At 38.7% G+C, this 288,358-nt stretch overlaps 2 protein-coding genes and 1 pseudogene across 5 annotated transcripts; 1 reads left to right on the forward strand and 2 right to left on the reverse strand.

Annotated features, from left to right (window-relative positions):
* Positions 1–1,116: 1,116 nt before the first annotated feature.
* ARHGAP18 (Rho GTPase activating protein 18) lies at positions 1,117–167,128 on the reverse strand. Of its 4 annotated transcripts, none has more exons than XM_036414078.2 (15): positions 167,014–167,128; positions 59,152–59,348; positions 55,540–55,775; positions 51,846–51,909; positions 45,914–46,092; positions 36,247–36,412; positions 32,237–32,328; positions 27,742–27,819; positions 24,730–24,889; positions 22,068–22,150; positions 16,760–16,966; positions 16,063–16,203; positions 8,304–8,428; positions 3,844–3,905; positions 1,117–2,677 (listed from the first exon to the last, which is right to left on the reverse strand). In XM_036414078.2, the coding sequence occupies exons 1-15, from the start codon at positions 167,055–167,057 to the stop codon at positions 2,586–2,588; spliced, it is 1,926 nt and encodes a 641-aa protein (XP_036269971.1). In that variant the 5' UTR covers positions 167,058–167,128; the 3' UTR covers positions 1,117–2,585. The 4 variants fall into 4 exon arrangements, with proteins under 4 accessions (XP_036269971.1, XP_036269970.1, XP_036269972.1 ...); XM_036414077.2 differs by lacking the exon at positions 167,014–167,128 and adding an exon at positions 125,210–125,412; XM_036414079.2 differs by lacking the exon at positions 167,014–167,128 and adding an exon at positions 77,027–77,159.
* Positions 110,826–112,206, forward strand: LOC118705371 (annotated as a pseudogene).
* Positions 167,129–195,620: 28,492 nt separating the features above from the next.
* On the reverse strand, positions 195,621–208,792 carry TMEM244 (transmembrane protein 244). The gene is made up of 5 exons (XM_045573007.1): positions 208,320–208,792; positions 202,088–202,238; positions 201,373–201,446; positions 197,359–197,484; positions 195,621–196,103 (listed from the first exon to the last, which is right to left on the reverse strand). Exons 2-5 carry the CDS (start codon positions 202,096–202,098, stop codon positions 196,045–196,047), a joined length of 270 nt encoding a protein of 89 aa, XP_045428963.1. The 5' UTR covers positions 202,099–202,238; positions 208,320–208,792; the 3' UTR covers positions 195,621–196,044.
* Between the last annotated feature and the right edge of the window lie 79,566 nt (positions 208,793–288,358).

The raw sequence follows: 288,358 nt of genomic DNA on the forward strand, positions 1-288,358 counted from the left end.
GGACAATGAGGTTGAAATTGCAACCCAGTTTAAGTAGGAAAAGGCAATAATGAAAAATCCCACTAAGTCATAAAACAAGCTGCTTTTCCCAAAGAGTGCAGGGTCACCAGTTTTCCATAAATACTATCTCTCTACTTTTCACCAGCAACTCCCTTAAAAATTAGGATGTTTGAGGCTCAAAGCAAACATAGTTGCTTTTATTTTCCATCACAGAGCAAATAAAAACTAATCTACTCTCAGTAAAATTAACTAGAAAAATAATTACAAAAAAGCATTCGTGCCCTGGCCAATTTATCTCTGTGGATAGAGCATCGACCTGTGGTCTTAAGGGTCTTGTGTTCGATTCTGGTCAAGAGCTGGTACCTCCGTTGGAGTGCAAGCAGGAGGCAATTGATGTGTCTCTCTCACATCAATATTTCTCTATCTCTGTCTCTCCCCTTCCACTCTCTCTTTTAAAAAAAAGTGGGTTAATTCTAAGGCAATAACATATGAGGCTCTACACTATCAAGTTTCTCCTCTTTAGAAGTGTAGCTAGACGTCTACATTAGCCAGTTAAATGCAGCATTGTTCAATGTCAGTGAACATGGGTCATGGGTCATGAGTTCTAAGAAAACTTCAAAATGACGTTTTCATATTTATTTACCAAGATCTGGCACTTTTTCATTCCACACCCACCCGCCGGGGGTTGTAAATATGGTAAAAATTAGTTGACATACGATTTAGGACACCATTTATCTAAATCATGATATTCACTAACTGCTTTTTTTGAAGTTGTATACCTATCCTGCTTTAAGTCTTTGATTTTGCTTTTATGTTAAGTGCTTTCATGAAATTAAACCATTAAAACTGCTTGCCAACTGGGAAATTAATATATATCATCAAAATCAGAACCAGAACACACTATGTTTTGAAAAATGTTAAAAGAACAGAAATTTGCTAAGAAAAAAAAAAACCAAAGAAGGAAACAAGTTTCTCCCACAGGTCTTCCCATTTAAAAAATTCCAAAGGAGCAACAGGGGCAATAAGAGAGTAGAAATGTCTTTTAACAAAAACAAAATTAGCCCATTAGTACACTCATGAACACATAGGATTAAAAGTAATAATTCCAAGAGAAGATAATTTAGAAAAATGCATTTAATTATAAAAAAATTTTAAATAAAAAAGCAATGGCACAAATCACTAAAAAGTTAAACGATCATATATCCACAGGCCGTTCTTGTAATTATATGCTGAAAATTTATGACCGTTCTCATTAACAGCGTTTTCCCTCCTAATTAGAGTGACATCGAGAACTTCTGAGAATGTGTCATTTTTCCTAAAGTACTACTAAAAGTATCATAAAGACGGTTTGTGCAGCACTCATAGACATCACCTTTTATTTACTACACTCTACACTCATAAAATATTGAACATTTTTCTCTCACTTTATTCCTCTTATTTACAGAGAGGCTCATCTCTTGTCACAATACAGTTTGTGCATTAAAATCCCTGGGAATAGTACTTGTCGCAGCATTTTAATAAATCGACTCTGATTATTTAAAATAAGTACACAAACAAAAGCTTGTTCATATGACTGTGTCATACCCAGAAGAATAAGTCTTCCCGCAGACTTACTTATGAGTTAAAAAACAAAACAAAACAAAAAAAAAAAACAAAAACAAAAACAAACCCTCTTTGGGTAGAATACATTCTCAACCATTCCTGGATTAGACTCTCATGCATATTTATATCCCTAGTATGACAATAGGTAAAGCTAGCTAGGACTTTTTAAATTTCTTTTAGAAGAGGGCAGCATACATGAAGTGATTTGGCTTTCACTCGCTTATTATCCATACTCCAGTTATTCCACATGGACATATTTTATTTATTCTTAGTATACAAGTCTTTAATGGTTCCGGGGTAATTGGCAGTTTCTGACAGTTCTGTTTTTTTGGTAGTGGATACAGCTCTGTGCACATATGTCAAATGAACTGGAAACAAAAAGCAAATCACTTCATATGATACAGCAGGGAGAAGGAGAATGTTATCTTTTGAACAAATGATTCAAAGAGATGAATAGTCAACATTTGACAGTCACAGGAATACTACTGAGTTTGGGCTGTTTTAAGATGTCCTAATTTCATAACTGGCCATACCTGGCATTTGTTATCCTTTCTGTTAAAAAGCAAACCTAATTGGGGTCAGGCAGATGTGAGGAGGAAAGGTAAGAAAGTATATATTACCGTATACATGATTTTAGGAGAAAAAGAAGTGAGAGGAAGAAGATATATTTCATATAAAAAAAACAAACAAACAAAAACTATGTCACATCTGGGCACATTTCACAGGGTACATGAAAACAGCCTACAAGTTCATTAAGCCTCTTTCCTCTCACTCCAGAGATATTTATTTTCTAGTAATGGTCAACATAATAATTAACATAATTCTGGCAGCAGCACAAATCTCTAACTTTCTGAGACTTGGGAGTGTCACTGTTCAATGGTTGGATGCATCCGAATAGCAAAAGAGTCCTGCTGTTTCTTCCTTTACACTCTTGACCAAGCAAGTATTACTGAGGAAGTCCTGGGGTTAGCTCAGCAGGTCTCCTACGAAGGCTTGGACTTGATAACCCATTCGGCATTCGGGTTGAGCTGATATAAGTCCTTCATGTAAGTGTCATCATCGAGGCAGCGTTCCCCTATTAACGACAGGTTGCATTGGTTTCATACAGTGGGGTCACTGGGATGCAATTTTAAACGTAAGCCTATGTCTTAGACTTTAAATATTTTTCATCGTTTGATATCTTCCATAAAATTATACTAGTAAAACTGGCCAAAAAACATTGGAGAAGCCAATTATGTGGTCCTTCTATAAATGCACATGTTTCAAATTAATTTAGGAGGTTGAAAGTACTTTGCGTGATAGGCTTTTAAATGGTTCCTTAAAAGCGTATTCACCTTTATGAAGGGTGACAACAGTTTTGAATCCCCCTAAGAAAGAAATCATTCTTAATTCCCCCAAATCTAAGAGTAAAATATAAAATAAAATACATTAATATTTAAATATTCTTTACTAATCCAGGTTTCTACTGGAGCTGTGGATATTTTTTAAATTTTAAAAAGGAGCCTTCATGGTTCTGCATTCAACTTTTAACACTTACTAACATTTTTAAGTCCTAAAAAAAAAAAAAAAAAAAAAATTCTACAGAACTTACCTTAAAATATTTTCAATTACTATTTTGAAATAAATACCATTTCATTTATTTGTGAACAATTTCACCCTTACCATTATAAGGTTCAAAAAATGGGGGAAACATGTATTTTAAATTTTAATAAATACATGAGTATAATAAATAATCAAATAAAATATAAGACATGGTCAAAATTAGTCCATGTATCCTATTTCTGTTTCCTAAATTACTAACATATGTGTGTGTACTATTTAGTAGGCAATCAGCAATGACAAAAATAACTTCTGCTTTCACTAAAAATATCTAGTACTGTACTATAATAAAAATGTTATCTTGGTCTTAAATAAGCTCAACTACTTCCTTTATTAAGATGAAACATAAGCATATAAAAAAAGGAAAAAAGTTTTGAAAAACTTAATTAACCATTCTAGAAATTATATCTATTTTAGGAAACTTGCCTTGGCTTGGCCAAGATTCAACATGGATGTGGATTTGTACAGAGGAGCTCCACGTCTGAAGAGAAAGGCCAGACCACTAAACAAATCCATAATACTCACCAACAATGTACGTTGTGCTCTATGTTACTACCTTTCCTTCCCCCCAAAGATATAAATAATAATCATTGGCAATGTCCAGTCAGCATATGAAATACAGAGAGAGAAAAATACGCTTACCAATATTCCCTCCAATTTCATACAAAAAAACTTCCCCTTTCTTGAGCGTCTGGGCGATCCCACTGTTAGGGGCAAAACAAACGGATTAGTTATATCATCAGACAGCTTGCAGGTAAATCACTTTAATGTGCTTGGGGAATTCTGGCTTGTATGGAAAATTCATAACTTAGACACACTGTAATTATCTCCACATTTGTATTTTCCCATCTGTTAAATGTGCCTAATATGTAATAAAAATGTCACACCTGTAAATTAAAATAAACAAATGGCAGAGGAGAGGCAGTGGAGGGCGGATGCATAGGAAGAGATCAATCAAAGAATTTATATGCATAACCCAGGGTTACTGACAATAGGGTAGTGAAGGCCTGGGGAGCGGTGGAGAGTGGGCTAGAAGAAATCAATGGTGGTGGGGGAGGCGGGGAGAAGGGGGACAAATGTAATACTTTCAACAATAAAAGATGAAAAATAAATAAAAATAAACAGGTGGAACCATATATCTAAAAGCAGAATAATAAGTGAAATATCTAAATTTGTAAAATTAAAAAGAAGGTAACACAACATTTTAATTGCCAATAAAATAATATGATCATCTACTTAGCATAGGGACCAAAAAGATCTCACTAAAACTATGAAGAGAAATATTTGCACCTTAGCTTTCCCATGGCATTTACTCCATAGCATTTATTATCAGGGGTTTGCTGGGCTGACAGGTCTGATGTGATGTAAGATAAATGTAAAGAATTGGACATGGCTCATAACCCTCCCATATATGGCCGTCCGAATATGGGAGTACATACACTCAAAGCAGAAGTGAATACTTGGCCATAGTGTGCATTCACAGGGTTAAATTCAAAGGATAAGCTATTAGAGACCTTAGGGTCAAACAATAAAAACTGGTAAAATTTGGTGGTTTTTGAAACTCTGTATACTAATTACCTGCAAAACCTGCTAAAAATTCTGTCCCAGAGCTCTGAAAACTCTGAGTTAGTATGCTAGATGAAGCCCAAAAATCTTTTTAAATGCTCCATAGTGGGTACTGATGCATGGGAAGGTTTGCGAACCACTCGTATAAGGCCCTGAAGGCACATTCCCTGGGACTGAGAAGAGAAAACCAAGACTGACTCTTATCCAAACTGTTATGAGAAATATGGTACGGCAGAAGCTTTCCTAACCAACCATGTAATGACTTAGCTGGTTACCCAACTCTGTCTACGCTACTCCGCGCAGGGACATATAATGTCCTCACGTGTAAGAACCACCTGCTGGCTTGTATTCTAACTAGGAGGTTTTGTTTCTGAACCGGTCGAACCAGTGTACACCTATTTTTGAAATTAAACAATTTAATAATTTTATTTTTTTATTTATAATGTAGTACATTTCCTGGTAAACTATGAGTATACCAAGAGTCATTATTCCTAGGAAAACAAAATTGAATGTTTTGGGCGACTAGATTTTTAAAAAAAATCTCATCCAATATTGCTCTCAGATTGCTTCCCCGTTATCTGTGTTCTTGTTCCAATAGAAACATAGATTTCCTGGTACACGTAACCTTTTACGTAATGCTAATCAACAAGCCCACACACAAAGACAAGGAAGCAGCCTTTATCAAGACTGGTGAGTGAATGTGCAATTTATTGTGCATCTATTTTATCTCATTTATATGCTCTTGGCTTTGGTAGAAAAAGTAGAGGAGGATGAGGATGAACAAAAGTAGGATTTCTAACTTCCCCCATGCAGATGGAATGCAAATGAGAGGAGGGGAAATAGTGAAAGTGGGGGGGAATACACACACACACACACACACACACACACACACATATATATATATATATATATACATATATATATATATATATACATACATACATACACACACACACACACACACACACACATTTATTGAGCATTTCAATTATTAGATGGTCCAGCCAGACAGTGCTGTGTGCTTCATGTTCACTTTCCTAGTTAATCCTCAAGACTATAATGTAAGTCCTATCATGGTCCACTTTTATAAATGAGGAACCTGAAATTTGAAGACATTATAAAAACTAGCCTAGGATGAAATAGGAAAAGCTGGCATTTTAATCTAAGTCACTGGCCTCCAGTGCCCCCAAGCATAAGAAAAGGGGCTGAAGACTTGGAGTGGGGGGGAGGCAAATGGGCAGAGTTCACTGGACTTCCCTCTGGGTGGAGCAGGATGGGGAAAAGAGGGGAAATAGAAGAAGGACTCTGCCCCAGTAGATAGCAAATGCTTATTTAATAAAAGCACCACCAGCAGAAAATCCAAATACACAGTAAACAACTGTCACAACACTGGTGCTTCTGATAATACCCTAAATATTAACAGGCACAGTTGAGTGTATTATACAACATCACCACCAGATCTTGTATTATGTGCACCCAGAGGAACAAAAGTGCCAACTGCAGTGAGCACTGGTGTCCTGAAAGTGAACGATCTGTAAATTAGCCAGACCCAGCCTGGAGGAGCAGCCGCGCCTCCAGGTATACTCTCTGGGTTGGGGAAGAATTCTTCCCACAGTCCGGTGGGGGCAATGGCAGCAGCTGGCATCTAAGCCATGGCAGGGGGTAGAGAGGAAGCAGGTTGACTGCATTTTAGGTCAGAGACCCTTTAGGGAGCAGAGACATCTGAAAAATGCCAACTGCTCCCAGGACTTAATCCTGAGAAATTCTAACTGCTCCTGAACTCAATCTCCCCAAATTCCATCTGCTCCTAGACTCCTCACCAATAGCCCCAGATCGAAGATGGTCTCTAGCTAGACCCTCTAGTCTAGCCCATCTGGACAGTGCTTCAGGATTTAGAATTCGGCTCCACTGCCTACAAAATGCGTGGCCTTGGGAAGTCTCTCTCCTCAGGAAAACAGAAGTCATGTGAGAACCTACTATGGAGCGCTGTTGAGAGGGAAGTTCACGCTGGCTTACTGAAAGCCCAGATATTACCAATAAGCCTCTCTTTTATGTCATCACCATCTGCTCGCTACGCAGGCTCATCTCTTTCCCCACTTTGCAAAGCCCGAGGGGAGATAGTTTAAGATATACGTGTATACCCCTTCCAACACTGAGCAGAGGGCCTTCCATGGAGCAGAGATGTAGTGAGTGTTGGGGGTAATTGTGTGGCAATCTGGGAGCATTTGAAGAAAGCTGCCAGGAGGCCTCTGAATGTTAACATGAGGAGATCAAAGTCTATGGAAGGCTAAGACCACCTTCCTGGGTTGAGATGGCAAGGCCCCGGTTTCCCTGGCTTCTTAAAAATGTATATCAGCCGGGACCGGTTTGGCTCAGTGGATAGAGCGTCGGCCTGCGGACTGAAAGGTCCCGGGTTCAATTCCGGGCAAGGGCATGTACCTTGGTTGCGGGCACATCCCCGGTGGAGGGTGTGCAAGAGGCAGCTGATCGATGATTCTCTCTCATCGATGTTTCTAACTCTCTATCTCTCTCTCTTCCTCTCTGTGAAAAATCAATAAAATATTTAAAAAAAAATGTATATCAGTTCGTTTTCAATGAGTGGGCGTGGGGAAGGGGAGGGCATTACAAATATAACCTTAGTTAAAAAATTCAAAGGCTAAAAACCGAAAACCCAATACTTGTTTGAACCTTGGAATGTCAAGAAAAGATAAGTGTAAACTTTGATATCATCGGAGAGATGCCAATGGCTTTCAAAGGACTCCTGCCCAACCTGCCTTCAAACAGAGGGAAGGCTGGGCAACTCAGTGAGGGCAGGAACTCAAGGGGCTGGTTGTCCTCCCTTAATTCTTCACCTTCTGCTTTTAAACATAAGCATTTTTATACATTATATTTTATAGGAAAAGAAATGTCTTGCTGAAACTGGTTTGACTCAGTGGATAGAGCATTGGCCTGTGGACTGAAAGGTCCCAGGTTTGATTCTGGTCAAGGGCATGTACCTTGGTTTCGGGCACATCCCCAGTGGGGGGTGTGCAAGAGGCAGCTGATCGATGATTCTCTCATATCAATGTTTCTAACTCTCTATCCCCTTTTCTTTCTCTCTGTAAAAAAATCAATAAAATATATTTTAAAAAAAAGAAGTGTCTTTTATTTGTTTGTTTTAATCCTTCTGTATCCCAATTAGTGATCATGCTAATACCCAGTAATTACCCCCGAACCACCACAGTCTGGAAGGACCACCATGTGGTCTCATGAGCCAGGCCTGGGCAGGGCAGGCCGTTGAAGGGATGCTCGGATACCCCGGCTTGAAACAGGCTCCACGCAAACACAAACTCCGTTAGGTGAACTTGACTCCTTCCAACAGTCGAACTGTTAGGTCTGCTCCTCCTCTCTGCTGAAGAGACAACAATCCTATGCACTTCATACCACCCATAGTTTAAAAAAGGAAAAAGGAAAGAAAAAGGAGGGGCAAGGAAGGGAGGGGACAAGCGAGCTAGTGAGTTATTCCGTGAAATAATTAAAACAAAACAGGCCTCTACCTTTCTTGGCTGAGAAACCTGGCAAGCACGTCACTGGCTTTCAGTTCTTCCGTGAGCTGTATTGCCATGGAAACTTTGGAAAGATGAGGAGCTTGCACTCGAATCACTCCCTGAGGAACGTCAGCCTGCAAAGCAATAATGACACTGGAACAAAGCTGGTGGCAGCTGGAACTTGTAACTCTGTGCGATGCATTATATGGTAAGTGTGCTTAACTGCTATGCGTTTTACTTCACTACATAAAAACCTTAACTACTGGATAATGTAATTTGCTAAATTACATCAAACCTCAAATATCCTCTTAATGGTGATAGGGGAACTTTATAATGCCTGTGCAGTAATGCTTAATTATTTTTAAAGATGTAAAGAATGACAGCAATAACCATTACTGCCATATTAAGTGCTGACTTCGGAGGGTTATCGAGGGGAGGGTGCTTCCTCATGCAGCAATTTATGACATTGAGTCAGAATAGGTATTTTGTGCGCTGTTTCAATGGGTGCATTTTTTAAAATCTTCCGGCGCATTCACAACATTTGACAAAAAAATTCTTGTCCCCGAGAATATTAAAGTAAAACTAAAAAGAAACACACTTTTTTAACACATTGGCATTGTGTTGGATCCTCACATAACTAATGAGCTTACAGGGTGACCACATACTTTGAACTTATGGTATATATTTGGAGGGATATCAAGGAAATATTTTAAGGATTATAATATCAAAATATCAGCTATGGCATTCAAAATATTAGGCTAAATTAATCCCTAAGCATTTTGCCAAACAAAATAATTTATTACTTATAACCATATGTCTTAGTCAGACCCTAGAAAAAAACAACCTGTACAAATGTTTAAAGATAACGCTTTATACATTCCAAGTACCCTCAAATTTATGAATCATCTACTAAGTACTAGGCATTGTGCTAGGTCTACCTATCTAGCAGATAAATAAGACACAAGCCCTTTATTGCACAATATTGTTTTGGGGCTCACAATAGTTTTTGTTTGTTTGTTTGTTTTTTGTTTTTGTTTGTTTGTTTGTTTTAATGCACATGGGCTTGCATTGCTTTATTTTCCCCAAATATACAGTATGGATATAACACAGGAGGAATCAATGTGATTTCAGAGTTCATCAAAAAGAATATGGCTTCCTCATTAGGCTGCCTAAAAATGTAGACGTCTCCAAGAGATTGAACACTGCTTCTCAGTAACACCTGAGATGGGCGTCAGGAAGGAAGCTACACTGCAGAAGACTGCACAAGGGAGCACGAATGATGTAAGACCTACACCTGTTACACCTGCAGAGAGACCATAGAGGGCCTGGTGGCCACTCAGAAACCCTATCATGGTCACCTGACCACTCCGTGAAAGGCACCAGTTCAGTTGACCACACAGTATTCCCTCCCCTCCTGGGAACACACAGGAAAGAAAGAAGAATGGGAACCAGAATTAAAGACTCAACATGGATAATTCAGTCATTTCCTCCTGCAGGAAGTCACCAGCATTAGCCTGCGTCTGTGTAAGGATGCAGCCCCTTTTTCTCGAAGAAGCTCACGGAGAAAGGCCCCATAATATGACTACAGCCTACAGGTTCTCAGGGATCATCCTTTGGAGAGTATGGCCATCCTTCCCTACAAAACACAGCCCTGAGGTCAGTGTGGAGTCAGTTCCATAGCTGATACAGGAACCCAGAGCCTCTCTGATACTTCCAGTTTGGAGGGAAGAGGCCCAGGTACCAGGTCTTGGGCACTTCTGGGTTCTCACACGTATCTGAAATGTTAGGTAACTGTCACTGGTACAGGTTCCTTGTGGCTTTGGAATGAAACATCTCTCACACCCTTCCCCTCAGTGAGCAGGGGGTGATGCCTGACAAGCTCTAGGTGAGTTTAACCCTTCCCAAAAGACTAACTATAATTTGGACTCATTTCACATGGGAATGGAATATCAATGCTCTTGAAAATCTTTTCACTGGGCCAATGGCACACCCCACCTTCTCAGGCTGACTGGCCACATTCCCTGACAACTAGGAACCTGTGTTCTACTAGGGAGGTGAGTGCCCTGGTGGGGATAGGAACAACTCTCAGAGTGTTCATTTCTGTGGTATCATATCCCATCCAAATTCTCACAACAATATAAAGACTGAGAGTGACTCAGTGTGGACTCTACCGTGCCCTTTACAGGAGAAGAATGAGTTTAACTGATAGACATAACAGATAAAGACGAAGCAACTGAAAAGTGTTTCTGGAAAGTTTTTCCTGGATATCTTGACAAGAGTGGCCAAATAATATTTACTAAAGATGATAAACAATACGCAGTGCCAAAGCTCTCATTTAAATGGTGTATGACAATTACCATTAAGCTCCAGAACCATGTTGTATCAAACACTAAAGCTATTAGTATACTAATTACACTGAGCTGCCAAACTTTGAACATACACAACATGCCTGATCATTAAGCCAAACAGTCTGTTATTAACCTGAGCCATAATAATAACTGGATCTCTGAATAATATTATCATTGTAACGTGTGTGTGTGTGTGTGTGTGTGTGTGTGTGTGTGCGCGCGCGTGCATGCTTATGAGCTGAAGTTATGTGATGCACAGCAAGACTAGAAAAGAGCAGTATTTGACTAATACACCATTAAAATTGAGTCACAAAGGATTTTACAACTTACAAAACATTAGTTAATTTCTTATGCAGGCAAAGACTATTATAATAGAGAAAATTATCTCCCAGGGTTGTTACATGTTTTACATTTTGAACTCAAGCATATTTCTAAAAATGTGGTTTTATTTATTATTCTTTGGATAAATAAACAAAGATTTTGGTTGTTTTTTTCCCCCATAAGATATAGATAAACACTACATTAGTCATATTTTGCACTCTAGAGATTAGAAATATAATGTCAGAGCTTTAGAAAAGGCATTCAATCATTTTTTTAATTAAAAGCTAATTTAAATGAAAAGCTGACATTTTTCATGCACAGAGAAACCTTTTATCTTCAAAAGGGCAAATTGGGAATACAGCTATCTCAAAAACAGCCAGATAGCATAACACATATTTTAGAAAATTAAACAAGGACATTTTAGCAAGGTATCTTAAACTAAAATGGCATATTCATCACGTTGGTCTGATTGGAAGTAAAAATATAGAAGGAATTCTTTACTACCTTGAACTGTCTCTATTCTCATTATAATTGGGCCTTGATTACCCAAATGCTGAAACTTTACCCAACTCACAGATTCAGAGAATTTTAAAGAAGAGTCAAAAAGAGCTTTCAGAGTTAAACATTTAATTTACAAAGAAATAAGCTCTGAATTGTTTTCTCTTTTAATATGGTATTTTTATGCACTATAAAAAAAATCAAAGGATATCTTAAAAAGAAACATGATTTTGTTCCTGATTTTGTAACTTGATTTTCCACATGGGTCCCCAGGTAGATCAAAACACTGTTTGCAGACCTAAAGCAGATGCCTTTCACAAGACTGGCCACAATGCCTGGGTCAGAGCTGTCAGTGAAACCAGAGATAGACTTCCAAACGGAGATGTGACTGAAGACACACAACCTATCACAAAAGACCCGGAGCCCACACTGCACTGCCCACTCCAGGGTTCTTATGGATTTCTTGTCCATGTCCAAAGCTCTAGACCTTCAAATGTTACAAGATTATTCTGGAGCTTTTGGCCAGTCATGCAAGCTCTCTGAAACTTGAGTTCCTCAACTATCAATGAAATGTATGACACCAGATCACCCTGAGTTAACACTGAAGTAACCATAGGAGAGAGGACTTTTGTTCCCTCTACTAGTGAGGACAGATGTGCTGATCAGTTTGGCTTATTTCATAGACTCTCACAAAGCCCACATGCTTTCCTACATGTGCAGCTTCCTTTTACTTTTAGAGGTGAGCTTGACTGACAGAAAAAAAAAAATGCAAATCTAACTCCACCGTGGACTGGAGGGTTGCAGGATCCAGTAATTCATGACTAGATGCTCACCAAAGCTGCTCTGGATCCTTATCAGGCAAAGATGCAATCTACTGCCATTATGGAGGAAAGAATGGAATACCTCTATTTTCTTTAAAAATACTAAATGGAGAAAAGGTGTGATGAGAGACAAGATGGAACAAGATCAGAAAAATGAGTCTGATTATTGGTGATGGGTTTATGGGAGTTCATATACTATTCTATTTTTGTGTATGTTAGGAAAATCTCGTAATAGTACAATATATATAGAAATGTCCCAGTGCAAGATGCTGCTAGCTATACTTATGGTTAAATCCCATTAATCTGACCTTTTCCTCTCATTTTATAGAAGAAACTGAGGCCCAGAGATGGAAAATGACTACCGTCTTACAAATAGCAGAGCTGGGCTCTGTCTGCAAGCACATGCTTCTGATGTGTGATGGTGTGTATATTCGTCTGTACGTGGTGTGCTTGTGTGTAGGAGAGTGTAATACCAATCCCAACTATGTAATTGAAGGCTATCATTACATGGTTATTTGTAATGGTCCACCTTTTTGTTATTTTTTTACAAAGCATTTCTCCCTGAAGTAATTAAGAGATGAGTCTCATTAGTATTTAAGAAATTCAAAAATTTACATTTGTACCAAACAATTAATATGCTGTAGTCATTAAAAAATATGTCTTATTAAGTAGATTGAGGGTGTCCTTTACAACCTGGTTTATACTATTCATTTACCTAGTCAAGCATGTCTTAATAGCATAAATGTTTAATTATATACACTGAGTGGCCAGATTATTATGATCTCTGAATGCATAATAACCTGGCCACTCAGCGTATATCCTATATAATAAAAGGCTAATATTCAAATTGTCCCCTGGACCAGGAGTTTGACCAGCAGGAAGGCTGGCTAACTGCCCATGTCCCTTCCCTCTAGCCAGGCTGGCTGGATCCCACCCATGCACAAATTCATGCACTGAGCCTCTAATATATATATTTATGCACACACACACAGACACACACACACACTGAGTGGCCAGATTATTGTGCATTCAGAGATCCTAATAATCTGGCCACTCAGTGTATAGTTAGCATTAATAGCATACAGAATGCTTTTAAAAAATATGACCTTGAAGAATTTTCATGATCTACAATCTCCTGTCTTACATCCTTCAGTCTCTGGCATCTGGCTTCTTCCATCAACATGCAATGACAATGCTTTGGAAAAGGTCACAACTGGCCTTTCAAATACAAGCTCCAGTGGACCTCCATCCAACGGTAACATTACTCGGCTTCCCTGCAGAATCTGGTGCCACTAACCAAGCTCTTTCCCTTTATTCCCTCCACCTCTGAGCTTCTAAGACCCTACAATCTTCAACTTTCTCTTACGTCCTACCATCTGGTGGCCTCTTTCACAGCTCCTCTTCCATGACCAACCACTTAAATATGGGCACATCAAATAGTAGTTTAACAAACAAATAAAATATCCGCAGTTTTATGCCCTATAGTTTTGTGCTGCATATTCAAATGATTTGAGCAATGAGTCAGGAAACATAAAATAACAAGAAAGCGGCAAGGGCAGGAGTGGGGAGACAGTAGCTTATCCAGAGTAGTCGGCCCATGTTTCACCCAAAAGGAACGGTTGCTACTCAGATCCAGAAGATGGTTACCCTGCAGGGAAGGCCCCCTTCTGAGAGGGGGCCACAGGCATGCTCCCACATAAAATTTGTCAAGTTAAGATGGAAACCCAGACTTATATGTTAAACCTTTTAGCTTTAAAGTTTGGGCAACTGATGGAAAGTTATGCAGAAAACTCTGATTATTTAGTGACTCACCACACACCCATAGTATTGGATATGATCTTGTGCTTTATATCTTGCTATGTAATTGTTTCCTATGTATATTTACTCTCCTTAATAAAATAATAGACACTTGAAAAAAAAACAAAAAACTGTGGCAACTGATTAAAATTTGTCAATCAAAGCAACAGGCCAAACGAACTTCCATGGGCCATGATCACATATAGCTACAACTCCACCAGGAAGCTTGCTCTGCTAGCAACACCTGTCTCTTCAGTTTTCTGCCAGAATAAAACCTAGAGTTTTTCACATCTCAGCTCTACTCCCGAGTGAGGTCTCTCGAATGCCCATTTCCTGTTCTGTAGCCCAATATTCCAGGTTTGGGCTTCCATCCTACTCCCTCTCCCTTCTAAGGTCAATCTTCTCCTTGCTCCCTGTGGGTGAGCACCAGCCCCATCTTCCTGTGAATACCTGGCAGGTAGTGTGGGCTTGGAACCAAGGAGGTACTTAGCAGCATTTTGTTAAGAGAACTGCTGAATTTCACAAGAGAGAAAACCAAAACACGGGGAAACCGAGTCACACCTAATACATGATACAACTGAAATTTAAAAATCTCAAGTCTTAAAATGACAAAACAGTTTCTAAAAAGTACAGAGATCATCCTCAGACCAGCTCTTGCTGTAAATCTAAAGAAAGCCAAGTAAATGCTGTTTTTCTGTAAATGACAAGATTATTTACATGCTACCAAAAAGTAACTCCTAATTTTTATTTAAAAACTTATTATTACAAAGGTAAAGCACAAATTCTGTTTCCTTAGCTATATACTGGGCCTAAGAGTATCACGTTATTACTGCCATCAAAAGAAAAAAAAGTCACCTAAGTTAATATGAAAAGCAGGGGTACAAAACACAAAGACATTCGGGTACTTATAGTGGTTTTAGAAGAAGTAAACATCTGAGTTAAATAGAAATGATATCTCAAGAATCCTTTCTAACCTAGATCAAGCCCTTTGGGGGGGGGGGGAGGAATACTATTTATAATTTCCCCTTTATTAAATTTTGTTTTTTTCAGATACATAAAAATTGACCAAAAACCTTTAAAGACAAGAAATTTTGTTTTGTAAGAGTAAGAGTTATCGATGAATAAAGGAGGGTTTTGTTGTTGTTGTTTGTTTGTTTCAATTACTAGATCCTTAAGTAGGCCAAAGCAGAAATACCAAAGGCTAGTGACTGCATTTCTACATTATGCCACAAGATGGCAGCATGTAACTGACTAACATCAATGGTGATGGTTTGGGGGGGGGGGGTGTCTTCACTGTAAATAGAACAATAGAAACCCTTTCGTTTCATGTTAAGGTTTCAAGTTAGAGCTTTGGTTAACTCTCTTCCCAAATGTGTTTTCATGCAAATCTCATGATTTTAAACCCAGATTTTAATGTATTCTTACAGCAATCTGTAAATATTTCTCTTTTTGAAATATTTCCGTTTTCTCCACGTTCTTCTTATGATCCAATGAAGAACCTTTAAGTAGTTACTGAAGTCCAGGAGTGCCCCAGGCACAACACAAACATGGACCTCCCTGTCTTTGTGGGTTAATTCTTTTTCCCCATTTCACAGATGAGAACATTCAAGAACAAAGACCAGAGTCCACACAAGGGATTCTTGGCTCACTAGACATTCCGCATTCCCTGGGCAGCTGGCGTCTCCAGGAAGTGCTTTGCTGTGTATGTGTGGGTGGGTGTGTGCTGAGACATTCTGGTCTTATCTTCCTTTGTTACCAATTAACAGCTCACTCCTTAAATCCCCAACACCTGAGCAACAGTCCGGACCAGCATGACCCGGGACAGGAGTACTTACCGCCACAGATGTGTCTCACTTACACGTCCTGCTAGGACCTAAGACTGTAGAAAGCCACACAACAAACACACGCAGACCTCTTTGCTGTGTGTGATACTAAAAACAATACCGAAATCTGTGCAAACACATAGCTTCAAGGCTTTCTTACATCATTTGTGCTTTTATCTTGCTTGTCATATTTTTCTCGGTCGTAAGCCATTTTCTTCAACAATTTCTTCACTGTTTTCTTATCTTTCTTAAGATTTTCGGTGTTTTGCTTCCTCACTTGGTTGACAAGAAACTTGGGAATCTGTGGAGAAATGCAGCTAAGTTTGGGGAGGTTAGAAAAGCTGCAGCATTTTAATCTATGGAAATAATTATATACTCAGTAAGGGCTTCGCCCCTTGGATGGAACTATGCCATTTTGCATGCCCTCTGCATTAAATCGGTGAAACAAAATGCTCTGTATTATTCATTCACTATGTGCACAGGGAGTCTTATCTGCAGGATGCAACTCACCATCTACTGTGCAAAGTTCAGCTACCCTGCAGTCCCCGTCTAATGGCCAACCAGCTCTCCCAGAAAGAGAGACAGAAAAACTCACAAATACGTGAGAGCTGACAGGTATCTAGCAATAATCCCAGAACAACCGGTACTCAAAATATTTTAGAAGTGACCAAATTGAAAGAATAAAATAATGCTGGCATTTTAAAAGTTAAGATTTAACACATGGATATTACATTTTTTAAAATCACATTTGAAATCGCCTACATTGGTTGGTTACCTTTTTATGGAGAAGATAACAATTAATAAAAAAGACTTCAGATATCATCACTCATTAACAAAGCTTAAAAATATATACTTACTGTCCACAGAATATTTTGGTACCTAATCATTAAGTGCATGGTATTAGCTGTCCCAGCTGCCATTGCAAATTCTCGCTGTTCACTGGCCTTCAGACCGAATGCATGACACATGAAGAGGTTGGGGGCCATGACCATGGCCACATTCATGACCGTCATCTTATTTTCCTCTTTATTGTCTATTACTCTTTGGAGAAATTCAAGCAGGGCCTGAAACAGAAATGACTCTTGGAGATTTGTGCTGTATGTGAAGATGAGAAATTAGAGCACTGTAGCACATGGGATTTTTATTTAGTTAAAAAAAAAAAAAGTTATGCCCAGCCAGTGTGGTTCAGTGGTTGAGTGTCAACAGTTCAATTCTTGGTCAGGGCACATGCCCAGGTTGTGGGCTTAATCCTCAATGGGGTGTGCACAAGGCAACCAATCAATGATTCTTTCTCATCATTGATGTTTCTATCTCTCTCTCCCTCTCCCTACCTCTCTGAAATCAATAAGGTATCTATTTTTTAATAAAAATATATATATATAAGTTATGCATAACTACAGCTCACTAGCCACATCCAGCAGCCTGGCATGACAGCTTCTGCATTGGGTAAATGTGCTCGGAGGTGAGGCCTGTGTCTGCTCAGGACTCCAGGACTGGGACGAGGGCAGAGAGGTTCAGACACAGGTGGTGGGGACAGGAATGGAGATGTGTCAGGCCAACAGCCTGCCAGAGCCAGGGAGCACTGGGAAGCAGTTTAAAATACGGTACCAACAGTCACTTGCTTCAGGAAGTGTGTTCTTTTAACTCTCGGGATTAAAAAACAAAACGATCCCCTTAAAAAGATTCATTTAACCTTAGTTTCATTTGCTCTAAGGCTGTGGTCGGCAAACTGCAGCTCAGGAGCCACATGCAGCTCTTTGGCCCCTTGAGTGTGGCTCTTCCACAAAATATCTCGGCCTGGGCGAGTCTATTTTGAAGAAATGGTGTTAGAAGTTTAAGTTTAAAAAGTGTGGTTCTCAAAAGAAATTTCAATCGTTGTACTGTTGGTATTTGGCTCTGTTGACTAATGAGTTTGCCGACCACTGCTCTAAGGTCTTCAATAGCTGCCATGAAATCTAAAACAAATGGGGATGATGATGGGGAGTACAAGGAAATGAAGAGAGACAAAGAAAAGAGGGTCTTGAAAAACACATGAATGAATGAATGAATAGGACCTTTTCACCAGAACGGACTAGTTTATGCTCAGATTGATGCCAGCCACTTCCCACCTCTATTGCCAACACCCAGGGGTCCTCTGAGCCGTTCTGCCCCCAAGCCACAGGCAGATGACCCTCCTCCTGAAAGGGCCTGGAGCTCTAAATTCTTCCTTTGCCTTCTTGCTTGATTGATGTTGCTCCAGAACAGTAACAATCACAGGTTTTCAGTATTCTCTATGGGTGAGGTTGCTTTGAGTACATCAGGGAGCTCATCTCACCTAATCCTTGCTGGAGATCGATGCTGTAATTATCCCCACTTACAGATGAGAAAACATTAGCTAAGAGAATGTAAGCAACTTACCAGGGGTCATAGAGCTAGCAAATGGTGGAGAAGCAATTTACTGGCAGGTCTATTTGGCTTTTGTTTCTGATTTCTTAACTACTAAAAGAAATCAGTTTTTTATTTAGCTTCAAATCCCTACCAGAAAAAGGTCAAATAAACTATACCAAAATGGAAAAGGGGGTGAGTGGGAAGGTATTCACCTTCCACAGCATTAAAGGGGTGGGGTGGGGGGGAAGGGGACTCCTAACAGGTTGATCTTGAATCAGATTTAGCTGCTATACAGATCTGAAACCTTTGAAACAAACGAAAGGCATAGCCTTAGTATCTAACAATGAGATTTATGTGTTTAATTCCCAGTGGAGTGCTCAGAAAGTTAAATTGTAATCCAAGCATAAGGTTTTATAGAAACAATACCTCCTCAAATGAGGACAAAAGATTAATCAGTGAGGTTTGGGGGGAAAATATTTAATTCTGTTCCATAGAGCAGAATAATTATTCAGGGATCAGTGTATCTCTTTCTTTAGGAGCATAAATTACAAAGATTAGGTAATGAACCATTTTAATTGTGGCGTGCATATGCAATAAGGTTATTCAAAATATTACTGTCAGAATATTAGAATGTGTGTATGTGTAGATTTGAAATTAATAAAATATTAGCTGAGCCTTGCTGAAAGAACTTCATCTTCAGATGTACTTTCTCTTCATCTACACTCTAAGAACTGCCCTTTAAAAAAAAGGTAGTTTTTTATTTTATAAGTATTTTATAAGTATTACTGGACCCTTATAAAACAGGTTTAAAACCCAGTTTAACTGCCAGCAGTTACTAAATTCTAGCTATGTGTGATTCTAGCAAAACCTTTTGATGTCTCTACTCTTTAGTCTTCTCATTGGTAAAGTGAGAATACTAATCTTCTAGCCTGCCAGGATGAAGTGAGGGAATATATGTTAACAAACTTCCTTTAAAAAATTAAGGCTATTATATTATACCACATGATCCAGTAATCCTTTTCTAATAATCTACCACCAAAATTTAAAAACACTTATGTGTAAAGATATATGCACCCCTACGCTCACTGCGCCGTTATTCACAATAAGCCAAGGGACAGGAGGAGCCCAAGTATCCCTGATGGATAGAGATGTGGCACATACACAGAGTGGAATACTACTCAGCTGCAAATGGTGAGATTTTGCCATTTGCAGAAACATGGATGGATCTTGAGAGTGGGTATTATGCTAATCAGACAGGAAAGAAAAGAACCATATGACTTCACTCAAATGTGGGATATAAAACAAAAAAAGCAACAAATGAACAAACAAGACAAACTCATGGACATAGACAACAAAACGTTGGTTACCAGAGAAGAAGCAGGGGTGAGAAGGAGGAAGAGAGGGTAAAGGGGGTCAAACACATAGTGATGGAAGGAAACTAGAGCACAGTTATTGTATGATAAAGTTGTACACCTGCAGTGGATATAATATTACTAGCTAATGTTATCCTAATAGACTTAACATTTTTTTAAAACTACAAAAAGGATAAACAAATGCCAATAAATATATTCATATGGATCCCTAGTTGGTATCTTAACATCAGTCTTTGTTACTCTTCCAAGTCAAAAAAGGTATGATTACTGATCAAAATGCACAATAATCCAAACTAAAAAAAAAAGAAAAAAAAGAAAAAGAAAATCCTGGTCAAGCAGCTTGTCCAAAGACACCCAGAGCCTTATGCTTAACCAAGAACATGGTGTTTAACCCAGCACCTCCTCTCCTTTAAATATGCTGTAGAAATCGTCTACACAAACACTCACTTCCCTCCAATGGCACTTGAGGGAGTGGTCTGAAGGCTGGAGAAATGGGAGAAGTTTGCATTAAGCTTCCTGAAAGTACTTTCAGATGGAGTTCCCCTGATCCTTTATGGAACTAAATTTAAATGGCTTATTCTCTTGTACAAATGGTACTTGTTCCACTGTTTCTATGATGAGAAATCTTGTTTGAAACTTTCATCAGATTGGCTAGTTTACACTACTAAAGCTTATGTGAAATGGTAAAATGACTTGTTTGCATTTTCCAATGTTTTTACCTCAAAAACATATTTCCAACCTTACTTATGAAATTGTACTCCCAGTCACTTTGCATATAAAAATTAAAACCGCTCACATTTTTTAAAAACATGTATTCTTAAACAGAATTTTTTAAATGATGGGCCTGATTTTGAAGGCAAACTACAAAAATGAATTGTAGACCAGCCTTGCCAAGTAGTGACCATATTGGAAGAAGTGTTTCCTCCCACAGCTGTTTGGACTCATTGAATGCAGGTGTATTTTAAGTCCATCGTGTGTCGTTCGATTCCCGCCTTCTATTGGTCATTCGAAGGCCCACACACACAGACAGGCACCTCCATGTGAATAAGAAAAAGAAGGATTAAACCCCCATTTGCAGGGAGTTGAAGCCTGTGTTATGGGCACAACCAGCAAGCAGAGGACAGTCTGGAACCAGTCCCACTTCGTCGTGAGCCAGCTGTCCCTGCGTCAGCCACCATGGCACACCCCTACCACGCCACCATGGTCACACAGCGCTTGAATGTAACCCTGTCTAGAGCTGGCCTCTGCCTCCAAAACCAAACCAAACCTGATGCTCTCATGACTCATCTGACAATCATTTAAGCACAGATTTTTTTTCTGACTTTGTCATGGGCTTAACTCTTCGGGAGTTCTCGTGAAGCAATGGAGTGTTTTCACTCCAGAATCCTTAAACACTGCTTTAGTCCAGACAAGCTGAGGATTAACATTCATTCATGGGCCTGGAAAAATTACCCCTCACTTAGTGTCAGTTCAAGGAACCTAAATGAGATTCAGGAGAAAATTTCCAAAGATTTGCCAACTGGTTGTTTTGTTTTCTTGACATGAAATTTCTTGGCATGATATTTCATTTTAAATAGAAAGAAAAGTAGGGATGTAGAGGGTAAAAGGGTAAGGGTTCCACCTTTAATTGTATAAAAACAATCTTTTGAAGGCAATGGCAAAACTTAAGATAAATATTCTTTCTAAATTATACTTTTATTTTTTATTGATTCTTTTTAAGCGAGAGAAAGGAAGGGAGAGGGGGAGAGAGAGAGAGAGAGAAACATTGGTGTGAGAACCCTCTGCCCACTTCACACACACTTAACCCAGAATGAAACCCAAAATCGGGGTAAGTGCCCGTACCGGGAATCAACCTTTCAGTGCACGGGACAACATTCAACCAACTGAGCCACACTGGCCATGACTCTAAATTATACTTTTGATGTTTTCTCTTATTCTTTTATAAAAGTTTACTATCCTATGGACTCTCATCATTAAGGAAAATAAATTAATGTAGAGCAATCTACCAATTATTATAAAAGACTGACAACACTTCTAATAAATGGAATTAAATCATATAATATTAGACCAAAACGTTTTGAAATCATGGTAAACATCAGCAACTCAGGATAAGCCCTCAGGGAAATAACTAGGATTTCTTTGAGTTTCTCTGTCTTTTGGCTAAACCAACACTTTTAAATCATCATTTTAACTTAGTCCAAACTCCAAACAAATGTATTGTAACAACTTTAGGCAACAGTGGGTTATATGTGATGACTCATAAGGAAGGAAGGAAGAGAGAAAGAAAGAGTGAGACTTCCCCAGGTGTCCTTAAAAGCAGGTCTTTTCTTTATGGGTTCCTACTGATATTTCCATGACAACATCGTATTGTTTTGCCACAAACAGTGGCTCTGAGGGACAGGTAAGGGAAAGGAGTCCAGCTGACCTTCAGTGTGTCGCGATTCACATCGGGCAGGAGGAGGACGAGAAGGTTCAAAGCCTGTAGTTGCTGCTTCTTGGTTGGAAGATCTGCAGACAGATTATTAAATAAATGGGAGTCCTTTTCTTTGCTAAACATTATCTGTGCTTTCTTTTTTCATGTTGTATGAAAAAGGTTATTTAGCATAAACATCACTGTGAAATGTAAGACCACAACTGAGCAGCCTCCTTGGGGAGTGTTTGTGGGAGATCAGGGAACCACCCCCCTCCCCCATCCCTTCCAGAGCTTCTCTCTCAGAAGCTCACTCCAACTGCGATCATTGGACAATCGGCCCCACACATTAGTGCTTTGAAACCAATTTCAACGTCTGCATGGAATTGTGTCCCCATAAAAAGACATATGGAGGCTGAAACCGGTTTGGCTCGGTGGGGATAGAGCATCGGCCTGCGGACTGAAGGGTCCCGGGTTCAATTCTGGTCAAGGGCTTGTACTTTGGTTGCGGGCACATCCCCAATAGGGGGTGTGCAAGAGGCAGTTGATCAATGATTCTCTCTCATCGATGTTTCTAACTCTCTATACCCCCTCTCTTCCTCTCTGTGAAAAATCAATAAAATATATATTTTAAAAAAAAAGATAGATGGAGGACAGGACCGTGCATGTATGGTGTCAGGGTGAATCTGCAACAGTTAAGTCCATTTCTTTTGATGATGAATGAACAGATTATGTGGTAAGAATCCATCAATTCCAACAGGAACATGTAACACAGAGCCTGAGCTCAATAGGTGTTCAATAAACATTTGTGGGGTGAAGTGGAAAACCAACCAGCAGTGGAAGAGTCTAAGAGGTACATGATGATAATCATTGATAGTTATCACATTTGGTAGCCTATGTAACATTGGAGTGACAATCATGGGTATTTGGAGTCATCCTGGCATTTGTTTGTCAGGGATAAATGTGGTCCTTTAATCCACATCCAAGGAATGTGTGTAAAAGAGCACAACTGAACCACTGAAAAAGTATTTTAAGCAGAAGATGATTTCCATCACTTCTGCCCTAGAAATTCTTAAGAAATGTTATGCTATGACCCACTGGAATCATCTCAATATTATTACATGCTTGAAGAATAGCTTGGAATACAACAGAATATTATTCAGTCATTAAAAGGAATGAGATTTTGCCATTTATGACAACATGGATGGACCTTGAGGGAAGTATTCTAAGTGAAATAAGTAGACAGAAAAACAAATAACATGATCTTTGCTTATATGTAAACTCTATTTAAAATAAAAAGCCAAGCTCATAGGTACAGAAAACAGATTGGTGATGTTTTGATTGGGTGGGAGCAAATGAGTGAAGGGGATCCAAAAGTACAAACTTCCAGTTATAACAGAAATAAGTCAGGGGATGTAATATACAGCACATATCATAGTGACTACACTTAATAATACTGTGTTGCATATGTGGCATATATGAAAGATACTAAAAGAATAGATCTTAAAATTTCTTATCACAAGAAAAAAATATCCGTAACTATGCATGGTGACATATATTAATTAAACTTATTGTGGTGATCATTTCACAATCATACGCCGTATACCTGAAACTAATATGATATTATATATCAATTATACTTTAAATGTAATTTCAAAAAAAAAACTTGGAATAGTTCTGGTTGACATTGTAGCTCACCATAATTGTTAATTATGGTTCCCTTTCTACCCTCAAATGTGAACACAGCTGAAACCGGTTTTGCTCAGTGGACAGAGCATCAGCCTGCTGACTGAAGGGTCCCAGGTTCAATTCCAGTCAAGGGCATGTACCTTGGTTGTGGGCACATCCCCAGTAGGGATTGTGCAGGAGGCAGCTGATCAATATTTCTCTCTCATCAATGTTCCTAACTCTCTATCCCTCTCTTTCTCTCTGTAAAAAAAATCAATAAAATATATTTTAAAAATGTGAACACATTTGGAAGTGAAACAGCCGGTCACCAGGACGTTGCATTTTCCCTTTATTGTTAGCCTCTCGGGACTACAGGGATAATGATCCCAGCATATAGATCTTATAATAAGATCTGTGCTCACTAGAAAGGCATGGAGAACTATCTGAGACATCAATTTGGAGCTTGCCCAAACCTGCAAACTGGCAAGACAGACGTAAAGAGCCCGCTGCCCTCCACCAATGCGACCATCACACGACTTGTTCCCCATGTCTGCCTGGCAATTTCAAACACTTGACTTCTCAGAAAATAATCGCAGACTCTGCCAGATCCCCTCGCGCTCTTGTGCTATAACTGTTAATCCACAGCTTCTCCAATAAGTGTTGTTTTTAACACTTGGCAAGAAAAAAAAGTATCAGAGATCTTGCGTGACTCATTCTATTCTAAGAGAAATGCGATGTTTCCAGGTTTGAACAGGAAAATATATTGTATTGCTTAGGGGGCATGCAGTCTGTCTGTTACCCAAAGAGAACATTCTGTTTTCTGTTTGCCCAGAGATGCATAGTTAGAGAGGAAAACGACCGCGTGGCATTGGAGTGCCCGCTGACACCAGTGAGTCACCAGGTCTACCCAAGCATATCTGGTCCTGCTTATCACGAAAGCGATGAACAGGGTGGTAGCACCCAAGACTGCCCCCCCCTCCAGCCCACCCCCGAGGGGGCCAGCACTCACTCTGCACGGCCTGGAAGGCTTTGAGGTACTCGCCACTGAGCAGCGGCTGGGGCAGCTCGCGGATGAACAGCTTCAGCAGGCTGGCTGCATCGTGCTGCTTGACACTTTCCCAGTTAAAAGTCCCTTCGTAAAACTTTGCTTCCAGTTCTTGGCAAAGACTCTGAAAGGCAGGAGGAAAGAAAAACAAAACAAAAATCAAAACAAAACTACCAGTAAGTGCGTTCCTCTTTTCCTGCAGAGTGTGTGATGCATTTCCCACTTTACAAGCGATTCTGCTTCTTGGAAAAGACTTGTGAAAAGTACCCACGTGTCCAACACTTGTCCATCACTCAGAAAGCACCCCGCCCCTCCCTGCACGATGCTTTTCCAAAGGAAAATCATAGCCAAGCCAAGAGGTTCAGAAACTCAACACGTTTTCCTGGACACGCTTCAGCCCTCCGGCAATAAAGGTTTAATGAAAAGATTTGTTAAAATGGTCTTTACATTGGGGGGCTTTATTTAGATACTATAATTCTTCATTAAATTAACAAAAGAAAATCATTGTTTAAAAAATACAGTCTGTATTTCAAATGATTTAGAAGTACATTCCATAACAAAATGGCAATCCATCTCTGAGCCTAGAGCAGAAGGCTGCCCTGATCAGTCACCTCAGGGAAATAGAAAGCCAAGTTCTGTGGCTAATGAGGCATGGAAATACATCAATACACCTGCCCTCGAGGCAGGGGCCTTACGTGGCACAGCCACCCGCTGCCAGCTGCAGAAAACGGTCTGATCTGTGTGGAACGAGCACTGCCTCGTTCATTTACCTCAAGGACCCTACAAAGGTTGCTGAAGTATTGGTAATAAATCAACTTAGTTTCACAATTACTATTTTCTACATGCCTTTCCACTGCGGCGTACATCCTATTATGTTAGAAATCTCTCCAAGTCCCTGCCACTTTCTCCTATTATTTGAAATGGTTCTCCCAAATTAACAGTCTTTGTTCTTAGTACAAGGTGAATTTATTACACTTGCTCTTCCCAATTCCACTCTCGTCTCTACCCTAATTATTTCTGTAATTGATGAAATTACATAAAGGTAAACCTAGAAATGGGGGGTGGAGGAAAGAGAGGTGAGGGAAGAGAGAGGATGAAAGAAGGGAGGAGAAGGAGGAGGGAGGGGGAGAGGGAAAGAGAGAAGAATAGGAGAAATGTTGTGGGGCAGGGAAAAAAGATAATCAATAATTTTGTATATTATCTTTATTTATAATGGACCAGCTGCTGCCTAGTTTGTAGGTGACAACAGGCTGGGTTGCAGGGTAGAGCCTGCTGAATCCACTTAATTGACCTTCTTAGGAACGACATTTATTTGGATGCATTCTCTGCCAGCAATCCAGTCAAAATATCAAATACACATCCCATTGGGTGCTACAGTGAACGTGTTCATGACTTGTGAGCTGGCCATCTCATGCTGCTCATGAATGCTGTGGACAGTGAGCTAAGAAGCAGTACTCTTGCCAATATGGGTCCTAGGAAGTCCCACTACCTGCTTTTGAGTCTTTCTCTGTCTGAGATCGTGCTTCTCCACAGAACAGATCTCAGAGTCTCACACAGCACAGCCGTGATTGACTGGTGGTGAAATTGCCGTAGGTGTTCACAAATGAACTGAGACAATGGCAACTTATCACACTCACAAGGGCCCCAGGATAGTTCCGGGACCTCTGTGCACCAGACGCCGGACCCCAGGGACACAGGCTGAATGAAATTTGTGAGCAGGGAATATCAGGTGACTGGAATCCGATCAAACTGAGATCCCAATGCAGTAAGAGCCAAGTAGGCTGAAACCAGCCTCCTAACTTGAGGCGGTTTATCAGAGTGAGAGGTGATGGGAATGCGGAAGGTATGAATCTCAAACCCACTCCTGGCAGCACCACTGCCAGTCCCAGGGGAAGAGGGTGTGTACCCGCCGGGGTTCCTTCTTTCTGCTCCAGCTCTAAAGGATCCCTCTGGGTGGGTCTTAAGGAAAGGAGCAGAGAAAATCTCTTCCCTCTACTCCACGTTCTTTTGGATTTGCAAAGTCAGGAAGACAATACATTGGATGTGGGCAGTTTAGAGCTACATCTGGGTTTGGAGGAGGCAAAGGAGGCTGTTAATGACTGCTAACCCAAACTTTCCTAGATGCATTTCCCAGACGGAGCTACAATGAGGCCCCATACAGTGCAAATCCCCTGAGAGGCCTATGAATCATGCATGGCCAGTGGGGTAGTTACACCTTGGCCATGCACTCATTGGATGCCTTAATCCCCAGATCAGGAGTTGGGTAACAGAGACAAAGGGGAGGATACACGGCATCCTAGAAGAGTGGGAAGGAAATATCATCTTGAGAAAAAAAGCAAGGGATGGATCAAGAGAGGCTCCAACTGGGACCTCTGGAATAACCTTTTTCACAAGCCAGGCTCTGGCTACCCAGAGTCCAGGGAGACAGGGAACTGTGAAAGTCAGGAAAGTGATGAGTCAGAGTCTCATTTCGGCATCTCACTGAGACTCATCATGTCAAGTCTCCTCTTCTGCTCACCTGGTGGAGTTTGTCATCCTGCCTTCTTCAAAAACAAACAAACAAATTCCACTGCTCTGGACATGCTGACTAAATCTGTCACCAGCCCCCTATTAACATTTTGACTCATGGTGTTCCCTTTTCAGAAGGATGAAACTACTCATCGTTTGCCTGTTGACTTTTGTTCCTATGTTATGTTTGCACAGAAGAGAGATTATTTGCCACTTTGTTGATCGCGGTATTATTATTACATGTAACATGGTGATTTTTGAAAAGAAGGAAAAAAAGAATCAAAACTTACACAGAAGTCAGAGGAGACTACAGGAGAAGTAAATATAAACTGGATGTCAAGAGGTTTTATTGCTATATTGAGTCTACTTTGCTAACAACAGGGAGAAGGGTTGGGAGGGCGAGTTAACTTTTAAAATGTAAAAGTATAATGAAACAATAAAGTCTGACATTGAGAGAACCGAGAGTACCTTGATTCGAATGGCAGCTCCAGGAATTCTTAAGAGGCCTTCGGTTTCCAAACCTCCCTCTTCGATTCGGGAAATCAGCTGTGTGTAAACAGAGGACATTCTGACTTTGGTATTCAGAACAGGTACACCTCTAGACTTAACATCTGTTTCACATACAAATAAATGAAACTGATTACAAGGACACGGAAACAAAATTTCGTGAAGTACTGAATCAAACTGCACTACCACTATCCTTTAACCAGTGAGTCCCAAAACTTGCATTATAATTTAGAATTTAGAAAAAGTTGGGTCTCATAATCCTTTGTGACAGAAGTATATCATTTCACACAACAGCTGTGGGACTCCAAACAAACAGAAATTGAAATTTTTCATTGTTTACAGGCAACTAAAACCATCCATTTCTTCTGCTTTTCCCGAAACATACATTCCGCAATCAAATAAATCTTAGGAAATTCTAGTATTTGCACATTTACATCTCGTTTTTAGCTTGTTTCAAGAAAGAATTATTTATGGTATGAAGGCAAAAAAACAAACTGTTTGCAAATATTCATTTTTAAGCCTATAAGCTTTTCGTGGCAACGGTAAATAAAAATTAGTAAAAACGAAAAAAGAGAGAGAGAAGAAAATAGGGCTCCTAAATCATACTTCATACTCTATTATTAATGAATGTAGATCTCTCTACTTCTAGAACCTCATTAAATTAACAAAGGTTTTGTTTTTTAATGTCTCTGTTTGCCTTCTTGCCCACTATAAGAAGGCAGACAGAGACATTGCAATGACATACGTTGGAAGGTATAAAAGGTAGGCAGGCAGAGGGATCGTCCAACTGGAATATGCATTCCCTGGGCAGTACATGGAGGCTTTATAGGGGGACACTGCTATTTTAAAGAAACCAATTTCCTTGTCTCTCAGTTTCAATATAAGACATTTACTAGCCCCGAATAGGTTTTCCTTGCTACCACTCACGCTCCCTGCACAATAGCTTCCACTCCTTTATAAAAAGCAGGCAGACTCTTCAGTCATCCCTAATCCTGCTGCAGCACTCTCTGCAGACCCTAAAGCAAAAGATCTCCCAGCGTGCCAAAAGAATGTAGAATTGTCATTTTTTTCCCCCCTCATGGAAACCTCCTTTAATGATTAACCAAGGCTCTAGAAACTACGTACAGCTTACTGTTTCCCCCTGGGTTGTAAAAGTGTCTTAGGAGCAAAGCATGGCATCATAAATGAGTCTTTTGACCTTTGTGCAGATGTTCTAAAATGAGACATCCTCTCTAGCGTGTGGACACTGGACAAGATGGCATTTTTCTTTAATGACCTTATCTCTTCTACCCCAGGATTACGGCCAAAGAATGAACTGATCCTGAGGGAGTTAGGTAAGAATAAAACAAAAAGTAGCCTCAACATTCTCCAAAAGATTTATTATAGTTGAAGAGAGAAGCATCTTTAGGCAATCAGTCAATGCAGTACACGATTTTTTGAAATTCAACTGCAATATTTTCCAAGCCGTGCTTTTCCAATTACACTGGATAAAAACCACATCAAAATAATTAACATAATTATTTTACATTAGACAGGCATTATTCAATAAAGTGTTTAAAACCAAATTTACCAAATAATATCATGTAATAGTTATTCAATGTACAAGCAATATGTGCTTTATTTACTCTTATACAATGTTTAAAATGTTCTAGTAACAAAAGATGAAATTATATGCTAGCAGCTATAGCAAATTAGTTTTTACCAACATAGGCCTTTTGCTCTCATTAAATACAAAGGAAAAAATTGATCGTGATTTCTAAATAACCGACTGAGAGTAATCTTTGAATTTTTTATACTTTAGTCTTTTTTTTATTATTATCTAAAACTGAATACTAGCACTAGATTGGGGTATATGTACAGATTGAACGAATGTTATGTTTTCTCATATTTTTCACTAAGAAAATAACATATTTTAGCTCCCACATTATATTGCATTAAAATATACTAATAATTTACAGCTTTCCTTTCATTTCCAACTTAATACAGACATGAAAAATAACTATATTGATCTAAATATTTTCATCATGCTGTTTTTAGTAATTTATCTTTCAGGATTTAGTCTGTAATTTACCAGCAATTTTAATGGCATTTCCCAAAATACATCCTATATATTTAAATGAATTAAAAAATCAATTGACAAAGAGTATGTTTGATTTGGCTGATTGGTTTGACAGTAAGAAAAGAATTTGCTCATTAGGTATAATTTTTCAATAGAAAAAGATTAAGAATATTTTTATTTTCCCAAATCTTTCTGAAAATATGGTTTAAACAATGTGCCTCTGAGGAAAAACAAGAAATAAAGCTCACAGATAAGTCTTACTAAAACCCTTTTTGAGAATATTTCTCAATAGTTGAGAAAATATAATCCTCTAAAGACTACTAACAAATCTCTTTTGCAAATCAGTGGTTTCTAACTCTTTCTTTTCCACAAAATTGAGGTAATACCTAATTATTCAGTTTTTAGCTGATAAGTAAAAAAACTATTTTTATGATAAAACACTGTGATTTTTTGGTTTATAATTCAGAGAGGATGCAAACAGATAAGTGTTTATTTAAGAATAAACTCTTTATATGTTCCCCTATTTTTAAAGAATCAAAATACTTTAGGGCTATTATCCAATAGCCCTAAATATTATTCAAACTAAGGGGCAGCCAGGGTCCCCAGAAGAAACCACAAATGTAAACTAACTAAATACATGAGAAAACAATTTCAAGAAAAAATGACAAGGGATTGGATGCAATGACCCTAGTCAGGAGGGTCACTAAACTTTCGTGGAGACTGAACCTTCCCCTTCCCCAGTATGGGGTGAATTTGGAGTGTTAACTAAGCTATTATGTCCAGTTATTTGGTCAAGTATGCAGACTCTGAATAAAGAAAATTACTCCCAGCCAAAACCAGTTTGGTTCAGTGAATAGAGCATCGATCTGCAGACCGAAAGGTCCCAGGTTTGATTCCGGTCAGGGGCACGTACATTGGTTGAGTGCCCATCCCCGGTAGGAGGCATGCAGGAGACAGCTGGTCAATGTTTCTCTCTCATCCATGTTTCTACTTCTCTATCCCTCTCTCTTCCTCTCTGTAAAAAATCAATAAAACATTTTTTTTTAAAAAAAGAAAGAAAATTACCTTCCATACTGTGGATGGGCCTCATAAGAGCAGAGAATGAGGTTCTCAAAGCAAAAGCACTTCTGCATCAAGACTGCAACCCAGAAACCCGGCCTTAGTTTTTAACTGGCAGACTTTAGACTCAAGCCTGCAATATTAACTCTTGCCCAAGTTTCCAGTCTGCTGGCCTGCTCTCCATACTTCAGACTTGCCAGCCCACACACTCTCATAAGCCAGTTCTTTAAAATAAGTCTCTTTTTCTGGAGAATACAATTGGTAGAAAGGATGGAGCTGAGATCCCTGTTTTGTACAATCATCTGTGTAGAGGAACTGACACCTTTTATTGACATTAAAAGAATTTGAATAGAGGACTTACATTTGTGAACAGCTCTCTGTTATTCACAGGCAGTGTTGATAACTATTTAAACGGATACAGGTTCTACTGGCAGTGACTAACAGAAGCTGTTGAGTAGGATTAACTGTACAGAGGAAAAACACTGAGAAACAGGTTTGGATACAATGGAGAACATGAGGAATAAAGGAGTCTGAGGTTAGCAGGTAAGATGGGCAAAAGTAAACAACTGGCTTGAAATAGCAGAAGAATAAGTGCCAAGTAGGTTGAACTTTAGTATTAATGATTTTATGGAGTCAATCAATTGTGAAAGTTTCCCTTGCCATTCTTGCCAGAAACTGTTATATGCCTGGTGTGTTGCTAAGGATCTAGAGCTTGAGTTGTCCATAACTGATCTGACCTGCCTTCTCCATTGTGCATTCCCTGGCTTTTACCATATGTAATCTGTGTTTCTGAACAATGATGGCTCAGAGATTAGACTGAAATTCTTGCATTTCCATAGATAATCCCCTTAGGGATAACTGAGAGTTGACTAGACAAGTGACTTGACAGTTTAGCAATCATTTTCTAATTCTACTTTATGGTTTCTTGGCCTAGTTTGGAAGTAGTCACTGGTAAATTAAATTGGACATCCTCACTGTAAATAAGAAAGCCTGGAATGAAATATTCATGAAGATTCAGTTCCCTAGAAATTTATAAGCAGTTTCCATTTCTATGTATTATAGAATCGAAATCTCAATTACATAAAGCCAGCTAATATAAGACGGGAAATTGATGCCAGGTAATCACAGTTACAATAGTAACACAAAATGCATCACCATGAAATAAAAATTATGAGCCCTTGAAACAAATTTGCTTCCTGAATAGAAAATCAAAGTACAACATAAAAGAGCAGATCAATTGGAAAACTATATTATAATAGTATGAATGCAAAAATAAAAATGAAAACACTATTAGTTCAAGTATGTTTTCTCAATGCTGACTCATTCCGGCCTACTTACTTTTTGAAATATCAAGGGTATTCGAGTTCCTGGGACTTTCCTCTGATCTTGTTCTAACAATACTGTCAATGGAACACAAAAAAGGCCAGAATCTGCAATGAAAAATAAAATTTCTTCACTTCCATCAGTCCATAAAAGGTTAATGCAAAATGTTAAGGCATAAGACTTCTAATATTGTCATTCAATCAGACAACTATTTATTGAACACCTACCAAGTGAATACCACTGTGTAGTCTTTAAGCATATACCTCCCCAAAGTAAAATTCTGGCCTTGCCTTATAGAGTAATATAACAAGGAAAGACAACTAGACAAATGATCGCAAATAATCTCCCGAAATAACTACAAAAGTATAAACCGCTGCAAAAGAGAAATGAGAGTCCTGTGGGAATACATAAATATGTAAAAATTTACTAAATGTAGTGAAATTGAAAGTTTTGGCTTAAAGCAAATGTCACTCATCTCTTCCATACTTCACTGGCATATGACATTCTACAATACAACAGACTATCAACACTCACCTTTGAGAGATCAGCGAACATTATGATCTGGTTTTACAAACATTTTTCTTTAGAAAGTATAGTAGATGCTTAGTATTCTTGAATTTAAATTCATAGTTTACATATCTGGAAACAATTCCAGAAAGAGTAACAGGTAATAATTTCTAATTTTTCTAAATTAAAATCATATGCCTTAAGTCTGATATGAACATAGCTTGTACCCAGTACCTCCCACCTCACCCCCATCGCCGAGTGAACGGCTAGTAAAGGAGGGTCACACACATCATCAAGGTAGGTATAAATCACTGTGAACATGGAAAGGGGAGTTATCTTTGAGATATGAGCAGACACTGAAAACTGTGACACTCAATAGAGATGCCATTCACAAGAATGGCAGTAATCCACTAAACAACTTTCAGTTTAAAAATTAAGAAAAGATGTAATCTTCAAGAATATTCAGTCTAACTTATACGATAAATAGCTTGATTAGATGTAAAAACACTTAAAACGATGGAAAGAAAAATCTGTTCATAGTGATACTCTTAATAAAAATGACAGAATTTCTCTTAACACTGGCTTCATACCAGTTAACCTGTTAACTGGAGAGTTCCCTTTTTAATTATGCAAAGTACAACGGGCGCATACTCTTTCACTAGGACGTGTCAGTACGTCACGCCCAGTGGACGTATATATTATTATTTTTTAAATTTATACTTAATTAAAATAAATGAAATATATATATTTTCATTTATTTATATATAAAGCACAAAGGAAAATACAAAATTACAAACAAATAGAAAAGAATACCAACAAAAAAAGGAAACATTGAATTAAAAAATTATAAATTTTACAAACAATTATAAAGATTAAAAAATATATATTTTTTATTTCTATACACAGTAAAAAATATTAAAAAAAGTTAACAACAATTACAGAACAATAAACAAAAGCACACAAATAAAATAGAAATATTGAGTTTAAAAATTGAAATATAGATGTAAAAATTCAAAACTCAACTTCCATGTGATATATTTTAAAACAATTGTTGATATATAGTGCTACCTTACAATCTGGACACCAGTATGTAGATTCTTTCCTAACACCTTTTTTGTAGCAAACTCGGCATTTCCTGGATTTAGTTTTTCCTATATCGCTTTTCATTTGTTCTGGAAAATGCTTTTCAACTAAGCGTGATGGTTTAAATGTAGAGCTGCTTGTTGATGTCTTTGGGTGGGCTTTCACTATGTTGTTATCTACCAATTTCTCTACACACTCTATCAAAAAGTGTAATCGATCCAAATGACCTTTATCTTTTTTGTATATAATATATGCATTGAAGCAGCACATATCAATTAATCGCAGAAAATTTTTTTTATAAAATATTTTTACCCTATTACGGGCAGCCGTGTAGGCCACCATAACTCCATCTCCCAAATCTACGCCGCCCATATTCTTGTTATAATCCAGGACAGCATTCGGTTTTTCTTGCCTTCTTCCTCTCTTTTCAATCATTGTCTTTTCGTCATTATGAATAGAACTGAGCATCAATACGTCTTTTTTATCCTTCCATTCTAAAACCTTAAGTTTGTCTTTGATTCTTAGTATATGTTCATTTTTCTGTAATTTTTTTGTTTTTATTTCACTGGGGATTCTGACTCTGTTTATCCTCATTGTTCCAGCAATGTCTGTATTGTTTTGACACAAGAGTTCAGCCAAATGAATTGACGTATAGAAATTACCTAAGTAAATCCTATACTCTTTATTCAGTAAGTCATGTGTTAACTCCAAAACAATTCTTGTTGATTGTTTTTCTTGTGGGTAGTTCAAACCATAATTTGTGTCCTTGCCTGTGTATAAAATTATATTTTGTATGTATCCAGATTGGCTTTCACTCAAAATAAACAACTTCATTCCAAATCTAGCTCTTTTTGTAGATATACATTGTTTCCAAGATAAATTCCCTTTCCATAATAAAAGAGATTCATCTACGCATATTTCTCGTTCACATACATAAAAACTTTTAAACTTTTCTAACAAATTATTGATGATTGGATCAATTTTATATGTTTTTCTATTATATAAAGGTTGGAGATATAAAAAATATAAGTAAATATATAATACGAAAATAGGTAGGTAAGTGTAAGTACGTACCCGTCACTGCTCACCCAGAACACGTCCACCACTCTCAATAGCGAAATTATGCTGATTCCCTCCGTGTCTTAAATTCATGTCAAGACATGTATGGATGACTAATACCTTTGTTGTTCAGAAATATACGTCCCTCCCGTTTCAGGGAGCAACATATATTTCAAGGACATATTCATATGTCCTACCCGTATCTGATATTGTTTACGTTTGACGTATTTATATGTCCCGTTCGGTTAACAGGTTAATAGTGCTGGGATGCAATTCTAAAACATAAAAATCTCCTCAAGCCACTTTTAGAGTCTTGTGCACTGCTATTTAAATTATATTTTCATTTTATATTTGTGATAAACTTCTAAAAAAAAAGCATGTGAGGTCTTCATTATCCTCAAAGGACGTGTGGAAAACCAGAAGCATCATTTAATTCAGAAATTCACCGTGCCAAGCTTTAAGCTAAAATACTCAAAGGAACTGAGCACAGAATGAGGTCTTCTGGGGCCCAGCATGGAAGAGGGCCTGAAGGGAAGGCACACTTCAGTCCTACAGAGAAATTGCCTCTAAAACTTCAATCAGGTGAACACTTGTCTTTGCTAATGTTACCATGGCAACTCAATAATCCTCATTCTTGGTTTCTCTTTAGGAGATACCGTTAAGGTAAAACAAGAGGTCTGAATTTCCTAAACAGTGAAGCTTTGTCAACAGAGAATTTTCTGGATTTCCAAACCAATATAATGTTGGAAAAACAAATATTGAGAAGCTGTATATTCTCTAGTATATTATTTAGAATACTGTAAATTTATAAAATGGGTAAAGCTGCATACAAAAGAAAAATTACACACATCCATGATGAATACAATTTAGTGGTATTATGCACCACATAGCATATTTTTCTTAAGGGAGAACAGAATGTGTTTGTAAAATAGTTAGAAGTAGAATATAATGAACAAAAGGACTGCTAACTACCCTATGTATTTTCCATCAAATAAATAAGCAAAAATAATTTATCAGAATCAACCATCTTAAAGTCATTTTTCAAGATTTTATTTTGGAAATAAATAAGTATTATGTGACAAATGCATTATTTAGTTTTAAAGGAGAGAGCATGTGAATTAAGATTCCTTGATTCCTAATTTCCTTCTACAGTTAATTAATTTTTTGATTATGCCTTTATTTTCAACACTCTAGGAGACAGTGCATTTTTATCAAGGTATAAATTTTTGAAGGCAGTGTTTTAGAATCTACATTTTAGATACATTGTAGAGGTGGTTTGTTTTATAGATATTTTGCCCCTAAAAATACGATTTAAAAAGCTAAGCTCATCCTTGCTGCTTTAGAAGTAAATCCAACCGTTTCTCATTTCCAATTACCTTTTGTTTTGATCTTCACAGCTTTTTGTTGTTTCAGTTCAATACCCAGGACATCATAGAGGGCGGTCAGTTCAATCAGGGCTAAATGGCAAACCTTCTTCATGTCCTGGGGCGCCAGGTCACCAATCCTGGTGGTGCCTGTCTTGTCTTTTGGCAATCTGAAACTCTACAACAAACACAGTTAATTTAGTCAAGGTGTACCCTTTTCTTTTTTTTCTTTTTTTAATATGTTTTATTTATTTTTTTACAGAGAGGAAGAGAGAGGGATAGTCAGAAACATCCATGAGAGAGAAACATCGACCAGCTGCTTCTTACACCCCCCCCCCCCCCGCCACTGGGGATGTGCCCACAACCAAGGTACATGAACCTTGGTTGTGGGCCTTGGTTGTGGGCACATCCCCAGTGGGGGGTGTGTAAGAAGCAGCTGGTCGATGTTTCTCTCTCATGGATGTTTCTCTCTCATGGATGTTCGATTCGATCCCATGACCGGAATCGAACCTGGGACCCCTCAGTCCACAACCCAACGCTCTATCCACTGAGCCAAACCAGTTTTGGCTACCCTTTTCTTTGTGAAAGTTAAAACTGCTAGTATAGAATAGTGACGATGAAAGCTATGGCACGATTTCGTGAGTCAGAATAGAGAGCGAAACTCTCCCGATGATGTTCCCAAGTCTGTGGGGAGTTTAGGAGTATCTGAGGTCTGACAAAGGATGGAACCAAACCATGGCTAAGAGAAGAAGATAGGAGACCCAAAGGAGAAAAAGAACTCTGGTTAACTGACCATCAAGAACCAGAGAAGGTTAGGAGTTTGGTACAAACCAGGAGGAAGAAGGAGGGGAAGTGAATGAAGAGAAAGAAGAATAGTAACCACTAATGAGTGCTTACAATATGCCAGATACCCTTCACCTACATTTGATATGATATGATATATGCTATGACACGATATATGATATGACATAATATAATTGTCATTAAACCCAAATAAAGTAGGTACAGAGGAGCTGTACAGCATCTGGGAGGGAAGAGCTATAGTAATTAATTTTTTTATAAATATGGCTATTTTTAATAAAAAAGAGTTAACTGTGGTATTGTGCTTTAAATTGAATATTTTTTTAAATTTCTCAATTTTAATTTCTAAGGTAAATACCCGTAGGTATAACTACCGTAAATGATAGTCCTCCTCCCATTTTTTAAAATCCTCACCTGAGGATATTTTTTCCATTGATTTTTAGAGAAATGGAATGGGAGGTGGAGAGACAGAGAGAGAGAAACATCAATGTGAGAGAGACACATCCATTGGCTGCCTCCTACACTGTGCCCTGGTCAGGGTCAGGGATCGAACTTGCAACCAAAGTACATGCCCCTGACCAGAACCGAACCCACAACCTTTCAGTCCACTGAGCCAAACTAGCCAGGGATCCCCTCCCATTTTTCAAACTGTTTATTTATTAAAAGAACTATTCCTTTGTCTGCATATTCATGTTTTATAATTCAGGAACACAGGTCAGCGACAAACTTCCGTGGAACTCAATCCAAAGAAATTCTTTACATTCCAAAATCACTTTGAAACAGCCTTGTTCATCTCAAAACCTTTCCTGGAACCATAGTTTCTGTAATAATCTTCATACCCCTTTGTTCTTGGTTCAGTCACAGCAAACGTAGAGAGCGGCAAGTCCCAGGGAGACAGCCAACCCTCCAACAACATGAATTTGGAGATGCCTGGCCTAAGGCCACACATCCGGGGATTCGTCAATGTCTTCCTGACTTATAAACCAAAAGCTTTTTGAGGACCTCCATAATTATTAAGAGCCTAAAGGGTTATGGGACCAAAATGATTGAGAGTCACTGTTCTAGAGCACATCCTAAAACCCACCACTTTTGGTAATAGAGAAGGTAACTCCTTTCAACCAAACTCAACTCCAAGAAAAAAAACCTTCAAGTTCATTATAGGAGAAAGAAGCTGTTTCTTAACTCTTTGTAGTACAGTTGTTTTTCCTATGAAAATGTTCAATAAAACGGCAACAGACTTGATTGAATATGCATCCTAAGTGAATTTCCAGCACAAGGGTTAATGGCCTCCATGGTGCAGTGCACAGGGGTTGAGAAAGCGGGGCCAGACTCCAGGTGGCAAACCTTGTCTCCATCACCTACAAGTTCTGTGGCCTTTGGCAAACTCCATCATGTCTGTTTTTCAGCCACTTTATCCCTAACATGGGAATGATAACAGAAACCACCTTATAAGGTTGTCGTGGGGCTCAAATGACAAGTAGTAAGCCCTCAAAAAGCATTAACTACACTTTTTTCACAGAAATTTTAACTACATTAATTTCAAGATTTCATGGTTTTCCCTTTCTCCTGAATATTACTGCAAGTTAAGAAAAAACAATGATGCAAATAATAATAACAATTAGTATTTGATAACTGACTTCTTATTCTATTCTGCAAAAGTCCCCATATGGTAAGAATTATTGCAGCATATTCTAAGGAGGGAAACTGAAGCTCAGTAAAGGGACTTAAATAGCAGCCAGTGATGTATAATAATAAGGATGTAGCTCAGATCTTCTAAATCTTAAGTTCGGTAATCATTCTATTCTGCTCCAGTTCCCCACCCACCGCAGCCTGCAGGAAGGTGTCTAGGTTGATGGCATTCATTTAGGACTGTGAGGCCCTCAAGAAGAGGAGCCATGTCTTTATCAGCCTGTAACCCTCCTGCACCACGGCCTGGCACACTGCAGGTGTTCTGTCCGTCTATTCAGTGAATGAAGATACACACCCTACAGGCAGAACACACAGAATCCAACTCAATGAGGGGCAGGGCCACCTCATTTCCTGTGATGTGTACTGAGCTTCACCTTTAAAATCACATAAGACTCATCACCATTTCCTCATGCTTGGTCCCAGAGTTCTGCTAATTGCTTTGTTTCTTGAGGACTGAACCCCATCCTACTTCACAAGCCTTTTTTTTTTTTTTTTTTTTTTTTTTTTTTTTTTTGTAAGTCCTAAATGTTTCATTAAAATCAGTTGCTTTTGGTCTAATAAGCCAAACACATATGATATACTTATTCAAAGCATTACCCGAGGTACATGTTTAAAGAAACCTGAAGTATTATCAGTCCAAACATTTGATTTACCCTAGCAATACAAGTCATGAGCTTTATTTATTTACTTATTTGTTTAACATTGTGCTTAATGAAAGGACTTAGTTTCTTTATCCCAATGTTTAATTCATGGCAGCTGCTTTAAATATTTATGAAGTTTCCTGTCGTTCCGTTTAGTTAATAGACTGGATGGCTCAGTTCCTTGGCTAAGACAAGGCAGGGCAATTTCTGCAAAGGAAAGCTCTTTACATTTTGAAAAATATGATTAAAGAAAAGAGTGAAGTACAATTTTGTTTTTGAAAAACAGAAGGTCTTTGGATCTCGTGTGTTACCATAAATTAATCAGATAGCTCTTTGGTGCTGTACCCCTCTTTTGTACGCCTTGTAACATGAGAGGTCCAATAGGTACTTCATTAGTTATGATGGAGTAGACTCTTTTACTCATCAAGTCACTCGAACTTCAACTTGGAAAGCAAGGAAATTCGTTCTCTCCTGGTCAGTTTCCACAAGATAACTTTTTATATCCTCTACTAGGAGATTCATTTCCTAAGATTTTTTTTTTCATATGTAAAATGTCATTTTATTATAGTACTAGAGGCCCGGTGCACGAAATTTGTGAATGCATAGGGTCTCTAGGCCTGGCTGGCAATCAGAGCTGATCTGTGGAGCGACCTGTGAGGCAGTTGGGGGGAGAAGGGTGCCACTGCTGGTACCCACCTTGGCTGGCCTGGTGCCATCCATTCACCAACCCCACCCCCTACTGCCAGTAACCCCCTTTTGTTTTTAGTCTCCAAGAGTGATATTAAATTTCTATTTCATATGACAGACCCAGTAAACCAAAATCATTTTATATCACCTCCCAAGATATCCTAAACAATTTGTCTATAGCACCAATAAAATAACACAAAGTGATCCTCCCGATATTTCCAATACCCTACTGGTATCATACATAGTTATTACAGTATTATTGACTATATTCCCTATGTTGTACTTTACATCTCATGGCTATTCTACAATATAACTACCACTTTGTACTTAGTCCCTTCACCTTTTTCTCCCAGTACCCAAACCACCCTCCCTTCTGGCAAATATCAGTGTGTTCTCTGTATCTATGAGTCTGTTTCAATTTTGTTTGTTTTGTTCTTCAGATTCCACATATAAGTAAAATCATACGGTATTTTTTTCTCTAACTGACTTATTTTACTTAGCATAATACCCTCTAGGTTTATCTACTGTTGCAAATGGCAAGTATAATTGGAAAAATTAAACACACATATATATATTAAAAAGGACACAAACTCACACTTACTGGTAAATTCAATGTATTAAATGGCGTCAGCATGGTCTTCCAGGAAAGACTGGCTTCAAAAGCTTAGTCACTGAAGCCAAGCCTTGGCACACCATGTAATCTCTTAACCTATTTCCTTGTATGAAAAATAGGAATTGGAATAGCAACCTCATAAAGATCATTTGATAAATAAATGAAATAATTACAGAGTGTACTTCCTGAGATATGGTGGGTACACAACAATACAATTAGCAGTTAAAATTTTCAAACTAAAGCACATTGAAAGTTATAAAACCTGATCTCCAAGTTTAAAAGGAGACATTTGAATCCACTATGACATCATAAAGAATTAACAAAGACAGTTTGATGCAGAAAGAAAAAGGAAGTGAATCTAAAATGAGGTCAACAGAGAACAATGTATTACATTAAGCTCAATGCTTATTGACAGAAGCAGAGCAGCATGGATAGAAATGGAATGTGAAGCTTTCCCTGCTTACACGCCTGCCTGAGTGGTGGATATAAGTATTCACTTCATCAAAAATGCTGAGGACTTGTGGAAAGCTTACATGTCCGTGCCTCCTAGCAGACGTGGATAAATGACTGGTAGAGAGCAGATGCGTAAATACACACATGATCGATTGGAAATAATTATCAAAAACATGGCATCTAATAATTTCAAGGATGATTTTATATATTTTAGCTAATGTGAGTTCAGTTAGGAAAGACTTTGAACAGTAAAGTCAAATGCTGGGCTCGACCCCAAAGGACTGGCTAAGGCTTTCATGGTAAGCATGGAGCAACAGAGTGGTAAAAATGGTAAAGTCATTTTAAGCTTGGGGCTCCACATGAATAAAATCAAGACAGTCTGGGAGCCCAAATCAGTTTATTAAATTGGAGACTAAAATGAGAGGGGAAGTTTTGTTTTACATCTATCAAGTAAAGATTAATTTATCTTATTCCCTTATTTGAATCAACAACATGAAAGTAAACAATGTCTTCATTTTGTTTAATTAGGCTCTATTCTCTGTCACTTTAAACCCTTCCCATCTGTTGAGATGAAGACTGTCACTTTTAAAAGGTGTTTCTGTTCAGACTAATCTGGGAGTGTGGATCATCTCTTTAGGCATACTCCTTTACTTTCCCCGCTAGGCATACAAGTTCTTAAAGGCAAATTCTTTAAAATATATGATAAAACCTGGAAACAACCCAGATGTCCACCATTAGGAAACTGGTTGAATAAATTACAACTGTAATACATTATCTCAATGAGTACAATCCTATATAAAAGGCTAAAAGCTAATTGTCCCCACAGGTGGGAGTTCGACCCACCAGGAGTTAGACGTGTGCTGACCACCAGGGTGTGGCAATGGGTACTGATAGCGGGCAGCAGTGGAGGCGCTGGCAGCCCCGATGGGCCCCGATGAGAGTGGGACCATGTTGGATGCAAGCTGGAGCCCTGATTGCCCTGCCAGTTGCTCCAAAAATGGATACTAGCAGTGGTAGTGTGTGGCGGGGACCAGCGAGCAGGTGGCACCAGGCCAAGGTGGTTGCGAGTGGGGGCCCCCCTGATTGCCCTGCCAGTTGCACTCTATGGGACAACCAGTGGGGCAATCAGCAAGTGGGTGGTGCCAGGCTAAGGCGGGTGCAAGTGGGGGCCCTGATGGCTCCACCAGTCACCCCACAGATCGGCCCTGATCACCAGCCAAGCCTAGGAACCCTACCCATGCATGAATTTCATGCACCAGGCCTCTAGTACATCTATAAAAAGGAATGAGTAATATTGTTCTATACTACTGTGAAATAATCTCCAAAATATACCACTATTTAAAATCAAACAAACAAGCAAACAAAACAAAACAAAACAAAAAACCCTCAAGGTGGAGAAAAGTGTGTATAGTGAGGTACTATTTATCTAAGAAAGAAGGATAAACCATAAAATTATAATAAGAAATTTACCTGTGAGGAGAGGGAGAACAGAGTGATGGCTCAAGGACAGAAGCCAGACTTTTAATATACCTTGGTTTTACATTTGACTTTTAGACCATGCAAATATTTTACATGCTTATGATAAAAATCAATTTTTTAAAAATCTATGATTAAAAATGGGAAATAAAATGAAACAAATCAACCCAACCAGGTATGCAGTTGGTGGTTTAACCACATGGAGAATAACTATCCTAAGCAAGCTAAAACAGCAATTTTATGGTTGCATAACTTTTAGGATATACCCCCAAGGATACAAACAACTAAAGAAAAAACAAAAACAAATACAAACTCTTTTCTGGTAACCAAATTATTGCTGGTGGTGTTGGTGTTGTTAGCTGAGAGTGCTGTGATTAATGGTGGATAAAATAAACAAGCAATTATGTGATACTCTAATCAGATTATCTGATGCATCCTAAGCACCACTGTTCTCAGCGTGGAAAAGAGAAGCCATGGCTACACTATGCCCTCTGAAAAGACTGTAAGCAACAACCACCCAGAGTCAGGATTACTCCTGGTGTCTCAATCAGTCATAAAAGTTTATTTCTACTAAACGGAACGAACGCTTCTTAAAACAGACAATTTTAGGTCTGCAGCATAAAATAGCCCGAAAAAGATGGGAAATTTTTTCTAACATTATGTCATATGTCTAAATCCATGAGTTAAGATGCTATTTTTACAAGAAAATTAAAATAAAACAACATTAATTAGTCACTTGTGAAAGATAATAGGAAACAAACAAAACAAAAAAAGAAAAAGAAAACTGGTAAAGGAAAGGAAGCAACCACTTTAAGAATGTCTTCTTTAAAAGATGTATTCCAATTAATGAATTTTAAAAAGAAGTTAGCACATCATCCTGGAATTATTAATAAGCTAATAGATCTAAGCATTGATCAGAAAGAGCTGCTATTTTACAAAAAGGGGAACACAACCAGACATTTTGTTTCTCTAGTCACACTTGAAATTGTTCTCATACTCAAAAAAATGAACCTGAATATGATAAATCTAGAGTCAATCAGGTAACAGGAAACAGAAAAACATGAGAATAAAATTAGTCAGAGTGGGGACTTCTCTATGAATTAATAACTACATTTTTTTAAGAAAGAAATTTCAAAGAAGAGAGAGGGAAGAGAAAAGAAAGAATAGGGGATAAGAGAGAATGTAATAAAAGAAAAGAGAGAGGAAGAAAGTGAGGGATAAAGAGACAAAAGAGAGAGAAGGAAAGGGAGAGAGAGAGTTAAAATGTCTTAATCGATATATCAACCAATTGCAATGCATAAACCTTATGCATTGAATCCTAATTCAAAGAAACTATAAAAACATTATGAAATTTGTGATACAATTTGAAATCTGAACAGACTGAATATTTGAAATTCAGAATAGTTTGCATTTTTAGATACAATAATGGTAATATGAATATGTTCTAAAAACCCCTCTTTAGCATTTAGAAATACATACTGAAATATTTATAGAAAACAAATATAATTCAGAAATTTGTTTCAAAATAATACAAAATAGGAAACTGATTATGGGTATGGATAGGGCAGGACTAGCCATGTGTTAATAAATGTTAGGGTAGGTGATAAGTATGCGGGGTTCATCACACTATTCTTTTCAATATTTGCATGTGGGAAATTTTACAAAATAAATAAATAAATACTTAAAAATCTAAGGCATTCAGTAGCATTGTGAACACTCAGTACCGACAGCTTGATTTTGAAATACAATCTATCGATAAGAGGAACCAGTTCTTCTTGAAGAAATGGATTCTGTCAGCTCTGAGGGGAGGAAACTACAGGGCGCACCTGAGACATCTTGTACGAGAAACAAAGTCATAAATGAATGATGAGGGCAGGTTACAATGACATAGGAACCCGCTCAAAGGGCTCCTATTGGTCCAAGTTGGGTAAACTTGGACAGCAAAGAAACGGAGTGATTTATAAAACACCAAATGAAAACAGGAACCTTCAGCCCATAGTGATATTCAATAAAAAAAATAAAAATAATCTACTCTTATTATAGTAGATTGTTGCCAATCAACGTAGAATTGTCACAGAATTAGAAGATAAGTATTTCTCAAACACCAGATTTGTTATTGTCTCAGGCAAAGATAAATGTATGGTGAGTCCTCTGGGGGATAGCTTATTACTGACAAATTGGATGTTCACACAGTTTCAAGGACCACAAATTAATATTAACTGCATATAGGCAAAGTCATCTTCCATCCCCAATAAAGAAACCATCTCACATCATGCCCTTCTGATGATGCAATAGGAGGCATAAACATCATCTCAGCAGAAGTGTAGTTGAAAATGTTTAAATGAAATTTAGTCATAAAAAAATAGACAAAAATCAGAAATCTGATTTGGACTCTTCAAAACTATTAAAACCAAAACCAGGTCACCTGACTTAGATTAAAATACACACACACTGGCATCAAATGCAGCATATAACCTTAGTCTGAATACAGATGGGGGTTGGGAAGGGAGAAACTATAAAGAAAAATGTAACATTAGGAAAATCCTATCTAAGAAAGAGGAAATATGCTAATTGACCCTCACATCATCACAAAGATGGCAGCACCCACAGCCACAAGATGGTGGTGCCCAGACCCCTCAGTCCCCCTGGGGCAGCAGGCATGCAGCAAGGCTGGACCTGCCCCCAGATGGGTCCAGCAACTCCATGGGTTTGCCTCTGGAGTCCTATAGTCCCCTCAGCCACCCAGCTGCCCAAGGCCAGCCCGAGGCACAGGTAAGCCTTGGATGGCGGCTGCCTAGGCACCCAGGGCCACCCAAGGCTCAGGTAACCAGGGCCAGCCGAGCTTGCACTGCCGGCAGTGGCAGCATCAGAGGTGTGATGGGGAGTTGCCTTCCCCTGATCATCAGGTCACCTCCCACCCCTGAGGGCTCCCAGACTGAGAGGGAGCAAGCTGAGTTGAGGGACCCCTCTCCTCCAGTGCATGACTTTTTATGCTCCGGGCCTCTACTTTTAATATAACCATATGTATATATAATTTGGTTTTATCCTTCAACTTCTTAAGTATTTTGAAATTGTGTTTTGTTAAGCTTTAATAAGTTAGTGTTTATGTTAGCAGATAAACACAACCAATTCATAGGTAGATACAGACAGAGAGAAAGTCAAGGTTACAACATGTGAATGTTGAATGAATATACATGAAAGCTGTTTGGGTGTTTGCTATACCATTCTTCCAACTTTCCTCTGGGTCTGAAATTTTCAAAATAAAAGGCTAATTAAAAGCAAAGTCTGTTTAGTGACATCTGAATAGTGTATTACGTACAAGTAACGGCACATCGTTGCCTTTGTTCCTCTGGGTCCTATCCTTGGAGCTCTCTTTCTGATTGACAGCTTGCTCTGCAAATGACACCTCCAGGTTGATATCTGTTACAGAGGCAGGTGCCTCCACGGGCACCAGTGGCGTCAGCTTCTTTTCACCAACAACTAGGCTAGATTCCGGGTCTGGGGGTAAAAACAAAAGACCCAAATCATATGCTGTATTTTTTTATTTATTCATTTATTTATTCACTTATATATTTATTTTTACTTCTAATACATTGACTATATAAAAACCTTTGAGAAAAATACTATTTACTACAGGCAATTATTAATGGCTAGTTTAATACTAAAAAGTATACTCAAGAATTCTACCAATGGTATGTATGTTGGGGGGGGGGGGGGGCGGAGAGAGGGGAATAGGAGAAATGGGATGGCCAGAAATCCACAGTTCAGTTGTGAAATCTTTCTTTGAAGTCCCAATTTGTAGCCAGAGTTCACTTCTAAAACATTGCTGAACAATCTCAAATCCTGAATGACAAAACCTCACAAAAATTTAATGAAACCCAATCAAAAAATGGACAACAGACCTAAATAGATACTTTTCGAAAGAGGACATTCAGAAAGCCAGGAGACATGAAAATATGCTCAAAGTCACTAATCATCCGAGAGATGCAAATCAAAATGACAATGCAGTACCATCTCACACCTGTCAGAATGGCTATCATCAATAAATCAACAAATAACAAGTACTGGCAAGGATATGGAGAAAAAGGAACCCTCGTGCACTGCTGGTGGGAATGCAGACTGGTGCAGCCAATGTGGAAAACAGTATGGAGTTTCCTCAAAAAAACTAAAAAATCACTCATTCCCAGTGATCCCACTTCTAGGAATATATCCCAAGAAATTAGAAACATCAATCAAAAAGGATATATGCACCCCTAGGTTCATAGCAGCATAATTTACAATAGCTAAGATTTGGAAACAGCTTAAGTGTCCATCAGCAGATGAACGGATTAGAAAACTGTGGTATATCTACACAATGGAATACTAAGCTGATGTAAAAAGGAAGAGAATTCCTACCATTTGCAACAGCATGGATGGAGCTGGAGAGCATTGTACTAAATGAAATAAGTCAGTCAGGGCATGAATGAGAGTGGGGTGGGGGTGGGGGCAATAGAGGAATAAGGATACATCAATAAAAAAATAAAATATTTTTTAAAAAATATTTAAAAATTTAATGGACTTCATAGTTGTTTTATTGAGGTTAGTTGTAATCTGTTTTAGAACTAGCAAGATGCTACTGAATTTCCCCACAGTTGAACAGATTCCTGGAATAAGACCATTTTCATGCCCTGCATTTTTTCATTCTGGAATGTTAACCTACCTATCATAGTAAAAATTTCAAAACAAGAAATATTGCCAAAAACTTAACTCTGTGGGAGTCAGGCCTAGAAGCTCCTGGTACAGGAATCAATAGGTTTTTGCATCTGATTTTATGAAAGACTTAAAAGGTCCTATGACTATATAAACCTAGTCAAATAACTTCCAGACATTAACATCAACATTTCAGAGTATAATAAGCTTAACATTTTGCTGTTAATTCTACAGGGAAAAAATATTTTAAAGCCTCTTTGCTGAAAACACCAGGTTTAAACTTTGGAGAAAATATTTCTAAATTTTTATTATTTTGTAAGTTTTTGATTTTAATACAACTCACATTTTAAAAACCCTAGGACCAATGATAGGATTGCTTTCATTTTCTCATTGCAGACCTTTCATTCATGGAGAGCAGAACTGAATTATAAAACAAACTTACATAGTACATTTACATATTATATACTAATATAACAAGGTAATAGAAGTTAATGTTAAAACGTAATAAGTATGTCATATGTACATTTTATTAAAAGCATCCTACCTTTAGGAAAATATATTTATAGTCATTTAAATTTTTTTAAAAAAATTGGTTTTACTCAAAAGAAAATGAAGAATCAATGCACATCTAGTCTGATTCACTCCCACTCAACAAGCTGGCTGGCTTCATGGTCATGTGACCTGAGCTCTCACACAAGACTCCAGGCTCAGAAGGGCCTGCGCTGGGATTGATGCTCTTGCTCTTGAAATTTGAACAAGAAGCCCTTCATTTTCAGTTCCACTGGGCCCTGCAAATAATATACCTGGTCCAGGTGGCCTCTCACAGCTAAGAAAGTGACTAAATATTTCCCTATGTCAATTCCAAAAATAAAAATAAATGTGAAGCTCCATGATAGTATTTATCTGTTGTCATCCATGCCACATTGGATGCTTTTCAACAGCCTGTGACAATTTTTTTTTTAATTTGAATAACCGGATCTTCATTTAATTAATTTTGAACGTGAGTTAAATGTCAAAGCCCATTTTATTTTCCCACTGGTTTAGACTGCTTTATGTTTTGGTGTGAATATATAGGTTGGTTTCTTAGGAAACCATTTTGAGAGGGAAAAGATTAGCCATTTTCTTAAATTAGAAGCTGCCTTTCCAGAATGTGAATGTTTATGGGCAAGAATTTTAAAACTATCCCCTTTTCTTTTCAACACCCCCAGGTTGGAGTTACAGTAAATACCACCTCCCAACCATGAAATAGCCTGTACCTAATTCAAAACTGAGTAGAAATTTTATAATTAAGTTATAATACAGTCAAAACATAAATTTCCTCTAAAACATGGCAAAAACATGCATACATAGAAACATAAAGGTTAAAATGGTAAATCAATTCAGGGAAGATAGTAGGAAAAACAGTTGCAAGGGTAATGTAAGGATTTCGCAACAAGAAATGAATACTTAATTGGTTGACAAAAGTACCTGACACACACACACACACACACACACACACACACACACACGCATCTATCTATATGTAAATGTGAATATGCACACAAACATCAATTATCTAGTCTCAAAAAAGAAAAGTTAAGCCTGGCCAGCATGGCTCAGTGGTTGAGCAATGTCCTATGAACCAGGAGATTACAGTTCAATTCCAAGTCATGGCACATGCTGGATTTTAAGCTCGATCCCCAGTGTGGGGCATGCTACAGGTAGCCGATCAGTGATTCATTCATTCTCTCTCTCTCTCTCTCTCTCTCTCTCTCTCTCTCTCTCTCTCTCTTTCTCCCCTCCCTCCCTCCCTCCTCCCTCTCTCTCTCCTTCCTCTGAAATCAATAAAATATTTTTTAAATTAAGAGAATGCTGGGATAAACCTCTGGCTCTTAAAGTCCCCAAGTGTAAATACTAAATTTCTTTAAACTATTCTCCTTTGGTTTTAAAGAGGTCAATTGCACAGGGTTTCAAGCATTTTACAAAACTCCTTGAAGTTTTTTAATTGTCCAAAATATCCCAAGTGCCTTTATTTTTTAAAAATAAATTTCCTTCCTCTGTGGAAAAAAAAATTAAAAGAAGAAAATCTACATATTAATATGAAAGTTTAAAAATTATTAGGGCATTATGAATATATCTAAATGCATGTATTTAAACACTCGGTCTTTCATATACATAGAGTTGTAGAATTTGATAAAACATTAAGATTACTTAGCAGTAGATTAACTTGAAATGTGACAATCCTTGCAACATTATCACTTTATAACTTACTCATTTAGACTAAGTGGCTTTGATTGAGCATGTTTTTATAAAATTCATGTGTAGGGAAGACATTTACAATAGACTGTGTCATACACGCCTTCAGATTTCAAGCAGAAAGAGCTCCACGTTCGAACTCTAGACTATGTTTTCCATGTATTTCATCTAGAATCTTTCACTGTTTGCATATCATAACACTGGCTAATGCACTGGCCAGCAAAAGAGCATGGCACTGCCCAGAACAGGTGCAGTAGTAAGTACTCAATGACTTGGGTGGCATTACACCCGGGCTCTTGTCATTCTGATTGGAGGCTCTCTGCCCACTTCATAGCATTCCAGCAAAAGCAGATGTAAATCAGGCAGCAAGTTTGCCACACTTCACCCGCCTGCTGCGAGCCAGGCTGGAAAGTGCACCTACAATGAACGTGTCTTCCAGGACTTCTGTGTACATAGCCTGCATCACCATTTCTGGCAAGGGAGGAAAACATCAAGAAAAGACAATATTTTCCTCATTTAGTGGTCACCAGTCACTGTTGCCCAAAACCTAAAGCATATTGACATTGGCACAAAAGTTCATCTGTCTCTCTTCATGACCAAGCTCTCTAGCCAACCAGCACTGGATTCCAGTTTGCTTGCCATTTCAATGTTTGCTGGTATGTAGACTTGGGGAAACATCTAGTAATTTCATTCTGACAACATATACACACACACAAAACTAAAGAAACCTCTACACAATAGTAAAAGCAAGTGCTTTTATAGATATAAATATACAGACATGTTTGTGTGCATACAAACATTTACATATATACAGATGCATGTGTATCAGTGTGTGTGTGTGTGTGTGTGTGTGTGTGTGTGTGTGTGTGTGAAAGACAGGTGCAGAAGAGTTCTCAGAAAAGTATGGAAGAATAAAAAATATAGACTCTGGCTGCTCCAAGATTTCAAAATGCCTCATGTAATCTTGGACTAACTCCTGATTTTTACAGGACATTTGGGAACCTTTCCTAGTCTTCCACAGTCTACCTGATACTCCTGCTCAACTATTTCCAATCCAAACACTACTAATGGCATGGACATTTCAGGCCCTACGTCTTAAGAACATAAATAAAATTTTGTTAAGTTTTTAAATGACAACACATTAAAAATCAAATTTTTAAGCTTAGGACTATTACTTTAATTTCAAATATTTTCCTTTTTTTGTAAATAAATGAAACAGCTGTAAATTCTTTTTTTTATATCAAAGTATATTTTGATTTTTAACAGAGAGGAAGGGAGAGGGATAGACAGTTAGAAACATCGATGAGAGAGAAACATCGACCAGCTGCCTCATGCACACTCCCTACTGGGTATGTGCCTGCAACCAAGGTACATGCCTTGGCTGGAATGGAAGTTGGTACTGTTGAGTCTGCAGACCGACAATCTATCCACTGAGCCAAACTGGTCAGGGCTGTCAATTCTTTCTCGATAAGTACTAATAAAGTCTCGCTGAGACCGGTTTGGCTCAATGGATAGAGCGTCGGCTTGGGGACTGACGGGTCCCGGGTTCGATTCCGGTCAAGGGCATGTACCTTGGTTGCGGGCATATCCCCAGTGGGGGGTGTGCAAGAGGCAGCTGATCGATGACTCTCTCTCTCATCGATGTTTCTAGCTCTCTGTCTCTCTCCCTTCCTCTCTGTACAAAATCAATAAAATATATATTAAAAAAAAATACTAATAAAGTCTTAATATTTATATTGATCCATACCTTGAATTTCTATTCTACTTTTCAAATAACAGGTATGAAAGTATAAAGGAGAATTATAATCAATTGTCCAAAATATGTTAAATATTTTAAAAATAATTTCTAAACTTTCTGAAAAGCCATCCATTCATAAATTAAGAACTTATGATTCGAAAACAAGACTTCAAATTCTCTGCTCCACTTGTTAGCTGTATAGCTTTGGGAAAGTGACTTTACCAGTTCTCTCATCTGTAAAATGGGTTAAAAACAATATCTGCTGCATAGAGTTCTTGAGTGTATTAAATTAGGTAAACATCTCCATACAGTACCTGGCACATGGTAAGCTATCAGGGAAAGTGACTAAGTATAGAGATGTTAGAACAGATAAACACACAAACATTAACTAATCATCATCATTATCATCATTACCATCATCATCAAAGGCTCACTATGTGCTCAGCCTTCTGTTACTAACTACTTGGGTACTTACTATCACTAATTTACTAAAATTTTCTTACTAGAATTGCAAGTGCATGGTTTAAAAGGCTGTCTCTGTTTGTTATACTAATAAATGGGAAAATACAAGAGAACAGGTCCAACATACCATCTTTTCCTTGGTGTTTGTTTTCATTTGTTCTGGCTGACTGTGATTCAGTGCCATCTGGAGCCTAAAGATAGAAAATGGGCCATTTAGTCATCTCCAACTCACAACCAGAAAAATGGTATTGTAAATAATTCCATTACTAACCTTTAGAAAGAAGTGTATTCAGAATTATAGCAATCACAGGGAAAAATGTACTATGGTTATAATCAATAAAATATTCGATTACCCACAACTTGTAAGACACAATCCTAAGCATCATGGGGAGCATGAAGAATGCAAAGAATATCCCCGCTACTAAGGAGGCCATTGTATAGTTGAGGGGAAAAGACAAACAAATAAAAAAGCCAGTGATATCCATCCGTTGATGAGTACACAAACGAAATGGTCTAGTCACACAATGGGATATTTTTCGATAAAGTACCGATGCATGCTACAGCATAGATGAACCTTGAAAGTTACCAGCCATAAAGGCCATATATTATATGCTTCTATTTCTATGAAATACCCAGAAAAAATAAACCAGAGAGACAGAAAACAGATAAGTGGTTACCTAGGGGCAAAGAGGAAAATATAAGGAAAGATTGCTAAAGGTTATAGGCTTTCTTTGGGAGATGATGGAAATGTACCAAAATTGATGGTGGTGATGGCTGCAAATATGTGAATATACTAAAAAGCACTAAATTGTAGACTTAAATGGATGAATGGGATGGGATGTGCACTATATCTCAATAAGGCTATTATTATAAAAGAAAATTACAGAGTAACAGGTGGGTAATAAAATAGAAATCTTCTAATTTAAAAAAAAAAGCTAGTGATGTGAGATAAATTAAAACTAAATTACCAAATGGGTAGTAAGAGCACAGATATTCAAAGGAACCTCTTTTTTCAAGGGGTTGGGGCAGTGACATATGAGGAATGCAGCCCTCGAAGGGCTTAGGGACACAGTCAAACCTGCTGACCCTCCTCACCAGTGAGTGTGGCCAGGCAGCTTCCTCCTTCCCACGGTGGGCTCCAGAATGAGCTCAGGAAGCAGGAAGAGGGGTCCATCAATCACACACAGATGTCTAATTGAATGAATTATTTTTAAAATAGTAATCATTCCATCGGATTTTCATCTTCTTTCACACAAAAGAAGGTGGCCTTTGGGGTCGCCCTGACCATACATTTCTCCTCAAGCTGTGAGCCAAGGATCTCCCTCCCTGCAGGCCAAAGAAGAGTCTAGAAACACACTGGATCAGGTGCATAGACACCGTTCCTTCGGGACTTAGAGGCTGGGGCACCCGGGAGAGTGTATGGCAACTACCAAATCCCAGACATGGCTCAGGGTCATGGCTCACTCCAGTCCCCCTCTGGACTGGGCAACACCACCCCCTCCCTCTGCCCACAAGCCCTCCATGGCACAGTGAACACAGGGAGTGATCCTAATCGTACATACGAACACACGCTTTAGAGCATGTGGTCGGAATTGTTTTCCTCAGCAATTGAAGATGACAGAGCAGATGGTACTCATTTCTGTATTATGTTTCCTGGTGTCAGCAAGGGTTTCATGAGGAAGCATTTAAAATGGAAGAGCTGAACACTTATTTGAGAACAGAGGAACTGGGGGTGAAGATGGCTGGCTCACGTTTGCTTGGGGGGTGGAGGATATGGCTCTAATGGGCGGCGGTTTCAATTAAAGGCATGCAGTGCAAGCAAGTTAATGCTATTTTAAATTACATGACTCCATCCGATGATACAATCTACCAATTACCTTGAACTCAAACCATGTCGTTTAGGCATTACCGGGGATTTGCTGAAAAATCCTGCTTCTAGCACCAAGTAGCAACAGCCTCTTGGAAACTGGCATGAATCCCAAATTATGTATTTTGCTCAGGCTCAGCTCTCTGTCCCCTTCCTCTTTGACTTCCTCTTACTTTTCTTGGTAATACTATTGTATAATTCCTAACCATTTATTTTTCTAAGAGCTGGAAACCTAGTTATGTTCCTCAATTGCAGTGGATGTCCAGTGCGGGTAAGCAAGTGCTTGACTGCCTCAGCTCCACGACTCCTGCCTAGAACAATCCAGTGACCCCAAAACTGTAAAATGGACTGGATATGCCCGGCTGGCATGGCTCAGTGGTTGAGGGTCTACCTATGAGCCAGGCGGTCAGGGTTTGATTCCCAGGCAGGGCATATGTCTGGTTGTGGGCTTGATCCCCAGTGTGGGGTGTGCAGGAGGAGGCAGCTGATCAATGATTCCATCTCATCATTAATGTTTCTATCTCTCTCATCTTCTCCCTTCCTCTCTATATCAATAAACATATTTTTAAATTAAAAAAAAAAGTGACTGGATTTGCCTCACAATTGACATGTAAATGGAGAAGAAATCTGCAATTATCCAAGATTTCTTAGAAGAATAAAATGTCTTCCAAAAGCAAAAAACTACATGGCAGAAAACTACCTTAAATATAAGCCTTTCCATTCCCTCATTTCTATAAAGAATGATGAAATTTTTGTTAATTTTTATTTATAGTGTAAATAGTCTCACGATCTGATTACTTACAATCAGAAGAATGTATGGAAAGCCAGATATAGCAGGAAGCATAGTGGTTAAAAACACATACTAGAGTCAAACAAATTTGGGTTTACTATCTACGGGACATTGAGCAAGTTATTTAAAGTTTATGAGCCTCCACCATGGAAGGGAAACAGTAAATTTATCCAAAAGACAGCTGTAAGGATCAATTAGTTAAGGCAAGGAAAGTAGGCAGCACAGTGAGTGTTCAGTAGTGTAAGCAATTATTATTATTATTGCTGTTATTATCACTGCAGTCATCGTTCACGATACCTTTTGTTTGCACTAATTCATTCCAACTGCCCCACTGGGGCCAGAGCGATTCAATGTCATTGAGAATAGGCATCATTTAGTTCAGTGATTTTTTTGGGGGGGGAAGGGGGGGAGCAGGGGCCAAGGGGGAAAGAAGGGGTTCTAAGACTTTCCTGATGAAGGAACGAATATTATTTTCTACATAGCCTACCAACTGTTTTAAGTAGCACTGCTCTGGGCAATATAGGTCTCCTACTTCCCCATTCTTCCCTGACATTTTTTCATTCACGAGTCCCACAGCGTCTACCAGACTCCAATAGCTTCCACTAATAAATTCATCACCTTAACAAATTTTCAATCAAATCTTCCATGTGCTGGGCACCGCTCTAAGTGCTGGATACAAAAGGGACATTATTTCGTGTTTCGGGGTCCCTGCTTTCTAATTCCACTGCAGTTAGCTCCCTCACTTCTCACTTCCAATCATCATCAAATGAGTCTAGGGAAGAGCAAACATTCCTAGAAGAGTTAATAGCCAAGGGAGAACCCCCTCCCTCCTACTTCTCTGTAAGTAACAGTTAGTAGTCACGTGGCCTAGTGTGGGCGGAGGCACTCCTAATGCTCCAAGGACACCTAGCACCAGGAGGATCAGACGGAATTGTAACTTGTTTAATTTTCTGCCCCATCAGCATTCCCTCCTAGAAAGGCGGACAGGGATCAAGTCCCTCTTGATCACTGCCAGAACAGAGCTCCAGTGCCTGGCACGTACTGTGCGCATGCTGTTTTCCATGATTTAAATTAAACTGGATCAGTCTAGTTGATTCTCAGCAGTTATTCCTTTGCCTTAACATAAAAAACAAAACAACAACAACAAAAGCCAACACCACCTACTTTTTCTTTGGACTCTGCCTGTTGAGCAAATATGTCTCTGACGTCAGGAATGTGGTACTGTTTGTTCTTTTTCCTCAAGGTCTGGGTGACAGTCTCTACCCGTTTCTGAACAGCTGCTGCCTGGGTCCGGGTTAATGTTGATAGAAACACCATGCTTTCTTGGGGATCTCCAGCAGACTCCCCAAAGAGGTTAGACAAACCAGCCTCCTTCAGCCATTCTTCTTCCAGCTCGCCCTCTGAGACAGAGAAAAATGGTATTTAAGATCCCAAAATATGAGAATTTGTACATTTTTTAAGCTTCAAAACAAACAAACAAAAAAAAAACAACCTCTTACTGAAACTCTTCTTTTACAACTGAACCACAGTGCTAACAATCATTATCTGGAACTTGGACAAATGCCATAGACTCCAGCTACAAAGATACCAAGTTTTAGATCCATTTCATACATACTCCATTAAAAAATTTAAATGGCTTCACATGTAATTAACCTCTATAACTTCTCCGCAGATGAACTGTGGGAAGATAATACTGTTCCCTTTCCAGAGATGAGCAAGCAATGCAAGTATAACTAATTTCCATCAAGGTATGGAAGGAAGTCAATACTGTGGAGATCCATTAAAGCCCTGCCTCTTGGATTAAATTCAGCCCTACCCCCGCCCCCCTGAGGTCAATGCTAATTGAAGGGAAGGTTTGCTTTCTCTGTTCACTGTTGCTGACAGGGAGTGTGACAAAGAAATAAAGAGCATCTGGACAGCAGGGACCAATCCATTTCAAATTAATTTTTTAATTCCTCTGGTCAGCACATCAGACTCATATTTTCTACAAATTAAACAAAAACATACACACTATTTTAAGAAGAAACAAACAAACAAACAAAAATACTTTATAGGCAACAAATTACACAACTAGATCAACTTAAACCACTAAAAGTAGGATGTAAACAGTAAAGCAAATATTGTCTGAGAGCTAATAAAAATGACAGAAGAAAAGAAAAAAAAAACAGAACAGATTTACACCAAACACCAAGTGTATAGAGCAAAGTGAAAGCCTAGTTCTTGGAACACAAAAGACCTGCATCCATACCTATGTCTGCACCTCAAAAGCCACATCACTTTGGAACAGTCACTTAGCCTCACGCTGACTTCTTTTTCTCATCTGTAACCTACAGCACAGCTGTCCCGGCTGCCTCCTGAGCAAACGTGAGAATGTTATATGGGACGAGCTTTGCAGGGCTCCATTACAGCTTATATCACATGATGTAGCACTGACTAGTTTTGCCTGTCTATCCTTCTACACTATGTAAACTCCTTGAGGGTAGAAATCAAGTATTAATAATCTTAGCTTCAAGAAACATAATGTAATGCCAGACGTTTTGCATGCCCAGCAACAAAAACTCTTTACTACTGACATAAATTCAGCCATTCTTATTAATGCTGTTAAGGTAGAACTCAGGAAGGTGTATAAAACCAAATTGCCAGGGGAAAAGCTCATACTGCCATGATAAACAATATTACGATATCGAGTCATTTGTTCCACTAAAAAGTAGAGGTAAAAATCAATTTAAAGTCAAAGAAAAGGCATGGACATGTAAAAACATTCCTGGTTTTTCTCGTTAATCACCCAATGAACAACTATCTATGAATTTATTTTCATCTTGGAAAAAGATGTGGAATCTAAGGAACAAAATAACCCAATGAACAAAATAGATCCAGAGACATGGAAGCATGGAACAGACTGATGAATTTCAGAGGGAGGCAGGGAGGGAGTGGAAGGGAAGAGATTAACCAAAAATGTATATGCATCTATGCATAACCCATAGATACAGACAATAGACAAATATGGGAGGTGGGAGGGGAGACTGGAGGTCAGGTAGAGGAGGTCAATGGGAGGTAAAAAGGGGACATCTGTAATACTTTTAATAATAAAGATAAATTTTTTTAAAAGAATTCTCTCATTGTAAAAAATAAAAAAAAGTGAAATAGCTAATGACACACGGGAATGTATCAGGCCTGAATGCTGTTTCCTGTAGAATGTTTTCTCCTTATTCAGCAGGTCACTGTTGTGCTGTGTCTACTGAGACAAGCTGAGATGCTGTTATCACAAATAAGTCTGACTTTACTGGTAAAGTGAGAAAGAGAAATGAAAGAAAACCCAAACAAAGGAATGAATGGGCTCTAATTTATATAAAGAAAAATCTGCAATTTTCATTTTTAAAATATTATTGGTAAATTTTCCAAGAAATACTATAACAAAGGAGAAAGAACTGTTAAGGTAGATTTCTCTGCTCAAACAAATCAATGCTCAGTCATTTCATGAAGAAGTCTTCTATTGAAAAGAAGATCACTACTATTGGGTAATGAGGTATTGACTGTGGCTCTTACTTTTTTGGCATTTATATCAACTTTTATACCAAAGGCATACTTACAAACTTATGGATGGCCCAAGGCATAGAAAGAAAATTATATAATAGATGTCAAAATTGGACATTAAAACTTAATGACTGCTTGAATTTAAGATTAAAAGATGTAATATGGTGTGTCATCCCCTGCACCAAAAGGTCACAGGTTCGATTCCCAATCAGGGCACATGCCCAGGTTGCTGGTCAGGTCCTCTATGGAGGTGTGTACAGAGGCAACCAACTGATGTTTCTCACATGGATATTTCTCTCTTTCCCTCTCTCTTCTTCTCTCTCTAACTAAAAACAGCCAAAATTGGTTTGGCTCAATAGATAGAGCGTCGGCTTGGGGACTGAAGGGACCCAGGTTCGATTCCGGTCAAGGGCATGTACCTTGGTTGCGGACATATCCCCAGTAGGGGGTGTGCAAGAGGCAGCTGATTGATGACTCTCTCTCATCGATGTTTCTAGCTCTCTATCTCTCTCCCTTCCTCTCTGTACAAAATCAAGAAAATATATATATTTTTTAAAAAGTTACTAAAAACATATTTCTAAGAATAGTGTGAAATTTAAAGGATGGGGGGAGTAAAAACCTCCCACAAGGAATAATTCACAAGAATCTCTTTTCCTTCTAGAAAGGACTTGGTGAGCAACAAAATAACTATCTTCCAACATTGGAAAGGCTATCATGTAAAAATAGAATAGACTTGTTCTACTCTTTCAAAACGCAAAACTACAGCATGTGAGTCAAAGGGGGTATAGCCAATCATAATCAATGGAATAGAGATAATCAAAACAACTCAAGCTGACTGACTGGAGGAAAAGCAATAACACTGTGAGGCAGTGAGCTTTCTGTGAGCATCTACCCTCACTGGAAGCCATGTGACCATTTGGCTAGGATAACACAGAAGGAATTCAAAGGGAGGTTAAATGATTCCAGAGATCAAGTCCAACATTAAAATTCTATGACAGGGTGAGCTCAGCCAACAGGACTGTGGCCTTATAAACTGAAAGGAATTTACTGATGCCACTTGAATTTGGCAGCTGCATCCATAAATCTGTCACAGATGGTCATTCTCAAGTGGAAAGGCAACCTGCATTATGTTTCTCCAGTTGCCCTCCCTTTAATTATTTATTGTTGTCCTCCCCTTCTTCCCACGCATTCTCCCATAAATGCATATACAAAGCAAACAAATTTTACTTAGTTTGTTCTTACCATCAGGCTCTTTGACAACCACTACCTCTTGATCTTGTCTGTTTTCACTGGATTTCTTGATATCGTCTATTTCATTCCAATAGTCCTCCATAGATGAAAGCTCATCCACGGAATCCTGGGAACTTGATCGATCAAATGGAGGCTTCTCCTTCGCTTTGGAGGTTTCTTGGTTCATAGTGTACTGGCCATATCTGCGACTATAAATTCAAAAGAAAACATGGTTCGTTTTAGTGCACGAGGAAGTATAATAGTACCGTTTCTAAAATATCATAGCACTGAGCTGAAAATTTGGAAACTCCTTAATAAAACCAGAAATATATATTTTGAAACCATTTATTTTGAGATGCTATTAATTATAATATACTTGTAGAAGGAACTGTTTCATTCTTTACCTCCCCCAAACAGTATGGTGAAGAACAAATAGCAATGTAAGAAATAATTTTTTCATTTCCATTTCACTTAAATGATTTTGACTTCTTTATACTCGAAATTTTGTTCTTAGAAAACAACAAGTTAAATATTTATTAGAGGCTATTAGTTAAATAAATTGGAATTGAATTTGTACACAGTATTTCATGTTTATCATTTATATCTGTCAACCAAACTTGGTCCACTTTTATGTAGCAAATATCTGAAATCAATTAATTAGATGCTATTTGAATTTACATTTTATTTTGGAACCAAAACATAGACAGAAGAATAACATATTAAGTCCATTTTTCTATAGAAAGCAACATTTTTAAAAATATGGTTTTATTGATTTGAGAGAGAGAGAAAGATAGAAACATCAATTATGAGAGAAAATCATCGATGGCCTGCTTCCTGCATGCTCAGTCCTATTAGGGGATGAGCCAGAAACCCGGGCATGTGCCCTGACCAGGAATTGAACTATGGCCTCCTGGTTCTTAAGTCAATGCTCAACCACTGACCCACACTGGCTAAGCTAGAAAGCAACTTTTTTGGTACCCATTACTGATACGTATTTTTTAAAGTGATGAAACTTTCATTTTTTGGAAAAATTAACTTATGGGTGATTCTGAATGAATATCTAGGGTTACCACTTAAACATTTATTTCAAATATCATCTATGGCTAAAAGGATAAATTGAATAAGTGAAGGTATTTTTATGACTTTAAGTTAACTATATTTTTCTTTATAATTCACATCTCACCTTCTACTAAAATTTAATTAAAGGACCTTATAATAAAAATCCACATAAAACAGACATTTTTAAATTCTTGTTTCATACTATTTATATTGAGATAAAGGGACAAAGCCCAATTACTTTTAAAAAAGGAAAATTATCATTTATGGTGCCTGTCCTTTATATTCAATAATTTTAAAAAAGTACAATTTGAGTGGGGACAATAATTGGTAAACTGGTGTTTTGTTATTCTAATTTTATATTGTTCTTTTATCTCCCAGAAGATATTAGGAAGCAATACTTTGCTAGACTGGTTTTACTAACTGCACATACAGAAAATAAAAAGAAATGCAATAAAATGAAATTCTTTAATAGCATGTGAACATTTTCACATTTAAACTGGCCTTCCCTATCATTATTTTAAATAGTCAGATTTAATACTACATAAGGGAGAGAGGGGTCACTAAACTCTAGTCAAAGCTACATAGCCATTAAATTTGAACGGTTTCTTAGAAAAAGTCCAAGAATTTAATTGCCTATTGATGCAAATAAATGCAACAGAACTGACTACTTAAATGTAATACGCTAATCGTCTAGTTTTATTCCTTGAAAGATGGTTCTCTCTGCCTTGATTATGCACTGGTTGTATTAATGAGTGCACAATCGCTATAATCTCGGCTCAGAAGCCGTGGAGGGTGGTGATGGATGAGTGTTAGGACGAGGGCCAACAGGAGTAAGTCTGGGCATGTTTTCTGTGAATCTCTTTCCTCCAGTCTCCATTGTCCATTGTTTGCCGCCCCCATCCCTTAATTCAAGGACCACTTCTTCCCTCGCTGCCCCAACCATCCTGTTTACATCCCTGTATCCCAGTTTCTTCCCCTTCTCTCACCCAAATGGCCTTGATAAAGTCACTGTTCTCATTTGAGAGTTCACACTGCTTCTTGAATGAAAATGTGAATGAGAAAGCTCTCTCTCTCTTTAAAACTAATAATTGTTTTTACATTTCTGTGATCATCAGCTCAAATTCCTTAATTCTGCTCCATCAGGGTAGCTAAAGGTAATTTACATTATGTCTGCCACATTCATTTTGGGTTTAGTTCATGTCCCATAGAGGCCCTAACCTTACTTTTGCTTTATCTTTCACTGTAACATAAGATTGTCTACCTTATTCCTATCTTCTACAACCCTCAGCACCTGGAAGACTATGACAAGTACTGTGGAATGTGTGAAGCATAATGACTAATGCCAAATAATTTGGTTTATCTGCTCACAGGAAGGAGGTGCAGTTGAACTTAAACTACATTATGTCTTTCATTCCTGAAAGAATGTGTTTATTCTGGCAAGAACTTTCCAGTAAATTTCCATTAAGATAGTATGTGCAGAAAAATGCAAGGGCACTGAGTAACAGCATTGTTACGTAAATGCACCTTCTATATCAAGCCCTGCTTTCACAATAGACACAAAGCAAAAATCTAATCGCTTAGTGCTGATGGATCCACTCAATATTTGGACCTATTCAAAAGCTGAATAGATTTTCTGTGAAAACCTGAAGAAGATACTGAGTCATGGAAAGATTGATTTTTTTAAATCATTGGTATATGTCACAAGGCAACTTTTTTTTTTTAATAATAGAGGATGCAGAGTAAGGAGGAGATAAGAAGATCCTCCATAGTCAGCATGCCATGCATTTTATATTTTCTCTGCAAATGTAACTGAACATTCTTTAATTACTATTTTCATCAATAAACACATCTTTTCAGAATATATTCTACTTTTAAACTCCAGTCAGGCAATGGCTAAAAACTGGCTCTTCTTAAAACTGTCCTGGTAAGAGGCCAGTTAACTAGTTTTCTCTCCTCTGTGTTTAGAAGTATGTAATATGATACCACGTTCATTCTGCAAATTGGGTTCAAGAACATAAAGCAACATCTGCTACACATAATGAAGTGCAGAGCAGAAATGTTTTATATTTCCAAAAGATCCAAGCCAACACATAGTGCTGAAATCGAAGAAACACAGTCTGTACCTCAGGCAACTACCAATCATCCCCACCTGACTTACTGGCCAAAGATTGTTCTCATTCTCTCTCTCTCTCTCTCTCTCTCTCTCTCTCTCTCTCTCTCTCTATATATATATATATATATATATATATATATATATGTGTGTGTGTGTGTGTGTGTGTGTGTGTGTGTGTGTATATATATATATATATATATATATATATATATATATATAATCTTTCTCTCTCTCTCTTTCTCTCTCTCTGCTCCAGAACCCTATGTGCTAATCCCATAGCCACTCTTTAAACACTCTCATTTCTCATCTTTGACAACTACCAACAAAACTGGACACCGTCCTGTAAAAGAAGTTGATTCCTAGGTAACTGCAAGAGTCATGATCTTGTGCAACTAGCATTCCAACACATTATAGTATTATCACTTTGCCCCTTCTCCGTAGGCACTGTCACCAGCAAATACTAACTTTATAGACCCTAATTCAGGAAATTTTTTTCTTTTTCATCTTGATAGCAGGATCCCAAGCTATGTTTATTAAAAAATAAGGCTTTATCCCTACAGTGTTGCCTGCTGGTTAGAACATCAGCCCAGACAGAAGGGTCATGGATTCCATTCTCGGCAACCAATCAATGATGTGTGTCTCTCTCTTTCTCTCTCTCTCTTTCTCCCCCCTCACCCCTTCTACTCTAAAAATATCAAATGTAAAAAATATACATTGTGGGGCTTTTTGCTCCTATATTTTTCCTCAGGTATATTTTCTCCTATTTTCCTGTGATATTTTTCACTAATCAGTGAATTTTGCATGAACCAATATTATTCTAAGTATTAGTAATGCCTGTTACTCCTTTTGTCACAGAGAATAGTAAACTGGTCTGACACAAAATGCTCTTCACAAGGAGGTGGAAGTGTCCAGGCAATACACTGTGCTCTAGTGGATGAAAACAAGCCAGTTAATGAGTCATCCTAGTACCAACACCGTCAGCGAAAGAACATAGAACATGGGGCTGGGAGTGCTAAGTACCAAATGGCTCCAGTTCTACTTAACCATCTCTGTGATCTGGGGAAATCACTTAACTTCTCTCATCCTAACTTTTCCCATAAAATGGGAAGAGACCAATAATCTGGACTGCTTTGCTTGTTATCAAGTGAGAATTCTTCCTGAAGTGCCTCATAAGCACCCATAAAGAGGGCACTTAAGTTAGCATCTTTGCTAACATCTGGTTTAAACTGCTAACTCCATGTAACTGCCCTCCCACCGATTAATAAGATCACCTGTACCCTCTTCAAAGGTTCAGATTTATTTATCCTCCAGGACAGCCTTTCTTAAGCCTTACAAGGACTCCACACTTAAAAAGTTTAAAGTAATCCCAAAAAGCTTTGGCTTATATAGGTTACATCTATTAATGTGTATACTATTATATATTAAAATGGAAAAATTATATACCGATTTATTTAATAATAACAAACATCTTAACATTTTTTTTAATCTACATTTTTCCATACAAAAAATATATGTATATAGTGAGATGAGTAGCATTGTTTCATTTTTGAAACTGTCTTGAATGTCTGGTTTAATAAAAGACATCTGGATTCTCGCATCTGCTTCTGCATTCAATCTTTCGCCATATTGCATGTCATGTAGTCTCTGCCAAACTCCACTGTATTCTTATGAGAGAATGAGAGTGAGAAGGGCCAGTAATGCTGTGATGTTGCTATGAAAATCGTTTTGATCTCCTAGACCCCTGAAAGAACCTAGAGACCCCTAGGTATTCCTGGACCACACTTTGAAAACTGCTGCTCTAGGAATTCCCAAAAAACAGCACCTAATGCACTTCTAAAAAGCACTTTTTAATTCCGCGGGCAACCCTCCAGAAAGCTTTACTGAAGGAAACAGACATGTTTTCCTAGTGACTCTTAACCTACTTCTTTGTTTATTTTAGTTTAGTTTTACAGCCTTTCATCAAAACTGGGACTTAATCCAATGCTATATCCATATTTAACTTATACTACAATGAGAAATAATAAAAACGTCATTGAGAAACCCCTGCTTTGCCAACGTCTTTTATCATTTGCTTTTATCCATCCCTATAAGAGGAAGAAGTTCTCTCTAAGCTTCCCCTTTTGGCCAGGGCACCTGAAAATGTGTATTTTCCTTAATGCTCCTTTGTCTTCCTTCAACCAGCTCAAGGAGATTATTTGGAGTGAGGACATTTCTCTGAGCCATCTGGCCCAGCCTCTGCTTGTTGAATGTGTCCACTCTATCAAGAGGCCTGTTGCTACACTTCACAGCCAGTCTGTCTCCTGGCTCTGCCTCATCCAGAGGCATTTCTGTGACCCACAGTCTGTTTTCTTGAAGTCCTTTGATGCTAAGACTTGGTTTTGTTCTTTTCCTAAAAAGTCCTTTCTTAAAGAGATAGTTTCTTTCATGCTCCTCATCATACATGTATTTCCAATGCAGGGGAAAAAAGTTTTTGGGTTGGGAAATGAAGACCAAAAAAGAAGGTTGATATTTTGTTTTGTTCTGGTTTTAATGTGAAGGGGGAAAAAAGTGTTTTTTCTTACTCAGATCATGACTGATCATCAACCATAAGGACCAAGTATATTTTAAATGAAGTCATATTTATTGAATGTATACTTTAGAATGATCTTGGACCCTAGAGAGTTAAATAGATCCCATCATTTTCTAAGTGAGATAATGAGGCTCTAGGGTAGGGGTGTCGAACTCAATCAGAGAAGGGGCCAAAATCTAAAATCCAGCCTAAATCGCGGGCCGAATGGTTTACTGAACAGTCATAAACTGTCATTGTGATGGAAACGCAGCGGAGTGCAGTGATGACAGCGCGTTGCGGGCCACATTGCAAGGCCTGGCGGGACGGATTTGGCCCGCGGGCCTTGTGTTTGACACATGTGCTCTAGGGTTAAATTTTCCCAAAGTCACCAGCAAAGTGGTGGTAGGTTAGAGTCCACATTTCTTTTTTCAGTGGAACCTTATTATACCAAACAGCCTAGAAAGGGGAGAATTTATTTTATTTTATTATTATTATTATTATTACTTATTTTGCATTAGGTGCTACAATCTCTCTGGTCTGTATCTCACCAAACAAAAACCAGAGTGATCCTGTTAACAGGCTATATTTAATGTTTTTAAAGGACCACTGCATTTATCTGGAGAAAAATACATTTAACCATCATACCATACCTCTTTAAAATGCATAGAAACCTTTTCCAATGCATTTTCTTTTTTTTCTTTTTTTAATATATTTTATTGATTTTTTACAGAGAGGAAGGGAGAGAGATAGAGAGCTAGAAACGTTGATGAGAGAGAAACATCAACCAGCTGCCTCTTGCACACCCCCCACCGGGGATGCGCCCGCTACCAAGGTACATGCCCTTGATCGGAATCGAACCCGGGACCTTTCATTCCGCAGGCCAACACCCTACCACTAAGTCAAACCAGTTGCGGCTCCAATGCATTTTCTAAGATACGGTTTTCATACTGGAGTATAACTTCAATATACCCAGTGTGTGTGCTTTTTTTTTTTTTTTTTTTTTTAAACTGTTTTGAAGATGTTTAAAAATTTTTAAGTATCTTAAAAATTCACTCTGCTTTTCCATCTATATTACCTTTATGCTGGGGGAAGGGAGGTAAACAGCATGAATTTCTGATGTGTACGTTTTTCTTTTTCATTTTGGCAGGGATATTAAAGAAGTAATCACTGCCATAAAGGGATGGTGCCGCTATTAATACTCTGTAATAGTCCTGTCCATCAGAATACACTGGATTTGAATGACTACGAAGAGCTGCAGCCTATGAATGACCCAAGTCATTTTCCCCCCTTGGAAGTGAGTGTCTACTATTGTTTAGCTGAAAGCAGTAATTATTAGAAGTGGCTCTGACAACCAGGAAGAAAGAGCGCTGACAAAGCCTAGAGGTAGTAAGAAGCTGATTAGAAAGCAGGGTCACACTGGCCTCTCCTCACACCAGGCAGCCTTCAGAAACAGGGGAAAGGACTCCACATCTTCTCTCCCACCCAATCGCTATAGTTTTTAAAATATATTGTTAATTTTCATACTTCAAGTAAACTTACATTTACTTTTTGCATATATTACCCCTTTGATTTAGAGGGAACAATAAAACTTATTCATTACTGCTCTCAGCTTCCTTTTTCCTTTAAAAATAAAACTCCCTTCACATCTGTATAGCACTTAATAGTCTTTCAAAGTGTCCACCCAATTTTGAATCACAGCAAAACAATAAGCAAATGAACTGATTATTCTCTTAAAAACGCAACATTGCCTAAGCGAAACTGACAGAAGAAGTCCATTAGTGACCCTGTTGAGAGATAGCTTTGATAACTTGGCATTATTCCTCTTACAGAAAATTATGGCAAAATCAATTTATATGAGAACATCACCAAAATAGGGATATAGGCAGTGAGCACCTCCCAAGACTAGTAGCAAGAAATAAGGCAAGGTACAAGACAGAAAGGCATATGGGAGAGTCGGCTGGCTGTCAAGGTAAGTTGAGAACACTCCCTTCCCATTTAGATACAGACAAAGGGTGCATAAAGGGGAAATTATGGGCTATCACTGGCCACCAGTCATGGGTCTTTCCTACTGTAGAGTTCTAGTTTTGGGTGGAAGTGAGATCCTCTTTGTTCCCCAAATCTCTCTCATGAGGCCGTTCTTCCTCTTCAGTTGGGGAGACAACAGTAGCCAAATGGGAACCAAGGGACCTGAATGTCAAGTCTTCTTCCAAAACAAAGGATGAAAGTATCTGCAGTGGGGCTTTGACATAAAAGGTCAAGATCTTGGAACATTGATTCAGAGCATAAGCGATTGTGTTTGCATTTGCACTTCAGTTATCTATCACACTCTTTTCCAGTTTGGGGGCACAAGGAACATGAGCAGCAGAGTTTCCCAGGACACCCTCTATGAGGTGGTCCTGCTCTGGAAGTTGTCATTGCTTAATTTCATAACTTGGTACCTCTTTGCATGGGGGCTGGAATAAAGACAGACATTTCCTCCCTTCTTCTTTCTCTCCACAGCCCTCACCACATCCTGTGCTGATATTCACACTTGTCTCTCTACCCCTAAATCGTGTGTTCCTTGGGGCAGGTGTTTTTCATATGGTATCCCCAGATTCAGCAAAGGTCGATGCTTGGGGACTGTTCAGTTAATCATTGCTGCTTCTAAAACAACAACCTCTGCTTAATTTCTAACGTGTTTGTTTGTTTGTTTGTTTGTTTGTTTGTTTTTAATTTACTTGCACAAAATTATAAAGAAATAATAATACCGGGACATGAAAAGTAGATAGTAAAGAAATCAGTCATCAGAAAGCCCTAAAAGGTCATTGGTAAGTAATTGTTCTAAGCATCTGTAACTCTTGGGTATTTAGTTTAAAAGCAGACGTCCTTGTCAGGGAGAAAAAAAATACAGAAGAAAGGGCAGATTTCATATCAGACTGTATCTAATATTAAGTCACAAACAAGCACTGGCATACAGTTTGTTAAGATGCATTGCCTGGTTCCATCAGGTCAACTCAATCTCTAAAACAAATTTTAAACTCTTTGTTGGATGCATACTATATATTGAGCACCTTACCTGAGGTGTTAATTCAACCAAGCTATTCAAATGTTTGCCAGGAGACAGATTATACATGACACTAACACCAGGTAGGGTGGAATTTTCCAGTTCCTTACTGAACTAGTGGCCCAGACAACTGTCCAGCATGGGCCTCTGGGTCATGACCTCCTCTTTAGAATCATCTTTAACACGCTTCAGACCCTGCTGTGGTATACCATTCCTTCCCCAGTAAATTTCACTTCCTCTCTCGCTGCCACTGTTACCCCCTCGCCTCCACCTAGTCCTCTGCTCAATCATTTCCATAGGTTCAGACCAGTAATTAGAGGTTGCCTCCCTAACTCATCCTAAGATCCCTCCCTCTCCCTCAGTTTCCCAACAGTCCTCCTGGGTTTGCACTCACTGGTCCATTAGTAAGACTGTTCTTTCTGAGCTGGAGTCCAGCTTCCTCACCACAATTGGCTATACCTGATTCTTGTTTCACAAAGTCATCGGGCTTCAAAGGTAGTAGTTATCAGCATCCAAATTTTTCACCAAGCTTTTAACCATTTTACTTTTATTGCTCCTGACAAGTCACATTTTTTGCCTTTTCCATTGCAAATCTGTGCTCCTCTGTTCTGAGAAATCAAAGTCCTCAACACAGTTTCAGAGGAGAAGTGAAGAAAAGGATTCACTAATGAAGACCAAGAGTCTTTCCATCTTCTCTGATACATTTGAACCCATCATTCAAAAGTCCCCTGTCATGCTGTCTATTAGACTGGAATCTCATTATTATAATTTACCAATATGCCTTAGACCCACATTAACATAAACAGATAACTTTTTGCCTGCCAGTGTGCAACTCTCTCACATACTAAATATAACATACTTCAAGATCTGGAATCCAGAATAGATGTTTAATTGTTGGCCAGAAATTTCATTCCAGGTGCTGACTGAATACAAGTTGACAAATTACAATGTTATGACATCCCCCCAGTTCACGAAGTTGCTATTGATTTATAGCGTCTGCCATCATATGGGTTCTAACAGAATATTTGTCGATATCACACACAACATATAAACATTAATATCTTTTAACTTAATTTTGGAATAGTATTGGATATAATAATAGTTTTACTTATTTCCCATGGGCATTTTTTTTTTTTTTTTGCCTTTTCATAAGACTTTTATGTATATATTAGTGGCTGAGTGCATGAAATAAATTCATGCATGGGTGAGGGGTGTCCCTCAACCCGGCCTGCACCCTCTCCAACCTGGGACGCCTTAGGGGATGTCTGACTGCCCTCTCGCAACCCGGGACCACTGGTTCATAACCACTCACCTACCTGCCTGCCTAATCGCCTAATTAGCAAATTACCCTTTTATTAGTATAGATTAACACCAACTTTTCTATGCTAATAAAAACATGGACAAAAGGCAAAATTAGGTGAAAAACAAAACCAAACCCCATGTTGGTAATAACTAAAGCTAAGTAAGTGCACATATTATGGAAGAGATGTGGGAATTATTATCAGACCCTTCATAGTTCTTTGTGACTATTTATTGCAATAAGTAGGGAAATCATCTCCCATATCAGTGAGGCCAAAGAGGCATAAAGGCAACCTTTCACCAGCAGCAAAAGGCAGACCACAGATAAACAGTGGAAGACAACATTAAAAGTGAAAGGATATCTGTGTTTCAAGGATATCAATGAAAAGAGAGAGGATATTTAAAGATTATTTCAAAGTAATGCTGGTGGATGTAACAGTAGAACAACTGGAAGTAGCAACGACATCTTGGCAAATCCTGCGCAGGAAAAGAGAAAGCTGCTTCACGTGGACTGTGAAGTGTCACTCCGGGGAGAGCTCCACGTGACCTTCAAATACTATAACTTTCCACCGATAAGGACTGGAGGCTGGGGAGCATTTTATAGGCCAGGTGCTAAAAGGCAGCTCTACCGAGAAGATGGAGAGGGTGGAGAAACAATTTCCAGCTAATCTAAGAATTTAGTCAAGCTTAGAAACAATTCACCCATAACATTTTCCGCTACATGTCTTTAGCAAGTCAGTAACCAAGTAGAATATGTGGATATTACAGGATAGTTTTTTCCCTTTTTAAATGAGATTATCTAAGGCTGCTTTTTTTATTAATATATTTTAGAATCTCTCTGAGATGACCCAACACGAGACAGATGAGAATGCAAGTTGCCTAAAAGATACATGAAATACGGGAGATAAGAGATCAACTGAAGGACTTGTATACATGCAAATAAGTACAACCAATGGACACAAAACTCTGGGGAGGGAGGGTATGTATGGGGGGGGGGCAATGTTAAAATATGTACACAGATAATTTCATTTAAAATTTTTTTAAAAAAAAGATACATGAAATACAAAAAAGAAATGTGGGAAACTCAAGGCAATTTCCAATTGTAAAATACTGCTTGGGGATGAGGACTTTAAGCTTAACATTAGAGGGGGGAAACCAAAACAAAATAAAAATCCCACAAAAACAAGTGTGTTCAGGAAAAATCACAGACTCTCTGCTCAGAGGATAGATCTCTATTCACAAGGCAGTGACTATGAGGCTTTGCAAGGGTTATATGGAAAGAAATCGTGAAAACCTCAGTAGGTGAGGTAGCAAATGCAGACAGCAAAGAAAAAAATAATTTCATAAGTAAAGATAACTGAAGTTGTTCCTTAGCATTACCACATACTCTAGCACAGTTGTGGACACCTGGAGCTCTGGCAAATGCCACCAAATTCCGGGAGGATTAAATCTCTCTACCTAGCCGAAACCGGTTTGGCTCAGTGGTAGAGTGTTGGTCTGCGGACTGGAAGTCCCAGGTTCGATTCCGGTCAGGGGCATGTACCTTGGTTGCTGGCACATCCCCGGTAGGGAGTGTGCAAGAGGCAGCTGGTCGATGTTTCTCTCTCATTGACATTTCTATCTCTCTATCTCTCTCCCTTCTTATCTGTGAAAAATCAATAAAATATATTTTTAAAATAAAATAAAATAAATCTCTCCATCTGGAAGGTTCTGTAACTGTCCGTTTAATTCCTATCCTGGTCACCTTCAGAACCCTTAAGTCTCAGGCTCAACTCCAAGCTTAGGTAGCCTATTGTTCACCTGCTGCATACATGGGACAGCAAAATTCTCATGTATCCAAAAGCAAGATAGCTTTTGCTTCCAAAATGCCATTCCATGTGGGAATTCAAACAGGCTAAGAAGTCCACATGCAGTTAATGACCTCAAGAGTTTCCTCCCTACCCACAGCCAAGGCTATTGGCACTCTATAAAAAGCTGATGCTTAATCAATATCCAAATCAAAGATTTTCACCTCCAGTCATCCTCTGCCATGCCTCTAGTTCTCTCCTCCCTTTTCATAGCTCCATACCTAGATTTTCCTTTATACCCATTACTCACCAAAGAAACAATCCAGGTTGTTTGATTTTTCCCCCTTAACAAAACCTGCTGGATCACCATTCTGAGCCCCTTATTCTGCATTGGCCAAGACTCCTGGGACCTCACATCCCAGGTAGGTCTGATTCCCCTACCCTTCTCCTTGCCAACAAAGACAGTGGGGGAAAAAACTGTTGTCTCAGGAAGCTAGCACTGTAGAAATATCAGCCAATTGGACTGTTGAAAAGAGAAGAGAGCCTCTAGAAACAAGAACAGAGTCTAAATTTAAATTCTAAAAGGAGAAGGTGAAAGAATTAGGAGAATGTAGTATGCCCCGGGCAGAAGGACACATTTGTGCAGAGGGTACCAAAGCCATGGTAATCAGGGTGGGTGATGGCATCAAAGATGAACTTTCTTTATTGTCTTGCCAGGATAACTCTTCAGAAAGACCCAGATAGTTAAAGTACTCTACAGCAGTGGTCGGCAAACTGTGGCCCCTTGAGCGTGGCTCTTCCACAAAACCACGGCCTGGGCAAGTCTATTTTGAAGAAGTAGCATTAGAAGTTTAAGTTTTAAAAATGTGGCTCTCAAAAGAAATTTCAGTTGTTACACTGTTGATATTTGGCTCTGTTGACTAATTAGTTTGCCAACCACTGCTCTACAGTATATATCCAAGACTAAAATCTTTTTTTTTCTTTGTTTTCTTGTTTGTTTTTTTAACTTCAATGTTTGAGTGCTAACTATTAAGGGTTCCTATCTCATCAAGGACTTTAGTTATTTGCTGAAGCTGGTTTTATAGAGTAAAACATAACTTTTATATTTGTGAAACTCTTTAAGTATATGCCAACCAATCTAAAACACACGTTAATTTCTGAGTCCAATAGCTTTGTGAATAGAAAGTTTCACTGAACAACAATCTCCACATTTATTCGTTAGTCTTCCTCCATTATGGATGTTGGTCAAAATGCTGTCCGTTTTGTTTTTGAAAGTCATTGTGGTTATGGTTTCACAATCAAATGAATCCACATAAGGAAGTATATTTTCCATTTCAGGTACTAAAGCGGACACTGGAAAGACCCCGAGAGTTGGAGTGCAGTCAACACATCAATGTTTTGGTGGAGTGATGCTATGGAGCTTGGGTTCTTGTTGGTTAATAATAAACAGATAACTAAGTTGTGATCCATACATTCATTCAACAAATATTGACTCCTTGTTAACTGTGAGGTACTCATCATGTTGATGTCCAAAGTCTAAAGAAGCACAGGTCTTCACCTCTGATCCCAGAAAGTCCATATTATAATGGAGGTAAATCATGTAGGGAAATAACAATACAAAGCAGCACTGGCTTCATGGTATGCGGGTGATACAGACAGCAGGCTTTACAGTGCTCACTTCCACTGAAACAGAAGCAGGCACAGATGCCAGAAAGGGTAACAAATGTTTGAGCCCTGTGAGAAGCTTAGAAGGGAGATTCCAGGCCTTTGCTATACCTCATCCTAATTTTATCAAGCTCTCTCCAGAGCCAACAATGTCTTCCTGTTATTTGATTCAACTATACTTTCCTCTAATTTAAGTTCATTTCCTCTAAGCAAATAAAGAATTCATCAGTATCCTATTTATATCAACCCCTTTGCTGGGAAGAGCTTTAAGCCATTTCTTTGCTATACCTTGAATTGGCCAATGAGTTTATTTTTCCTTCTATATTTTACAAAGTGGTGTCTTGGAAATATAAACTAATATATATATATATATATATATATATATATATATATATATATATATATGTCCTATGAGTACACATTCTTAACAGCATCTGAATTATGAAGAACTACCCACAGGTAACTGCATATAATCTTTGGTTTGAAATTTTCCCTTTGGGTCTTTTTTGGATTGGCTCTGCAAGTGCACCATCCTGGCTGTTGCTCATTTTAAAAACAAGTACCTGTTTAGGCCCTCATGGGTGGTCCTTGGCACAGACACCAAAGTTAGAAACCTAATCATAAATGCTTTTTCACCCTCACTAAAGAGAAGTGAGCACTATTATTGTTTCCTATGGCTCTGCCTTCTTTTTTTAAAAAGCCTCTGCTGATCATTTGCATTAATATTATGCTAATAAAAGTAAGGGGATGCTAACTAATTCAGTCTCTTCAGTAGCAACTAAGGATCACAGATAGAGAGAGAGGGAGAGAGAGAGGCAATTTACATATTTTCATGATTGGAGTGAATTGGCGTTTAAATACTTGTCACCATTTCTGAAGAATAATAATACATGTTGGGCCAGCCTGGGCAGAAGTAATTTCTCCGGTGGAACCATCTAAAGCCCAACCATTTCAAGAGACATTCTGCTTCTAAGTATGCATCTCAGATGACAAGGATGAGCATTCAAACACAGGGCAGCCATCTGCATCATAAATAGATTTCAGTTCCTCCCAGCAAAGGGAATTCATTTACTGCTGAAGGCCATTCACTTTCACTTCTGAGTGCTTATTCCTCAAAAAGCTCCCAAGTACTGTGAGAACAATGATTAAAAGAGGATCTTTCCATCTGCACCGCATTAGACTACAAGACAGCCCCTCCTGCAAAACTAGCTTTGCATAATTCATTGTACCATTGTACACTCTAATCAGGGAATGGCAATAAGCTGTGGAGTGAGCACAGAGGAGGAAAAACCAACACTTACTGGCTCCCTTCTAGGTGCTCACCTAGCTCTCACTTTTGGCTACTCTCCATGAATCATAGTACATGGACCCTCACCTTATCTCCAATAGGTTCTTAATCACACCTGAAGTGCTGTCGTCATTTTTAGTGCATATTAATGTCCCAAGAAAGAGTATTTCCTAGGTGATTATCACCCGATAGTGTAGAAAAGAAAATTCTACTGGCAGACAAGAGAACTTGGGCCGTCTCCAGCTCTGCTGTTTCTTCTGTGCGCATGACGGATACATCCACCCTACAAAAAGGAGAAGACCTCGCCTCTTCCAGTCCTAAAAATTATATAAGTCTCATCTGTTCACACTGATTTTCACCTATACAGCCTTTCTTTAACCTGCCTCTTCCCCTTAGGGTTGCATTTTTCAAAGGAGGAGAAATTAAGGCGAGGTAGGGAAAGGCCTCTCTAGGTTGCCTCACTTGCCCCTCAACCATCGCAGCTTCACACTGATTTGTTTGTTATTTGGAAATCCATGTAAGCAGAAAAAGGAATCTATGGAAACAGAAAATTCGAAAAACAACTGCTTTCAGCATCTCAAGTTTACATTAAAAACTTTTAAAGTTATACGCTTTTAAACACTGAAAAGTTAAGCAGATGGTTTTCATGATGAAATGTGTAAGATTTTTAAACCAGAAACAGTAGTGAGAAATTATGTGGGCAGTAGGGTTAAAGCCAGGGAGCAAACTTTATACCAAAATTTCTCACTTTCCATTTCTTATTACTCCCTATGGTAAAAATAAATAGAAAAACATTTTGAGTTTTATATTTACAGGCGACATAAATGTATAGGTGGCATATGGTAAGGTCACTAAGACTCAGTCTGATAGTTCAAGAGGAATGGAAAGAATTGTCTCACAAGGCACTGCAATGTGAACTGGATTCAATTACAGTGTCTTCACATAAAATGATTTTACTTTCCAATCAATAACTCATAGCAATTGACAACTTCACCCAACTCATTAAGCAATTGACAGAATCTTAGCAGGAAATCTTCCTGAGTAGTTTTGACTGTGACAGTAAATTGCTTTACACCAGTGCTACCAAAATAAAATAAAATAAAGTAAAATTAAATAAATTAAATAAAAGGCAAGCCTCAAAAATGATGATCTCAGTTTGGACCTGCTGAATTTAAAATAAGTGGAAGACTCCTGGGTGACATCAGGACACCTACAGCTCACACCATCTTCCGTGAGATTCATTTGTCTACCTCTGTGCCTTAATCAGTGGTCCTTCGGGTGCAATGTGTTCCCAGGACCATCAGCACCAGCATGGAGAGGCAGAATCCCAGACCCCTTCCCAGATCTGCTGAATCCCAGTCTGCATTCGCCCAAGATTCCCAGGTGTATCCTACACACACTCATGATCAGCAGCTGACACAGGTACCGCCTGGAGGGAGGATAATTTTAGAAGGCATCCACCCATATGGGGAGTGGCAATGAGCTCACAGGAAACAAAGCAGTTTAAACAGGATAAAAGAATCTGTGGGGCTGGAGGAAGAGGTTTCACCTTTGGAATTTGAAAAGAATCATCATAAAGGTAAACAATGGCTCTCCTTTTTTTAAAGGACATTAAATAAAAACCAAACCAAAAAGAAAAGGAGGAAGAAACAAAGGAAACAAACTCTTGAAAAATAATTGGGGGGGGGGGGGGGGGGAGAGACAGAGACAAACACAAGGGAATCCATATTTAGGCTGTAAAAAAATTTCTATTTAGCCCTAGCCAGTAGCTCAGTTGGTTGAAGTGTCATCCATAAACCAAAAGAGTTCAGGTGTGATCCTACAGAGCAATGTTTCTCTCTCTCTCCCTTCTCTCTCTCTAAAATCAATAAAAACATATCCTCAGATGAGGATTAAAAAGAAACAAAAAACAAACACTTTTCTTTAAATCCAATACATTAATTTGAAAGAATATATGTACACCTATGCTTATTGCAGCATTATTTACAATAGTCAAAATTTGGTGTCACCCAAGTGCCCATCAGTAGATGACTAGATTTTAACACAACAGAATACTACTCAGCCAAAGAAGAAGAAGAAGAAGAAGAAGAAGAAGAAGAAGAAGAAGAAGAAGAAGAAGGAGAAGAAGGAGAAGAAGGAGAAGAAGAAGAAGAAATAATCTTACCTTTTGGGACAGCATGTACAGACCTGGAGAGTATTATGCTAAGTGAAACAAGCCAGTCAGAGAAAGGCAAGTACCATATGATTTCACTCATATGTGATATCTGGTGAACTTAAATAAACTTGCAAACAAAATAGAAACAGACTCATAGATAGAGAACAGACTGACAGCTGTCAGAAGGGAAGGGGGATTGGAAGCTTGGTAAAAATTCTAAAGGGATTAAGAAAAAACATTTTTTTCAGACACAGACATCAATATGGTGATTCCCGGAGGGAAAGGTGGAGGGAGGAGGTAGAAGAGGGTAAAGTGGGGATAAATGGTGACGGAAGAAGGCTTGACTTGGGGTGGTGAATGCACAATACAATATACAGATGATGTATTATAGAACTGTCTATCTGAAACCTATATCATTTTATTAACCAATGTCACCCCAATAAATTCAATTAAAAAATAAAAACAAATCGGAGTACTTTATTTAAATAAAAATAAAGCTTCTATATATGTTTAAAATAAACTCATATCAATGTTCCTGAATATTCAAGGATGCTGAACAACGAATTCATTTGTTGAAAAGCAAATTTGATGGGAGTGGAGGAAGAATAAATGGAAACTTGGCGGCCACTACTAGCAGGGCAGAGGGCAGCAGAACCAAGAGAGAATCAGAAGGCCTGAGTCCTAGGCTGGCTTCCCCAGGCAGGCACCTCGCCTGCACACCAGTCTCCCCAGCTGCGTGATAAGAGGTCTGGAGAACAAGACATTCTCTTCTCAGACTCGTCAGCTGACACTGGCGACGATTAAGCTGGCAAAAGGTGAGGTTCGCTTTTTGCCTCCAAAGACTCTCTGACAATAACATGAAGAGAGTTCCATCCCCCCATCCCCCTATCTCCCTCAGCCCACTGCAACTGCCTCATCCCACCAACTCACCCAGCGAACAACTTTCCTGAAGTTTCGTTCAGAATCCAACAGAGACGCAGAGGTGATCTGCAGCCTACCTACCGGGCCGTCTTCTGTGCCCGGTCTCCCAGGTGACACTGCTGTCCCTGGCCGGGCTGCCACGCACACACCCGGGAACACACCCAGGAGCCTGAGTGCTTACAACCAAGAGCCCCTCCCACGACCTGTGCAGGCCGCTGCTCCCTGCGGGGTGAGACCTGCTTCCGAGCGCTTCTGGCCAGGTGCCAAGTGATTAAACACCACTGTGCATCATTAGCATTCCATGTAGAAGCCTTAAAGTCTTTTTTAGAACTTGGTCTTACCGCAGGTCACAGCAGCAGAGCTGGGAATAGCACGCTGTGCTTTCATGTGGGGAGCGTGCGCAGGAATACAAATATGGCAGGAGATGAAAGCGCGGCACACAGACAAGGACAGGCCGCTCTTTCAGCATCAGGAGCCCCGCTGCATGGCCCTCAGGCACCATGCCCACTTCTCGGCAACTTGGAACGCGGTGTAAACACGCACTCCCTCTGAAGAGAGTGCAACGTGTCTAGTGCCATCTTCTTGACCTAAATGACGCCCCAAGATGGATCTGGAGAGGTGGTTTGTTCTTCCAGAACAGATGCCCTTCACATTAGCATGTGAAAGCTGCTAAAGCATCTCCGGCAATGAACTCTTCCCTCCGCAGGAAGCTGCATCAGATGGTTCCCTCCGAGTGAGAGCAACACACACACACACACACACACACACACACACACACACCCGTGCATGCCTTCTATCTGGTCCAGTGTGCACGGGGTCAGCTCTTCAGTTAGCATCAGGATGCCTAACAGCTCACACCATCTCTCATGCCATTCATTTGCCTTTACCTCTGCGCCTTTAGCATGGGGAACCATTCAAACACAGGGGCACACTAACCCTGCCAATTTTTATTCCAGATCTCAGTTCCCACAGAAAAATTTAAAAGCCCGAATCTGCTGGGAAATGGAGGAAATTCTCATGCTGTATCTCAAATGTAAATGCTAATTAAATTTTCATTATCTATGCCACACAGTTGCTGCATTGCAAGGATAAAAGGAGCACTTGATCATTTGCCAGGAACAGCGATCACAAGACGAGGTAAGTCAGCACCATCAGCCCCAGTTTAAGGATGAGGAGACTGAGGCTGAGGAAGAAATCAACAGGACACAACCTAGGCCAAGTGGCCCCAGACCCCATACCTCAGTCTCTGCAGGAGAAAGGCATTTCAAACCTGTCCTCAGAAAGAGTCGGGATATGACGGAGAGAGAGCTGGAATGAACCTAAGGATCTCTAAGTCAATTCATTGTTAACCGGTCTGAGCTCCACAGCCAGCCCAGGAGAGGAAGGGCAGTAAATCCATTGCAATTATCAATGTGCTAAAGACATAAGTGAGACATGCAAGCACTCCAGTCTGTCTTCCTCTAACACAGGCTTTATTTTTTAAGAGCCAAAGAACTGAGTCCAAGTTCAGCCTGAAGCCCTCTGCAACCTTAGTTTCCTAGGTCTCATAAAGCCCAGCCCTTAATTATTCAAATGTGAACCTGGCAAGGTAGAAAAATTGGATGCTTTGCCTGGTGACAGACAGGTAGTTAGTTGCTGCACCAAACCTCTAAAAAGGTTTCTGTGTCCAGCCAGTAAATAGCATAACCAACTACCCTCCATTAGGACAGATGGTATGATGACAGAGAAAACACATTACTCTCCAACTTTATCACCGGGGCAATAAAAACAGGCAATAAGTACTCTTTTATTGATAATTATTTTCCCTCTGTGAACTTTGAGAGCCTAACCCACTGATCCTTTGGCTAGTCTAAGGAACGATTAACCATAGTGTTACAACTTCATATATTTGCCAACATATTCTCACCTTCTGAAAATAACTCCTTTGGAAAGAATGAGGCTGTTAATATTAAGACTTTGAGACATCACAAACTAGGAGCCTTCAGGCTAGATCTGGCTGGCAGAAATGTCTGTTTGTCCAGCAGGTGCTTCAAACACTTTTAGATTGGCTCCCACGTTTTTTCTCTTGCAACATGTCCTTCTGGGCAGTCAGCAGGTGCCATGGGGCTGGGCCCTATGAATAGGGGATATCATTCTCCAACCCCGATTGGGAATCCACATGTGAAGAGGGCTGACAAGTTATAAGTGGATTTCAACTGTGCAGGTGGCGCCCCAACTCCCTGAAATGGTTCGAGGGTCAGCTGTTCTTCCAGTTTGCCATAGTTCCCACCAATCCTGTCTGGATGGTATGCTATCTGGTGGTCCCAATGGGCACCCGGTTTTCAGTTTCTGCTATCCTGCATCAATAGTGCGGCATTAAAATCACATGACCCACTATTTCAAACCTATCAAATATCTAAATTCCGCATCAAAATAGGGCTCACTTTATCAAGAAGGAAGCGGATGTAGGAGGATGGCCGAGGGATATGAGTGAACTGGGAGATTGGGTATCTTGATTCTGGTTCTTCCTCCATCAGGAAATAACTGTATTACTTTGATCCAGTCATCTAACCTCAATGGATCGTGGTTACTTCCTCATTTATAAAATGGGCAAGTTGGGCTAGCTTAAGATTTTTATTTTTCCAACTAAAATACCGTATCATGTCTCTTATTCCCATCCTGTACAAATATAGGCATTGCCCCCCCCAAAAAAAGGGGGGGGGTCTTAGTGATGGGGCACATCAGAGATTCTAGTTGCATAAATCAAAATTTGATATATGGTTTCTGTTTTTCAAGAAATCTTAGGCAAGTTATCTAAAACTCTTTGTGCCTCCGTTTCCTCACATTCGTTCATTTATTCAATTTATTGAGCATCTAATATGCAATGGGTACTTTCTAAATCCTGAGGATTCTGCAGGGAACAAAACAAAGTCCCTGCTCTCATGAAGCCTACATTCTAGTGGCAAGAAGACAGAAAGTAAGCAAATATTTACAATCTGTCAGATGGTCAGAAATGCTATGAAAATAAATCAAGTGGGCTAAGAGAATGGGAGAGGAGAGGTTGGTTGGATGAGATGGGATGAGAAGACCTCTCTGATAAGACACTGGAGTAGAGATCTGGTGAAGTAGGGAGTAGGGGAGGTTTAGACACGCAGCTATTTGTGTATAAATTGTTCCGGGCAAAATAAATTGGTAGAGATTGCTCTAGGAGTTATAAAAACTTAATGATGCGACTGGCAAGCAGAACTCCTGACAGCGTCCTGTGATGAGCTGCTTCCTCCCCCACTTCCACCCTCGCCCCTCCCCCTCCCCTAAACAGGTAGTACTGTCTGTCTTTATTCAACACCAAAGACTGCAAAGGAAAGCAGGCCAAGGGTGAGAAGACCTCACCTCTAATTCCATGTTCTAACCAATGACAATCTACAACTGTCAAATCCTATTTTTGAAACAGCACCGAATCCTTCTTCAGCTGTGTTCTGAGAAAAATGCTTTCATAATAAAGTACTCCAAAATACATACACGTCGTTAAAATTTATGATCTGCTCTCCTCGGAGAGTGGGAGACGAGCACAGAGGTTAACATCACAGTCTCCATGTCAGAAAAACCTGGATCACGTCCCAGCTCTCTGCTTGTTGCCTGCATGACCTTGGGCAAGATCTAAACTTCTCGGAATCACAGTCTCCATTTTTTCACCTGTGAACTGAGGAAGAGCAATGTTAGCTCCTTTCAGAGTTGTGGTGATACTTGAATGAGCTTATGTTCCTAAAGCACGTGGCAGTTTTTTGGCACAGAGGACAGTGCCCGTGAGGAGGACCTATTTCTTTCAGGGCTACGGTTTGCAAGTTACACACATCAATTCTGATTAAATAGGAGAAAGTTGTTTTAAAAGCTCACTGGCTGGCTCCCTAAATGTCCAACAGCCAGGAATAATGCCCCAAATCTTGCCATGGAGTGGCCCGGGGATATTGGCACAGCAGACAATGCAACAGACACACACACACACACACCATGCCTGCAACACCAGATACTGCCCTGTTTTTCAGTAAAAGGAGAGCTCTGTCTCCCAGCAAAGTTGGGGAGGGAAGGAAGGAATTCCCCGAACCAGAATGAGAACTCAGATGCTGGACAAACAAAAGCACTGGCGGTGCCCAATGCCACCACTATTGCAATATACACATCCTTTGGAGCATGTGCTAGTTTGCTCATGCGCCTTCCTCACCCAGAATGCCTCTGGCCCCTGCCCTACAGCTCAGCCCCATCCCGGAGGCTCCTGCGCTGGGAAGCCTTCCAGCCTGACTCCGCTGCCTGCTTCCGCCCCTCCTGGCTAATGCTCTTACAAGGGACCTCATTATAAACTGATTTACACCCTGACTATGCACACACCTTCATAAACAGACACAAACCCTTTGGGGAATGTACAGGGCAGAGATTAAAAATAAATGTACATACGATTATAAATAGCACTGCCTGGTTCACTAATCATCCCATGAGTGTATATCTCAACCCACCAATGAGGCCGTAACTCCTTGTTGACAGGCAACACCAGCCTTTTCTCCTGTCCCTGTTAGAAGCCCATTTCCTGTTCTTTGCCAATGCTTAATACCTCCTCCTTTAAATCTGGGCTAGGGCACAGTTTTTACATTGAGGGCCAAGTATCTAATGAATCTACACCTATTCTTTTGTTGAGAATAGATTCAAACCACCATATAGAATGGGAAAAGTAATTGGTGTCAACAAATTTCACAAAAGATTAAAGCACTGTAACTAATAATAATCACTTCATAAAATCATTTTACTTCTTATTTTCAGATTAAAAAAAAAACAAACAAAAACACAACAAACTCACTATCTTCCCACTCTAAAAAGTGGGGGAATCCCACACTGCCCCATTTTACCAAGGAGGAAAAAACAAAACAGGCTGGTAGTTTTTTTTCCCCATGGAATAATATCCCCATCTTGTGGGCACTGTTGTTTAATGTTTAAAAAAAAAAAAATCCTGGTGACATTTTCAGAACTGTGACATCTATTAATACTGTTCAGTGTTAGATAGAATTAAACTACAACCCCTATTTGGCCCAGAAACATTCCCCTATGTCTTTAATAAATGCTTTCTGCACAGAGCACTTACAAACTTAAAACAATTAAAAGCCTACAATATTGAGGCAGGCATCAAGCAGGTTTACAGAAAAAGAAAAGATATATATATATTTGGATCCAGAGATACCTAAAGAGGAAGTCCTTCCATGAAAGGGTTCTCTCCTCCCAGTGATTAATAAACTCATTGAGGAAACATTTATTGAGTTTCAGGGTGTCTAGCACAGTTTTAGCTATTATGCTCGGGCCAGGATCTGCCAAGCAGAAGGCAATATATAAGTGAAGGGCAAGGAGAAACTGACAAGAACCCCCGTGGTTCCAGCAGGCTCCTGACCATGGGCAGGAGGCTGATAACATCAGCCTGGGCTTTTATCCAAGGGAAGCAAGGTTAGCAGGCATTCAGAATTTGCGTGTGCAACAAAGATGAAAAACAAGAAGGGAGAGGAGGTGGTGAGACAATGGAACAATGGACAAGCAAGAGGAGGAAGCATTGGTAGTATCCTTTTCATCAAGGGGACGAAAGGGCATGCACATCTATCAAAAAGAAGTAAAGACAAAAAATGGGAAAAGAGTCTGAGAACACTTCCCATCTCTCTCTCTTTTTTTTTTTTTTTTTTTTTTTTTTTTTTTTTTTTTTTTTTTTTTTGCACTTCAAATGCCCCTTGAGAATCTGAGCAAGTCTGCAACTCACAGGTTCCATGGATATTTAAAGTGCCCTTGTCATTTCCTCCCATCCTTTTTGAGATAATTATCATGCAACAAGCTTAGTTGGTCTTGCTTATATTCACTTTCCTTCATTCAGATCGCCTTTTAGTGGAGACAGGGGAATTGTGCTTCCCAAGCCAGACATGATGTCAACCCACTGTTTGGAGCCATCATTTGCTTCGGAACAACCTTTTCTGTTAAGGAAGGTTATCACTGCAATGCAGAGAGCATGTGCAGAATAAATGCAGCATCCTCAGCCATTAGTCCCCAAACCATCCTTTTATCCAAATATTGACCAAAAATATGTACAAACACCCTAAATTCGACAGGTTTCATCATCTCCAATTTATCTCTTCAATCTCTTTGTAAACCATAAAAGGAGTCAGCACAAGAGCAGCATGGTCCAGTCTCCCATTCAAGACCCTCCGCTGCCCGAGCTTTTTGCCCGCCATCCAGACTGAGATCCATCTCCCACTTCTCTCTTCAAGGACCCAACTGGTCCAAAAATGCTTGCTTGCCGAGCAAACCCCACCCAGGTACCTCTCCTGCCCCAAGAGCCTCCTCTGCACTCCTTCTCACACCCTCCCTACTTTTCCTAATGCCCACCACAGCCATTGGATGCAATCCCCAGTTCTAATGAGATCCCTGTCATGAAAAAGCCTGGTGTCATAGGGACAAATGCAAGCTTTTAAAAACACTCTTTCAATTAAAATTGATATTCAATATTATATTAGTTTTGCATGTACAGCATAGTTAGAAAATTATATAACTTATTAGAGGCTCGATACACAAAATTTGTGCAAGAGTAAGCCTTCCTTCCCAGAGCTGATGGTACCAGCTTCCTCCGGCACCTGGGACCTGGGCTTAACCTCGCAGCCCTGGCTTCATCAGGAAGGTCCTCGGGAAGGATGTCCAGTCTAATTAGCATATTGCACTTTTATTACTATAGATAGATGTGGTGATCCCCCGACAATTCTACTACCCACCTAGCACCATACCTAATTATTACCATATTATTATGTTCCTTGTGCTGTACTTTATATACCCATGACTATGCTACAATCACCAATCTGTATTTCTTAATCCCTTCACCTTTTTCACTGAGTTCCTCAACCCCCATCCTTCCTGGGAATTACAAGTTTGTTCTCTGCATTTAAGAGTTGTTGGTTTTTGTTTTTGTTTTTTCATTTTCCCCCCCCCATTTATTTTGTTCTTTAGATTCCACATGCAAGTAAAATCATAAGCTACTTATCTTTCCCTGTCTAACTTATTCACTAAGCACAATATCTTCTAGGCCCATCCATGCTGTTGCAAATGGTAAGATTTCATTCTTTTTATGGTCAAGTAATATTTCATTGTATGTAGAGGGGTGTCCCCCCAAAATGTATAGACATTTTGAATAATTATTAATTCCAATGGGTTAAAAGTATGACAAGCAAGAAATATAAAAATGTATGCATATCTGATAGCTAATAGTTTAATTATATTCTTGCTTGTCAGACTTTTAACCCATTGGAATTAATAATTATTCAAAATGTGTATACATTTTTGGAGGAAACCCTTCTTTATCCCTGTCTATAGATGGGCACTTGGGTTGCTTCCATACCTTGGATATCGTATCGATAGATAATATGGCAATGAATATAGGGATGCATATATATTTTTGAATTAGTGTTTTGGAACAAATGCAGGCTTAAGTCCAACAATCCTGCCATTCACTACACGTAGAAACTTGGGCAAACTATCTAACCTCGCTAAACCTTCCTTTCTTTATTGTCAAAATAAAATAACAATACCTACCTTGCATGGCTGCTATGGGGATTGGAAATAATTTATGTAAATAGCCAAATGCTGCAAAGTAAATACTCAGTAAATGAGGGTTGTGATTTTAAAAGGAAACAAGACTGTGAGTGCATAAGTCCAGAGAAATGAACAATTGCACGATTGGTTGGCTGTTGCACCAGCTGTGGACTGCTGGGGAGCAGGACCCATCCTTCTCCATGAACTCTGTGCTCCAACCACCACACCACACACTCAATAGGCACTCTTTAAAGAGCAACAACAACAACAAAAATGACTAAAATAACATGCAACAAAACATTAACATAGCTATTTTCTATACTGGTTTTTTGTTTGTTTTGTGTGTTTTTTAAAATATTTTTTTTATTGATGTCAGAGAGGAAGGAAAAGGGAGAGAAAGAAAGAAGCATCAATAATAAGAGAGAATCATTGATCGGCTGCCTCCTGCATGCCCCCTACTGGGGATTGAGCCTGCAACTCCAGCATGTGCCCTGACCAGGGGTCCAACCACAGACCTCCTGGTGCATGGGACACTGCTCAAACAATTGAGCCACACCCTCCAGGCAGCACAATGTTATCATTTAAAAATAAAAATTCCAGAAGAAAAGGAAATCAGTAGTGGGTAGCCAAATTATTTGAAAAAACTCTTACATGACCTACTTCACATCAAAAGGAGAATCATCCAGATGCACCTAACAATATGAGTGTGAAGTCGTAACTCCTATATTTTGAATGCCCTGCCCCCACTGAGCCCTCCATTCAAGGCTCCCCTCCTCTCTGGATTGCCAAGCCAACAGACCCTTCTTCCTATCATCCCATCCTCCCTCATCAGCAGGAACCTGGTTCTCCTCAAAGGTCCCTCATGGCCCTCCCCTCCAGAGAGATCTCAACCTCTTCAGCCCCACTGCAGTCACAAGAAACTGCTGATTTCCACCCAGTACCCATCCTGAGGCTTCCCAGTATACACATACTTCTTCAAATCCTAATATTCATAAAGCCGTAGTATTTTAGAAATGTCAGAAGTTAGAGATGTCAGAGATCCTATAATTAAGTGGTCCTTAACCTTAACAGACTTGCCCTTCACAAAATAGACATTTTATCAACTTCACCATTATTATACTGAAGGAAAATTCAGATAATTTATCTCTACATACTAACTTTACTAAGATAGATGTGTGAATGTACATAAGGCCTTCAGCATATTAGGAGAAATAAAGAAATATAATTCAGTTGATACCGGTTTGGCCAGTGGATAGAGCGTCAGCCTGCAGACTGGGAAGTCCCAGGTTCGATTCCTGTCAAGGGCATGTACCTCAGTTGCGGGCACATCCCCAGTGGGGGGTGTACAGGAGGCAGCTGATCGATGTTTCTCTCTCATCGATGTTTCTAATTCTCTATCCTTCTCTCCCTCTCCCTTCCTCTCTGTAAAAAAATCAATAAAATGTATTTTTTTAAATATAAGTCAAAGATTATACATTTTAATAAGTGAATTAGTGCTTATAGATACTAGAAGACATAAGGAGGGGGTCAACTGCTCATATCTACTAGTAATGAATGTGTTTAGATTGGGGGGGGGACAAGATCAGAAAATACTCCTCATTTAAAAAAATAAAGACTATAAGATAATAACAAAGGGAAAGGTGGCACATGGAATTAAAAACTTGAGTAAAGGTAAGAAGAGATGAGACATTTTAATATGGCATCCTTCAGAAATGCTCACTGGGTCATTCTTAAAGCCATAAAGGACAGTAGACAATTCTGTTTGGCAGAACTCTCTTGAAACTGTAGGACGTCTAACACAGCTGAAACCTTCCCTACAAACAATGAGACAGCAAAAAACACTCCCCCAAATTTCCAAAATGCCATTGAAAGAGCAACATTGCCCCCACTGAGAAGCAGATACAATTCAACTTTCTTCATCCTCATTTTGTTTTTGAGAACACAGAGGCCCTACGAGGTACACTCACAGCAAGTTACTGATGAGGACACAGCTGGTTTCAGAAATAAGTCTCATAATCACCACACACACCTACCTACACAAACACACACACACACACACACACACACACACACACAGGCACACATATGCACATGTGCCCCCACACACACTCTTCTCTACTTACTCTCTTGCTTACTCAGCTCAGATTTTTCACCCCTGCCCTCTGCAATCATCACCCTTAGAATTTTAACATCTGTATCACTCTGACCCCACACTTCACACCTCTTGCTTAATTATGCATGCTCACTTATCCCAGTGCACATCAAGTCTCATTAGTGGTCAAAGCCTGTGTCTTAACTCAAGTCACAAAGCTCTCTAATTCACGGTTCCCCTTCCTGAAGCATGACCAACCTGCTCACTCTCTTGGGGACTTTCCAGTTCCCAGCCAGCCCATTCTGTCAGCCTCTCTCCCTTCCCACATCGCACTCTCTCAACACGGTTTCTTCAGCTCTGCCCATCCTACATTCCTTGGCTCTCATGCTTTTCCTTAGTCCTCCCTGCACAGAACTGCAGAGTATGTGAATGTCCACATCCCAGCAGACCTGAGACACTTCATATTCATTAGCTACAATATAATCTATGCAAAGTAGTCCTGTGTAGCCACTGGAAAATGTCCTTCCATGGCTGTCCCACATCTCCTGAGCCCATCCCTGATTCGATGTACAGAATAAAGGACTTTTACAAAAATCCGGCAAAAAGCTTTGAGGATGTCTCTGCCAATTACGTCTCTGTTCATGCTGTATGTCCAAGTGGAATGCCCTCTTTTTGAAAAACCAAGTTTTATATTTCCCTTAAAATCTGGTTCTTGTTAATATCCTCAATAAAGCTTTCAAGCTCTAGGCCATATGGAACTTTTAATTCTCAAATTATTAATGACAGGTTTGCAGAGATGAAAGAAACTTTTAGATGACCTAGTCAAATCATTTTATTTGGCAGATGAAGGAGCTGGGACTCTGAGGTGAGGAAGCAGTTTCTGGTCATATAACTGGCTGTTTGCAGACAAGGCTGCAACTCACGTCTCTCCCTTCCTGCCCAGTTTCTTTCAAATATACCAATGGGTAATTTAATAACATTTATGTACCTTTGAAAAATCAGAATGTTTTTCCTTTAAACAACTTTTTTAAAATAATAATAATAATTATTATTAAAGAGAAACATTGTTTAGAGAGAAGCATCAATCAGCTGCCTCTGGCAACCCCCCTCCGACAGAGAGAGAGAGAGAGAGAGAGAGAGAGAGAAACATTGTTGAGAGAGAAGCATCAATCAGCTGACTCTGAATCCCCACACTGGGGATCAAGCCCTAAACATGGCCATGTGTCCTGAAAGGGAATCATCCCATGACCTCTCCGTGCATGGGATGATGTTCAAACAAATGAGCCACACCAACTAGACTAAAGAACTTTTTAAAAATTATTATTATGATCTCAGAAAAAGGAAGGGAGGGGGAGAAAGAAAGAAACATTGAAGTGAGAGAAACATTGATTGACTATCTCCTGTATGCACCCTGACTGGAGGATTGAACCTTCAACTGGATATGTGTCTTGATCATATGTATGTATATAGGACGATGCTCCAACCATCTGAGCCACACTGGCCAGGGCAGAAATGTTTTTCTTTAAACACATACTTTTGGGTAAATTTTAGAAAAATAATTACATTATGCTTCACATTGTCATTTATTGAGCACTTACAAATGGAAATGTTTTTATTTGCTACATATTTTCATAATACATGGAAATTTAATGTGAATGTGTCTGTGTGCTATGACATTTAATCAGTTCCAACTTCTGAGGAACCTGTGCATGGGTGATGTCCACAATGTCTGTTCTCAACAGCCCTGCTCGGCTCCTGCAGACTCCTGCCTATGGCTTCTTTTATGGAGTCACTCCATCCCACACTTGTCTTCCTCTTTCCTGCTGCCTTCTATGTTTCCCAGCATTATTGTCTTTTCCCATAAACCCCTGCCTTCTTAAGATGTGCCTGAAGTAGGACAGCTTCAGTCCAGTTCCTATTTCCCCTGTTCATTTCAATTTTTTTCAAGTCAAAAACTATCTCCAGCTTGCTTTCCAGGACAATGGAACCATGCCAAAAAAAAAAAAATCTTCAATGGAGTAGCCAAAAGAATGTCCCAAGTGACGTGTTTTACATCATTTCGGATTCAAACCAGATTTAGTTTATAAGTGTTTTTCTCTTTATTTTATGACTAACTAGGAAGGTTGGAATAAAGAAAATCACAATATTGAATCTGAAATCATTTTCTACATTTCTAAAAGTGTGCTTTGCACATCTTAATTATTGTTAATTAAGCTGTAATGATCAGCACACTTTGAAAACTCACAATCTCTGTCTCTGCAATTTTTCAGCCCTCCAATCATTTATGTAGTAAACATTTAGGATGGCCACATTAGACTGTTGCCATTCTTTTCATGAACTTACTTTTACTCTCTGCTTCTTTTAAATTAATGGACCATTAGTTGATTTCTTTTGATGGTATTGGAAGACCACACCCAAAATCCAGACACATTTCAGAACCTCCAGGTACAAAAAACATTTCCCAGCATTAAAAATCTGAGGTTTCACCAAAACCAGTTTGGCTCAGTGGATAGAGCGTTGGCCTGCAGACTGAAGGGTCCCGGGTTCGATTCTGATCAAAGGCATGTACATTGGTTGTGGGCACATCCCCGGTAGGGGATGTGCATGAGGCAGCTGGTCAATGTCTCTCTCTCATTGATGTTTCTTGCTCTCTAGCTCTCTCCCTTCCTCTCTGTAAAAAAATCAATAAAATATATTTTTTTAAAAATCTGAGGTTTCCATCCTTTGAAGAACTCCTACTCTTTCAAGCTATTTTATGCTTGATTGTATGTGGAAAAGGAAAGTGGATATTCTCCCAAATCCATTCAGCTGAATGACAAAATAGGGAAAGGTTTCAAAGATACTGGCTCAAATTTCATTTTCTTAATCTCTTGGACTCACAAATTCACACACACACACACCTACCTACTCTTTGAAAAAAGGTGTTAGTCGCTGATTGGTTTTTAGCTTCTCCCCAACTGCCTTAAGCTTTTAATCGCTCCTTTCTCATTAAAGAATTTCACCTTACTGAAGTATTTTATAAACTGTCTAAAAATTTCAATTAGCTTTTTTTTTAATCTACATGAAAAGTGTCAGTGAAATTTTCATTATTATAACCATCCAATATTGAAGCAAATTAGTGTAAGATATTAGCTAGGCAAGTGATACGCAGGTAGCTCTGTAATACACATCTATTACAGAGGCGGGGCTGTGGGCTGGCTGCCTGACTCTATTATTAACTATGTAATCTTAAATATATCACTTATCTCTCTGGTTTACTCCCTTCCTTATAAATCAAGGGAGTATAGAATGTGAACATGATATATGTTCAATTAATTACAAAAAATTACAGCAATTACAAAAAAAAAAAAAAAAGAGTAATATATTTCTGTAACATACCTAAATGAAGAATATATATTTGGCCCCTCAGTAGAGGCTTTGCCTAAGAGCTAAACTATGAATCCCTTTTGCTTATAACACCAGCTCATTATCACATATTAAATGTGTCCAATTGAATCTACAAATAATTTACAAGTTTTATTATCGGAAGGTGTCACTGCTATTTTTTATTTTAGAAATTTTGACAAATTGCTAGTAAGAGAGCAAAAGAGTCAAGAGGGAACAGAATAGCAATGATCCCAATAGCTTGCACTCACTGAGCTCTCCCCAGCAGCCAGGCGCTCTTGAGACGTTTGCACAGGTAATACCTTGCCAATAAGCAGGAGAGCTCTCCCCGGGCACTGGTGATGCACCGTCAGCTTGTTCAGGTGGCTAGCCTCTCCACCTTCCAACACCTAATTAAGAGGCTGAGCGGCAATATGAAGTCCTCACACTAACCACTACAGAACCCTAAACTCGTTTTCTACGTCGACAGCGAGAGTGGATGTTGGTGCAGCATTAGCATTCCACTTCCCAGCGCTTTACTCTGAAAAGTCCATCTAAAAAAGACTGGCATTTCTCTATAAAACACAGCCATCTGCTGCTTGCTCTACTTGGTATAAATGGCTGTATAACCAAGGAAGCAGCCTTGGTTGCAACCTTAAGAGATTATGAGAAACTATTTCAGAAGGAATAAGAAACAGAGGCTTAACTATTTTTCCCGCCCCTTGTTCTTTGGACAATATTTAGTACTCAATGCCCCTCCCTATGTCCCTATGATACCTGCCCTGCCAATCAGCTAGCTCTTGGTTCCAAGCAACACATTCCCAGCTCAACCAATAGTCCTTCATATCACCCTACTCCACCTCACCTTACTCAATGCTTGCCCACAATTGGAGGAAGCAATTTTATACCATGTAAAGGCTGACCAATAGGTGGCCTAGCATTATTTAAATAGCATCTTTTTCTTTTCTTTTTTTCTTGATGAAAATATAAAACATATCCACAAAAAAAAGAAAAAGAAAAAGAAACCTGGTTATCGTCATTGTGGTCAGGTCCTAGATATAGTATAGCCAGTGCCAGATTTTGATTCTTTCCTGGCTGTACCCAGAGGAGGCTGTTGAACAGTGAGAAAAGTGGGTGAGAATTGGGAGAGCACAGAAGGCCAAGCCTCCTCACATCGGACACAGTTGGTCAGTGTTCTTGCCATAAATGGGAAAGTAATAAATCAGTGGCAACAGCTGTCTACGTCTTCTTACAAATGGCAGTGGTGAGGATGGTTACTTCTGCTTTCTGACTACCCATAAAGGTGAAATGACCCCCATGAACTGCAGAGGGACAACAGGTCAACCACCACTAGAACCTATATCACTGGGTAACTCATTAAATATGGCTCAAGGTATTTAGTTGAATATTCGTAGTCCATACAACCACCAAGCCATCCAAAATCAACCACTGATTATCTATAAAGGGGTGAACATGCCATGTACCCACACCCTTAGCATCTGTAAAGTTAAGAGATCATGCGGGGAAAAAAACATTCCTTTTCTATCTTTTATGATAATGGGATGAAAACACTCCACCCATCCATGAAGCTTAATGTAAATACTACAGCTTTGAAGACCTTTAATTTTAGATTGTTGCAGCAATATTCTTTAAAATGCCTAGACAATAAGATGCATGCAGCAGGCACTTCACTTAACATTTACCAGGGATTCCAGGTTCTGTTCTTCCAACACCCGCGGGATGTGAGTGACCATGAACAGCCACTAAACATTCACCAGTGATTCTGGGTTCTGTTCTTGGTTCCAGCACCGGCTGGCTGTGGATAACCGTGAGCAGCCAGCTAGCTACCTTATGTCTCCTGACATTATGTCTCCTCACCTCCGCATCCTCACATGTAAAAGAAAGAGACCAAAATGACACTAAGTCCCTTAAACATAAAAATCTATGATAACAAGGTAAAATTATTATTCTTAAAAATGACCTAAGAATCAGTGATTTATCTGAAAACAGGTGAAGAATTATTTATCTGGAAACAGGTAAATTGGTTGTACATTTACAAAATTTTAAGGAAAATAGAATATTCAGGGACATGAATACCATTAAATTTTTATATCGCCAAACCAATGTAAGTAAATTACAAGACCAGATATAAAACTGTAAATTAAGAGATACTGTCAGGTTCCTAGTGCCAAAGGTCAAGTTTAAATAAAAAGTTACTTTTGTTGACTGATATACTCTTTATTAACCTCTTTTGTTGTGCTTAAATATCATATTTGCTTATGATTCTGTGAAGCTCATTTTAACTAGTTCAGTAATTCTTACTTGTACTAAGCATGATACACAACCTTACAATTCTGCCTCTGAAAGAAATAAGGCACAGTCTCAAAGCATTTAGATTCTACCTCACGGTTAGATTGGATTTATGTGGGCTATTTGTCAAACTTTGGAGCTGTCCTAAAATTGAATGGTGATGCTTAGAGAATAAATATTCAATGACAGACACAAAGAAACAATGGTCAAACTAGTTCTCAGAATCTCCTCACCACTAAGAGGCACTGAAAAAGCTCGCCGGCTCTTTCCTTGGATCTGCATCCCCAATCACCTTGTCTTTTGCCAATGACATTCACGAGTCTCTTCTTCCTATCATCACATTTTCCTTGTCCTCACAAAAACATTTACTCCCAATCTTCCCCACTTCCACCCACAACTAGAACTGAAGCTTCCCACAGAGAAACACTACTAATCGCAGAGCTATGAGTAATGTTAATTTGTAAGGGAAAAGGAAATGGGAGATGGCAATAAATGAAAAGTAAAACATAAGACGTGTGTATTGAGTGCCATGCTCACTTTCTTTACCAATTATGCTTTACATTTCTACGTGTGGAATGAAACATGTTCTTGCAAGAAAATGGAAAGGCAATTCCACGTGTGTAGAAGAATACTAGCTGATCCTAGTGGAGGGGCAGCCTTCAAAGCCAGGATTTTTTCAAACTACACCTCCCTGAACCACAGGGATCCATATGCGTAAGCCCTTTGGGGTCTCTGAGCAATGTTTACACAAAACACAAAATTGAATTCCACCTTACAACTCTGCACACAAGTTGGAACCCAAATGAATCACTGATGAAAAAAAAAGCTGCAGTTCTACATTAATTTTTTTCTAAATCCAGGGTGACACATTTGTGCTCAAGAAAGACTGTCTATGTCAAGACTTCACTCAGACACATACAACGCTCAACAGGTGCCTGGCAACCACACCATTGATTAAATTCAAGCAAGAAACAGAATTTTATCTATTATCTCCTCTACCCAGTCTTCCACCTAGGCACTGGCCACACAGCAGTGAACAGAACAGACAAAAACCCCTGCCCTTGTGCAGACATAGCAACCAAATACATTGTAGTTTAGAAACAAAAACAATTCTAAAGGGCATCTGGGGAACCTTGAATATAGATTGTGTATTACAGCAAAATGACCTCTGTTGTGCTAACAGTATGTAGTGCAGTGGTTTTCAAACTAGCCTGTACATTAGAATCATCTGAGAACCTTCAAAATGATACTGATGCCTCGGCCCCCTCAGGGATTTGGATTTAGATTGAATTACGTAGCCTGGAGTGTGGCCTGAGCTTTGAAATTTTAAGCCTTTTAAAATTAAAACTTTGAGTCCAGATGTAAGATTTATGTGTACTCATTATCCATTTTAAAACATTTCTAAGTGCGAAAATTTTTCATGATTAAAGTTGGGGAAACAAAATCAATCATCTTGTTCGCCTGATCGTCTGAGACAGGATATGAATACAAAATTCTGCAATTCACAAGCAGAAAACTACTTTCAGATGATGGGACATGTTTCACCGAGTAGCTTCATTTCAACTTACTAAAATAACTTCGCTCCAAACTTTTTGTTGCCATGCTCTTCATTTAAAAATACTTGTAAGAGGTTTAGTCCAAAATTGTCCCAGCTTTGAAAGAACAGTGGCTCACTGACATGATTGTGAACATGGACTTCCTCTGCAGAATGCTGCAGGACCATGATGCATTTGGGCTTTATCTATCCTGACCCTAAAAACATGCTTTATACTAGACTTTAAAATAAAAAATAAAAAATGTTTTACTAGTCCTAATTTTCTTCTCTCTCCTGAAGATGTAACAAAAGCTTCCATTTAATATTATACCATTAGTCTAGTCTAGTTCCATCTGTCATCTGGACAGTTATTATTCATAAGGGAAACTGTACTTATTATTCATTATTTATACTCACCGACTTGACTTTTTTTTTTTCTGGCAAGAACATAAAAAAAAGAATAGTGAGAAATATAGCTGTAAAAATAGATTGGAGCTCTTATTAGAAAGATATTCATACTTAAAGCTGTTCTCATTTGGAAAATATTTAGTAAGAACCTACTATGTGCCAAATAGCGTGGGTACAATTATAAACAAGCCAAACAGGATCCCCAAATTATAGTCACGCTGGGAATATGGACAAACACCCATGACACAATTAGAGCAGTGCTATTTAATATACACTAGACCAGGCTTGCATTAAAAGTGTACATTGTACCATGTGAGACTGTACACTGTATAACTGACCATGAAAATAAACTTTAAAATGTTAACAAATAAAAAAAAGAATACATCACACTCACATAAATAAAAGGGGACGCTTCCTAAAAATTAAATTGGATTATATAGTTCTCATGATTGAGCTGCTTTCCATTTCCTTTTTATTACTTTCCTTTTTTGTATTATTTCATGTGGCTGCAAATGACTACAAACTTGGTGGTTTCAAATAACAACCTTCTCCCCCCCCCCCCCCTTCTTAATTCTGGAGGCTAGCGATTCAGAATCAGAACCACTGGAGCCCAGGTGTCAATGGAGCTGTACTCCCTCCAGGGCCTGCAGGGGATTCACTCCTTCCCTCTTCTGGCATCTGTGGGCACCAGCTTTCTTCTGCTGGTGGCCACGAGGCTCAGAGTCTCTGCCTCTTTCGCATGCCTCCTGTGTGTGTATGAAATCTCCCCGTCTTTCGCAGGGATGGCTGTGCTCCCATTTGGCGCCAACTAAATAATCCAAGATAACCTCCCATTTCAAGATCCTTAACTTAATTACATCTCCAAAGACTTTTATTCCAAGGAAGGTTTAACATTCATAACATCCAGAGATCCCAAGGATTAGGCCCCGAAGCCTTTGGGAATCGTCAGAGCACCACACCTACATGGAAAGCCTTGAACGGAAAGAGGACAACACAGGGAAAACCAAGGTGACTACACCAGAGCAGCTCCAGTTCTGCTGAAAACACACCTGATGATTGCATCTGCCTCTGTGCAGGTCCCAAGTGCCAAGGTGGTTTGCTCCTCGGAGATCTTGTGTTTGTGGTGAGAATTTAATTAAACGAGATTGGAAAGCACCATACAAATGACATGTAATATTGCTTGTTTTTCTCTCCTCTGCCTCCTGAGTCATACTTCAAATTTCCTTGCAAAAAACCCCTTTAACTTTCACTTACCCACTTCCGGCTTGATTTTTCTCTTTGGGAAGGGCAGGGAGAGAAAGCACCACAGAGTTCCACAAGACAGCCCAGCACAGGGCCAGTTCTCAGGGGACTTTAATGAGCAGGGGTGAAGCTGGCAAGGCCAAAGCCTGGTCTGGTAGAGCTCTGGAGGTAGGACCTATTCAACCTCTAATCCTGGGACAGTGACATGGCTTTCAGCCTGGGGACATCCTAGCTATAGTCACTTTTCCATAATTACAAAAGTCAGGCTTGGCGAGAGAGATGCTAAGACGTCTAAAGCCAAAATTATATGGACAAGGAGAGTGGGGCAGGGAAACCTCAAGATTTCCAACCAAAATGCTGAGGAGCCCTTAATGTGCCTTTTGTACGTCAGCAGCCATAGCAGTGGAGGCAAGGCCAAATCTTTGCTTTCCTGACCGAACTACTGAGTAGTCACCGGATGTGGAGAACTACTGCTGTTCTAGAATCCATGAAGCCAGTGATCCTTTGCTAAAAGTCTTAATCAGGAGTATTTCCTAATATTGTTAGTACATAATAAGGGTATCCCCTGTAAATGAAACCGCCCCGATGTAGAAAATTTAACATGTAGAACTTAACAAAATTTAACAAGTCTATATAACATTGGCTTGTATATAGACTCCATCTACTTTTCTCCCACTCCAGATGTGCACTAGTATATAAATTCAATCCCTAGACACCTAAGCAAGAATAAAAATACCACATCATCTAATGATGATGCCATTACAAATATACCTCCATTGCATTTGAGCTATTTACATTTTTTTGCTTTTATAAAGAGTAAGCAAAGCAATTCATTTCATTGTCACATTGCCTTAAAATACAGCATCCCTGGCGGGGTGGCTCAGTTGGTTGGAGTGCCGTTCCATACACCAAAAGGTTGGGGGTTAATTCCTGATCAGAGCACATACCTAGGTTATGGATTCAGTCCCTGGTCAGGTTGCCTATGGGAGGCAAACAATTGATATTTCTCTCTCTCTCTCTCTCTCTCTCTCTCTCTCTCTCTCTCTCTCTGTCTCTGTCTCTCTCTCTGTTTCTCCCTCTCTCTCTCTCTCTCTCTCTCTCTCTCTCAGAATCAATAAAAACGTATCCTCAGATGAAGATTAAAAAGATACAACAACGTGAAAGAAAATGCAAAATTACTAACAAATTGAAACACACGGGATGTTAGCTAAGAGTTGTCCGACGTAGGACAACCCTTCTGGGACAGCGCGGAGGCCTAAAACCAGGAATCTCACCTGCCTGCTTTCCAAGAACATGGGGAGCAAGCTCACAGGTCAGGCAGCCTATCATCTCCGCTTCCTCAATAACTGGCTGCCTTCACATAGCGGATGTTCCAGGCAGCTACAGAACACCTCTATTGTTCCCTCTCCACTGCCTCACTGTGCACTATCCTTCTGCTACCGTGGAATATATAAGATTATATTCTCTTACAGAACCTATTTTAACGTATTAGATTTATGATGCAACAATTATACCAACAGAAAACACTGTTAAACAAATCATAATCATAATCATAATCATAATCATATTTTTAAAGGGGAAAAAATAATAAATAAATAAATAAATAAATAAATAAATAAATAAATAAAAACACTGTAATTACAGAATCATAGGCTTTTTAAGGGAGGGTCACTAAAGATCCAGGGTGTGAAAGCAGACATTGCCTCAATCCCAGTCACACCTTCTGGACCACATGTGTCAAACACAAGGCCCGCGGGCCAAATCCGTCCCGCCAGGCCTTGCAATGTGGCCCGCACCGCGCTGTCATCACTGCACTCTGCTGCGTTTCCATCACAATGACAGTTTATGACTGTTCAGTAAACCATTCGGCCCGCGATTTAGGCTGGATTTTAGATTTTGGCCCCTTCTCTGATTGAGTTCGACACCCCTATTCTGGACCAAAGTCCTTCTCCACCGTGCCCCCCTCCCCCCGCTCCCCAACTCTGGCTGAATCAAGGAAAAGACAGGATTGGCATCTCTAAGTATGAAGGCACACAGTCACAGAAGACATACCTCCAGTTTGGAAATTTAAAACAATCCATGCGATTTCTCTTTGCCCAGCCAGAATACTGATATGACCCCTGAAAGTCCTTTGCCTCATTTCCAAGTGGCCTCAGGCTAGCGTCCCTTTCTGGCCCAGTTCCCAAAGCAAAAGAGGAGGTTTTAGAGCCAAGTAGAAGCACAAGAGGAATGAAACCAGAGCTGCCACCAACACAGGCTGCAAATGAAATCTCCTCATGGACATCCAGATACGAGTATCTGTGGGTAGTTATTAAAGCATACATTTCTGACACTTGTGCTAGAGAATCAAGTTCTTTTGTTCTATTAGGTTAAAAAATAATAATAATAAAATAAAATAAAACACCAGAAAAAAAGAAAACGTAGAGGTACGAAGAAAAATTTTTATTTCCCAAAACATTGTCATGTACTCGGCAATCATTTATTGACTATACACAGCATGCTTGGCATTATCTAGATGGTGGGATTCAGGGATAAATAAAGAAAACACTTTCACTGCTTTTATGATTTATATTCTAAGATGGGTACAATAATGTACACATATAACTGAGAACAAGGAACTATACAAAAATATTTTTTAAGTCACACAAATAATGTATTTTTGTCAAAGAAAAACATAATACATTTTTGTCAAAGAACATAGCTTAATAATATTACTCTTCTATTAGCTGTTCTTTCTTCTATTTCTTCCTCTCTTCCCCTTTTGCTTCTCTTTTTCTTTTTTACTGCTATGATTTAAAGCACTTGTTCTTAGACTTACTCCAGAAAAAAAAAAGAAAAAAAAAGGTATTTGGGTCTAGTAATAATTAATGTCGTTTTTAACATTCGTTTAAAATCTTGCTTGGCGTTGACTTGTATTGACATAACCTTCAAACACGTGGTATCTACAGAACGTGTGAAGTGCAATTAACAAGTTTTGCTTGAAAAAGTTTGTGTTTGGTTTGGTTTTTGTTGCAAAACTAGGGCTAAGAAGATGGCGGATGAAGAGCATATTTGGCACTGCATGCTTTACGAGTTCCAATTAGGAAGAAAAGCAAGTGAGGCTGCAAAAAACATCTGTAGTGCTCTTGGTCAAGATGCAGTTAGCGCCAGAAAATGCCAGCGTTGGTTTGAGAAATTTCGCGAGGGAAATTTTTCGTTAGATGACAAGAGTGGTCGAGGCCGTGTGTCCAATTTTGATCAAGAAGCTCTTCAAGCTCTTTTGGTGCAAAATCCTCAAATTACCCAACAAGAGCTTGCGACAACTTTAAATTGTTCACAAAAAACAATTTCCAATCAATTGCGTGCACTTGGCAAAGTCCAAAAGTTTGGAAAATGGGTTCCTCATGAGTTGACCGACAACAACCGTAATCAAAGAGTCACAATTTGCAGTTCGCTCCTCTCTCGTCAAAACCGTTCGCCGTTTTTAGAGCAAATTGTTACCGGAGAGGAAGAATGGGTGCTGTATGTTAATTTGAAAAGGCGGCCTCAATGGTTGGACAAAAATGAGGCTCCACAGCCCACGCCAAAACCTGACTTGCATGCGAAAAAAGTGATGTTGTGTGTTTGGTGGAATTTTAAAGGAATTCTTCATTATGAACTTTTACCATCTAACCAAACCATTACAAGTGCAGTGTATAGTGCCCAATTGGAAAGGTTAGCCCAAGCTTTAAGAGAAAAAGAACCCGCGCTGATTAATCGGAAGGGCGTAATTCCTCACCACGATAACGCACGACAGCATACTGCAAGAATCACTGCTGAAAAACTGCGCCAGTTGGAATGGGAAGTTCTCCCTCAACCTGCATATTCTCCTGATATTGCCCCTTCTGATTACCATTTGTTTCGTTCTTTGCAAAACTTTCTTCTTGGAAAAAAATTTAATAATGAAGAATGCCTCAAAAATGCATTGACCGAATTTTTTGCATCAAAATCACGAGAATTTTACAACAGAGGGATTAAAATGCTTCCTGAGCATTGGGCACAAGTAGTAGAAAACAACAGCAACTATATTGTTGATTAAATTTTGTTGTATTGTTTAAATAAATTCGATTTTAAAAAAAGTATTAGAAAACGACATTAATTATTACTAGACCTAAATATTTAAAAAAATGTTTTATTGATTTTTTTGTGGGGGCGGGGGAAGGGGAGGGAGAAGAGACATCAGTTTGTTGTTCCATCTCTTTATGCATTTATCGCTTAACTCTTTAAGTGCCCTGACTGGGGATTGAACCTGCAACCTTAGTGTATTGGGACGATGCTCTAATCAACTGAGCTACTCAGCCAGGGCCAAAGAAGGGCATTTAAAAAAAAAAAAATATATATATATATATATATATATATATATATGTATTTTTTATTGATTTTTTACAGAGAGGAAGTGAGAGAGATAGAGAGCCAGAAATGTCGATGAGAGAGAAACATCGACCAGCTGCCTCCTGCACACCCCCTACCGGGATGTGCCCATAACCAATGTACATGCCCTTGACCGGAATCGAACCTGGGACCCTTCAGTCCGCAGACCGACACTCTACCACTGAACCAAACCGGTTTCAGCAAGAAGGGCATTTTTAAAAAGGAAAACTATATCTAATTACTCTAGCTTCATTTAATTAAAAGAACATGTGATCACATGCATTCAAGTATAAACCACCAATAACAGGTCCTTTTGATTGAAATTTGAAATTATAGAATAAGAAGAATACTCAGTAACAAATAGAGAAAAGTCCTGATGGGTCAAAAATGTAATGGAGAATACAGGTTGGAGATAGCGATGATTTTTCATATGTCACACTTTTTACCAGGGCTAGACCAATTTACCTGTAACAATGCAACAAGGAAGAACCAAGGCGTGTCTTTGTCCTGCATAGAGTGGGTGAGATGAAGGGGGATTCCATCAAGCATCTTACAATGATGTAGGGATAACTGGAAAGTCATCCAGAAGTGTCACCATGGGGGAGTTTTGATAAGAACATAATGCAGAGAAACACATTTGTGAGAAAATTACTTTTTTAAGAGAGGTCGAAAAAGAGAAGAGGCCAGAGGCCAAGAAACAGGAGGCAGTTGAAATGGCGACCAGAGTGCAGCAGCTGAAAAATAAAGGTCTGAGAAACTCGAGGAAGAATAAAGTAGCAGAGCTCAGTAACAGGCTCACTGAGCAGGCCTGAGCAGAGAGATGTCTGTGATGACTCAGATGTCACAAGTGGGACCCTGCAGGCCAGCAACAAGATTGCCCATGCAGGGAGGAAGTAAGAGAGGAAATGATGCAGGAGACAGCTAGGAAACACTGTAAATAGTTACATTTCTGTGGTTTCTTCTGCAAAAATGCATGTGTCAAACATTCTGCATTCTACACCTTGGTTGAAATATAACTGAGAGAATAACTAACTACCTGTTAACGACACATGCTTTGAGATAGCACGTCTAAGAATGTGTGTGAAGGGGAAAAAAATATACTGAGGAAAAGTCCATGGTGGCTAGCTCTGCAGGAGTAGGTGTGACCTTTAACTGTCTTCTTGGTGTTTAGTTATTTTTTTTTTTCAAATGTTCTGTAATGAGAATGCTATTTTGTTGGTAGAATTTTTGAAATTCCCTAACTGCCTGTGTTAGGACATTCTGTGTTTCTAAGTTTCATGGATACACATACACACAGACAAAATGTGTGTACCTACTTTATTTTTTTCTTTATTTTTTGTATTGTTTGAAGTATTACAAATAGTGGTATATATGTCTCTTTTTTCCCCCCATTGACCTCCCCCTGGCCTCCCCTACCTACTTTAAATATTCTGGAACTTTTAGCACTCGGAGGGGGAGGGGAACTCCAAAACGCCACGACTATATCCGTAGATATTCATGTGGATCATCGTGGCGGGCCATCTAGGGAATTTCACATATAAAGACATGTAACCGAAGTACACTGATTGGTCATACGTCAGGCAAAGTTCATCATGAAAGCCAAGAAATTGCAGCCCATGAAATAAGTTCTTTAATCTAAAAGCCTGACACTGTCAAGGGCCAACATCATAAGGAGCTTTTCACCAAAACCCGTAAAAAGCCACTTAGGAATTATAGAGGCTATCAGCCCTGAAATGTCCTCGTATTAAATAAGGTGCTTCATGGTCATAAGTGGAATGGGTACAGGGCCCAGCCAGTGCACAAGCTCATGAAAACAGAGAATGGCATTCTTCCTACCTCAAGCTCAGGCTGTGGACAGTAGACAGTAAAGTCACTAAGAGAACAGACTTCAGAACAGACTGCCAGGGTTTTGAACCCAGTTCTACCAATTTCCTAGTGTGTCATCTTGAGCAAGGTTCTTTACCTCTGTGCCTCAGTTTCCTCAATTATAAAACAGAGATAATAATTATCCCTACCCTCATAGTATTGTGAAGTATAGAGGAATCAGTATTCACATATAGGATACTCTCTAAATCACACAGGACAGTACCAGGCAAATACAGGTCAAATAATGGTTAGCTATTGTTATATATTTTTCATCATAAAAAAGCCCAGCCTTCTCAAATATTATCCTTAAAAGCAACTGTAAATTGTTAGTCAAGTTGGTGATCATTTGATACAGTTTTTCCATGTTAAAAAATAATCTTCCCTTCCCACTTCCTCTTTTTCTGTCCATCTCTGAGCTACATACAAAGACTAATCTGATCGATACTAGAGTTCCTCAAAAATAAAGGCATCCCAAGAGTGAGAGGTCCAGATGGGTTTTTCCCCAGTGTATCATGCTTTTCCTTGCTCGAGCCCTCCCCTAGGAAACCAAAGAAACTTCTTTACTCAACAATCAGTATGTTGGCAACAACTTTCAAAATCAAAAGCCAGCTGTCTCACTGTAAAAGAAAATTCTGTCCTAAAGTAAAATGAAATAAACATGTTTATTACACAAGGCTGTATTATCTAGATCTCCCTCAGAGCAACACAGCCTCTCAGAGGCCAATTCAGAGAATTTCCTCCTACTGAACTTGCTTTCCCCTGTTCCCCATCCCCTACCTCCTCCCATTCACCGGAGCTCTCTGAGCATGCCACCCATGATTATCAGGGAGCACTAGAAAGCCAACCCACTCCAGCCCGAAATCTGACCAATGACAGTAGCTTCTAGCCTAGCTCTCTACCAATAAGATGCCAAACCAAAGGTTTCCTGGTAGGTAAACTGACAGATGCCAGAGGCTTACCCAGAATTCCCTTAGCTCCTCACAGGTAGTTGAGTTCTTCCAAGGTCATCCTCTTCCCTGGGCTACTAGGAAAGCCAACCAACCACTTGGATATTCTAGCAAAATGTAGGCTGAGAGATTCCAAATCCTCATAACTGTAACCACGATTTATATACTCTGGCTTTCTCCAGATTCACATTTCTTTCAGAAATCAGAGGCGTCACCTTGTCAACGTTCACTGAATTATCTCCTAAAAACCATCTTACCTAATAATAGACAAACATGTAAAATGACCATACGTCCGCTACGCCCACAGCCAATCAGAGTGAGTATACAAATTAAAAGGCCAAAGATGGAAGCCGCCCAGCTGCTCCAGGCACAGAGTGGGCAGGCAGGGCAGGACACCTGCTATGAGAGGGAGAGAGGATGGGCCAAGGGATCTACAGGCGTGGAGTGCCACAACAAAGACAAAGAAGACAGACTCTGGCTGAAGCAAAGGCCTGGGTCCCGGGTGCTGGAGGAATACTGGTGCTGGAAGCCAAGGGAAGGAAGGCCTACTGCAGGAATCTCTTTGTGCAACGGACCTTTAGTTCTTTATAAGCACAGGTTTCATCACTTTATGATGTCAAATGGCTGCAAATGCTGAGCAAGCACTATGCTTACTTGTTAAGGATCAGCCCAGCTTCTATATAACACATCCTCAAGACTTGCAACCCTAGTCCAGGAGTTTTAGGGGGGAAAATCATAAACTACCAGTTTCCAAACTTACAAGTAACTGCAAATGGTAAACTATAGTAACACAAAGGGTCTGAGAGTCTACAGACAGAGCTTGAACCCACAGAGTTAAGAAAGTGTTCTCTGCCTGTCTGCAGCAGACAAGCCATACTTCTTTCTTCTCCTCTGCACCACCCAGACCCAACAGGGCACCCCAGCTCAGGCTCAAAGCCCATTCCTTAATCCTCAATGCAGGTACTTTCCTACCCCAAAGCGAAATCCTGCCCAAACCACTCCAACAAGATGACCCTTTCTCTGATCTTCTTAATTAAATGTAAGATGTCTTTCCTCTGCAAATGCCCATACGAGGTTGTTGATTTCTTTAACCTCCATTATTGTGGTCGTAACTTCCTGTTCTGCATCAGATGTGACACAGCTCATCATCCACAGCAGAAATGAGAAAACCCTTATAGAAGTCACTCTCTGACTAGCACAGGGCAGAACACAAGTGCCTGTTCAACCAACTTTACACAGGTACCAAGCAGTTCACACAGGTACCAAGCAGTCTGTTTTTTTGTTTTTTTTTAAATGATGTCTCATCATAGACAGCTGTACTGGGTAATGAAAACACAATTCCTACTAGTGACAATGAGTCCATCTTTTGGAACTTACACAAAATTGATTCTAATGCACAGCATCTAATAATTGTCATACACACACACACACACACACACACACACACACACACACATATATATATATATATATATATATATATATATATATATATATATATTCTACTTCCTTGAGAATCACAATGTCATAAGGCCCAGAGGCAGATTCCAAGTCATTTTTTACCATCCAAAATGTATGTGCTGTTACTCTTCTCTGTCTGCAATTTAACCAACAAGCTGAACAAAGGGGGCTAATCTAACATTTCTAGGGGATTAAATCTTTGTTACCACCAATGACCGTTCCCCAGACAGGCCTCAGGGGCCTCAGCAGCAGCTGGGGAGCAAACTTATCAATCTCTATCCTAAAAGACAACAGCCTGCAGAAACCCAGCAGCTACCAGGCAATGATTCTCCCAGGTGAAGGCGGGAGCTTCTCCCAGGAAGGAGAAATGCGCAGATAATGTTTCAACATTTGAAAATTTCTCCAGAGGACTTCAAAGAGAGATACAGGGACAATAATCCATATATATATATTGCATTAAAAAGATTTTGGCATACATAATTTTTGGCATAGTTTCAGAAATCATTCCAAGTGTGAAGGCAAAATACATACATAGAGACACCTTCCTGTTCTTCTTTTTCATTGCTCAGAAAAATTATACAATTTCCACTCACTTTTCATGGGGATCTGAGACAACAGCCTCCCTGCATAAACAATCCTTCCCATACTTCCCGAACTCCTGGCATCCCAATCTCCAATTTTCCATTCTGAATTCTGAAACTGCAATGAGGTTTAACCATTTAAGTCAACTTGTCATTTATTTTAAAAGGGCGATGGTTAATGTCTGTTTTTAAAATAATTACATAAGTTCAAATTATGAATCTAATAACAAGAAAATCTGCAATTGCTTTAACTAAAGAGTCCATTCATAACATTTGTTCATCACAAAATCAACACAAATTTCCTGCCCATGTAAATTCATATGTACATACGTGAAATGGTTTGTATGGAAATTATAAGTAGAAATAAAGTTATTCATAAACTGCTAATAGTATCTTCATGTTAGTATAGTGCTTAAACTTGTACATGCCATTAAAATAAATAAAACTACTGCTAACTAAATATATGCTGATCAGATATATTCCTACAAATGCTATTCTTAAAATGAAAAAGCCCTAAATATCTGATGTGTAGATTTTTACACTAGTCTCAAATCATCTGTCATTACATAACCATGTATATTCTCCAAATATAAAATGATTCATGTTCCAAACATAATAAAACACGTTGACAATTCAGAAAGTAAAGAAACAACTGATTATTTACATTACTCACAGGTACAATTTTAGACACTATAAATAATGTTTATTTTCAAACAAATAATTAATATTGTCCTTCTTTGGCACATAAGGTAATGTAAATAAAATAGTAAATCATGCAAATATTTATTTTGAAAATATCCATGCATAGAAGAGGAAAATATTCACACATACTATCAATAATGCAGCATTATATAGATTTGTAGCATTTAATACACCTCTCATAAAGAAGGAAAACATTTTGTTCTGTGATTTCATGAGTTTAAACCACATATGTCACAATTTAGGAGCTTCATGAGGGTCCAAATAAATCCCTAATGAAATTCACTCTTTCAATCATTTCTTCAAGATGCTTAGAGTATTAAAATTTCAGGTGAAAATTTGAAGACAAGTTCTCCCCAAGCATTAAAACTTACTGGCCAGAGGTTCCTCAAAACAAAATTCAATAATAGACATTTTTAATTTTAGTCCTACCAATTAAAAACAACACCTGTCTCACTGGCCACCACCCAGGACGCTTATTTGAGGGGATGTGAACTACCCCACAATGGCAACAAACCAAAGGTCTCCAATGGATACTCCCTCCATGTAACTACAGGAATCTTCTCCTACCAGTCTGTTCTCAGGTCTGCCCAAGGTCACCGAGGGGTTACATACATGCCTCTCTACAGCCAAGAGTGTTGGTAACTGCTATGCCTCAGCTTCTCATTCCTTCCTGGTCAGTCCTCGGCGGCCTCCAGGCTCCTCGGATGCCCCTACAGGCCCCCTCCGTTGCCACCTACGTCTCAGGTACAACCTCCTCTTGCAGCCACCATAGCCAACCTCACTGCTGCCACTGCCGGCACCCCTGTAAGGTAACAGCAGCAACTGTCTCTTTCTTTACAACTGCTCTCCTTTTCTAGTCTCTGCCCATGTTTCTGTTCTTCACCTTGATGCCCAGGACACCCCTCCCCACTCCTTCCCTAGACTGAGACCTCTAGGCCCACTGGCCTGAGACACATATATGCTTCCTTCTCCCCAAGAAGGCAAGTTGTCCCGAGAGTCAAGCAGCCTGACAGGACCCCTTTCTCAAGACAATCCTATCATGTCAGGGCTCCCCGGCAGCCCAGGGTTCATATATCCTTCCCCTTTGCTGCACTGGGGCTGCAGACGTAGCTGTTTGGGAAGATCGCTCCATGCAAACCATTTTTCCAGGTCCAGGGACAACGGACACAATGTCAAGAATCTATAAGGGCCGAGACCGGTTTGGCTCAATGGTTAGAGCGTCGGCTTGGGAACCGAAGGGACCCGGGTTCGATTCCGGTCAAGGGCATGTACCTTGGTTGCGGGCATATCCCCAGTAGGGGGTGTGCAAGAGGCAGCCGATCGATGACTCTCATCGATGTTTCTAGCTCTCTATCTCTCTCCCTTCCTCTCTGTACAAAATCAATAAAATATATTTTAAAAAAAAGAATCTATAAGGACATGTCAAAGGGCTTAGAAGGCACAGAGTCTTTAGAGCAGTGTTTTTCAACCTTTTTTGGGCAAAGGCACACTTGTTTCATGAAAAAAATCACGAGGCCACCACCATTAGAAAATGTTAAAAAAATTTAACTCTGTGCCTATATTGACTATATATAAAGTAATTCTCTTGAATAGGAATCAAATAAACACAGAGAAAGTATTTTATAATTACTTTATTATGAAATATTAAGTAAACAAAATAGTGAAAAATTATAAAATTCTTGTCTTGTCTGCACCTATGGCACACCAGGCAACATCTCGCGGCACACTAGTGTGCTGCGGAACAGCGGTTGAAAAACGCTGCTTTAGAGGCAACCAGGAGAGCAAGCAGTCTTCACCCAAAGAACTCTACCTGGGACAGCAGTGCAGGGTGGCATCCCTCGGAGAGCAGTGGTGCTCGGACTGGGCACAGAATGCTATTCTTGCTAAGATTAGCAACTTGTGGCAGCAGGATATGTCATGCAGGGACACCTTGGCCTGTGAATCAACTATTTATAAAACAGGTCTAGGTTTAGGACCAAGAAGAAGGCAATTCCCCAACCTCTGGCTTCCTGTCAAGTTCCAAATTACTTTACCGAAAAGCAGGCAAGCTCCAGAAAGAGCTGTGGTGAGCTGATCACTTGGTTGTCAGTTATAAACTAAGAAACCTATTTGCATTTTAAAAAAATATCCATGGCTCTGCAGCCAGCCAGCCAGCCCTCGCTCACCACCTTCTTCAATCACCTTCTTCAATAGTTTCTGTAATTTAATGAAAAGCACTTTTGAAACAGCAAATAAGCCATTTCATTTTGATACTTTCGGGTGTGTGGTAGGCTAAGACTTTAATGCTGTTGTGGGCCCTGGAGTATTTGAATGACTTTATTAAGTGGACAGAGTTGTTTGTTAGCGAGTGTGTGACATCTCCACACTTGCACAGAGAAAGAGAATTGCTTATTTGGATTCCAGTGGGAAGTTCTCAAGTAACAGAGAAGAGGGCACTGGGACCGGCTAGTCAGGGAAGACCTGCACGCGATGTAGCTTCACAGTTGTTTCACTGTCCTGTTTCAAGGGTTAATATGACTATTCAGCTTTTGTAGAAAAATACAACCATCAAATGGCAATGATGGTTGTGGGTAGTGGCGGCAGCAGTATATTATAAAGGCATATCTTGTCACTGCGTCACACTGGAGATTTTTAATGCATTTGAAGAGTCTCCAGTTTATAAATGCCAATGGGTAGAGAGAGAAGAGAGGCCCCAGACCAGGTTTCTGTCCTCCATTCAGTATACCGGTACCTTTACTTCTCCATCAGCTCCTGCGGCCCCAGCACAGCCCAGACTGCTGCTTTGACAGAACCAGGTCACAGCCCTAGCTGGTTTGACTCAGTGAATAGAGCATTCTATGGACCGAAAGGTCCTGGGTTTGATTCTGGCCAAAGGCACATGCCCCGGATGCAGGCTCGATCCCCATTAGGGAGCAGGCAGGAGGCAGCTGACCAATGATTTTCATCATTGATGCTTTTCTCTCTCTCTCTCTCTCTCTCTCTCTCTCTCTCTCTCTCTCTCTCTCTCTCTCTCTCTCTCTCTCTCCTTTCCTCTCTGAAATCAATAAAAAATATTTTTTTTGTTTGTTTTTAAAAAAAGAACCAGGTCACGGCCTTCCATGGCAGACCCTTCCCATGACCTAGGCCCCACCGCCATTCACACCCATGCTCTGAAAGAGAGAAACTGAAGAGAGAGAACAGCAGCATCTAGGCCTCTCAGTAGAATGCAAAGGACCTGGGTTCAGGCCAGAATTGATCCACACACAAGCTATGTGACCTGAGGCCATCTGTTCCATGTACGTGAGCTTTCTCTTCTTTAAGACAAGGATAATAATTCTCACCTATGAGGATCAAACAAATGCTATTTTTAAACATTGGACAGTACTCAATAAATATTTGTTTTTCTTTTCTTCTGTGATCTAATTTGCCCCAGTTACATGAATAGCTGGCCACAAAATGCCAGGAGACTCCTCAGGGCCACACCGAATTGTTTACTAAATGGCAGACTTTAGTAAAACTATTTATTACCTGTGGCAGTAAATGGTATCTTGGGGCCTGAAAGTAGTGAAGGTGGTCTCCCAAAGCACCGACTTCACCACCAGCACAAGCTCAGAATGCAGGTGGGCTAATCCTCTCTCAATACCAAAAAGAGCGGAGTTTTTGTTATTATAAAAATGAGCACAAACGACCAGACAATCGAGCATTCCGCTATAGTTTATCTTGTTCTGTATCTACTTCTAGAAACCACATTCAGTTTACAAAAGTTCGAAACAAATAATTTCTGTGAATGACCTAGTGGGGAAGACAGACAGCAGACTGCCCAAGTTCAAATCCCAGCCGTGCCTCTGTCTAGCTGGAAGACCTCAAGCAAGTCATTTTAGCCTCCGTGCCCCCATTCCTTCAGGTGTAAACTGGGAATATCACCTACTGGGGTGTTATGAGGTTTAAACGAGTTAACACAGCCTCTAACATGCCTGAAAACCAATGTTCTGAAATTTAAAAAAAAAGAAAAAAGAAAAAAAGAAAAATATTGAAGTTGTCCTATTCTTTTAAATGCAAAAAATAACATACCACATGTTGACCCTAGACCCTCAACCCGTTTTTTAAAACATAACACACAGCAAACCTCCAACACGAAATCAACAAATGATCATGTTGAATGCAAAATGCTACTCACTGAAAATCAAAAACTAGTATGATTATATGTTGTTTCTGGGCAGTGACAGGGCAGATATCTTCTGGACCAACATATGTTTTCACCATGTCCACAGCATACTGAAAAAATAACTCGAGATATTTCCCCCACATCTGTGTTTAAAAATTCATACTGGGTTTAAATGCTTCCTCCAAAAAAACATAAGCTGAAAATTGTCATATTAAAAGACGTATGTGCTGTGAGGCTTGGTGTTAAAAAGTAAACAACATTCTTACTGTGGAAACACGTTCACTAAGGGGTGACCCTGCAGGGCACGCCTGTATGGGTGAAATGGATGGTGGCCAACAGAAGAAGGGCAATTTAACATTAACTAAAAATATGTTCCTGATTCCAAATTATATAATATTTTGGATTTCACAAATTGTGATCCCTCGAACAGCAGTAATAAATGTTCTAAAAAAAAAAAAAAAAAAAAAAAAAAAAAAGCTCTTACTAATACGCTTCTTGCTTCAAAAGTTTTTAGAAATTCATAATACATACTAAGATATTACATGCTACAGGAAATTTGTTTACACCAAAGCATTAGACCACAAAGCCCTTTTTCTAATAGAACACCTAGTAACAGTGTTCCACACACAGTTTGGGAAACAAAGATCTATCAATTTGGCTTATTGTTTGGAGAGATTTTGCTTTAAGCAGATTAACAAACTCAGGCTCACTGAAATATGAAATCTATAGAAAGTTATTAGAATGGGCCTTTCGCTTTATGGATACCTAGCTTGGACTATGATTTCAAGCTTCTGGCTTCAGACTGCGCTCAAAAGGGAACACAGTTGACCCTTGAACAATGGGCGGGGGAAGTGGAGTGGGGACCACCCCCACCCCCTACAGTTGAAACTCCACTTACAGCTTTTGACTCCCCAAAAACTTAACTACTAATAGCCTATTGTTGACCTGAACCCTTACCAATAACATAAACGGTTGGTTCACATGTGTTTTATATGTTTCATGCATTATATACTGTATTCTTACAATAAAGTAAACTAGAGTTTGTGGGTTTTTGTTTTTTTTTCAAATTGTCACAAATCGCCAACAAATTTTCCAATATATTTATTGAAGAAAATCCACGTATATGTGGGCCTGCGCAGTTCAAACCCATGTTGCTCATGAGTCCACATGGGAGCTGCTCTCGGCACAAGCATGTGTGGCAACGGCAAGAATAACAGCAGTGCCGTACCGTCCAGCACCAGGCCTGGGGGAAGTTAGCACTTTCCGTTTATGAATATCTGGTCCATGTGCGAGAGCTCAGAAATCGGCCCAAGCATTTTCATCAGAGATGAGATGGGGGAACAACACCTCATTAGGGGAGCCGCCAGGATTCCTACATTCTAGTGTATATTGTGCGATTTCTACTGTGCAACTCCAGAAAGACAGGAAACATGTGGACATTCAAGGGAAGCAAAAGCCTTTCATGATGATAGTGCTGCAGCAGCTCCCCAGTCCAGGAAATAGCATGCCAGTAGGTCCTGTACCACCAGGGTCCTTTCAGCCTTTTACGTCACCTCAGTACCCTGGAGGTCCAAGACCAGTGAGGATTCCTACCTAACCAGGCACTTGGAAGAATCCCGGGAAGTCAGCCATCTCTTCCCAATATGGTGGGCCAATGCATAGAATGGCACCTCTAAGAGGAATGGTGCCCTTAGACCACAGAACTATGGAGGTGCATTGAGACACCCACTGAATGTTTTAGGTGGCCCTGGAATGCCTAGAATGAACATAGGTCGAGGTGGTGACAGACCTTGGCCAAACCCAACAAATGCTGATTCAGTACCATACTCCTCAGCATCTCCTGGGAATTGTGTAGGTTCTCCAGGACATGGAGGGCCATTATCCTAGTCTAACAGATTCAACCAATTCTGGAGACAACTTGTATACATTAATGAATACAGTACCTGCTAGACCTAACAGGCCTAATTTTCCAATGGGCCCTGGTTCAGAAGGACCCATGAGTGGATTAGGAGGAATGGAGTCGCATCACGTAAATGGCTCTTTAGGCTCAGGAGGTTTGGAAGGTATTTCCAAGTTCTCCCCTACTTGGAGTAGCATGACAATGAGTGTGTGATCCATCACCAAGTCTCATGAAAACCACAGTGAGTCAGCCCTTCACAGAACTACTAGGGAAGAAAATTATTCATCACACTGTACAGTTAAACAAAGGAATCTTAGTCACACCAAATAAACCTTTTTATTTTCTGGTCTCTCCCCTATTTTGTGAAGAAAGTGGGTTCCAATGTGATTCAAACAACTGTACAGAGCAGCATGTAAGAATTACCCTAAAATGAACTGCAAGTAATTACCTGTGTGTGTATGTGTGGGAAAGAGAATGTATTATATATGGGTATATTATATGGTCATATGCACATGCATACATTGACCCATAAAACACTGTAAAATGTTATGACATGACATCTTAAGTAGAATTAAGTATGGACTTTCATTCCATCGTTTTTTCACATTTACATTTTAATTTTTAAAAATTTTTCCTGCCCCTCCCTGAACTATGTTGTGCTGTTTATATTGCTGCTTTATGTATGTTTTTTTTTTTTTAAGGTGATTCAGATATTATGGTTTGGTAAGTGTCTGCAATCATATATAGGAATAAAATAGTTTATTTGAGAGCTTTCATTAAATTGCATCGATGCAAGTTATCCTGGTTGGGGGGTAAGGGGGGAAGAGTCAATTTTCATTTCTTTCCTTTGCTTGAAAAATGGAGATGATATGATTATCAATCTGTAGTATAAGGATGAAAAAAAATTTAGTGAAAATGTAGTTCTCTAAATGACCCTAAAATCTGAGGAATTAAGTGTTCTGACAAAACATTACCATCATTCTTATAGAGAAACTAGAGGCCCAGTGCATGAAAATTCATGCACTCAGGGTAGTTTCTCAGCCCAGCCGGGACCCCTTGGGGGATGTTCACCTACTGACTTAGGCCTGCTTTCCAGGGGATTGGGCCTAAGCTAGCAGTCAGACATCCCTGTGGCAGCCTGGGAGCCCTTGGGGTATGTCCACCTAAGTTGCAGTCAGACAGCCTTAGCACTGCTGAGTGAGAGGCTCATGCCACCACTGCTGCACTCGCACCATCAGCCCGACTTGTGGCTGATCAGAGCTCCCCCTGTGGGAGCACACTGACCACCAGCTCCTGCACTGAGCATCTGCCTCCTGGTAGTCAGTGACCAGTCATTTGTGGTCTCTGCCTTCAGGGTCAATTTGCATATTACCTTTTTATTACGTAGGACTATATAGGATAATTTAAATTGAGGCAGTAGGTTCTCACAAAAACAATGGCAATCATAAACTGAAAATACAATGTATTTTTAAAGAAATGTAAACATATTCTAATCTTAAGGTACAAGTTTTTAAAAATTCCCTTCTTTGAGGGAAAAGCATTCTGGAGTTCAGAGGTTATCCTAGCCATTTATCTCCCTCCTTGCTGTGTCGGAAGTGTGGCGAGAGGCAAATATAGCTTAGTAATAGTTATAATAAAGGTTTGTAAGCAAGGAAGAAAGGAAATCCTGCAGTGATGCTACTGAAGTGTAAAGGCCCAATGATAACAGTTATGAGACAACTGCTAAATGTAACTCATGTCCAGGGAGTTGAAAAACCAAGTAATTCCAATACTAATAATTAATTTTCATGTAGCCTCTGGGATGTCTTCCATATGTACTATATCATCTCAAAAATATCATGTACTCCAAAGTACCACATCTGGGTCCAATAGTCCCTTAGCATAAATATCACTGGATAGATGTAAACAAATAAGGGCCTTTGGCAAGTTTGCTGCTATCAAATAAAAGAAACATGTTCTTTGCAAGGAATATTTCATTTCCCAGGACCCTATTCTTTCCAAATTCAAATTTACATCCTTTTTTGAAAAATATTTTTAAGAACCAAACATAAGCTTTTGATGAGAAGAAAAAAAAAGACCTGTACTAAACTACAAATAATAAAAACCCAACCCTTCCAAAATATCAAATATCAACTCACAAATATAGGATATGGGATCTATCTACTGCTAAGGACAAAGAAAAAATAGGGTAAAGAAAAATGCTCTTCTAGTGGAAAATTTTGAAGTCAAGCTCCAAGGAACAAAAGTTCCTAAATTACAAAAGAAGCTACCCTGTTTCTCCGAAAATAAGTGTCTTATATTAATTTTTTTTCTCCCAAAGTTGCGCTAGGTCTTATTTTCAGGGGATGTCTTATCTTTCCATGCGCTAGGTCTTATTTTCGGAGGATGTCTTATTTTCAGGGAAACACAGTAGTAAGCCCAGGAAAGGCAGATAAGGACAGATGCTTGTTGGCTGCTGCTGATGGCTTCCCTATGTGCAAGCCATTCCCTCACTCAGAGGGGAGGTCTATTATTCCATGATCCTGAATCTGAGCTGGCTAATAATTAATTTGCCAATACATTATGGCCAAGTGGCACTGAGTAACTTGTGACGCTAGGTCCTGAGAAGCCTGACAGGTTCCACCCAGACATTATAGAATGCCTACTGTGGGGTAAGCCAGCAAGAGTGTAGGAAGTCTGATTACCCTGATACCACCATGTCATGAGGGGAAGTCCACGCTGATCATGAGGAGAAGCTGTCAAGAAGAAAGAGATGTCCCAAAGCAAACCTGGACATAAGTAAGTTTTGGTGACCCCACCTTAGGCCTCCTTGCTTGATGAACCCCAAGAAAGAATGGAGGGTAATGGCGGGATAAGGACACAAATGCAATAACCTAATCAATCAATCAATCAATCAATAAGAAATCGGAGTAAAGGATTAATACATTATATAATTACATAAAATATCCAGTGTGATGACACTGTCTGATTCTGCTATAATACAGAACGATGGGAAAATGCTACAATTCAAAAGAATTTTCATCTGGAAATACTAAAGCATATATATCCACGTTTTAAATAATAAGTTAAAAATTATTTAGTTTATATATATAAATTTACTTCTACCTTGATCCAAATAACTTCTATCAGATGATAGATCATAGCTTTGACTGTATTATTTGAACCAGAGAGAAATAAACAGACACACACTCAGTAACTCTAGTAAAAACATTAATTATAGAATAAGTTGGTCGAGTTACATGTTTCTAGACCACCTATAAATAGCCAAAGTTCCTTTCAACTTTCAGTTACCAATATCTTTCCTTACCCAAACCAAATCTCAATTACTCAACCACAAATTATTTTAACATTTATACCTCAAAAGAGAGAGCCATGCCACAGCTTCCTAAATATGATACTGAGAAAGTTGTTTTAGAATCCATTTGAATTATATGGGAAGCTCTTCAGAGCAGGAATTCTTACATTTATCTATTCTAGGCTTATCGTTTATACCCAGCAATACTCTTCACAGCTGTTTAGACAAAGTAGGTACTTTTAAAAATAATTTAAAAGTTAAGAAATTCCATATTTACATATCCTAAATGTCTATCTAACCTACCCAAATCTCTTTCTAGGTAGGATTTTAATGTTATGCTGCTCATCAACAATATATGATCCCTACTATTTGCCTCAAAATATGATGGTATCTGGCAGACATTAGCATAGAGAGATACACCAGATCCCTAAAGCCAAACCACCCAAACTTCAACATTCTTTTTAATGTGAATCCCAATATTTTTCTGCACACTTCCAGTTTCATAGCAGCAAGATGTTAAGCCGTTTATTTCCCAGTTTATTACATTAATTACATCATACAGTTTTAATCTGATTCAACTAGGATAGCAAGGCCATATATCAACTTTCACCTCCTTAAATTTTCCAAAATAAATGACGCATCTAGACATGCCCAATCCCTGATGGGAGACAGGCATATTTGGAAGATTTGGGAGGCGTGTTTATGGGGGTTTGCAGAGCTCCCCTGTATCTTGGGAAACACATTGTACTCAGAAAGGTAAAACTAGAGGCAGCAAAGGACACAGCACCTTCACTTCTCAGGCCACAAAGGTCCTGAGAGGCAACAAAGAAATATGGAAAGATAACCCCCAAGTTAGTTGAAGATTTCATTTGGGTTTGAAACATTTATTTCTAAGAATGTTATTGGAAAGTAGTTATATAGCAGCAATGCCATAAATAAATGGTGCTTGGGGTTTCTCTGGCTGGTGAAAAAAAATCTATTAATCCATGAAATGTCATTATTGGAGAATTTACAGCTCAGTGGAATTTAAGTATAATTTCTGCTATTCCCCTCCACCCTTGAATGCATTTCTAATTGGCATATGTCTCTCTTCTGCCTCCAGTTCAACTTCCTCTAGATACTCCCAAGGAAAATGTCCCCAGTCTCAGAAGAGGAAGCATGCAGGCTGCCCTTGTGAGCCATTTGTACGCAGGAGTTGCTGAGTTCCTAGCAGCTTCAAGTGCAAGATGTGGGGAAGGCTTTGAGAAGAACTGGCTAAGCAGTTTCCTATAGCTCAGGGGCCAATGCGCTTTAGGCATTCAAAATAAATGTATTATGTATGATTTAGATGAGAAAAATCAACAGCTCCGTTTTCAAATGTGTGCACTACACGGGAAAGGGGGTGGGGCACAGGGATCAGGGGAAACGGGTGGGGAAATACCCCCCCCCCCCCCCCCCGAGATCTCTGCCATGGATATCACACCCAGCTTAGCCCTGCTCTGTGAAACAGCACTTCTTGGTTATGAGATCAAGAGTTGTTCATAAAGCACATAAACATGTTGTAAGGGCAACAAAGGTGAAAAACTATCTTTCCTTTAAATATTTTACTTTAGTTACAGTGATTACTTTTACCTGCAGGAATTCAAATAACCAAAAGTCAATTTGCTCACTGAAGAACACAAAGAAATATTTTTTTCTTGCTCTATGTGACATGATTTTCCATCTTATTAAGAGCACAAATAATTTAGAAATTTACATCTGCCCAAACTAAACTATGAAAAGTAATTCAAAATAGGCACCTGAGCCCAACATTCAATGTTTTAAAGCCCTTTTTGGTATTCTTGGTAATCCTATATAATAATATAATAAAGAGGTAATATGCAAATTGACCATCATTCCAATGCACAAGATGGCCACCCCCATGTGGACACAATATGGCCACCACAAGATGGCTGGCAGAGGAGGGCACTTGGGGGCAACCAGACCTGCAGGGAGGACAGTTGAGGGGGACCAGCCCTGAAGGGGAGGACAGTTGGGGGGGACCAGGCCTGCAGGGGAGGGAAGTTAGGGGCAATCAGGCTGGCAGGGGAGTGGTTAGGGAGTGATCAGGCTGGCAGGCAGAAGTGGTTAGGGGCAGTCAGGTAGGCAGGCAAGTGGTTGGGAGCCAGAAGTCCTGGATTGTGAGAGGGATGTGCCAGATTGGAGAGGGTGTAGGCTGGGCTATTACATCAGGTCTCTAGTTATTGAAATAAGCATATTCTGAGATATTTTTATAACTCATTTCACAAATGTTATTTTTAAAATTAAGACATTACACTCCATGTATATTAAAGCAAACATGCTCTTCCCAAACCATTTACAAATTAATCTCAAAAATCCAACAGCCCTGAATCATCATATAAAATTGTTGTGCTTTATACCAAGCACTCTTCTGAGTACATCACATGTATTAACTCATTCAAAACTTATAAACTCTTGAGTAAGATATTATTATCCCCAGTTTGAAGTAGGAAAATAATCTGAGGCCCTACAACATTAAACAAACTGTCCAGGACTCTGACCTGGACAGCCTAGCTCCAGAGTCTGTGTGTGTAATCACTACACCCCACTCCCTCCCACATTCTTTCACTCAGTCCTTCATTCAAACTTTTATTAGCACGACAATTCTGGTTTTGTGAAATGTCTAGGGAAATTTTAAGATATTGTATTGAAAAGGATTTACAAAAATATTCCTCATCTGGATATTTTTTAAAAGCCTCCAAAGCTACATATTTGATCTTTATAATTAACTTTGTGAGGCAGACAAAGTATTGTTATGCTCATTTCATAGGTAAGGAAGCAGATAAAGGTATGTTTTTATGGCTTGGCCTAGATGCTACCTTCCTTCTACAGGCTGCCCTACCCACCGGCTACTTAAAAAGACCCCAAAGACCCTCAAATGGTCAACTCATGGGTTGTCTGAGGCAGCTTAGAAAGATTCATGGGCAAATATGACCCCCCTTCATAACTTTGAAGTTAGAAAACAACAATATGGGTCTGCTGGCTAGGATACGTAAGACCCATAGAGGGCAACAAGACTAAGGCAGCCATTAAGAGACATGCTCAAGATCAGAGTAATGAAATTATAAGGCCAGTGGACTGAAGAATCTCAAAGATAAAGCAGGCATACCATATGGCCGGTCATAGAGGGAAGAAGACAAGCAATGTTTCCTTGCCCTATGACCGAGATGCCTGCAAGAAACCTCATTCTCCCTAAAGACACTTAAGTGTTTTTTGTAGCTAAAAAGCAACTACCAAAACACATGTGTAAAGGCAATGACCTTTCACACTTCCTTTTAACACAGAAATTTAGATACTTAGGGGACTTGAGTATGAGAAAGACTACAGATGTCATACTGGGCACACACGTCTCCATGGTTTCTATTTATTTCTTGCAAAAAAAAAAAAAATTGGGGGAGAGTGGGGTGGGTGGAGGATAAACTTGGCCAGCTCATAGATCACAGCAATAATCACAGAAGTTAAATACTTTCAACAATAAAGATTTTTAAAAATAAAATTAAAAAAATTTATCTTCAGAGTTACCCACACATCATCCCTTTTGTTCCCTCTGCCCTAAACACTCCCAAGATCTTTATTCATCCCCACTCTCCTCCCATAAGGAGACTTCTTATTCTCTACCTCTTCTTATCAAGAGAAAAAGAATTACATTAAATATTAATACCAACCAAAAGCAGCTAAGGAAGTGAGACTTCACTGATGATCTATGACCATGAAACATAGGGAACTTCTACTTCAAACAAATGTGGCCTTGGCCTCTAGAATAGTGGGGTCTTTATCTAATATGTGAATGATGCCCATGTTTATAGCTAACAGGAAATTTATATACTGTATATAAAAGGTTAATATGCAACTCCCTCCGGAGTTAGACTGGGAGACCGAGAGTTCAATTGCTCACTATGACATGCACTGACCACCAGGGGATGGCACAAAACAAAGGAAGGCCTAGCCAGCAGGCAGGGAAGGAAGGCCCCAGCAGCAGCCAGAAGGCCCCCATGGACCCTGATGGCCAGCCAGGCCTAGCAACCATACCCATGCACAAATTTCTAGTTTAAAAATAAGGGGGGGGGGGGGATCATTTTACTGATCCAATAATTAAAAACTATTTAAGCTTAAATGCCATGCAATCCAATAGCAATCAATTGTATATCATTAAAGGCATTCATGAGTTCATTTTGTTGCAATATTCTTAAAAGCCTGATAAATACTAAGAACTTAAAACATTAAAAGAACAAGCAAAAGCTCCACTTAGAAAAGAGAGAAATACAGTGCAGGTGGACAAAGAAAGAAGTGATCATGGGATACAAGGAAAAGTTTTCAACAGTGTTTTGTGTTGTCTTTTGGGTTTTTCTTTTTTGGGGGGGGGCGGGGGGAAGAGGGGCATATCTTGAGATTTATGAATCCTTACATATGAAAGTCGTAAAGATAACATAAGTTCTTTACATTAAGATGGCTTTAAACAGGCCCACAAAAATCACAAGCCTCACAGATGAGGGCAGCTAAAAGTCAAATAACATAACTAAGTAAAGGTAAGACCTGCCCATTTGTAATACCGGGTGTGTCTTTTCACAATTCAAGAGAAAAATATAGATAAGGCCTCTAAACTGTATGATGAAGAAAGTCACTCCCACCTCAGGAAATGGAGGATTAGATTGATTCAGAAAACAGTAATCCATAGATAGGTGAAAAATGATTTGGTCAGCCAAAACCGGTTTGGCTCAGTGGTAGAGTGTCGATCTGCGGACTGAAAGGTCTCAGGTTCGATTCTGGTCAGGGGCATGTACGTTGGTTGCGTGCACATCCCAGGTAGGGGGTGTGCAGGAGGCAGCTGGTCGGTGTTTCTCATCAACGTTTCTATCTCTCTATCTCTCTCCCTTCTTCTCTGTAAAAAATCAATAAAAATATTTAAAAAAAAAATGATTTGGTCACCAAATCCTACAAGATTAGAATGAGAAAACATGACCTAAATTGTAAGGTTACAAACATAAAAAGACATGTAACTTCAATTATTGCATAATTGCATTGTAAAAAGTCATAACCATCCCCTCCTTCACCAAAAATATTCATAATTTCAGATAATACACAAATTCAGAAGGAAAAAACTCTACTCATACTATAGCACATAGCTGTTGTTGTTTTTTAATGCTTTGAATTTGAATAAAAACTGACTTATAAAGAACAACAATCCCTTTTCCTTAAAGCTTCTCTCAAGATGTTTCTGAGTCACATGTCCAAAACTGAGCTTCAGATCTTGCCCTGTCTACCTTCCCTTCACTCTGGAAGTCTTCCCGATCTAAATGAATAGAGTTGCATAGGCCAAACCTTGCAACAGTCTTTAACCAGGCTCATTTGCTCACATACCACAAACATCAGGAAATCCTTCAGGCTCTACCTCCAACATATGTCATGCTCACCACCTCCATTACCTAAACAACTGAAACCTTGGCCCAACAAGCCATCACCTTACCCTCCCAAGTGGTGTCTCTTCTACAGATGAGATTCAACCAAACAGCCAGAGGAACCTTTTAAAGCTGAAATATGCTCTGTGTCCCCCATGTTCAAACCCCTCCCTACTCACTTGAAGCAAAATTAAAACCTCTTTCCTTAACTCTTGCCCCCATATATCTGCAAGGCGCACCTGCTCAAGTCTTCATTTTCCACTCCAGGCCCTCTTCCCAACCCAGGTGTTTGTTTTCATTGTAGCCCCAGCTCCTAGACAACTGTCTGGCACACAGTAAGAGCTCAGTAATTACATGTGGAATGACTGCGTGACCGAATGGCTGTGCTTACTCAGTAAGTTGTTAGAACCCAGAAATAGGTAAGCCTTAAAAAGTCCAGAACTAAGGCTAAATATATGAAGAAGGCCATCATCTTCCATTTGGCCCCTGGGCAGTGGCAGTTCATTTTTTTTTTAGGTGTTATTTAAAAAAAAAATTTTATTAATATTATCTGTGTACATATTTTAACATTGCCCCCCCCCATACATACCCTCCCTCCCCAGAGTTTTGTGTCCATTGGTTGTACTTATATACATGCAGTGGTAGTTCTTAAAGGAGGGTATGGTACGTGGAGGCTGTCAAAAGAGGACCCACCCACATTCCACCCGGTGCTAAGGTCAAAGCTTGCAGGCCTCCGTGTGGCTCACCCATGCCCCCAGGCAGGCCTGCTAACTTTAGTTCAACTTGTAAATGTGGCTCTTTTGAAAAGGACACTTGTAAGATCTTTCAAACTCCAAGGACTGAACTTTCGCATGATGGTTAATTTTCAGTTATGCCATTTTTAGTTAAGCACGTGGATTACAGCCATCTTTCTTTACTCATGACAAAATGTTTATGAAAATGTAGCATAATATTTATGTTATTTGGCGCAAGGCTCCACCATTTCCTTCCTTTCCTTTACCTGCTGTGAAGGACAGAGCAGCTAGCTATGAACGAGGCACTGTTTTGTGGGCTTTGCATGGATCAACCCACTTAATCCTCCCAGTGAAGGGAGAGCAGTTACGAAGTTCAATTTAATAAGCACAGAGTTAAGACTTTCTCTAAGACCACACTGCGAACGAGGGCAGAGCTGGGATGTGAACCTAGGTAGGCTGGCCACAGAGCCCAGAGTTTCAGGATGTATAATATGTCACGATGACATAGTGCCTCTTGGTTCTGCTTATTCAGCACGGAGGCACATGTGGTCAACAAAACAAGACCCTGCATCGCGAATGCTATAATTTATTCCTAAAAGGCATTTTTTAAAAACCTCATCTATCAACTAGAGTTAAGTCCAATTTGAAGGAAAATATCTTTGACGTCAATATTTATCAAAGTATTAGCTGAAATGATACTAAGCAAACAAAATAGTTTTCCTTAAAAATGATAGGAAAGTCAAGGGAGAACAGTAAGAACAGACAAAATGCACTATTCTTGGAAAAACTGCTTTGCAAAGATAAACATAAGTTAATCTGCTTGAGCCCTGGTTGGGTTGTTCAATGGTCAGAGCATCTGGCCCTTGAACTGAAGAGTCTCAAGGTTTAATTCTGGTCCAGGGCAAGTGCCTCAGCTATAAGCTCAGTCTTCCTCATGGGGGGCCAAGAGGTGAGAGGGGAGAAGAGTCGACGTGAGAGACACATGAATGGTCTCCTCTCTCTGTCTCTCCCCCTCCCTTTCACTCTCTAAAAATCAATGCAGAAAATAGCCTCAGGTGATGATTAACAAATAAATAAATAAAAATAAAGTGGTTTCTACAACCGCCATCCCCAAATATTAAAATAATAATAAATAAAAAAAGACCTGCTTGAAAATAAACAGGTAAATAAAGTTTTATAAATATAGCTACTCATAAAGTGGTTTCCTTTGTAAACATTTGACTGTGTACAAGTCAGAACAACTAATATTAGCATGTATCTTTAAATCCTAGTGTTTTAATGGGAACATGTAATCCCCCCAAAATTGAAAACTGGATTCAGTAAATATTTGAGAGGCTCTAAGAGTAGGAGTAATTCTTTTACTGGCATCTAATGAATGTTTTCTGATCAAGAGGGCTAATGCAATAGAGAGAATTTTAGATGCACAGATAACTTATAAAAAGATTGCCGAAACCGGTTTGGCTCAGTGATAGGACGTCGGTCTGTGGACTGAAAGGTCCCAGGTTCGATTCTGGTCAGGGGCATGTATGTTGGTTGCGGGCACATCCCCGGTAGGGGGTGTGCAAGAGGCAGCTGATCGGTGTTTCTCTCTCATCGACATTTCTAGCTATCTATCCCTCTCCCTTCCTCTCTGTAAAAAATCAATAAAAATATATTAAAAAAAGAAAAAGATTAATTCCCTACTATCTCAGCGTTTCCAAAGACCAAATAAAATAGGACTTGGTAAAGTAAGGTTAAAAATCAATCACTTTCTATGCATATCCTTAATCATACACATAGTCCCTTATACTTTTCAAATGGCATATACCTGAGTTGATCTTATTAAACTAAAAGTTTGATTAAGTAACTCATCAAAGCTCATACTATTTTGAAGAGATGAAATCTTGCAATTAGCCACGTTAGATTTAGGCACTCCCTCCTATAAGTTTTCAATAGGCGGTAGTGTGAGTGAGGATAGGGGTGGGGAGAGGTGGAGTCGGAAGGACAGAATCTAACTTTTCCCTAGTTTTAAGAATTGTATTTGTTTGGGTTTGGTTTTGCCTTCTGGGAGCTTTTTTTAAAATAGGCATCAACAATCAACTCTGTGCCGAGCAGCTTCCCACTGGCTGACCAACCTAGCCAGAGCCAAAGTCCTAAGCACTCCCTCCTCCACCACCAACTTCAGCAAGTCAAATTCCTACCCCATCCACCCTCAAATCACTCCTCCCTCCATCCACTCCCTCCCTCCCACTTGCACTATCTCAACCCTTCCAGGCTAAACAGGGTACCTCCCAAAGTAACACTAAGCTTATCTGATAAGTTATTCCCCGCTTAAGGGACTGGTTCTGCTCACTCCACCCTGCCTTTCCTCCCAGCCCTCAAACCAGAGCTCCCATCTTCTCCGGCCTACATAACTGTCCCTAGGACTCAAATTCAGCGGTGAGAATTTGGAGTCAGTATGAACGAGCAATATGGCAGCCAGCAGGAGCACTTACTGCGTGAGCAGTGCCCAGCCTGCCACATGAGTGCCTCCAGATTCTGCTTTAGCTCCTCTCTTGTGTTCTCTCAACCCACAACAGGCTGCAGAACTACCGACACAGGATAAGGCCTCCAGAACTGGATACGCAGCCCCAGGCAAAGGCCTAGACCCACAGACCCACAGACTCACAGACCAGAGACCACCTAACCCATTCCTGGGGTTGGAGTCCTCAAGGGGAAAAAAAAAGTCTGGCCTCACTTCCCTAAGGTTCCTTCCACTCACACAGTAGAGATCCAAGATGCAGCTCAGCTCCTCGGACCACCCAGACGAGAATGTCACAGGAAAAGGTGCCAAGTTGGCTCAGTTCTGGCAATGGTGACGGTTAAAGTGGACTCGGAGTTATGTAAGGTATGGGATGGGGCTGGGGTCACAGACTGCTTACTGCTGAGAGGTTACACCACTGTTCTATAAAAGATAGATGAAAACACTGTATGATCTCACAGAAAGTACTTAAAACAACAGGAAATAAAATGGCAATATGCCTAAGGCCCAGGAGGCCGGTCCCTCTGGTCTTTGGAAATGGATTCATTCTCAATGGAACACACACTGTGCTTGCTACAGAAGAGAGGTTCTGGTCAGCCTGGGTATCTTGGTAGAGCATGGCAGGCAGGCATTCCTTTGATTTGTACTCCCCTCCCCACCCCACCCCCAATTTGGGGATTTTTAAAACAAGTGAAAGAAGGCATTATTTCAGCTTAAGGCATAAGCATAAGTCAGTCACATAAGAACAAAGGAGGTTTTATTATCACATTGAACGTCATGGAAGAAACGTGCTTGCTGACAACTGCTGTAGTGTCCCACACAATCAAGTTAGCATTTGCTTTTTGCCAACGTCCAGGCCAATATTTACCATTTCTATCTAAGGCCGAGGTGAAAGTATTCGGATAGTGAGAAGGTCACTAAGGGAACGAAGAGGGGGGAAAAAAAAGTCCTTGAAAACAGCACCAAGTACACAGGTGGAAAGGAACTTCGCACCTCAGTGGTCTGTGGAACATTTGTCCTTTCCAGCTATAAAGTGATTTAACATTAACCACGTTTCTCTGCCCCCCCCCCTACACACACAAAAAAAATCCCTTTTGAAACCCCCCACCCCCACACATGCACACACCCAATTCCACATACACAAAAAAATATGAAACATACTGCCTCAGGCCAGTGTTTTGGGCTTTTTGCCTAAGAAGTTTGCTTTCAGCAAGGAGAGAGGGAAAGGGAAAAAAAAAAAAAAAAGACTCTAACAACAACAGCTTGTACAGTGAACACCCCCCCTGCTGTTGGCACACTCTCCCAGCTAACAGTTCCAGCGCTGAGCCTTGAGCCCATTCAAGAATTCCACCTCATAGGAAGTGTTTCAAACACAGTCATTCGATCTTTCGGCGTTTGCAAATGCACCTGCTAAGCAACAAGTCTGACAGCCATAGCCTCAGCCCTCCCTACCCTACCCTACCCTACCCTACCCATCTTAGCCAGCAATTACCGGGGGCTGTGTTCAGACTTAGGACTAGATGGGATGCAAAGTTCATAAAAGCCCCGCCAACCACTTCTGCGTCGGCAGGAGGTCCTCTTCCACACGCGGGGTCCCTCCTCTGTCCCTTCCCCAACGCTACCCTGTCACTTCTTTCCTGGAGCAGGTGAGCGGGTGTTTTTTGTTTTGTTTTGTTTTGTTGTTCTCTGGCTTTCCAATGCCAGGGCTTACCTGGAGGTGGCTTCCTCCCCTCCCTGGCCATGGCTCTCCCCCACGGCCCGATCCTTGCTGCTGTGGTGGTAGGCGGTCAGCACGACCCCCTGGGAACTGGAGAGCCAGCTCATGGTGAGAGAAGGGGCATAATTCCCGCGGTGCTGACACTGAGAAGGGGAGTGAAGTTCCTGGCTCGCCGGGCAACTCCGCTCATTAGCATCGGCCGGCTCCTCCTCCCTCCCGGGGCCAGCGATTCGCACGGGAGGGGCGGGGCCTGGCCCCTGAAGGGCTGCCCGGCCGTCCAATCAGGAGGCCTGTGACTCAGTATTGTCTCAACCCCCGGGGCCCTTCCAGTGTGAATGCTTCTGTCGTTAGGAGATGGTAGAGGGGTGGAGGATTCCTGGTGGCCACCACCCAGGAGGAATTCAAATCTGATTCCACTGCCGGGCTGGGCTGTGTGGACGCCCCTCATTCCAAAAGAAGCAAGCAGAAGGCGCCTGGGCTGGGAAACAAGGAGTTACCGCAGAGACTTGTCCCCTTCCCAATTCCTGTTTCCATCTGATAATTTCTGCTGCTTCATGTGACACGAGTAAGGGCATTTCTTAACCCCTTCCCGGCCGCCGTTACCATCCACCAGGGCAGAAACCAGTGAACCTGCTGCAAAAAACGGTACAGTGACGGGTCCCCAGAGAGACCTCACCTCTTGTGTCAGGTTCAAGTGTCACAAAAATGATGGTGTGCCCTGCGATGTGGTCTTCTTTTCACATAAAAGTCCGTGCCAAGTTTCAAAACGCCTTTCAGGAAGAGGAGAGAGAGAGAGAGAGAGACCTATCTACCAACACTTAAATGAAATCTAGTCCTGAGAAAAACAAAATTTAGCATTTGTGTTGCACCTACATATGAGGCTCCCTATGCCAGTATTCGGTGTAACCCTGTATCTCTCTATCTTTATTTCTCTGTCAAACACATACCCTACATCGCAGATATCTTGTGTATTTTGCAAAATATGACAAAAGTGAAGCTTAACATACAGGTTAAGTAACTTGTCTACCATAACATAATTGTTCTGTGCCAGAAGCTAGGTTTGAACAGAGTTCTGGGCTGAATTCCACTCTTTTTTTTTTTTTTTTTTTTTAAACCAGCATGCTGTTCTTTGTCTTATAGATGAGGAAACAAGCTCAAAAGTTATGAAAATACAAGACATGTTTCTGTTCTTTCTCCCTTAAAAAAGTCTACTCTCTTCTACATACCTACAGTTCTAAGTTGAAGTGCAATATTGTTGATCTATCAAAAACTCCTCATGCCCTGATAGAGCATGGGCCTGTGGACTCAAGGGTCCCAGGTTCGATTTCAGTCTGGCACATCCCCAGTGGGGGGTGTGCAGGAGGCGGCTGATTGATGTTTCTATCGATGTTTCTGACACTCCCTCTCCCTTCCTCTCTGTAAAATAAATAAATAAATAAATAAATAAATAAATAAATAAATAAAGCAAAAAAAAAATTAAAAATTTTTAAAAATTCCTCATGAACAACTTTTCAAAGTCATCATTCCATAAACATACTACTTATACTTTTTTCATTACTTAAAATTATTATGAGACCCAGACAGTGTGGTGAAGGTGGGGGTTGGGGATAGAAGAAGAAAGTAGGGAGAAAATAGCGGACATCTGTAATGTCAACAATAAAAAATAAACTTTAAAATTATCACGAGAAATAATTACTTTATAGATACTTATACACACTTAAAGTATTTAAATTTATTTTTTAATCCTATCTTTCTTATCTTGGGAACTGTCATTTGTGAAAGCTGGCTGGATGAAGAATTAAATGGATTTAATGTGTCCTTAGAAAGTATACTAAATTTTAAAAATTAAGATTGGTAATGTTCGACAAGTTGTTCCCATGCACATACCAGTGTGTGAACCTATGATGATGATAAGTTCACCAGTTTAGGCAAAATGAAAAGAACAGGAAGAGCCCTAACCAGTTTGGCTCAGTGAATAGAGCTTCAGCCTGCGGACTGAAAGGTCCCAGGTTAAATTCTGGTCAAGGGCATGTACCTTGGTTGCAGGCACATCCCCAGTAGGAGATGTGCAGGAGGCAGCTGATCGATGTTTCTCTCTCATCAATGTTTCTAACTCTATCCCTCTCCCTTTCTCTCTGTAAAAAAAAAAAAATATCAATAAAAAATATATTTAAAAAAAAAAGAAAAATAGAGGAAGAGAGGCAAAAGGTAAGTTAATTGGAGTGTATGAGTTCTGTCTTTTTAATGTCCTTATGTGGAAAATAATTAATGATCTGAATTGCAAAACTACAGGAATAATCTGTTTTATATAATTACCAATGGCAGGCCATACACTCTACCTCTTGGAAACTCTTTTGTTCTCTTTGTTCCTCCATCTCACTCCTATTTTTTCCTTACTTCTCTGGATCTTTTTATCTTCATCCTTTATTGTTCTTCTGTTTTACCTTCTTCCTTTACTATATCCTCATGAGCACTACCAACTCTGATGAGACAATTCATGATAAAGGGAGATTCTGCCCAGTTTTAACCAAAATGATGAAGTTACATCTTTCCTATTGATACTCTTCCCACTTTTTAAGTAATAAATCACAATATGCAGATTGAGATGTAACTCTTTTACAGGTTCAAAATAAATTTGGGGTTCACAATAACCATGCTTTTTTAATTTTTGAGGCTAAAAATAAGATGTGGTATAAGTTGATTTACAGAGCTTAGTTCATAGAATTTGAATCCTACTAATTTACTTTTCAAGTACATGGAAATTCTCTGCCCACTAAGTAAGCCTTGTTGTTATTGTCTGAGAATATTAACTACTGAAAACAGTTAATAGGATTGTGCCCAGATGTACACAGCCTCACATATAAGCTCAAGTAGATTAAAAATGGTTTTCAGAATTTTCTTGTGACCATCATGGAAGCAAACCTTACTACCAATATGCTTCCTTGAAATGCTCTTCCTTTCCACAGCGCAAACCCTACCAAGATTTAGCTAGAGTTCATCCCTTATACCACACTACCCTTTCTCATAGAGACACAATTTATTTCTTTCAAAAAGTACTCCCTTCCCCAACCACTATAAACAAACACCAGGAACCTAATGTCCTTGAAAACATTAATATTCCAGGCCATTAATGCCAAACACTTTCCTATTATGTAATATCGTGGAAAGCAATTCAATAACAGCAAAAAGCTTAAACATTTATTTCATTCATTCCTTTTAAATGGGGTGTACTAGGTGACATAAGCAGGAAGAAGGAAGCCATAATTTACATACCCAAATGGTTATTAAAAATAGGGTGGAGATAGTACTGCAGCCTCAGACAATTTCACAGTCATATTAAAATATACTAGAAAAAAACTCTAGCAGTATCAAAAGGTCATTACTGGTTTTTATATTTTGATTTAGAAACCTTCTTAGTAATATAAAATTACATTTAAAGGGCACTATAACTACAGTGTGATGAACACATTTATCAAAATTTTGCTTAATCATTTGCTGTCACTTTAACTGGAATTTATTAAGGAGAATGTGTATTCAAACAAATTCTATAAGGTGACTAAAAGCTTGTATAGGGAGGGACACAAGGCCCTGTGAAAGCTGACCTTTCAACTGGCAAAGTTAAACTCAATTTACAATAATATATTATAGCAAGAACTTGAATAAATTAATCATCAACTGTGAAGTTAAAGTTTTACATAGATGATAAAACCTAGATTCATACAGTAGCATTGACCAATAAAGGAGTGTGCCAGTATCCCCTTCCTGACGTATTACCAAGGCTTTTTATGAATAATTCTTATAAACCTGCAAGCAAGCCAATTCTGTACTGAGGAACTGCAGACTGAAATGTATTCCATGTACAGAATCTAAACTTCCTTTCTTGGAAATTGCATCATTGTTCCTAATTCTGCCTCTGGGGAAACAAGGAAAAAATCTTTTCCCTCTCCCCCAGTAGCTGTAAAAAAATTCTGCATTATTCTCAGGTTTTTTTTTGTTTTGTTTTGTTTTTTAACTGTTCCTCCAGGGAGAGAATACTAGCTGGAATAATTTATAACTGCTATTGCTGCAAGCTAATTTAGGCTACTTAGCAAGTATCTAGTAAAGATATTTTTTACAGATAAAGAGTTAAAAAGTTTAGTGCCAGTAAATAATAATAGCTACTATTTAACTGTTTACTCTTTGCTAGACGTGGTACACAGTCTTTCATTTAAGTGTCACAATCCTGAGAGACACGAGAATTATGCTCACTTTATAGATGAGAATTTGAGATCACCCAGCTAGTAGGTGGCAGAAGCAGCTCATGTAAACCTGGATTAATATGACCATTGAGCCTGAGTTCTTAAATATTACAGATTACAGCTATCTCGAACTGACTCTATGAAAAAAATCCACATGAATATTTAATGAGGTAAAGTCATCTACAGCAAATCTAAAGTGTTTAACCAAATGAAATATTGATGTAAGTGCAATGCTACGAAAATTAACATTCAGACACAAACACATTCATTTCTTTCCTGGTATTTTGAAACTTCTTTTTTTTATGTCAAATTATCAGGTGGGGTGTGGCCTAGTATACATACAACTATATAGGTCATCATCAGTATGCCATCACATCTAAAACTCTTTCTGCTGATAGAAATAAAAGTATTCTGACTATTATGATTATAAGCATTCTCTTTAAAAAATATATATCAGGCCAAGACAGATTAAGGTTTAAGGACTCTGAAGCGTAAAATGTTTCATAAGTACAGAACTTTGGAAAGGATCTTGCATGAGCAAGACTCTGAGGGTTTAACTTCATTTTGCTTCACGGTAAATCCACCTCATATCAAAATTAGCCTCGATTGCAAATTAGTCGAGGCAACATGCTTTTCATTGGCTTTTTATTCATTGCTGAATACAAGTGGACCCATGTTGCAAACAAAGTTAGAAAGAATGAAGTGCATTCTGGAGGTAAACATGTTCTGAAATGTAGCATTTCGCTTATGAGTAAAGACTCAATTTAAAACGTCTAGAATCGGCCGAAACCAGTTTGGCTCAATGGATAGAGCGTCGGCTTGGGGACGGAAAGGTCCCTGGTTCGATTCCGGTCAAGGGCATATACCTTGGTTGCAGGCATATCTCCAGTAGGGGGTGTGCAAGAGGCAGCTGATCGATGACTCTCTCTCATCGATGTTTCTAACTATCTCTCTCCCTTCCTCTCTGTACAAATCAATAAAATATAAAAAAAAAACACAAAAAAATAAAACGTCTAAAATCGTATCAATACTTAGATTTGTTCCAATTCAAAAGCCAATAAAACATCTAGAATCGTATTATCAATACTTAGATTTGTTCCAATTCAAAAGCCAAAAAGCTTAGCTTACTAGTAAAGTAGATTACAAAAGGATGGTGTTGTCAAGTGAGAGAAGCCCTGGGTGACGTGGTGAGGCTGAAAGGAAGGGTTAAGTTGATTGGTGACTTAGGAAAAAACAAGGGAATGGAAGCTATAGTTGTATTTTAAAAATAGTGGTAAAAAATATATAAATAAATAAAAATAAAAGGTGGTTATTGCCCAGCCAGCTTGGCTCAATGGTTGAGCATCGACCTATGAACCAAGAGTTCATAGTTCAATTCCTGGTCAAGGCACATGCTGAGACTGAGATTGTGGGCTCAGTCCCAGTGTGGAGTGCGCAGAAGGCAGACGATCAATGAGTCTCATCATTGATGTTTCTGTCTCTCTGGCCCTCTCTCTTCCTCTTTGAAATCAATAAAAATATACATTTTTTTAAAAAAAAGGTGGCTATTTGTTCCAAAATAAAGGTTATTTTCTAATGTTTTAGAGTAGTTCTTGGAACAGTGATATTATTGTTATGAGCCAAAATACTTGATAAAGCTTATGTTTGGGTATATTGTATTTATTTCATTGTTCATAATTTACTTATTACATTGAAAATGTATTTCTTTGTAAAAGAATATATTTCCAGTAAAATAAGTAAATTATAATCAAAATTTCAGATACAATTGTTTATACTATTTTTTTTTGAGCCAGACAGAGTCCATAAGATTCAACATATTCTCAGTATGCCTCCAGAAAAGATGCACAATGTAATGCTCTAGACTTTACTGTAAAGGCTTGTCACCAAATGCCCATGCCTCAGTCTAATTGAAAAAAAAAAAAACCCTCCTTATATAATATCCTATTCCCAAATTATTTGTGATCCAGAAATATGCTCTGAAAATATCTACAAGATACTTATTTAATAATTTGGCTAGCTGTTTTGTTACAAAGGCTCAAAGAACATGGCTAAGAGTCATGAGGATCTTGGCCTTCTAAAATTTTAAAACAGAGTCAAAATTATAGGGTTGAAGTTGTCCAGAGTTTATAGCTAGTGTAAATGGCCTTTAAAAAAAAAAAAAAAAAAAAAAAAAAAAAAAAAAAAAAAAAAAAAAAAAAAAAAAAAAAAAAAAAAAAAAAAAAAAAAAAAACCAGAAGCAAATTAAAAAAAAAAAAAATGCAACAGCTGGTCAGCCAGATGTTTACAGAGCCAGGACTCTAAGATTTGAGGAAAACATCATATCCTGGCACCGGAATATTTTCTGCACTATAAACTACTCAAAGACAGAGAATGCCTCAACACAGTCCTTGACTCAATCAAAATGTCTATTGTAGCTTTTATGAATCACTCCTAAACAGTCCTAAAAATTTATATCTAACCCTTACCAAAAAATCTATATGGGTCTCCACAACTCAAATAGTGAAAAAATTTGAATTCTACTACATAAAGTAGAAAATATCAACTTGTCTTCCCACTAACTATATTTCAGTTTTGTATTCTTCTTTAAAAATGTGTGAGATATATATTTTTTTCCTTTCCCAATAATGAAATTGTATGTTTACTATCAGATATGTCATATTTCTGTAAGTAAGGATTAATATGTAGCAATAAACATAATAAAATGCCTTCCAGTCATCATCTTTCAAGCATGCCATCATATATTTTATATACACATCAATACCCACAAACAGTGTAGATTAGATATATCCATAAAGAATGGCTTTTATTACAAATTGGCATGAGAGAGAAGAAAAGCAGGAAGAAAAAGCACCTCGGTGGGACAAAGGTGGATTCTTCCATCAGAATGTCCATATACACATTATATCACATTGTCTCTTCCTCTTAAACAGAAGTAGTTTTTGAAAGATCTTCTAGAAGGTGAATGTAACCTTCCCAGTCTTTGAGTTTAAATCATACTATATGATATTCTGGGAAATTTATTCACTATCGTTATAAATAATTCAAATCAAGTCAGTAGAGTCACATTTTTGGTCACAAAAAAATGAGACAGATCAGAATTCTGCTTAAGGCCAGTCTTCCCCTCTCAAAGGTAATACTTGCCTTACCTTGCAAAGATCATGAATATACCCCTTAGAGAAAACAAATTGAAATAGACAGAGACCTCTAGGATTTCATTTCTTTCAAGAGAGACTATCTTTATAGTATTCAATGCACCTATTGTAAGCGTTCACATATTAGAGGAATATGAAAGAAACTTAGAACCACGATCAAACACTTTAAAAAAAAAAGATTCTTTCAAAGGTGTCTAAGTGCAAAAATTTTACCACCTAATATTAACTAGAGGCACAAAATAAGCCTGGAAGAGACTCCTCAAATGTCCTAAGAGCAGAACATCTTATTTAAAGGTTACCAGAAGTGGCCTGCTGTCTGAGGGAGGCAAATGGGTTAGCCTCTGAAAATCCTCATAATTTTCCAACAGCCCACAATCCCACCACTGACATCACGTCATCTTGCAGCCACTGGCTCACTTTAAACTGATAACCTGAGGGAGGTATAGCTGAGTGAGATATAACCCAGCCCCCAGGAGTTTGTCCAAGTCAGTGGTTGTCTGTAATTGTAACATCAAGCATCCTCTAATCAATGCAAAATTGAATGATTGAATTATGAGGGAAACAACTAAAATGAGGCAAATAATTCCAAGATCTATTAAGGTGTTAAGAGAGAGGGCACAACTAAAGTAATATTCATGTGTGATGTTTTCCCCTAAGCTTTCTGTATTAAACATTTATTATTCTGCAATTAGAGACAATTCTAGTAAAAATATATCAAGTAAAACACCTACCGGGGTGTTGTATTAGGGTGGGGAGAGCAGGCTTTCCACAGGAGAGAGAACAAAGGAAGCTAAGGCAGATTCCTGCTGACTGCTTCCACAGAGTCCAGGTGTGCTCACTGTCCAGGTGTGTTTACAGCCAACATGCAGTGAAGGAGGCAAGATGGGGAACAGGAGCGAGGATTGGAAGACCCAACATAAAAATACATAAATTCGTACTAGATGTTTAGGGCCTTCCTAGTGCCTTGCAAGTATTGATTCTGTATTTCATAAGCAGTGGGGAATAATGAAAGGTTACTGAGCAAGATAGTAACACAGCTCTACTAGAAGAAAAATCAGCATGGTGGCTATAAATAGCAGAGATGGGAGGAACAAGATGGAGAAAAGCAATCCATTAGGAGGCAGCAGTTACAGCAGAGCTTGTCAGGTAGGAGGGTGCTAAAATACACCAGCAGTGGCAGAGCTGTCCATTCTTCATCTCCTCTCGCAACCCATGCAGCATACCCAGTGGCAATCCTCAGGGATATTGTAGCAATAGAATCTTTGGGACCTGGTAGATTTGTGGAAGTGAGAATGGAAGAGGGAGGAGTTCCTAATTACCCCATGACTTCTAACGTAGATAAATGGAGATGCCTAACTAATGCTTAAAAGCAAAGATGCTTTGAGGACAAACTCTGATAAGGCCCCAACAGTAGGAAGGCCTAAGACAACACGCTGTATGAGTACCAACAAAGTGCTGTGTGGGACAGCAACAGATAAAGAAATGTGTTGAAAGCTTTCCTTATATCTTTTGGACCTCTAGCTAGCTCTCCCAAAGAGAACTAGTTGTCCAAAGGGTTTTACGCTGTGCCTGCTTCATGAATGAACATTTACCCCCATTCCTCAGGGATACTTAATTTTAGCACTAGGAGTCTACTTAGTTCCATTAAACTTCAAAACTGTCTCGGTAGCTCAATTGGTTAGCACATTGTCATTCAGATATGCCAAGGCTGTGCATTTGATCCTGGTCAGGGCACAAAAGAGAATCAACCAATGGCCCAGCCGGTGTGGTTCAGTGGTTGAACATTCACCTATGAGTCACGAGGTCACAGTTCAATCCCCAGTAGGGGTCATGCAGAAGGCAACCAATCAATGATTCTCTGTCATCATTGATGTTTCTATCTCTATCACTCTCTCCTTTTTCTCTCTGAAATCAATTTTAAAATATTTTTAAAGACTCAACCAATAAAGGCATAAATAAGTAGTCAACAAATCGATGTTTCTCCCTCTTTCCCTCTCTCTGTCTAAAACCAATAAATAACAAATTTTAAAAACTATTTCACATGACAAAAGTTTTTAATCAAGGATAAAGGATTAAAAAGGGAGGGCAAAATAAAGATGGGAAATGTGAGCTTATTGAGCACCTATTAAGTTTTGGACACTTCTAGGCCCTTTAAAGTATTTTCACTCTCAATCTCATTTTATCTACAGGGATTATAAAGCTGTAATTAGTAACCAGCACATCGCCTACTACCATACAGCTAGCCCTTGGCAAAGTCTGGAAGCAGGCTAGCCCCACTCAGAAACCTAACTTCATTTCAAACAAGCACCCATATCCTTTTCATTTAAGTTTGATGCTATGTTATTGCTGAAGTCCATCTAGTTCCTTGTTATTTGATCCATTTGCAACCTAACCAAAAATGTGATTACCAAATAGAAAAAAAGAAATGTTGAGGCTAAAAACAAAATCTTGTTATTGAAATATCTCAGGCTAAAATGAGAAAATATAAAAGTGATTTCCTTTGCACCTACCAGTGATTCACTCAGGATGTTTAAGGCCCTGAGGTCTAATACCTACCATCTAATACCTACCAGATATTGGTCTATCACAGTATAGTACTAATGGTTTGGCACCAAGCCCTGTGATTTCAGTAACAGTCTTTAACTTCAATCCATCCTCATAGTTTTGTTCTATCCAAACACCAGAATAGTATGGATTGATTTGTGGATCATAGTCATTTTGAACATTTGGTTTACACCATCTTCAATCAATTTTCTGTGAACAATGAAAAGAGGAAAACATCTGCTCCCCTAAATGTGAGGCCAGGTGATATAATATCCTTTTTCCCTCTTCCTTTTCCTCTTCTTTAAATAGAAGCGCCTCTTTGTTTACAGGATGAGGGCAAGAGGTAAAATCCTTTCCAAAAAGGATGTGGTGTGGGATATTGTCATGAAGGTATTGTGTAAAATTCTTACACAGGCTGCTTAAGAAAATCTAATCAACAACAAAACATTGCTCATCTCTCACCTATGTCAAAGTTACCTGTGAGAATGTCTAATGGAACATGAGGGTTTGTGGAAAATTAGAGGTTTCAGAAAGCTCTCTCTTAACTCATTCATTCTGCTAAATCTCTGTTTCTGAACCTGAAAATGAAAATTACATGTTTCTACCAGACAGGGCTATATTCTAAGATATAAATAAGCTGGTAGAGGAGGCATATAGAAAAACAGGAAAATGCATTCATTAAATTTGTTCACTGAATGTCTATATAGCAGAACTCTAATATAAATGTTTTATACCCATTGTACAGATGGAAATGCTGCACCTCAAAGATTAATTCATTCAGGGCAAGCTTGGTGTTCAAATTAAAAAAGAAAGTAAAACGGCAGAGCCAGGATTCACAATAAAATGCTTTTGATCCAAAATCTATGCTTTCCCCATTATTCTATTGAGAGTATAAAGCAGCATATGCATATTAAGATGAGTTTTGTGTTATTCTATAATAGTTTATCAAATTTAAGAAACCTGTTCTTATTAATAAGATTACCATCCATTATTCTGTAAATCACTAGTCATAAAAAATACTGCCAATAAAATTATGAACACCATCAATTGTAAGTTGTATCCCAATTTCATAATGAAACTAACATATATAATATTTTAGAATTGAAGAAATATAGAAAAAGAATGAAACAGACCATTTTTTTTCAGTCTCACATAAAAGCCACAAATTTGGTTCTCTTAAGATTTGCCAGGTATATGAATTATATCTATATAGTCATTTATTCAATCAATAATTTATACATTTATTTAACTACCATGTGCTTAGCACTGTCTCAACCCAAAGAATATATACCAAAAATAGCAATCAAGCTACCAAACATATGACTTAAAACATGTTATCCGAAAATGGTTCTTACCAAAACCAGGCCGCGGTGTAAGTGCCCTGGGTCTGGCAAAGAAGACTGCAAAGGTCAGAGGGAACACAAGGCAAGTTCCCCCAGGAATGGACCCAGCTGTCAGTCTTGTGGAAACACAGAGGTTGAGTTTCTTGCAGCAGTTACTTGCTCCCCATTGCTCTTATAAACAACTGATTTCAAATGCAAAGGTCTCATTGTTAATATGAAAGCCACTACTCTATCCTTGTTCAAGTTTAAGAAGGTTCATGGGCCTTCCAGAGCGGTCCAGCAGTCCTTACAATGGGGCATGGTTTCACCGGAATCTGCTGAGGCTGGACTTTGCAGGTCACCCCTGTACCCATTCTGTGCCATGCCTTGGTTTAGGGCTCTTGGAAAGCCACAGGGGTTGTCCCCCGGGTGACCCACGTCTCACATTTTAACTGGGCTCATTTTGTTAGGCCAGGTTCTGTGTGCTACATGTAGCAATTCACAGGAACGCCCAGGGAAGGCCTAAAAAGCATCCGATGTGCTCTGGACCATTTGGCAAGGACATAGTCATTTCCTTCCAGATTTCTGTTCCACATGAAGTCGTTGACCTATTGTAGCCTGACAGATTTCAGATAAAAACATTAACTTCACAACACCAAGCCACTCACCTGTCCCATTGAGACAGCAAACTAAATTAATTAATAAAAAGACAATTCCATTTTCTCTTCACTCTCCATTTTCTAAATTAATGTGAGAGTCACTAAACTGGTCCTAAGATATCACTCATGGCATCAGTATTGTTAGTTCATCTGACTATTGTTCTATGAGGATGCGTTCTTGGCTGCTTATCAGTTAATTCATTCCGCAAATACTTGTACCATGCACCTACTAGTGCCAGGAGCTATATTAGTTGATGGTGATGAATTGATGAATAACAATGAAGTAATAACTTGCAAAAAGCTAATGGACCCCATTCCTTAGATCCACCAGTTGGAAAAAAAAAAAAAATATATATATATATATATATATATATATATGCACTTATTAAATGCCACTCTTTGCTATTTCATTTCCATTGTCTCAATTAACCCTCACTTATTTGATTCTGTTTCACAAATGAAGAAACTGAAAGATTAATCATAAAGATTAACAATTTATGAGAGAGAGAAAATTAGCAGGACTCACATTTGAACCCAGGTCTCCTAACTTGATATCAATCATCCAATCTTTTGACTAAGGCAGGCTGCTCATAACATCTCTTCAAAAAAATATATGATGGTTCAGTTAAGTTCCAAGTAGATTTGTTTTGAGTTGTTCTGAGCATTGTTGTGTTATTAATGGAGGCCTGGAGCACAAATTACTAGCAACTACGCACAATACCAGACCTCCAGTACTCAGGACACCAGTTAAGACTCTCTTTTTCTTTTTAAAAAAAATATATTTTATTGATTTTTTACAGAGAGGAAGGGAGAGGGATAGAGAGTCAGAAACATCGGTGAGAGAGAAACATTGATCAGCTGCCTCCTACACACCTCCTACTAGGGATGTGCCCTTGACTGGAATCGAACCTGGGACCCTTCAGTCAGCAGGCCGATGCTCTATCCACTGAGCCAAACCAGTCTTGGCAAGACTTTCAATTGAAAACGTAGACAACCAAGAGACCCTCTTATTTATTTTTACAAAAGAGACACCATGGAGTCATATTTCAATCATACAAGTGTGCTACACATTTTCTCCATAGCAAGGTAGTCTTATCCTTTCAAGAGAAAAAATAAGCAATTACTACTTCTCAGACTTTGTAAGTGTTAAAGCTATAATATAGTCATGGAAACTTCATTATAATGAATTATGGGTTTATAACAAAGGATCGTTACAAAGGTGACCCACTCTTACACTGATACTTGGTCCCAGTAACTAAATTCTCTTAGATCAGAATCAGCTATGGCGCAAAGCACTTATTAGTATTTGTGGACCAGATATGCCAAAGTACCCAAATAAAAGCCAGTGACCTGAACAAGGACCCAAGTAAAAGCCTCAAGAGTCCTGCTTCCCACAGAGGTGGGTAGACAGATCAGGGCAACCCCAAGCACAGTGTAATGGAGAGAAATGCAGCAGGTTTGGGTCTCTGCTAGGCTCGTTTTATAGCTGATAAAGTGCTGGAAGTCTGTGGTAAGAATAAGCTATTCTTCTGAATCAGTCATTGTTAACACAACCCTGTAACACCTGTGGAGAAAAAGCAATGCTAACCATGCATTCTGAAACAGAAAGGAAAAATAATCATTTTCACCCTATCCTTTTCCCTCCCCTCTCCTAAAGAAACCAGAATCGCTATCACACTAGAACTGACTTATCGGCCAATAGTCTCATCCTGTCTTTATCTCACTGAGCCCCAGAAGATATGATAAACATGCATCAAAAGAAGAACCCAAAGTCCATAATTCACTACAGCACAGCAGTAAACCACCGCTGCCAATGCTAATCAGCAACTATAATTAAGCCTGATTATAAATTACAAGTATCTAAATTTAGAAGACCTTTGCTTTATAAATCCTAGATGTTAGAGACGTTATTAACTTAGCTACTTGAAATTATTCCACGGCTGGAAACATCTTTCGGGGGTTCTGGCCTGGAAACAGGCCTGTAATCAGGATCCTCTCCTCAGACTGACAGGGGTCAGAGGCAGCGATCCAAAAACCCCTGCCCTCTAGATCCTGGATGGCCAGGAGTGACGGGCAGCAAGGTAAACGGGGGAAATGTTTGCTGCTCTAGCCTCCTAGTCTTTGCAAGGCCTTTTGTAGGAAACTTCAAATCATTGAGGGGAACTTAGTTAAGGATAGAGCTTAAATAATTGAGTGTCACTAACTCTTTTTTCCTGACACGGTAGTGAGATGGCAGTGGGTAGCCATTCCTGATAATCACAGGACGATAAACACAGGTCAGACATGCTGGTGAGTAGGGACGGTCTTCCTGGAGAGAGAATGACGTAGAGAGACTTGCTTTGGAAAAATAAAGCTAACACCAGGGATTCACTGTTTTGAGTTGATTTTATCTTCAGAGCACGTCAGCATCATGTGCCTGTGCTTTGATCTGGACATCTTTTGTCCGTGCAGTCATCACAGCACCTGCCACTCCCGCTGCCCTGCCCACCGTCCCAAAATAAGCGGTAGGTAATCTTCAACAGCCATCCACCTCCAGCCAGTTTACGCTTAAATCCAGGGATACAGGCATTAAAAAGAACAGTGGTGCCCTGGCCAGGTGGCTCAGTTGGCTGGAGCATCATCCTCTACATCAAAAGCTTGTGGGTTCAATTCCTGGTCAGGATTTAAAAAAAAAAAAAATTATACACACAAATCCACAGTAGACACTCCACCTCCCCAATCACATAAAAACAGATTAAAAATAAAAATATATGACCATTCTATTTTATTAGCTGATGACTTAACTTTTTACGCTGCTTCTGAAACTGCCAAATCAAGTGAACAGGTTCATTACTTTAAACACATCTCCACGGTTCCTCTGACAAGCCTCTCCCGGAGCATGAGTATGATACTCTGGTAAAAAGCCAGGCAGCCTTGCTCTGGCCAGTGTTGTTCCTTCAGTGGTTAGAGCGTTGGCCCAGTCAAGGGCACGTACCTTGGTGGCAGGCTGGTTCCCCAGCCCAGTAGGAGCAAGAGCAGGAGGCAATCAATGTGTCTCTCCCCCATCGATGTTTCTCTCTCTCTCCCACTCTCTCAACTTCCATCTCCCTTCCACTCTATCTAAATGCAAAAGAAAAATATCCTCAGGTAAGGATTTAAAAAAAAAAAAAAAAAAAAAAAAAAAAAGGAAGGCAACCTCAAGAAGATATTATCTGGGGCCTCATGTTAGAAATACTTTAGGGGCCACTCCACTTCAGACCCACATGTTTTTTATACACCTGTCATTTCCATCAAGTATTGATATGAAAAGGCAAGATGTTTACCAGTTATCTTAATGACAACTCTTCAGCTTTAATTTGATTGCCACCTGCTGGCTAAAAGACAAAATCTTCCCTCTGCAACAAAAACTGCTTGACAACTCAGAAGGACAAACGTAAACAAATGAATGCTCTGTCATCAGCAAAGCCAGTTTGGGTGACATCAGGTTACCTAATAAAGGGAAAGGAAACCAACATGCAATGTGTCTGTTGTGTGCCAGGCACTATGATGGTGAGGCAGGACAGAAGCCAGGAAAATTCCCTGGCAAGTGGAATGGGGAAACAGACAGAGAGCTGAACAAACTGGCCCGACAGTGTCAGCCAGCTGCAGAGGGCAGAAAGCTCTGAGTACCTAGGGACAGGCAAAACTGGTCCTGAGGTTCAGACCCCTGACCTTTCCTCCATAGAGATAACATCTAGGCCTCCATTGTATTTCAGCTCCAGGCCCAGAAAAGCAGCAAAACCAGGAGGACAACACCAGAGCCAGCTGCAATGACTAACCGCACCCACTGACCAATCAGTGCAGACCATGACCCTGCAAGAGCACACTGGAAAAGCTGATGAATATTCTATTAAGACTCTCCCTTAAGACCTCCCCTAAGCTCCTTTAAAACCCTCAACAGGAAAGACCTCAACTAGTACTTTCTCTAGGGCTCTCCCTTCAGGGAGCAGACCTGGGCCTTCCCTTCCCCACTCCTCTTCCCCACAGGCCAGCATGTATCTCCTAAAGTTGGAGGGTCCCCAAGACACTTACATCCTAGGGAGCAATGGGCACTGGCAGCTCATCCAGAGCTAACCGCCCCCCAACCTGTCTTCAAGGCCCCTTTGTTGCTGCTTCTGTCCTAAGCCCTTCCTTGTTCACTGTCCCCAGCTGTAATAAACTACTTTCAAAAATCACCTAGACTCATGTTGTGAAATCTTTCCTGCACTAAAGCCAAGAACACACACACCACAGGCCCCTGAAGCAGACCCGTTAGGGCCAATCCCTGTCCAGTAACAGTAGGTCCTGCAGAGATTATTATTACATTTAATCAGCCCCCAACTCTCTGACTGACCTGAGTATCAACACCACCATTTTAACTGGCTTCCCATTTCACAACTAAAAAGCGGCAATGAATTCAAAAACAACTGTCAGATATCAGCTTCTCTTCATCATCACCACCTGCTCTTTCCATTATCCCATGAATCTCGCCTGCCATGGTGTGCCCATGTTCTCGTACACTGTAAAGAAGATCCGATGAGTTGGGGTTTTGGGGCAGAGCTGCCCACTCACGGAATGGTCACAAAGCCTTCATGAGATTTCATTTTAGGACTGAAAAGTTAGATAATCACTTCGTAAATTTAGCAGGGAGAGCCAGCAATGATTATTCCATGTAAAATAGAATGAAAATAAAGCGATTTCAGACCATCAGAACAAATAATGAATTTCAAAGTATCATTCCGAACATTCCATTTTTTTAGCAAAAGAAGAGAAGAGGGTTAGGTATTTTTCTTTGATCCATTTAGGTAATAGCCGTACACCTATCTCCGCATGGCCTTCTGTGCTGAAAGCCGTGTGGCTTACACACATCAGCTGGCCTCAAGGAGCTCTCCATCTAGATCACATGTGTCAAACACAAAGCCCGAGGGCCAAATCCGTCCCGCCAGGCCTTGCAATGTGGCCCGCACCGCGCTGTCATCACTGCACTCTGCTGCGTTTCCATCACAATGACAGTTTATGACTGTTCAGTAAACCATTCGGCCCGCGATTTAGGCTGGATTTTAGATTTTGGCCCCTTCTCTGATTGAGTTCGACACCCCTAATCTAGATGCTGAGAGACTATAAAGGAAAGCTTCCGTACTCAGAGCCCCTTTCTCATCTACTGTCTCATGTGTCTCTGAGAGGCACTATCATTGAAAATAACAATGGCTACTACAATACTTGAGGGTGTCAAACACTGTTCTAAGCACTTTACATACACTCACTAACGTAACCTTCATGCAATGGTATGAGATAACCAGTATCTTTCATCTCTTTCATCAATATCAAGGGTGAACAATTAACCCCAAATCACACATCTATCTTAAGGGATAGACTGGTGTCCAGTACTTGGCTCCATAATTCATAAATTTATGCAGTCCTAAGAGAAGGATGATTGTCACAAAGCCTTCATGGTATGTCACAGGTTAAAAAGAACCAAGCCAGATAAGCACTTTATAAAACTGCAGGGATAGACAGCAATGATTAGCAAAGCAGGTGGAACAAAAACATTGTGAGACCCATGGATAAAAGGCCCTACACTTGGTGGAAGCATCTGAACTCCATTTACATGGTTTACCAAATTAGAATGATCATCAGCTTCTGAGGAAAATTCAAAGGCCTGCTTTATGTTCTGGAATCAATTGGAAAGAGGAGAATTAGAAACCACTCCGAACATCCCTCTGGAAGTAACACCTTCACAAAATCATTTTCCTGAGATGAAATTCTACTTGGAAGTTTTAGGAGGAATAACCATTATTATTTAATAACCATTTATTGTATTCAACTAAAATCACTATAATTGGAGGATGTATTAACAACTAGTATTTACCACCAATGAAATAAAATATTGACACTGAAGATGGTATGTGTATGATAAGATACACAGACGTAAGTCATAGCCAATAGTCAGCAGGTAAGGGATTTGATAAGTGGCTCTATGGTTTTCTTTATTTTCTTTATTTTTTTTTTTTACCTTATAATGATTATGTTTGTTTTTCTTTATGAGACTAATGGGAAGAAGAAAAAGAAAAATGCAAGTGAAGAAAGGGAACAAGTACATTGGTAAATGTAAATTATTTCATGAAGGATTTTTGTTGTTCTAAAATACATTACAATCATTGTCAATAGCTTGAAGACAGAAATGCCATGGTCTGTCTTTCAGCTGATAAACTGTATTTGTTTTAGGCCCTTGTTTTACATTTTAAGAAAAATATGTATTAGAGGATATATTTTTTATTGATTTTGGAAAGAGAGGAAGGGAGAGGGAGAGAAAAACAATGTGAGAGAGAAACATTGATCAGTTACCCTTGACCAGAGTTCAAACCACAACCTGGGTATATTCTGACCAAGAATTGAACCAGTGACCTTTCGGTATAAGGGACAATGTTCCAATCAACTGAACCACATCAGCCAGAGCTATAACTGAATTGTTAAAGGTGAAATCAGTGTTACATTCCTGAATTAATCCCAACTTGGTCATTATGTATTGTCCTTTTCACAATCACAGATTGGTGTGCTAGTATTTTATTAAGGATTTTAGTAAGGATTTTTGCATCTAGTGTTATAAATAATATTGTAACAATTATTTTTAACTAGTACATTCAATAGTAAGATCTAATGGTGATTCTTATAACCTCCATAATTTCAAACTAGTGATAAGCACAAGCAGCTTTTAAAGATATTTACAACAATAGTTATGTGGTATGAAAATGCCTGTGAGCTCTATTAGTGACAAGGTAACCGTGTTCTGCTAATAGTATTGTGGTTTACTACCTATGTTCTTAAAAGAAACATTCAATTTTACTGAGACATTAATAAAAATAAATTCAAAATGTTTTTCTTTTCAAGTTCAAATATTGGTTAAATAAACAATAAATGAACAGTAAATTATTATATAAATCAAAATGAAATAGTTGTTAGATTAAGGTATCTATATTATTATTTCAACTAGTTTGTGGTGTTAGATTTCTTACTAAAACTATATTTCTAAATGACTCCAGGCCCCCTCCCCTTCTTTTTATCCAGTTAAAAAGCAAATGGACTCAATGCCACTGAATTGGATACTTAAAATGGTTAAAGCAATAAATTTTACTTGTGTATGTTTTACCACAATTTTTTAAAAAAGCAAATGGGGCCGAAACCAGTTTGGCTCAGTGGTAGAGCGTTGGTCTTCGGACTGAGGGTCTTAGGTTTGATTCCGGTCAGGGGCATGTACATTGGTTGCGGGCACATCCCCGGTGTGGGGTGTGCAAGAGGCAGCTGGTCCGTGTTTCTCTATCATTGACATTTCTAGCTCTCTCTCTCTCTCTCTCCTTTCCTCTCTGTAAAAAAATCAATAAAGAATAAAATAAAATTAAAATTAAAAAAAAAAAGCAAATGGGATCACAAAGTATTTAGGAGGTTTTTGTTTGTGAGTTTTTGTGTTTGTTTGTTTTTTTTGTTGTTCAGATTGTTGGGAGGCAGGAGCATAACAAAGTGGAGGTATACAGTAACTATATATTTTTTAAAACAGCAATTTATTTGGATAACCCAGCAACTTAAAACTTTGCTGAGCTAAAATTGAAAACAAAACTGAGAGGAAAAATTAAAGAAGTGAAAAAAAGGTAAGAAATTCAGTTAATCACATAAAATGTGCCTACTCCAAAACAGAAAAGACACTTTCTTAAAACATATCAGGAAAACAGCATCAATAATAACTTTCGGAGGGGGGGGGGGGGGGACACCAAAAAATTCTATAATGTTTTCTGTTTATATCTTGTAGCTGTTGTTTTTCTTAATCAAATGTGAAAAGATACACGTGTTCATTATGAAATTAAAACACAAAGAGCTCCTTAATTAGAGAAAATAGAGAAGCATTACTGCAAATGACATCCCCATTAGTACCATGTAAAAGGCAAGGGACAGCTTACAGCTCACATGTGACTATAAAGTATGTTAACTGGCTTTACAATAAAACACATTCTAGTACCACATAAGAATTGTCTATGAGGGAGATTTTTATGTGGCTCATGAGTCTATTCCAAAAGATATTCCAGTGTAAGCGTTTCCAGTGCACTTTGATCTGTAAGAAAAACTTGTAATAATGATCCCCAAGGCGTTCACTCCTCATAAATTTTCTTCAAAGGGGACACCATTTCTGGTTTGTTTTAGAATAATCAGTAGTCACTTTATAGGCAAACTGCTTCTTTATTCTAGAACTTTAATAATAATAAAAAAAACCTCTAGTATTTATAAGATATGTAGAAAAATCAACTACATTTAAACTTGATCCATCCACAAATACCTAAATCAGACAGGTGCTGTGACTTGACTTTTATTTTTGTCATTCTTAAAAATAGAGCACTCTTTAAATTGGCTTACAATTTTCCAGGTTTCCCTGATAGGTAAGGTAGCATGTAACTATAAGGAAAAGTAACCAATGAAAAAGAAATTCAGTTAATCACATAAAATGTGCCTACTCCAAAACAGAAAAGACACTTTCCTAGAAACAGTAACAACATATCAGGAAAACAGCATCAATAATAACTTTGGGGGGGGGGGGGTGGAAACCAAAAAATTCTATAATTTTTTCTGTTTATACCTTGTAGCTGTTGTTTTTCTTAATCAAATATGAAAGAGATTTTTTATTTATTTTATTTTTTTTATTTTTATTTTTTTAAATATATTTTATTGATTTTGTACAGAGAGAAAGGGAGAGAGATAGAGAGCTAGAAACATTGATGAGAGAGAGTCATCGATCAGTTGCCTCCTGCACACCCCCTACTGGGGATATGCCTGCAACCAAGGTACATGCCCTTGACCGGAATCGAACCCGGGTCCCTTCAGTCCCCAAGCCGATGCTCTATCCATTGAGCCAAACTGGTTTCGGCTGAAAAAGATTTTTTAGAAGTATCTATTTATTTTCATGATTTTGGCAGGAGGCAATAAATTTAGTATTTTGTTACTTTGTTTTTATTAAAATTAAGACCAAAAATGTCTGTACTTTTAACTTGTGATCTGCTGCAGAAATTGAGTTAATGAATCAATTTTTCTCTTTACATTTTGTAGATAGAAAATCTAGGATGGTAAACGAGAAGAAACCAAGCCATCTAGGAAGCGTGAGTATATTCAAGAGGCCATCAGCTATTACTTTGTCCCATTGAGCAATTACTGAACATTTGAGCTCCAAAGACACAAATAGAACATCATCACCACCTCTCACTTCTGCTTCTAGCTTCTGTCCCCTTTAAAGATTTAAACCAAAAGACTTTTTGCAGGTACTTAAATAACGAATGAGAGGAGTATAAAGGAAAATGTATTTATCATTTCTGCATGAGCAGACATGCCCTTTCATTCATGGAAGCATAACTTTCCCCAATGACTCTATTATTAAATGCCAATATATTGCTATTTGATCTACTATTAAGGCTTAATGTTTGGATCCTTGAAACATGGACTCAAGCATATCTTCAATTCTCCTCACCATGCATTTCTCTGCCTGATTCCTTCACCCTCTCTTTTCAGGATTCTAAACTTCAATGTCTAACTCATCCCTCTTGAATTCTTGGAGTTGACAGTTTATTTGCTGTCTAAATCCTGTCCATCTCTCTCCACTTAGCTAACTTCCGCCAAGCATAACTTCTGACATGCCACACTTATGATATCATCCAGCACATATTCTAGCTGATCAATTCCTGGAATTTCACTTTAATTTCCAGGCTAGATAATCCACAAAATAATGGATTTGACTTTATTTTACAGTAATTCTCTAAGCTTTTTGAGAAGTGGGAGAAGATATACATTTGCATAGCCCAAGACTACAACTTGATAATCAGGACTCTGATGCAGGAAGTGACATATGCCAAGGGAAAGACTATATCTTGCTAGCAGAATGTAAAACATGCAAGAGATTTGACAAATTCAATATAAGATAAGGTATATCATCAAAACATTAGTGAAGAGCCCTAGCTGGTTTGGCTTAGCCTTAGTGTATAGATTATAAGCCAATGGAATGAAGGTCCCGGGTTCAATTCTGGTCAAGGCCACATACCTCGGTTGAAGGCTCTAAGCCCACCCCTAAGCAGGGCATGTGCAGGAGGCAACCAATTTATTAAGTGTCTCTCTCACATCAATGTTTCTCTCTGTGTCTCTCCCTCTCTCCGCTTTCCTCCTTCCCTTCCACCCTCTCTAAAAAAATCAATGGGAAAAAAATGTCCTCAGGTGAGGATTAACAACAATAAAAGGCTCCAGGCAAAAGAAATCTTAGTGCTGCTGTTGCCTTTGGCTTTTGCAAGAGTCCTGGCAAACACTGACTCAGCCTGTCTCACTTCATGGCTGGCTTCATCCTGTCTTAATTAATTTGGTTTTACTTTAACTTACACACAAACATACAAGCCACACAAATATATCACTAGAAGTAGTTATTACTATGCTTAACATTAATGTCAAGAGCAAGTATTCTAAGCCTATCAAAAAATGCAATTATTTCTCCAGGGAAGAAAACAGTTAATTACATACACCTGAAATAATTAGATTATTCAGATACTGTACACTCTATAATGCACAAAAACAAAACTTTGAGTCTCATGGTATCGGAATCAGAAGTCAAACACAAGAATCAACTAATTCAGCAGAATTACATGGTTTGCAAATTACCTGCTTACCATTTTCCTTTTCTATATCCAATTACTGAAAAGACAGGCAATGTGGTGTGGGGGAAGAGTTCTGAACTTGGGCATCAGGAGTCCTGGATTCTAGTGTTGGCTCACACTGACCAAGTGTTACTATGGGCAAGTACCTCAAGTTCTCTGGCCTTAGTTTCCTTATATGTGAAAAGGGAAGACAGATGAACAAATAACTCCATGACCTCATCCAGTCTTAATCCCTCCAGTTCTAGCTTCCACTTTGAAGCCCACTGACCCAGTTATGGCCCTGCTTCCCTACTTTAGACTTTTACTTGGACCAAGTGTGAGGTTTTTGTACTGCTGTCCAGCACCCCCTTTTAGAAAAAAGGCCATTCTATTATAAGACTGACCAAACACCTTCTCTAATTTTCCCCTAGTTTTATTAATATATTATTGACAGATAGCATCATATTGGTTAAAAGCATAAAACATAATATAAGTAACATATATATTGCAAAATGGTTACCACAATAAGTTCCGTGAACACCCATCACCTCATGTAGTCCCTTTCTTTTTCTTGTGATGAGAACTTTTAAGGTCTACTCTGTTATCAACTTCCAAGTATACTGCACTGTCACCATTCTGTACACATTATACTCCTCAGAATTTACTTATCTTATGCCTGGAAATTTGCGCCATTGACCACCTCCACCATGCCCTCTCCAACCCCCCATCTCCCAACAACCACCAACCTATTCTGTTTCTATGAGTTTTACTTATTTATTTTTTTAGATTTCACATATAAGTGATATCATACAGGTGCTATAAAGAAATACAGAAGAAAGAAAGCAGGAGATGAATTACTGCCAACTTCTGCGTGATATGAATGTGTAGGTAGTTGATGCTGTTGACAAAGGATGATAGTAGACTGTTTATAATTGCAAATGAGGTTACATATTAAGCAGGTTCTATTTTGCAGCAATTAACAAGAAGACAAATCTAAGCATGCTGGATCACATCAGAGAATTCCCTTGGCTCTTTTAGGCATGCTTGGAAGAATAGGAGTCACTTGGATTGTGTGTTCTACCCTTGAGCTCCCGAAGGGGAAGGAGGGCAGGAAAAAGAGTGTTAGTCACTGCAATTAATTACTCAAGGAATTTTATAAGCTATGATCATCTATCCTTTGGAGCTTTCATCTAAGTACCTCTAAGAACTTTTGAATATTAATTATTATAACACTGTCCTGAAATAATTTTGGGCTTTGATTAAAATTACATGCCCTACTTTTGAATACTCTCTTCAGGTGTGGAACCTAAAATAATCCTAGAGGATTAGCGCTTGAATGGACATTAAAGCTCATTAAGCCCACCTTCACCTTTTTCAGATGAGGTTCTGAGACGAAGAGGTTGAGAGACTTGCTTGATTTCAGTCATGGAGCAGACCTAGCCACACAATAAATCACATCCTGCTCACCAAGGTCTTACTTGAACTTGTGCCAAAATAACATCCTATATAATAAAAGGCTAATATGCAAATTGTTCCCTCAGGAGTTGGACTGACCAGGAGTTCAACCACTCACTATGATGTGTGATGACCACCAGGGGGCGGTGCAGAACAAAGGAAGACCTTGATTGGCCTTGATCGCTGGCCAGGCCTAAGGACCTACCTATGCACAAATTTCAAGCTCTATTTTATAATCATCTTTTACCCATTCACCTCCTAAGTTACTAAAAAATGCATTTATAGATAACTTCCTTAGAGATAAGGCCAGTGTGGAAGTGGGAATGCCTGCTGACACATCATGGGTGATCTGGGAACCTAAACAAAACATTTTCTTTCTGAGATTTCCAACAGTTGTGCTACACTCTCAAAATGAGAGAAATCAAAATTAGATTTATTATCTCCACATGATGAGTTGCATACAATTTTGGAGTTGGAAGAGATAGATTGTGTTCAATGCTAAGAAAGCAACCCCTAAACATCAAAAAGTCCACTTGATCTAGCTATTAATATTAGAACTCAAAAGCTCAAGTTTCCCTAGGAAACAATAGGCCACCACTGAGGGAGGTGAGGACTCTCTGAAGGATGAGTGAGAAGAGGAGAGAACTTTGAAAAGAAAGCTAAAGAACATTTTAAGTAACTCACATTGTGGCAAAACTCTGCCCCTCAAATGCCACCTTTATCTCAAAGGAAGACCAAAGGTGACTTGATTCAAAGTTGAGCATTAGGAATTAAATAGGCCTGGCTCCTCTAATTGGTGGCCATGAGACCTCGGGCTTTTTCATTTCACCTCCTTATGCCTCAGTTTTCTCACAAAGTGGTGATAATAATAGGAAACTTCCCCTAACAGAACTGTTGGGAGAAATAAATGAGATGATGCAAATAAACAGTAGCAAATGTTAGGCAATACTTTATTTAAGTATTCAATAAATTAACTCTTAAAACTCACTTCAAAACAAATAGCCTATTTTTTCTCCAAATACTTAGCTCTTAATAGTTTCTGTAGTTGTGAATTACAAAGTCACTCATGAGGATTTTCCTTGAAAGATGATATTTTCCTTCTTTCCTAGAGAGCTATTTTTAAGAATGAACATAGGAAAATCCCTTTCAAAATTTTTATTTTATGTTGAAAGTATAGGGCTTCAACTAATCCTTCCATCCACCAATTTTGTTTTGTTTTGTTTTACCATTGTTTTTTATTATATCTTTAGAGACATTCAGAAAAAGATGAAATTGACTTGGGTGGCATTGGAGCATCTAATCTGAATGCTTCCTTCTTTGTTTCAGCCCCTGCAATTTCTTCCTTCTCCCCCCCCCCCCCCCCCCCCCCGTTGCTCTACTCTGTCTTACGAGGCTCTACAACTCTTCACAGAAAGCACAGATAATCAAAAGAAAAATGGGGGAGAAAAATCATAAGTAATAGTTGAAAATACAAATAAATTGAGTTAATAGAGTCCAAGGCCTGGCAGTTTCATGACCTAAAAACAAAGATCTCTAGAGAATTCGTGTGTCTCCTTTTTTGGTTTGTGCCCTGAATAATGTCACAAACCCTGCATCCTTGGTAACATATACACTGAGTGGCCAGATTATTATGATCTCTGGTATATTATGATCCTATATAATAAAAGGCTAATATGCAAATTATCCCCTCTACCAGAAGTTCGACCAGCAGGCAGACTGGCCAACTGCTCATGTTTCCTCCCCTTGGCCAGGCTGGCCAGACCCCACCCATGCACAAATTTATGCACTGGACCTCTAATACACACACACACACACACACACACACACACACACACATACCCACACATACACACATACTGAGTGGCCAGATTATTATGCATTCAGAGATTATAATAATCTGACCACTCAGTATATTGTTATGTCTGAAAAAGCATAGAAATTCATTTTATGGAGCTCATAGGAGTATTCCTTGACTCTATCATGTTTTCAGATTTTCGATTTACTTTAATTTTGCTACAGTAAGGCCAGAGTTACTGAGTAGAAATAGTGCCAGGAGATCCATTTGGTTAATCTTCTGCGAAAAATAAAGAACTGGCTTTCTACTTCGATTTATCAAAGTCGTACTCCAAATTGGAGATAAGGCAGAGATTTATACTGGCAAAATATCAGGTCAGGTGTTCCTCACATTAGTTATCGGTGGCCTGAATCATTAATGAATCATTATAGAAAATAAATTCTACTGCAAATTGGAAGAGGTTGCTTGTAGCCTATAAATGTCTCCCATCTCTTTTGTTCTCACACGCCATCTAGTGTTGCTTTAAGGGAATATTTAGCTAAATTCTCATCCTGGCTGGAGAAGTGAATGCCTTAGCTTGGAAGAGATCTATCTAGTCAAAGCCCAGCCTTCATTTTTATTTTTTTATTTTTTTTTATTTCTAGAAGTGAAACACAGATAATTTCTGATAGGTATGAGATTCGAGTTTATTTTGGGATAGTGGAAGGCATCCTCTGTAATATCCCGTTGACTTTTCTGTATTTACTGTTCATAACCATCGTTTATTAACAGTTTCAGTCGCACAGAAGTGAGATGCATACAATATTCCTCATAGAAACTTAAACAGTGGTTCTGGTGTGAGACCAAAGACTGTGATTTGGATAAAGTGATATACTTTACTCAGCCTCAGTTTCATCATCTGTAAAATGGGAACCATCATATCTACATCATCATTATATCTATTTCAGAAGGTTGTCATGGAGAGAGAGAAGAAAAAAAAAGAATGCATGAAATTTCTAATAGACTTTATGCTCCATGGAAGCCATGGATTAATGGCAGCTATTTTTAATATTGTCTGATTATCCCTATAAAATGGAGTTCTCGGCAGCCAATAATTGATTGGATCAGAACCCATCTGGGAAAATCAAAATTGGATTTGTACAATAATGGGAGCATCCTTTTTTCCTACTAACAATTCTCCTATGGCATATGCAATGTAGTGTAATAGGTAAGAGTTGTGGCTCTAACGTTGGCAGGTAGGGCTCAAACCCCAGGTTCTTTCTCCAGCCACGGGATCTCAGACTTTCTACTTGACTTCTCTGGTAAAGTTGCAACATCTGCCATAAATGGATAAATGATAATACCTATCTCACTGTGTGTATGTGTGTGTGTGTGTGTGAATATTAAATAACAAAAGCCATTTACTTAGCATTAATACCAATAAAACTGTTGTAGAACTACTGATATTTAACTAAACCTAAGTTTTCAAGAAAAGGATTGCTACAATATAGACATTGATTTCCTTAACTAGCAAAACTTCTATGTTTTAGGTGTTTCTGATAAGTACTGTTTACAAATGTCATCTTTTTTTTTTTTTTTCCAAATGTCATCTTCTTGGAAGATCTTTTTGGTAGAAATAGTTCTGTTTCAGTGTAAACAATAATTTCCCATGATTTCTTGCTCTCTGGCCCGCATGCTGTAGTCATGATGTCATTTAGTCCCCAGGACAATGCCTTGGAGGAGGAGGGCGTGACCGTTTCCCTGATGTACAGATGAGGAACTGAAGCCTTGGAATTAACATACCCGAGTTCATGGAGCTAGTATGAATGGAGAATAAATAATTAACCAGGATTCCAATCCAGCAATGCTTCTAACCTCTGGGCGAAATAGCCTCTCCACTTATAATAATGGTCCTGTAAGTACTTCCAAGTGAAATAATCCCCAGATTCTAAAGGAAATTGCTTAACTTCTCTAAGTCTGTTTTCCTCACTTATAAAATGAGAGTGATTTAAATAGATAGTCCAAAAAAACCTGAGAACTTAAAAAAAAATATTTATTAAATGTACTAGGGGCCCAGTGCATGAATTCATTCACCTTGAAAGGAACTATGGGCTGAGAGGCTGTGGTGGGCTAGGGGCAGGTCTCAGCCCATCCTCTGCACCCCTGCCCAGCCCCCTCCTGTGGCAGACCTGATACCCTATCTACCAGCAGTCCTGCTCCCACCACCATTGCTCCCACATGCCGATAGTGCTGGCACCACTTGCACCTGCTGACAGCACGGAGCAATTGGGGCGGGCACCAGCAGCAGATGCAAGCGGGGCCAGTGCCATCAGCAGGTGTGAGCCGTGGCTACTGCCTGATTGTCCCTCAGGAGCAGGGGGAGGTGGAGAAGCCCTCAGGGGCAATAGGGGCCGGCAGCCACCGCTCACACCCACTGATGTGCCCAGTGATCAGAACCGGCGCTGGGTGCCGGCGAGTAGTAGCTCCAGCATGGGTTGCGGGTGTGAGTGGTGTCTGCCAGCCCGATTGCCCCTCAGAGCTTCACCTCCCCCTGCTCCAGAGGGGTGGATTGGGATCTGCAGTTATCGCTCCCGCTGACAATGCTGAGCGATCAGGGCCAGTGCTGGGCACCAGCAAGTAGGTGTGAGCAGTGGCTCCAGCACTGGCAGTCGATGAGAGTAGGGCTGGTGCTGCCAGCAGGTGCAAGTGTCAGGCAGGACTACGGTGCACGGGAGCAAAGAATTTTCAGTAACCACTAGAAGCTCATCCCAATGACAGCGACCACTGCCCCGCCTGGGTCTGGCGCCTTGCTCACCTGCTCCACCATCCCTCTGTGGCCTACACCTACCATGTTCCATGCTCTGCAGCCTGCTGTCCACACCCACCATGCTCCACACATGCCATCTGGTGGTCAGCATATGTCATAGTGACTGGTTGTTCAGTTGTTCCACTGTTCAGTCTATTTGCATATTTGGGTTTTATATAGATAGATTGGGGTGACATTGGTCAATATGAATGTATAAGTTTCAGGTGTGAGTTTCTGTGTTACAAGATGTATATACGAAAATGTTAGAATTTAAAACAATTATTTTTTACTTCATGAATCTGGTTCGTGAATCTAGAAATGCTTTTATTTAAAATTTTTAAATATAATTCCTCACAATGTTTTGGTTGGATTCTCTAATTGGTACTCTAAAAGTTATAACTCATCTATATCAGTATAACTAAAAGTTAGATTTGATATTATCTAATTCAGAATTTTAAAAAATATAAGGATATCCATTCTTATGTATATAACAACTTAGCTCTGTATTTGGTACCACAATTTATATACCCAGATTTAAATATAGTGTGTTAAATCTATAACAAAATTGTGCAATAAGACTTGCTTATTGGTTCTACCTATTCTTCTCTTATTCTATAATATTTAATGTTAAAAATCTCTTTACTCATTAGCCAGTCCCAAATTCTTTATATTAGTAAATATCAAACACAGGGGACATCTGCCACAAACCAACCTGAATATCAGCAGGGGGGAAAAATTACCTGCTGCATTTTGTTTTTCTTTCCCTCAAGGCAGCCCAACACATTAAAATAAAAAGGAAGATGGCAATATTAGTTTAACCTTACATTCTTTAACACTCAATTAACACACATCCAACAGCTGGAATGGGGCTACTTGCTATTACAGTTCTGACATAATAGGCAGCACTGAACTTAGACTCAGCCCCATAAATCATCCTACACAGCCCAGCCTGTGGGTGGCCTGGCCCCAAACATGAATTCTTCCATAGTAGTTCCTTTGCTGAGGGAACTGAGTCCTTGACAAATTAACTTATTCATGTCGTAATTACATTTGGAGTAGAAAGAAGTAAGAGGACACATCCCCACATCTTCGACCACCCATTGCAATGTCCATCATCTTTCACACAACATGGTCAGCATTCTCTTCACAGCACTCACAACTCTGGCATGTTGATGAGCTGTCTCTCTTTTCTCATCAAAAGTCAGGCTCCATGACATCAGGAAGTCAAGTATGTCTTAATCTGAAAACTCTCCACGGACCGAGATAAACAGCGATGGTTGGTGTTGAGCTGTTAGTGGCCTTCTCCTGAGCTCAGAGGATGCTGGCCCTGCCAAGACACCATTTTCTTTCTGGGCAGGGGACATTTCAGCGCGACTCTCCTCTTAACCTTCTTTCTTAGGTATTTCTCACAGAAACTCTCATACAGCAGCATGGACTTCGTACATCTCCATCATGTCTGGAGTTTCAAGGGTCTTTACATACTGAGATTCTTATAAGCATCTTCTTGTTTCCTTAAGAGATGTCTATAACCTGCCCTGTGATGTATGTGATAAGATGTACTCCCACACTGATGCCTCGCTTTCTAAATAAAACCTGGGAATCATTTAGGACTGGGAAGGATGGACAAGCCTACATCCACACCTCCCTTTCGGCACCCTCTGTTCCACCTCTATCTCACCCCTCCCCACCCCTACCCTGTGCCTCAAATCATTAGTAGTTCTGGCAAACTACACATCTGAACTACACATGAGCTAACCATCTGTTCGCCTTTGATTACTTCCACTGGGGAGTAGACCTCAGCTTGCTGCCAGACCTGAGAAGAGGCCAGCAGGTGACAGCAGCCCGGGGCTTTCTGCTGCAGTCTGGTTTGTAAGGCCAACCTTCACCTTGTACTTAGGGAGTCAGTGAGCGTAAGTTGTACAGAGTACCGTATCCCTGTCAATGGGGGCATGAGTAATGGAACAAATGGTAGCCGTGCTGGTATCACACAATGTTATCCTGGACTTGGGTGTGTGGCACTTATTCTTAGCCTCGCTATTTCCACTGTCTCCGAAATTTCCCTTGATAGCACCTGAAATAGGCCTTTTTTCTTTTTTCTTTTTCTTTTTTTTTTCTTGACAACTTAAATAAACCAGAAACCTACATCCACTGCCAGGTAGCATCCCACAGGCCTGACAGAGCTTTGTGGGAGGCCCTACCCAGGCACAAGTAACTAAGGAGCGTTTCTAAATGCTCAGATCCCTGGCCTTTATCCTCAGGAAATGTTGGTTCTCAGGAAGAGTAAAGTTGAGCCTGAGAATCTGAATTCTTTCAAAGTTGTTCACAAATCTCAACCCTCCACCTCACTATATCGGAAGCATATCATTTTGAGGGCCCACTCACTTAAACTATGCTCCTATGAGCAACAATAACCAAGTTCATTTTGCTCTCAGAACAAAGGGAGCATTTATTCATTCATCTGTGCATCAGGCACCATGCTAAAAATTGGCAGGGAAGATAAAGATGAATAAAATAACAGTTCCTGCAGGTAGGAGAGACTACAGTGCTATGGGGTACAGTGCAAAATAAAAATGCAGGGTTTCTTGTTCGAGTAATAAGCATTTCAAGACAGTGACAGCAGAGCATTAAGCCAAGCACAGGGCCCTTCTGACTGCGGGCAAAACCTATTCATTTTGGAAACCACATTCCCATGAGCAATGAAAAAAGAAATAGGGAGTACTTCATTCTACTCTCAAAACAAGGAAAGCCCTCAGCTACGCCCATGACACTGGCCCTGCCAGCATATAAAGGAGGGATCTAGAGCATTCTCAACTGACAATTAAAGTTCAAACAGGCAAAAGTGATGAGCTAATAAAATTTTTTTTTATCATTAGGAGTCTTCTATTTTAATCAGTTTTTCTATGTAATTGAGTAACTAGTCTTTGCACTTCCAACGAAGGTACTTAAAATCATAATAGTCACAGGATAACAAATTACTATTCTCCATTACATTGGGGTTTTCCTGGGTGCCACTGCCTTCTAGAAGCTATAAAAATAAATCCCTAGGAATAAAAGCTTCCCTTTGTAGAGCTGACTGAGGCATAGCAAGTGATATCCATGAAAAGGGAAGAATAACAAGTTTTCATTTCTGCTTAAGTCACAATAGCTTCTAAATATCCTTGCTAATCTCCTAATGAAATGCCAAAAAAAAAAAAGTGTAAAATTTTTACGTAAGACAACCAGCTTGAAATTTGAATTAAAACTCCAAAAGCACTTAAAAATGAGCCTTTTATACTTCAGAGCATTATTCTGGGTAAGCATTTGTCAAACTCCTGTTGACACTCCATGTTAGAATTCATCATGATTTCATGATATAGGATTCTGTCTGCAGTTTAAGAAGTTGATGGCTATTTTGTTGTATGAATTTGGGGATCTAAAACCCAAATCTTGGTATTTATTCTTATCCTTGTAAGGCCAGAGTATTTTTATTTGCTTTTCTGGTTATTTTTTTCTTTTGTTGTTATTGTTGTTGTTGTTGTGTTTTTAAAGTATAGACCAAAGGCATGACCGAAATGCTTGGTCTTCGGAACCACAGTGCTGAAGAGTTCTTCGTGTGGCCCATGACCGTCGAGGCTACTGCATTATCTGTCAAAGTGCCAAAGGTTTGGTTCTACAGGTATATTCATGGCTGTTTTTCCTGATTTGTATTCTGACATAAAACTAGCTTCAGAACATGACAAATAGCAACCAGCAAAATTAAAATGAACACAGCTATATGGTATGCTGAAACAGTGATGGTGGGAAAGTGGATCTCTAAATAAAGGTACATCCAGAGCAACAGGGGTTTATTATTGCTTTAAAAAAAACAACACAACTACCCAGATGTTCAGGGATGTTTTCTCCCTGCACGCACAGGAGGAAGAGCCAGGAAAGAAAACTACTCTAGTGCCATTGCTAGCTATTTCCAGAAGGCACTTACACATTTGAACTTGCTCTCACTTAACCATGAATGGGTAATGAGATGTGAGCTATTCATCCCTCCCTTCAAAATAAAACCTCACTCACTTTCAGGAAAAGTGGAAAGGGAAGTTATCAAGTATACAATTATAATTAATTTTTCACAGTAAAAAAGCAAAACTTACAAACTAATACTTATTAAATTTTACTAAGGAAATGAAAAAGAATGTTTGCTGAATTGAATACAGTGTACCTTTTGGACTAAAGTCCACTAAAAACTAAATGTATTGGACATGTAATAAACAACATTTTAGTTTCTAGTTTGTTTTTTTTCAAACTGAGAATGTAATGAAATCTATAGGTAACTGGAACTTCAAACTTAGTATTCAAAACGTTATATACCTTGACCACCAAACCCCATATAATAGTTTTAAAAACATGATGATGAAATAAGTATTCATCAAAAATCTTTCTTTTAAAAGTACAGATCAACCCTGGATAATCTGACTTAGTAAGTCTGGAGTGAGGCCCAAGCATGTTTTATTTTTTATTTTTAAACAGAATTTTTTAAAATCCATGCCATGACCAGTATGGCTCAGTTGGTTATCCCATGCACCAAAAAGTTGCCAGTTCAATTCAAAAGGGCACATGCTGGGCTGGCTAGCTTAATCCCCAGTAGGGGACATGAAGGAGACAGCTAATCAATATTTTGCTCTCACATTGATGTTTCTCTCTCTCAAAAATCAATTTTAAAGGTCATTCAAAAGATTCCTTAGGTGTTTCTGGGACATTGTTATCAAAGAATGGTTCTCAAAATGTGGTCCCCGTACTAGTAGCATCAGCAACATCTGAGAACTTGCTTGAAAATGCAACTTCCAGCTTTAGCACCCAGACCTACTGAATTGGAACCTCACTGGGAGAGGTTTAGCAAGCCCTCAAGGTCATTCTGATTCATGCTAGTTTGAGAACAGCTATTTAATCCAAAAATGAGCAAGGTCAAAATCATCATCACGTAATTACTAAAATAAAGCAACCAGAGCTTTCACCAGATTTTATTTATAGTTTCCATATTCAACACACAGATCAAAATAAATCTAAGAAATGTATTTCTCTATAAAAGGACCTAACAGCTGCTACTGTGGAAATATTCCCACAAGTGATCACTGCTGCCACTTTGACCTCCTTCCCTGGATTAGAGCAGAGGTCAGCAAATGTTTGCTGTGAAGGCTCCGATGTCAGTGTCTCCAGCCCTGCAGCTCATATGGTCTCTGTCACAATCACTCAGCCTATCATTCACAATATATAAATGAACGGGTGTGTCCGTATTCTAATAAAACTTTGTTTACAAAAACAGGTGTCAGGCCAGATTTGACAGAGGACTATAGTTTGCTGAGCCCTGAGGTTAAGTAGTAATGGCAGACTAGTTGGGGGGAAAAAATGAAACATAACATCTCTCAGCCATAAATGAACACTTTCCCATGAGCACAGATTTATTCAATATGGAAGTTTCTCCCAGGTGAAGAAGAACAGACTACAAGGAAAAGGAAAAAAAAAGAGAACATCTTTTGTCTGATTTATTCACTTACCACTTTTTCACATAGTAAATACTAAATAGATTCATACTACGTGCCTGGAACCAAATCTCAAAGCCTTACTCCCATAAACCCAAGTCCAACAACAAGAACAAAATATAATTAGAAATAGACAGTGTCCTATGGTACTCCCAGACAATGGAGTATTATTCAGCAATAAATAGAATGAGCGAACATGTCATGAAAAGAAAATGGGAAAACAAAATGCTTCTTACAAAATGAGTGGAGCCAATCTGAAAACACCATATGATTCCAACTATCTGACATTCTGGAAAACACAAAACTATGGAGATAAATAAGAGGTAAGTGGTTGCTAGGAATTAGGAGAAAGGGAAGGATGAATCAGAAAAGCACGAAGCATTTTTAAAGCAGTGGAAACACTATGTATGAGACTATAATGGAGGATATATGCCTAATACATTAGTCCAAACCCATAGAATGTACAACACCAAGGGTGAGCCCTAATGTAAACTATGGACTCGGGTGATTATGGTGTGTCAATACAGGTTCATCAGTTGTTAACACGTGTACCACTCTGGTGGGAGATGTTGATAACAGGAAGACTAGGCATGTGCGAGGGCAGGGAGTGCATGAGAAATGTCCTTTCAACTTTGCTGTAAACTTAGAAGTGCTTAAAAAAATAAAGTCCATTAAAAAATAACAACAACAAAAACAACAACAATGTTATATATGCAAGGAATGAGAAAAGAGCTCTGATAGGACTATTAGTTGAAGGATCATAGAATGTAAAAATAATGCCAGTGAGACATCTTATACCATATTGTTGTTCCAATTGTGATAGTTCTATTCCAATAAGTTGCACTCTCTGGCCCATTAATTCGGAAATCTCAGCTCATGGTTTCAGGATTAAGTGAAAGAATTGCTTAAGTGAGCCCACTCATCCCTGTATCTTCCAGAACTAATGAAGTATCTGGTACTTAGAAGGCATACAATCAATATCGGGTAATAACATGAATGAATAAATTACCACTGAGTGGCTACTAAAAACAAAAACAAAAAAAGAAAGAAAGAAAAGAAACAATGCTTTAATAATGATATAATTACTCCAGGAATGTAAAAGGGATGATTGATGAGCTCTGAAGTAGCTAATGTTAGGTCTGGCTCTCCAGGAATGAATACAATTCTGTAACTTGGGGAAGGAGGAGAAAGATATTCTGGGTAGAGAAAACAGTAGGTACAGAGGTAAAAAGTTCAACATTAACACACAGAAGAAACAAAGATCAACACAGCTAGACCACGGAGTAAAAGGGTGAAAAGGAGGAGATGGACTTAGAAAATGAAGGCAAATTGTACCTTGAATATCTCAGAAGTTCAGAGATTATCTGGATATGTGGCATTGATCTATATAATCTGGAAACCGTCATCATCAAATACTTTAAAAAAATGCCCCATAGATGACTCTGTCTGAGTACAGAGGGCCAAATAGGCGAGCATTGAAGGAATGCTTAATGGACCCCATTAAAGATGGAAGGAATTTTTTGAACGAAAATAGTGTTCAGTAGAATGGATGAGAAGAAAAATTGGGGAGACTTTTCTGAGCCTGCATAGTTTTTCCTATTAGATCGTAAGAAAACCCTCTCCTTTGAATCAAGCAACATACCAGGAGAAGCAAACAAACCAAGATAAATCCTACTCTGTTATAGGTATGTTGAATTTCAGATGTTTGGTAAAAGATTAAGTCTAGTCTCAAATGTGTATTTAATAGAGTAACCTATATGAACCCATTCTGAAAGCTTGAAGACACAAAGCAAACAAACTACTAATATTTTAAAGCAATCAACAAGATACGACACACTTGTAAAATGCATTGCATTTTTAAATCAGGATAAGAGGTGAAAAGGGCACATTCTTGGAAAGCCAGAGAAGACTATTGCAAAATTACTCCCTTTCATCGTTTAGGAAAGGAGGGAAGTCCAGTTCTTTCCTAACTGATAAATACTTTTGGAAGGTAAAGGAACCATGAGCAAAGTCCTTAAAAAAAAAAAAAAAAAAAAAAAAAAAAAAAAATCAATGTTTGGTCCTCCCAGCTCCAAAGATTTCCTCAGTCCATTATAGGCCAGGGCAGGCCTCCCAAGTTCAGCCTCTTACCGGGCTAACTCTAATGACAACATTCCAAAAATGGTGTGGGAATTCTAGTAAGCAAGTCTTTGCAAAAGCAGGGATAGTGAATAACGCAATTTACATATACAGCCCTAGCAGGTTTGGCTCAGTGCGTCAACCTGCAGACTGAAGGGTCATGGGTTGGATTCCGGTCAAGGGCACCCACTTTGGTTGCAGGCTCAATTCCTGGTCCTGGCTAGGACACATGCAGGAGGCAACCAATCTATGTGTCTCTCTCACATCGATGTTTCTCTCTCTTCTACTCTAAATAAATTAATTAATTAATAAACAAACAAACAAATAAATATTTACATATACAGTCAGAATGTCAAATCCAGCCTTCCTAATCCCATGGAATGGAATGATACCAATCTGAGATATGGGAGGTGATAGTTACTAAAGACAGAATAGGCCACAGGTCACTGAGCCCAAGGATATTGTGTACAGTAACACAGCTAATGAATAAATGACTCTATGCACATGAACTTATTTTTTCATCCAGACTTAGAGCAAGCTGTTTTCTAGTTTAAGCCAAAAGAAATATTTTATCTGAATATCCAGAATAAACCAGTTTCCTAAAAATAATATGTTGGTTTCAAAAAAGAGTTCACAGGATACCAAAAATATCATATATAAAATGAAGTGGTAAGATGATAAAATATGTCATTTATTTTGGGGCCAAGTCTCAGTGTTTTCTAAGTTTTTCTATAGGACAGAAACCAAAAATATTACATTTGGGTGGTGGGATTATGATTTAGTATCTTTGGGAATATTCTGTGTATTTTCCAGGTTTTCTACCACCAAAAAAAAAATACATTACTTCTGCAAATGAAAATAAGATATAATTTAACAAACAAAGGAAGTTCACACGTGCTGGCTTCCAACTCCACTGCTACCTCCTTAATTCAAGTTACCAATTTCTTCTCTCGGCCTACTGCTATAGCATCTTCCCTGGTCTCCATACCGTCCCTCGTAGCCCTATAGTGGATTCTCCATTTAGCAACCAGAGTGCTGCTTGGAGCCTTAACGTCCTCCAGTGGGTTCAATGCACTAAAAAAAAACTCAGTCTCTGGGAGACCCATTGACCTGGCCCTGGCCTATCCATCTAATCTTAACTCTTAACTTCCCCTTCTCCCCACACCGGTCCCTAAATCTTCCCCTCTCCACCATCACGCTTTTCCCTAACTTCCCCCACCCCCAATGCCTTTCTCTGTTTTTGCTACATGACATCGGTCTCTAGAATAAACCAAGCAACTAGGAACATGTATGCAGACTTCAATTTCATTCTCATCCCAGATCAAACATATCTTCAGAGAGGGATACCCTGCGTATCTCACAGAAAGTCACACTATTATTGACAGCATTTAGAGCACCCTGATATTATCTTATTGTCTCTTTCCCCATGTAGACCACCACCCTCTCCCACCACACGGTAATTAATATAAGCCCCTTCAGACCAGGAACTTTATCCATCTTGTTCAAAAATCTACTTTTATTTATTTATTGTCATTGATTTTAGAAAGAGATAGAGAGGGAGGGAGGGAGGGAGGGAGGGAGGGAGAGAGGGAGGGAGGGAGGGAGGAAAGAAGAAAGGGAGAGAAACATCAATGTGAGAGAGAGCATCTATTGGCTGCCTCCACAGGCACCCTGACTGGGAATTGAACTCAACACTTTCTGGTGTATGGGATGACACTCCTACCAACTGAGCCACACAAGCCAGGGCCAAGCAGCTATAGTTAAATATCACAGCAGAGCTCATCAGATACATCTCTGAACACATAATAATCTGGCCACTCAGTGTATATCCTATATAATAAAAGGCTAATATGCAAACTGTCCCCTAGACCAGGAGTTTGACAAGCAGGCCAGTCATTGTACAATAGATGCTCAGTAAACATTAGGTTAGGAAGGCGGGGGCAGCTATCAACTGGATGGTTTTACCTGAACATTGCCTTCAAGTTTAGTTCACAAGGCGCTTGGGGGAGTGATTAAGATTGTGCACTTTCTTTCTCAGCAACGCCACGACATTACCATGGCCAGTTTGTGTGATATACTGAGTAGAAGCAGGAAATGGGGATTTCGTTAGGGATGTTCTTTTGCATGCTTCTGTGGGGGACTTCTTAAAATTGAAGGTCTCCAAGGGATTCATCAGGTTAACTCTGCAATGACTTAAGAGTGATTTAACCAAGACATTCAAATACAGTAATACAAGAAACTTAAAGATGAAGGAGGAAGAAGTAGAAATTAGACAGTGATTTGTTCCAAGAAATGCAGATATTCAGATTCCAACATTTTTTAAAAGAAGTCATCCTGAACTACCTTTATCCCTCCCATTCCACAGAAAACAATGTCACAGAGAAACAATACCAGCCTTATCTTCATTATGCTCAAACCTTCTATGTATCTGTGTTCCCAAGATAACTTCCTAGCATTGACAATTTGAATATGGCTGGCTGGGCTTTAGCTAACTATGCCCTTGAAGAAGACACAGAATCCCTGAAATGCTGTAGATGAATATATCAACCCTGGAACTAATTTGATATTTCTGGCTTCTTGCCTAGACTCCAGTTAAAATTTGAGTATTTCCAGTTCTATGCAGGTGCAATTATCCTTTCCCCAAGTTGCTAAAACCAAAGCTAGAAATCACCCTAAGACATGGAAAATTCATTTATCAAATCAAAAGCCATAAGCGTTAAGAACTTACACTTCCATGCTATAGAAAGATAGTTGATTAGTTTCTTTTAGACTGCTATAAAAAATCTGAAGTGGGGGTCGCTGAGAACGTTCTAAATTTTATTAATGTTAAAACATTTCTGACCATGTGGCTCCTCTCTTGAAAATACTTAGGCTGTATCTTAGTCTAGATTTTGAGAATGAACAAACGTGACCAAACTCTAAATATTAATACTACTATCTCAAAGATAATGGTAAAAATAAAAAATCAGATATAAGTTCTTCCTTAATGAAGGAAAAGGCAGGAAAAAAACATACATAATAGGACTTAAGTTCCAATACTCTTTTATTGTTAAAGGAAGAAAAAAAATCCACTGTAAATACATTTGTTTCACAGACAAAGCCACTGTAAGGGAATTTGTAAAATTCCACTTTTTTCCTATCTGATATGGAAGAGACATCAATGGAGGGTAGTGAGATTGGTGGGCAGGTTAGGGACAGACTCGGAGGGTGGGAGGGTCTCATCACCATTTTCTACCACCATTCTCACCTCTTAAAAAGGGAAATATAAGGGCTTGCACTGAAATAGTTTTACTTTTCATTCCATGTCATACCTGGATGTGAGGGGAGGGAAGGTGAAGAAAAACTGTCTACCTCAATATCCTTCCACTCCTCAATATCCCGATGTGGGAATAATTTTTCCCCTGTTTTCTTCTCCCAGCTGATTGCTAAGGCACTGTTCTAGGTGATTGCTGATTGCAGTTCATAGCAGTAAAAAAAAAACACACAAAATTTAAGTCTAACAGAACAGAAATGATCACCACTGATTAGGTGGCAGGAAGCACTTCCCAGAAACCATTCCACAGAGAGAGAGAGAGAGAGAACAAGTAGAGAGAGGTTTTGGAAGTCAGTGTTTCTCAGTAAAATTGTGGGTCATTGGGAGTTTCCAAAAAGGATGCTTATGTTAATTACACTGAAGGACACCTGGGTTGGGACTGGCTGACATCCAGCCAGTAGAATAAGTAAAGGTCAGAAACCAGACTGTATTAACATCCCAGTAACCGGGCAGCTTTTGTCTGGCCACAGGACAGCTGAGATCTCAGAAATTGGGGTACTGCGAACGCATAAAGTTGAGGTATTTACATTAGAAAAGGGAGGAAGGAATGGATTTCTCCTAGTCCCCAGGCTAGTAAGGAGACTTAAAGAACTTGGTTCCTACTATAGAAGAAAGCCGATTAGACTGAATCCCTACAGAATAAACTAAAAATAGGAAGTTTTACCTCCAACACAAGCTACATCCATTATCCTTTCTCACTAGAGGCTGTTCACTTGGTCATAATTAAATGGGCCCGCAAGAGAACGTAACCCAAACACTAAATTATGTTTAAAAGAAAGCTTTAAATGTGATAATCTGTCCAGAAATTCCTACTTTTCCACCCCGGTCAAATATTTACCATTCAACATCAAATATTTTTTTGTCTTCCCCTCCCCCCTCCCTTATCACCTCCGGATTGGTAATCCTGTTGTTTTTGTTTTGGTAAGAAAAGTTGTTTTACTGTCTTAGAGAAATAACTCCAGGCTACAATTTTAAATGGATTGTTACTAGTAAGTTTGTGTTTAGATTAAGCAGGAAGTAAACCTAATATCAGATTAAAAAGAAAACATTTTTCCTGCCCCATTTGATTACAATTGCTACATGTTAACCTACTATTGTTTATTCATTTACGATTGATGTGGAAAAGTCATCCTTTCAAAACTTCCAGCCAAATTAGTAGTAATGAAAACTGTAGCTTTTATTTCATGGCATTCTGGATAGTGTTTTCTTGGTAGCGCAGAGTTAAACCCATTTGTTGGCAAGGTCTTGGTTTATGTTCCCACAGACTCCTCTCTCTCACTTTTTTTTTTTTTTCTCTTACCTGAAGAACCATCTGAAGATGTTGACTCCACAGTTGCTAACAAAATGTCATTTTGCTCCCTAACCAGTTTGGCTCAGTGGATAGCGCATTGGTCTTCAGACTCAAGGGTCCCAAGTTCGATTCCCCTCAGGGGCATGTACCTTGTTTGCGGGCACATACCTAGTGGGGGGTGTGCAGGAGGCAGCTAATCAATGTTTCTAACTCTCTATCCCTCCCCCTTTCTCTCTGGAAAAAAAGTAATAAAAAATATATATATTTTTTAAATGTCAAGTTGAAACCACAAAATGACATTTTGAATGTTTCTTTACTTTTGAACTGATGCCTCTGGGGGAAAAGCCATCCTGATCAACACCCGAAGAATACGAGGGGTGCTAATTTTTTACTTGTCTTTAAATTTGTGGGCTCCTATTTATTTCAAGAGTAAACGCTGAGCACTTTTATTATTATTATTATTATTATTATTATTATTATTATCAGTAACAGAATAACTGTAGCATGATTATTTCCTTTCCAGTCAGCTTACGTTCAATGCTGATCAAAGTTGATGCAGAATTTTAATATTTTCAATTTTTCTCTGTTGGCTGTAATTAAAATCATACATACTCTGAAAAGGCTCCAATTATGATTTCCATTTACCTTTTCCCAGAATATAATAAGAATTTTATTTGTTGTTAAGTACTTTGAACTTGATCTTGCAAATAGAGGCCTACATTTTACCAAACAGGTCCAGAATAGGGTCAAGAATAACAGGGCTAAGAAATTAACTCTGATGATTATTGTCCACCTCAACCTGCAAGGACTTTGTAAATCGTACCAAAAAAAAAGTCCCTTTTCTCAGGCTTCGCTAAGAACAAACTTGTCACGTGAGAACAAGGCTACCAGCGACCAGACCTTCTTCATCTGTGGACTCCAGAGCTGATAACCGCATCGCAGAGAGAAGAGCGGGCAGGGGTGCCCTCCTTACCTGAGGTGGAAGCAGTGCACCAACTTCGTGACCACTGTCACCATCCTCCCCAGGGCCAGCGCCAGCAGCGCCAGGGTGGCGAGGAGCGAAGGAGGAAACAAGGATGATCGGAGTTCCCGCTGCAGGGATCTTCCCAGGGCACTTTCTTCCGCGTCACACCCCCTCTCTCTGGCTCCGAAGTTGCGCTCACTCGCGCGTCACGGTTAGCCACGAGCCCGTCATTTCTGCTCCATCATCGGCAGCTGCGGGAAGCTCCGGCTCCAGCCTGGGCACCGAGTGCGGGGTCCGGGGCTCCGCGGGCAGCGCGCGGGGCTGGCGGGCTCCCGGGAAGCCCGCTGGGGCGGCCGCTGCAGCTGAGGATGGAGGCGAGAGCCGCCGCCGCTTATTGGGCAGAGATGCGCTTTCCAGGAACGGGATCTTCAGCTGCGGCTGGAGCCGATGCTCCCCCAGCCTAGCAGATGCTAGGGCTTTGCTGTGAGCCAGAGAGCGGCTCAGCTACTGAGCATGCTCCGCTTCCCCCGCTCCGCCAGGGCGCTTCAGTGGGGCGTGACCGCTCTGGCCCATCTGAGAAAAGAATGAGAAGTGCGCAGGGTGTGAGCTTTGGTGGTGGCACTTGCTTGAACTTTGGTCCCCATCTAGCCCCGCGGGGGAAGGGGGGGGAGGGAAATGGGGAGGGGGAAAGAAGGGGAGGAGGAGGAGGAGGAGGAGGAGGAGGAGGAGGAGGAGGAGGAGGAGGAAGAGGGAAAGGGAGGAGGAGGGGGAGGGGAAGGAGGAGGAGGAGGAGGGAAGGGAGGAGGAGGGGGAGGGGGAGGGGAGGAGAAGAAGAAATCTATAGAAAGGAAAAGGACACATGGCACTGACTTGGCAAACATTTTTTTTAAATATATTTTATTGATTTTTTTTTACAGAGAGGGAGAGAGACAGAGAGTTAGAAACACTTGATAAGAGAGAAACGTGGATCAGCTGCTTCCTGAACTTCTCACTGGGTATGTGCCCGCAACCAAGGTAACTGCCCTCGACCAGAATTGAACCTGGGACCCTTGAGTCCACAGGCTGACATTCTATCCACTGAGCCAAACCGGTTAGGGCTTTGCCAAACACTTTGATTGCTAGGTTTATAGGGATGTGTGGAAGCTAACAGAAGTGCTTAGTCTTTAACTCTCTCCCTGCACAACTAAGTTGCCTGTGGGGTCAAGTATGTGGTGTAGACAGTGAAGGGCTTTTTAATCCTAACAAATCACTGTCGCCCAAGAAATTGGTATGGAATTGCCTATATTTGAAAGTATAGGCGATGGGTCACAAATGAATGGATCTCTACACAAGTGACATCTGCCTTTAGACCATGACTTTCTTAAGTCTTATGTAAAGTAATTGTGCAATTTTTGAAAATTAAATGTTAACAATCCATATTCTAACATACATTTTGAAGTGTAAATCTTTCAGATGGAAAGCTCAGTGGAGGCAGAGAATGTCACTTATTCATCATTGTGAACCCACGGCCTTTCTCCGGGCCTGCTAAGGGGCAATGCTGCATAGATGCTTGTGGGGTGAAGTGTGGGTCTGTCAGATAACCTGTAAATCACTCACAGGGAGGCGGGACTTCTTGAATTTGATATGGGCTTAAATCCTGACACTTCAGCTTCTCAGCTTTGCACTTGGGGCTGGCCAAGTGTTTGGAAATAGAAATACATTAAATTTTTGTCGTGTAAGTGTCTAATGCATAAGCAAAATTGGCTTTGGAATATGATTTTCATGTTTCTGTTGTAGTGTATGTGTCACCTTTTCTTTAAAAAAAATTTTTTTTTAAAGGAAGGGAGAGGGAGAGAGATAGAAACATCAGTGATGAGAATCATTGATTAGCTGCCTCCTGCACCACCACCACACATACACACACACACACCTCACCCCGTCACCACTGGAAATGGAGTCTGCAACCCGGGAATGTGACCAGGAGTGGAACTGTGAACTCCTGGTTCATAGATCAACACTCAACCACTGAGCCACACCAGCTGAGTGCCCCTTTCTTTTTCTTTCCAGCCCTCTAAGATGTTTTTGGCCAAGTTGAGCCAAATCCAGAGCATGCTCTCTCTGCTATTGAAGCCAGGGACATGGACTTCATGGTTTGCAGATAACAAAATTGTTTCATTTTGAAAATGTCTAGCCAGCCATTTCTGCTAAGTCTGTGGAAGGTGAATCCACGTGGCTGAAATGAACCTATAGCCTGAGAGAAGGGCCCGTGAGAGTCTATACAGAAAACACAGGCGAGCAGGGAGTCAGGTGTTTCTGGAATCCTTACCAGGTGCCACCTGGCCCATTGACCCAACTGTTAGGCCAGAAAAGCTCTTTCTCTCCCTTTTCTCCCCCTTCTTCCATCCTCTGATTACCTTGTACTCTCCCTTTAAGACTCAGGTGCTGCCTTAGTGCAGAGAGAATCCAGATACCCTCCTGGCCCTCTCCGCTGAGCTGTCTCCAGTGCATAGTGTTATCACCACATTTTTTGGATTGTCTTTAGCTAAATCATGCCCACCTAGCACCAGCCATGAATTCCTTATGGTTAGAGACAATGCTGGCTGCTTGCATCTATATCCTTTTATCCCTCTGCACAATGACCAGCTTCCCTGCGTGTACAGATAAAATTGGGGCTCAGGAGGGAGTCCTTCTAATTATGATGACCAGCGAGAAAACTAGAGGAGTTAATCTAGGGCCATTTCCAAAAGGAAGTGATTCCAGAAGGAAAACTAATTTTTTTTCAATGTAACCAAATCAAAGATTTCATCCCACTTGAAAGGAAGACGCAGATCTTCCGGTTTGATACATACAGATGACTAGGGTGGAGCTGTTGATGTTCTTTACTCCTTGCTTCTCTGTCCAGAATAAAAATAGAAGCAGAGCTGGAACCGGTTTGGCTCAGTGGATAAAGTGTTGGCCTGCAGAAAGGTCCCAGGTTCAATTCTGGTCAAGGGCATGTATCTTGGTTGAGGCACTTCCCCAGTAGTGGGTGTGCAAGAGGCAGCTGATTGGTGTTTCTCTCTCATCGATGTTTCTGACTCTCCCTCTCTCTTCCTCTCTGTAAAAAAATCAATAAAATATATATATTTTTTAAATAGAAGCAGAAGTGAGGCCTACCTGCCCTTCCCATGGGCCATTTGGCCACTCATTCTATTTCATAGCAGAGATTTCTTACACCATCTTCCTCATTCAGCTCCTGCTTTTTGTTTTCTTCTTTTCTGTTCATTATAGTATTGCAGTGAATCTGGTTCTCAAAGGCTACCCATCATCGAAGCCAAGATTTTTTCTCAATTTGATGACAAAATTACAGCTATCTTTTCTTTGACACCTTATTCAACTGTCGGGCACAGCTAAATTCTTTTTTTTTAATATATATAACATTTAATCACCACAAGAAGTATCTTTTATAGCATCCATCACAATCTTACGTTTTGCATTTACAGTATATGATAACATGTTCACAAACAAAAATAGGTAATGGATAGGGACACGAAATATTATCTCTGATGAAGAAACCAAGGCTTTGGGAGTCCAAGATAATACAGCGAATAGGTGGAGTCAGCAGTGAAGGCCATGCTGCAAAATGCATCAGCGCTTAACCAATCCAGATTATACCTCATTTCTCAGGCATACCTGACCCCGGGGAGAGATGGCTGGTTAAAGCTGCAGGTGGCGGCCAATTGCAAGTCAGCCTCATGTCAAAGCTGCCCCCCACCTCCTCTACAGAAGTCTTTCTTCTTTCGCATTCCCTGACATGGCACCTTTCTGACTCCTTTCATATGTGAGTGGTTTTTAGTTAAGATTTGTAGCCTTCCGTTTATTTATTCCGCTGTCACTGCTTTGGTTATCAGTTCTTGTGGTTGTTGCATTAGCTGTCCCACTAGCCACCTATTTTAATCTCTTACCCACAATTCTTTCTCTATCCTGTCCCTAAAATTTATAAATTTCCTTTACTATTACAGTGAACATTGTTGGTTGCCTTGGTTGAGTTCTCTCAACAAGTTCTCCCTTTCTCCTAACAAGTCCCCCATTTTGTTTATTTCTCCACTCTAACCCCCCCCCCCCCCCCCCCAAATAGTCCAGTCGCCCAAGGAGAAGTTGTCTGGTCTGATTAGTTTAATGGTAATGCCACACCCCTGCCATTCATTGGTTAAGGAAAGGGTATGTTACCCAATTTTAACTCACAAAGAGGACAGGCAAGTTGGTAACAGGCTTCAGGAAGGTTTTTTTTCTCATAAGAAAAGATTGAAAATCTACTGATGTCTCATTTTCAAACAAGTAAGTATGTAACCCCTACTGCTACTGGAAACATCTTTTCAGCTTGAAATGATCAGCTTTGCAAAGAAGCCAGCTTTTTTTGTGTGTGTGATCAATTTTTAATTAGCATTTTCCTTTATTAAAAATATAAGAAGAGAGAAAAGAAAATAGTTTTGCGTTAAATATTAATATAACTTTTAACTCCTGGCTATGACTACATCATAAATATCAGCCAAACTCCTTACAGCACCAGATATAGAGCATTTCTTCCAAACAAGTTCACATAATTAGGGAAATGTTTTTCAAGTGAAATAGAATTACCTTGTTTACTCTGCTGCATGTATGTGTCTTTCATAAAGAGGTGTTTGGCAGTAAATCTAGCTGTTGTTCAATGAGCATTCCAAAATATTTCTTCGGAGACTGAAATTCTGCAAAGAGGGAAACATCCACACCAATTTTGCCTCTGAAAATATATTATTACCGCTCTTTTTGTAGTTAATCTAGAGACAAAAGATTGGGAAAAAAATGTAATTTTATCAAAAACAAGTTATGAATTCACTTCCACAGAATCTTATCCTATAGATTTAATAAACTATAAAAAATAATGCCGAAACCGGTTTGGCTCAGTGGATAGAGTGTTGGCCTGCGGACTCAAGGGTCCCGGGTTTGATTCAGGTCAAGGGCATGTGCCTTGGTTTCTGGCACATCCCCAGTGGGGCGTGTGCAAGAGGCAGCTGATCGATGATTCTCTCTCATCGATGTTTCTAGCTCTCTATCCCTCTCTTCCTCTCTGTGAAAAATCAATAAAATATATTTAAAAATAATAATAGGTTAAGGAAGGTGAGGGATGAGGGGATAAGAGATCAACCAAAGGACTTGTATGCATGCATATGAGCAGAACCAATTGACACAGACAGTAGGGGCGATGAGGGATTGTGCTTGGGGAAGGGGGTGGTGGGGGAGAGGTCAATGGGGGAAAAAGGAGACTCATGTAATACTTTAAACAATAAAGGATAAAAAATATTGATGGGTTAGGAAAAAGAAACTATCTACATGCCTCAAAGTATTTTGAAATAAAGAAACTGGTAATTATTTACCAACCAGCAATCCTGGGTGAGCTCCCCTTGGGTAGAAATTCAAATAAAAAACTTAAACATTGTAAACTGTGTTTGTTACAGGAAGCTCTACAGATTCAAAACTCGGAACAAGCTGGCCCCACATCTGATTGGTGTTATTAGCTACTGTCCATTCAGCACTTTAGTTTGGTTGGGTTTCATTACCAAGATAAATTTTGGGGTGTTCACACCTTATAGAGAGTCTGTTTTAACTCTGTTGGTTAAAAAAAAAGGAGGGGAGGGAGGGAGTTGAATTGTTTTATGTATAACAGCTTTTGAGCTTGTGTCTGAAGGTCAAGTGCATTCCAGCTGATACCAAGGGATTAGTCTAGTGGTTCAGAATCAGTCTTTGCAGTCAGACTGCTCTGATTTAAATCCTGAGTTAGGCCACTATTCATAACTAAGTGATTTGAAACAGTTTACCTTCATTCTCTGGGCCTCAGTTTCCTTAATGATAAAATGGGACAGTAATAGTACCTATCTCAGTTGTTGAGAGCAGTATATGAGTAAACACACAGTGTTTAGGACAGTTCCTGACATATAGGAAGCAGTCAGTAATTATAAACTCTAGTTACTAGTATCAGGTCAGAGACTTGTTAATACAACATGAAACTGATAAACAATGAGAAGGACACGGTTTGGCTCTTTGCCTGGGTCCATTCACACTGCAGGGATATGGGGAAAGAACATACCATTGATGTGTTTTCATTTTGATAAATGAAGAGCAGAGATGGAAAACCTAGGTCCTCATAAAGTATAATTAAATTGATCTATCTACCCAATTGGCTCTGAAAACGGTCAGAGCCAATAGCAGGAGCCTGGGTCAGTTAAACTCACAACGGCTGCTGGAGAATTGGGAGGGCTTTCTCATGGCTGCCATGCTCCTAATAAATCACTCATTGGCCTTGCCCTAAATTCTATTTGTGATATACATGGTCTCTTCCTTCCTGGATTATAAACTCCTGAGAGGCAGGAATTGGGCTCATCTCTGTGTCCCACTGTAGGATCCAAGCGGAGTGTTGCCATGTTACTGAACTGAATTTGGGAATGAACTGCCTCCACTTGTACTAGCAACTTTTACAAAAGTAACAGAGATAATGCCCTTCTCAAACCCATGAGTACTTGCTGCCAGAAGATGTAAAATATTATTCCAGGATTGATATTTTAAAAAAAAGAAAGAATTCAACCTCACTCACCTGGCTACTACCCTCCTGTGTCTGCACTCAGAAGGTCTATTCTGAAACCTCAGTGTCCATGAGGCAGTGAAGTTGAGCACTGAATGACTGATTAATAACTCATTTCTCACAAACTTAATCCCCAAGGTCAATGGATTATTGGAGTTTGGGGTTAAATTTATAATTCACTCATTTATTAACTAGGGGAATAACTTTCTCTGGCTTGATACACTCTATACCAGTGTTTTTCAACCTTTTTTGGGCAAAGGCACACTTGTTTCATGAAAAAAATCACGAGGCACACCACCATTAGAAAATGTTAAAAAATTTAACTCTGTGCCTATATTGACTATATATAAAGTAATTCTCTTGAATAGGAATCAAATAAACAAAGAAAGTATTTTATAATTACTTTATTATGAAATATTAAGTAAACAAAATAGTGAAAAATTATAAAATTCTTGTCTTGTCTGCACCTACGGCACACCAGGCAACATCTCGCGGCACACTAGTGTGCCGCGGAACAGCGGTTGAAAAACGCTGCTCTATACTATTCAACATTTATTTCTAGGGGATAAGAGAATGGATCTTTCAGGTATATAGTTTAGATAAAAAGAAGTTAACAGTGATTCCCCAAGGGAGAGAAGACAATTACAAAAATCTGTGATTGTTTAAGATATACCATGCATTATTAGGCAAAGAAGAAACACTTGAAAATATAAGTATTTTGGCATATAATGAAAACACATATCTTGTTCTATGTATCATTGTTAACTTAGGGCCAATCAATTCATTTATGGATAAGATTTTAAAAATTAAAAAAATAAATAAAATAAATAAAATAAATTGTGCTCATAAATCAGGATGCAGTAAGGAGACAGAAACCCCACAGTCATGAACCCACCCTTGAAGGTGGCCAGCGAATTTACTGACAGGAAGCTGGCCAGAGTGACTGGCAGAATACACGGAGAAGCTGCTGCTGCGTGGGGATGGGAAGATGCCACTAACCTCTCACGTAGAGAGCCAGGGAAGATGACCTGCAAACTGCCTGGGGAGGCACTGCTACCCCTACCACTGGAAGCCTACTGGGGCACTTTGGAATCTCATCGCAAAGACTCCTACAGGGGTAGGGTGACGCTGAAAATCACTGAAGGTGAGTGAGCTCCACTGGAGGTCCTGCATGCTAGCCCAGCATTGCAGGGGCAAGAAGGCTGCAATGCACAGGAGAACCAGAAAAGCCATCCCTACCACCTGCAGTGTCCCTCCAGCGCCCTCTACTGACAAAGCATACTTGAGCATGGTGCCAGCTGGCAAGAGACAGGTGTTTCACTCTCCGAAGCAGGCAATGAAAGATGGATTTGGAGCTGAGAGGCAATACATTGATGACCGGCTGCCACGGTCCTTTGTAAAAATGATTGTCCTGTATTGAAATGACCACTCCCACACTCACTTGTCACTCATTTGTCTCTTCCACTAGTGGCTGATATGTGTTTCAAAGGTAAAAATAATCTTTGTTTTTGACGTGAAGCATAGTGCCTGGCACATATTATATTTTAACAAGCATCCATCAAAACATGGTCCTGTGTATGTAAACATAGCATCCTGTGCTAAACGGCTCAGTTGGACTGACAAACGCTAGATGTGCCCAAATTTAGTGGGCATGAAGGAAAACCATTATTTTCATTACTTGCTCAAAGGAGAGTTTCTACAGTGGTGATCGACACACTGCACATCTGTAGAGTCACTCAGTTCTAAAAATGGGATTTTTGTAGTCCCTTGGAATTTTGACTTGGATCTACTAACTGCAAATATTTGATGAATCTATGTGGCAGTAATCCTCTCTTCCTTTTAGAGGCAGATCATTCTGTTCAGAAATTTATTGAAAAATGAGGAACGCAATCTACTGGTAAGCTAAATGATGACCACTTCACATGGCTTTTAGTAAAATAAAAACCCCCACAAAACTATTAAATATATAGCACAGTTATTGTGCTTAAGTTCTCATCAGCAAGTTCTATTTGTTGTGACATTCTGATTAAAGGACTGAATTTCATCTTATGTTTGAGATTTTATCTGCACTGAATAACTCTGGGAGTTTAATAGAGAGATGAATTTACTTAGTCAATGTCAAGTTTTGATCAATGCCTAAGGTAGAATAGGAACAAAGTTTATTTAAAGTGTAAGCATAGTAACTACCACAGTGAGACCCAAAAATATAGTGGCTCGTAAAAGATAAAAATCAATTTATTTCTCAAGTTACAGACATAAGGTAGCCTCTGCTGCATAGGGTCTACCAGGGACCCTGGTACCCTTTCTCTCATTGTTTGGCCATTCCTTCTGGTGTCTTCTTATCCCTATGATAGAAGATGAGTCACTAACAAAATTCACTCCACACTCTGCTTTAACATTGGCTTATGGATCAGGGGAAGAAACAGCAACTTTATTCGTTAATCATGTGTCCAAAGAGAGTGTCTTTATCCAATTCAATGACAAAACAAGCACATCTTTATTTTCCCAGGGTGGTTACCTTTTAAAATTTGAACAAAAACACTCTATGCTAGCATTGCCTTAAGCAGCACCTCTTCGTTGTACCCTACATAAAAAAGGAGACAGAGAAAATAGCCCTGAGAGGGTCAATTGGGCTGGCAGCTGCCGCTTGCACCATTGATAGTGCTGAGCAATTGGGGCTATCGCCAGGTGTCGGCAATGGGTGAGAATGCCCTATGGGACCATAGTGCACAGAAGCAAAAGGAGACAGAGGATAAATAATTCTCTTTGAAGGAAATGATGTACCCTTGACCAGAATCAAACCCAGGACCCTTTGGTCTGCAGATCAACATTCTAACCACTGAACCAACCATTTAGGCATAAGATAAAACTTTTAGACGGAATGTTTACTGATTGCTGACATCAGTCACCATTCTCTACAGGATTTTAACAGGACCCAGTGCCTTATAACATAACTAGGGGCACAGTGCATGATTCGTGTATCTTGAAAGGAACTGTGGGCCATGAGGCTTTGGTGGGCACAGGGGTGGGTCTCAGCCCATCCTCCATGTCCCTGCTGGGCTCCTCCATCATGTCCCCTGGTCCCCTGTCTGCTGGTAGCCCTACTCCCACCATCACTGCTCCCACACACTGACTGTGCAGAGCCATTGGGGCCAGCGCCAGGAGCAGGTGCTAGCAGAGCCAGTGCCATTAGTGAGTGCGAGCAGCAGCTGCTGCCCTGATCACCCCTCAGGAGCAGGGAGTGGTGGAGAAGCCCTGAGAGGGTCAATTGGGCTGGCAGCTGCCGCTTGCACCATTGATGGTGCTGAGCAATTGGGGCTATCGCCAGGTGTCGGCAATGGGTGAGAATGCCCTGTGGGACCATAGTGCACAGAAGCAAAGAATTTACAATAACTATCAGAGGCTCACCCAATGGCAGGGACTGGTACTGCATCTTGGTCTGGTGTCCCACCAACTATCCTACCAGGGCCAATTCCTGAGATGTTTCCAGTGCGAGTCCTGTTGGTCACCGCATGTCAGAGCAACTGGTTGTTTGGTTGTTCTGCTGTTCAGTCTATTTGCATATTAGGGTTTTATATATATAAATATTAAAAATGCCTATGATACAATTCAAATTTTAAAAAGTACCAAAAGTCTGAACAATACAATCCTGAGTTGACGAGATGAGGGAATTATTAAAGACTACTAACTTGGAATAAAGAAAGACTGGAATAGTGATTTCTGTAACAATGTGGATGAATCTCAATTGTACATGGGTACATTCTGTGTGATTTTATTTATAGGGTAGTCTAGAAAAGACAAAACTATAGGGATGCTAAATACATCAGTGGTTGCCATTGGTTAGGAATATGGAAAATCGCTGACTACAAAAGAGGAACACAATGAAAGTTTTTGAGAAATGGAATTATTCTTTGTGTTGGCTTGACTATATGATTCCATGCATTTGTCAAAACTCAGAACTGTACAGCGAACAGTGAATATGTTATGTGAGTTTCTCTTCCCAGGACTTTGTGTATGGTAATCATCTATGATCTGATTTGAGATAGGCCAGGATTATAACTAGTCTCTTAATTTATGTTAATTTATTGGTATATAGTTCCCATAGATGACATCTCAAACCTTAAACTTCTATGTTGAGGTTTGTGATTATAAATTTACAAGAAATTATTCTTTTTCAACTAGAACCTTAGCTGAGACCAAAAGTTTTCCTTGGGACCTACATGTGTTCAGGTAGTCTACCTGAATGTTTAGTCTACTCTTGCCCATATGTGTATATAATTTCTATCTGCTTATCTTTCTGTAGGCCTAATGAACTTTTAGTCATAAACATCTAAAGAGTTGAAAGCTACAGGGGAAAATGTTTTTAAATATTGGAGAACTGCCAGCACAGAAATTCTTAAATGATAAAATTAATTAGATTACAAAAGGGTGGACAAAAGTGAGTATGCAAAATATAGTTAATAAAGCTATTGTAATAATCATAACCTGTGCGACTTCCTCCATAATGTAAGCCTACTCTTGCCCATCCCTATACATCTATTATAAATATTATATATTCAAATATTTAAAAGAAAGTAGGATCATGATGAGAGAAATTAAAAGTATAAGAAAAACTGCTGAGACCGGTTTGGCTCAATGGATAGAGCATCGGCTTGGGGACTGAAAGGTCCCAGGTTCGATTCCGGTCAAGGGCATGTACCTTGGTTGCGGGCATATCCCCAGTAGGGGGTGTGCAAGAGGCAGCTGGTCGATGATTCTCTCTCTCATCGATGTTTCTAGCTCTCTATCTCTCTCCCTTCCTCTCTGTACAAAATAATAAAATATATTTTTTTTAAAAAATAAATAAAAGTATAAGAAAAACTGAATGTAATTCCTAGACATAGAAAACACAATATTTGGCCCTTGCAGGGTACTTGCTTAGAGTGTTATTCCCATATGCCAAGATTTTAGCTTTTAAAATGTTTTTTAAAATTTATCTAATGTGAGTGAAATGCGATAATTATTTTAAAAGGCATTGTGTAACTGAAATGCCAATAAAGCATTAGGTAGTCATGATAAATGGAATACTATAGCATAAGAAAATAACAACCTATGTTTTCTCGCTCTGTTTTGAAAGACAAATTGACCCCAAAACTGTAGTGAACTATGGTCTTATGTTAAGAATTTCCCTGCGTCTAAGCAGGGACTTCTAGAGATGAAGATTTTAAGTGTCTCTCATCCTTTCTGTCTAATGTCGTGTGTAATGTCAGGGAAGAAGAGTGAATTTCACAAAGGCACCAGAGGCACATTCCCTTCAGGCCCTTGAAAACTACGGCCTAGAATGTAACTTGCAAACAAAGCATAAAAATACTGACTTGTAGGTGACTCAAAGTTTCCAGTAATTAAGAGAAGTCCCACTTAAAAAATAACAGATGGTTATAGTACTTTTTTGCACATTTTATTGGTGTTACCTTTTTAGGTATGAATCCATTGGGTTGTATGTAATACTGATTATTATTATTTTTTTATATTTTTTTTATTGATTTTTCACAGAGAGGAAGGAAGAGGGACAGAGAGCTAGAAACATCAATGAGAGAGAAACATAGATCAGCTGCCTCCTGCACACCCCCTACCGGGGATGTGCCTGCAACCAAGGTACATGCCCTTGACTGAAATCGAACCTGGAACCTTTCAGTCCGCAGGCTGACACTCTATCCACTGAGCCAAACCAGTTTCAGCTAATTATTATTGTTGTTGTTGTTGTTATCACTGAAACTACCCTTTTGAGATGAGCACTAAGACCTATGCTTTCCAAGCTCTCCCTTGTCAGCTGTTGGAATCTGCAGTGGAGACACAAAAGTTAGGAAAGGAAGCATAATGAGTCATTTCAGACAGATATCCGTGAGCTCCTACTAAAATATATTGGTGGTAGCTGTTTTAAGAAGCATATATCTCCTTTCATAAATATTTTCCAGATGTGTTCCTCTTGGTTGTAATCTAAAAATATGCCCATTTCCAAAAAGTGTCCACTGGGGTAACATCTTAACTAAAAATGAAATACTACTACCAATTATGGAAGGCCTAAAACGTAAAACAGGCTACATACGTGGTCTGTCACTATGACAACATCCCTCCAAAGTTAATATGATGGCCCTCCTTGCAGCAGAAAACAAATACTTAATCCATTCTGCATCTTGAATCTTATTACATTCTCTTCCCCTGTCTAACAAACTTGCTGTTCATTCTGCAGCTTTGTCCTTGTTTCTCAATCAGCTTCATCTCCCCTGACTCAGAACTTTGGCACACCTTTGTGTTTCGGAGTCATGATTTTGTTTTGACTCACTCACAGACTCTTCTCATAGTTACCTGCCCTCTCCCCCACCCCTATGGTTCAGGCTAGCCCTTGGTTGCATTTTGCTAACCACAAGCGCCATATGTTTATTTAATAAACGGGAGGACCAGTCTAACAACCGTATCAGAAGCAGTCAAACTCCTCCTCCGTTCCATGCAGTTGGACAACTGCCTCACCCACCTGGGAAGTCTGGGGGCTTGTTCTCTGGGGAGAACATTTCTGGGCTGGGAGACACCTGGGCACCACTGAGAGGCAGGGGGAACAGAATGGCAGTCATTGTTTCCTTCAGTGTTTGGGGAAAGCAGAGTAACTTTCTTGAACATAGAATTTCTTTCTTTAGAAAAAAAAAAAAAATCTATTATATTTTTCGAGGTTATGTCAGGGTGAATTGACCAATTGAGCTTATTGGTCAAATAGTGGGATGGAGAGGGGAGAGATAAATTTTGCATCAGGAATAATGAAAATAGGTATCAATCAGGTAATGGACAGTTTATTTGATGATTCATCAATGTATTTAATCTTCATACCAACTGTAGGAAGTCATTTTATTGAACCCATTTTATAGCTCTAGAAACCAAGACTCAGAGAACTAAAATTGGCCCCAAATCTCTCCGCAGGAAATGGCAGACAGACTGCTGCATCATATCAGAAAAAGCATGGTTTCAGGTATATCAGAGACCCAGGTATTCAAGGTCTTATCACTGCGGAAGAGCTACACTTGTCAGCAAGTCTGTCCCCAAACACTCTGTGTGTCTGCTTAGCGGACCTCTGGGAAAGCAGCCTGATGAAGTCTTAGGGATACAGTCATGGCCGGGTCATACCATAGGAACAGGATTTCCAATCATAGTCTTCTTGGACTTGGGCAAGAAAGGTTTCTGCCCTGGGGCTTGCCCCTCCTAAGGCCTCGCATACCACACAATTCATGGGCACTTCAGTCCCTTTCCATCTATGCAGCACTCGGTGCTGACGTGTCAGAACCCGTAATCCTAAGCGTGTGTTTTGGGGAGTAACACTTTTCATCCTCGAGGAAACACTACATCTCTTTTCCTATATCTTCTCGACACATGCTGGCCACCACTGAATGTCATCACGGTTTGTGGGTTGTCACTGACACTGCTTCTGAGTGCGGGGAGGACTCTGAATGTGTCCTCGTAAGCACTGAGGAAACAGAAAAGGCAAATGAAACAATTTGTTAAATCCTCCCTCTCATGCGTTTGCCTCTTACATAACGAAGTGGTATTAAGCATCCATGCTCTTGCTTTCCTAGTCTACATTCATTGTTGCACAGGGTACCTCGGGAACATTTTGCAGTTTATATTACTCTTACATTTATTAGTGAATATGAATATAGCTCCATATACATAAATATAGATGTAACATGAGTAAAGCATAATCTAAAATTTTTAAAAGATGACTGGGTGGATATTAAATGCTAAAATTGCAAATAATTTTGTTTTTGTGAAAGTATTTAATAAAATTGTATTAATTCTCCCCAAAATAAATAGATTCATTTATATAATTTACTTTAAATTTTATATTAATCATTATAATTTTGTTTTATATTTTTATTTTTATGTATCTATGAATATTTTAGAACATAACAGTTTTGAAAACATATAAATAATTTTAATTTATATCTTTAATGAAAATGCAGTCAAACTGAGTTTACTTTGAATATTATTGCATTTTTTTTCTTTTTTAACATATATTTTTATTGATTTCAAAGAGGAAGAAAGAGAGAAATGCCAATGATGAGAGAGAATTATTGATCAGATGCCTCCTGCATGCTCCTGCATGCCCTCGTCCACCCAGCACACCCTGTACTGGGGATTGAGCCCTGTAACCAGAAACCAAACCATGATCTCCTGGTTCATAAGTCAATGCTCAACCACTGAGCACTCAGGTTGGGCACATTTTATTTCTTAATCTTTTAGATTAGTGAGAATGCATTCATGTTGAGATCATACTAGAAATAGAAAATACAAAAGTAGCGTTCAAGAGGAAAACCTGAGAAGCATAAAGAAACAAAAATGTTCAGAGGCAGGTGGCTCAAGTTTTTAAAAACTAGAAACAATAAAAATGGGATTTATATTGAATGTGACTCACATAAAATTTGCAAACAGGACATTATAAATTCTTTATTAAATGCAGATTTATTTACTGATCAAAACAATGAAAGTGAACTGCTATTTTTAAAAAATATATTTTATTGACTTTTTACAGAGGGGAAGGGAAAGGTATAGAGAGTTAGAAACATCCATGAGAGAGAAACATCGATCAGCTGCCTCCTGCACACTTCCTACTGGGTATGTGCCCGAAACCAAGATACATGCCCTTGACTGGAATCGAACCTGGGACCCTTCAGTCCACAGGCCCACACTCTATCCACTGAGCCAAACCAGTTAGGGCTCATGTTATTTTTATCAGATCCACAACTTGAACAAATCAAATGAAATCCCAGAAATTTTATATAAATGGAGATTTAAGAAATTATTGTAAGAGATGGTGAAAATTACTTTGTAAACTATAGAAATTTATAAGATAAAAATGAAATATTTCATAAATTTTTCTTTAATAATGTTTAAATTTTGTAAAATTTTTACTTCCCACATATGCAAGTTGCAAATTGTATTAATTTCATTTGCTATTCTTCACCTAATCAGTTTCTCCAAATTTAAATTTATTAAAAATAGTCTAAGAGCCCTAGCCAGTTTGGCTCAGTGGATAGAGTGTCACCCTGTGGACTAAAGGGTCCCGGGTTCGATTCAGGTCAAGGGCATGTACCTTGGTTGCGGGCACATAACCAGTTGGAGGTCTGCAAGAGGCAGCTGAGTGGTGTTTCTTTCTCATCAATGTTTCTAACTCTCTATCCTTCTCCCTTCCTCTCTGTAAAAAATCAATAAAATATATTAAAAATAACGATTAAAAAATAAAATATAAAAGTAGTCTAAGAACTACAGTGATTTGATTTGACATTACTGTAAATAGAATATAAATTATTAGAAAAATCTCGATTTTTAACAACATGATTAGCATTTTCTTTCCTGAAATGAAAATAAATAAATTGTATGAAATAATTATATAATAATTCATAAATTATGGTCTCTTCACTTTATCACGTTATTACTCTCTCAAACATCAATAGCAATCACCAAGCATTCAAATTTGTGAAATAATAATAAAATTATATTTTCTTAAAATTTCTGTTATATTTGACATATCATGTTTAACATATTTTCAATAATATTTATTGTTTTTTAAAAATTTATTGTTATCAAGATAGAGGATGAACATATTTTATTTAACTGCTTGGTAGCTTGATTATAATGTTTACATGTTTAGTAGTTGTTAAATCAACCAATTAACCTGACCACATATGGATTCATTAATTTAACCAAGGAATCCTGGAGAACTACCTGATAACCAACCTTACTACCACACAGGAATCATTTGAAAAGCAACAATGCAAGGCATTTAACCTAAGAGATTCAGCCAGGGTTAAAGAAATCAGAAAAAAAGGAAGTGTGTAAGACAATCCCTAAATCACTGTTTCATGTCAAGAACCTTCATGAAACATTGAATAGAGTGGATAGGTTGAGTAATTTTCACCCAAAAAAGGTTTGGGCAAATTATTTTTAGTTTCAATCAAATCTGGAGTGGCAATGAGTTGCTTATTTATACTTGTTATTATTTTCCCTAAAAAAAAAAAAATGAGTAGTGTTGGTACATGGAAGCAATTGCAATAAAGCATTTTAGATATGACTTAGTGGTATCATCTTCTCATTGAAAAATATCCCAATTTCATCCAATCTGTAATGGAAATAGATTATTTATTTAGTGCATATAATGGAAAAAAATTATGGCTGTCAGAAATGATAGCCTATACTACCTTTATAAAGCATTTTCTTAAAGCTGTAAATCACCAGTGTTAGCACAATCTCGTAAATTTTCTCCTCATTCCTACTCCATTCTCCCTGTTTACATTCCCCCTCCTGTATTTCTTTTTCTTGTTCTCCTTATAAATGTTTATACACACTGTCATTTTGAGTAATGCTCCTCATTAAAATTTTTAATTTTTTTTTCATATTTTGAACCTATTAACCCTCAAAAATTTGGGGCCTTTGTGATGTAGTACTTTCTGTTTGTATTTACAACATGTTAAGAAAAAAAAAATACTTTTAGTTTGACATTTGAGAAAGTTTTTACCAGTATTAAAACATATGTGATCATCTTTATTAGGATTTTTTACTTTAGCATGAAAAATAGAAGCAAGAAAACAAAAATAGTAACAATTGAGAGCAGTGAGGTAAAATAGATCTGAATTTAATCTAAATTCAGATTAAATTTCTTTACCAGCTGTGTGACATTGAACAGCTGGCTTAACCTTCATGAGCCTGAATTTTCTCATCTGCCAAGAGGGTTTAATAATGTTCCTGTCTCATCGAGACGTGAGAATTAAACAAAATTATCTGTATAAAGTGCTTAGAATTGTGTTAGACATTATTATTGATTCTGCCGTGACTACAATTATTATTTATTACTCTTAACTGCCTCTGACCTTGTTTTATAAAATAAAGTATGATACCCACAATGGAAAATATAGATGGTAGGAAAGCATAAAATAGTTTTCTTTTCTAGCCTTTGCCATCCCTCTCTATTAATAGTTTATCATTTTTCCTGTCCAAAAATTAGTTTGGGAACCACCACATATACATTCTGAAACTACAAATAGATATTAGACTTCCTAGCCTGTCTTGAACTTGTGTTACATAAGAATTTGTCTTGAATGTCTTTCTCTATGCATACATATACTTCATGCTTGTTTTTCTAATAACTGTGTCATGTTCTCTTGAACAAATGCTATAAGTCATATGACTGATCACCTTTTGTAGTGTTTGTCTTTCCACTTATGTCTGTAAGGAAAAGTCCTACCAGTAGCATTTCTAAATTAAAGTATATGTGTTTTCAATTTTGGTATATTTTTGCCAAATTACCCTTCCTGAAAGTTTACACTAATCTACGTTAGTGGTATTTTGTGCATTTGGATATGGTCCTAAAAACATGTATATAAATAAATGGAAATAGATTTTTTAAATTAAATTAACTAGGTCTGTGATTTATGTTTTAGTACAGTCTATGACACTTCTGGATAATTTTTTTAAAATGTGGATTTTCATCTATCTGAAAATGTGCGGTCAAGAAAATTCACATGTTCACATATGTTTAGAGGAAGCCCCTCTTGGGAGGCTAAACAATGGTCCCCAAAGATTCCAACATGATTTTATATTTTTATTTATTGATTTTAGAGAGGGAGAGAGAGAGAAAAAAAATTGATTTGTTGTTCCACTTATTAATGCATTCATTGGTTGACTCTCTTATGTGTTCTGACTAGGGATTGAACTCAATGTTGGTATCACGAGATCATGCTCTAACCAACTGAACTATCCCCAGTCAAGGCCTCATCCTTGATTTTAACCCAGTGAGATTTGTCTCAGACTTCAGACCTCCAGAACCCCAGAATGAATTTGTGTTGTTATAAGCCACCAAATTTATGACAATTTGTTACAGCAGAAATAGGAAACTAATACATCATTTACGTAGCCCAAAATAGAATTCAATTATGTGCACACATGCCCTGTATTGTACTATATGAGAGCATAGCTTTAGAAAACAAACCAAAAAAAATCAGTTCATACACAAAGCAGCAAAACTGACCTGGCTGCTCCATCTCTCCTGAGTGGGGACTAGAATAAAGAAAACTTTAAAATAAACAGCTAAGGTAAATAATGCATAACACCTGGGAAAATTGTAACTTTATTTTCCTATATTAAAAATGTGAAATATCCCCAGCCGGCATGGCTCAGTGGTTGAGTTTAGACCTATGAACCAGGAGGTCATGGTTCGATTCCCAGTCAAGGCACATGCCTGGGTTGTGGGCTCGATCCCCTGTGTGGGGCATGCAGGAGGCAGCCAATCAATAATTCTCTCTTATCATTGACATTTCTATTTTTCTCTCTCTCTCTCTCCCTTTCCTCTCTGAAATCAATAAAAATATATTTTTTTAAAATGTGAAATATTCCCAAACATTTACAATTTTTATGAAGCCCTTTTCTGTAGTAGAAATTTTCTTTTGACGAATTACGTTTCTCCATATGATGAATTGCATTTCTCCATAGATTGTATTTCCTCTCTTTTCTGACATTTTAACCACAGCTATATCTATGGATGCTGTTGTTATAGATTTATTTACTTAGCAATTCAAGTTTTTAAAGTCTGTGAAACAACAACCTTAGAAAGTGCCTTGCTTTTCCTTAGAATGTCATAAAACTTTCTATCTCACAGTATATATGTTGTCACTTCTATATGATAATTTTATAGCTCTAGAATGGTACCAGACAGCTTTTGAATTTATCAATTCAACTACTAAGATAAATCAATTGAAAAAAATCCCATCAAATTTTAGATAGGAGTCTAATATTTAGACTGTAGCTATAACAATAATACACACACACACACACACACACACACACACACACACACTGAGTGGCCAGATTATTAAGATCTCTTAATGCATAATTATCTGGCCCCTCAGTGTACTTATGTATAAGGGAAAGCTTTCAAATCTTAATATATCAAGAAACCATGAGATAGTGGCCTTCAGACTCTGGCTAGTAAGTCCTCTTCTTCTTTCTATTATAACTACCCACAATGCAGTTCTTATACATGGAAAAACCTTATTTTAAAACCCCAACTCTATGGTCAGTCTACACTGAGTGGCCAGATTATTATGCATTCAGAGATCATAATAATCTGGCCATTCAGAGGTCATAATAATCTGGCACTAGAGGCCTGGTGCACAGATTCATGGACTGGTGGGGTCCCTCCTTTGGCCTGGCTTGCAGGGATTGAGCCTAACCCAGCTCTCCGACATCCCTGAGAGGTCCCGGATTTTGAGACGGTGGTTCTTGGTTGATGCACCCCAGAATCGGGCTCTCTCCTCTCTGGTCTGGGTGTATCACCTGAGAATGCGTTGAGCTTCTGCCCACCGGTGGTCAGAGCGCATCATAGCGACAGGTCTGATGGCTGCTTAGGCTTTTATAGATATAGATTGAGATCACTATCAGCAAAAGTAAAGATATTGTTCATTTATTTGGAAAATATTTAAAGTAAACATTAAAGGATATGTAAATTGATTTATATTACAATATAACATGGTATAATAACTTTAAAGCATACTTAGGAAAAGGTTATTATAAAAGGACATAAAAGTATTACCTTTTAAAAAATATACAAAATACGCATCAAAATAGCAGATAGGATTCTACCAACTTAGGATTCTAGTGGGACATTAGAAAAGAAAAGAAAATGGATTTGATGCTTGGCCTTTGAGAAGTTTATGTATACTTTTAAGCAGTAAAAAACTAAAGTGAGTATTTGATATGTCTGATACACACTATTTTTAAGCTAAAATATGCAACCTAACTGTATTTTTAAGTGGTGTCATCAAATAGCTAATGATCATCACTTTAATGAGTAAAAAAGAAAACACAGATTATTTTTGTGATCAGGACAAAATAATAAAGAAAAGGATTAACACAATAACAATTACCTGAGCAGATGGATTCCTAATCCTGAAAACAAACATGCTAATTAAGCTACTTATAATGTGAGGAGATATTAAGGTCTTCTGAGTCTGGAGAGATTGTTATTCTAATTTGCCAGTGCAACTTAATTCTCATTATATTAATAAGGACTTAATCAACCAAATCTTTTTTTAGCTACAATTTATTTAGCAGTTTTAGTGTTTCTGTACATTTCTTTCATGTGTGTGAGCTTCCATAGGAACAGACTTTGTCATCAGTATATTCATAATCTGTTCAATATTTGCATTTTTCATAGAGCAGGATTTTTTGTTGTATCTCTAACAAGACACTTGTTTTCTGAATGCTATCAATGGGTGTTATTAGAGAATGAAAGATCATAATGCTGACCCTTTTAGAGCAATCTTATGTTGCCTTCTTTTAAAGATGAAAATAATCTTTATTAATAATTGAAATTTGTAGTTCTTGGACTGATATTGATGAGTTACATATTTTTATACTTCTAGGACAAAACATTTTGGAGGAAATTAACAGAAAAAAATGAGACTAAGGGATGGAAGACAAACATTTGTGTGAATAAGTAAATGTGAGGAAGAAGCAAGGGAGACAGTCACTATTTTCATACTTACATATCCATGAAAAGCTTAAATTACCTCATCAGTAACTGATTAACACAAAGTCATCTTTGGAATGTCACTTGGAATACATATAATTAGCATGACATTTCTTAGTAGTTATCTTTATGAAAGAAGTAGATTTTAGGATTAAAAGAATCATCTAGGAAAAACATTCTAGAGCTGCTTTTGTTTAATTTCTAATTGTTTTCCAAAATGTTTGCGTGTGTGAGTATGTGCATATGCCTGCCTGTGTATGTGTGTCTCTGTCTCTGGGGGGGGGGTGAGGAGGGGAAAGTGTGTGGGGGAATGCGTGTTACTTTTCTGTCCTTTTCCCCATGCTTATGTTTTAGTTGTAACCATGGTATGCACGTCTATTGTATCAGGAGATATTTAAACTATATTAAAGAGTGGTAAATATTTAAGATACATATAAATAAATTTAACTCATCTCAGTTGTAATTCCAATCTTACAAATATTTATTGAAAACAATGATATGGCCGGAACCGGTTTGGCTCAGTGGATAGATCGTTGGCCTGCGGACTGAGGGCTCTGGTCAAAGGCTTGTACATTGGTTGCAGGCACATCCCTGGTGGGTGGTGTGCAAGAGGCAGTTGATCCATGGTTCTCTCTCATCAGTGTTTCTAACTCTCCCTCCCTCTCGGAAAAAAAAATCAATAAAATATATATTTTTTAAAAGAAAACAATGTTATAAAAACATAGAATTGGCAGTACAGAGACATACAACCTAAAAACACCTGTAGAGGTTCGCGGCCCCTCACCCGGACTCCCAGAAAACAACTCAGAGACCATCTGGAATTCTGTAACAGAGAGGAATAGACAGAAGCACTCCAGCCATGAAGACAGAAGAGACACAATTCAGAGATGGAAGATCCTGACGACGCCTCAGCATACCAGCAGACAGCAGCTGCGGGTTGCTGAAGGATGCCCAAGACCAAACCAGAGACAGGCGGACCTGCATTACCACCATCTGTCCATCAACCAGATCTGAAATATCATGGCTGGCATGTACACATAAGGAACTATCTGGCATTGAAATTGGGACGCACAAGAACTGTTGGCCCAGAAAGGAACTCACTACAGACTGATTCATCTGCCTCTCAGCATAACCATTATGGCTTGTTGCACTTTAGGTTCTTACAAGGGTATTTCTTGGATCACATGATCTCACACATCTAGAGGAAATAATGAACAACACAAACAGACCCAGAAAAAGAGAACCAGCGATCAGACTCTCAAACCTCAGAGGGAAAGTAAGGGAGGATGGGGGTAAGGGGAAGAGATCAACCAAAGGACTTGTGTGCATACATATGGGCCTAGCCAGTGGCCATGGACAACGGGGGTGGGGCATATCTAGGGAGGGGTTTGGGATGGGAATGGGGGAATAAGGACAATTATGTGAGACCATAATCAATAAAAAATAAATAAATAATAATTAAAAAAAATAAAATAAATAAAAACACCTGTAGTCCCAAGCACTTAGATCTTGCTACTCAAAGTAGCAACATGAACCAGCAACATGGGCATTTCACATGAATTGCTAGAAATACAGACTTACAGGCTCCACACATCTCTTCTAAACCAAAACCAACACTGTACCAAGATCTCCAGGTGATTCAAATGCACATGAAATTTTGAGAAGCACTGTATTAGAAGATCATAAGGAAAGAAATATACACTGTGTTTTTTTGAAAGACAATAATTTCATAAGTAATGCTCTGACATAGAAACAAATACTGTGTGATAATAATAGAATCCAATTTGGCTAGAGGGATTTGCTATCCTTTTGAATCTGCATTCTCCTGTGTTATATTTTGCATATGATATATTAGCACAGTGGTTGGCAAACTCATTAGTCAAGAGAGCCAAATATCAACAGTACAACGATTGAAATTCCTTTTGAGAGCCAAATTTTTAAAACTTAAACTTCTAACGCCACTTCTTCAAAATAGACTTGCCCAGGCCATGATATTTTGTGGAAGAGCCACACTCAAAGGGCCAAAGAGCTGCATGTGGCTCGAGAGCCGCAGATTGCCGACTACAGCATTAGCATTTTCTAAAGTGTGGTCAAATATGTTTGAGAAACCATGCATAAGGTATGCTACTGCTTAGAGAGGTCAAGTTCACAATAGTAAAGATTTTGAGAAATCCTGAAATAATAAGCCTGTTTCACTTAAACCCAGGATTCCACAAATTAAAGATGCCACTTTTGCCTAGTTCTATAGCTCAGTGGTTGAGTGTCGACCCATGAACTAGGAGGTCATGGTTTAGTCCCAGTCAACTGGGTGTGCAGGTTGTAGTCGATCAATGATTCTCTTTCATCATTGGTATTCCTACCTCTGTTTCCCTCTCTGAAATCAATAAAAAAAATTTTTGATACAAATACAACTTTTATTTTCCTTGCATAGCTCTATTAACATCTTTCAGAACTAATATTCTTCAAAACACACTTTGAGAAACACTGCATTTATGAGTTTGCAACATTTTGCTCATAAATTCTTTATTAGAATTTTTCTGCTCTCCATACACTTCTCTTTTTTCTTTTCATAGCTATAAAGTGTCTTGAATAAATTCAACTTTGAATGTATGAACAAATAGTACATTTTAGCTCTCATACAATGTATATAATAATATGGAAAGTCTGAGGCAAATTAATTCAGCTGTTTTGTTAAAAACCATCCAGGTATCCGAAACCGGTTTGGCTCAGTGGATAGAGCGTTGGCTTGGAGACTAAAGGGCCCCGGGTTCGATTCCGGTCAAGGGCATGTACCTTGGTTGTGGGCACATCCCCAGTAGGGGGTGTGCAAGAGGCAGCTGACCGATGACTCTCATCGATGTTTCTAACTTGCTATCTCCCTTCCTCTCTGTACAAAAAACCATCCAGGTATGGATAGATAAAGTTGTCTTTGAACAAACTGTGCTAAAATCTGGCCTCCGCATATCATTGAAATTAAGCTAGATCCTGCTAGTAATGAAAGGGAAGTTTTGGTTAACTACCAATAATGAATAATTCATTGGAGAGATTATGAATAAGAACAATTGTCATGACTAAGAGAATGTGCCTGAAACTGACATAGCATTTGAAATAGAATAATTTATAGATTCAGCTAAGAGAGAGTGGGTATATATTCTGGGCTAGTAAATTGTTGAAATTCAAAACTACCTTCAGGGAATAATAGGTCCATGCTTCTGTCAAATTCATAGTAAGGTACTCTTAAAACTCAGAAATTTAAAGGCAATGAAGTCAAAGCACATGCCAATAAATTCACAATTCTCGATTCTTTTTTTTAGTTCTTCAGACCTGCCTTTTGTCTGTGTTGTTGACATTTAAAAATATTTTATAAGGTTATTTTCTCTCTAATTACAAAAGGAAAACATGCTACTAACTTGGAAAATATGTTTAATTATGTTTTCCCCCAATTTTTTCATTATATAAATGTATTTGCTGAAGTAATTAAAATACAAATACAACTGTTGAATTTGCATTGAGTTATCTCTACAATTCATGTTTTAAATAGAATGTCAAGGTATAACAATTGACATTGTTTTAAACTGTACACTGTTATTCAATTTTAAATGGTCAGTCATATTAGACCTCAACAATTAACTGTGAACTGCATTTATCTCTAAGAAGCCCCAAATCAATAATGATAAGTCTGTTTCCAAAACCCACTGCAGACACTCTTGAAACCCTGGTCAGGACTTTATAGATGCACAATGACATGTTAATTAAAAAAAAAAAAAAAGAGTCAATAAACTTTGATTGACTAAGGACTACTGAGAAAAAATAAATAAAATAAAAAAAACATACAGACAAAAAAAGAAAAGCCATCAGCAAACAAAATAAACGCTTTCATATTCACACACAGTTAGACAACATTCCCACTGAACAACTCTTAAAACAAATAGCAGACATCGTTTAGGAAACATTTTTTTCTTATACAGAAAAGCAAATATCAGTAGTTTCACCACAGAAGAGTGATGGCAACGGTAGCAGTTAGAGTCAAGTTCAGTCCTAATTCTACAAACCAAAGGGAAGAAATCATCAAAGCACCTTTCAATAGCTTAAGAAAGATTTTTATGTAACACTTTTGATCAGATGCTGGCTTGTTTTGTGTATGTCGAACAAAATTAAAAGCATAAGTTACCATCGCTATCACAGCTTAAAAGAACCAAAAAAAAGTTGCAACATAAAAGAAAGAAAACTAACAAATGCCTCCTTTGTATAAAAGTAGAACAAGACAAAATAAAAACCAAAAAACGTTATCATAATAGCAGGGGGGAAAGAGTGGGTCTTTGAATCAAACCATAATATTTTTAAGGCATGTTAGAAAAACTTCCCCTTATCTAGTTGCTAGTGTGATGAGGGTATAAAATAAATAGCAACACAAGGTCACCGATTTTTCTCTGTAGCCACTATTATTTCATGTGCCAACAACCTTAATCTTCCTGTTCTTAAGCTTTTTATTAACATCTCAACAAGCACATTCACTCAAGCTGAGCTATATTCATACCCAATGAAATACCAACAGCAAGAGCACACGAGGGCTTTCTGTTTCTGTATATTGCCATTGATGCTTTGTTACCAAATGTGTAGGAAACGCTGGGATCAAGCAGCCAAGCCAGTTATTCTTAACATCTTTACAGTAAAGGCCCACTTTATTGTCTGACACAAACACTTATAAAGAAAAATCCAATTTTTAGGTAATTTTTTCCACCTTACATTTTGCCATGCCTTTCATATTATTAAACTTTTTTTTTTTTTGGTCTGTGTAACAATCCATTATGTAATGTAGAATCTTGTGTGTGTGTTTTTAAATATATTTTTATTGATTTCAGAGAGGAGAGAGAGAGAGAGAGAAAAAGAGAGAGAGAGAGAGAAATATCAATGATGAAAGAGAATTATATATCAGCTGTCTCTTGTATGCTCCCTACTGAGGATCGAGCTTGCAACCTGGACATGTGCCCTTAACCCTTGACCAGAAGTGAACCTGGGACCGTCAGTCCACAGGCCAATGCTCTATCCACTGAGCCAACCTGGCTAGGGCTGTAATGTAGAATCTTTAGAAATATTTCTAAATGTGTAATCTTAGTTGTCATAAATTGCTGTTAAATATGGAATTCTAAAAAACAAAATCATCCTGAAAAGTTAGAGACTTCAAAACTCAACCAATTCACTAATAAATATTTCTATTTCACTAGATAAATCGTACTTCTTGAACAAGCTTTACATTTCTCTACACATTCAGTCAAATCAACTGTTACACAATGAAATTTATTTCTATAAGATTGGTTAGAACTTCTTGTCCTATAAACAAGGTGCTTCATAATTGGGGTTTTAGAAATACATATACTAAAAAAATGCAAACATTCACAACACAAAGGCATTTTTAAAAATTCTTTGTTGTTAAAAGTTTTCGATGTCTCCTGTTCTCCCAATGACCTCTCCCTACCTGCTCCTGCCCCACAGCACACGCCCCCACCCCTCTGTTGTCTGTGTCCATTGCTCATGCTCATATGCAGGGATACAAGTCCTTTAGTTGATTTCTTACCCTTCCCCCCTGCCTTCCCTCCACAATTCAAAGACTTTTGACAACCTTGGCCTGGTTTTACCCACACACCCGTTTTCTCACCTATGAGAAGTTACTATCTGCCTTTTTTCTATCCTTTAAGCTTGGTGCCACTTTACTAAACACTTGGAGGGCTACCAATGATGTCTAACAAACACATAAATAATTTAAAAGAAAAGGATTTTTTTGATAAACTATATTCTGCAGCATGAATTCTCAGTATAGGCAATTACCTCTGACTTAGGGCAAATTCTTAGGATATAAACACCTAGAATAAACACCTAGAATTCCACCTACCTGAACTATTTAGTTGTATAAAAATGGCCCAGTGATTCCAGTTTGTTTTAAAAGATTAATCCAGCCTTACATAAACCCAATGTTCCTTTTATGGCAGTGAGAATCAGACATCATTGAAGATAAAGGGCCCTGAGGTAAGAGCCCTTAGCGAGCTGGTTTGGCTCAGTGGATAGAATGTCGGATTGTGGACTAAGGATTCCAGGTTCGATTCTGGTCAAGGTCATGTACCTTGGTTGCAGGCACATTCCCGGTAGGGAGTGTGCAGGAGGCAGCTGGTCGATGTTTCTCTCTCATCGATGTTTCTAACTCTCCGTCCTTCTCCCTTCCTCTCTGTAAAAAATCAATAAAATATATATTTTTAAAAGAGCCCTTAGTGAATCAGAAGCCTGAAAGACCCACACAACTTCCTCACACAAAGACCCTTCAAGTGTGAGACAAAGAGAATTTTCTAGATTGTTAGCCACTATTCTCTTATATCTAAATATTTAACTCAAGGGAAAACAAAAAAGGTTACCTCAGACATCATTTGACAACTATCCTCTGAGTAATCCAACCCTGGTTATTGAAACTAAAATAGTCAGCCAACTATTTTAAGAAATTCTATTGGCCATTCCATTATGCCAAAGCGGACTCTCTTTCATATCAAGGTGACATTTTTTTTTTTTTTTTTTTTTTTTAAATATATTTTATTGATTTTGTACAGAGAGGAAGGGAGAGAGATAGAGAGTTAGAAACATCGATGAGAGAGAGTCATCGATCAGCTGCCTCTTGCACACCCCCTACTGGGGATATGCCCGCAACCAAGGTACATGCCCTTGACCGGAATCGAACCCGGGACCCTTCAGTCCCCAAGCCGACGCTCTATCCATTGAGCCAAACCGGTCCCGGCGAGGTGACATTTTTTTATGTGACTGAGCTGGCTACGGCTCAGTAAATTTTGTAATGTTAATAAAATCCAAAAAAAATAAGTTCTTGTTTTTCCAGGGGGGGGGCGGAAATCTTTCCACTTACACTTATAGCATATGTATTTTCCCCCCAATTTATTAAAAATTTATATCTTTGAGCCCTAATCAGTTTGGCTCAGTGGATAGACTATCAGCCTGCAGACCGAAGGGTCTAGGGTTTGATTCTGTTCAAGGGCACGTACCTCAGTTGCAATCTCCTCCTCAGCCCGGGCCCTGGACAGGGCATGTACAGGAGTCAACCAATTGATGTGTTTCTCTCACATCTATATTTCTCTGTCTTTCCCTCTCTCTTTTACCAGTGGAAAAAATATCCTCAGGTGAGGATTAAGAATTAAAAATGGGATACAAAAATTTATATCTTTTAAAGATTTATACAAAATAACATATGAGTACTTTGTACACATATTTTCTGTATGTGCTTAACAATATTAGAGAAAAGTATACATCCAATACTTGGATATGCAAGGTAAGTGGAGAATTAAACATCTATGAAGAGATTAGTAGGTAATATTAGTAATTCTGGTACCATAAACAGAAACTCAACTTTAGGGAAAAACATATGGTAAAGCACTGCATTTCTATTTTTCATCACTAAGAATAAAACTAGTTAGAAAAAAACTATTTCCAAACTTACTGGAAAAAAGGAAACCTAAAAATATTTTGTGGTCAACACCTGTCTTAACTCGAAGAAAAAGCTTTAGAAAAACCCATGTTCACTTGGTTAATGTTTTTATTAGATATATAATTGATAAATTCAGATGAGAAATTTGTGGGCAGAGAAAAAAATGAAATTAAACAGTTTCTCTTATTCTTGTATTACTAAAAAGACATACTGCCATTCATATGGAAAGAGAACCAAAAAATATGCCTCAGAGATGGTCCTAAGACTCTCCTGTGTCCTCAATGTCCAGCTGTCTCTGAAGTTCCGAGCCACTTCACTCTGAACTCAGTTCGATTGAGCAATATTTGTTAAGCATTTTCTATGTACCATGTGTTAGACAATTAACTTGTAACTTCTCTGGGTCCAGAACCAATTGCTTATCTCAATCTTTAAGGCTGAGCCACCTTATGCCCCCACGTCCTGCTGTGCATATCCTATGGCTGTCTTCCAGGAAGTAGTAAGACCTAAAATAAAACAGAGATTTAAGGTGATGAGAGTTCAATGGTCCTCCAAGTTACTGAAAGAGTTTGTCTCAGGAAATTGATGCTAGGGTATTGATATTCTGGCATTTTCCAATAGCAGTGATGCTGGAGTGCAGCAATTCATTTGGAAATTGTGCGTTCTTAAGTTAAAGACTGGTTACACAATTACTAAATGAAAGCACTAAAAAAATGAATGATTTAAGTTGTTAACAAATAATAAAAAAATTTGAATTACAACTGAGATTGATTACCATCCATACTTAGACTAGTATGCTTTTTAAAAATAATAATAATAGCACTAGCTGGTCTGACTCAGTGGATAGATCATCGGTCTGTAGACTCAAGGGTCCAGGGTTCAATTTCAGTCGAGGACACATGCCCAGGTTGCAGGATTGATCCCGAGTAGGGGGCATACAGAAGGTAGTGGATCAATGATTCTCTCTCATTGTTGATGTTTCTCTCCCTCTCCCTTCCTTTCAGAAATCAATAAAAAAATAAAAAAAAAATAATAGAAGACAAGGGAGAAAAAGTTACAATGGTGTATAGATTTTGAAGGAATCGATGACATTTATCATTTACTCAGAAATTATTATATGCTAGACACTGTGTCAGACAATTTCTCATTCTTGTTGGAACTTGACTAAGTATCTCCCATTTTGTAGAGGCAACTAATATAAGCCATATTGGGACTTGCCTAAGACTAGACACACACACACACAAAAAAAAGTGGAACTTGAATTTGAATCCATTTTCTCCTAACTCCATAGATCACAGGTGAAAATAAATAGCCTTTAGTCTAAGAACCCAATAATCTTGTTACAATAACTAACTGGTGTTGGGAAGTTTGCAAGCCTCCAAGTACAGACCTTGGGTTCCAGCTCCCAGTCTTTGGTCAACTTCTGCCTTAAAGAAGGATTTTAAAGGAAGGGATTCCCAACAGAAGCAAACCCTGTACAAGCTAATGACAAGTTGAATGTGAAAGGGGAATAGGAAGCCCCTGCATTTCGGTACAGTTTTGAATTGGAAGATGTAACCAGGCAATACCTGCTGAGGAAGGGGTAGAAGAGCTTTGCAGGCAGGATGCGTAAGGGGAGAGAGTAAAGATCTTCCCTCATCAGTTTTTATTCTGGAGTCATCAGAGTATGCTATGCATGCAATGAAGTTCTTCTCTTACGAAGCAATTTAGGTACAATATCAGGCTTAATACATTTTGTTGCCTTCATTTTATTTTGCTTACCAGTTGAAGTGATGGCAACATGGAGAACAGTTACTGAAATAGCATAATCCCAAACCCATTCTTCCACAACCAGAATGAAAAGCAACCCACAAACGAAGTAGATGATCTCAGCTGAGACTAACAGCACTGCAAATGAAAGGAAGAATGTAATTATTTGGGATTAGAGTAATTAATAATAATAATAATTCTGAAATGCAACTGGTAACAGGACCATTACAAGTTATTCTGCAAAACAATCTTGATAGAAATTTTCTTAATATTCCTTCTCTTAACAATCCTCAAATTTGGAAAATTTTAATATTTTTCATCTCTTTATAAACCTTAGACTTATAGGAAAATAACTATATCATTTCTGTTTCACATTCTTCATACTTAGCATTTTAGAAGGTAAAATTCAATAAAGAAAAGTTACTATGTAACCAATGCATGCTTATCTTTAATTGGATTGCAAGTCTTATTTTTAAGATGTATTAAAAACTAATGAAAAAATTCAATTCTGCATTTTGAGAAATAAAAAAAAAATGTTAAAGTTTAGTGGATTATAACATTTCTTTGGTACCAGTCATTACCTAACTTGAAAATAAGTTCTTTTGAGTCTTTGTAATAAAATGGTACATTCAGATAGTCACCTGGGAAACATAACCGATAACCATGGATGAAAGAAAGCCTCATAAATGACTCCTGTGGATGGAGGCGCTCTCCTAAATCCACCCGTTGTCTCAGAGCGGTTTCCCTGAACATGTATAAAGAGCCAGGACCACGTACAGGTCAGGACCACAAATCTCTAAGAGTCTGGAAATGGGAAAGGTCAAGCTTTCGCTTTTGCTTTGATATGGAACTTGAAATCTTATAGTGATTTTAAAGAAGAGAGCCATCGAACTTTAAAGAGACAAATAGATGTGATATGCTACCAAGATGCCTTAGTATTGATGTCATTTTCCATAAATATTACCTCTTTTTCCTTTTAAAACAGCAAATGATTGGTGTATTCTTATAATTCAGAAACTGATAAATCTGGGCAAGTAAACTCCATAGTTTATATTAAAAAAAAAAAAGTAAAATAATCACATTATGCTCTGTTATGCAGAAGTAATTTATTAACCAGCAACCCAGTGATTGCCTACTGGTTGAGCAAGACACTCACTCACCAAGTGCAAGTCCCAGGTGCCCTTGTTTGTAAAGGCCTCATACATACTCCTCTTTAATTCTATTTAATTTAATGGAACAGGTTTCAAAAGTTGAATGGACAAGTCATACTAGTTCCTTTTCTATCGTATGGAAATGCAGTTCTTTTCAGCGTGTTCTGTCCCCCTAACACTGAGCCTGTGGAAGCAAGTGTATTCATGAACAACACCTCTTCCCATCACATTCCCACTCCTACCTGCACTGTGGCTCACAGAGCTCCACAAAGACCAGTCCTATCCCAGACCAGGCCCAGCCCCACATTATTGCAGAGAATTAGGGAATAGATTAACCAAAGAACATATATGCATATATGCATAACCCAAGGACACAGACAATAGTCATGTGAAGGCCTGGGGGTTGACAGGTGGAGGGGTTATTGGGAGGAAAGAGGGGACATCTATAACAATTTCAACAATAGAGTTTTGTTTTGTTGTTCTTTTTTTGTTCAGTTTGAAGTTCTTGTATTTACTTTCTTTACTTCCAGAATTATCTGGCCTTAGTCAGAGGCATAGGCTCTTCTCCCAACTGAGGGCCACACCCAAGGTCTGATGACTTTTTGGTTTTCCATTTATCTTTCGTTTAGTTGATGTGGCACCCATTTTCCTTCCTTTAAAATCTTCTCCATTGCTTGTAAACAATCGGAAATTGTTTGCTGAGCAACATTTAATCTTTCTGCAAGTTGTTTTTTTGAGTTTGGCACACATCTTCATCCAATAATGCTTGTAATTGTTGGTTTTCAAACTTTTTTGGTTAACCTAGACGTTCTTTATCTTTCACATCGAAATCATCACTTTTAAAGTGTTTAAACCAGTACTCACAAGTATCTTGAGATGGAGTATGTACACCATAAGCTTCCCAAAGTATTCAGCAGCACTTTTCTTCAAAATAAAGTAATGAATTATAACTTCCAGCAAATGTTCTTTTTTTTTTTTTTTGGCATGAAATATGACATTTTTTAAGTGTAAAAATACCTATGATGTTAACACCTTCAGCAAATTTGATATATGAAGTTTTGAAGCTTGCTGTCAATACAACAAAATAGCATACATATCAAATCACATATATATCAACATGTGTAACTCCATCTATTCAAAAAAAAATTCGCATTATTAACCGGTCACCTAGTATTCTTCTCAGGTTCAGGGCAGAATGGTAAGTCAGGAATGCTATTTGGTTCAATGCTGGCCTAGAAATACGTGGATAACCGTTCACCTTGGCGGCCTTGTTGGCCTTGTCTTGTTTCTCTCTTATACACAAACACCCACATGACTCTGCCAACTGCAGCTCAGCAGATGGAAATATGGCTGGTCTCAAGGTAGAGTGATGGGAGAGGGGGGCTGTGCAGCTCCTCCCAAAAGCCACGACAGACCTGGACCTGCTGGAGGGTGGCGGGAGGTGGTCCAGGGTCTTGGTTTCCATCCCCTCTTTGACACCAACCACCCTCGCCTCTCCTGTGAGGCTCCAACCACTACACCCACAGTCCAAGAGAAGTTTTTAAAAAAGAGAGAAATAGAGATGGCTTTTTATCAGTGTTTACAGAATTTATAGGTTAACTCTCAGCTGCTCAGAGATAGTGATGTTAGTGTTGCACAAGCTTTATTTGCATATATTGATAGAAAATACCTTTGTTTATGATATGAGAAAAAGTATGATCTAAAGCAATGGTTCTCAACCTTCTTACTGCCACGATGATTGAGAACCGCTAGCAGGGTCGCCTAAGATCATCGAAAAACACTGATATTTACATTATGATACATAGCAGTAGCAAAATTAGTTATGAAGTAGAAACAAAAATAATTTTATGGTTGGGGGTCACCACAACATGAGGAACTGTATTAAAGGGTCGCAGCATTAGAAAGGTTGAGAACCACTGAACTAAAGGAAGTAGTACAAATTTTGAAGTCAAGATACCAGTGTCCTAGTTTTGCTGTATAGCTTACGAGTTATAGGACCGTGAGCAGGATTTTAACCTCTGGCTCAGTCGGTTTCCTTTTCTATAAGTTGGGAAGTGGGGTACTATTTATCTACCCCCAAAAGTTGTTGGGAGGATTTTAATTGAAAATGAAAGCAATTTGCAGCGTACTTTCTGCAATACCCTTTTCATGTCCTTCCTAAACATCATCTCCTTGGATGACAAAATTGCTTAACCAGACAAGAAACTTGACCCCAAATACACGCCCAAGGTTCTGAGATGGCTCATCCATTTTTATCTCCAAGATTAAACAAGTCTGGATTCACACAGTAACAACTTTGAAGAGTCATGGCACTTATCTCCCTGAGCCCCAAATTAAAGCTCTAATAGGTTGAAGGTTTATTGATATCTTTGTACAAATGTTAGTGCTCTGTGAGAGGAAAGGACTTTGTAGGTTGTGCCAGGCATCCTGGGATCTTCACTAATCTCTGCTCTGTGAAAACACAGCCTTGTCCAATAGGCCTGCGTCGCTGTCCTATCTTTCACTGGCTGACCCATTTCATATCTCACAAACTACATCGTTTTGTGTTTCTACATCAGTACACTAAGCCATTCTCCCTTTTATTTTTGAAAAGCGCTTAATACACAAAGGTTTGCCCATAATACCAACAAAGAAAAATTGAAATAAGAACACGATCCACTTATTCCACTTACTCCATCCCATTCTGTCTTTTAGAAATAGCCTCTTAAAAATTGTATAGTGCTTTTCCATATTCATTTTTGAAGTCAGGTATAAGATGCAGATGGCTGAGAGAAATTCCTGATATTTCAAAACATTTTATAAAACAAAAACTGTTTTGATTTTTGGAGGCAATTAGTTCACTCGCTGACAAAGACTGAAAATTAAAGTTGATTACCTTTATAATTTGTGTTGGCCCAGGAGGGATTTGTTTGGAAATCAAATGGTGCCAGGACATCCAACTCATCCACCCTGGAGATGTTACAAATGAAAATAGTTTACGCTGGAGGAGGCACTCCATAACTTTGCACATCAAGGTCTTGTGCATCGCTCTTCACATACAACAGGAAGTCATTAACTTTACCTGCTTAAACTGGCTGACTTGAATGGCAGCCAAACAACCTCTTTATCTGCATTTTCTTCTTTGTCCAATTAAGTCCATACTGTCCACAGAGTGTATTTCATTGTATTTGAGGCCTCCCCTGTAATCTTGGAAGTCCCTGCCAACAAATGTGGGAGGAGAACCCAATACTGTGGCAAGAGTATAGGGCTTGGAAACAATAAGAACCGGGTTCTAATCCTGATGGAGTTGTTAAGTGTGCTTTTGGGCAAGTCACTGAACCTTCTGGTTTTAATTTCTTATCTGTAAATTGAAATGATTAGTCTCTGAAATCCCTTTCTGGTCTAAGATCTGAGTCCTTTAAGCTTACATCTTCTGCTGTAACTAATTCTGTAATTGTATGCAGACATCATTTTCAAAGATGGCACATTTGCTCATTTTTACTTTAAAGAAAAATAAGGAAAGATACCATTTAAAAAATCTGCATCCTCTATTTCATAAAGACAAGTCAAGTATGGATGCAAATTCCTTTCATAGACAATGTGCCACTTACCTGAGCACCATGCAGCCCAGACTCAGAACCACGTAGTACACAGAGCAGAAGCGGATAACACTTATAAGAAGGTTTTGCAAAACAACCTGCAGAGAAGACAGGCGTGAGCTCCAAGAGGCTGGTCTTCTTCACATGGTTGTTGGTAACAAGCCTGACAAACAAAAGATGATGAATGACTACTAGATAGTGCTGGCCAGCCTTGCTTTGCCTAGAGTCCCACAGGGTGGGATGGACTTCAACGTGAACATGGAAATGTGCTGACTGGAGCAGCTGACATATTGCAAAACCACATCAAGGGTTAATGCAGTATATAAATTCATAGCACATACCCTTCATCTCCCCCAACAAACTTCCTTAATGCCAATATTTATATTTTCACTTGATAAAATGTTTCTAAATCTCAGCTGTCAAAATAGTGAAAAAAATGAAGATGGTTAAGAAATTTCCAAAAGTATGAACCATAAACTACATAATATCGATAACACAATAATAATTAAGCCTGTGTATACAAATTCACAGAACAATAGGCTAAAGCATAATACATGATCCTAAAATGGACCCTACCACATAATGAGGCTTAAGAAAAAAAAAATCATTGCAGATAAATAGGAACCAGGTGAGTTATTCAACAAATAGCATTATAAAAAAAAATTTAACTTCTAAATAGAAAAACTCTTTTAGATTCCAGTCTTGTACCAGGTACCAACATAAACTTCAAATGCATTATAGGCTTAAATGCCAAAAAATAGAATGGGATAAAACATTTGCAACATATGTCACAGGCAAAGGATTGATATTTATAATGCATAATATTTATTTTTTACAAATAAAAAAGGCAAACAAATCAATAGAAAAATGAATAAAGTATATAAATAGGCAATTTATATGACTAAATGTTTAGAAGCCAATAAACACATGAAAATGTGCTGAACTTTACTATTAATCTTTTTATTTTATTTTCATTGTTTACACCATTACAGGTCTCCCCACTTTCCCCTTCTATTTCTACCTACCCCACCCCACTCTTACCTCCTATTGTCTATGAGTTACTCATATTTGTTCTTTGGCTGATTCCTTCAACTTCTTTCATCCAGAACCTACTGTGCCCTTCCCTCTGACAGCTGTCTTTAAAAATATATTCTTGTGAATATAATAAAAATGTTAGCATGTCACAAGGGAATTTTTCAGTTTATTCTTTTACCTTATGAATCTTTTAAAAAATTGTCTTGTTTAGCCAACACTTTAACACTTTGGGATTATTCATTTTCTCTGAACGACTAATTTACCAAGATTTTTACTTGGCTTGGGCACAGAAGGAGCCCTCTACTAAAGGCAAGAAGAGAAGAGAGGTAGTACAGAACATACAATGACCTTGGCTAACGGGACCAAATTCACAGATTTACCAAGAACGTACTTCTTTTAACTGCCTAAAACATGAGTAGACTCTTGGGCCTAAGAGGGCATAGGAAACCAAGACTACAGGGTTCTGAGACCTTCAGAATCCCACACCCCAATGTCCCTTCTGCTCCTTACTACATCCTTAGCCCCTCCTACTCTCAGCCTGTAGACTTGTCTTTGTCCACCAAATCTCTTCTCTCTTTGCCCATCATTCTCATCCCCGTTTTGCCTTCCAGTATCTTCCCCTCCTTGTCCCACAGTCTCCCCTCCTTCATGATCCTGAGTTTCCTTCTATGCTCATTCTTTATTTTAAAATTCATTTTATCATTTTTCATTGAAATATATAACATTGTATAAATTTAGAATATAAACTTTTATTTAATACATTTATATATTGTAATACGATTGCCATGGTAATAAGGTTAGCATCTCTAATCATTATCATTTTTTCTGTGGATGGAATAATTAAGATGCAGTCTCTTAGCAAATGTGATGATTTTAACACAATATTGTTGTCTGTGTTGTTCACTATACTGTCCACTAGAGCTCTAGAATTTATTTAGCGCTAGTTGCAAGTTTGTATGGGATAAATAATATGTAGTCTGTATATTAATATATATATATAGTAAAAATTTGAGAATACAAGAATCAATTAACTATTCATGTGTTACATTTGGTTGTTGTATCTCTTTAGTGTCATACTTTGTGGTTTTTTTAATTTATACTTTTTTAAATTGATTTCAGAGAGAAAGGGAGAGGGAAAGAGAAATAAAAACATCAATTATGAAAGAGGATCATTGTTCGGCTACCTCTTGGATGCCCCACACTGGAGATCGAGCCCACAACCCAGGCATATGCCCTGACTAGGAATCAAACTATGACCTCCTGGTTATTGGTCCAACGCTCAACCACTGAGCCATGCTGGCCGGGCTAGTGTCATACTTTGTCTGACGGTTCTCTTGATTAAATTCTTTAGGGAGGAATTCTACAAAGGTAATATTGTGTATTTCCCATTGTACCTCATGAGGGGATACATAATATCATTTTGTCTCATTATTGGTGATGGTCAGTTTGATCACTTAGTAAAGGTGACACCTGTCAGATCTCTACTTTAATTATACTGCTTATTCTTTGTAAATCATAAGTAATCTGTGAGGCAGCATTTGAGACTATGCGAATATCTTCTTTCCCAAAAACTTTTCACCCCCTGGTTTTAGTATCTGTTGATATATGTACCTTGTCTAAGTTAATTATTACATTGGTGTGTAAAATGGTAATTGTTTTATTTTATATTTTTCTTCCATATATTAATACACATTTTTCCATAAAAAAGATTTTCCTTCTTACTCTTGAAAATATGCATTTATTGTTTATTTGTCTATTTTCAGTAACCCTTAGACTTTTATATTATCTATATGATATAATGCATTAATATTATAGTTTTGATGCTAAAATTGTCCCAAATTTGACTAATCTGAGCAACTACAAGATACCTTCTGTGTTTATTTACATATTCCCATCATTTTCTTTGTATTCCTTGCTCTCTGTCACATCCTGACATTTTAAAAATGTCATCACTACATTTCCATTTGCATTTTGTCTATTTGTGAGCTTTCTATTTTCTTTCATTGTTCTCTCTGTCTTTCTATCTATTCATGAATCAATATCACACTGTTTTAATTTTGGACACTTTATAATAAGTTTTAATATGCTCACTTCTCATTGTTCTTTTTTTAGTCTTCTCTTAGCTAATTTTAGCTATATTTTGCCATATAAACTTCAAAATCTAGTTGAATAGCTTCATAGAGCAAATTTGTTATTTTTATTGGGGTCATGCTAAATTTATTATTAAAATAGAAATAAATTTAGCTTTATAATGGTTACTCATGCTATCTCAGAATGATTTCCAAATATATTCAAACGTACTTTTGTATCTTTCAAAAATATTTCAATTTCTCTTTACATACTTCCTGTTCATTTTATTCTTAAAATTATTATTTTTTTGCTATTGATTAACCAAAGTGTAGCTGATAGTGTAATGCTTATTTCATAAAAACATCTTGTGGCTTTTCTTCTTTTTCTATACTCAGAAATAATTTCAGTAGTCTTGGGAGTATATGACTTTTGCAGATTTAGGTGAATTCCCCTGTGAAACCTGGGCCTGGTTCTTTTATAATAACCTCCTCCATTAAGTCTATGAAACCTGGAAGTTCTCAGTGCTCCCATTAACTAGAGCAGCATTTCTCTTTTCTACAGAAGGAATACTGCCTCTTCTTCAATGTCTAGCCCAATATCATGGTCACACTCCACCCCCTACTTAAGGACAGAATCCCTCCCTTTCTACTTCTTTGCATTCATATCGCTGTGCACATGTCTTCCAGATTGGATCACCTGTGTTGTAGTGTACTTATTTTTTAAATCTATTTTATTGATTTTTTTTTTTTACAGAGAGGAAGAGAGAGGGACAGAGAGTTAGAAACATTGATGAGAGAGAATCATCGATCGGCTGCTTTTACACACCCCCTACTGGGGATGTGCCCCCAATCAAGGTACATGCCCTTGACCAGAATCGAATCTGGAACCTTTCAGTCCCCAGGCTGATGTTCTATCCACTGAGCCAAACCGGTTTTGGTTGTAGTGTATTTATTTATGGAGGTTCCTGCTTCTCTAGACTCTCAAAGACAGATATAGTGATTTAATCACATTTAATTCTTCAGCCACAAAAAAATGATGCTTAGCTCTTGCTAAGTGTTCAATAAATACAATATATATTTAATAATAATGACTGAAGAGAAGAAAACAAATGAAAACCCACTTTAGTGAGAACCCTGGTCAGTTTATTATAAATGTGGCCCCTAGGGTCAGTTACACTAGGATTTCTTTTCCAGCTCCTCATTGGCATGTGTGTGACATTGGCCACTACACTCTGCATGTTGCTTGACCCATCTGTAAAATCTCATGGGAGTTTTATTTTCAGCACATGTGTAAAATTCCCAGCACAAGTGCTATATCTGCCTAGCCCTCTACTTCTCCCCATGTGACAGCCGGCTGCCTGGTTCTTTCACCAATGCCCAATGTAATCATGAAAGCAAGCTCTCTCACCTGTGGTATGACAACACAAGATCCAGCCTGCTAATAGTAGTTTCCTCTGTTCATGTCTGTATGGGTGAAAATCTCCACATCAGGTCAACAGTCACTAGGAAATGCAGGAATGTGTTGTGCCTCTGACATTTTTACATGAACATTTGTTTTACAGTTGTTATCTTATATGAGTTTACTGTATTTATAAAACGCGTATTCCACTGGAGTTCTGAACAACAAATGCATTGTATTCCGCACAGCATAGCTGTCCTCATACCTGGGCTTTCTTCCCAGTTCCTGTGCAATTTCCCCAGACAGCAAATTAATTAAATGGCCGTTGGCCATGACTCTTTCCCTTGAGTCAGCTTTTCTCTCATTTGAAATGTAGGGATAGGGGAGATTTAATTAGCCCAATGCCTGGCACATTGTATGCACTCAATAAATATTTGTTGGGTCTTGGAACTCTCTTTAGAAAAAAGGTCACTTTTGCTATTACTATTGATTTATGAGCATATCAGTGATTCCTGTGCTGATGATAGTGACACTGAACAGGACTTCAGAAAAGTTAACTCATAACTTACAGGGATGTAGCAAAAGAATTCAGATTTTCAACAACTCACCTAGTTTGAGCATACTCACTATTGATCTAATGTTCTAAGGTTGTGATTTCACATATAAAACTCTGGGATTCTAAAAATGTGAAAAACTGCAGCAATTACCTGGGCATTTACACCAGAAGTGTGTGTGTGTGTGTGTGTGTGTGTGTGTGTGTGGTGTGTATGTGTGTCTTTATGTAAGCTCCTTAAGAGAAAGGATGTTATCTTTCAATTATTATCTCTCCAGCAATTATTATCATTGCTAGTTCAATCCCAGAACTATAAATTAGGAACAGTTTAAAATCTTTTTAAAACAAGTTTTTAAAAAATACTCTCCCTGAAATATTTTTACTGATGTATAAATTTTCCCCTTAGCTGTTGCTGTACTTAACATTTCTTACCATGTTGTGATGATGGCAGTGAACAGAAAAAAGTGAGGATATACACCTAGTGCTGATATTTTACTAAAATGAACACAGCACTAATTTGAAATCCTAAATTAATTTTTAAGTAAAAATCTGCAGAGTGGCATTCCCTGAAGGCCAGATCTTTGGAAGCCCAAAGCCCATGAGAATTTACCCAGCTGCTTCCAGACTTTGCAGATTTCCTTGTTTTTCCTTGTTTTAGGTGCTTTGATTTTTTTCTTTTAAAGAAAGAATATTTTTATACTGAAATAAAATACAACTATTAACCACTGGCCTCAAGGAAAAAAAGAAAACTAACATACCTACAGCTTAAAATGTTTCAATGCTTTGCCTCTAAAATCTTATATGTCCTTCAGAAGTTAGAAAAATAAAAGCCACATCCTGCCAAAGAAAGATTGAGGACAAACTGTCATGATTTCAGAGAAGAAGAGCAGAAGTGCAGGTGTTAATACTAGAAAGTCTGCCTGTGCCTTCAAAACAACCACTATTTCATAAAAACATCTTGTGGCTTTTCTTCTTTAAATGTCTTAGAATCCTTTCTTGGGCATGGGTGCCTCCGTGTTGCCACCATTACCATATGAACAAGAGTGTTGCAAAATGTTTTCTGCAGGGTACCCAGTCAAAAGTGAAACAAGTTGCTACGGAAAGAAAGGCCATTTATAGAACATAATTTGCTTACACCAGTGCCAGGCAGTAACAAAAAGAGAACGAAGAGAAGTTATCTTTCTTTACCTTGCTTGGAGCAACTCTGACCAGGAGACCATGTCACATCCTACGTCAACGGGGTGGTGAAAGCCATGCTCCTGTATGGACGACATCTGGAAGAAGAGGCAATCGTCAGTCACCGTGAGCTTTTCAATTACTCCTGAAGACCAAGCGTGAGACTCAATAGCGCAGGATGATTGGATTATACACAATGAGACAGAAGCCATCTGTGAGCCATGCGTAAGCTGCTGAGTGCCAAAATGAACATCCTTATTAGACAACTGAGTTCTCAGACCATTTGTGGTTTGGTCAAATTTGAAAGATGAGTTGATTGTTTTTAGACGGCGCTGCAAACAGGCAGAGACTTGGAATCCTCCCGGGCTGCATGAGTAATTACTGTGTCATACTTAACTCAGAAGCACGGGTTTCCAGTTAGGAGGGCGGGAGGTTGTCTTCAGAGGACGGCGCTGCCATTCATGGTGTAGCATAGTCTATCTTCTGTGTTTCCTTCCCAAGGACTGCAGACTTCTGAAAAAAAGAAATTATGAAACCCTTTTACATCATGGCAAAGGGGTATGAAAATTCTGACATTATGTTGGAAAACAGAAAGATCCCCATGCTCTGAAATGATAGCCTCTGTACAGTTTGGGCAATGTTTCTAAGAACTGCCAGCATGCAGTCCTGGAGCTCTGAGTCTCTGTGCCCAAGGCTTCAATCCAGAACCAATCTGTCACCGACCACATTTCATCCCTTCAACTTTTGATTGGCACCTCTTGTAGATGGGTGCATGATCATGTGTATTCTGTGGTCCTTTTCCCACTACAGCATCTTAACTTCTACACAAAGCACGTTCTGCAAATCACATCTCATACATAAAATCATGGTTTTGGTAAAGGTTAAAAAAAAGGTTTTCAGTAAGACCACAGTTTAATATTTTTCTTCTGGAAATGTTTTTACCTTTGAGTTTCGTAATGCATATTAATAACACTGTCAATGCTCTTTTATTGATATGCTTTAGATGAGTGCCTTAATCTGTGCCGCCCTGTGTCTCTGCCGACATGGTGAGTTCCTTTAGAGCAGAGCTCTTTCTCCTGCCTGCTAACAACTTTGTAATAGTTCCCAGGGTCTGCTTCCGATTTTGGCCCGGGTGCACCCTCAGCGAATGTGAATGGGCTGTGCAAAGCCTGTGCCTCCCCCTGTTTGTAACAGCCATGGGGCCAGCCTTTCTCTCTAAAAAGGTCAAGGCTCCCTGGGAGTGAGGCCTAGTCAATTGGTCATAACAAAACCTGTGCTTCACTTGCTCTACTTTCAACATATTCAGTATGTTGTTGCCTGAAGCCAATTCCAGTATGTCATAATTACAAGAGTTTTATCAAAAGGTTGATGAAACTTGGGGGCTGAGTCACATATATAATTATCTGTGGGAGTGGCTAACGGGCACTTCCCCCACACCTGAATAGGATGATTGTTTGCTGCCAGACAGCTGAGGACATCTTGATCTACATGGCATTGCCTCCTGTTGGCCAAACATCTGAATGGTCTATAAACTATTCCCCAATCTGACAATGCTTCTGGAAACCCTACCCTTTGAAGTGTGTTATCTCCACCTTACCTTAGGACAAATTATGTTAATAAAAAGCAGGGGTCCTGAGACAAGGAGAACTAAGAACTAAGAACTTGGATCTTTAGCTGAAGCTCCTCTGACCCCCAATGCCTTTCAAAAGTATCTTTCATCTTTGGACTCCTAGTTAATCTACACACAGCCTTTCTCCAGATTGTTGAACCCTTCATAATGCTGGAACAAGAACCCAGGCATGTTATATACAACTCAATCCCTTTGGAATCCTCCAGTTCAACAGGAACTACCCAAGGTTTATCCTCTTAGGAAGTTGGTTTAATAGATGGGGAGACAACACTAATTGCACTGCCACCACTCCACTGGATATAATACTGAAAATAATTAATTTTCTATTTTGTTTGTTCATTTATATTATTCTTTAGATTCCATATATAAGTGAGATCATATAGTATTTGTCTTTTTCTGACTGACTTATTTCACTCAAAATATTACCCTCTAGGTCTATTCATGATGTAACAAACGGTAAAAAAAAAAAAAAAAATACTAGTTTTATATAATCACACTAGAAAAACTAAATGGCCAATATATTGGGTGGAGATTGTGTGTATGTGAGTACAACAATAACCATCTTTTATTTCAATGAGTATTATGATCTAGTTTGAAAATAAGTCAAGGTATAGAGACAAACCATGCATATTCAATGGCTCTACTTCTGTTTCCCAAGTTTGCCATTAGATTGATAATGTGTACATGTATACATTATATATATATAATATGTGTGTAAGTACATTTAATTCTTATTCATCACACTCGTATGGAAGTTAAGGAATAAAATATGGAAAATTCTTTCCATTCTTGGATTCTGAATTGTGCCCCTTGACATTTTATCATGTTTTACAGTATTTTCAGTCCCTTTGTATAATTTGTATCCAGACTTCTTTTTGATAAAACCTAACTTATCTACTTAGTAGAGGCACTCAGAAGCTTCAAGGTTTTTAAGAGCTATTTTCAAGACAATAGTACATAAGTTAGAACTTCTTGATAAAATCGGAAGAGAAAATGAATTCAGCACCACAATCAGTAAACCTAATCTTTGGGGCTGGATGTGTTTCCATATTCAGAAAATTTTAAATTTTAGACTGCTAAGGGGATTCATATAATAAATTATATCACATATCCAAGAAGTCTAGAACTTTATTCTGTATTCAAACACATTGTTTGAGTGGGAAAATGTATGAATTTTCACTTTTAAGTGGCACAAATAAAAACTGTAAATAATTTAGTGTCAATTCAGGTAAGGTTCTGCCAAAAAACTACTTCAGATCGAGTAATATTCTACCATCAAAAGAGTGATAAAAATAATTTCAGAGATTTTTAGGTTTTGGCTTCATAGATAATTGTGGCCAAGCGCAATTTTAATCATAAGAATCAAAGATTGGTGTTGATGATAGAACTTCAGATACAATTTTAGCCCCAAGACTTCTAATCACTCTGCCTGGCTCCATGCCAGCAAGCTGGGCTCCTCACCCATTTAGAGTCTGACAATAGTTTGAAATTGTTTCAGCCCCAAGACCTCTATAAATACAATTTTCAGTGATACGATGAAGATGGTAGTGGTGATGATGCTATTTTAACAAAATCAATTATTCAGAAGAAGTAATGGAGTAAAATTCCTTTGCCCCCAGTGTCAGGATTAAAGAAAACCAGCTCCCATAATGCTTTCTGCTCCTTCTGTCATTGTCTGCTTGGCCGTGAAAGCCTGGTACTATATATTTTTAGATTTTCTGAGTCTCTTTAACCCATTTTTCCTGTGCATGGCCTTCTACTACATTTGTTGTTCTCTGCCTTCTTGAGATTAAAATATAGTTCTCTATATGATATCACTAAATTATAAAAAAAAATATTAAGAACAAGCAGGCTCTATTTTATTTCAGGGAGCTATGGAAATACCAATCAAAGTTGAGGTAAAATTTTGTTTGTTTATGCCCTTATTGGAATTTCCTGTAGGTTTGGGCCCACATTAAAGAGAGGATATATGTGTACATGTATAATTACATGCCTATTTCATGGTTTCAGATTTATGGGGCAACAAATTATGTCTTGAAAGATAAAGTCACAATAAGGAACAATATGTCTAAATAGTAATGGCACAGAATAAAAGAGCAATTGGTATGGGCTAGTGTTTATGAATAGCCAAACTCTTATTAGGTATCAATTTTATTTCTTTCTCCCATAAACCTAAACCAGTGTTACTAATAACTGCAAATATGAACACTAATTTCAGTCTCTCACTTTACCTACTTTTAGGTCAGTGGACCACAGTTCTGTGACTTGATATGGGCCATACAGAGTGGAAGAACATTATGAGGTTATAAAAAAAACATACATTTTGTCAACTTTAAATAATGCATGGGAAAGAAACCTGCAAGTGAGGGCAAATTTGGTATTGTGGTCACAGAGTAAAAACAAAGAGTGAATGACAAATATAGAGTCCTTATTTTAAGAATGGGAATTGGATTTTCAATGAGAACAGAATATAGAGTGGACGGAAAGGGGAGGGCATTCTAAATAAGAGAAACATAAAGCATAAAGGAAGTGAGATCAAGCCAACAAGATCTGCGTTGCTAGAAAAATGAAACTAAGGCAGTAAAGGAATAGTGATTTGTGGAGGCCTCAAAGGACAAACAAGAGAATTGTATTTTGGTTCAAAATAAAACAGCACTGGTCTTGAGCAGCACATGACAGCTAAAGTCAGCATATAAAAAATTATTCTAATATAGAAAGGACATTGCTTGGTCTATTGGAAAGGCCTTATGATTTGATGTTTAGTGACTTAGAATAAGTGAGAAGAATTAGATTTTTTAAAGCACTGCGGTTAGAGCTCTAGCTGGGTAGCAGAGTTGGCTAGAGCATCGAAGCATCATCCAGACACACCACTTAATTCCTGGACAGGGCACATACAAGAATCAGCCAGTGGATGCTGGATGCATAATGTTGTTCCATTTATTTATCCATTCTCCCTCTCTCTCTCTCTCTCTCTCTCTCTCTCTCTCTCTCTCTCTCTCTCTCTCCCTCCCTCCCTCCTTCCCTCTTTCTCATTCTCTCTCCCTTTCTCTCTCTCTCTTTCAAATCAATAATTTTTTTTAAAAGGTCCCAGTTGAAGTCAGCAGTACAAATTTAAAAAATAAGTTAAAACATCACGATTACAAAACTGCAGTCTTTATGATGGGAGCTAAAAAAGAAAAAGAAGAAAAAGAAAGAAGAGTAACACTAACTTTAAGATTTTCACAACAAAAAGTAAGGCAATTATGCTGCCATTGATAAGAATGCTGAGGTTAACAAAGCAGGGGATACTCTTAGAATGGCTCTTATGAATAAGACGGAAAATAATGAATGTTGGAGAGGTTGTGGAAAAAAAGGAACCCTCATTCACCGTTGGTAGGACAGTAAACTGATGCAATCACAATGGAAAACAATGTAAAGGTCCCTCAAAAAATTAAAAATACAGTTACCTTATGACCCAGCAATCCCTCTTCTGAATATCTACCTGAAAAAAAATGTGAAAATTCATAAAGGTATCTGTTCATTGCAGCTTTATTTATGGTAGCCAAGACATGAAAATAACTTAAATGTCCTTTAGCAGATGATTGAGTAAAGAAAATTCAGTACATATGTATAATGGCATCCTCCTCAGCCATAGGAATGGATGAAATCCTGCCATTTGGTACAACATGATAGCTCTTGAGAGTATTAATGCTAAACTCAATAAGTCAGAGAAAACGACAGGAGCCATATGATTTCACTCATGTGTGGGATATAAAACAGAAAGCAAAAAAAGAACAAACTCACTGACACAGATAACAGGATGGTGGTTACCAGTGGGGAAGGGGATGGGGGAGAGAATGAGAAGGGAAAAGGGGATCCAATATATGGTGATGGGATGAAATTAGACTATAGGTGGTGAGCACACACTGCATTATACAGATGATGTATCATAGAATTATACACTTGAAACATACCTGATATATAATGTTATTAACCAGTGTCACCCCACCCAATACATTTAATTAAAAAAATAAAATAAGATGGGAAATGGAAAACAAACAGTTGGATCCAACACATTAATTTTCAAGGCCAGTTAAAACTCCAGCAAGTAACAGAATCACCTGCAGAGTTGCTAACAGATTTCAGGGACCCACTCACAAAGTTTCTGAGTTAACGGGTCTGGGGTGGACTCTGTGTTTACATTTCTGAACACCACACTTTCAGAACCACTGATGTAAATCATGTCTTCCAAGGATGAAGATCTGGGGCCAACTGCATCAAGTATGGGAATTACCCACACCCAGGTCATTGTTGAAACTTTGTTGTGGAACTTTCTGATTTATAGCATTTTCCATCATTTTTATATTCTCTATCATCTGTTTCCTTAATTATATTGCTGGCATTAAAGTGAAATAACTGTTCAGTCCCTGGCAGTGGGAACACAAGGGGCTGCAAGCTTAAGAAAGAAAAACACAGACTCTGAAAATAGACGGTGAATGTAGAATGGGAGAGGAGAGCACAGCTTTTGAAGGATGAAGCAGAGAGAGCTATCGGCGCACACTGCCGCCAGGCATTATGGGTAGGAGGAAAAAGGACCTCTAAATACTTGACAATCTTTTCTAGGAATTTCCTCTCACTCTAGGTGAAGAAGCAAAAAAGTAGAACATTCAAAGGAAAAGTTAATAAGGCTACTTTGTATTTTAATTATTGCCAAGTACCCAGGTGCTCCAGTGAAGAGTTTCATGTACATGTAAATTACTTCTGTGCCCTAGCACATTTGCAGAAATCTAAATGAGATGTTGTTCCATTTAAAATTTAAATAACTCCCTTGAGAAAATGCCAACCAGATTGCTTCAGCGAGAAGTCAATGCATAAACATGTATTTGTTATTTGCTTGTTAATGTGTTCAGCATCTTAAAGTATTTCGGTGCTTTTGCGTGAAACCTAAAGTCCTCTGTAATGTGAGTTGATGACCCTAAAATGATGTGTAAAAAAAAAAAAGTAAACAAACAATACTGTGGAAGATGCAGAGTACACCATTTACAGAAAGACTTTTCTCCCCTTTTGGAGAGAATGATTATCAAGAGTGATACTGCATTGTTCGCAAAGGGCTCAGACATTGCACAGAGCGGCAGGTCAGATCCACGAGGGCACCTTTTTGAACGGGTGACTCAGCAAAAGGGAGATCATTTGAGATCCAGTGCTCAGGACTAAGGGGTGAACTTGGCTTTCTTTGTTCAGCAGCCGGCTCAGGGCAGACAGAATCAGCTTCAGTTCTGGGAAGGCAGCTGCCAGCAGAAATGTGCAGTCATTTCACATTCTCTCTATTCTGACTGGAACTTACCTCTTATAGGATTGTTTGACATTAGGAAGAGGATGGGCAGAAGTTCAAGTTCATGTTTAATCCTTGACAGTTAACTTCTATGCTCCCCTTGGGGAACATTTAGACTAAAAGCAGATTATACTTTTAAAAAATACAGCTAGGATTTCTTGGACATAAACTTGTGGGTCTTTTTTCCTCCTCTCTCTTTAAAACACACACACACACACAACAGCATGATGAGTTAAGAGTGAATGAATCAGAAACATACGGATTGCATTTTCCCTGAGATTCGCATGGATTTGGAAGTCACGGAGAAAAGGGCACTTGGCAAGATGCATTTGAGATTTTACCCGACCAAGAACATTTGAAAAAGAGTCTGCGGTGCTTTGGTGGACACAGACCTGTGCCAAATTCTTTCATTTTTATGAACTGCACTAAATAAAAAAAATAAAAAAATAAATGGAATAAAAGTGATTTAATTATAATGTAATAAAGACACAGAATGCCTCTGGAACAACAGCTAGAAGCTCTGCAGACAAGTGCCAGCTCTCGGAGGGATGGGCTAATGTGTGTGAGAGCAAATCGAAACGGAGCAGGGACAGCAGTGCCGAGGACTGACATGCTCAGGGACACGTCAGGAGACAAGAGATGCTGATGCTGAGAAAAGAACATTTTAGTTTATGGCCATTCCCCACCCTCCTTCATCTCAATGAAATGAGAATCACAACAGTAATGCAAACATTATTTTAAGAAAAGCAACATAGCTATTCTCCGCGTGCATTGCTGGCTTTCTGTTGGTTTTGAGTGCATGGCCTGACCATCAGCCTACGCTCTGGGTCTAGGACGGTGCTCTGAAGGCCTCAGGTACGCCTGCCAGGTAATGCAGAGCCAGATTCACACACAACATTGGGTACTTTTTCAAGTCAAAACAAGCTTCAAGTTGCTTCACTCACATGTTCAAAGCCTTTAACAACATGTTTTAGAAGGAAAATACTTTAAAAAACAAACAAACAAACAAACAAACAAAAAACAACAACTCCTCTCTGTTGTCTTCCATGGGCTAAATATGTTTCAGCCATAGGAAAGTTCTTGGTGTAACGTTTTTCCCAGGCCTTTTGGTCTGGTGGATCCATTACCAACTTCTCATTCACAGAAGGATTCACATAAGAGCCTCCTCAATGACTTGCACTTACATAATCGCTTAGAAAGGAGCTATATAAAGACAGACATTTTCTAAATATTCGCTGCTGAGCTGAAAGGAGAGGTAAGGAGGAACAGAATGCACAGGGAGAGCTTTTATAGAGATGGAGACCAGAAGGGATGATCATCTTTGTAGTGTTTTATCCGCAGACCTAAAATTAAGTTTGTATCCTGGGCACAGGCAGGAACACCAGCAACCCCGACAGGCTCCAGATTTGGTCTTGACCCTGGGCATGTGGATTCACTTTTTCTTACTTTGCCTGTGGGTTTTAGCTCCCCAGAAGGAAGGCTCCTGTGAACATCCTAAGATCTATCAGAAGCACTTCAGTTATGACTGATAAGCTAGTAATAAGGGCAATTTTTAAAAATTTTTCTTTTCTTTATTGATTACTGTATTGCATATGTGTCCTTACCCCCAACCCCCTTATCCCCTGCCCCCGTGCTCATGCGCTCACCCTCCTGGTGTCCGTAGGCATTGGTTAGGTTTATATACATGAATACAAGTCCTTTGGTTGATCTCTCCCCCTTACCCCTACCTTCCCCTACCTTGCCTCTGAGGTTTGATGGTCTAATCAATATTTTTGTTTTTTGTCTCTGGATCTGTTTTTGTTTATCAGTTTATGTTGTTCATTATATTTCACAAATGAGTGAGATCATGTGATATTTATCTCTCTCTGGCTTATTTCACTTAACATAATGCTCTCCAGTTCCATCATGTTATTGTAAATGGTAGGAGTTCCTTCCTTTGTGTAGATGTACCAAAGTTTTTTAAACCACTCATCTGCTGATGGGCACTTAGGCTGTTTCCAAATCTTAGCTATACTGAATTGTGCTGCTATGAACATAGAGGTGCATATATCCTTTCTGATTGGTGTTTCTAATTTCTTGGGATATGTTCCTAAAAGTGGAATCACTGGGTCAAATGGGAGTCCCATTTTTAGTTTTTTGAGAAAACTCCATACTGTCCTCCACAGTGGTTGCACCAGTCTGCATTCCCACCAGCAGAGCATGAGGGTTCCTTTTTCTCCGCATCCTTGCCAGCACTTGTCATTTGTTGATTTGTTGATGATAGCCACTGACAGGTGTGAGATGGTACCGCATTATCGTTTTGATTTGCACCTCTCAGATGATTAGTGACTTTGAGCATGTTTTCATATGTCTCTGGGCCTTCCTTATGTCCTCTTTCAAAAAATATCTATTTAGGTTCATTGCCCGTCTTTTGATAGGGATATCTTTTGTTAAATTGTATGCATTCCAATAAGGGCAATTTTTAAGTGAGATCCATGATGAACTAGGGAGTCATTTATGGAGCAGATCCTACTGGGTGTGTACATTAATACTTGGGCAAACTAAATTAGTTGCATAAATTTGAAATATTTGGAAGTCAGTCCCCCTGTCTTCCTAACTCTGACAACATCATACCACAGGCAGGGAGGGTGACCTGGAAAGGGACTTACTCAGGAGATGGGAAGAGAGACCCCTCATTCAAAAGCTGAGGTTTCTACAGTCTTTCTTTAGAGAAAAATATCATATCCATCCAAAGGCCTTTGTATTTCCAGGGAGGAGGACCTGAGCCTTTGTGAATGCTAAAATGTGTGAATTCCATTATGATTTTCCCACAAAACAGAAGCAAAAGCACAAGTGAACATCTACATACCTCTTTAGACATGTGGTGATTTTTCTCTCTCCCTTACTAAGTATATTTTAACAGTTCTGCTGCATTTTGACTCTGTCTTTCAATCTGCTTTGACTTGTTTCCTCATAGAACCCACAGGGGAACTCAGTTCCCTCACCGAGCAGAGCCACTGCAAACCTCCATATACTGCTTTCCAATCTATCAGAGATTTCTGTGTTTTTTTTCTTTTTGTTGCTGTTTTTTTTGTTTTTGTTTGTTTGTTTTTTGCTAAAAGCTATTAATTTATTTTTCTATTACCTAATACAGTTTTTACAAGACAGAAATTGAAAAAAATGGAAATGTTACTGATAAAAAGCATGGTAAAGATAAAATGTAATATCTCAAGATCTAGATGGATATTATTAACAAGCTGAAAGCAGTAAGTCTTAGCCTCAATTGCTTTCTCAATGAAATTTAAGGCAGTCAACAGTGCATTCAATGTTGAGGAATAAAAGAAAATGAAGAATTTGTAAAATGAATTAATGTAACTATTTCTAAAAGGTACATGTTTAAACCTCTCTGTCAAGTTTAAACTTCCTGTTCAACTTTTGCACATTCTTGATATTATTCATATTTTCATACTTTCATTTGTGTATATATATATATAGTTCTTTAGTAAGTATGGTATCCCAGTAAAGGACTTTAATATTTAAATATTTGAATATCCTTGAGATACATTTATGCACGTACTAAAACGGTGAATTTTTGTTATGTTCTGGGCTCTTTTCTATGTGCTTTGGTTATAGAAATGAACAAACCAGATCAGACACAGTGTTTGCCTTCATAGGGCTTGCCATCCAGTGAGTATGAAAATAAGTGAGCAGGCAAGCACAATGGAAAATTTCAAGATCGGCAATCAATATTCAGATTGCCACAGAAACTTGCAAGTAAAAGCACTAAGAAGGTAGGTGACTTGGGTTGGGAGAGAATATTGGAAAATCCACCTGGAGGAGATACTCAAGGTTCAGACCCAAGTTTGAGTTGCATATGCCTCAAATTCATCCGTGAGAACTAGTCACCTCACTAAGGTGTGAGCCTAGACATTCATGCAGCAGCCTCCCCTCCATGCAACATCTTTTCTTTCTCTAACATGGTGCATGGAGGAGGCAAAAATTGACTTTATTTAAAAAACATAGCCTTGCAAAGGAAGCCAGTTGTGAAGGCTAATGAAAGTTGTGAAGTCTACGAAAAGAAATGGAAGTGAAGCCAGGACCGGTTTGGCTCAGTGGATAGAGCGTCGACCTGCGGACTGAAAGGTCCCAGGTTCGATTCCAGTCAAGGGCTTGTACCTTGGTTGCGGGCACATCCCCATTGTGGGGTGTACAGGAGGCAGCTTATTGATGATTCTCTCTCATCGATGTTTCTAACTCTCTATCCCTCTTTCTTCCTCTCTGTAAAAAAATCAATAAAAGAAAAAAAAAGAAATGGAAGTGAAGATGAAGTGAGATTAATGGCTTTACGTCATACTCAGTGGGCAAAAACTAAAACCATTTCTCCTAAGAACAGGAACAAGACAGGGAAGCCCACTTTCATCACTCCTGTTTGACATGATCAGACAAGAAGAAGAAATAAAAGGCATCCAAATTGTAAAAGAAGTAAAACTTTTAGTATTCACAGATGACATGAGATAGTACATAGAAAACCCTAAAGACTCCATAAAACAAAACAAAACAAAAAAATACTAGATTTAATAAATGAACTCAGCAATGTACAAACAGTGCTTTCCAGGCTAGGAAGGTGGTAGTGCCCTCACAGCTGAGGTCTGGCAGGTAGCGATGGATCCCCACATGCAGCCCCTCAGCAAGGCTCTCTGGTTCTTCCTCCGGAGTGTGCCTTGCATGTGTTATTTTTTCATACTCTGTTATTACTCCCTAGTCAAGTCACCATCGTCCCCCCCTATGCTACTGTGCTTGTCTCCAAACAACCTCTGCTTTTATTTTTGCCCCATAGTACCCCATTTACCACAGAGCAGCCAGAGAGTACTATAGAAATAACAGTCAAATCCATTAAAAATCCACATTGGCTTCTCACTGCTCTTAGAAAGAAGAATCTGATTTCTGATTCCAGTGTGCAAAGGGCTCCCTGACGGGGCCTCTCTCTGAACACATCTCATGCCGCCCTCGCCCACTCTTCTCTTGCCCATCAACCTTCACTTTGTTCCTATCGGGCCCAGCGCTTTCCCGCTTGCGGCCCTTGCACTGTGCTCCCCCTGCCTGTGATGCTTTCCTTTTATCTTTGTCCTTTTCTTCCAGATCTGCCCTCCAGCGCAGCCATCTAATGACTCTAGCACGTCTTCCTATTTTGTATCTCCGCAGAGATGTAGTTATTTTCTCTTTTTTTGTTGTTGTTGATTGTCAGTTTCCCTCACATAAAATGAAGCTCTTTGAGGGGGAAGTAGAAGCTATTGGTTAGTGAGTAGTTCTCAAATCTTCTTTCTGCAAATGAAAAGCTGATTACATTCTTAAAAAGAAAATCATGTCAGGAGGATTCTCAGTGCAGACAAACTCCCTTTGTCTATGAGATTCCTTTATTCCATGACTACATAAGATTTAGGATCAAATGCATGTGAAGTATTACAAAAAAAAAAAAAAAAGACTATCTATACAAAGGAGTAAAGAGAGTGGGAAACACAGAAAATTACATGCAAAAACATTAATACAGTAACTATCCTATATTAATGTTTTTGCATGTATAATAATTTTCTGTGTTTGAGATGCTGCTTGGAAGGGAGGCTGCTGCATGAATGTCTGGGCTCACACCTCATAACTATCACATGTTAGGCACCAAAATCTCTTCCCTGGTCCAGGTATTTATCACCCATTATTCACTAATCCCTTTATTCAGTCACTCACCAGATGTAGTTCACCCAACCCCAGGGTGCCAGTAGACACTGATTATAAAAGAAGCATGTCTTCAGAGAGGGATAAGAAGTAAATCCACCAAAAACAGTTAAGGCTAGAAAAGCTAACAAGGAACTTAAATGGCCCAGAATTAATACATTCAACATGAAAATTTTTCTAAGTTTAAAAATTGGATACACGAGTGTGGGAGGATCTGGTGTGTGCTTGATCTTAGAAGCACTATTAATGTTCTATACTCTTAACACTGAGGATTGAATCTATAAATGTGCTAAATATTATTTACACTTAGATATATATTTAAATATTATTCTAGTTACCATTATGGTATAACAAATTACCCCAAACTTAATGACATAAAATCATGATCTATTATGCATCCACATTCTAGGCTAGTAATTCAAGAAGAGCACTGCTGGTTAGTTCTCAATGAGGGCTCTTTGGTAGTTGCAGTCAGACTTTGATTGGGATGACAGTCGTTGAAAGCTTGACTGGGACTTGAGGATGTACTTCCAAGGTGGCTCCCTCACAGGTGTGACAAGTCGACCAGGTGCTTCAATTCTTCTCCATGTGGGCCTCTCCAAGGAGCTGCTTTAGTGTCCTCACGGTGGCGCTTCCCTCAGAGTGAGTGATCCAAGAGGTCAGGGTGGGAGGTACCTGCCTTTTACAATCTTGAGAGTGACATTGTCACTTCTGACTCTGCTGGTCACACGGGCCTAGTCCAGAATCGCCGTGATAGGGACCAACTTAATGGTGCAAATACCAGGGAGTGTGGATCACTGGTGGCTTTTTTGGGGCCATTTTGGAGGTTGCTAATGGCAATATCATTAAATGCTAACATTTTGTGTAGTTAATATGATTAGAGGATGCACATAAAAGGATTTTCCATTACTAAAGTGAAGAGAAAGGAATCAATTGTAGCAACCAGTAATATAATTTTAAAAATGTTTTGTATACTTAGAAACTTTTAAAATATAATTTTTAAATAAAAATTATTCTTAACATGTAAAAACACTTAATTGTATAAGAGAATACAAAAATTGTAGTAATAACCGAAAATTCCAAATATCTTTATAGGTGGGTTCATTTATTCATTCATTCTTTGACCTACCCAAGCGTATACTCTACTAATGTTTATTGAATAACAATTAGAGGCATAGTCCAGTGAAAGCAGATGTGAAAAAGTGATTTTTGTCATTGGTTTTTCAAAAATAACTTAAGTCAACAACTTACAAAAAGAAATGACTCTTTGTATAGATTGCTGCCTTTAAAATATTCCAAAAAACGTTTTGGAACATTTAGACCCATTTCCTGACAATTTTCCACTGTTCTTTCCAGTGCAAACTCACAGTCAGTACCAGGAGGTAGGGTGAGAGCATTAAAACATGATTTGAATAATTGTAAGGTTTAATGCATAGTTTTTTTAAATTATTTAAAGGCTCATGCATGTGCGTGCACACACACACACACACACACACACACACATGCTTATGCACATCCCTATAAAGTATTGGTTTGGCAATAAGCTGTGCAGCTGTGCAGCTGAATTTTGATCTTCAGGTTCTTCTCCCTGAAAATCAAGTCCAGATGACTCCAAACCAGCTGACGGTAAGAATGAGAGAACAGTTTTTACCAAATTTAGACCCACTCAAAGCCTCATGAAATCTAAGTTTAGAATAAACCAAATTTTCCCAGTCTCTCCAGATTTTGCTTTGCCTGGCACTGGGAGTGCAGCTTTCCAGTAATTCAAAAGAAAGCAAAGAGGAGAAACAGTGGCAGCAGTCTGTGAAATAAATTCTGCAACTTCTTTGAAATTGAACAGAGATAAAACAGCACCCTGATAACATGAGAGTTAACTAAGCCTCTATCTGTAGAGGGATTCGGTTACCCTGGAATGTGTAGTTCCAAAAGGTGGGGATAGGAGGCTATTTGGTAAAGTTCTTTCAAGCTTTACCAAACCCGCGCATTTGAAAACTTGGAAGTAAATGAGCCCAAACTATCACTGGGTTTATAATAGATATTGTGTTACAGAATTAAGGATATTTAACACTTATGAAAAGAATCATTCAATAATACCGTTTGGACTGCCATATTGCAGACAGGTGTTCCATACATACTGGTAAGTCCCTAAACTCTGTTATTTGCATTTCGAGTCTGGTGTTCTTGTGAAATTCAATCATTATGGCGCCTGAGTCTAGCAACTCAGCTGAACACAGTTGAATATATGCAAATTTACATAGAAAGTTTTGTGCCAACCAGGGATCCTTATGCTTGTATATAGAAGTGACATTCCTGGACAGCCTGATATTTTGCATTAAACCCCAGATGAGGTCAGACTTGATATATAAATTAAATTAGGCTAGCTTGAAAATTGCTATGATATGAACAGACATAGTTTCTTTACCAGGGGTTAAAAAATAATGATCTATTTCAGGAAGTGAAACCTGATTACATGAAACTAAACCCACGCCAAACTGAAGCTATTCAGACAAAGTTTCCGCCAAGAAAGCTCTACTATACTCTTCTCTAAGACATTAAATGTTCAGTTTTGTGTTGTGACATCTAAAGTGATCGATCAAAAAACTTAAAAATGAACATTTGTCTTTAAAAGGTTCTTTGTCCCTCCTCCTTTCAAGTGCAAAGTCACATTCTGTTCTTTATGCCAGCTTCCTTTTGAGAGCATGTCCACCACATAAGAAAAGCTAGAGTTTGAAGAAAGTTGTGTGTTTTCTTTTATACACACCCCTCTCTTTGTCAATATTCATGTAAATATTCATCCACAGGACTGCTCATCCAAGATCATCATGTACTCTGACATACATGGCATTATAAAGTTGACTTGTGAAGATGTCTCTTCTTTTCAGTTACTCTAAAGTTTTGCTTTGAATAAATGACTTAACCACTTAACTCACAGTGATGAGTTAGACATTCGAGGATTACTGAAAGGAAAAAAAATTCTATCAAGCTTTCCCTCTGATTTTACCAACATAACATGATGAAATCATGGCATGATCCCACTTAAATGTGGAATCTAATGAACAAAATAAACTGATGAGTAAAATAGATCCAGAGACATGGAAGCATGAAGCAGACTGACAATTCTCAGAGGGAAGGGGGTAAAGAGGTAGGAAGAGGTCAACCAAAGAATTTATATGCATTATCCATAGACACAGACAGTAGTGTGGTGAAGGCCTGGGGGTGGGGGAAGGCAGTAGGGTGGAGAATGTCAGTGAGGGTGGGGGGCAGTTAGAAAGGGGGACATCTGTAATACTTCAACAGTAAAGATAATTCTTTTAAAGAAATAGGTAATGGCAATGAAAACCAAACCCAAATAAAACAGGCCAAACCGGGACCAGCAAAGAGAGAGATGTGTCTCCATTGCCTAGGACAGATGTAATGGCAGCAGCACCAGGTCAGGGTAGGAATCTGAAAAAAAAAAAAAAAATCAAATTTAATGGTAACCCAGAGTTAATACTTAGAGACAAGACCAGAAAATGTGTCAAATTCAGTTAGGTAAATTAGGGCAATATAAAAATTCACAAAAAAAAGAAATTAAAACCTACACATAATGTCACCCCTGTGATATAATCTTCACAAGATTTCAGAGTATTAATAGAACATTACTGTTACTTAAAAAAAAATAGAGGAAATCTTATATAATAAGAGAGGACTATGCTAATTATCCATTACATGGGATTGGATCATGAATCAGCAGGAAGGTGGGGCAGCCAGCTACAAGCAGGGGGCAGAGAGCTACAGGAAGGGGCAGGGCAGCAAGCAAGTGGGAGGCAGAGTGCTCGAGGAGGGCCGGGAAGCAAGCTAAGAGCAGCGCAGAGCTACCAGTTGCTGTGGGTGGGTAGCCAGCTGAGTCAAGCAGCAGCAAGATACTCACACACGGATTCATGGGCAGGGCTACTAGTCTTTTATAAGCATTGCTGTTTTCATGTGTTAGTAACTATTCTGTATTCACATCAGCTACATGGTATGGACATATTATTTTACCTCACAAACCCCTCATCGATGGACCTTTACCATATACTCAAGTTTGGTTGGAACTATTGCTCTTGTACAATTTTAAAGGATGCTGTGATGTGAACTACTTTATGATGGTGAATGAATCTTCATATGAGATGAGTTACTAAAAATGAAATAACTGGATCTGTGGGTTTGCACAATTTTCCATGCACCTGTGGAGTCCTGAATACGTTCTTCTAGAAAAGTTGTGTGACCGATAACTGCCAGTGTAGGCAAGGTCCCAGTCCTTGCAATTGTGCCTCTGTGGTTCTTAGATGGATGGTACCCAAGGCTGGAATTCAGGAGCAGGAGGGGAAAGCCCACTAACCTTGTGTGTAATCCTGCTCCTTCAGCTGTCTCTGCTTACTACATGCCATCTTATAAGGGGAACACGTGACACCTAGAATTGCTGCTCAGTGCCAGGTGGTAGAAAGCAGGGTGAAATTATGCTTCATAATTTTTATCTAAAGACCGGGAGAGATATATTGACTTCCTGAAGGTACTATAAGCAACTCAAGACTTGACCTAAGAATAAAATGCAGGCTAGTGACTATTGAGATAATTACCAAACCAATTTTTCTTATCCAAGTTTAATTTCTAGGTTAATTTAAAATTAATAAAAGATGTCAGATGAATCGCTTAGAAGGTTCCTGCCTTTCTAATCTATGATCCGAACAATAGCATGCTTCTAATAGCATCATTCACGAGTGAGCTGAAACTATGTCCTCTCCATAGCCATAACTCAGGATGATGGCAGAATTATATGTGTCTCAGAAATTCAGCCAGATCAATATCTCGAGCCTTTTTAAAGGCCCTGATGAATGGAAAAGTGGAGAGGAGGGGTAGACACCCAGACAGGCAATGTAAATCGAAGCGATTAAATCACTTTAGTCATGTTTAATTATTCTGTGGTCATTTTACCCCAGATTATCTCCCTTGGTTTACTTTCTGGCTCTCTTCACATATCATGTAAGTACAAGACAGCAGTTTTGACGAGCGCACTGGACAGGGAAACCAGGATTCTTGGCTTTGCTGCCAAGTGACTGGATGATTTGGGGTAATTCCCTTAACCTTTCTGGTTCCCAGTTACTTAATTTGTCATGCAGTGACTTATAACAAGCAGATACCACTAATCAATACAGACATGAGCCAGGGTAGCCTAGGTGGTGATTAAGGTATTTGACTCTGAAGCCTAATTACAGGTTCAAATCCTGGCTTTCTGCAATTTAATAACCACATGACTTTGGGAAATCTGCTCAGCCTCTCTGTATGTCAGACTCCTCATCTGTGAAACAAGGATAATAACAGCATCCACCGGTCAGTCCATGAGAGAACCCAGTGGTATGGTTCTTGCCTGCCATACGGTAAGCCCCGGCTAACTGCAAGCTGTCAGCAGTGTATTAATATATGCATCGTAACATGGCAGAACTTTATCACATAAGGCCTCTCAATTATTCTAATTTAGGAATCCTTTGGGTTAATGTTGTCATTGCACCTATTTGAGCACTGTTTAGTCAGCCCTGTGTCTTTACGATCCATAATGATTTGCTTCTATGTCTCCTGGTTAAACAGCCTCCTTGCCTAAAAAAAAACAAAAACAAAAAAACAAAACAAAACTTTTTTTCTACTTAGAGAGGCCTCATTTCATCTTTTTTTTTTGTAATTTTAATTTAGAGATATTTATTTTTTTACATTATTGTATCTTATGGATCACTATTGAATTTTATTCATAATAGATTGGTGGTAAAGATAAATTCATTATCAAAATGTTCCCTTTTTTTGAGACGATAGTACAATACTGAAGTTTTTTTTAAAAAAAAACTGATATACACAAATTCAATTTTGATTGGACAAACTGTCAAAGTTGTTGGAAATAAAAAAAAAACACAAGCAAACCTTGAAAATAGCATCTTCTTTCCTCTCTCCTTCTCCCCCTGTTACTCCCTCTTCCCCTCTTTTTCTTCTCTTTCTTTTTTTAAAAAAATTTTTTAATTGATTAAGGTATCACATATTTGTCCTCATCCCCCATTCCCATCCCAAACCCCTCCCCATGTATGCCCCCACCCCTCTGTTATCCATGACCACTCGTTAGGCTTATGTGCATGCAGACATCATTTCATCTTTATCTTCTTGTTTCAGACGTGCATTCAACGAATACTGACAGAGCTGCTTGTATTCATAATATAATTATACTCAGTTAACTTTTAAAGTAAACTTCAAAGTCATGAGATCCTAAAATGTGTACCTTTGTTTTTAAAAATTATCTTGAATCTGCCAAAACCGGTTTGGCTCAATGGATAGAGTGTTGGCAGGCGGAATCAAGGGTCCCAGGTTCAATTCCGGTCAAGGGCATGTACCTTGGTTGCGGGCATATCCCCAGGAGGGGGTGTGCAAGAGGCAGCTGATGGATGTTTCTCTCTCATTGATGTTCTGGCTCTCTGTCCCTCTCCCTTCTTCTCTGTGATAAATCAATAAAATATGTAAAATAAATAAAAAAAATTATCTTGAATCCTATCAGTCATCCTGTTGAATAAAAACTTAGGTTACACAATCGGTGTTGAAATGAGCATTGCGTGGCGCCCTCTGGGCCCACCTCTGAGGCCAGCCGGTTCCTGAGCTGACTGCAGAGAGGCCTCCTTCCAGCGTGATTCACACTGCGGAGCTCCTCCCGCTGTTCCCAGGGGGCAGCTGATGAACAAGCAAGGCCTTAGTGTGAAAGGAATTTTATTAAAGTAGAAAGACGTTTATTAGTATCCAACATTTAACTCCACATCTTAAATTACTTCCGTTTCCATGCGGTAAAAGTAAAATTAAGTATGCTATCAACATAAATGCAAGGATGGCCTTGCACAGATTACATTAATATTTTGATGGTGGAACAGTCTTCCATGTCAAGGAGAAACATGTTAAAATAAGACAAGGCATTAAAAGGCTCTCTTTTTTGAGTTGATGAAAGGGTGGCAAGTCATAAAAGACATGGAAAAAAATCTGTTTATCTATCCATCTGTCTATTTTTCTACCTACCAACCTATCCAATTATACCAGATACAAAAAGATAAAACTGTTACTATCCCAATTTGTGATATTTTAGGAAGTTGTAATATTTCCAGGACAATAAGATAAAAAAAAAAAAAAAGAACAAAACCACTCTTGGAAAAAAGATTCTCCCTGCCCACACTTGGTTAGAGAAAAATAGATTTCTCCCTAAAATATTGTTATGCTAATTTTTGAGATAAGTAATTGAAGTAGTTATAATGTATGATTTTTGCCTTTAATATGAATGTAAAAAAAAAGGATGACTTTGTGTATTTTTAACTCCTTATTTGTCATACCTAAGTAAATTGGGAGGTTATTTAAAATTTTAGATTTAAAACACACAATGTAGGGAAATCAGAGGAGTAAATTTTAACATCAAACATTCTGATGAGGATCTTACCTCATCAATTTGAAGTGTTTTCTAAATATGCAAAGTGATTGGAAGAGCAAGTCAAAGGAGTATTTCAATCGAAATTTTTGGTAGTAAAGTGTTTCTGAAATTCAGGAAATAAATGGAACTTATCTTTAATGTTTTCTCATAAAGCTTCATATGATTCAAATCATCACGTTAATTTTGTCCAAACTAAATTTTAAAATCAATTGCATTTGGAATTCATAACCTGACAGCTAAAGATGAAAAGGAATATGTATGTAACACTGGATCAAATCATTTAGTGAGATATAAAATTGCTAAATGTATTATGTGTGTTATAACAACACAAAAATAGAAAATAAGGTTTTGTTCTCAAGATTATCCATACACATGTGAAATTTATTATGTAAGCCAACATTTCAATTAAAAGTGTTAAGATGCAAGCATTAAAGTGAAGGGGTTGCAAATGCTAAGTGGGTTCCTCTGAAGAGTAAGCTATGCCTCCATATACTACATAGTCTAATTCTAATCATGAACAACTATCCAAAAACCATGGACTTGGGCGGTGTTATTTCATTGACCCATAAACCTGTGTTAACTGGATTTTATTGTTACCTGACTTTTTACTGAGAAACTTCTTAAGACATACTGGTATAAACTGCCATTTCTGGAAATACCACCTGCTTTGTCTCTCACTGCCACTTTGGAAAAAGCTCTTCTCCCTAAAGAACTTTCTCTTTCCTTCTAAAGAAAATGAGATAATTTCTTTTCTTTTTTCCCCTTTGTCTTCCTGGAAGTTCAGCAGAGCCAACGTTGTTCTCAAAATATAACAACTCTGTTGGATCTTAGGACATGCTTGCATGTATTTTTACATCATGTTCTCTTTTTTTCCTCCACTGGATCTGTTTTTACTTTAGTGTTTAATAAATTCTTTGTAGACAAAGGTCATGGCTGGATAGCTAGCTAGATGTGATTGATGGATCTGAAGAACCTGGTAGGAATCAGTTAGTTGAGGTTAATAAACAAAGTCTACTGGGAGGGAGCAGGTTATTAAAAGTAATATTTTATGCAGATGGTAAAAGTATAATGTTCCTTAATGAAAATGCAGACAAATTAAAAAAGGAAGATAACATTCCCATACTCCACACCACCAGAGACTTCTGCTGTTAACTTTCTGGTGGTTCTGTCCCGTATTTTGTCTCCATGAAGGATAAGAATAAGACGCCCCTCTTCACCTTCCATGCTCCTTCGGGGCAGCACTCCCACTGAGCACACAGTACAAGCAGGCCCTGACCCAGGCCATTCCCAGAAAACATCGCCTCATCCTCACATCTCTAGAGGGTGATCCCTGACCCCTCCAAGGGATCACCCTCAACCAACCAAGAGGGAAGAAACGGAGACACACAGAGATTATATAATCGGCCCAGAGCTAATCATGTGAAAGCTCTGCTTGGAGTCTAGGAAGACTGACTTGAGAGCATGCGCCACATCTCTGCTCTGCGCTGCCAGTGAGGACAGTTGTCACATTTACTAAAAAATCCTCCTAAGTTCAATGTACCTAACCTTCTTCAGTGCTTAGTTGGAAGCTCCATCTTTTCCTGAAATGAGCTTCATGACAGACCCCTCTGAGGAACCCCGGGAGACATGCCACTTGGTTGTGCATGTTCAGGGGCCCTGCCTTCAGCTCTGCACCTCGATATTCTGGAGCCACCCTGGCTTCTTCATTCTGTATCACAGACATGTTGATGTCTGGTTGCCAGGCCACTGACTCCACAATGTCCACTTGGCTGACACGGACTTCCTCCAACCTGGGAACTATACATGCACTACCTATGATAGACAAAAGCGTACAGCTTTAAGACAAAAAATTTGGCAATCAATAAAAAAAGCTCACTAAGAGAAATTGGCAAAGGATAAAAGACATAAAAGGTAGCTGATAGAAGTGAAAGTATTATCACTCTATAATTATATAAAAAGATGCTAACCTCTCCCTTTAATTTCTAAAATGCAAGTGTTTGTTGATAAATTGGCAAGGAAAAGCACTTGGATGTGTGGGAAATAAGTACTCTAAAATAGACTGTTAATAAGAGAAAAATTGGTATACGCTTTTGTAAAATAACTTGGTATTATTTACCACGTGTTGAAAGGATCTGCCTTTTGATTTTGGACCATCACTGCTAAGCATGGATCCTGAGGCTGTATTGCACCTTTACACAGAGATAGAGGATACATGCAACAATTTTTTTATAACCATTTTTATAATAATAAAAAGCAGAAAACAACCTAAGCACTTACAAATAGGATAGTAGGTCTATAGACTGTGGTCATTCAGACAGTAAAATATCACATCGTTATTAAGAAGGATTATATCTATGTAAACATCAAGGTTTACTTACACTTAGCATGTGGCAAATACAATTTTCTGTTCTTTTTTAGTTAATGACACATTAGAAGTGTTGTATCATTTTATTAAATTTTCTTTGAAAATATGATTTTAATAACCACTCCATGTTCTACCATGTACACACAGCACCACACCCTCAGCTGTTTTCTGGGACTAACTGGGACTAGTCCAAAAGAGAATGAAGTCAGATGTCCTGGGCGGCAGACCTGCTCAGTGCATCTATGGCCTTCCTTTTTGTTTTTTACTGCCCTATATCTGTGGTCAGCAAACTGCAGCTCGAGAGCTACATGCAGCTCTTTGGCCTCTTGAGTGTGGCTCTTCCACAAAATACCATGGCCTGGGTGAATCTGTTTTGAAGAAGTGGCATTAGAAGAAGTTTAATTTTTTTAAAAATTGGCTCTCAAAAGAAATTTCTTTTTTAATATATTTTATTGATTTTTTACAGAGAGGAAGGGAGAGGGAGAGAGAGTTAGAAACGTCGATGAGAGAGAAACATCAACCAGCTGCCTCTTGCACACGCCCCACCGGGGATGTGTCCGCAACCAATGTACATGCCCTTGACCGGAATCGAGCCCTTCAGTCCGCAGACCGACGCTCTACCACTGAGGCAAACTGGTTTCGGCTCAAAAGAAATTTAAATCGTTGTACTGTTGATACTTGGCTCTGTTGACTAATGAGTTTGCCCACCACTGCCCTATGACATTCTTCCCTCATCATGATAAAAATGCAGGCAAGAATCTGGCAAGCTAATTCACTTTAAAGTACAAATTACTGATATGGTGGGGTCAAAAAACAACAACAAAACACCAAATACTGATATGGAGAAAAATGATTCTACATGTAACAAGGAACAAACCATTAATATGAAGGTTTAATTTCAATAATCAGGGAGAAGAATGAGAGAAGCATTGAGTAGAATGGAGGAAACATTTACCACATTTGTGGCTTGGGTGCTGTAAATGTCGGTCGAATTGAGCTATTTGGAAGGTGGCACAAATAGGCCTTCAATATATCTTCTCTTTATTGTTGCAAATTGCTACAGCATACAGACCATGGGAAGGCAAACAACTCACAGCAATAACAGGAAGCCACAGAGAGTTCTCAAATATAAAATACTAGTCTTCCAATTCTGTCCACTCACACTTTCTGGCTTTGTTATAACCTTAGGTAAGTTTACTTAACTTTTCTGTGCCTCACCTTCATCGTTTACTCAGTATGATCTGCCCTACCAAGATAATGTGAGACGTCAGTGCTTAAAATGTGCAATTCTGTGCTTCCTGCTCTCATCCTTGCCTTCCTTCTCCTCGGGGGAAGGTTGGGTGTGAGAGTAAATAGCACATAAAACCTTGGGCAATAAACAAGTTTTTCCTTTAACACATACCACCTAAGTGGACAACTAATCTCAACCTAACTTCACTAATCAAAAATAAGCTAACTATATACATTCATGCTTTAACTTGATTGAATATAAATGCATATGTTGTCTATCGCCTAACTCTTTATCATCATTGGGAGGAGAAGCAGGAGAATAAAAATATATCTAACATTTTTGAGAACATAATATGAGCTGGGTACTTTGGTTAATTACCTCTTTTAATCCTCAAAATAGCTTTTTAAGGTAGATCCTTTATCCATGTAGAGATTAAAATTTAGAGCTTTCCCAAATGCACCCACTTCGGGAGTAAGATAGCTAGAATTAAAATTCTAAGCTTCTATTTGCTGCTCCACTTTGCCTGTGTGAGCCTCAGAGGTCTGTAAAGGCACGTGCAAATTAAGCGTTACTATTATATTATTAATACTAAAAAGTTACAGAACCAAAGTGGCATGAGTCACCAAAATGGGGTGACTCACTAACCTCTCTATTGTGGGAACTTTTTGTTCTGGAAATCTTCCTTCAACAAGGAAGGGACTAATTTATGGTGAAGTGTTTCATAAAATAAAAGCATGATATGTCAATGACTGTGGATATATATACCAGCAATAGGTGGATTTTTTGACATAAGTGATTAAGCTTATTATAAGTGTATAAAATATATTTCATATAGATATTACATGTATAGGATTATATATGTTGTAATAGATGAAGGGTATATGGTTGGAATCTATATATTCTATACCCTATAAAACTATAATTCATAAGTATACTTTTTACTTTTACTTTTTATACTTATTTACTGCTTACACTTTTGCTTTTATGAAGTGTATTTTTATAAGTATCTTTTTAAAAATATATTATTATAAATACTACACTTTCTGTACTTTATACACACCTGGCCTATTGTTAACTAAGATTGAGTAAAACATTTGAAAAATGGAAAATTCAGGTTTTTATGTTTCACTTTGCGCAGTGAATGGCTCAGCTTCCTGCTATTGTCATGGAGAATCATCTTAGCTTTATGTCCATTCACATTATTTTGCCTTTCCCACTCCTGTTATTCCCACGGAAACCACGGAAGTGTATCTTACACTCCTGTTTCCTCTTCCCCCTTGCATGCAGCCAAATGTCTTGCCGTCCATTCAAAACACATTTCTGAGTTCCTGTTCTCAGCCAGTCGTTGTGCCAGGCAGAGCAAAGTGAAGCACTGCTCAGGTAGACAGCAGGTTCCAGTTTCCCCCTCCAGGGACTCAGAGTTTCATAAGGTGAGATGCGTGTGGGTGGTGGTAATGGGTGCAGCTCAGAAAACTCCACATGCAGGGAAGCTGAAGGAGGGAAAGTCCTCTTTTGAAGACCTTTATTTTTTTTTATTGTTTAAAGTATTACATATAATAGTACATATATCTCCTTTTTTCTTCCCCATTGACCTTCCCCCAGCCTCCCCTACCCCCTGTCACATGCTCTGAGGGCTTCTCCGCCTCACTCTGCTCCTCAGGGGTGATTGGGGCAGCAGCTGCAGCTCATACCCAGTGCTGGCACCAGCCCCAATCACCCTGCACCACCAGAGGGTGCAAGTGGGGCTAGTGCTGTCAGCATGTGGGAGTGGTGGTGGGAGCAAGGCTGCCAGCAGACAGAGGGTTGGGGGCCATGATGCGAGGGGCCAGGTGGGGGTGCAGAGGATGGGCTGAGACCGGTCCCTGGGCCGACCACAGCCTCCTGGCCCACAGTTTCTTTCAAGGTGCACAAATTCGTGCACTGGGTCCCTAGTATATACATTAGTAGCCAAATTATTATGATCCCTGAACACATAATAATCTGGCCACTCAGAGTATATCCTATATAATAAAAGGCTAATATGCAAATTGTTTCCTTAACCAGGAGTTCAACCAGCAGGCAGGCCGGCCAACCACCCATGTCCCCTCCCTCCTGGCCAGACTGGTTGGACCCCACCCAAGCACAAATTCATGCACCGGCCTTTAATACACACACACACACACACACACACACACACACACACACACTGAGTGGCCAGATTATTATGCATACAGAGATCATAATAATCTGGCCATTCAGTGTATATAAAGCATTTAGCCAAGTGCCTGGCATATGGCAAGTATTCAAACCTTGTATTTTTTATTGTTTTGCTTCTATGCACGTGTCATTCTCCTTTCTCTCTGCTCTATTCTTAATATCATTGCTTCTCATTTTATTTCTCTTTTTTGCAGCCTTACTTCCCCCTTCTCTGTTGAAAACTGCCTTGTGACTCCCTCACTCTGCCCAGGGCCACATGGCCCTCAGCCTGATGCAGCCTTCCCCTGAGTCCCAACCCTGCAGGGCCATCTGTGCCAGCTGGGTTTTCCCTGTTCCCACATCCCGCTGCTAAAACCTGCCCTCAGGCTCAAACACATCACTACTCTGAATATTCTGGGGCTGTAAAATCAAATGTACAAGATAGGTAATGTGAGTATACTGACAAGGAGGGACATCCAAGACTTAATACTGAAGGAGAAAAGGGAGGTACAGCTCAAGATGTATGGAAGGGTCTAATTTTTAAACAAATATACTTCTCTATGGTTTAAAATTGTTCAATAAGCATATACTACTTTTACCATTGAGGGTATGTATTCTTAAGGAAATTAAAAATACATGCAAGCATTATAAGGATGCTGGCAAAAATGAAAAATATGAATTAGAATACAGTGATAGTGGTAGAAAGTCTACCTAAAATTGTGTTTTCCCAAGTGGCCATGGAAGGCTAATTTGGCAGATGTTAGTGTCTTTCTTTTGTAGAAACGAAGATGGCATAGTCAAGTAGGTCTGAGAAACACTAAGTCAGGCTTTAATGTGCTCACTTCCTCTTTGAGTGCAAAGTGGAGAGTGGATGGTGCTCTGGCACCACCATATTTTCCTATGGAGCATGTCCAGCATCAGTTTTCATTCAAATCTCAATGCCCAGTGAACCTGTTTACAATTAGCCCAAAACAAAAATCATCTAGCTAAGATAAATAGTTCATTTCACTGGGAGAAATATTCTTGTTGCTTAGGAAGAAAATTTTGGTGTTTGGTGTTTGTGTGTGTGTGTGTGTGTGTGTGTGTGTGTGTGTGTGTGTGTGTGTTTATTTTTGTCTTTTTTAAGAAATACTTTTATTTTTTAAAAAATTTTTTATTGTTTAAAGTGTTACATATATTAGTGCATATCTCTCTTTAAAAAATATATTTTATTAATTTTCTACAGAGAGGAAGGGAAAGGGAGAGAGAATTAGAAACATTAATGAGAGAGAAACATCAATCAGCTGCCTTTTGCACACACCCCACTGGGGATGTGCCCGCAACCGAGGTACACATCCCTGACCGGAATCGAACCTGGGACTGAAGGGACCTTTCAGTCTGCACGCTCTATCCACCAGGCCAAACCGGCCAGGACAGTACATCTCTCTCTCTCTCTCTCTCTCTCTCTCTCTCTCTCTCTCTCTCTCTCTCTCCCTCCCTCCCTCCCTCCCTCCCTCCCTCCCTCTCTCTCTCTCTCTCTCTCTCTCTCTCTCTCTCTCTCTCTCTCTCTCTCTCTCTCTCTTTCCATTGACCTTCCTCCAGCCTCCCCTACCTCCTGTCGCATGCTCTCATCCCAATCACCCCCAGTGTCTTGTATCCATTGGTGTGCTTCTATAGAAATACTTTTAAATGTGATTTTTTAATTCGGCACAATCATCATTATTACTTGGACCTCATGTTCAGAGATTGCATAGCATAGCTCTTCATCATCACTGAGCTCTCCTTTTAAGGCATATTATCGTCATTGATCCCTGCAAGGCCCTTTCCCATTAGCTTCGTTACTCATTTGTTTCTTCGCTTGCTCCCTTTTATATCCAGTCCCAATTTCATTTCCTTCCCACAATCATTCTAATGTTTTTAAATACATTAATATAGAATATAGGGATTTTATGTTTGTGTAAAATGTGGGTTATTGTTTTATATTATGTATTTTAATTTACCACGTGGTTTATATTGCATAATTTATTCCTGTCTTACCATTTTTACTCAGCACTGTGTTTTTAAGATCCACTATGGGCTAAGTATATATATGTAACTTATTTTAAATTGCTGCATAGTAATTCATGGTGAAATTTCATTCATTTTTGCATATTCACTCCTCCAGTGATGGACATCTAGACTTTTTTTTTAACATCTTACTTCAACAAGGACTGATGAATATCTTTTTGTATGTCCTTTATGGACTTGTGTAATATAGACTTTGGAGTATAAACCCAGAGGAAGGTGGAATAAACATATACTTAAGTGTTGTCATACTGCTGGCCTGAATGATGGCACCAGTCTACATTCCTACCAGTAATGCATGAAGTCTTATAGGACACCATGTTCTTGTCAGTTTTTTTTATTAGCCAGATTCTAATTTTTGCGAGTCTAATTGATATAAATTAAGATATCGTGAAAATTATTTCAAGCCTGCTGCACATGGTTTTATGATATTGTAACTGTAAAATAACTTCTAATAAGATATTAAAAGTTAAAACATGACTGCCAGGAACAACAATTAAATCCCTAGAGTCACACAAATCAAAATGTGCATATAATAAATCAATACATTTTGCAAGTGTGAGTGTATACTTCGCTAGGCAATGTTGAATTCAAAACAGAAAACCACCATGTCTAAAGAACATTCTAGTATTGTTTGCTAAAAATTGAAATGTTCATTTTATCATTTTCTATATTCTTCTTGCAACAGGAAATGACTTCTGAATATACTGCCTCATCTATCATTGTCAAAGATTAAATATGAACCAAATTTGCAAGGTATTTTTTAAAAGTTTGCTAGAGCAGAATAATGTAATTGTCAACACTTTTAAACATTTATGGCTTTAGAATTTTTTCTTTAAAAAATACAAGCATATTATCAAACTAATTAAAATTTATCATGAATATTAATGTTTGAGTTAAAAACAACTGCTACTACATATTAACCAATATCACCCCAATAAATTTAATTTTAAAAGAACTGCCACTAGGTGGCAAACAATCTACACATAGAATTATACAAAAAAAAAAAAAAAGGAAAATTATAAATATACTATATTACATGCTAGATAGTGCAATAATATCTGGCCAATACATAATTGTACATATCATCAATAACATTACCACTGAAAACATATGCCTAATAGTACAAAGTATGGCGAATGATACAAAGTGACAAATTCACTTTGTGAAAAATTAAGCTTTCTTTTAAGCAAAAAATAAAATAAAATTAAGAGAATAGGATAGCAGATATTTGGTCTTAAAATTTAACATTGTCATTATTGCGGACTGTTAGATGGACATTTATTATTTATCTCAACTGTGCTCATCAATAAAGCATCTTTCTGCTTGAAGACACAGTGACAATGAAACACAACAGTCCTGGGTGACCTTGAACTTGTCCTAGGGCTTCTTGACCAGCTTCATGTGTTCTACATGGTTACACCATGTTGGCTGAAGAAGAAGAGATGTAATGTTGGGATTTTTCTTTCTCCGTTTTATTCTACTCTCTTGAAAGTAGGAAATGAGACGTTATTGTGAAGAATGCAGACTCTGTGGTGAAGGCCTGGGGCGGGGGGAAGTATGGGCTAGAAGGGTCAGTTGGAGGGGAGGGGACATCTATAATACTTTCAACAATAAAGATACATTTTTAAAAAAAGAATGCAGGTTCTGGGGCTAGATTGTCAGGTTGAAATATTAGCACAATTATTTACAAGTTGTATAATTGTAGTAGGTTTTATTATTATTCTCAAATAATAATTTGCCCTTCTGGTAAGAGAGTGACTTTTCTCACCCTGTTATCTTGGGCTTGACTTGCATTTGCTCAGGCCAGTGGCATGTGAGGAAATATGACATGTACCATATCCAGCAACCAGTTTTGAGAGCGGTTGTAGGCTTCTACCATCTCTCTTGCTTTCCCCTCTCTACCAAGAAAATGGCATGTACCTAATAAGAGCTTGCTACTTCTTCAGCCTTGGACCTGGATTGTGAAGACCCATAAGTAAAATGACTTATAGCTACCAAAGTATATTAAGAGTGAGAAACAAGTATGTGTTGTTATAAACTACTGGAATTTCAAGGTTGTTATCAAAGCATTAACTAACTATTAAAATAACTTTTAGTTTCATGACCTATAAAATGTCTCACAGAACTTGGGGGATTTTTTGTTTCCCCCCCCTAATTAGTCATAGACTAATGCTATTGGAAAATATGATAAAAATGAGTTACTAGAAAATTAAGTAAAATGAACAAATTTATTATTTTAAAGGGGAGGTTTCTTTTTCTTTATTTTATTTTATTTTATTTATTTTCCATCACCATTTATTCACCCTAAACCTTCCTTCACCCTAAACCTTCCTTCACCTCTTCCTTCACCTAATTTGCTCACCAAAATGAGCTAATTGTAAAAGAAACACAAAATATGATTCTATTCTTTATTATTAGATTCAAAACATATAAATTATATTATAATTACTATATTGGAACAAACATAACACTAAAAAATTTTAAATTATAAAGACTAACCACATTATTCAGTGAAAACATGCCTGTCAGTGGCTAAAATAGAAAAAACACTATTTTACTTGTGACTTTTTATCATTTCATAACTGTAACTAAACAAAAATAAAAAATGAAAAGCAATTTCCCAAATTAAACACCTATATTAAACACATACTTTAAGCTACACACATTTTCTAAAGAGACAGATTAGCTTGCTGCTTATTTGTTAATTTTATCTAATCTACTTTTGTTTTAATAACACTCATAGTATAAAAACGAGTCTCACATTTCTATGTTGATGGGAATAGAAGAAATGATTTTAAAGCAATTTCAGGATACTCATTTTAAGCTTTGATCCAAAATGAAGCAAATGATGCTGTGTATTCAGAATTTAAATATCATCAGAAGTCAAATTCAACAATTTATTCTGTAGAGTTATAGTTAAATTTAAATTCTTTTTAATGAAAGAAATAAATGATAGATTTAACACTTTTGAATTGCACTTGACAAAATAACCTTAAAAATACCATGTTGCAATCAGGTCTTACTGTGCACCATTGGTAGGCATCTTTGAGTCAGTGTAGTATGAGTCCATGTAAGACTCCTCACGTGATTTCAAGAATGAAATTGTTCTGTACCCTCCTGATTGAAATGAGTGAAACTCTCATGTGCTTGTAAGTTTCAGCAATTTTCTAAACACCTATGTTCTACGACCAAATCTGTCTTTGCAGACCAACTACAAACAATATGCTGACAACACTATTCTATGAAACATATCTTGAAAACCACTGGCCTGCGTAACAATAGGTGACATTAACAGATTTCAACCCGTGTTGGTTGACTAGTCTCTTTCATTGTATGAGACCCTTTCTCTATGGGAAGTTGCTAATCTGTAGACAGAACATCTGCCCTATGGATTATATCTATTATCCTGCCTATACTGCCTAGCAGGAACAGCTGGCTCACAAAAGCTTGGAGCCAGGCACAGAGAGGATGGCTGGTTTAATGAACATGTGTACCTATAGGTTGAAGTTTGTATTGTATTGGACATTGCTGTCTGCATTTCAAACCCCAAAAAGTGAAGTTAGACCTAATTTCTTTTGTACTGTCAGTTTACTTGCCAAATTTTATTGTAAGCTCTCCGATGGCAGAAATAAAAATTTAAGTGGTTCTAGAAATATGCATATCTGTCATTGATTGGTCAGTTGGCTGGCTAGTTGGTTGCCTTAGTTATGGCATTCAAAAATGTATTGGCAACCTAAATAAACTCAAATTAATTTGCAGCATTGAAAAAAATAGTTTCTTTACTTTTGACGAGAGAAAGAGAGAGAGAGAGAGAGAGAGAGAGAGAGAGAGAGAGAGAGAGAGAGAGAGAGAGAGAGAGAGAGAGAAATTGTTGTTCCATTAATTTATGCATTCATCGTATGTGCCCTGACTAGGGTTTGAACTCATAACCTTGGCATATTAGGACAATACTAACCAACTGAGCTACCCAGCCAGGACTAAAAGATTAAGTTTCTTTCTTTCTTTCTTTCTTTCTTTCTTTCTTTCTTTCTTTCTTTCTTTCTTTCTTTCTTTCTTTTAAGTTTCTTTCTTTCTTTCTTTCTTTCTTTCTTTCTTTCTTTTTTTCTTTTTTTATTAAGGTGTTATATGTGTACATATCTTACCATTGCGCCCCCCCCTCCCATACATGTCCTCACTCCCCAGAGTTTTTCGTCCATTGGTTATGCTTATATGCATGCATACAAGTCCTTCGGTTGATCTCTTATCTCCCTACCCTACCCGCTGTAATTTGACAGTCTGTTTGTTGCTTTATTGTCTCTGTATCTATCTTTTTGGTCATCAGTTTATAATGTTCTTTATTATCCATAAATGAGTGAGATCATATGGTGTTTTTCTTTCATTGACTGGCTTATTTCACTCAGCTAGATGTTCTCCAATTCCATCCAGGTGGCTGTAAATGATAAGAATTCCTTCTTTTTTGCTGAAACCAGTTTGGCTCAGTGGATAGAGCGTCGGTCTGCGGATTGAAAGGTCCTGGGTTTGATTCCGGTCAAGGGCATGTACATTGGTTTCGGTCACATTCCCAATAGGGTGTGTGCAAGAGGCAGCTGGTCAATGTTTCTTTCTCATCGACATTTCTAGCTTTCTATCCCTCTCCCTTCCTCTCTGTAAAAAGTCAATAAAATATATATATATTAAAAAAAAAAAAAAAAAAAAAAAAAAAAGAATTCCTTCTTTCTTATGGCAGCATAGTATTCCATTGTGTAGATGTACCATAGTTTTTTTTTTTATCCAATCATCTGTTGATGGGCACCTAGGCTGTTTCCAAATCCTAGCTATTGTAAATTGTGCTGCTATGAACAAAGGGGTGCATATATTCTTTTTGATTCGTGTTTCTAGTTTCTTAGGATATATTCCTAAGAGTGGGATTACTGGGTCAAATGGGAGTTCCATTTTCAGTTTTTTGAGGGAACTCCATACTGTTCTCCACAGTGGTTGCACCAGCCTGCATTCCCACCAGCAGTGCACGAGGGTTCCTTTTTCTCTGCATCCTCGCCAGCACTTGTTGTTTGTTGATTTGTTGATGATAGCCATTCTGACAGGTGTGAGATAGTACCCCACTGTCCTTTTGATTTGCATCTCTTAGATAATTAGTGACTTTGAGCATGTTTTCATGTGCCTCTTGGCCTTCTTTTTGACTTCTTTTGAAAAGATTCTATTTAGGTCCATTGCCCATTTTTTAATTGGATCATTTATCTTCCTTTTATTAAGTTGTATAAGCTGTCTGTATATGTTGGAGATTAAACCTTTATCAGTGATAACATTTGCAAATATGTTCTCTCATACAGAGTGGGCTTTCTTGTTGTTTTGTTGATGGAAAATTTGACATGTATGATATTCTAGGAATCAACCTGCAAGCACAGGCAGAGATTGAACCAAAAGATTTAAAACTTACTTCATCACCCAGGGCATTTTTTTTTTCAAAGCCTCAGTTCAATTTACTGTGAATCTTATTTTTAAAAAATATATTTTATTGATTTTTCAGAGAGAAAGAGAGAGGGATAGAGAGCTAGAAACATCGTGAGAGAGAAACATCGACCAGCTGCCTCTTGCATACCCCCTACCGGGGACATGCCCGCAACCAATGTACATGCCCCTTGACCAGAATCGAACCTGGGACCCTCCAGTCCGCAGACCGACACTCTATCCACTAAGCCAAACTGGTTTCGGCTATGAATCTTATTTTAAAATGTAAGATTTTGCATTGCAAATATAAAGTCATTGAGTTTATATAAATTCTTCTTCATTCAACATGTACTTAATATAAGTGAAGGACTTTTACTTGTTTAATAATAATTATAGTTAGTATAATTATTACATATTGAAATTGTTTTATTGGCTTCATTAAAATTACCAATTAATCTTTTCCTCCATATTTTATTTTTGTTTCTCTTAAACACTAAGATGTATAGGGTCTTACCTGCATTTCCACTAAGAGTCATTTAAAGTGTTATATATTTATAGTATTAAATATTTTCAGGATATAATAATAGATTTAAAGAACATATTGATTGGGGTTTTGTTTGTTTTTTTCTTAGTCATAGAAATAAACAGGTGTTACAAGCTAGATTTGAGTTCCACTTTCTTGAAAAAAAAAAAAAAAAAAAAAAAGGTTCTCTTTACTTCTTGCTTGTTTCCCCCAGGAACTAACATTTAGTGTGAAGACAAGCAGAACACTTTAAGTGTGGAGGCTAAAAAAATATTAGTATTTTTCTAAGTCTTTCTGGTGGGGCTAATAATCAAATTTAACAGAGAAATTAAGAGGAGAAAATCAAAATTTTAACACATGCGCATGAGGAATTCCCATAAGCATGAAAATTCCAAAGACAGGGGGGCAACATCAGTAGAGAAGGCATTTTTTTTTTTAATCAATCTTTATTGTTCATATTATTACAAAGGTTCCTCATTTCTTTCCCCCTCCACCAGGTTCCCACCCCACCCTCCGCCCCCTCCCCATCCCCCATTGTCCTCATCCATAGGTGCACAGTTTATGTTCAGTCTTAGAAGGCATTTTGGACAAGAGAGAACAGGGTATTAGATTTTAGAAGTGAGAGTGGGCAATTTATAGGTAGTTGAGGAAGAGCAGAACTTACTTGGCAGGAAATCTTTGCGAGGCAACTCAGAAAGGATGGAACTCCGGGAAACCTCGCTAACAGGCTCCTGCCTGAAACCCTTGTTTACCACGCTTAGTTCAAATTAGGCTAAGGTGACACTGTAAGCGCTCCTTCCTAGAGTAGGTTTCTCTGCCTGAATCTCTTGGGCAGGAAAGGGGGGAGGTTTGAAATTTTTTTCTCGTGTTTTGTTTCTAATAAACAGCTTAAAATCAGGATCTCAAAAGAGCAGCTTCTGAGTGGCAGAGTTGTGGTCCCTGTAGCGGCATCTAGCTTCAGCTCTGGGAGAGCTTACCTTTCCCCGGGTGAAGCCGAGAACACGTCAAGAGGCACTGTTTACCCAGTGTCTCCAGAGCTTTTGCTCATGAACTGGTCTAATCAATTTGGAATATTTTTATCCTTCTAAGTATTTTAAATTATTTTATTATATTGGCCATCCTAAGGGTGTTTTTTTTTTAATGCAGAGGGTATAATAACCACATATCAAAAGCATGGGCATTTTAAAATAAAACAGTTACTTTCCTCTTTTAATTGTATCCTGTAGAACTTTGTTTCATCAAAGCAATTGTATCTATCCATATAAACGTAAAAAACATGAGCAAGCTCTTCCTTTAATGCAGATTTCACACCTTTCCTTTTCTCTGACAAAACGTATTTCTAATTCGTTCCTTCATGAGCATTTTAACATATTAGTGATGCATATTTATGTATAAATCTATTTTATTCGTCTATAATACTTTGTGTATATAACTTGAATTTTAAAATTTTGTAAACAGTGGTTCTAAGTGTTAAAAATTTCATCTAGACTGAGTTATCATTATGGACATTAGTGTACAATTGATGAAAACAACATATATTATAAATGTGATAAAAGTGCATTAGACATTAAAAAACTTAGAAATATAGCTTTGAATATTAATTATTATTAAAATAAAAAATTGAATTTTTACTTTTCATTTTGATAGATACAGGCACTGAGAAACACAGTTTATCTAAATAAATAAATGGAACTAGAAAGGACTGTGGCTCTGTTATTCAATTATTTTAACTCCTTCTGAATTACATAACAAAAATCCATTATGATCCATCATCAAAAATTAGTTTGTAATTGGTCTATTTATTAAGTATGCTCTTGGATTCTCATTGAATTTTGACTAAAAATAAAAAGGAAAACTCTAGTTTAGAAAACAAAACAAAACACTTTTAACTAATCCTTTGAGTTATTCATTCTCTCAGCAACATCACCAATATTTGGCATTGCCCTTTTTTGTTGTTGTTGAAGTTTTTCAAGCATAGAATAGATAACACAATAAAATTCAATTCATTATGAGAAGGGGTATTATAAAAGGAGACATGCAAAAATAGGACAGCACAGAAGACAATTTTAGCAGAGTTTTAGGAGAGCATACACACAGATGCTAAAGATCTAGAAATTGATTTCCTTAAAATCACAGTCCTAGGTAGGCCTTGGAAAGAGTCCAGGTTCTCTGAGATATACACAAATGCCAATCTGAAGATCACTGCTCTTCCCTGAAGAGAGCAGCTCTTTTCTAAGACAGATAGAGAGGTTTTCGCTTTGCAAGTTTATCCAAGTCCCCTTCCCAGTCAATAGACTTACCAATATCATTATTTTCAAGTTGGTCTTTTGAGACAGATTCGACAACTCATTAGTTACTGTGTGTAACAAGAGAGCTCTTGGCTAAATTAAATAATATAAACAATTATGTTTTTGTCAAATGACAACACCATCTTTAGTTCTAAAATTACCTTTTCTGCTGCCCTGTTTTATTGGACCAAACTCTTCTCTAGACGCTAGGCAGACTGAACTGCCCAGGGCTAGGCAGAGAAAGCCTTCCCAGAAACTCCAGCCTTGACTAGTTTTCCTCTTCTGGGTCTCCCTAACTCCTTCTGCAAAACTTCATCTAACAAAAATATATCAAAATTATTTTCTTAGCGTCTATCTTCCTCACCGAACTTTGAAATCCTTGAGGTGAAGGGATTATGTCATATTGCTCGCTGAACCTCCAATTTCTCCACAATACTTGTTATGTAGAGGCACTCAATAAATATGTATTGAAATGAACTGTACTAAGTGAGGTAGAAACCATTTTATTTGCAAGGTATGAAGTGAAAAATACAGAGAAAACTCTTCTGCCCTGTATTATTAATTCTCCCGTTATTCTTAATTTTGTTGATAAAGCCTTTTTCATCTCCTAGAATCTTAATATTAAAGAATGAAATAGCTGGGAAAATAGTAACGGGGAAGAGAGAAATTGTTCCCTGGAACAATCTCTGCAACATTGCCAACATCTTAGGAGCATGGCAGGGAGCAGGGTCTGAAAGGGAGAGAATGTTCCAGAAGAACGAAGAGTGTGACCCAGACATGATCATCAGGGTTGGGTATAAGATTTGAGATTTGATCCTAAGCATAAGTAGCCATTAGAGAATATTAAACAGAATGTTGACATGATCTGATTCAGTTATTAAAAGATCATTCTGATAGGTACATCTCTTCCTGATAAAGCCAAATCAAAGATAGCTTATTAGTTTTCTAGGACTGCCATAACAAATGGCCACAAAAATATATATTTTGTTGATTTTTTTAAAGAAAGGAAGAGAGAGGGATAGATAGTTAGAAACATTGATCAGCTGCCTTCCCCCCCCCCCCCCCCCCCCCAGTGGAGATGTGCCTGCAACCAAGGTACATACCCTTGACTGGAATCAAACCCGGGACCCCTCAGTCCACAGGCTGACTCTCTATCCACTGAGCCAAACCAGCTTCGGCCATTTGCCAGTCTTTGTCCCTCTCAGTCTAAGTCGGCAGTGTTTCTGCTGACAACATTATAAAAAACCTTGTGGATTTCCCATACTTCAAGGAGGTCCATACCATTAGACATGAATGTTTTGCACACATCCTGCCTGGGTGACCTTATCTCTATTCCAGGTTTCTGCTGAGGTGGTCAGCTGGTTGTATGAATCATACATCTAATCTCTCCAGCAAAAGGTTGCCAGCCACACCCTCGGTATTCTATCCAGTGTATGCTTTATGCCTTTGCAGTATGGACAGAGTGAGGATTTTCCAAATCATCACATCCTGATTCCTTTCTACTTAACAGTTTCTTCCTTAATTTATCTCTTTCCTGATACAATTTAACTATAAACGAGGACCAGGCTGCACCTTTCACACTTTGCTCGGAAATCTCCTCAGTTAAATATCCAAGTTCATCACTTATAAATTCTGCTTCCAAGCCAACTTTACTGCCAGTTTATAACAAGGATCGCCTTTCCTTTTTGTTTGTTTGTTTTATTGTTTAAAGTATTATATATGCCTTCTTTTTCCCCGATTGACCTCCCTCCCCCACTCCCATCTTCAAGGACAAGCCCCCACCGCCCCAGTGTTCGTGTCCATTGGTTATGCTAATGTGCATGCATGCAAGTTCTGTGGTTGATCTCTTACTCCCCTCCTCCCCTGCCTTTCCTTTAGTTTTTAATAACATAACTGGCATTTCCTTCCAAGGCCTCAACAGAAGCATCTTTAACATTCATATCTCTGCCAATTATCTCCTTAAGGCAATCTAAGCTTTGCCTATTAAGCATTTTAAAATTCTTCCAGCCTCCATTCATTATACAATTTAAAATCCACTCCGAAAACAGATACCATTTTAAAGTATCTGTGTATAGTATTTTAGAGTATCTGTTTGAGTATCTGTTAGAGCAACACCTTATTCCCCAGTATCAAAATCTGTATTAGCTTCCTTCAGTTGCTGTAACAAATTACCATAACGTGGGTGGCTTCAAACAACAGAATTTATTTTCTCACATTTCTGGAGGCCAGAAATCTTAAGTCAAGTTGTTGTCAGGGTTGATTCTTTCTGGAAGTACCAAGGGAGACTCTGTTTCATGCCTCTTTCCTAACTTCTAGTGGCTTCTGGCCATACTTGACATTCCTTGGCTTGCAGTGGTATCTCTCTCATCTTTCCCTCCTACTTCACATGGCATCCTCCTCCCTGTGTCTCTGTGTATCCTCTCCTCTTCTTCTAAGGACAGAAGTTGTTATATCTGGGGCCCATCAGGATGATTTTTGTCTTGAGATCCTGAACTTACTATCTCTGCAAAGACCCTATTTCCAAATAAGATTACATTCTAAGGTTCTGTATGGACATGAACTTTTGAGAGACCCCATTTATCCCAATACAGTTAGGTTACCTTTTTCAACAGTAGGCTGATTTAGAGTATTTGTCTGTGTGTCTACATAGAAGTTTCTAAGTGGAAACACTTCATTCCTCTTTCAGCTTTGTAAGTAGCAGAACTATGTACTCACTTTCTCAAACCAAACACTTGGGTAAAGTTCTTTTTTTTTTTTTTTTACCCCCTGCACCTCCCCCCACCATGTCCCATCTATCTGAGAATCCTGATATCTGTCTTTTCAAATTATAACCAGTACAATTACATCTTACTACTCTCACTCACCATTCTTCACATGGACTACTGCAACAGCCTCCTCATTTGTTCCTTTTCTTCCATTCTTGCTGCCTTCCCCTCTTTCCCTACTACTCCCTTCCCTGTCTCCCCTCCCCCCCCCCCCACAAGTCCATTCTCCACAATAAGCCTCCTAGTAGCTTTCCTTTGCATTTAACTACCCTACAGAGCATCTGGTCCCTGTCTACCTCACCAATCTTATCTTCTATCTTTATGCTCTAGCTAAAGTGTCTCTAAAAACAAAACAAAACAAAAGTGTCCTTTACTTTGATCCTTGAATATATCACATTTACTCTGCCCCCTCACTCTTTGCACTTGCTCTTCATTCTGCCTGGAATGCTTCCCCCCCATACACACCTAAAGCATCATCTTATTCTCAATTGTATTTTCTTATTTTATTGTTTTCTTAGCACTTACCATCATTTAAAATTATTTTGTATTATTTTAGTACTTGTTTATTTTCTTTCTCTCTCCGACTATATAATAAACTTCGTGAAACACAAGACCTTGTTATCTTTTTCATGTTCTACTAGTATCTCTAGAGCTAAGAAGAGTGGCTGGCACATAATAGGTGCTTGGTGAATCTTTGTTGAGTCCAAAGGAGTAATTTCCAAAGTAAAGAAGAGACAGATAATATGATAGAGGGAATAATCGATATTGTTAAGATTATATGGTGCTAATTACTCTTCCCCAGATGCATTGTCTTCCACTCCTGACATTGTTCTGTGTCCTGGTAGGTGCATTCTTGTGGGATTTCAACACTCTAGTTCCTTCCTGGTTGGTTTCTGGTTGGATTGAGTCAGTAGGGGGCACATAGGAGAGGCAAAAGCATTCCCTTCTTTCTTCCTGGATGCTTCAGGGTCACAGCTGAACTAAATTTCAAGAACTGAATTTCCCTGAAATCACAGTCACACTCTTCCCACCCTAAAAGGCTGCACCTCTCACTGAGCTCCAATAATACTATTTCAACTTAATGGTTCCTTCCATTCTAGGGGTGGTAATTCCTGATGCTGCTATTTCTGGGTGCTCTAACTTCTCTCTTAGGTCTCTTAACCCTGACCAAACACCTGTAGGTAGTTTTTCATTAAAAGTCTATTTAGAATATGCTGGATATCTTCTGCTTGCCCTTCAAAATCCACTCTCCCCCCCCCCCCCCCCGCCACCCTCCCATCCCCTCATGCTTTGTACCACAGGAAGCTGAAACAAAATTTACCAATGGAGTTCCTGGCCATTGGCTTTAAATTGAGTTTAGCTAAAGAGAAATACCAACAGGAAATCAAAGGTGGAAGAATAGGGAAGTCAGGGTATTTACTCCCCTTCTCTAGCTACCAGGTTGTTTCAAAATGAGTGCCCCGCCCCCCCTCAAAGGACTTAGCTCCTGTCAAGAAGTTCACCGTTGTGAACTCTCTCCCCTTGGTCTTTTAGCCCTATAGGCATGGACAGCTCGCGGTTGTTACAAGTTTCAGGGGGACTGATCCATCCCTTCTGATATTTCCTAAGCCTTGCCCGTGTCCTCATATGTAGTCCTTGTATTAAACTCTCTTCAAATTACTCACTTGGATTGTGCCATATGTGGCCTGCCAGGACCCTGCCTGGCAAATGAGGGGAGGCTTACCCCATTGCCACATCTGATGATGCCTCTCCAGTTGAGCTGTCTGTGTGTATTAATTTATTTCAGTGCAAAGAATTGTGCCTGTTATTCCATTTCTCTTCTCTCTCACTGCCTACTTGTGACTGGAGCAAGCTCAGAGAACTGGATCCCATTGTGGGTAGAATGGGATTATGCGGCCGCTCTGTTTCACGAGAGATTTCTCTGAAGGCAGATTCTGAGTAGCGCCCTATGCTGCACCGTGGGGCGTTCTCCGCTCTGCTGTGCTGGAAGGAGTGTGTCCTGTTGTCATTGAATCCCTCATCGTTAGAAAATGAGGTCAGCCCTAGCTGGTTTGGCTCAGTGGATAGACCGTTGGCCTGTGGACTGAAGGGTCCAGAGGGTTTGATTCTGGCCAAGGGCACGTGCCTGTTTGCAGGCTTGATCCCCATTAGGGGACAGAAGGTCAAGAATTCTTTTTTACCATTGATGTTTCTCTCTCCATTTCCCTCTCCCTCTATGAAATCAATAAAAACACTTAAAAAAATTAAAATGAGACCATCTAAGTAGCGGTGGGAGCATGAGAGTAAGTCCCGAATCTCTAACCACACTGGGCTAACTACAGCCTCACACTAAGGCAAATATGAACTCTGCTGAAATAGGTGTTCACTCTGCGAAAGGCAGATCATAGTTCCCTTATATTGGGGAATATGCCTTCTCTCTGCAGGGGTTTCCTTTGTGCTGTCTTTGTTCTGCTGTAGTGATGGGAGGGGTTTTATAGTTCTGAATTTGGGGGGTAGGGAGGGGTGAGGAAGAAGACAGCTTCCAGGTAGACTACTCCTTCAAAGTATGTCTTCCAGCTACTGATTCTGTTAATTCCTGTGTTACACGGTGGAGCAATATCCTTGGCCTGAAGCAGCCCTGTTGTAGCTGATTAACATTCATGCACACAGTCCATGTATTTAGACAAAGACAGGTGTTAGAAAAGTATGTCACTAGGGGCCTTTTTAATGTAGACTTTTCCACGATAGTAAAAAGGGAGGTGAGGGCAGAAGTACAACGGGTCCTGGATGGCATTCCAGAACAGAGTCCACACAGCTAAACACAGCCCTCAGCTACATGAATACACGATGACTAAGTGGCGTTAGTGTGGCCTGTTCCAGGTTTCTTGAACTCTGACTCTGCCTGCTATTTGCCAAGATTCTAAAAGGGTCTTACCCTCCAAAGAGCCTTAAGCGTAACTGGGAGTGCATGTGTATTGGTTAGGATTTATTTGGCTGCAGAAAGCAGAACATTCTCGCAGTAGCTTTCACGTACAGGAGCTCAGCTTTCTCACTTAACAAGAAGACTGATCCAGGAAGATGCAGCTCCTTGATGAGCCTGGCAGGGCCCCAGGCTCACACACTTCTGTCCTGCCAGGCTTAGCGTATGACTTTCATAAGCACAGTTGCAAAATGATGGCTGTGACCAGGCAGCATATCTGCATTCCTGATAGGAAGAAGGAGGAAGGAGCAGAAGGCCAATTTAGTCTCTCCTGGTAGTTTCTGATGCTACTTCATTAGCCAGGATGGGTCATGGCCAGCCATGGCTGCAAGGGAATCTAGGGAGTATTTTTAACAGAAAACATACTGCTGTCAGGCAAAATTGAGATTCTGTTACTAAAGAAGAAGAGATTGGGAAGGCAACTAGCAGTATCTGACACATGGTAACATTTTAATATTTAGTTTCTTTCTCTCTCATATATTCTCCTTCATCTTCTTACATAATCACTGTCTCCTTCTAAAACCACACTTACCGTACATAGCTAGACCTAGAGAGTTTACTTTCAATTGCAGTGATATGTGGAGAGTATTTGTGTGTTGGGGGTAGGGTGGAGATAAAAACTCAATCATAGCCAAAACCAGTTTGGCTCAGTGGTAGAGCGTCGGTCTGCGGACTGAAGGGTCCCGGGTTCGATTCCGGTCTGGGGCATGTACATTAGTTGCGGGCACATCTCCGGTAAGGGGGTGTGCAGGAGGCAGCTGGTCCATGTTTCTCTCTCATCAACGTTTCTAGCTCTCTATCTCTCTCCCTTCCTCTCTGTAAAAAAATCAATAAAATATAAAAAAAAAACCTCAATCATAATCTGAATCAAGATTGCTTATTACTTCTGACCACTCATCTTCTTTCTGCTCCCAGACCAGTTTATTATATTTATTTGTATTGTCATTATAAAGCTACAAAATATTTTTTAAACATTTAGGAAATAGAGAAAAGGAAGGATAATTACTAATAGTTTCACTACTCTGTTTACTATTCTAACATATTCCAATGTTAATATGCTTATGCATTTCTTTCTATTATTTTACCAGAGAATTTTTAAATTGTAGTGTTCATTGAATTTCACATCCCAGTTTTACAATTAGCATGTCATCAGCATTCTTCTGTTATTAAAAAAAATATAAAATTATATCATAACTTTCATATCTATGTAACTAAGTAGTAAAAATCAATACATTCTGTCTTAAAGCATTATTGACATTCAAATAAGACCAAAATAATAGGCACCACTTAGTGAATACTTACTGTACACCAAGCATGATTTGAGTACATTATTTCATTATTTCATTTATTACCTGCAGTAACCCTATGAACAAGGTATTATTATCATCCTATGACAAGTAAGGAAACTGTATCTTTCTAAAAATCACAGTTAGTGTTCATTTCATTAAAAGTAATCATCTGTATAATAACAAGTCACAATCTGATAGCATAACATTAATGTGAAGTTTATCTGCAACTCTAAAATCATTTTGCTCTTTGCTTCCACTTTATCATAGAAATCTTTTGAAGCAGGGTTCATAAAAATCTGACTGTGAGAGGCAAAATGTGTCCATGTTGTAATTTGTAAAGTGATGATTTGAAAATTATTCTGTTGAGTTAATGAATTATGTCTGTTGCATCCAATTGAACCATCTATTCTAATAAAGTTGTTACATTAGTTTGATGCATAAACCAGCTTTTTAAAAATTCATATATTGTTGACAATTCTCTTCCTCACAGCTTAATCATGTCATATTTTCCTGCTCTATTTTGTGGTACTTATTAAAGTAATAGTTATCCATATCAATGTTTAAGTGGTTTGACCATCTCCCTTTAAGGCACAGCATTGAAATGTTTGGAGTAGGAAGGTTTTGATGACCTATCATATCACCCTTTTCAGAAAAGACTGAGTCAGAAAAGTGAGAAAAGTCAGCAAAGTCAGTGTTGCTTAGGATATGCTTAGATTCTGAAGTCCGTAGGTGGCAAATTAGTAAATGATTACTATGGGAATTCATTAGTATATCGATATATTTTTCTTCACTTTTTTTCTTGTAATAGAAAAGCCTATATAAGAAGATACCTCAATGTTCTTATTTAAAATGAGTAAACCAGAAAGGATTAAGACTCCCTCTTCTGCACATTGACTTTGACCTTGATAATATTTCCTGGAGATCTTTCTCTGTTAGTGCATCTCATGCTTTCTCTTTGTTTTTCTTTCCAGCTACCTAATATTCCATGTGTGCATATACCGTAGTTTAATTGACTACTCCTCTGCTGATAGATTCCTGGATTATTTCCAATCTTTTACTTTTACAAACAAAGCAATAGTGAATAACCTTGGGCATAAATCATTTTGATGTGTGCAGATGTATCAGTAAGATATATTCCCAGAAGTAAGACTGCTGGATCAAAGGGTAAATATATTTATAACTATTAAAAATGTTGTTAAAATGTCCTTCAGGGGGGATTGTATCATTGTGTCATTCAGCTAACAATGTATAAGAGTACCTATTACCTCATAGCCTTGGAAGCAGAATGGTGCTCAACTTTTTTATTATTGCCAAGCTGATAATTGAAAAAATTAGGTTGGTTAGTATAGTATGGTAATTTTCTTCCAATTCTCACTCAAGGATATTTTTCCATCGATTTTTAGAGAGAGTGGGAGAAAGAGAGAAAAACAGAGAGAAATACCAATGTGTAATAAAAGCACTTGCCTCCTGCAAGTGCCGTGACCAGGCCAGGGCCAGAGAGGAGCCTGCAACCAGGGTGCACGCCCTTGACCAGAATGTAATCTGGGACCCTTCCGTCTGCAGGCCAACACTCTATCCACTGAGCCAAACTGGCTAGGGCTATAGGATGGTCTTAATTCATAGAAATAACATGCTTTTGAGTAATGCAAGAGATTTTTCTAGGATGTGTGTGTGTGTGTGTGTGTGTGTGTGTGTGTGTGTGTAATGCAATCTATATCTTTGCCCCATGCTACCCTTAGATCTCATGTCACAAAACCAGTGCCATACGTGAAACCACGTAAATGAGGGATTCCAGGATTTATATTGTTGACCCTTTAGTATAAGATAATAGATATGGTGGCAAGAGCCCTTGTACACACCCAGGAGAAAAAATTCAGCGGCAAGAATGCAAGCCCTCTGCCGAAACCGGTTTGGCTCAGTGGTAGAGCGTCGGTCTGCGGACTAAAAGGTCCCGGGTTCGATTCCGGTCAAGGGCATGTACCTTGATTGCGGGCACATCCCTGGTAGGGGATGTGCAAGAGGCAACTGGTCGATGTTTCTCTCTCATCGACGTTTCTAGCTCTCTATCTCTCTCCCTTCCTCTCTGTAAAAAAATCAATAAAATATATTAAAAAAAACAAAAACAAAAAAAAACGCAAGCCCTTGATCTGCCTTGATCTGCCAGTACCAGAGTATGTGCTTTGAATTACACATATGTACAATGAATTGCTGGGGGCCAGCATCCTCATGTGGTATGAGTGTCAATAAGCAGAGAATAGGAAAGAAGAGAAAGCTTTAATGATTATTGCTGGGGGTTGAAGGGAGCTATGGGAGAAGATATCAATTTAAGGGAACAAAATATGACTGGTCTGGCTGTTACCATCACTTGGAAATACTTGACTAGTGATGACCTGGAGAATTAAATATACATGCTCTAGAGTCAATTGTACTCCGTGGTGAGGTACTCAGATGGACCCATGTGGTACCGAATTCTCATACATTGGAAGTCAATCCAGGTTGAAATGAAAAAAAGAAAAAGAAAAAAAAAAAAAGACTGGTATTCATAAACACAAACTTCAAAACCTATGATTGGATACACATAAAATTTATTTTATTTTGGGAGATCATGCACATCTTATGACCATAATTTGAGTTACATTTACATTTTAAGTTAGGTTGCTTAAAATTATATGTTAGATGTCTGGCCATTGATATTTATTAGATGGCTGCCAAATACTTAATATATTTGGAACTCATTTATAAGTGACACATTTCTGAAACATTTAGTTGAATGTAGAGTATAATCCTATTTTATTTGAAACCTTATTTGCTTATTGGTATACTAGGGGCCCAGTGCACAATTTCGTGCATTGTGACAGAAATTTTGGGCTGTGAGGCTGTGGTGGGCACAGGGTCGGGTCTTGGCCCAACCTCCATATCTCCTCCTGTCCCCTCCCACTAAGGCCCCTGGTCCCCTGTCTGCTGGCAGCCCTGCTCCCACTGGCCCCTCTCCCACATGCTGACAGCACGTGACTTGCTTGCACCTGCTGATGGTGTGGAGCGATTGGGGCCAGCACCAGCAGTGGGTGCAAGCAAGGCTGGTGCCATCAAGCAGGTGAAAGCAGCAGTTGCTGCCTGATCACCCCTCAGGAGCATGGGGAGGTGGGGAAGTCCTCAGGGGCGATCAGGGCTGGCAGCCACTCAAAGCTGCTGATCGTGTCAAGCAATCAGGACCAGCACCAGGTGCTGACAGTGGGTATAAGCAGGGTCAGCCCCAGCAGCAGGTGTGAGTGCCGGGCAGGACCATGGCATGTTGGAGCAAAGAATTTTCAGTAACCACCAGAGGCTTGTCTCGATGACAGCAACTGGAGCCCCACCTTGGTCTGGCGCCCCCACTCACCTGCTCCACCATTTCACCATGGCTGGTGCCTGCCGTTTTCTGTGCTCTGCCACCTGCTGCCGATGGTCAGCACACGTCGTAGTGTCCAGTTGCTTAGTTGTTCTGCCGTTCGGTCTATTTGCAGATTAGCCTTTTATGGTATAGGATGTATAGGATATTTGTATAGACTAACATCTCGGAGATTGCACACTAAAAAGCATATAGTCTTCAGGACCCATCCTATGTAGGTTGTAGAATTACAAGTAATTTTATTTTTTGCTTGCTGATATGTATTTCTATAATTTTTCTACAATGATCATTTGTTGTATTTAAGAATAATTTTATAATTTCAAGAAAAAACACTTTGGGGTTTAAAATGGAGCCCGGGGAGTGTTTCATTGTTAGAAGCTCAGTCAGAGAAGCTCTTACACCTAGTCAATGCTCTTAAACCAAACAGAAGCATTTTAGATGAAATAGAATAACAATTGCTAGGTGCTTTTTTCTTCATTTGGGATCCATCTGAACACTTTTGCAGTATCCTATTTTCCTTGTTTTACATCTTTTAAACACAAAATAGGAGAAATAAAAAAGCCTGAAGGTATGCCTATTTGGTATGTAAACATAATTTTTCAACCACTTTGTTTTATGCTTCTCATAATTTCCAACAGATATAATAGGGCTTAGTTCCATTTTCTATTGTATTATAATGGTTATTTTCACAGAACGCCGTTCACAGTGTCTTTTAAACTGGTCTCTAAGGAATCCATCTGACATACAACCAGATTAATGCATTCTTAAAACCCCACTTTCATTACGTAACTTGCCTGCTCAGAAATCTTCCATAGTTTGTTATTTATTGTCATAATTTTTAAACAATAGAACACCTTTTCCCCCACAGGAAGCCTTATGTGGAATTCCATGTAAAAAAGCAGGTCAAGGTAGTGTTTAATACAACTTACAATAATATCAATCAGTAAAAACCAGGAGGCTGTTTTTATGCACACAAAAAGAGCTTTGAATTTTATAGCTGACACTGAAAGTCTTCAGCTTTCAAAATATGTCTGTATCTTTATTCTGGTAGCACAGATCTGGAAAAAAAAAATCTCAGTTTATAAAAATAAGTAAATGATGTTAAATAAAAGTTTTCTTAACAGCCGAGCTTACAATCACAACGAATCGCAAATTACATCAAAAGTTTACTCCAAGATTTGCAAGGAAAGTGAATGCGTTGGTGGAAGTCACTGGGTTAAGATGTGATATATCACACGTTTGAGTGTGGATGCTGGTTTGCTTGTCTGTTTCCTTGTTTCTTTCAGGAATTGAAATTCAGAAAATATGTTTTTTAAAGTATTGAAGATCAGGTTTGTTCTAAAATGTTTCTTAGTTTGTGGAAGGATTCTCCCCAAATGAGAGTTGGCTGATTCTTTGCAGCTTAAAAGTAGGCATTCTTTTTTCCTTAAAAAAAAAAAAAAAAAAAAAAAAAAAAAAAAGACCAGTTTTATCTACCCTGAAAGTCTGCTGAGGTGGGAAACATTCCTCCTTGTAAAAAATTGTGTTTGTGGTATTTACACTCTCCTCACTTTGATATTATGCAGATTTCAGTGGTGCCTTGAACATATGGAAATATATCTTTCATCCAAAGTTCTAAGATCATTCTTGGCCTTGTGCTTATTTGGCCTTCAAATTCACAAAATCCTGTCATGGTCTCTTCAACAGACATTAGGCTAATAGAAAGCTCTAAGATTGCTCTTTTAGCCTCAGCTGTGTTTTTACCTTGTGTCATTTTTACACTTTGCTTGCTGATTATTGTCCATCACACAAGCAAAGCACTTTTCGCGTGTTGCATGATTCTCTCTTACATCCTCAGAATCTATCCTTCTAATGATTTATGTCATATACACATATACAAGTGCATTTTCATATGGGTTTCACTTTTTAAAATTATTTTTACTTTTTGTAATAATCATATTTCAAAATAAAAATTATTTTTAATTTTTGTAATAATCATAACTTTTTGTTACCCTTTTAAACACACTTATTGTTTCTTGCTCTTGCTGGTTGTGACAAGTTGACTACTGACTGAGCATTTTAAAACTAAATGCATTCAGCAAATATGTATTGAACTCACAAGGACCATAGTCAAGACTAAAGTAAGTGGGACAACTACAGGACACCATCTGTTGATGACAGGAGAACAGATTCACACTGCTCCAGAGAGTAGCTTTTTGAGCATTGTGGAAGTTGAAAGTTTGCAAATTGAATTTTCACAAGAAATTTCTGTCATTAACAATTATACTTGAAAAGAAAACACAATTTAAATCGGACATTAGCAGGATATAACTACATGTTAGAGAAAAGTTAGCAAACTTATCCTATGAAGGACCATATCATAAGTATTTTAGACAGTGTCACTATTTGGGTTTCTATTGTGACTACTCAACTGTATGGTTGTAGCACAAAAAAAAACCAACAACAAAAAACCACAAAAAACAAATAAAAAAAACAACATCCATAGATAATATGTAAATAAATTGGTGTGGTTATGTTTTAATAAAACTTTATTTATAAAAACAAGCAGTGGGCCAGATTTGGCCCACAGGCTGTAGTTAGTTGACCCCTGTGGGGGAGTATAATCAGTGCTTGTTTGTATGACTCAATGTGCATTAATAAATAAGCAATCACGGTGGTAGATTTATGATGGCAGCAAATTCTTTGCTATGACTTTCATTGAAGGTAGGGTCTAATTCCCTTCCCCTTAAGTTGGAGTTGTCCTTAGTGACTAGTTTGACTAACAGAATGTGCTTGAGTGTCATTCTGGTATTTCTGAGACATCATACGACACCTTGTAACTTATTATAAGCATCTTGGAATGCTTTTTTTTAATCTGTAACAAGGCTGACAACCCTAACACAGCTATGTGGCAAATGGGCCCAAGATACAAGGCCCTGAAAAATAAGGCAACACTGTGTGTGTGTGTGTGTGTGTGTGTGTGTGTGTGTGTGTGTGAGAGAGAGAGAGAGAGAGAGAGAGAGAGAGAAGAGCATATAAATGAAGAAGCTAATGGAAGTAGATGGCCCATTGCTGAACCTCTCCAACTACTGCCAAGTTGACCAGAGATAAGCCACCCCCACTGTACTCTATTCAAATAGGCCCAAATGAATGTGGTTGTTTTTGTTTGTTTGTTTGTTTGTTTGTTTTGAGCCATCACATTTTGGGGTGTGCAGTGAATTTGAGAATTTAGGAATAATCAGGGAGAAAACAAGACCATGCCATGGCAATAGTGCACAATGAAAGAAAAATACTTGAGTAGGGGAAATTTTGTGAGCTATGATGAATTCATTTATTGATCTTTAGAGAATAATGTGAACATAGTATCTGCCTGCATTTTCTTGTAAATGGATAGAGAGAATTCCTGAGGCAAGATTAAATTATAAATGAGGATCTTTGCAACATTCTTCCTTTGTGAATATAGCTAAACAATGGATGAAAAGGTTACCTGTTAAATAAATTTCAAATGTGAATGAATAAAACCTATTTTATTACTAAATTACTTCAGGTAAATGATGTCCTGTCTTCTAAGCCCTTTAACTTCAAAAAGTTTAGTCATAGCACAAAAATGACAAATAGTGCTGACCACATCTTTGAACTTCCAGTGTGTCAATAACAGCATTATCCAGGCATTTTTTTAGGTCAAAGGAGTGAATTAAATTTACAAGAGATAAACATTTGCTTCATTGCTGAACTGTCATAATTCTGGATACCTTGACCTAGAAGATGAGGTAATAGAATAAGGAATTGAGCAGGGAGTAGACTATTTTTAAAGCCTTGCTCAAAGATACAGTCATATTGTGGACTGACAATACTTCTAATGTGCATAGCTATTTCTTGCTGTAATGTGGTCTGATTGAGCATATCTAGAGTGGGAACACTCAAATAACAATAGAAGAGCCCAGTACATTTTCAAATTGTTCTCATCATGGAAATGTCTTCCTTGCAGTAAGTCAAATTCTGCTTCCTGTAACTATACTCACTGATCCCAATTCTTTCCTCTGAAGCTATACAGAATAAAAGTAATTTTCCTCAGCCATTTCTTATTTGACATTATTTTTAACCCCCCTACCATCTTCTTACTCTTCTAGATAGACAATGATGACTGGTCTTACTGATTTCTTAATGTGGTCTGAAGAATAGGATTCAAACAGCTTTTACTAACACAATTACCTAGTATTAGATAACTTGAGTGTTAAGAAAACTTGGCAATACATATTCTTTTAACAAGTTAATTTTAAAAAGCCATCAGATATTTGATCAAAGAATAATAATGATGATAATGACACCTAAAATGTAAATTTCCAGAATTTCCAAAGCTCTTTCCTAGTCGGGACGTCTCCCCAATCCCTACTTATGTATTAGGCAATACTGGTCTCATTCCTGATACTAAGTCCTCAGGATCCAAATAGAAGTGAGCAATTACTATATGTGCTTAGATATAAGAAGAACAGAAAGAAGAAAACATTCTACTTATCACTACTTATCTGCTCTGCTCTTGAATAGATTTAAAAATCTGTTAGAGTTAATTTTTGAATATGTAATGCATACACACACATACTACAAAATTAAAAAGGTATCAAATCTTACCTAATAATAGAGAAACAGGTAAATTTACTGTACCTCTGCTATGCCCACAGCCAATCAGAGTGAGTATGCAAATTAACCCAACAAAGATGGCGGTTCATTTGCATACATACCTGGTCCAGGAACCTCCTTGGCACTCAGGTCACTCCCAGCCTGCCATTGGAGAGGGGTGTTCCCTTCCCAAGCCTAAAGCCTTGGGTGAAGGCTTTAGGCTTGGGAAGGGGCCAACCCTGCAATTGGAGGGGGGCGAGAAGAGGGAGAGACTCCTTTCCAAGCCTAAAGCCTGGGAAGGGGCTGAGCCTGGGATCAGGGATTGGAAGGAAGGGGAAAAATCAATGGAAACATATCCTCAGGTTAGGATAAAAAGAAAAAGAAAGAAAGAAAATGTCATATCCCATGAAAGACACATCTTGAAAATGCCTAAAGAAAGTTATCATTTTTTCATGGTGAAGGGACCAGAGTCCATTTGATGAAACTACCTTGGTGGCTGCAGCAGTGGGTTAATGGGGTTGGTGCCTTCCCCTGATCAGCCCTGTCACCTTCTGCGAAGGGAGTCCAGACTGCAGCTTAGGTCCACTCCCAATGGGGAGTAGGCCTAAGCTATCAATAGGACATCCCCTGAGGGCTTCCAGTATGTGAAAGGGGGCAGGCTGGGCTGAGGGACCCCTCCCAAGTGCATGAATTTCATGCACCAGGCCCCTAGTAACATATAATAGAAATAAGTCTCCTCTGAACCGAGCCCTCAACCTCTCAGGAATGCTTCCCAAAGCTTTGTCTGATACCAGTTTCTTTTGTAGACTTCCAGAGGTATTCCATGAGAATGTGATCGTATACACAAACACACATTAAATTTCTTTGTGCACAAATTGTAACAATATATTTTGGAGGTCATTCTCTTTGGAGGACAACATGGAATTGCATCATTCTGTTAAAATACCCCTTGTGCTCTGGTATCACTATGTAACATTCCACCTTTGTTAGACATTTTGGTTGTTTCCAGTCTTTCGCTAGTAAAAACAATGCTGCAGTGAATATCTCTGTACACATAACAGGTTGTTTCAGTCAGTGTCATTCTTTGTGATGCTGATGAGATATTTCATTAGTTTATGAGATACGTGGCTTCATTATATGTTGTTTCCCTTAAAGTCAGAACTTGATAGCATTAAGTGAGAACTTGCTGTATTTTGCTTCACATGTGCATTCATGCCTGTAAAGTTAATGACAAGAAATGATGATGACATGCCAGCCAGCATGCACACTTTTTTTTGAAGGCACTGCATTGTTTATTAGTATATATTATTATTTTTATTGAATTGCCTGCACACTTTTTAATTTAAAAGATGCTAGAGAGTCTGTACAACAGTGTGTGGTTTTCTCCACATACTTGCCAAAACAGTGTGCTATCACATCTGTTGATCTTGGACAGCATAAAGGTGAAATATGAGGAGTGCATCTCGCTTTCATTCTAACTGGCAATTTTCTTACAGTGAAGTGGAACGTCTTTCCAAATGTTTAATAGTTGTAAGCATTTTCTTTTGCATTACTGGGTTGTTTGTATCTGTTCTCTACTGCATTTAAAGGTCTTTTAAAAAGATTCATTTGTAGCTCTTATATGTGAAGCTATTAACATTCAGTCCATAACATGACACACATATTTCCATTCAGGTTGTAGATATCTTTGAATTTCAACTAAAGAATTTTTTACATGCAAATTCAAAACATATATTTAAAGTTACAAAAGTTTTCTCCTCTCTGATTTTACAGAAAGCATCCCATTTTCTTACAATAATGCTACAGGTTTTTTTTTTTCACTTATGAATTTTTAATCCATCTGGATTTATTTTAATGTGAAGAATGAGGTGAAAATTTAACTTTATTTTTCAGATATTCAATTATTCCACAATTATTCACTTAATATTCTGTTTTTCCCCAGTGGTGTGAAATTCCACCTTTGTCATTTACTAAATTTTATTTGGGGATTCTATTTATAAACCCACTTTTCTATTTCATCGGTCTGTTTATATGTACATGTGCCAGGACACCACTATTTTAATTACCGTAATTGGCAGGGTTAATCTTTCCCGCATGGCTGATTTTTTTTCACAGAATTTTCCCAACTATTCATGAGTTTATTTTCACATGTGATGCTTACAGACTTGTTTAGTGAAAAAAAGATCTATTGGAATATTATTGAGATCATGATAAAATGACAAGGTTATTTTAGGCACAATATAATTATAGTGTACCTGTTCTCTTTAAGACTACAATATACCTTGTGAATGTTTATGTATGTTTCCTTCAGTATGTTTCCTTCTTTTAACTTGCCCTTACAGAGTTTTACACGTTTCTTATTAAGTTTATTTCCTAGTACTTGATCCTTTTGTTGCTATTGCATTTTCTCTTTCACGTTTCAAAATGTTTACTCTTTGTATATACAATCATGCGTTCATTCATAACAGGGATATGTTCTAAGAAATGCATCAAGAGATGATTTCATCATTATGTAAACATCATAGAATGCATTTACACAAACCTAGATGGTATAGCCTACTGCACACCACAGCTATACAGTATCGTCTATTGCTCATGGGCTGCAAACCTCTGCCGCATGTTACTGTACTGAATACTGCAGGCAATTGTAGCAGGACGGTATTTGTGTATCTAAACATAGAGATAGTATTGTACAATGAAAATACGGCATAAAATATTTTTTAAATGGTGCATCTTTCCAGAACAAGTACCGTGATGAAGCTTATGGGACTGGGAGTTGCTCTGGGTGAGTCAGTGAGTGAGCGGTGAGTGAATGTGAAGACAGAGGGCATAGCTGTACACTCGGTGTGGTCTCTTACTGGCAGCATTAGCAGTGGGTTTTATAGGCTTGGGGGCCTTGATGAATAAAACACAAGGCGAAATCAAGCACAATAGAAAGGGATGCAATCCATGGAGGAGGTAAATGAAAGAGATATGCGGCTGCTGCCAGGGGAACACACATAATGCTTTCTAGTGAACTTATTTGTATGAGTAGGAATAGTATGCCCTCCTAAGATAACAGTAAAAAGTACAGCAAGTAAATAAACCAGCAGCAGAGTTGTTTATTATCAAATATTAAGCACTGTACATAAAGGCATGTACTATACTTCTATCCAACTGGCAGCTCAGTAGGTGTGCTTACACCAGCATCACCACAAACACGCAATTCACTGCGTTGTGACTGCATGACAGCTGTGATGTCACTAAGGGATGGGAATTCTTTTAGCTCCACTGTCATTTTATGAGACCATTGTTTTATATGCAGTTAGGCGTCATGTAGCACATGACTATAGAAAGAATACATCCAAGTGATTTTACTAAATTATCTTACCAAGTAAAAATTTTTAAAATACATCTAGTATTCTTTTATTAAGAAATTTCAATATAAATAGATATTAGTATTTTAATAAATATATTTTCAGCATCTGTAGTGATGAGCATGTTATTTTTCTCAGTAGACTTAACTATTGCTGAAACATCCTTGCATTTCTGATATGTACCTAATCTAGCCAATATCTATTATTATTTTTAAAAATGATCAATTTTACTTATTTCTTAGAATTTTGAGAGTAATTTTCATAAGTAAAATAAATCTGTTTCCTGTTTTTATATTATCTCTGTCAGATTTGGGTCATGATATAATTCTCATTCCTTAAAAAGAATTTTGAAGTTTTTCCTACTTGTCTAAATTCTGGAACAGTTAATTAGGTTGGAATTCTCTGTTTTTTAATGTTTCAGAGAATACTCTGGTGGAATTCCTGGGCCTTGTAGATCTTTTAGGAAGGAGAGAGAAAACAAGACAGATCTTTGTCCATTTCCCTGTTTTCATTTATATTTTATACATCTCCTGTGGTCTGTTTTGATAATTTATACTTTCTTATAATTTATCTCTTTCACCAATGTTTTCAAATATTTTTGCTCCGTTGAACAAAATAACCCCTTACAATTATTTAAATTCACTGAGCATTTATTTTCCCATTTTCTTTCCTAATTGGCATATTTCTTCCCTCTTATCTTGATGATATTAGCTAATGCCTTCTCTACTTCATTGTTTTCTTTTCTTGTTCTAAATAATTAACTTTTAGATATATTTAGTATGTGTATTTTTTCTGTTTCCTAATGCATTTGTTTCTAAACCTTCATCTTTTTTACTTTAAAGCTGTGATTTATTTTATTTTTTTAATATATTTTATTAATTTTTTACAGAGAGGAAGAGAGAGGAATAAAGAGTTAGAACATGAATGAGAGAGAAACATCAACCAGCTGCCTTCTGCAAACCCCTACTGGGGATGTGCTAGCAACCAAGGTACCTGCCCTTGACTAGAATCAAACCTGAGACCCTTCAGTCCGCAGACCGATGGTCTATCCACTGAACCAAACCGTGACTTATTAATGCAAAAAACATTCTTGAGAAGAGTCATATTTAAACTATTGATGATCATTTGTATCTTAGGAAAAGTAACTTCCAGATTATTATTATTATTATTATTATTATTATTATTATTATTTTTGAAGCTGGGTTTTGGAAAGGGGAAGGGAGAGTTAGTAGTCAAGTAATTACTGGAGGCCTACAGAAAGGGGATGGTGACAACAAGTATAAGCATAATGTTGGGGAGCATGGGGGGGGGACAATCCCCTTGGTTTGACAGTGTCTCCCACACCCATACGTCAGAATATGTCCCCCTAACATCATCACATGATGGCTTGATATTCCAGGAGGGGAAAATAAGTTCATATTTATTGGGAAACTGCTTAAATAAAAAAACAATTAAATCAACTGCATAAATAATGAAATATAAGTCATGGTCCTTTTTTTTTTTTTTTCTCACTAATGTAAGCAAAGCAAAACCAAACACACAGCTTTATGGAGAGGCCCAAAGCCAGCTACGAATACTGCCAATCAGGCCATTTTATTCATCTGAAGATGTTGCCACTGAAGGAACAGAGTAACTGGTGTCCAACGATGACAGCCCAAGGCTGCCTCTGATAGCTGTGGGGCCCGCTTATCCCTGAGCGATGACTCCCCTTTCTTATGACCGCCTCTCTCTCTGACAGTTGACCATCATCTTGTGCTTTTTATATTCTTTTTATATCCTTTTCTCTACTTGATCTTTATACATCCCTGGTCATTAAACTTCCCTCCCTCCCACATCCAACTGGACACAAGTCTTGCTGATTTTTTATTCAAAATGTCTTTCACATCTTTCTTGTCTATTTCTAGCATCTTTCCAAGTTAGAACTTAATCACCTCATGCCCAAACTTCTGTGGTCGTCTCTCCCATCATCCTGCCTTCGTCAGGATAGGCGAGCTGTTGTAAAACAAACAACTTCCAAATCTTAGAGGCGCAATAAAAGTTTATTTTTCATTCACATCATCTCATTCTCTTCTACTTTCCCCTTCATGTGAATCCACATCTTTTTTTCTGTAAAAGTAACTTTAATGCAAAGTATGCCTTTCTCTAATTGAATTTTCCTATGTCTGTTTCTTCCCCCCTGGAAATATTTGCTGCCCTGAATTTTAATGTTTTTCATTTAAAGATATTTATGTCTTATAACTTACATATGTATTCCCATACTATTGGCATGTATTTATAATTAGTTTGCCTGCTTTTCAACTTTGTGTGAATACTGTCATCTTCATGTATTCTTCTATAGCCTACTTTTTACCCACTACATTGCTTTATGAGAATTCATTCATATTTAGGTAGCTCAAACTCATTCACTTATCTTAATGCTTAGTACTCCATTGAATAAATATATCACAATTTATCTGTTCAACTATTAATGTCCATTTGGTTTGTTTACAATTGCAGCTCTTTGAGATAAAGCTACTATAACCACCCTTATAAATGTCTCTTCATCAACACGTGAGCAGGGAGTGGATCTGCCAGATTTGGGCACCTCCAACTTTACAAAATATTGTCAATTTGCTTTTGAAAGTGATTGTCCCAATTTATACGCTCATCACCAGTCTAGAAGAGTTGCTGTTGTTTCATATCATTGCCAAAACTTGGCATTCAGATAGATTAGTTCTTTGCCAATATGACTAATTTGAAACAGAATTTCATTTTGGCTTAATTTGCATTTCCCTGATTACAAATGGGAATAAGTATTTTTATATAAAAGCATTTGTTTTTATCTTTTATGTAAACTGCCTCTTTGTGGTCTTAGTTCATTTTTTTTTCAACTTGGTTATTGTTTTTGCTTTATTTTTCATTGTAGGTTTTTTAAATTTTTTTAAAGAGGTAAGTTAGCTTAGCTGTAATTTTTATCATAAATTATTTTTTTATTTTGTCCTTATTTGTAGTAAATTATATTTAATTATCCTTATTTATAGCGAATTTTATTTAATTTAAAACAAAGTATTTAAATGTATATAGTTATACATATATTTACAAAAACATAATTTTATGTCAATGTGTATAAAAATTACCATATATAAAAATTTAATGTGTGTGCAATTTTTTCCTGGGCTTGTTTGGCTTTCTTCTCATTCTCTTGTACTTTCCCCTTCATGTGAATCCACATCTTTTTTTCTGTAAAAGTAACTCATTTGAACAAAGAAATAGTAAGAACTATATAAGGTGCTTGTTGGGTACTGAAAATTTCAGGGGTAACACTTTGTAAAGTATATGATTATCTAACCACTCTGCTCTACATCTAAAACTAATAGGAAAAAGTATTGAATGCAAACTGTAATTGAAAAATAAAATTTAAATTTAAAAAGATAATTATGTAATGTGATAGAGATGTTAACTAACACTGTGGTGGTAATCATATTGCAATACATAAATGTATCAAATCAACATGTTATATACCTTAGACTTACCATGTTATATGTCAATTATATGGGGATGAGCAAAAGTAACATTGTGACAATGGGACATTCTTTTGAGTTAATAAAACTATTGTAATGATCACAACCCGCATGTCTTTTTTTATATTAGCAACTGTAGACCTACTTTTGCCCACTACCATATTTCAATTGAAAGAATTCATGTTAAAAATTTTAACATTTATATTTTCCACTGTATTTAAATAATTCTATATAGCCATATTTACAGTCATATACACTTGTATACATACTATACAGGGTATTTAGATTTTTGCCATTTGTTTTATAAGCATGGGATTACTAGTTTGCTAACAATCATATTTTTACTTGTTATATTTTCATTTAACAATAAAAATCTCTCCAAGTCAACTTGTATACTTCTAACTCATTCTTTTAATGGCTCATACTTTCATCAGCAAAAATTTTGCTAAGCAAAAACCATGTAGAAAAACTCCCAAGGTCCTAAAAAAGAAAACATGTACTTAGTCAATATTTTAATAATATATTTTGGACATTTGTTTATATGCATGAAATTTAAGTTGACATTCAGAGGTTTATTTTTCCTCATAAAATTTTCTTGTAGAAATTAATCCATAAGTGGATAGGTAGGTAGGTAGGCGGATGGATAGATAGATGTGGCACAAAACACAGTGACAGAAAGTACTTTCTAATCTATTCCCAGCTGTGTGGACTTGGGGGAATAATTTACCTTCCAGACTCCAGTTACCTCGTTTGAAAAATGCAGGATAGAATTAGAATGCAGACTGCGTTCCTGATGAAGTCACATATAATTCAAAAGCCAGTCAATTGAAGACTAATCCGAGGTTTGCCAAGGCTTTATACTTCATCAGCTGATGTGGCGCCACCATGTGGTGGCAGTGTAAACACAGTTTTAAATGCAGGTTTCAACTTACAGTATATGATTCTTCATCAATTTTTAATTTGAGGAATTAACATCATTTCAAACTTTTTACATAAATTGGGATTTTAACATGCTTATTTTTTTTTACTATTTCAAGTTACATAAAATGTAGTTTGACCTCAAACATTGTTTCTATACTATACTATACTTACTATAGTAGTTGGTCACATGATAAAAATGGGGAAAATTACAGTAATCAGAGAAAATTACTCTTACTATTAAACTGAATTTTTAAAAATATACAGCAGATTATGTGGCTCTAAAACTATTTAAAGTCCCTAAAGTCCCTGAAATCTGGAGGTGGGAGAAAATAGAAATTGGGAGCAGAACTGGGCACAAACATACAAGGTAGTATATTAAAATTCTGTATTATTGTTCAGTCTTCAAAATGTTTGAGATGTACATTAAACTAAAACACATTACACAATCTAGTAATGATATGGTAACTAGAATCAAAGTATAATGTCAATTTTTATTTATTCTAGCATTTATGGATCTATTATTTACTGAAAATTCTCAACTCTTTACTCACTTCAGGTATTTGATTTTTTTTTCAGTAAATTTTAAATTTTAGAATAGTTTTGGATTCATAAGAAAGTTGCAAATATGGGACAAAGACAGTTCTTGTGTATCCTGTACTCAGCTTCCTTTGTTAAGATATTACTTTACTGTGACATAGTTGTCAGAACTAAAAAAAAAAAAAAATGGAGGGAGGGGCGATACATTATTATTAACTAAAGTCCATACTTTATTTATATTTTCTTAGTTTTCACTGAATGTCTTTTTTTTCCATTCCAAGATATCATATTACACTTAGTGATGTTTTCTTAGGCTCCTCCTGACGGTGACAATTTCTCAGATTTTTCTTGTTTATAAAGACTTTGATAATTTTGAAAAGCACTGTTCAGGTATTAGTCAAATGTTCCTCAATTTGGTTTTGTCTGATGTTTTTCTCATGATTAGACTGTGGTTATGGTTTTTTTTACAGTAAGACCCTAGAGAGAAAGAGGATTCTCATCACATCCCATCAAGTGTTTGTAGTATCCACAGTTGCATGTCACTTTTGATGTTAACCTTGATCAGCTGGTCCAGGTGGTGTTTGCCAGATTTCTCCTCTGAAAGTTATCCCTCTTCTCTCTATATACAGTACTCTTTGGATGCAAGTGACTATACAAAGCCCACACTTAAGGGAAAAGGAATTATTTTTACTGCTCAAGTGGGGATTATATAATAAATTAGTTGGAATTTCTTTTTTTATATATATATTTTATTGATTTTTTACAGAGAGGAAGAGTGAGGGACAGAGAGTTAGAAACATCGATAAGAGAGAATCATCAATCAGCCGCCTCTTGTACACCCCGCACTGGGGATGTGCCCGCAACCAAGGCACGTGTCCTTGACCGGAATCAAACCCGGAACCCTTCGGTCCACAGGCTGACACTCTATCCACTGAGCCAAACCGGTTTTAGCTGGAATTCTTTATATAAAGCATTTTTCTCTTCTCTCCCATTGGTTTACTTATCAGTCCTTTATTTATATAATACTAGAGACCCAGTGCACAAATCTGTGCACCAGTGGGGGCCCTGAGCCTGGCATGTGGGATCGGGCCGAAACTAGCTCTCAGACATCCCCTGAGGGGTCTCAGATTGCGAGAGGGTGCAGGCCAGATCGAGAAACCACACTGGTGCACAGTTGGGGCCACGGAGGGCTTCAGGAAGTTGGTCAGCTGGAAAGAGCCCGCAGGAGGGCTCCAGGGCATGTCCAGCCCATCTTATTCAGTCCCCACCAGCTGGACTCTAGAAGCAAACTAACTTACCAGCCAGATTGACTGCCCCCCTGGTGGTTAGTGTACGTCATAGCAAGCTGTTGAGCAGCCTTAGCATATCATTAGCGTATTACCCTTTGATTGGTTGAACGGATGACTGGATAACCAGACGCTTACTAGTAGCATATTATGCTTTTATTATATAGGATTATAGAGGATGGACACAGATATTTATTTTGTACTCAGGTTATCATCCATTACTACATTATTTATTCTAATGCTGAAATTGTTCTAGGTGTGGCCCTTGGGAGCTCCCTAGCATTGGCCTCTGCATCCCTTCCACACACCCATCGTTTTATTTAAAAAAAAAAACGTCCTTACTTCCTGTCACGCAAGATGAGTCCTAAGCTTGTCGTGTGTGTTTCCTGCCCCAGCCCTAGAACCAGCCCTTTCACCAAAAGCACTGGTTCCTTTTTTGGAGAATGATATTAGAAACCAAGTTCTGGGTACTCAGTGTGATTTCTATTTACTTTGGATCTTTTCTCTGTATCTTTTTACATAAATATGTACTTTTCTCTCCAAGTCTTAATCATCTTAAAATTGAGATAATTTTTAAAGAGCCTTGAAAATTTAAAGAACAGTTTGGCTAACATTTGCTTCACTCTTTTTAACTATTGATTTTTAAAAACTATGTATTTTTATTAATTTCAGAGAGGAAGAGAGAGAGAGATATAGAAACATCAATGCTGAGAGAGAATCATCCATCAGTTGCCTCCTGCACACCCCACACTGGAATTGAGCCCACCACCTGGGCATGTTCCCTGACCAGGAATTAAACCGTGACCTCCTGGTTCATAGGTGGATGGTCAACCACTGAGCCATGCCAGCTGGGCCCCACTATTGTTTTTGATTATTGCTACTGTTAACACCACTCCATCACTATTTGTAGACTTTGTCAGTCTCAGGTATGAATTCAGGATAAAAGCTTTCTGGAGGAAAATGATAAATTATATATGCACTTTTTCTCGCTACATTACTTTTCCCTAAATCATCAGCTAACAAACATTTCCGTAGTGAATAAACAGAGCTGTGTGCATCTATCTGTGTATGCATACAGGTGTTTCCCTTTAGGCTTCTTATTGGACCCCATTTCCAGAAGAAATGTGCCAAAATTACTAGACTGTGATTCGCCTGAAAGTGGCACCTGTGTGTTTTCCCCATCTTCTTTGCATTTCCAGGGCTTAGCTCATGCCTGACATAATCCAGGGGTTTCCTAACATTTGCTGAATAAATTACAGGAACGCCGAGAACACGTGAAGTCTAACATCAATAATTTAAATGTATCTAAGCTGTGTGTGTATGTGTGTATATGTTTTTTTTTTTTTTTCCTTCTTCTTCTTCTCCTAAGTGTTTTGTTACTTATTTACTTGATTTTGTTTGGGAGAGCTTCAGTGCCACTAGTTTAAAGGATCATGGTTACAATCATGGCAGTAGAAACTGCCTTCATCCCTCTGATGATGTTTTATCATGAGCCATGATAAATTAATCCATCTTGGGCTTCTTTTCCACTGGGGAAATAAGGCCCAGACTGCTCATTTAAGAGAACATACTTGTCCAAAGAAAGCCCATAAAAACCTAAGTGTGTTTTTCCTTGATTTACAGTAAAACATGAACTCTTTATTTGAGTTCTCCATTACATGGAAAAGCATTTCTATGTACAGTGTTGAATAAGCTATTCTTTCACTGGATGGTATTGAATTCAATTAGAAGAAAATATCTTCATGAAAATAAGACTTTAATGATATACTGTCTCATTTTAAGACCATAAGTCATCATATCCTCTAAGAAGTAGTGGGATAATGATGCTGAAACAAAACTCTATAAAAGAAAAAGTATTCACTTGGTGTTCATTCTGTCTGTGGAAAACATGTGCATTCTATTCTTTATCTTCCTTATAGTCTCACTTCCAGTTTCCCATTTAAAAGAAGGCACTTTTCTTGTATATTTTATTTTACTGCTACTCTAGATTCAGTACAATTTTTGTAAAATGAATCCATTTAAATATAATTTAAGAACTGAGCTTCTTGAATGAAAATGTTTGAGACAGATTACCCTAGCCAGTTTGGCTCAGTGGATAGAGTGGCGACCTAAGGACTGAAGAGTCCCGGTTCAATTCCGGTCAAGGGCCCAAACCTTGGTTGTAGGCTCTATCCCCAGCCCTGGCTGGGTAGCCTGCAGGAGGCAACCAATCGATGTGTTTCTCTCACATCAATGGCGTTGTTTTTTTTTTTTTTTTTCTCTTTGTCTCTCCCTCTCCCTTCCACTCTCTCCAAAAACCAGTGGAAAAATATCTTCAGATGAGGATGAACAACAATCAAAAAGAAAGTATTTGAGAGAGTTCTCACGGCTTTAATATAACCACCACTGTTCATTCATTCATTCATTCATTCATCCACTTATCAAAACTGATATGTCCATTGCTGTCCAGGGCTAGGGTGGGAATGATAGACTCATGCTTTCAATCACCAGCAGGGGCGGAGTGAAAATAGGCTGCATGATGCAGCAGGAGCTCCTGCTGAGCCTGGAGAGCACCGGACCTGGATATGCCCGATGTCCGATTACCTGAGTTGATATAAGGAACTTGCAAGGATGACAAACGTAGTGTGCACAGATGCACAGCAAATGGGGTGGGTGAGCACGGAACAGCCTGCAGTCCTGTCTGAACCACTCGCTTTTTTTCTTTATTCCCTTTTAAATAATAATTAACCTTTCGTGTGTCTTTGCTGAAGTCTGGACTCTGTTCGAGGGACTTTGCGTGTCCTTACTTAGCTTGTGTGTGTGTTTTTCTTCACAGGAGCCCAGATCGACAACTAGCACACCTTCCCTGTGGTGGTCCAGAGCGGGCCCTGTCACTCCCATTTCCATTCCGGGGAGGAGGAAATGGAAGCACAGAGAACTGAACTAACTTAGACCACACGGCCCGTGTCACAGCCAGGGCGTCCCTCTGGGCGGATGCTCCATCATTGAGTGTTAGGAGAGGGGACTGCAGGCCGAAGCTGCTGGGGTCTTTGTCCCCAGGGCTGTACCACACAAGCTGTAGTGAAGCAGGAAGGAGTGGGGGGCACACACAGTGTTTTTTAGGTCCTCTCAGTAACAAAAGGTGACCTAGACCTTGGCACAGCTTCTTGAGAGTGATGGAGGCGGGAGCTCCAGCAGGGCTAACTGAGCACGGGCACTGTTGTTCTCAGCTGGGGCCTGGCCACCCTGAGACCTCCTCTGGAACCTTCAGAAGCCGGGGACTATGACAAAGGGGAGAGGCAGTTTAGGAGCGGAGGGTAGGTGAGTGGAGCAAGGGAAGACGTGTAACCTGGACCCTTCCTGGGGACTGGCTATGAAGCTGGGCATGTTGGCACGGGTTGGCTGTGGGTTGTTTTGATGCAGGGGACATTTGGGTGGCCCTGGGAAAATGGTAAAGTGATTCTTTTGTTTCTGTGGTGCTTTTCCACAGGGCCTATGCACCTTGCTCTGCTGCCCCTGAGGCACCCCAGGATTATAAAACATTGCCCAGCCAGGTGTAGCTCAGTGATTGAGCGTCAATCCAGGAATCAAGAGGTCACTGGTTCGATTCCCAGTCAGGGCACAAGTCCAGGTTTCAGGCCTGATCCCCGGTGGGGGGTTGTGCATGCCCAGGTTGTAGGCTCGATCCCCAGTTGGGGGGTGGGAGGTTTTGCAGGAGGCAACCAATCAATGATTCTCTCTTATCATTGATGTTTCTCTCTCTGTGTCTCTCTACCTTCCTCTCTGAAATCAATAAAAATATCGTTTAAAAATAACATTTACATTTGCCACTTAATAGAGTAGGGTTTGAATGCTATGGGTTTGTATTACTTTTATAAATGGGGGCGGGGGAAATAACTTCCCTCCAATTTGATATAATTAGGTTACCTGCAAAGGAAATCATTAGCACTGCCCCCCAAGTGCAACATTCATAATGACATAATGAAGTTTTACAATAGGCCTTATGGTTTATTGATATCACCGAGGTGTGAGAGAGAGGTCAGAAGTTTAACTGAGCATTGTTGTGCCTTCTAGTCCTAAGAACAAGGGGTCAAATATTCTCCTCCCAGATGCCTTGAATGGTAAGGGGGAGCTGAGGGAATTTCATGCAGCTCATTCCAGATGCAAGTAAATTCTCAGAGATGAGCAGACGCCTTGCTTGGCATGATTGATGGCCTTTTCCGAGCTGAGTGAGCACAGAAAGCGGCAGGTTTCATGAAGGTGCTTCTGCCGGAGGTTCCAGCCCAGTTAGTTCTCTTGTCTCTGGCCCCCTCTGTCTTAAACCACCGTGGATCAGTAGAGGCGGAAAATAAAATGAGTTTTTCAAAAAGATTGGGCGTAGGGCTTCATTTTTTACCATTACCCGGGGATACAAACTGTTAAAAAAGAAAACTACAGAGATACAGCTTCGCCCAGAGGTCTCATCAAAATGCCCAGTCAAAACAGCCGCATCCGTGGCTGCCTCAAAATTGATGCATCAAAACGACTGTCAAAACAGCCCCATCAAAATGTCACGTCCCCAGAGCACACGGGAGGTGCTCTCTTGACACGCCAGGCATAAAGGGACCAAGTTCTCATAATGGTTCCCCTCCGTGCCCACAGTCCCCGGAGGCTTTGAAATCTCTGCAGTAAAAGTACCTACCATACAGCTGAGTATCAGGGGGACGGTAAGCACAGCGTTTCAGAAGAGGGAACTTCCAGAAGGAGAAAGCTTCCTGGGAGGGAAAGAAGTGGTCAGGGATGGGAGGGGAAGTAAGAGGAAGGCAGCAGGGACAATGAACATAGATACAGGGATCAGAAGCTGAGCAGGATGGAAACTGCAGCCCGTGGGCATTTCAGGTCGCTCACCGCCCAACCTTTACTGAGCACACACTCTGGATTCAGCGCCTTGTTCCCATCACGTCCCAGAGGACAGAGTTGACCTAGTGGTCAGTCATAGCTCTATCTTTTTTCCTTCCTCTCAAAAACAACAGCATACATCACAGCCTTAAACCAATTTCAGAAATCAAATTTGATGTTAGCACTCTATGGTTTCCCCTCAAATTTGTTCTACTTAATTTTTAAAACACATTAATCTGAATTCAATACAGGTAAACTACTTGGTTTACTGTGAAAAACATAATCACATTAGAAATACAAACACAAAAAAATTACTAACCAATTAAGTTATTAAGCATTCACTGGATATGCCATAACTTCTGAAAATAGCAGTACTCAATTTTAATAATACTTTGTGTTCTCTAGAATTGAAAAGTATGCTAAGACATGTTAAACACTATATATATATATATATATATATATATATATATATATATATCAACCTTTTTAAAAATAAATCTTACATATGGATTTAGTACAGATTATTTTCTTATGACATTATTATTAACCTAAATGTTCCCATGGTAACAGAGACAGCTAACCGAACATAAATTGAATAATTTTATATTTAATTTAAAGTTAATTTAATTCATAATTCATAATTAAAAGTGTATTTATAGTTGTATGAAAGTTACACATTAATCTCATGTATCAAGGATGCAGAAATCTCCCTTTAAATCACATTTTCAAAATTTTTATGTATCTTAATATTTTATAACTAATTTCTATTACAAAAGTAATATGTTTTCTTTTAAATTTTGAATAACAAATCAAAAGAAGAATTAAATAAGCTGAAATAAAAACCATTGACATTTGTTTATAATAATTTTGTATATTGTTTTATTTATATTTTTAAAAATCAAATAGGGATAATATTATAAATTTAGTTTATATCCTACATTTGTTACTTCTCCCCATGACATCAACTGGGTTTTTTTAAATAGTTATATGTATAATAGATGTGTGATGATCTTCAAAATATTACCACATATTTCCAGTTTAAGATACTTTTCTTGTCTTGTCCATAACTAATCTAATACTTGCAATTGTGAAGACATATTGCACCCCTCAAAAAACAATGACTAAAATGATGTTAAATTTCTTTCTGTAGCTTTTTACTGATTTAACCAGGTGATTTCTGTAAACATCCATAATTGACTGAGGATATTTCAGACTAATTTGCCCTCACCAAATAAATTTTGTGTGTGTCTGAAATAGAGTAATCGAGAGCACTCATGGGAACTAAATCCTAAAACAACTAACTTCTGAAAGATGATTATGGGGGAGGATGTTTTACTCTATATTTTGGCATTTAAACAAATTTCCCAGGAAGAGGATAGTGTGAAATTTTAAATATTGTTTGCTACTTTGGCACATGATAGCCAGAAAGTGCCCTGCACATGGACATTATTCATTTTAAGTATACCCATAATTCCATTACTTTAAGTTTGAAATAGTATCAAACAGCAGATTATATATCTATAGGATAGATATAACACAGGGACCGCTAAATCTGACAAAGCCAGTTTGCTGGACTATATCTTGTGGTCAGACAGGGACATGCTGACATTGCCTTTTGGTTGCGAGTGGCAGTGAGGAGGAGAAATTTACTGCAGCTTAGAGAAGACCTTAACCCAAGATGACAAATGCAATTGAGGTCCAGGAACTTTGGAAACCAGAATTGCAAAGATTTTGGAAAGTCTAGGAAGTCCTTTCCTTTCCCAGAAGTCTCATTTCAGCATCCCTCTGCTACTTGGTTCGTGCGTCTTCCTCTGTCCAGCAGTTTCCTCAGTGCCTCAGTCCAAAGGGTGAGAGAAGATGGATGAGGCCCACAGTGCCAAGGTTCACAGGAAGATACACACAGGTCCAGCCACATGGAGAATTGGATCCCCTATCCCTCATTAGGTGCTATGGACTAAATGTTTGTGCCCCTCCCCAAATTCATATGTTGAAGCCATAATCCCAATATGATAGTATTTGGAGATGTGGTCTTTGGGGGATGATTGGGTCATGAGGGTGGAGCCCCCACATGGGATTAGTGCCCTTAGAAGAACAGACACTAGAGAGCTTGGCTCCCCGCTCTGCCCTCCATAACATGAGGATACAATGAGAATATGGACATCTGCAAACCAAGAAGCAGAACCTCAGCAGACTCTGGATTTTTCTGGCACTTTGATCTTAGACTTCCCAGTCTCCAAATCGAGAAATACATGTTTGTTGCTTGAGCCGGCCAGCCTATGGTATTCTGCTCCAGCAGGATGAGCAAAGATCACTCCAGGGGAGTGTTTCAGCTTGACTCAAGTGCCCAGTCCTATGCCCTTCAGCTGTGACCAGGGCACAGAGTCACCTTGGCAAACTTGGGTATCTGAATCCCCCTGATTACTGGGACAGGGGCAAGCTGATGCTTATGGTATTGTCCTCTGCAACCAGGTAACTAAAAAGTAAGTTTACTAATTTGTTTTTCTTTTTGGAGAATTCTATTAAAAAACACAAAAACACTTTTCCTTTTATCTAGTCTGTAAACATCCAGGCCTTTTTCTTGGGGCGGGGGGGGGAGGGGGAGTCTTACTGTAAATATTGTTCTGCAATTTGTTTTTGTTTTGTCACTTAACAAATATGTTTCTTTTAAAAATATTTTAATATTTTTTAATTGATTTTTAGAGAGAGAGGAAGAGAAAAGGATAGAGAGATAGAGATATCGATGAGAAACATCATTGATCAGCTGTTTCCTGCACACCCTCTATTGGAGATCAAGCCCACAATCCGGTTATGTGCTCTGACTGGGAATTGATCCAGTGACCTCTTGGATAAACCGCTGAGCCACACTGACCGGGCACAAATATGTTTCTATATTAAAATTATATATGTTTAATGATTGATTGTTAAAGTTACACAAGTAATTCATAAATGCATTTTATTATAAAAGAGCTAGTAATACAGGTTATGTGGATGAAAAAGTCAAAGTTCTGTTTCATGCAACTCCTGAATTATTTATTTACCTTACTGGGATCACGGTTTGAACATATTGCTCTGCAACTTGAATTAATGCATATATACTCATTATTTAAAAATACATTACTAGCAAACATAATTTAAAAATACATATGCACGGTTAAAAAAAAATAGAATCCCCTTTCAACATCCTTCTTTTATAACAATCTAACTTGCTTTTTCAAAAGTACCATTAACAATGTGTTATGTATCATCTGAATTTTTTTCTATGTATTTATATATACACATTCATATAAAAAATGTAGATTTGGGATTTTTTAATTTTGATATAATTGGGATCAAAGTATAAAAATTAAACAGATTTTTGTTCTTTTAAACTCATACATATTTGTTGCAAATGGTTCCACATCAGTATAGATTTATTAAGTTCTGCATAGTATTCCATATTATAGATGTATTATAATTGACCTGTTCCTTTGTGGGTATTTATTGTTTTAAATTTTTCATTATTAAAAATATTGTGATGAATATTTCTGTACACATTTACTCAAGCTCATATGAGTATATTTCTTCTATATTAAAAAATCAATATTACAAAAGGGTCCTCCAGAAAAGGCTATAATAATTTTTTTACACCAAGAGTATATGAGGATGTCCATTTCCTTAAACTCTGCCAACTTGGGAATCAGCAATTTTTTATAATTTTTACCAGTCTGAAGGGTGAAAAAAGGAATCTCATTCTCTTGTTATAACTTAGGTTTCCCTGGTTATTAGTGAGAATTGGCACCTCTTTATATGTTCATGTATCATTTTTATTTCTTCTTTAAACTGTCTATTCATATATGCTCTTTTAATTCTCTTGGGTTATTTTTACCATATTTTTAAAATTGTTTTGTAGAAACAATTTATTTCTCTGTCATTATATATTTTTCAAGTATTTCCCAGATTTAACTTCGTTCATGATGCTTTTATCATATAAAGTTTTAAGTTTCTAAGTAATTGATACTTTTATTCTTTTCCTTTATGGTTTCTAGATATTGTGTATTTTTGTGTAAGTCCTTTACTACACCAAGATTACAAAATTTTTTTCATAAGTAGATATATTTTTAAAGGTTTAACTTATAAAACAATTTATAATTATTTTGTATTATGGGTTAGGTTGGAGGCTAATGCTATATTTTTCTAAATAAATATCCAATTGTATTATTAATTATGAAATTGAAAATATCTACCTATGGTTTGGTAATCTGCCATTCCCATAAATTAAATTTTCATTTATAATGTTCTCTTTCCAGATATTATTTTCTATTTATTCTTTTCTATTCTTTTTTGCAATGCTATACTGCTTCAGTTACCATAACTTTACATTATGTTTTGATATGCAATTGTTCTTCTTTTTCAACTTTTCTATCATTCTTGTAAATTTTCTCTTCCAGATGAACTTAAATACCTTCTAATCAAGTTCCATAAGGCATCTTTTTTAATTAATTTCCAATTTTCTTTCAATCTTCTGTAGGAATTTTTAATGAAATTTTATTGAATATATAGACAAATATGGAAAAATTTCTATAGAAGAATTGGAAAAACTCACCTTTAAAACCATTTGGATCTAGTGCCTTTCTAATATTGATCTTTGACTCCTAATCTCTTCTTCTTTTAAAAAAATGTATTTTAGTATATTTTTCCATCACCATGTATCACCTCTAAACCCTTTTCCACCTCCACTCAGTCCCCTCTCTCCCACAATCACCACACTGTTGTCTATGTCCATGAGTTCTCTCTCTTTTTTCTTTTCTTTTTTGTTCAATCCCTCCACCACAGTCCCAATACACACACACACACACACACACACACACACACACACAGACAACAGAGCTTCATGCCTGCTCTGTCTCTACTTTGCTTAGTTCTATTCCAGTTGTTTATTTCCTCTTCAGCCAAACACAACCATGTATATTTTCTAGAAAACCTTCCCTTTCATCTTGATTTGTATAAGAGAGTCTTCTTTACTTGTTTTCTTTTTTATTTGCAATTTTTTTTATTTTTTTTTTATTTAAACATGACAAAGGGTTGTTGACGAGTATGTAGGAAACTGATAAGGTCTCCTCTGAGTTGTGTTGCTTTACTTCACCAATTAGCCCATTTGGGAAAGGGAGACTTATTCATTAACCATGGGAAGCCGGCAGGGCATTCGACTGCCATGCATTATTCCGGCAGGAAGAAGTCGGGGAGGCTGGCGACCTCCTCCACCCTGTTGCCAAGATTTGGGGTGGATCCCATTAGTGTCTTTACACACATGTCCCTTTTCATTGCCTCTGAACCTGAGGTGGAGTTCATACTGAATCATCCCCAGCTCTGCTCAGCTTCTCCACCGCAGGGCAATTCTCTGATAAACCTCAGCCTCCTGTGGTAGATTATTCACTCTTCAGAGAGGGTTTTTCCAATTGTATCCAGGGGCAAACACTGCTAATCCCTGCCATTCTGCATAAGTGAGAAGGGAGAGAGAAAGAAGGTGCCCAACTGGCCTAGCTATTTCAAGAATGTGTGGACTCTAAGCTTAGAAAAATCACTGAAATTCCTTCAACACTAGAAAATGTCTCTTCCTAGAAAATGAGGTTTTCTCTAACCTCGTTTCTTCATCAACCAGATTCCATTTTGTTTCTATTTCTCTTCCTAGAAACTTTAATCTTCTGGACATTCTTCCTCATTTTCCATCGCTGATAAGGATTGGGAAAACAAACAAAAACCTTTCCTATCGTTTCCTTTAAAAAAAAAAAAAAAGTGAATTGAGAAAGGATATATACACGTGCACTCTTCCACCATATTAGCTCATCTTTTCTTTAAATTTGTTTATATTCCACTAAAGAGTATAAATAAATAAATAAATAATGTGATGAACAAAATAAGGACCAAAATAGGCCCCCTTGTCATAATCTCCTGTCACTCTGCTATTATTTCATAGTCCAACATGTGTAATCGCTGTTCAAATCACTACTTGTGAGAGCAAGGATGGGGTCCCGTTATGTGCAATTTGTATCCTTAGTGCACCCCTTTGCCTCAATCACAGTAGGCATCAGTTAAATGGATTCAAGAATAGTATTTTATGTGCAAACCAAAAAAAAAAAAAAGTAGAAATGCAGTAACAGGACGTCTGGAGGATTTGCACAGATAGTGATAAGACTAAGACAGGGACCAGGCTGACTTCTCCTTGAGTGCTCTCTCCTCGAACTTTCTCAGGCTGTTTGCTTGTCAGTGCTTTCCTCCCACTCATCACTTAAACAAAGACAAATGAAAAGAAGCCTGATTACAGTTGACAATGGCAGAAATTGCCACTCTGTCCACCACCTCACATAAACATCATGTCTTACAGGAGTTCTTCAGAACCTACCTCAAATAGCTTCGCCCCTTCTTTCTCTGCTATTGGGCCCCTTATTAGAGTCATAAACTGAAGCTCAGATCGCCTCTCAGATTATGTTGTAAACTTTATTAGCATTTCTGGCCTTTCGTGCCCTTACGAAGGAAAAGATGTTGGTTAAACTGTGTGTGAGGTAGGGGCAGTGGGGGGTCAGTGGAGTGAGTAGGTTGGCGTGCAGGGTCTGTTTGTTGTTTTAAAATTTAACATCAGAATTAGGAAGAACTGTACATGGCAAGCCACTGGTTTCCTAGAATACAATTGTTTCTTTCCAGAGAAGGGCAAAATGATCCTTTTCTATTTTGTTCAAGCAACATAATGACCCTGGGTTTTTTAACCTACTAGCTGAATTGTGGTGATCACAAATGAGCTTTCCAAAATATTCTTGGTTATTAATCCATTTGTTTACCCTAGGTAAAATAGATGTTATTTTACTCATCAGTGATTATTCTGTTTCCATGCCTAATGTGGATGATAGGCTGAATTTGGCAAAAATATTTTTGTTGAATTTTCTTGTAATTTGTGTTTTCTTCCTCTTTTGTAATGTGGACTACAATGTGAGTTAGTAGTTTGTGTTTAAATACATATATTTTTTTAACCAGAAGTACTACTGCAGAAAACAGAAGAACCTACCACAGTGTTTCAGGATAGACTTGTCAAAGCAGAGTAACATCATGATAGCATGGGCTGTCTACAGACGAAAATTATCATGAAGATCTTTTGGACCTATTTAAAATGTATAATTATTGTTGATGAATTCATAACTTTTGAACATAAAAAATGTATTTTTGTAAAATATGTTGTTATTGATTTTAGAGAGAGAGGAAGGGAGAGGAATAGAGACATAGAAACATCAATTATGAGAATCATCAATCAGCTGCCTCTTGCATGCCCCCTACTGGGGATCGACACTGAACCCAGGCACATGCCCTGACTGGGAATCAAACCAGTGACATCATCCCCTGAGCCATGCCAACAGGGCAAGAAAAATATCTCTTAGTTTTTCCAAATCAAATAAAATATTGCTAAGCCCTCAACCTAGTAGGATTGTTGAAAATCTACTCACTGTTATTTGGAGAAGTGGCTCCTCCCTGAATGCAGGGTCATACACGGTCCAGGGAATTCTGGGGGAGATCTGCTGGCTTCCCTTTAAAGTCCCTATGATGGTTAATGGGGCAACTTGGTTAAGTGATGGTGCCCAGTTGTTTGTTTAAGTACAGTCTGGATGTTGTTGTGAAGGTATTTTTTATATGTGGCTAATATTTAAGTCAATAGTTTGAGAAAAGCAGATTATTCTCCAAAACATGAGTAGGCCTCGTCTAAATAGTCCAAGGCTGTAAGAGGAAACACCAGGGATTCCTGAAGAAGGAGCATAGAGATGAAACCAGTTTGGCTCAGTGGATAGAGTGTTGGTCTGCAGACTGAAGGGTCCCAGGTTTGATTCCAGTCAAGGGCATGCACATTGGTTGCGGGCACATCCCTGGTGGGGGGTGTGCAGGAGGCAACTGATTGGTGTTTCTCTCTCATTGATGTTTCTAGCTCTCTATCCCTCTCCCTTCCTCTCTGTAAAAAAAAAAAAAATTATATATATATATATATATATATATATATATATATATTCCCCCCCCCCCCCAAAGAAGAAGCATAAAAACCCTGCTGAGTTTCCAGCCTGCAGGCTTCTGACGATGGCACCTTCAACTCTTCCCTGAATGTCCGGGCTGCTCTACACCTTCCAATCTTACCAACCTGCAACCATGTGACTAGGCATGTACTTGTGGAGGCTAAAACAATATTAATACTTTTCCTCCCACCATCTAAATTCTTGCAGAGCTAATCACCAGATTAATAGAGACAGATTAATAGGAGAAAATCAAATTTTTTAATACACATGCATGGAGAATTCACCTAGGCATGTAACTTACAAGACATTTTGGACAAAGGAGAAAGAGGTGATGGAGCACTAGATTTTAGAAGTGGGGTAATTTATAGGTAGTTGAGGAAGAGCATGGCATGAAAATTCGTGCTAGGCAACTCATAAGCAAAGAGATACAGGGGCACCAAGCTAACAGGCATCTGCTTGAAGCCCTCTTGCTTACCAGAATTAACTCAAATTAGGCGAAGGTGACCTGCCAAGATCTCCTTCCAGAAACAGGTTTCTCTGTCTGACTCTCTTGGACAGGAAAAGGGGGAGGGTCAAAGGCTCCCTCTAAATCTTGTTTCTTAATAAACAGCTTAAAATCAATACCGCAAAAGGGCAGCTATCAGGTGGCAGAATGTTAGTTCCCTTCAAAGTCATTCTATTTCTCTCTGAAAAACCCTGGTTAATACCTGATTTTAAATCCCCTTGAGTAACCCCTTGAGGTGATCACTGACCATGTATTGCATTCAAAGTTGGACCAGCCCGACGGGCCGGGGTGTCTCAGTGGTTGAATGTCAACCGATAAACCAGGAGGTCTCGGTTAGATTCCTGGTCAGAGTACAGGGTACATGCCCCAGTTGGTGGCTCAATCCACAATGTGGGATGTCCAGGAGGCAGCTGATTAATGATTCTCTCTCACATTGATGTCTCTCTCTCTCTCTTTCTCTCTCTCCCTCTCTCTCTCTCCCTCTCTCTCCCTCTCTCTCTTCCCCCCATCCCTTCCTCTCTGAAATAAATAAAAATATGTATTTTAAAAACACACACACAAAGTTGGACCATTCGGCTGCTCTCAACATCCTCTCCCTCTCCGCAAGGACCAAAAGCGTCAAGTCCTAGGACTCCACGTGCTGACCAGTCAGGGGGCCACGCAGTGGCAGAGTGCTGGCCTGTGCCGTATCAGGATCTCACTCTTCCTCTATCTTCTCAACTGTTGAGAACCCAACTCTTCCCCAGAATTGAGCACACACACTTCCCAACCATCACCTTCATGTCCAAGTATTAGAACTTAGGCTTTCCCACCCACCTCAACTCCCACACCGTGGGCCAAACCAAAAACCTCCTCTCAAACATCTGAGTAGGTTTCCAAAACATAGTGAAGTTATTTATTTCTCCTTGGGCAACAGACTCAGAATACAAAAGCTTGGCATTACGTACTAAAAGAGTACCCTTTTATTCCTTTGATTATTCTACATCCGTGAGAATAGACATGAACTAATGTCTCATTAAACTATCCTGCGTTGTGAGCCAAGACCCAGAGAGGTTAAGTGGCTTCCTCAAGTTTCCCAACACACTCATGAAAAGAACGAGATGCTCTCTGATGCCAGAACCCTCCCCCCTTCCCCCGCCTTCCCCCTTATATCTGGCTATAAGCTGCTGCACATTGATGCGCAGATTCATAGAGGTCCCGGTGTTGAATCTGCTTTGCTACTTCCATATGAAACTGCAGGTTGGAATTTGATGCTTAAATGGATCACAGTCTCCCTGGCTATTGCCAGCCACTGCTTCCTCCAGACAATTCAGCCAGAGGTTTTGCAGGGAAGAGGGTCTCTTCTGAAATGTAGAACATGGTCCAAGCTTGAAATTTGGCGGGTACCACCTGGTATCAGTGGCTAGAGAGTTCTACAAAGAGTAGCTGCTTTTTCTCTCCTCTTGATGAATAATGTTCTGGGTTTTTGTGTGTTTGTTTAAGTTTACCAGCTCTGTGGAAGGGTAATGCAAAACGGGGTTTCCTGCTGCAACATTATGACTTGGGCTTTTGCTATCGATCTCATGGGCTCATTATGTACGCTTATCTCTTCTGCTGATACAGGAACAAAAAATGGCTGACTTGTGACTTTCTTCCTATTGCACTCAGTTGTCCAAACACACTCAGACATGCAACAGTACGCGAGTAGCCAGCCATTTGGTCTTTCAGCCAAGAAGTCTGTGGCTAGGAATTGCTTGAGAAAATATCTGCTTTTGATCAAAATAAAATTAAAACTGTAAACCAATATAGTTCATCGGCTTTAATAAGCCTTGTCCCTTAGGGTCATAATAAAAACTGTCAGCTTCTTGTCTCTGTTTCTCTCTCTCTCCCCTCCCTCTTTCTCTTGCTCTCATTATTTATCTACTTCTGTACCTAATTGTTTCTGTATTCTGACTGTTTGCTTTAGAGATATGCTTTCTGTAGAGGTTGGCATATTGTGTCCTTGAAATCTTTTTAATGTACATCTAATTCTAAGGGAGAAGCATGTGTGTGTGTAGGTAGGCAGATGGAAGACATCAAGTTGTTTGAAATCAGAATATGTCTTCCTGGCCTGGTACCACTAAATACACCTGCCAGGCATGGAGTGCTCAAGATTGCTCCAAAACTGATTTCTGCCACATTAGCACCTGTGATCACTGTCTTTTTTTTTTTTTAAATATATTTTATTGAGATTTTACAGAATGAAAGAGAGAGGGATAGAAAGCTAGAAACATCGATGAGAGAGAAGCATCCATTAGCTGCCTCCTGCACACCCCCCAATGGGACCTTTCAGTTCGCAGGCTGACTCTCTATCCAATGAGCCAAACCGGTTTAGGCTATAACCACTGTCTTAGGGCCACATAGTACAATTACTATGGGAAGGGGGTTGTACAGACTGTGAAAACAGGCTGCCTAAATTCAAATCCTACTCTGCTTCTTACAATCTGTACTAATAAAAGGGTAATATGCTAATTAGACCAGGAGACCGGACATCTTCCTACTGTCTAACTTCCTTCCAGACAAAGCCATGGTGGCGGGGGCTGAGGCAGAAGCAGATAGGGGTGATCAGTCCAGCAGGGGAGGGCAGTTGGATGCCATCAGGCCAGCAGGGGAGAGGTTAGTAGCCAGTAAGCAGGTTAGTGGTTAGGAGCCAGAAGTCCTGAATTGTGAGAGGCATAGCCCTGGGATGGGGCCTAAACTGGCAGTCAGACATCCCCGTTGGGGTCCTGGATTAGTGAGAGGGTTCAGGCCAGGCTGAGGGACCCCCCTTGCACAAATTTCATGCACCAGGCCTCTAGTTTGTTTATAAGCATGGTATAAGTTATGTATTTCCTCTGTGTCTCAGTTTCCTTACCTGTAAATTTGGGAGTTTAAAAAAAAGAAATGCTCACTATGGCCTGTGTGGCTCAATGATTGAGCACTGAACTATGAACCAGGAGGTCACGGTTCTATTCCCCATCAGGGTTGCAGACTATCTCCAGTGGGGGGCTTGCAGAAAACAGCCAATCAATGATTTTCTCTCATCATTGATATTTCTATCTTCCTCTCCTTCTCCTTTACTCTCTGAAGTCAATGAAAATACATTTCTTTTTAAAAAAGAAAAAAGTTGAGTGATTATCAAAATTTTTAAAATAACTTCTACAAATCAAAAACTTAAGAAATGTAAAGGCAAATGGCACAATCATATTTTAACTGTGCACAAGGAAATATGTATACTGTACAAACAATTCTTAAAATCAATAAAAAGGAAGAAGATGCCAATATAAAAATAAATAAATAATATGACACTAATCACAATGCATGGCCCTAATTTGGATCTTTATTTCAATAAACAAATTTCAAAGAAAATAGAGGAATAAGACAATTGAAAATTGGAACATGTTATTTTGCTTTAAAAAATATTATTTTTCAGGTATGATTAATAGTATTGTGGGTGTGGTTTTTAAAAAGGAGTTCTTACTTTTTAAAGATCCATTCTGAGACATTTCTAGATAAATTGGTATGATGTCTGAGATTTGCTTCAAAATAATACAGAAGTGGGGTGGGTGGGTTAGGGGTACATCTTACAAAACATTGGCCATGAGTTGATAATTGTTTAAGACATGTGAGGGGCTCTTTATTCTATCAATTTTCCATAACAAATATATATAATGTATGCCACTGTTTGTGAAAATGAGAATATTTAAAACGTGTTCACATGGGTACCTGAATGCATGAATTTTGTGTCTGTGTGCAAAGCTCACCTCTGGGAAGAAGAATGTGACCAGGGTGGGGTCTGTGAAGACACCAACTCTACTGCTAATAGTTTATTTCCTAAACCAGGTGGAGCATAAAGTGGTGATTGAGATATTCTTTATTAATTTTGTGGACTTTTGTTATTCTTTTGTATTAAAATTTTTTAACTGTTCTATCTCCACTATATTTTCAGTACAAAAACATGTTTTTAACAAAGGTTAAAATAAAGCTGACTGATAGCTGTTGTGAAAAATATTCAAACTTGTCTTTACTAAAATAAATATAAACTTAGGGCTTACAGTTTTTTTCTATAAACTTGGAAAAAAATTAAAGCATAATATCCAGTGCTGGCTAAGACATAGTGAATTCACACTCTTACACACTGCTAGAAACAAAAATTATTTCAAACTTCCTGGTAGGCAACTTGACATACAAATCAAGACAAAGTAAAACACTTCTTAGGTATTTATTTTATAAAAATTACCAGAGAAAAACACATAGACTTTTTAAATTAAGGAATGTTAATTACAATTACATTTAACAAGAAAAATTGGAAACTTCCATTCTAATAATAGGAATCTACTTAAATATATGATGGCATGTTCATAAAACATAGTTCTATGTAGTAGTGAAAATTCATTTTTAATATATATTTATTGATTTCAGAAAGGAGGAGAGAGAGATAGAAACATCAATGATGAGATTAAATCATTGATTGGCTGCCTCCTGCATGCTAACTACTGGGGATTTGCGTCCACAACCTGGACATGTGCCCTTGACCACAATCGAACCCAGGACCCTTCAGTCACAAGTAGACCTCTATCCACTGAGCCAAACCAGCTAAGGCAAAAATTCATTTTTAAAGCGATGGAAAACATGCATGACATCTTATTGAATTTTAAAAAGTAAGTTAAAGAGCGTGCATCCTAGCATGATCCCTCTTTCATAAACACCGGGATCTAAGTGTGAATGTGGTGGGAGGGCTGTATCAGTTTGAGACTGTGTCTCATCTTCTGAGATGTAAGCAGGTCTGGACAGGTCTAAGGAACTGGTGGGTGGCCTTCTGGGCCTCTCTCAGTTTGCTCAGGGGAAGAAAGGAACCTCCTAAAAAATAACTCATTCTGAGAGAAAAGGAAGTTGTGGAAAACACATTTGAGCGTGAGACAATGCGCTGGGATGAGAAGTTTCACTAATTCTGAGCCCCGGCTCACTCTCTATGGACATGGAGCTGGTTTGGGGAGACAGGGGACGATATGCGAAGGTAGGAAGAGGTGCTTAAATAAAAGCCTTGCAAAACACAGACAGCCAGCGGCTGTTCTTAGTCTGCCCATAAGAGGATGTGACAGAGCATCTGAAGGGAGGCTTTCGTTGCTGCTCTTTTGTTTGGCCTGCTCCCAGCTCAGAGCTTTGAGGCATCAGTGTATCAGGGCAGTTTTTTGTTTGTTTGTTTGTTTGTTTTAATTTAAATTCTTTATTGTTGTAGGGGTGTCGAACTCAATCAGAGAAGGGGCCAAAATCTAAAATCCAGCCTAAATCGCGGGCCGAATGGTTTACTGAACAGTCATAAACTGTCATTGTGATGGAAACGCAGCGGAGTGCAGTGATGACAGTGCGGTGCGGGCCACATTGCAAGGCCTGGCGGGACGGATTTGGCCCGCGGGCCTTGTGTTTGACACATGTGGTTTAAAGCATTACATATGTCTCTGTTTCCCCCCATTGACCTCTCCCCGGCCACTCCCACCCCCCAGCACATGCCCTCACCCCCGTAGTGTCTGTGTCCATGGGTTATGCTTATATGCCTACATACAAGTCCTTTGGTTGATCTCTTACCACCCCACTCCCACCCTCCCTTGCCTTCCCTCTGAGGTTGAATGGTTTGTTTGGTGCTTCTATGTCTCTGGATCTATTTTTGTTCATCAGTTTATGTTGTTCATTCTATTCCACAAATGAGTGAGATCATGTGATATTTAACTTTCTCCAATTGGCTTATTTCACTTAGCAAAATGCTTTTCTAGTCCATTCATGCTGTTACAAATGGTAAGAGTTCTTTCTTTTTTTTTTTTTTTTTTTTTTTACAGCAGTGTAGCATTCTGTTGTGTAGTTGTACCATCATTTTTTTTTAATACATTTATCTGT

Source organism: Pipistrellus kuhlii, unplaced genomic scaffold (assembly GCF_014108245.1).
Source record: "Pipistrellus kuhlii isolate mPipKuh1 unplaced genomic scaffold, mPipKuh1.p scaffold_m20_p_5, whole genome shotgun sequence".
In the NCBI taxonomy this organism is placed as follows: Eukaryota; Metazoa; Chordata; class Mammalia; order Chiroptera; family Vespertilionidae; genus Pipistrellus; species Pipistrellus kuhlii.

Excerpts from the sequence above, each read along its gene's own strand:
- TMEM244 (XM_045573007.1), bottom strand. Across the intron at positions 197,485-201,372 it reads GGCCAACACAAATTATAAAG|TGCTGTTAGTCTCAGCTGAG; the intron begins GTAATCAACTTT and ends TTTCATTTGCAG. Across the intron at positions 196,104-197,358 it reads TGTTGCCATCACTTCAACTG|GTCTTACTACTTCCTGGAAG; the intron begins GTAAGCAAAATA and ends GTTTTATTTTAG.
- ARHGAP18 (XM_036414077.2), bottom strand. The coding sequence starts at position 125,322 with ATGAGCTGGCTCTCCAGTTCCCAGGGGGTCGTGCTGACCGCCTACCAC. Across the intron at positions 27,820-32,236 it reads TACCCTTGATATTTCAAAAA|CTGATTTCCCGAATCGAAGA; the intron begins GTAAGTAGGCCG and ends GTTTACACACAG. Across the intron at positions 16,204-16,759 it reads ACCAAAATATTCTGTGGACA|ATTCCCAAGTTTCTTGTCAA; the intron begins GTAAGTATATAT and ends ATTTCTCCACAG.